Source organism: Eulemur rufifrons, chromosome 19 (assembly GCF_041146395.1).
Source record: "Eulemur rufifrons isolate Redbay chromosome 19, OSU_ERuf_1, whole genome shotgun sequence".
NCBI classification, from domain to species: domain Eukaryota; kingdom Metazoa; phylum Chordata; class Mammalia; order Primates; family Lemuridae; genus Eulemur; species Eulemur rufifrons.
Window position 1 is genome coordinate 7,741,729 of NC_091001.1, and position 223,313 is coordinate 7,965,041.

Consider the following 223,313-nt stretch of genomic DNA (forward strand, 5'->3'; position numbering starts at 1 on the left):
CTTGCAAAGTATACCTTAAAACTGCCAAGGTTAGTGTAATGAGTGGAGTGGGGGCAAGGAGAAGAGGCATAAAGGAAAAACAAGCAAAGTTTTACTATTTGAATTTGGCAGGCCAAATAGCAAATTGATTTCCCATCACTTTTGCATTTGCTTAAATTTTTTTTAAATTATGTCTTTACAGTATCTTTGAAACCTTGTTCATTATCCATTAGAATCTCAATTATATACTAAGTTTGGCTTCTGACATAAGTGGGCCTAGAATACAATCACAATTTACAGTAGTTCCTGCTAAGGCTTTGTAACAGAACAACTTTCCTTTGACTCCTTTAGAGACAGTGTCTTGTTCTGTCACCCAGGCTGGAGTGCAGTAGCATTGATCATAGCTCCCTGCAACCTTGAACTCCTGGCCTCAAGTGATCCTCTGGCCTTGTTCTTTTTTTTTTTTTTTTTGAGACAGAGTCTCACTCTGTTGCCCGGGCTAGAGTGAGTGCCGTGGCGTCAGCCTAGCTCACAGCAACCTCAAACTCCTGAGCTTAAGTGACCCTACTGCCTCAGCCTCCCGAGTAGCTGGGACTACAGGCATGTGCCACCATGCCCGGCTAATTTTTTGTATATATATATTTTAGTTGTCCATATAATTTCTTTCTATTTTTAGTAGAGACGGGGTCTCGCTCTTGCTCAGGCTGGTCTCGAACTCCTGACCTCCAGCGATCCACCCGCCTCGGCCTCCCAGAGTGCTAGGATTACAGGCGTGAGCCACCGCGCCCGGCCCTCTGGCCTTGTTCTTACCAAAGCACTGGGATTACAGGCAACTGGCCTCCTTTGACTCTTAGAAGTCAATTCTTGGGGGGAGGGGCGTGGGGGCAGACAGCCACTGGTTACTGTGTGTAATGTGTGGTGGTTATTTAAATGTTAACTAACCTAAAGAATAGGGATAAATGGGTACCTGCTCTAGTTTTTTCTTCCAATATTGAGAATACACTGAGCAAGTCAGTATATAAAATAAGAATTTTAACTCATTCAGACCATAAACATTCTGAATTGCATCCAAAGAGTCACAGTTGCTGGTGCAGATACAGCTGCATTCTACATCCTGGGAGGTACCTATAGGCATGTGGCATCAGAACAGTGAAGTTACTCAGGGAAGAGACCAAGTCTTAAGGAATAATGCCCTTTGGCTGGCTGGTATAATAACCAATAAATAAAACTTGACATCTTTTTAGAATGCGTAGCTTTCCTGAGTGTGCCAAATCTTGTCCTCAAAAATCAGGAGGAATGCTGTCTATTTGTTTAAAGGAGAAGTTGCTCTACTGGGAGGTTGAGTGACTTCCATGTCTTCATAGACAGTTGAGTCTAGATCTCCTTAATCATGTGATCTTTCCATGAGATGAGTTTTGCAAGATATATGTTACTTTATTTTAAATCAGATCTTATAATAAGAGATCACAAAATTAGATGTTTCATAAGTGGGAATTTTTATTTCTGTTGAGAAAAACGAAGGGACTGATGCACAGTCTGTGCTGTAACTGGCTGGAGACAAGCACTGACCCTACTGTGTTTCTTTTCATGTGAGAACCACCCTGACCTAAAGGAGAAAGCACCTTGTTAGAGTGACAGAATATATTGCTATCTAATTTAAAGAAGAGTTTAAAATCCCTGCTATAGAGTCTACAAAACAAAGCTTTGTTTTTAAAAAATAATTTATTTTACCGTAAGTAGCTATTGGTATTTAGACAAGAAAGCTAGAGATGATGGGAAACAGCTCATCAAACTTGAAGAAGCGGTGAATTCACTGGTGTCAACACCTGAGGGAAAATTCATTTAAACCACACATCAGAGACATCGACTGTCATCACTTTGGTTACCATTCTATCTCAGATTGTCTCTTTCTACAACACAGGTATATCTCCTGTAAGTTACCAGTATAGGGAACTGGAGTGAATTTTTAAACTGTCGTGCAGACAAAAATAAGACCGGTTTAGCTAAGAACTCTCTTGTGGCCTTTCTTTAATGGTATGTGTTGTAAGTTCTTTGCTTTCCAAAATTTTCTTCTTTTTTGCTTATGAAAAATGGTAATTGATAAAAGAACCAGGGTCGAGAAGAAGCAACAACCCAAGAATATCAGCGGTTTTTTCTGCACAAGGAATAAGCAGACAGTGCACTCTTTGTTTCTTTGAGTCTGAGTGCAGCTAGGACTACTGTTCTCAGAAGGGAAGCCACTGTTGCCGATCAGTTTGTTGTAAAACTGTATTGAGGACTTAGCTTTAAAATCAGATGAGAAGAATCCAAATCTGGGTTTAGATTTTTCTTCAGTCAGTTTGAATGCATAGTAGCCTTTGATTTTGACTTTATCAATCAGGTATGCTGAAAAATATCAGAAATGAACATTATTAATCACAAATGGACTATGAAATATCTTTGAATAAAAATTTAGTTTTCATTGAAACAAGCTATAGTTATGCCCATAAAAATTTAGTGATTGTTAAAGGGTTCTTTAATGTTTATTATTTTATGATCCATGTAAAGAAGATGAAAATGTGTTGATTTAAATCTAAAAAGAAATTTGAAGTACAACCGATGCATAAATAATCCAAAATTGGAGAAAAAATTGAATTTCAGAACCAGAGCCATGAGAGTAAAAGTACTTGTCACTTTCGTTCAAAGGGTCACATGCGGAATAATCTTGCCTGTTTGGCCTTATTCTGAACCTCAGATGTGCTCTTGTTGCCTAGTAACCACACTGGGTTTCTCTTAGTCACTTATTGTCCTGGGAAGCTGTTTCACACCCTCTCTGCCTTCTCAAACTCACAGCATCTCCTCTGTCATGTTTGTTTTGAGGTGATAACCTTGCTTCTTACTTCACTGAAAGATTGAAGCACTCAGAATTTCTTCTTTCTCCCACAGTCACATCTACCCACCTCCTGATATCTGCACCTTCATTCCTTTTATTATGGATGACTCCTCGTGAGTTTTTTCTTTCTACTCAAGGACATTCATTGCTCTATCTGCTCTCTTTTTCTCATGGATCAATTTTTCCTCCTGGATCATTTCCATATAAAGATGCTATAACTTCTGACCTTTTAGTAAAACCAAAAACCTCCCTTGATTGCACATCTCCCTTCAGCTGTCTTTTACAGCATTGGCTCCTGTTTAGTCTTTTTTACTGATTCCTTATCTCTGACTTCTGAAGTGTCCCAGAGCTCAGCCCTATGCTTTTTCTCTTAGTGATTTCATGCAGCTTTATTAAATACCATCCATTTGTTCTTGACTTCCAAATTTTTATCTCAGCCCTAGACCTCTCCTGAAACTGAGACTCTTCTATCCATTAGCCTACTTGACATCTCTGGATATCTAACAGACATCTCAAACTTAATCTGTTCCTACAACAGTCTCCCCCAACCTGGTAAATGGCCACTTCATTTTAATTGCTCAAGCCAAAACCTTGGAATCATTCTTGACTCCCTTCTCACACTCCACTTCCAATCCTGTTGACTTTACCTCCAAAATACTTCCATTCTCACCATCTCCACTCTTAACCTGATCCAAGCCACCATCATCTCTCGCCTAGACTACTGCAGCTCTCCTTGTTTCTGTTCTTGCTCCTTGCCATGTGTTCACAAAAGAGCAGCCAGTGATTCTTTTTAAAGGTAAGTTAGATCATGTCACCTGTTTAAAACCTTCCAGTGCCTTCCTATTCTCCACAGAACTTTTTACCTCTGGCACACTGTATCTTAAATGTTGATTTATATCCTGCAAAAATAAAGGCTCTATAAGGACAGCTATCTTTATTTTGTGCAGTGGTGATAGAATGCCCAGAAAAGTTTTCGTCCATATTAGGTGCTCAGTAAATATTTGTCAAATGAATAAACATCTGGGGTCTTTTTGTTGCTTCAACAAATCTATCCTGAGCATCCAGCTGTTCGGGAGGCTGAGGCAGGAGGATTGCTTGAATCCAGGAGTTCAAGATTGCAGTGAGCTGTGATTGCAACACTGCTCTCCAGCATGGGTGACAGACCCTGTCTCTGAAAAAAGTAAAAACCCTTGACCCAATGATGCCATATTGGGCAATTGATCCTACAGAGATCAGAAATGAGGACGAAGATTTCTGTACAAAGATACCTATTTTTTAGTAGCAAAAACTTAAAAACCTAAATATCAAACATTAGAGGGGTGGTTAAGTACATGAAGATATGTCCATGTGGTGGAATATTAAGCGTCAAGGAATTTTTAATGATAAGGAACACATTTTTAAAAGTTGGATACAAGGCTATTATAGTATGGGCTTGATTGTATTAAAAATGCCGAGCAAGTGATCCAAAATACTGACAGTGCTTGTCTTGGGAAGCGACATTTCAGGTGGTTAGTTATTTTAATTATTTTTTTTAAGAGACAGGGTCTTTCTCTCAACCCAGGTTAGAGTGCAGTGGCAGGACTCATAGCTCACCAATTTCGAACTCCTTGGCTTAACCTCCCAAGGAGCTAGGACCATAGATGAGCACCTGGCTAATTTTTTATTTTTTTGTAGAGATGGGGGTCAGGCTGGTCTCAAACTCCTGGCCTTGAGTGATCTTCCCGCCTTGGCCTCGCAAACTGCAGGGAATTACAGGCGTGAGCCACGGTTCTTGGCCTCTTAAGGTGATTTTATAAAAATACTTGTCAATTTTTCCATAATGAGCTTGTGCTACTTTTATGATTAAACATAATTCAAAAACCCAGTGGTCCATTTTTCAGGTCAAAATCCAACTGACAGTACTTGGGTGCCAAAAATCTGACACGGGCACTGATGAGCCTTCTCCACTCATTTTGTTCCTATCAATTAATGTGAGTCTCACCCTTCAGTGTATCTGAAGTGGCCTCCGAACCTCACCTTTCAGAGCCTCCTGAATGTACTTCTCCACGTAGTATTTTCGGAGCTGGTCATTTTCGAGAGACTGGTCGTCGATGCCGTTGGCGGTGATGTACACGTCCACGTCGCCGTAGTTCTTCCGGATCCACCTCAGCAGCTTGCGCTCTCCCCAGGGTATCACGGCCAGGCGGGTGGGGGAGCTCAGGCGGGTGATGTCCTGCAGAAACTGGATGTCCCTGTCCGAGTCATAGCGGCTGCCGCTCTGCTGCTCGTGCATCACGAACCTGGTGGTGAAGTGGTTCAGGGCGCAGAAGTCGGCCGCGCCGCGGACCAGCCTGCGCTCGGCCTCGGAGAAGCGGGGCAGCGCGGAGCTGGAGAGCCCGCGCCGGTGCTTGGAGGCGATGTACTCCCGCATGGCCGGCGGGTAGTCCCCGCTCTTGAAGAGCGGTTCCGCGAACCAGGCGATCTCGAACTGGAGGAAGCGCTCGGCCGCCCGCCAGTGCGAGTCGGCGTAGGGGTTGGCGGGTTCCGCCCAGTCCGAGTGCAGGGACAGCGACACGGCCCCGCGCTGGGACGGCCTGTACTGCCGGTCGTACAGGTGCCAGGCCAGCGCGTGGGCGATCAGCAGGTTGTGGGCTGCCCGGTAGGTGTCGTTACCAGTGCGGTTGTAGATGTCGCTCAGCCGGTTGGGCTCATTGATGGTGATCCAGAGCTTCACCAAGTCGCCCAGCTCGCGGAAGCACAGCCCGGCGTAGGCCTGGAAAGCCTGGGCTGTCGAGGGGTTCAGCCACCCCCCGCTGTGCAGCAGCGGCGTGGGGAGGCCCAGGTGCGCGTGGGTCGGATAGTACAGCGTGACCATTGGGGCGATGCCCAGCTTCAGCCCCTCGCTGACCACACACCTGTAGTACCTCAGAGCTTGTCGGTTCACGGCAGACAGGTTGCCAGTGGGAAGGACCGAGGCCCAGTCCAGAGCAAACCGGTAGTGCGTGACTTTCATTCTTGCCAGCATCTCCAGTTGTTTTTTGATGCTGACAAAATCTGTGCATTGAGGCGGTCGTGTTTTCAGCCTCACCCCTTCCACTCGGTGCAGCAGTCTGTTGCCGGTGGCGTTCCACACGTACAGGTGAGGGTCGCTGAACTGCGGGGAGGAAGCCGCGGCCTCGGGCTGTGAGAAACAAGCACACTGAGGTGAGGCGTGGGCTGGCAGACACGGGGTCTCGGCACGCGGTCTGCAGGAAGAGGGGCCTGGTCCTGCTCCGCCCCTCACTGACAAAAGAGAAAATAAACGATGCATATGCCCTTCCTAAGGACCGGTGAAGTCAGAGAAAAGGCCTGGTGGGATATTCTCCTTTCCAGCCCTTGAAATTTCCCAGGGAGACCAGAAAACATCGGGAAGAAACCACACCCAGGGCTTGGCTTGGAAAACAAATTGTTTAACAAAACACTGAGAAGCTGTTTTCAAATTCATTTGACCTAAAAACCCAGGTTACATGGTGGGGTTTCACACGATGCCTGTTCAAATGCATTAGGAAATTGGCTTGGTACCCTCAGTTAAAAGCAATCATGTCAGATGTATGCTAAACCCTGCCATAAATTGAAGACAAACTTGCAATTCCAACTGTAGAGGATTTCACTGAGATCAGCACTTGGGGCTGGAGGAGGCTGGTTGACCCCAGACACAATTGCTAAGAAAGGCCAGTGGGATGGGTAGGCAATGACTCCTGCATTCACTGAATGCAACTCTCTAACTCTTCCGACACATTTGCATCCGTTCTGTCTCTCCCACCCATGTGCCTCTGAGAACAAAGCATTTATTCATCCAACAGGAGAATACTAGACACTTTCTCTATGCCAGGCACTTGGGTTATGAGTGGAAAAGACCATAAAATACTCCCAGGGACTCCCAAGGTTGACTCTTGAATCTGATAGTATCTCATTTCCTGCCTCTCCACCAAGGAGAGAGTCCTAGACTCCTAGTTCTGTCCCTTTGAAACGCAGGCTTGGCAACTGTATAGTGATGGAGCAATCTCACCTGTGTGTTGTGAGGTGTGTTGTGAGGACTCTGGGAAAGTGCTCTGGCAACTTGAAAGCACTATGCAAACAATGTAGTCATGGCTCGGAGTGTTTTCCCTGGTTGCAATAACTGCCTGCTAGGCCATTGAGTCTAAATTAAAAGTCCTTTGGCTTAATAAAAACATTTCCAAATTCAAGATTACTAAGGGAAACTGAAAGCTCTGTACTTGTTTTAAAGGACTTTTTCTCCTCATGACTGAATTTAAATGCACCAGGAAAAAGAAATGATAATTAACCTTGGGTCAATATTTTCCCTCTAATTGTTTTCTTGTGTGTCATCTTTCATAGTCTAATTACAAAGCCATATCACTGCCCACTTGCCATCTGCCAACCAGTTATCTAGAACATTAAACTGAGAGAACATTGATCATGTGAGCATGAAGTTAAATCTGTATATAATTAATTATTTGAGTGAAATCCTCCTAGCCTAGATGGCCAGTGTCAGTGTTTCGAAAACTGCGAACACCATGATATTGAAAGGGTGTTTACAAAAGGCAATCTTGCCATGTGGCAAGGCAAGATCAAATAAAAATCTGTCTTACTTTTAAAAACCTCCAGAAAGCTACAGTTAGAAGTAAGAGGACCTGGTGTTTGATAGATCAGCAGAGTAACTACAGTTAACATTAATCTATTGTACATTTCAAAATAGTTAAAAGAGAATAATCCAAATGTTCCTAGCATAAAGAAAAGATAAATATTTAAGGTGATGGATATCGCTATTACTCTGACTTGACTATATGAATATATTGAATTATCACATGTACATCTGCTATGTATCAATAAAAAATTATTTTTTAAAACCTCCAGAAAGCATTAGTTTTAGACAGCAAGTGTGTATGATTAATCTGCTAAGAGATTAATTAAAGATGATGTACTCCAATCCCAACCCTAGCTCTCAGAGCTTGTTTCTAAAATCCTACTCTCCACTAAAAGGATCCCGGGCTCCTTGGGGAAATGGCTTTTTCCAGATCTAGGGCAGGAAAAGAATGAAGTGAGGCAGTGGCATATTATGCCAAAGGATAAGGAAGTGCTTAAAATCTGAAAGAGAACTGTCAAAAAGACATAGTAGCAGCTTGGAGAGGTCCCATTGGCTAAATTTGAGGACAATTTGAGCATCAAAAGGAGTAATGTCATAATGATCATAATGAATTGTAAAACATTGAACTTAAAAGAATCCAGCTAGGCGGGGCATGGTGGCTCACGCCTATAATCCCAGCACTTTGGGAGGCCGAGCGAGAGGATCGTTTAAGCTCAGGAGTTCGAGACCAGCCTGAGCAAGAGCGAAACCCTGTCTCTACTAAAAAAATAGAAAGAAATTGGCTGGATAACTAAAACATATAGAAAAAATTAGCCGGGCATGGTGGCGCATGCCTGTAGTCCCAGCTACTCAGGAGGCTGAGGCAGGAGGATTGCTTGAGCCCAAGAGTTTGAGGTTGCTGTGAGCTAGGCTGACGCCACGGCACTCTAGCCCAGGCAACAGAGCGAGACTCTGTCTCAAACAAAAAAAGAATCCAGCTAATAAATGTAGAAGGAATAATCTAATTAGAAAGTCACCATTTTACAATCTACAAAGTAATAATTAAGGCAAAGTTCATGAAGGAATGTTAAGACCATCAGGTGAAATGTTGTTGGGGAAGAGGATATTCATAGACTCTCAAAGTATCATCATCAGATTACTTTTTAATTAAAAATGGAAAAGTTACAACTTAATTAAAATATCTGGCAAATGCCACTTTGAACCAAGAAATCTGGTGATACTACTTCAACCAACCACATTGTCTTCAGTAATGAAACAAATTACTGATGTGTACCTCCTGATGTGATGCATTGAGAAGCAAATCTATGTAGTATTCTTTCCAGAAGAGAAAGTTAACTGAATATTTAAGTGATTAACTGAAGCTAATAAAGAAGCAATCAGAGAAATCCAGAACGTGAGACATTCTACAATCAGCTGGCCTGGCCTCTTCAAAAGGGTCAATACCATGAGTTTGAAGAGATTGCTCTCAGTTAAAGAAGGCTAAAGACACACCACAACCAACATGAGATCTTTGTTCGCATTCTTAATCAAAAAATTGTTTTAATGTATAAAAGACATTTTTGGAACATTTACGAAAAATTGAATGTGGATTGTATGTTAGATGATATTGAATCTAGGTTAAATTTTCTGGGAATCATAAGAATGTTTTGTTCTTAGAAGATACATGCTGAAATATTTTGGAGTGGAGTGTAAAGATGTATGCAATTTATCAATGGTTCATAAGAGAGAGAAGCAGAGATAAAAGAATTGCGGCAGCATGATAATAACTATTCGGTCTCGATAAAGGGAATATGTGTTTCTATTGTAGAAGTTTGAAATTTTTCAAAATAAAATGTTGGAGGAGAAAAGAATGCTAACGGACTAGGGGAAAATAAGATAGGAATGTGTGGGAGTAGGCATAATAATATTTTTCAAGTATTGCTTTCATTTTGTCAGTCTCCCTATAGAGGACATCTAGTTTTCTGCCCACACAGCATCTATTCATACATCCTTTGGCTAATTTTTCTTGGCAAATCATTCATCTTCACTGTTAGCCCAAGTGGTTCATGAGAAGCTGACTCTTTGCTGGGCTCCAGGGTGAGCATGAAACCCAGACTTGATAGATCACAGAAATGCTTTTCTCTGACCCACCTGATCAACTGTTGCTCCTAAAAGTAGGAGGGGCAGACATTCACAGTGTTAACCACTGGGGAACAAGTTGGGTCTTCTCCATATAGGTGGGAGAAGAAAGTCATATCTCCCAGAATCATTCTTTGCTGGGAATTTGGATAACTATAAATCTACCTGAAGTGGCTGGGAGAAGATGGCCTGCCTCTGCCATGTGGAGGAAGAGGAAGGAACTGGACAAGTAGGTGGCTGTAAAGGGGCCACAAGCTGAAGATGAGTCACTGTGTTTATTCTGCTCTGTGTATCTTTCCCCTTTTTATAACCCTGAGCTTTAACTAAAATTTTATTTAAATATCCACAGGGATTGAGATTCATAACCTGCGAACTTTGCCCAATCACAGTTTGTCCATCTCATCTCTTATATATCTCGTTTTCTTTCCAGATGCTCCTAGAATACAGGCAATAGTGTGGTATCCTGAGGTCTGCAGCACAGTGGTCAGGCGACAGACCTGGGTAACCTGGGCAAGTTACATAACCCCCCTCAACCTCAGTTTCCTTGCTTGTAAAATGGGGGTTTTAAGATTAAGCAGAAAAAATTCTTGGTACAAACTAAAGGCTTTAAAGATAGTTGTTATTATGATTTTGGAAAGAGCATTGTGCATCTGGAGGCTTAAAGACTGCCTGTTAACAGTTCTGCCAGTGCTTGTGTTACCCTGGGCAAGTTGACAGGTCTCACTTTCATCCCCTGTAAAAATGAAGGATTTGGAATGGGAACGCTCTAGGGTCTCACCTGGCTCTAAAAGGTGATCTCATTCACTTACCTGAGCACCTGCCACGTGCCCAGCACTGCTCTAGTGAGGCATGCAGCAGGCATCAAAGCCTCCAACATCCCTGCCCTCACGCATTCTAGCAGGGGGACAGAGGTGATATATACGGAAACTGTGGAAAGTACTTAGCATGTTAGGTGGTGCTGAGTGCTCCACAGAAAGGTAAAGCAGGAAAGGCGGAGGAGAGAGGACAGGGACGGGTTAGGATTGCTGGAGTGAGGGGAAGCCTTACTGAGAAGGTGATAGTTGAGGAAACATCTAAAGAAGGTGAGGAGTGAGACGTGTGTGGAGGCTGTACTGGGATATAGAGACCTCAGGAGGCAAATTATCCAACTCTATTAAATAAAAAGAATCAAAGCGCTGCTAATAATTTGCTTTTGACAAGAAAAAAAATCTAAAATTATTTTCCATATAATTTTGACACTACTAACAAATGCCTCACCCAGAAAGACTATCGATTCCCTCTAGACTGTGTGCGCCTGGAGGGCAGCTCCTTCGCTTCCCCACCTCCATCACTGAGTGTGAGTTCTGGCCATAAAAAGCTCTCAGCAAGCATTCATCACCCTTCTCCCTTCTCTTTCCCCAACTCTCCTTCATAACCTCCCAATAATCATGGTATTTGGCCGGGCGCGGTGGCTCATGCCTGTAATTCTAGCACTCTGGGAGGCCGAGGCGGGTGGATCGTTTGAGCTCAGGAGTTCAAGACCAGCCTGAGCAAGAGCGAGACCCCGTCTCTACTAAAAATAGAAAGAAATTATATGGACAACTAAAAATATATACAGAAAAAATTAGCCGGGCATGGTGGCGCATGCCTGTAGTCCCAGCTACTCGGGAGGCTGAGGCAGGAGGATCACTTGAGCCCAGGAGTTTGAGGTTGCTGTGAGCAAGGCTGATGCCACGGCACTCACTCTAGCCTGGGCAACAGAGTGAGACGCTGTCTCAATTTAAAAAAATAAATAAATAAATAATCATGGTATTTTATACCCTCTGATGACTATCTTTTAGCTGTCATGAAATACATGAAATAAAATATTGCGTGCTTTTTGCCCCAGTCTATGGTTAATTTGGAAATAGCCACTTACCTTAAGAACAGATTCGGTGATTCCCCAGGAGAAGTCACAGGGAAACTGACCCTGCACATCTGGCGTGGATTCTTTTAAAGTAAAACCATTTTCTCGTATGATCTGTTTATAGTAATGTGCCGAAGACTTGGGTATCCTTTCTTTCTGTTTGCTATTACAATCCACATAAAATAATCCTCGGCGGGTAGTGTAAGCATCCTGCCATTCAAAGCCATCCAGGAGAGACCAGGCAGTATAACCAAACACTTGGATTTCATCCAACCTCATTGCTGCACAGAGAAAAGAAAGCAGAGATGTTCAGAGGCCTAAACACTCTAGTTCATGTTTATAGTCTCACTAACAACGTGCCAGGGGACAGTATATTGTGAAACCAACCTTTTTCCTAATTTGCAGGCCTGTTACATCAAATAGAAAACTAATGTTTATACTTGAAAAGGGCAGTTACTTTCACCCAGAATGGTACCCCCTGCCCTCGAAACAAGTGAATGACACAGTTAAAGGATCAAATTAGAAATATTTCTGAGACTTAGTGCGCAAATCTGTGTCAGGGGGCATGGTAATTTCCAGAACCCTTTGGGACCAATGCAGATGTCTGCTCGTGACCAAGAGTTTCTCATTTCCAGTTTGGGGTGGTTCCTGTCTGTGGACAAGTTATCCATTCTATGAAACTATTCTTCCAGGACTGAAAAATCCGCTGTTAGAATTGCCAGCAGTGAATGTGGATGTAAGGAGGCAAAGTGATGAATGCGAACGGGAGCCAGCGTGGCTGAGGGCAGAGGGCCCAGGGCCTCGTCCTGCTGTGCCGCTGGGAGGGTGCTCCTGGGCAGGTTTCCTGGCCTCAGTTTCCTCATTTCTAAACAGAAAGGATTGAAAAAGACATCGCCAAGGACCTTTCTAGCTTGAAAACTCTGGTTCAGTAACTTCTAGGAATCCGGTAAAAATGAAATATGAAAATTAAGAGCAGCAGTCAAAACAAATACCCAAATCGGCCCTGAATCATCTTTCTTTTATTAAAAGCATTCATTTCTCTCATAGAAATGCCTCATCTCTGCATTTTTGGATTCTAAATTTTTTTACATTTATTTTTATTTATTTATTTTTATTGAGACAGAGTCTCACTCTGTTGCCCTGAGTGCCGTGGCATCAGCCTAGCTCACAGCAACCTCAAACTCCTGGGCTCAAGCGATCCTCCTGCCTCAGCCTCCCAAGTAGCTGGGACTACAGGCATGCGCCAGCACACCCAGCTAATTTCTTTCTATTTTTAGTAGAGATGGGGTCTCCCTCTTGCTAAGGCTGGTCTCAAACTCCTGTGCTCAAGCAATCTTCCCCCCTTGGCCTCTCAAAGTGCAGGATTACAGGCGTAAGCGGCAGTGCCTGGCCCATTTTTGGGGGGTTTTATCACTGACATTCTTTTCCTAAAAGGTAGAAAAATCCATGCCAAAAAGATTCCAAGAAGGCCCTATTTCTAGTCCCTTGCTGGTGCTGGATCCTGAGGACAATGTAATGGTAATGTCTGGGGAATAGGCACCCCCTCTGCCCACATGCATGACATTTGACCCCAGCCCTATAGGCACTGTCCTCTGCCCTGGCCCCCATGTGCGTGTGGCCCATGGTTGGGCCTGGCTCCATTCCATGTTGCTCCTCCCTGCAACTTGGGGCAGCAGGGGCCTGCTCTGGATAATCCCTGAAGACTCTGTTCTACAGATCCTGGGAGTTTCCTCCGGGCTCGTGCCTTCTAAAGAGAGCTGCAGAGTTTTAGTAAGGTCCACAGAGAATTCCTTTTATTTGAGTGAAATGGAGCCCAACTCTTTAAGGAACAGAACCTGAGCTTGTCTGTGGCTCCATCATTTCTATCAGCCACTGTAGATGTCACTACTTGAGTAATGGAAAAGGAATGAGGGGTAAGCAGGGGCCAGAAGAAATCTCCAGGAGCCATGGAAATTACTCAGCTCTGTCTTCAGACCTTTTGATGGATCAGTCATGTCATAGAACATAAGGATCACTATTTCAAGAGCATTCAGCATCTTAGAATAAAATACTGCTGTTAGGAAACTTTAAACACATCTCTTTTAACACTGAAAGAATGAAACATCTTGCCAATTAAGAATGTAGCTCTTTAGTCTGAAATTATTTTGTTCTCAAACTTATTTTTAAAAGGACATGGGAGTAACATAAAAAAAAGGTCTGTCAACATTGGACAATACGAAAGCCCAACAATAATAATCATATATTCCAAGGTGACTTTAAATATCCTATAAGTATTCAAAAATTGTTTTTAAAAACTTGACCTAATGTGCAACCAACCTTGAAGCACCTGGTTGAGGAAATTCTTCATCATATAGATGGCTGTGGTATCTTCTGTTTTCACATGACTGTCTGTGAACCAGCCATTCTCAGCAATCAAGATTCGAGGGTTGTCATATTCCAGTTTAATCCAGTTCAGCACTTCTCTTAAATTGAGTGACACATTTTGCCCCATTTTAGCCATGGTGTTTAGGGGCTTGAAATTGTTAGGTCCAAAGGAGAAGGCAAAGAAGTCAGCGGTGCCTCTCACCTCACTCTTCTCTGCTTCAGAGAAAAGGGGTAAGACGGAGAGCAGCTGCTTCTTCATTTCCTCCGGGTAGTCGCCATCCCCATGGATAGGGTGGGCAAACCAGCCAAGCACAGAAACCATGGATTGTTGGCACTTGACTATATCCATCATGTTTTCTGATCTGTTTGGCTCAATCCAATGGGATCCCAACGTGATCGATAACCAACCCTTCTGATGTGGGCGGAAATTTATGTTATAGTTATGCCAAACTTTTGAATGAGCCTAAAAAGAAGAAAATATTATTGATCTTTATTGTCCTTGCTCACAATGGTTGTATGTGGCTGGTAAAAGGGCTTTTCACGGACAAAATTAGTGCTGCTTAGGGTGGTGCAGGGGGAAGCTGCCAGGCCTCCCTGTCTGCTCTGCATCTCCAGGGCTTCCAACCTAAAACTTAGGCTACAGGAGGGCTGAGGGGCGCGCAGAGAACCCGGGTCCAGGCTCTATGTTACTTCTCTGTTTGACTCCCTTCCCGGGCCCTCTTGGAGCAGGGTGCAGGTGAGATACCACGTAGGTTATAAGGTTGCCTCCTCTATATAAAAAGATACAGAGCAGTGATCATTCACTGTTCTACAGAATCTCCCTTGTTCCTAATTTAGAAGTCCAGGACAATGCAGGTTCCACATCCTGTAAATGGATAATAACAGAGCCCACCTCCTAGCGTTTGTCATGAGGACTGAATGAATTAACGTACGTAAACAGCTTTAGAACAGTGCCAGGAACAGAGTAAGCTCTATAAGTCTTCGCTATGATTACTATTATAAAATTGTGGCAGGCACTGCCCAAAGTGGAAAACCAAGGCAAGAATGTGGGTTTGGGGGTTAGCACACCTGGGCTTGAAGTTCAGGTGCTCACTCTGTAGCCTTAGGCAAGTTACTTAACCTTTCTGAAATCTCCTTGTATCCTCAGCTGTAGAACGAAGTTAATAACAATAACATCCTTTGTTAGGTTGTTGTCAGATTTAGAGCTTACATATATATGCACTACGTAGCACAGAATGGAGTACGCAGGAGGCACGGCCAAAAGGTGGATGCTATTATTAGTGCTCCTCCCGGAGTTTCCGTTTCCAGCCGAGCTCTGGTAACAGAGCCCTGGCTGGGCTCGTCTGTTTATAAGTGCGTGCTTCCTGAGCACCTGCTCCACGCCTGGCTCGCCCGCCCCAGGGGCTGAAATAGATGGCCCAGGAACTCGGCCTCAGGAAGCTCTTTATTGCGAAAATAAGGTTGGAATGTGTGAAAGAGAAATATACAAAGCTGAATAAAGTAAGGCATTAAATAGAAAAATAACTCAAAGCCAGAAGACATGGCCCGGCCAGGAGTCAGGAGCCATAGCTGAGGGAGGAGCAAGGCGCCAAGGGCTCCAGCGAAGCGCCGCGGCCACGCAGACGCCGGGCCGCTGCCCCGCCCGCCCGCGCGGCGGCGCCATCTTCGCCTGCCGCGCCCGCCCGCCCTGCGCACGCGCGTCTGCGCTCTGGCCTCTCCAGCGCTCCACTCTCTCTCTGCGTGTTTGTTATTTTTGTCCCACAGAGTCTGCTTTTGGTTTTGTTCCTTAGCTTTCCTCTCGCTCGCTGGAGATGTCTTAACATCAGGATGAACTATCTGAAACTGCCTTTTTGTAGGTCAAAACCAATCGATTTGAACAGTGGATTCAAACTTGATAGATCCTGTGGACACTGGAAATGTTCCATAAACCCTGTTAGGGTGGGGAAAGCAGGCATTGATGTAAGGGGCGGGGATTCCAAAACTGGTGCCACCTGCTTTTGGGTATGATTTATTTATTTATTTATTATTTTTTTTTTTTTAGAGAGAGTCTTACTCTGTCGCCTGGGCTAGAGTGCTGTGGTGTCATAGTAGCTCACAGCAACCTCAAACTCCTGGGCTCAAGTGATCCTTCCTTGGCCTCCCCAGTAGCTGGGACTACAGGCGAGTGCCACAACGCCTGGCTAATTTTTCTATTTTTTTATGAAGATGGGAATCTCACTCTTGCTCAGGCTGGTCTCGAACTCCTGACCTCAAGCTATCTATCCTCTCACCTCTGCTTTCCAGAGTGCTAGGATTATAGACTGTAAGCCACTATGCTGGACAGAAAAGCTAATTTAAATCATTTGCTGAAAGATTTTCTGGAGGAATGGACGCCTTGAGGTATTACCTCTGTCTACCTGTTCTCACATCTGATTGTCTTCAGAAGATTCTGGAACCATTTAGCACCCAAATGTTCCCAAGGATCCTTAAGAATGCTTTCCTCTCAGAGAAATGTTTAGGCTGTAGCCTCCTCCCTTGTCTCCCACCTGAGGTTGAGCTTCTGAAAGGAGTAACAGGGGAGCCTGGGACAGACTCTGTCTTAAATGATTTCAGTAGCTCTTTCTGGGCTTTTCTGGGGCTAGAATCACAACAGAAAGTCTTGAGAATTGCTTCCCCCACCTTTTTTTCCGATTCGAACCTAATGCAGCCATGCATCACTAGGATTCACAGAGGTCGTTCATTCGCTGCTCTGTTCACTGTCAGTCCCTGCAGCCTTAGTGCTTTCGTCCATAGAAGACACATTCTTCAGGGCTGCTGTGCACCTCTGATGTACAAACTGGAAAGCACTGAATATGTATAACATTTTGAGCCATAAACTAGCTGCCTTGCACATTTAGGTTTTGCTTGTGCAGACATTGAACGGAGAGTAGACGGAATCAGTATAAATGTATTAACCCAGCCCTAATAGGAATTAACCAGTCCTAACGGAAAAACAAGTGGTGGTGGGGGGAAGTTTCTTCAAAATAGATGTTCTATTGTGTATTTCGGTAACTATAATATATGAAAGATGACCTAAGCTGTGATAAAATCTTGGTTATATCAGCATTTGAATGAGAAACAGTAGAATTTAGAAGACAACAGACGTGTATCTTTGCAATACCTTTCCAAGCAAGTTTTCTGGACATACATATGTGCATATGTTGTTAGGCCCCAAGGTGACCTTCGTGTTCCACGGTGTCTCTTTCACCTTTGCTGCTATTTGCATAGGCTATCAAGGTATCTAGGGTTATCTTTGCTCTGGGCTGAAGACAGCCTCTTCGTTCTCATGTAGAGAATGTGGGGGAGGTTCTCCATACAGCACTTATGGTTATAACTTGATCCTGTTTGCCAAGGAACAAGGTAAAAAGTTTTGCTCCGAGATAGTGAGTTTGACATAAACCTTGATGAAACAGGGATATCCATCTATGTGTGTTCTCTGGCCTGACATAAAGGAGATCTGCTGGGAAAACTGAAATGGAGTTCACAGGGGGAGTGCACCCTGGGCCTGCAACGTTGCACAACAGCCATTCTGCGATCTTCCAAGGTCGGCCTCTATCTTGTACAAGGCCGGCTACCTTTGGAATGATTGATTTAAGGGAAGCTTCAACTTTTGTTCTTTAGATTCGGTAGCTTAAAGAGAAAGTCAGCTGCTTGTTCTTTTTGAGCCCAGCTATCACATCCTAATGTCATTGAGAGACAGCCGGGGCTTAATATCTCATTCTATTCACTTTTTCAGTCTAAAGTGGCAGCTCCCTTTGATGCCCCTAGACGTCCAGACTCAGATAAATTCTGTGGATGACAGGAAGCAAATAAGATAGCAGTCACAACTTTAGAAACAGAGATGAAGAAGGGATTAGAGGTCAGGAAGACATGGCAGGACGCTGGCGGGAAGAATGGGCTGAGCACAAAAGAACAAACCTAACACATCATACGTATGTATTTAAGGAACCCCAATGATTTTTAAAAAGTTAGATTTCCAAATTTGTGTGTGATTTTAGTCTTCTTTGGCTGAAATATCTTCATGTGAACTGTAAATGTATTTGTTATTAAGGCTATTTAATAAAGTATCAAATAGAAACTGTTAAAGAAAATTTATTTAAAAATTCTACACGTGTAACAAAATGTTTTCATATTTCTGTTTCCTTCCAGGCTTCTCAAACATACTTCCCAGCTAAAATCACTTTAAACATTTTTCCACCTTGTGTTTAGTCTACATAATTATGTTAACAGTATAACAATTTACCAATTTGATGAAACATGATTTACTTAGTCATCTCTCTATTTTGATAGCAATTACCTTATTTTTCTTCATTCTTTCCTTCTTTCTCGTTTCCTGTGATAAATAATTAACTTTGGGCATATAGGTTTGAATTTATTTGAATTATTTCTGTTCATTAATCCCAGGAATGAACTGCCTATTTTAAAAATTGTTTTAAATATTCCCAAATTGCTTTCCACACATTTTGTCCATTGGTGTGAGTGTTCTCTGACCATCTGCTGCAAAACATGATAGCTCTCTTTGGGGGATAAATGGCGTTCGAGAATTATAGAGAGGTGCTACTCACCTCCATGGTACTATTGGTCTTTAAAACAGGAGGCCGTGGCTCTAGTGCTAGCTCTACCACTAATTAGCTCTATGATCTTGGACATCATTTCCCTCTCAGAGGCCTGTTTTTCCTTTCATTATACTGAGTTAAAAATAGACACCCTAGAGTATTGTTGTAAAGACCGAATGAGGTAATGATATACACAAAGACCTATGAAAACAATACAAATCTAAAATTGAAGTAGTACTTTGAAAGAGCAAACTGAAAATAATTTGCTGTGGAAAATCGTGATGGAAGTCTGTGTGGGCATGAAGAGTATTCTGCAGATAGCTCCTAAGCCCTTACCTCTCCAATATCATAGCTATAAATGAAAAAAATATAATTAAATGTTTTTCCTCATTTCTTGTTTGCAGTTGATTGAGTTTTACTCATTGTTCTTTTGGACTGGGATTAATTTCAATTTGATTCATTTTTCATCTACTCAGCACTTTATAGTAAGTTTTATGCTAACTACAAATACTGCTCTTCCAGATTGTTTGTTAAATTCATTAATTTATCCTGCATTCTACAAATATTTAGTGGGTGCCTAACACATATGACCTTTACTGTTTATTGCTAAAAAATTATGTGACTATTATCCCTTAAAATATATTATGTGACAGTTATTCTTTAAAGTTTTTGACAATCTTGAGACTCTTTTGGAAACAATATTTTACCTTTATTATTGAATTTAAATATTAACAAAAGTTACCACCTTTCATAAAAAAATATTTACCATCTTTTTTTTTTTTTTTTTTTTTGACACAGGGTCTCTCTCTGTTGCCCAGGCTGGAGTGCAGTGGCCTCATCATAACTCACTGCAACCTCAAACTCCTGAAACAATTCTCCTGCCTCAGCCTCCTGAGTAGCTGGGACTACAGGCATGCACCACCATGCCTGGCTAATTTTTCTATTTTTTGTAGAGATGGAATCTCACCCTTGCTCAGGCTGGTCTCGAACTTCTGACCTCAAATGATCCTCCTGCCTAGGCCTTCCAAAATGCTAGGATTACAGGCGTGAGCCATTGCACCCTCCCTACCATCCTATTTTTAATGGTCCAAGTTCATGTTTTCTATACTTGAAATAAATCAGTAATTACATTTTAATGAATTTTCCTCCTATTTTCTTTTCAATCATTATATTTTTAAATTATTCTAACAAATCATTAATCTTCTCAGTTTGTATTGTTTCCGGATTTTCCTGTGGGAATTATGTAAAAAGTAAACTCAAACATATCTGTTCCTTCAAAACAGGCATCCTGTTATTATAGAATTATAATTTCAATTCTATTACTAAATTAAAGTAATGGCTGAACCAGAATCTAAACCTGGCAACACAAAAGGAAAAAGGTCTAGAATAAAGTTCAAAATTTGATTAAATGAAGCATTTGTGGGTTTCCCCATATTAGAAGAGAGGTTCAAAGAAATCAATATTAGTGAATTAATGCTCTACTGAAGTTCTCCTTGCCTGAGGAGAATATTTGCATGTCATCTTGTAGAATGTAGAATGATATTTTAAGCTTTCTGTTGCTATTATATTAGCAATAGCGATCCTGATAGTATTTAATAATTATTTTATGCAAAAGGACCATATCTCATGGTATAACTGAAGCTAAAATGGTCTGGGTTGGTGACTTGAAGTCTTTCCTCAGGATTTAGGAATAATGAGTTAAAGATAGTGAATATAGAAGCCATCATGGAAATTAAAAGATAGTTATTACAATAATAAAAACAAGACATATCACTTTCTTTTTTGAGACAGAGTCTTACTCTGTTGCTCTGGTAGAGTGCAGTGGCATCATCACAGCTCACTGCAACCTCAAACTCTTGGGCTCAGGTGATCCTGCTGCCTCAGCCTCCCGAGTAGCTGGGACTACAGGCGTACGCCATGACACTCAGCTAATTTTTCTATTTTTTGTAGAGATGGGGTCCTGCTCTTGCTCAGGCTGGTCTCAAACTCTTGAGCTCAAGCTATCCTCCCAGAGTGCTAGGATTACGGGCATGAGCCACCATGGCCGGCCTGTATTTCTTTTCTTACAGAGGATCCTCCCATGTTGTAAAAGCCTCAGTCTCATGCAGTGTGGATTCACACCTGGCCTACTGGCTTCTTGAATGCAGGGACTGTATCTATTTTGCTCACAGTTGCGTATTCAGATGCCCAGGGAAGGGCTTGGCATAGAATAGCTGTTGAATGTGTGCGCACTATGGATCAGCTAGTTTCTTGGTTACCTGACGTACATTAACGATAATCCAGTTTCTATAAGGCTAGTCTTATTTTTCCCATTTTAGAAAAGAAACTGAGGCTGGGCGCGGTGGCTCATGCCTGTAATCCTAGCACTCTGGGAGGCCGAGGCGGGTGAATTGCTCGAGGTCAGGAGTTCGAGACCAGCCTGAGCAAGAGCGAGACCCCGTCTCTACTAAAAATAGAAAGAAATTATCTGGCCAACTAAAATATACAGAAAAAATTAGCTGGGCATGGTGGCACATGCCTGTAGTCCCAGCTACTCGGGAGACTGAGGCAGTAGGATCACTTGAGTCCAGGAGTTTGAGGTTGCTGTGAGCTAGGCTGACGCCACGGCACTCTAGCCCGGGCAACAGAGTGAGACTCTGTCTCAAAAAAAAAAAAAAAAGAAAAGAAAAAGAAAAGAAAAGGAACTGAAGTTTATAGAGGCTGTGCAGTGGTGGAGGTAGGATTTGAAGCCAGGCCTCTCTAATCACTTTACCAACCCATCCTGCTTTCTATGTATCCCGCATTTCTAAATCTTGAAGCTGTTCAGGAAAGGCCATTTGATATACTGTGTTAAGATTATATCTTCTTTCTGCTGTAGTTGGTTATTAAAAGAACTAAATAGTCCTAGAATGAGGGTACCATATTCTGCTCTTTCACAATGAGAGAGAAATATCTATGTATGTCTGGAGTCCCTGAGGGACCACCCCTACACCTGGCTGTCCTCCTCTGAGCATGGCGACCTTTACGCCGTAGTCCAGGGTAGACCGAGGGGGAGAGAAGCAGTTCCTGTGCAGCACCAGGACGGCACCTCCTTCAGACAGATAATAATAAAAGGGTTCTTAGATGAGTGACTTTTATCATCAAATATAACACAATAGTGATGAAATTAAGAGCCATAGAAGTTTAGCAATATAAATAGTAAGAAGAACTAACACCGATCTAGTACCAACTGTGCTCAGCTCTGTCCAGGGGCTGTGTGCACCGTCTCACCCAATCCCCATCGGCATCCTGTGAGGTGGGCACCTGGGGAGGAAACCGGGATGGAGCCGGGCAACGTGCCTAGTTCCACCAGGTGAGTGGAGCCGTGCTGCTCCGTGTGCTCTTGTCTGCCAATTAGAGGTAGACAATGGACCTCAGAGGTCATTTCATTCAATTTTCGAAATTTTTCTATCATAGATGAAGCAGCTGAACCTCACCCTGCCCTGAAATAAGTGACCTGCCCAAGGTCTCAGTTAGCTAGAATTAGAATTAAGTCTTTCAGCGTTCTAGTGCACTGTCATCTCCAGGGTATCACGCAAATTAATTTATGTGCCTTTGAAACACACTTTTATTCCTTAGACGCGAAGGTGATCAGTCAGGCTGTGAAAATGCAAAGGGCATGTAACAGACACGGCACAAAGACAAGGGACAGTAGACTGAGAACGCCTGTAGCAGACCCTGAGACAGAGGCAGTGAGTCTTGGCCTCACTGTGCCTTCGTCCTGCCTCACCGGCTGGGGCGGCCCCTCCACCTCCATCAGATGGGCAGTTCCTCGGCATTACTTTCTGCTCAGTTCCATTTGGTTTCCCTACAGAAAGTTATATGCATCTGCAGAAACAGGTTTAGATAAATCGTTTTTATTTATCTACGTTTCCTTCAACCTCCAGCTATTATTTTATCCTCATTTTCACTCTTCTCCACTTATTTTGATTATTTACTTGAAATTCAAGCCTACAAATATTTAACAAGTACAAAGCACTGCAGTAGACATTTAGAAAAAAGGTTGACAAGAGAGCCCCTGCCTTCAGATGCCCATGACGTCTCATAGGGGAGAGAAGAACAGAAATAAGTAAAACAAAAACAGTATACTTCTACATCTCAATTAATCAGAAATGATAAAACTAAATGTAATAACGTGATTCAAACTCTGTAAAAAACATGGCTACATGTACATACATGTTTATGTGTACACATATACACAGAAAAAATTTGGATATTGAACAAATTGCTGACAGTGGTTACTTCCAGGGTGTGGGGTTAACAGTGTAAGGAAAGAGTAGACCTTTTATGTTTAAACTTAATGTCTTTCTGTATTGTTTGAATGTTTCGCAATAAAAATGCATTTTTCAAATTTAGAAAAGTCAGGGGGATTTTGAAACAGACAGTTTCTGTTAGGGAATTGAATCTCTGTGTCCCCCAAGTCCAGAAATCTCAAAGGAAAAAATGGGAACTTTAAAGCTCAGTTATTTTGGATTTTATCCTGTATCAAAGAATGTTTTATACTCCAAAATAATATGTTGATGTTCAAAACAAGGCGAGGAGGATGCATATAATACATACAAGATTAACATGAAAGAAAAACCAGTAACAGCAAACTGCAACCCTTCATTTAAGACTTGGGTCATATAATCTCTGGTTATGATACGGCGCTAAGCAGAACCCAGCAATGGATTCCCCCAAATACTAAAAGATTCTGGCTTTCGCCAACCTCAGAGTTACCCTAGAACATTTTCAAGTAACACCATTAGATCTTCCAAAGATTACTTTAATTACATATTCTGCGATTCACTCTTTACTGGACAATGAATTAGAAGGTTCTGATCTCTCAGCATCCCTGCTACTTTTCAGCAAGAGAATTGTTTTAATGTTTAGTAGTTTTAATTACACCTTTTTTTCCTTTTAACATAGACTATTTTCTAATGTTGAGTTTTCTCAGTAAGACTTTTTATATGCAGTGAAATGACTTATACAATAAAGTAATGTAAAGTTTCCCTCAGTTCGTAGTTTTGTCGTATCCAACACTATTTCCATTACTTAAAATATTTTCTGATCTCCAGTTGGGTCTAATTTTCCATCTACGAGAGTGTTCATATCAAATCAAGCTGTTTAAATAGGATCACAATATTATTCTCTGAGGATTTGTAATTACATTTATTTAAACTCTTGTTAATCATTCACTGAAGTATAACTTTTCTACTTAATGGTTAGAAAAAGTAAATATTGCTCTCTTGAAGGTTTTAGAATACCAATTGCAGTCTATAAATAGGTTTTTTACATGAGTCTTACAGCTAACAATGGTATTCTGGTTATAGAAACTCTCTTTGGCAATTCTTTCCACAAGCAGTTTTCATCATTTATTCCAACTTGATTAAAAACATCTATAAGATACTGGTTTTGACTTGTCTGATCAGTATTTCCTATAGTGTATTTTGTTAGAGGTGTCTTACTTCCCAATGGAAATGGGCTGGGATTTCTACTGTAGGTACTATGCATTAGTTAATTAAATGAATAATTGTGTTAGCTAATTTACTGAAACTCTAAATGTTATTGTCGGGGCACACAACGCATGATTTAACATCATTTTAATGGGACACTAAAGTGTCGGGCAAATAAAAATTAAAATTGTGGGGACAAAGGAAAAACCCCATTTCTAATATATGAGTCGGGGGATAAATGGGTCATAGATTTTGTGGACAAATAAAACATGGAGATAGATTGTTTTGGTCTTTGAATAGGCAAGGCAAAGTAAAATGTCTGCTGAGTCAGTATCAACACACGTGGCTGACACGAGTAAATTGTTCTTTTCACTGAAGCTGGGCAGGTGCTCCATGTCATTGCACCTCGCTAACCTGATAAATGAGATTTGAATTTTGGCTGTGACACTTACTCGAGTACCCATTAGATCTTCCAAAGATTACTTTGATTACTTCCGAGATTCACTCTTTACTGGATAATAAATTAGAAGGTTCTGATCTCCTCTCAGCATCCCTACTACTTTTCAGCAACAGAATTACCTTAGGCAAATTTCTCTGGGCTTCAGTTTTAGCAGTTGTAAGAACACCTACCTGGCTGAGCCAATGTGAGAATTAAATGAGATAATATGTTAAAAGTATGTTTCTGGCACTTCGGTAGGTATACAATGAAATATTCTTCTTATAATATAATTTCAAATAGTATGATAGAATGTTAAAAAGTTATCTGTAATAATTGTCTCAATCTTTCACTCTAAGAATTAAGACCATTCTCTGTCCTTTGTTCTCTCTTTTCTCCCTTTTTTTCTTTTTGGTGTGGGAGGGGAAAGTTGTGGAAGGTAGAAAGTAATAGGTATTTTTTTTTAACCTTCTTTTTTCTGTCCTTCATTGATGGAAAAGCTTGGCCAGTTTTTTAGCTACAAGACTTTGCAAAACTTGATTTTGATATGTCATTCTCTTGCAACCCAACTTTAATAGGGAATTAAAAAAAAAATTCCTTTGTTTTTTTCCATAAAAAATCATTTTAGATAATCCTTGGAGATTTTGCTTCTATATAAGCAAGACAAGCTAAAAAGGCTCTTGCTAGTATTTTCATTTCAAAACATTACACTTAATCTTCACGATGTTTGTGGGGGGATGGGCAGAAGAGTCTTAAAAATGACATTTAGTCTATTTAAATGTGCCTATGAAACACTACAGCCTTCTTGACGTTCAAGCAAGCAGTTGCAGCAGTCTGTTGGCAAAGAAGGCTTAGCTATTAATCATGTGAATAGGTTGTGTTTTCACAGTTGTTTTTGCAGTTTTAGTACTAAATTTTGTTTAAGAATTTCAAGAGACTTTAAGAAGGGAACTATATAAAAATGGTTGTTTTATTTTCTTTTAAATGTAAAATATTTTCTTTAATTTCTTATTTTATTTATTTCTTACTTTTAGTTGTGGAAATTCTCATAATATACAAAACTAGAGAGAATAATATAATGAACCTTCATAAACACATTACTCAGTTTTAACAGTCATCAAAATTCTATAGCTTATTTTGAGATAGGTTTGGTTTTTTAAATTTAATTTTTCTTTTTAAAATTTTTTTGAAGTCCAAACCTGAGAATTAAGATAGGTTTTAATGTAACATCTTTTTAAAAAAAAAACAGGCATACATAATTGATTTGCATGTTCTGAAAAGACTATATAAGGTTTATGCCTCTGTGTGTGTGCGTGTGTGTGTGTGTGTGTGTGTGTGTGTGTGTCTGCGATCCATTTCTATTCCATTGCAGGTTTAAATCCTTGCTGGAACAAGGTAGATCCTCCTTAAATTGAAAATAATCAATTTAATTATTTATTGAATACTTAATACACGTCAAGCATTGTGTGAACTTCTTTGAGGGAATGATACGAAGAAATGTGAAGTTAAAGCTCCTCAAAGAAGTAGAAAATGAGAGAAGAAATACAGTCTTATTCCAGGCTCAGGAATGAGCTGGTGAGGCCGTGACCTAGAGTAGGGTTTCCCAACATTTCTTATCCCGAGAGCTTCCTTCACAGTGTTAAGCAATCTCTTGAATCCCTGAGGAATTTAAAGAATCATTTCATCATTTGTGTGTAGTATACAAAAAAGTGTTGACATCTATTTTATTTTATATGTCTATTTTATCAAAGATTATATTGTAAGGTTTATTTAAAATAAATTTAAAACAGTCATAGAATAAATTACAAATATTTAAAATGGTAATAATACATACACATAAATTTTGGCATTTTCCCATCTAATAAATAATGCACATTATTTAAATTATATTAATTAGGTAAGGAAAAGTATTTTATGACTTTTTTTTTTTTTTTTTTTTTTTTTTTTTGAGACAGAGTCTCACTCTGTTGCCCAGGCTAGAGTGAGTGCCGTGGCGTCAGCCTAGCTCACAGCAACCTCAAACTCCTGGGCTCAAGCGATCCTCCTGTCTCAGCCTCCCGAGTAGCTGGGACTACAGGCATGCACCACCATGCCCGGCTAATTTTTTTCTATATATATTTTTAGCTGTCCATATAATTTCTTTCTATTTTTAGTAGAGATGGGGTCTCGCTCTTGCTCAGGCTGGTCTCGAACTCCTGAGCTCAAACGATCCGCCCACCTCGGCCTCCCAGAGTGCTAGGATTACAGGCGATGACATATTTTTAAATGACATACTATGCTTGGTTTTAGGTAGGACTAAAAGTACACTAAAATGCTATACATCACTATACATTCAGTGATGTCTTCCAAGCCTGGTACACCTACCTTTTTTTGTATAGAGATGACAGTAGGTGGAAGAAAGATAAAAATTTTTATGTTAAATGTTTATTTGAAGGGTATTAAAAATACTGGTTCTTTATTTATAGTAGTGTGTAAAGTTTCCTTTCAAAATTCATTTTTAAAGAAAAAATATTTCAGTAAATAATACTACATATGATACTTGGATATGCAAACAGACAAACAAAAAAGCCAGGAAAAAACCAACATGAAGTGATACACAAAAAACCCAAACTTTGTGAAACACGATGTTATGGCATTACAAATGGATAAAAATTCTTTATGTACCATTTCATTTGAATTCTTGAATTTTGCCTTTTAAAATGTGACAAGTTTTCTTTTAAAGTAAGTTTAATGTTTTGTTCATAAATAACTAATGGTTAATGTAAGATAAATGGTTCCGGGCAACGCTCTCAAGTGTCTCACAGACAAGGCAAAGCCAGTGGGGGCAGTCTTCATTCCCAGCATGGGAGAAGCCAGGCGAGGTGTCATCACATTGATGATTATATATTTTTTCCTCTTTTAACATTTTTGAAAGCATTGTTTCTTTTCTAAAAATAGAATAGTCTATAAATTAATTTTGAGTTTATGTATGCAACTGATAGATCTGGCGAAAATCTCCTTGAGGCAATTTTGTAAAATGATAACCATTTTTATGCCCCTCATACTGACTGTATTTCAATGCCCTTGTTCTCTATGCTTCTTGCCTTTAACAGTTGTCTACTATAGGTATAAGTCAGTGGTTTCCAAGAGCTAGAGGGAGGGCAGGAACATTGACTGCCAAGGGACATTTGGCAATGTCTGGAGACATGCCGGTTTGCACAACCCTGCAAGTGGGGGTTCTACTGTTGTCTGGTGGGTAGAAGCCAGGGGTGCCCCTAAACATCCTCCAATGCACAGGACAGCCCTACAGCAAAGAATTATCTGGCCCCAAATGTCAACAGTGCCAAGGTTCAGAAATCATTGTACTATGTAAACACTATCTATCTATGAAAGATAACATTTTAAAGCCATGAAATGGTCAAAACTATCATGGAAGCTGACAGCATTTAGCGGAATAATAAACTGAATGAGTTACTGTCTCATGAGCAAACTCATCTTCCCCAACCTCTGTGCATGTTTACTCAGAGGCTGTCAAGTGTTCCATTCCAAAAGGGAAATCTATAAATTTTAATTCTTGTGTGTATTTATTGATTTAAAAATAGAATGAAAACAGACACCATTACTGCCATTACTAATGTGAACCCTTGGGGCTTTGCTGAACAGGCCAAATCTGTCTCTGGAATTTTTAAAAACCAAACTTGGGAGAGAAAAATCTTCCTTCTACAAAGCAGAAAATGACACCAACCCACAAGAAGAAATGTACATGAGAGACGGAGAAAAAGGGCCTTCTGAGGGTGCCCTGGTTACTGAGTCCATTCATCCCTGCGGTCAGTTACAGAGCCAGGGAATTGCTCCTTTTTGCCTAAGCCAACTTGAATTAGATTTCTGCCACTTGCAGCCAAATAAGTCCTGAATAATATACTACTAGATTAATATAGGCAATATTTCAAGAATTAGCAATAATGCAATGAAATATGAAGATTGAACTTGAGACTGGTTTTTGATTACAAGGTTTAAGACAGAAATCCTAACCTAAACCATTCATTCAACCAACATGTATACCCATCATGAACCCAATATTCTGTGCTAGCTGCTGGGCACACAAAGACAAAAAATTTTCTCTCCGTTCAAGGAACGCTCAGTCTAGCTGGGGAGACACAAAAGTACCATACGGTGTGAGTACAATGTCAGAAACAAGCACATCTTATGGGAGCCCATAGAAGGGGCACTGAACCCTACCGGGTTAAGAATAACTTAGAGGTGGTGACTGTCTAAAGTGTGTCTTGAAGGACGACATTAAATGGGTAAAGGAGGGTATTTTGGCTGGATAGAGAGAGCCAGTAGTGGTTGGTTGGAGAGGAATAACAAGGTCAGAAGGAGATGCTGCCAGTAGCGTATTACGATGGACCATGGGTGCAAGGGGATGGCTTTGGTAGTGCGATAGGAGAGTGGCCAGGAACGAGGTTGGAATGGAGGCCAGGAGTTGTGTCTTGAGGGTCTTGGTGAAAAATTGGGACTTTACCCCAAAAGCTGGGAGGAGCCACTAAGGGATTTTATGCAGGAGAACAACCTGATACATGTTAGAAATATCACTCTGTAAGATGAGGATAATAGTTAGCTGGCAAGGTTGTTGCAAAGATTATATTATAGATAATATTTAAATTGATAGTTATCATGCTTAAAGAAGGCCAAGCCAAAAAATGCATCGTCATTCTGTTCCAAACACTGTTAAAAACTCAGAGTTGAAGTAGGTGTAATTACGGGAAGTTTTGACCCGAGGCTTAGACTGAGGCTGAGGCAACCCCCAGAGCTGCTGTAAAGTGGAATCTGAATTCCAGGTCAGTCCTGGGACCTGCTGGGCCGTTCTTGTCGCCTCTGAACTGGAACATTTCAAACTGAAATGCAGTTTCCAAGATCATTCTGGAACTAAAAGGAACTCAATAGCCACTACAAAATTTTTTCACTATCTGAGAATTAAAGAATAACGTAGTCTCTAACCACCCATGAATTCAGTTTTATGTTAGGCTTATTTAGCTCAATAAATGTTTTTGGACTAAAAACTAATCCTAAAGAACGCTGCTTCTGGGTCACAAGGGGCCACAATAAGGAAGAAATACTTCATTGCCACATAAAATATCAAATTAATCTTTTCTGTGTTACGGTAAGGACAGCGAGGGAACAAACGGGAAACACGAGTTCACCTCAGGCTACCGAACCGTTGCAAGATTTCTCTCTAGTGCTATAAGTCACTGGGTTACACAGCACATGTCACTTTCTGACTGATTTCCAGGGACCCCTCACACCATTTATTTAGCCTAGTGATTTAGAAATTTTAAGGAGAGAAAAGAAATTATTTGGAAAACACAGTAGTTTGAAAACGAATGCCTCAACTCAAAATAAAATATACCTCACTGTCAGAAAGTGCTAACTGTACGTTAAAGGCAGAGCTTACCTCAGATTAGAGGAAAATGAAAAACATCTGAAAATACAGCATTCTATCAGCTAAGTTTGGAAGCAATATCTATTTGTTAGGCAAAACTTTTTCCTGCTTATTTTTATCAGATGGCCAATTTTTAAGGTTTTAAATTAATCATTAAAACATATTTTTCATGAAAATTCTAATTGTTGACATTTTTCCAGGTAACCAAAACTCTTCAACAATTTAGAATATTTTTCTTTATGCAAAGGTTACACAAACATATACATGTATATGTTTGCATAGAAAACTTTTAAAAGAATGTATAAGAAACTCTTAACATTAGTGTCCTTGGGTTGGGATTGTCAGGTAGAGAGAGATTTAACTTTTTCACTTTATGTCCTTTGGTACAATCTGATATTTTTAAATCTGCATGAGCATGGATTGTTTTAATAATTAAAAGAACTAGATAAAAGGAATACTTTTCTAACTTTTATATGTACAATCTTAATAGCTATTATTAAATAGCTATAAGTTTTCTCTCCGTTAAGGTCTCATTTTACCAAATTACAGTCTATGCACATATTAATAATATGTTCTGTATACAACTCTACTCATAAATTTGCAAATGACCTTCAAGTTATAATGTAATCTGTTTACTGCATGGGCAAATATGAGTGAAATCATAGTACCAGGTTACATATATAATGCACATGTGTAATATCAGAAAGTTCAAAAAGCAAATAAGGGTTAGCAGATATTTTTGTATGTACAAATTTAGATATGGGATAGTTTTATGTTTCTGTACATTTTTTCTATTTTTTTATATTTAACTTTTGCTTGTTAAAAATTACTTCCCCTAGCACATTATAAAATCATATTGATAAAGTCTTTTCATTTCAAAAATGTAACAGGTGTTCAGAGTAATTTATTTTTCCCCAGTAAACTATTTGACTCAAAAGGTAAAATCTGATTGTAGATATTAGCCTCCATGTGAGGCTAAATCTCTTGAAAATTTCCGAAAGATTATTCTTTTTAAAACATTCTTAACGAAGACAATTCGCATTAAGTATGCTGTCATGTATAAATCCCACATTCACAGCAGCTGCGTTTTCCTCTGTAACCTTGGGCAAGTTATCTAATCTAAGCCTCAGTTTCTGCATCTTTAAAATGGGAGTTATAATAGGACTAGTTCATAAGGCTGTTCTGAGGATCAAATGTGACGATGCATGTATTATAAAATGCTTAATGTAGTCTGTGGGACACAATAAGTACTCAATAAATATTAGCTATTATTTTGCTTGCATTTTCACTATTTTAATAATTTTGACATTTCCCAACATAGTATCTACCTTTTGAAATATGCTGCTTTAAAACTCCTTTAGTAGAGCATATTCTTCCCAGTTTTTAAATACTAGTTTAATTTTGACTCCCAGAACAATTAATCTCATCTTTTCTGCTCTGTAACACAAATAAAATCAAATGCAAAGTACATTTATTTTAATTTCTGTCATTAATATGTATGAATTAGCTAACACTTATTTAGCTTACTATGGCTAAGTGCTGTTAAGAACAGCTGTACTAACAGCAAATACATATTTGAAATGGCCGTGCCTTAACATCATTCTGAAATGGTAGCCTGTTGTAAGAAAAGGGGCCCAGTAATTAAATTGACAAAGTGCTGGTTTTCCACACAATGAAAATAAACTCACATTCTCACACAATAATGTATAATTGTATTAAGACTTAAAAATAGCCTCAAAGTGCAACTTTTGAGGAAACTAATTGGATTACTACATTAATAATACTTTAGATAAAACATACACTAATTTAAATATAAAATTTGAGGCTAGGTCTTGTGGATTAGCCTGAAATTGGTTGTGCTGATTTCAACAAGGACAACTATTTAAGCAGAAGGTAAATGTCTTGGTGTTTTGTGAAGCTGTGATAAGAAGCCAGGCACAGTACCTTGATCAGGTTGTGACCCACGGCATAGACAGCTGCTAAATTTCCCGTCTCTCCAGGAGCGTGCATACCTGTCCCGTACCCATGCCAAGCAACTAGGTACGGGTTGTGAATTGTAATCCAGTATCTGACACGGTCCCCAAACGTCTGGAAACAGAATGTGGCATAGTCATTGAAGATGCTTATTAGGGTATCATTTTTCCACCCCCCATATTCTTCTTGCAGCGCCAAAGGCAAATCCCAATGGTATAAAGTAACGACAGGTTCAATGTTCCGAAGCGCCAGCGCGTCCAGAAGAGCATTGTAGTACCGCAGCCCTTGTGCGTTGGCAACTCCTACTGTCCCACCGGGGAAAAGCCTTGGCCAGGAGATTGAAAACTGATAAAAAGAAACTCCTATAAAATCCAGGGCTGACAAGTCTTTTTCCAGAAAAATGTAACTGTCACCGCAACCGTTCGTGCTGTTGACGTTTTTGAGGTGTGTATGGACGAAACGATCCCAGATAGAGGGTCCTTTGCCATCGTTCTTCGAGCTCCCTTCCACTTGGAATGCTCCGGTCCCAACACCCCAGAAAAAGTTCTCAGGGAAAGTGTCATAGAGAAATAGCTGACTTTCATTTACCGGACCGAAATGAGGAATTTTAGACCAGATAGCTCTGCCGTCTCCAGAGAAGCCGGTGACAGCTCGCAGCACAATCAAGGCCGGCAGGATGACGGACCCTTGCAGTCCTCCGCGGGACATCGTGTTCCTACAGCGCGCGGCGCTCGCGTCGCGGCCGCGCGAAACCCATTCATTCCCTGGGGACCCGGCGCACGGCCCGGCTTCGCCTGCCGCGGGCTGCCGGGCTGTCTTACCGACGCCTCGGTGCAAGCCTGCGATTGTAAAGCCCTGTCAATGATTAGCTTGAACGGGAGACTGAGGATGGGTCACCGAGAGCAACGTGATCTGAGGGAGGTGGCCCTGCTGCAGTCGCGCACGGCTCGTCCTCTCATTGTGGGAAATACTAGGTGGAAAGGCACCAGTGACAATAGTTTGAATGTGTACCTAAAACATATGTAAACAACAAATAAAAATGACATATTTTCTGTGTAGCCTTTCATATTGACCCATATTTTTTCTGAATGTTTTGAACATTATTGAATAAGGTGTATGCTTTTTCTATTTTTGGAGTTTTTGAACAGTCATTTTATCTCACATTTCAGGAAAAACAATCTTATATACAAGTAAATATGACATTCCTACATGCCAGTAATAAAGAATTAGAAAACATAATTAAGACATACTTCCACAAGAATTATAACACATCTGAGAATAAACTTAATAAGTGTTACTTATTTTTAAAAAATTGTAAAGAAGTATTGATAGATTTGAAGAAAGACTTGAATGAAGAAATATAGCACTTTCTGGATGGAAACACTTAAGTGAACATTTAATTTATAAATTTAATTTTAACATTTTATAAATGTAATGCATTTTAACCCAAATCCTATAATCTCAAATTTTAGTTCAACAGAATTATTGTGAAAGTTTATTTGAAGCATATATAGTCAATAATTATTAACAGAAAGAAAAATATGAAAAAGAAAATAGGGAAGGCATAGACTACATTCAGATATTGAAACAAAAAAATAACAATTTAAATAGCATGATTCCAAAATAAAAATAAACAGAAAGAAATATACAGAAACTATAGCCTCCAAATAACTTATACAAATTTAATGTTTTAAATATTAAAGTATATATTAATGAGAGGATAAGTGGTTAATAGTTTGGCCTCTGGAGTTAGACTGCCTGAGTTTAAATATAGCTATGTGACTTGGGATAAGTTATCTAAGCTTTCTCTTTCTTTCTTTCAGTTTCCTCTTTCTTTCTTTCTTTTTCTTTGAGACAGGGTCTCGCTCTGTTGCTCAGGCTAGAGTACAATGGTGCCATAATAGCTCACTGCAACCTCAAACCCCTGGGCTCAAGTGATCCTCCTGCCTCAGCCTCCTGAGTAGCTGGGACAATAGGCACAAGCCATCGCACCTGGCCCAGTTTTCTATTTTTTGTAGAGGCAGGGTCTTGCTATGTTGCTCAGGCTGGTCTTAAACTCCTGGCCTCAAGCAGTTGTCCGGCCTTGGCCTCCCAAAGTGCTAGGATTAAAGGCATGAGCCACTGCACCCAGCCCTCAGTTTCCTCTTAAGTAAGAAAAGACATAATAATAATATGTACTTCATAGATTATTGTGAGGATTAGTTAATTCATATAAGGCACTTAGAAAAGAAGCTGACACACAGTAAGTGCTCAATAACCATTACTCTTATTTTATTGTGAAAGAGAAGGATTGTTCAGGAATTGCCACGAGGATTTAGTACAACAGACACTTTGTTCTGGCTCCTGCCTACATTTTTAGTTTCATTTCTCATCAAATGAAGTTGACTTCTCATGTAGTTGACTACATGCAGCACACTTCTCTTCAGCTATAACAAAAAACTTTTAATAAATTGTACGCATCCTGCTCACTCATATCCTGGCACCTTGGTATGTGTGCTCTCTGCGTAAGATGTGTTTCTCCCTTCATCGAGCTCATGTTTATCTGCTTTTTAAAACCCAGATACTTCCTCTGGAAGGCCTTTCTGCCTGCCTTGTTTGATTGGATTTAGATGGGTCTCCTCTGTGTTCCCATGGCAGCTCATGTTTTCTCTATTATATTCATCACACAGTAAATCATACAATAAATTTATCTGTATCCTCTGTTTGACTGTAAGCATGTTCTTTCTCTCTCTCAATCTCTCCCTCTCTCTCTTTCTCTCTCCTCTGTCTCTCTTTTGAAAAACAAAACAGGGACCATGATTATTTGGTTCCCTATGGACTATCTGGGGCCTAGCACAGTACTTGACATACAGCAGTTACTAAAGTACATGCTGAATAAATGACTGTACCAGTGGTGTCCTACATATGCCTCTATCACTGCATTGGTCATGTAATCCTGGAGCTGTTTGTCTCCTCCACTAGACAGCAAAACTATCTCTTATCCAAATTTTTATCATTGCTTATCAGAGTAAATGCTTAATAATTGTCTACTGAATAAATGGAGTTGGTACAATTAATTCATTATTTATGAAAATAAAATTTGAAATGTAATAATTTAGATCCTCACAAATATATTTAATTCAAAAATATATAGCCACAGAAATGGTTAAGATGATAAATTTTATATTATATGTATTTTACCACAATTTAAAAAATATATAGCAACAGAAAACTAGAAGAAAACAGAAGTGTAAATTAATAATTTAATTAATTTAAAAAAGATAACAGAAATAAATATTAAATTATATAAATATATAGATTATATGACTATATTTATACATGATATAAAAATAATTTAACTATAAGTAAAATACATTAAAAATTTCAGAATTGAAATGTAAATAATAAACTTGGAAAATGTTAAGCAAATCTAGAAGGCAAATGGCCAAAGTAAGGTTAATGGCCATAAGTAATTCATGCAAATCAATAAGAAAACCACAAATCTCTAACAGATACATGGCCAAAAAACATGAATTAAGAAAATGTACAGGCCCGACGTGGTGGCTCATGCCCATAATCCTAGCACTCTGGGAGGCCAAGGTGGGAGGATCACTTGAGCTTAGGAGTTCTGAGACCAGCCTGAGCAAGAGCAAGATCTCATCTCTGCTAAAATAGAAAAAATTAGCTGGGCAACTAAAATAGAAAAAATTAGCCAGGTGTCGTGGCACATGCCTGTAGTCCTAGCTACTCAGGAGGCTGAGGCAAGAGGCTGAGCCCAGGAGTTTGAGGTTGCAGTGAGCTACAATGACACCACTGCATTCTACCTGGGGTGACAAGAGTGAGACTGTGTCTCAAAAAAAAAAAAAAAAAAGTACGAAAGAGGAAATGCAACATATAGCTAATGAAAAAATTTAAATCATCACTAATTAAAAACATATAAAAATAACTATAATATTTTCTCTTATAAAATTAGCAAAAATAAAAATGATAAGTGATGAAAACCAGTATTGATGAGATTGGGAGACATTGCTGATTGGAATGTAAATTTGTACACTACTCATGGAAAGCAATTTTCCAATATATCATGAACCTCCATGTATCTTCCTTGTCAGACCAAAGTAGAATAAAACTAGAAATCAATTCCAAGAGGAACTCTCAAAACTACACAAATACATGGAAATTAAACAACCTGCTGCTGAATGATCCTTGGGTTATAGACAAAATCAAGACGGAAATAAACAATTTTTCAAATTGAATGACAAAGGCAACAAAAGCTTCCAAAATCTGTGGGATGCAGAAAAAGCAGTGCTAAGGGGAAAGTTTATACCCTTAAATGTCTCCATCAAAAATACAGAAAGATCACAAATAACAACCTAATGTCACACCTCAAGGAATTAGAAAAATAGAACAAACCAAACCCAAAGCTAGCAGAAGAAAAGAAATAACAGAGCTAAGAGCAAAACTAAATGAAATGGAAATAAAAAAAAAAAAACAATACAAAGAATCAATGAAACAAAAATTTGGTTTTTTGAAAAGATAAACAAAATTGATAAACCACTAGCTAGATTAACCAGAAATAGAAGAGAAAGGACTCAAATAAGCTTCATCGGAAATGAAAAAGAAAACATTATAACTGATAACCACAGAAATACAAAATATCATCCATCACTACTATGACAACCTCTACACACACAAACTAGAAAACCTAGAGGAAATGGATAAATTCTTGGAAATATACAACCTCCCAAGCCTGAATCAGAAAGAACTAGAAATCATGAACAGACCAATAACAAGTAGCAAGATTGAAACAGTAATAAAAAAATCTCCCAGCAACAACAAAAAAAGCCAGGCCAGATGGATTCATAGCCGAATTCCACTAGACCTACAAAGAACTGGCACCTATTCTACTGAAACTGTTCCATAACATTGAGAACTAACTCATTCTATGAAGCTGGTATCACTTTCAAACCAAAGCCAGGACAGGATACAATAAAAAAGGAAACTACAGACCAATATCCCTTATGAACGTAGATGTAAAAAATCCTCAACAAGGCCGGGCGCAGTGGCTCACGCCTGTAATCCTAGCCCTTTGGGAGGCCGAGGCTGGAGGATCGCTCAAGGTCAGGAGTTCAAGACCAGCCTGAGCAAGAGCAAGACCCCGTCTCTACTAAAAATAGAAAGAAATTATCTGGACAACTAAAATATATGTAGAAAAAATTAGCGGGGCATAGTGGCGCATGCCTGTAGTCCCAGTTACTCAGGAGACTAAGGCAGAAGGATCGCTTGAGCCCAGGAGTTTGAGGTTCCTGTGAGCTAGGCTGACACCATGGCACTCTAGCCCGGGCAACAGAGTGAGACTCTGTCTCAAAAAAGAAAAAATCCTCAACAAAATACTAATAAACTGAATTCAACAGCACATCCAAAAAATAATCCACCATCATAAGTGGGTTTCATCCCAGGGATGCAAGGATGGTTCAATATGTGCAAATCAATAAGTGTAAGTCACCAATATATCATGAACTTAAAATTTTTTCATATCTTTTGATCCAAGAATTTCAGAAATTTGTCATAATGAATTGATTATAAATATATAAAATGTTCCATGAACAAATATTTTTATAGCAGCATTATTTAACAGAGGAAAATTAGAAATAAAGATCCATCCATAGGAGAATAATTACCTAAAGCATGAAATAGCTTTTCATGAAAAGCTATTTGATGAAATGTTATAGGGTCATTAACATTTTCAGAGAATATGTAGTAACATTAAAATGCTTAAGATAAAAAAGCATCAAGATGATAACTTGAATAATCAGTGTGATTATAAAAATGTGATAAGAGCAACAACGAACACAAGAATTATAAGAACATACTTACCCTTTATGGTGAACTGTGGGTTATAGTTATTTTCCTTCTTTTGTATATTTAATTTTAATTTTTTACTTTTAATAAAAAAAATGAACACAGAAAGAAAACGGTCAATATTAAACATAAAAGTTTATTGATGAGAAACAAGTTGCCTTTCCACTGAGATCAGGAACAAAGCAAGGATGTCTGTTCTCATCACTTCTATTCAACATCATACTGGAAGTCCTAGCTGATATAATAAGATAAGAAATGGAAATAAAACATACAGACTGAGAAGCAACAAACAAACTGTGTTTGTTCATAAATGATAATGATTGTCTATGTAGAAACTCCCAAATTAATCAACAAAAAACCTTGACACTAATAAGCAACTATAGCAAGGTTGCAAGATATAAGGTTCATATACAAAAGTCAATTGCTTTCCTTATATACCAGCAAGGAACAACTGGAATTTTTTTTTTTTTTTTTTTTTTTTTGAGACAGAGTCTTACTCTGTTGCCTGGGCTAGAGTGCTGTGGCATCACCCTAGCTCACAGCAACCTCAAACTCCTGGGCTCAAGCGATCCTCCTGCCTCAGCCTCCCGGGTGGCTGGGACTACAGGCATACACCACAACGGCAGGCTAATTTTTTTTTATATGTATATTTTTAGTTGTCTGGTTAATTTCTTTCTATTTTTTTAGTAGAGACGGGGTGTCGCTCTTGCTCAGGCTGGTCTCAAATTCCTGAGCTCAAACGATCCTCCCGCCTTGGCCTTCCCGAGTGCTAGGATTACAGGTGTGAGCCACCAAGCCCAGTCAGGAACAATTAGAATTTGAAATTAAAAAAACAATACCATTTACACTGGCCTGTTGTTATTTTATTATTATTATTATTCCCCTATGGATTGATCTTAAAAAGAAAGAAACACTTAGGTATAAATCTAACAAAATATGTACAAGATCTCTAAGAGGAGAATTACAAAACTTTGATGAAGAAAATCAAAGAAGGTCCAAATAAATTGAGAGATATTCCAGGTACATGGATAGGAAAACTAAATATCAAGATGATAGTTCTCTGCAACTTGATCTATAGATTCAATACAATCTCAATTAAGGTCTTAGCCAGTTATTTTGTGGTTATCAACAAATTGACCCTAAAGTTTATATGGGGAGGCAAAAGGCCCAGAATAGCCAACACAATATTGAAAGACTGACACTACCCAACTTCAAGACTTAATATAAAGCTACAGTAATCAAAACCATGTGGTATTAGTGGAAGAATAGACAGAACAGAGAGCCCAGAAATACAGCCACACAAATATAGTCAAATCCTTTGATCTTTGACAAATGAGCAAAGGCAATTCAACAAATGGTGCTAGAAAAACTGGACATTCACATGCAAAAACATGAATCTAGACACAGACTTTACCCCTTTCACAAAAATTAACTCAAAGTGTATCATAGACCTAAATGTAAAATGCAAACTATAAAACTTCTAGAAGATAATAAAGGAGAAGGCTGGGCAAGGTGGCTCACGCCTGTAATGCTAGCACTCTGGGAGGCCGAGGCAGGCGGATCGTTTGAGCTCAGGAGTTCAAGACCAGCCTGAGCAAGAGCGAGAGCCCGTATCTACCAAACAAAATAGCAAGAAATTATCTGGACAACTAAAAATATATAGAAAAAACTAGCTGGGCATGGTGGCACATGGAGTCCCAGCTACTCAGGAGGCTGAGGCAGGAGGATTGCTTGAACCCAGGAGTTTGAGGCTGCTGTGAGCTACGCTGATCCCACGGCACTCTAGCCCGGGCAACAGAGTGAGACTCTGTCTCAAAATAAATAAATAAATAAATAAATGAGAAAAGCTAGGTGGCCTTGGGATTGGTGATGACTTCTTAGATATAACACTCAAAGCATGATCTGTAAAAGAAAAAAATTGATAAGTTGAATTTCATTAAAATAAAAAAAAAATTCTGCTTCGCAATTCTGCTTCTGGGTTTATACCCCAAGTAATTGAAAGCAGGAACTCTAACAGATATTTGTATACTTAAGTTCATTAGCAGCGTTACTCGCAATAGCCAAAAGGTAGAAACAACCCCAAATGTCCATTGACTAACGATTGGCTAAACAAAATGTGGTATACACATAATGAAATATTTTTTCTTTCTTTCTTTTTTTCAAAAGGTAATCTTGGCTTCAGAACAAAGATATATTATTCAGCCTGAAAAAGGAATGAAATTCTGACACATGCTGCAGCATGGATCAACCCTGCAGACATTGTGCTAAGTGCAATGAGCAAACACTGTGCGGCTCCACTCGCACGAGGAGCTCAAAGCAGTCACATTCATAAAGACAGGAAACGGAACGGTGGTTGCCAGGGGCTGCGGGGAAGAGGAAATGGCCAGCTGAGTTATCGTTTAATGGGTACGGAGTTTCAGTCTGGAAATACGAAAATGTTCTGGAGAGGGGTGGTGGTGATGGGTGTGTCACAGTGTGAATGTACTTAATGCCCTTGAACTGTGCACCCAAAAATGGCCAAGTGGTAACTTATGTCATATATACTTTACCACAATAAAAATTATTTTTGAAGAGAATGAATGAGAATAACCCATATAAAGAAATCTTTATGGTGATGATGACGTAGTACTGTGGCTTACAGAATTCTCAAATATTTATAAAAATTGATTATGAATTTATGAAATATTTATTTGAATTTAGTGAATCAGGACAGGGCTTTCATTTCTTCTAAACAATTATCCAATATTTATTGAATATTTTACTACCTCATGGGCTGCAATGAACTGAAATGTTTGTGTCCCCCCAAAATTCATATATTGAAATCCCGACCCCCAATGTGATAGTATAGTATTAGGAGGCAGGGACTTTGGGAGATGATTAGGTCATGCAGATGGAGTGTTTATGAGTGGAATTAGTGCCCTTATAAAACGGACCCCAGAAAGCTCTTCCATTCCCTTTCGGCCATGTGAGAATACAACAAAATGACACAGTCTGCAAACTGGAGGAAGGCTCTCACCCACACCTGACCATGTTGGCACCCTGATCTTGGACTTCCAGCCTCCCGAGCTCCGAGAAACCGTTGTTTATAGCTACCCAGTCCATGAGACTTTGTGAGAGCAGCCCAAACTGACTCAGACAAGGGGCCCTGCTAGGTCCCTGCCCTCCAAGAATTTACAGTTTAATCAAATGGGAAAATATAATAAAAAAACGTAAAATGTCCAAGAATACAAAATAGTGTCTCCCAGGTACCGAGTGCGTAGGGCAGACATACACACTCTAGGAACTCTCTACTCAAAGTACCACGTCTTAGCATTTTGTATAATGACAGCATCTTGCAGCTGGAAGGAACCTTAGAAATCATCTAGTTCTTTTTTTCCATTTTCTTTTAAAAAATTTTTTAATGGACACGTGATAGTTGTACATATGTATGGGGTATATTCTGATACATAAATACAATGTGTTTTAATCAAATCAGGGTAATTAGCGTATTTATCATCTCAAACATTTATCATTTCTTTGTATTAGAAACATTCAAAATCCTCCCTTCTAGCTATTTGAAAATATACAATAGATTATTGCTATTAACTGTAGTTACCCTCCAGTGCTACAGAACACTAGAACTTATTCCTCTTAGCTAGCTGTAATTCTGTACCCATTAATCAATCTCTGTCTGTAACCCCTACCCTTCCCAGTCTCTAGTAAGCACTACTCTACTCCACTATTCTGCCCTCTGCCTCTGTGAGATCAACTTTTTTAGCTTCTGCATATGAGTGAGAACATGCAGTATTTACCTTTATGTTCCTGGCTTAGGTCACTTAACATAATGTCCTCCAGGCTTATCCACATTGCCAAGAATGACAGGACTTCATTCTTTTTTTTATGGCTGAATAGTATTACATTGCGTGCACACACCACATTTTCTTTATCCATTCATCTGTTGATGGACACCTAGGTTGATTCCAGATCTTGGCTATCGTGAACAGCGCTGCAACAAATGTGGGGGTGCTGGTGTCTCCTCGATGTACTGATTTCCTTCCCTATGGATACGTGCCCAGTAGTGGGATTGCTGGATGATATGATACTACTATTTGCAGTTTCTTGAGGAAGCTCCATAGTGGCTGTACCAGCTTACATACCTATCAACAATGTATAAGGGCCAGGGGTGGTGGCTCACGCCTGTAATCCTAGCACTCTGCGAGGCCAAGGCAGGAGGATCATGCAAGGTCAGGCGTTTGAGAACAGCCTGAGCAAGAGTGAGATACCCGTCTCTGCTAAAAATAGAAAGAAATTGGCTGGACAACTAAAAATATATAGAAAAAAAATTAGCCGGGCATGGCGGTGCATGCCTGTAGTCCCAGCTACTCGGGAGACTGAGGCAGGAGGATCGCTTGAGCCCAGGAGTTTGAGGTTGCTGTGAGCTAGTCTGATGCCATGGCACTCCAGCTGGGCAACAGAGTGAGACTCTGTCTCAAAACAAAAACAAAAACAAAAACAATGTATAACACTTCCTTTTTCTCCATATCCTCATCAGCATTTGTTATTTTTATCTTTTTGGTAAAGCCATTCTAACTGGGGGTGAGATGATATCTCATTATGATTATGATTTGCATTTCTGTGATTATTAATGGTGTTGAGCATTTTTTTTCCACATACTTTTTGGCCATTTGTATGTGTTCTTTTAAGAAATGTCTATTTTGGACCCGTGCCGTGGCTCATGGCTGTAATCCTAGCACTTTGGGAGGCTGAGGTGGGAGGATTGCTTGAGGCCAGTCCTGAAAAATGAAGAATGACAAGATGCTACAAGGAAGAGGGAAGAAAAGAAAAAGGATATTCCATGTAGATAAAGTAGCACATCTGAAGTCTCAGAGATGCAAAAGTTGGGCAAGTAGTTCAGGACACCCAGGTCGTAAGAGCTAGTGGGTAATGGCAAGAAATGAGTTTGTAGAGATTGGTAGGGATCAGGTCATAAAGAACTTCATGAACCATGTTACTGGAGTTTGGGCTTTATCTTGAAAGAAATAGGCAGCCATTGAAAATATTTCAAGCAAGTTTGTAAGTTAGGATACACTGTACAGATAGATCCAAAAGTACAAAGTCAAGCACCAAATGGAAGGTCATTTGTCACACATTTGTCTGACAGGGGTTCCCAGTTGTCAGTGGCTCTTTGCCACACAGTGATTCAGAGACCCTGGCTGAGGCTGCTTGGCTTGCGGCTCACCCACCCTCAGGTCCTCACAGTGATTTGCATTCAGTAGGTAGAAGTGAAATCTGCTTAAAAGTTTTGGCCTGGAAGTGATGTACCTAATGTCTAATCACAATCCACTACACACAACTAGTCACGTGTCCACCTCTAGATGCAAAATGAAGTCCCTGGCTGGACAGCCACTGTGTATTCTATACTCATTGCTACAGAAAGAGGAGCATGAATTTTGGGTGTTCAGCTAGCATTCTCTGTCACAAGAGAGTGACATGATCAGATCCGCATTTTATAAGAATCGTTCTGGCACTGAGTGAAAGGAATAGGTAGTTGGGCGAAAATACTGTTGGCAAGGAGAATGGTTAAGAGGTTCTTCTGTTAATCGAGTGAAAATGATGTGGCTGGAACAAAGGGAGTGGAAAGGTAGAGGGGAGAAAGAGATAAGCTCAGGAACTAGTTAGAATATGATATCAAAAGGCCTCAAAAATCACGTGGATGTTGAGGCTGACTTTAGGAAAGAGTCAATGATGATTCATACTTTAGATAAACTGTTTTTATGGCCTCCTTGGTTGGAGCATTTCTGTTGCATATATCATGGAATGACCTGGGCAACTGGATTAAATTGAGAATACTTTGAAAGGGAGATGGTGTTTTAAACATTTTGAGTTTTAGGTATGAGATATCTAATGAGTGTAACTATTTGTGACTAAAGTTTGAAGAGAGATCTTTTTCTGAAGGTAGAGATGTGGGCATTGTCAGTATAGACAACAGTTGAAGATATTGAAATAAATGGAGATAGATCACATGGGAAGAAGTAAAAAACTAGTCTCTCTCTTTAAACATTTTTCTATGTGATAAAATGTACATAACATGAAAGCTACCATTTTACCCATTTGCAGGTATACAGCTTAGCGGTGTTGAGCACGTTCGTGCTGTGCGTCCATCACCACCACCCATCTCCAGGACTTTTTCATTATCCCACACTGAATCTTTGTACCCATTACAAATAACTCAGCTCTTCATCCTGCCTCACCCTCCATCCCTTGGCAACCACCATTCTATTTTCTATCTTTATGAATTTGACTACTCTAGGTTCCTCATATAAGTAGAATCATACAATATTGGTCCTTTAGTGCCTGGCTTATTCACTTAGCATAATGTGTTCAAGGTTGTTCCTTGTTGAAGCATGTGTCAGAATTTCATTCCCTTTTAAGGCTGAACACTATTTCATTGTATATGTACACCACATGTGGTTTATCCAATCACTAGCCAATGGACATTTTGAGTTGTTTCCACCTTTTGGCTATGTGAATGATGCTGCTATGAACATGAGAGTGCAGATGTTTAGCCCCTGCTTTCCATTCTTTGGGCACACGCCCAGAAGTGGAATGATGATTCTATGTGTAATTTTTGAGGAGCCGCCATATTGTTTTCCACAGTCTCACATCTTGCTGTGCATCAGAATCACCTCTTGAACTTCAAACAATACACATACTCAGTCTCTACTCCAGGAAATTGATTCAGTAGCTGTGAGTAGACATATGACTTCTGTTTCTTTTTAGAATTCATATTTTTAAAAATATGCAAGTAATAAATTATTAAGAGGTGAGTTTAAAAGAGTGAAAATATAACAGTATGGAGCAAAACTTGAAGTTCCCCCATTAAAATTTGGTGTATATTCTCTCTCTCTCTCTCACACACACACACACACACACACACGACACACACACACTTATTTTTAAAAAACATAAATGTGATTATATCATATACAATGTTCTACAATATGCTTTATTTTCTTAATAAATTATTTTGAAGACTTTTTATGTCAAGACACAGAGGTTTAACTCAGCCTTTTTCAACAGATGTATAATATTCCATGGTTATATATGTACTATATTTTACTTTTAACCATTGGTTTTTCCATTTTTTCTACACAAATAATTCAGCAATTGGCATCCATGAGTTCATAACTTTGCCCATGTGAGAGATACAAGAGATTGCTAAGATCAAAATTTTTGGATTAACAGGTATGCACATTTTCTGTTTGAATGGATACTTTCTGATTGCCTTCCAGAAAGACAGTGTCAATTTAAGCTCCTACCTTCATGCAGGAAAGCCAATTTCTCTGCCCTCAATATTGGGATTACTAGTCCTTCTGATTTTTGTCAATATGGTGAGGAAAAGACGGCATTTCATTTTTTGCATTTATGTGAGTTTCTTCAATTACAAGTGAGTTTGAACATACTTTCCTGTTTTTATTGGTCCTTTGTATTTCTTATCCTGTGGCAAATATTTTCTCCCAACAAATTGTCTTTTAACTTTTTAAAAGCTTTATTGAGATATAATTCCCATACCATATGATTCATCTGCTAAAAGTGTACAATTCAGTAGTTTTTAGTGTATTCACAGAGTTGTGCAACCATCACCAATGCATTTTAGAACATCATTTAACTGCTTTAATATATTTACATGTGCAAAAGGTTTTCATTTTTGTGCAAATATCTGCATATTTATACTTGCATATTATGCAGATACTATCTTTCAACTCATCAATTTTAGATTTTGTCAGTTGATTTCCCATTATGGTAGATAATGATTTGGCTTTCTTATACCACCATTTCCTGTTGGTAAAAAAAAAAAAAATCTACCTTTGTAGTTAAATCAATATTTTGAGTTTAAATTATTTTAATGTAAGTGTTATTCATTGCTGAGTATTATAATGTATTTTGATTATGTTCTCTTTCTTACTTTTTGTTTTCCTATGCATAGTTTAATAATTGCCTTGGTTTTTGATTTGCTTAATTGTCTTTGTACCTTTTGCTAAATATTCCCATACTTGCTAATAGCTCTTAGTACAATTTTCCACAAGGTCAATCTCCTCTGTTGATTTATTAGTTTCAATTTTTTTTCTTGGTGTTAGTCTCCTGGACTAGTAAAGAAAGAATAATCAGATGTCAGATGACAGATGATGGTCACTTGTACCTGTAGTGGCAGAGGCAGTGAAAATTGTTGGGTTCAGGTTAGGTTTTGAAGGTAGAGTCAATAGAATTTGCTGATGCTTTGGATGTGTGTGAGAGAGAGAGAGAGAGAGAGAGAGGAGAGGAGAAAAGAGACGAGGAGAGGTAAGGAATCAAGGATTACTTTTTGGCCTGAGCAAAAGGAAGGGTGGAGGTGCTGTCAGTTGAGTTGAGACTCAGGCTTGTGAGGGAAGGTCAGAAGTTTGGTTTTGGACATATAGCTTTGATATATTAGACAGCCAAGTGGAGATGTGAAGTTGGACAACAGATACACAATTCTGAAATTCATGGGAAAAATGACAGTTGATAGAAATTTGGAAGTGTCAGTATTCAGATGGTATATAATGCTATGAGATTGGATGAGATCACTAGGTAGTGAGTATAGAAAGGAGTCCTAGGGCAACAAAGTACTAAGAGGACAGGAAAGTGAGGAGCAAGGAACACAGTAGTTTGAGAAAACCAGGAGACTACAGATGTCCTTGAAACAGTGAAAAAGTATTTCATTAAGAAAGACTTCTCATGGAGAAGTATTTTGTTGAAATCATAGAGATTCAGGTTCCAAGTTATTAACCACTTATTAATCACTTATTAATTATGCCTTTTGTTTTACAAAGGATCCTTCTTAACTATTTCACCAAGCTTTACAGCCATATTTTACATTAGACAGACAATAATACAAATTTTCTGATTTCTTTGCTTATGACTATTTCTTGTACTCCAAGTCTAATAGACATCTCAGATTTGACTCATCCAAAAAACAAATTCTTGTTTCCTACCTCCCATTCCGATCTTTTTGGTTCAAAAACACATCATCCACCTTGGGGTCATCTATTTTTTTTTAACTTAAAAAAAATTATATTACAGAAAAGTTGCAAAAACAGTGCAGAAAGTTCACATATATCCTTCACCCAGTTTTGCTTTATGTTAACAACTTCCATAATCATATACAATTATGAAAACCAGAAAACAAACATTGTCATAGTATTTACTAAAGTACGGACCTTACTCAGTTTTACCCTTTTTCTCACTAATGTCCTTTTTCTGTCTCATGATCTCACAACTCTGAATTGTGTTGTGCTAAACATACTAATACAGGTACCTTTTTTATATAATGACTTCTTTTCCTCTGGGTAGACACCCAGTAGTGGGATTGCTGGATCAAATGGTAGATCTACTTTTAGTTCTTTGAGGTATCTCCATACTGTTTTCCAGAGAGGTTGTACTGATTTACATTCTCACCGACAGTGTGTAAGTGTTCCCTTTTCACTTCATCAACACCAACATCTATTGTTTTTTTATTTTTTAGTAATGGTCATTCTGACAGGGCTAAGGTGGTATCTCATTGTAGTTTTAATTCACATTCTCCATAAGAAAAACTCCATAAGAAGTTTTTTCATATGTTTTTTGGCCATTAGTATATCTTCTTTTGAAAAATGGAGGTATTTTTTGCCCCCTTTTAAATGCGTTTTTTTTTTTTTCTTGCTGATTTGAGTTCCTTGTAGATTCTGGATACTAGTCCTTTGTTGGATATATAGTTTGTGAATGTTTTATCCCATTCTGTGGGTTGTCTATTTATTCTGTTGATTATTTCTTTTGCTGTGCAGAAGTTTTTTAGTTTAATTAAGTCCCACTGATTTATTTTGGATTTTATTGTATTTGCTTTTGGGGTCCTAGTCATAAATTCTTTGCCTGGGCCAATGTTGAGAATACTATTTCCTAGGTTTTCTTCTAGAATTTTTTATTGTTTCAGGTCTTTCATTTAAGTCTTTAATCCATCTTGAGTTAATTTTTGTATATGGTAAGAGATTGTGATCCAGTGTCATTCTTCTGCATGTGGCTATCTAATTTTCCCAGCACCATTTATTGAATAGGGTGTCCTTTCCCCAGTGTATATTTTTATCTGCTTTGTTGAAGATCAGTTGGTTGTAGGTAGATGGCTTTATTTCTGGGTTCTCCATTCTGTTCCATTGATCTATGTGTCTACTTTTATGCCAGTACCAGGCTGTTTTGGTTACTATAGCCTTGTAATATAATTTGAAGTCAGGTAATGAACTCACATCATTTCTCTTGTTATGAAACAACAACAACAACAAAAATCCTAGAATTACTTTGACTTATAGGACCTATCCTAATCATAAATTCTACTGTCACTACAAAATGCTATTGGAATTCCTGTTGCTGTGTCTATACACACCATTAAAATTGCCAATGAATATCTTAGGAATTAATCTACAATTTGAGATATATTATATGTGTAATCAAATGTGTATGTCAACAGTACAGTTATATGCTTTTTGTTAAATTTACTATTTTAAATGTAAAATGTTTCTTTTTACCTAAGTGAAGATATTTACTTGGCAAAAAACTTTCTATTATTTGTAGGATATAAAAATTATCAGACAAGTTTATATAAACTTAGATTACTCAAGCATAATCATATTAAGAAGACTAACTGGCTGTCACCCAAGAATTAAGATAAATGACATAGTTCATGCCTAATTTCCTAAGTTAGAATATGTGCACTTTAGTGGTGACATATTATGACTTAGTGATTATGTTCATAAATGGATTATAAGGTCAACATCACTGGTCTATATCTGTAGTCATGACAAACACAGAAAAGGGTAAGCTGCCTAACAGACTGTTTTCTATAAGGAAAATGTTCCAATAAACTCTGACAAAGCAGGACATGCTAATATTTATCCAGAGGGCAGAAAGTCACATTTGTTGTTGCACAGTGAAAACTCGATTGATTTCTGTTGACTTTTAAAAGTCTAGTGAAAGATAATGTGATTATTGTGCTTCTGAAAAAGATTTCAAAGTGACTCCAGGTAAAGAGTTATTTCTATCACATAGATAAGTTAACTTAGGCAGATGTATTAACAGTGAGCATTTATTTTGATCACTTCGGTTGTTTTCCACTTACACACAGTATAAGGAAAAACCAAAATTGAGATCATGCACTTTCTATTACATACCTTTTAATCATTTCAGGAGGGCAATGATTTCTCTCTCTGTGTATGTTATGGAAAGAGAGCCAATTATTATAAATATAATCCAACTACTCACCAGCTTAGAAACGTACTAATAAAGATGTTAATGTCAACGTTCTAACTTTTAGGGTAGAGTCCTTCATGGAATGTAAACAATTCTTCCACTAGTGATATATGCTTAAGAGCGGGGAGGGAAATAGATCCAACTTTCACAAAATTGGCTTTGCTGATAAAGTTTTCCCTGAAACCCTTTTTTTAAGGATTAAGGTAAGGCCAGTGAGCACCACATAATCAGATCCAGTAAATAATAGGTCTCTTAAAAATGTGTATTCTTTAGCTGGATATGGTGGCATATGCCTGTAATGCCAGCTACTCGGGAGGCTGAGACCCAGGAGTTCAAGATCAGTCCTGGCAACATAACGAGACACCATCTCAAAAAAAAAGTGTCTTCTGTGTTAGGTTTCAAATAATTATTACAAGAAAAAAAATTTTAAGAAATATTTTAGTCTTTGGGATGGATACCCTTAATTCTGAAAATTGCAGTGCTTATCCAATTGCCCTGTTATCTTTTACCAACCTGACATTACAATCAATTATCAGTCTTATTTATTCTCAGGTGGCTTGAGAAATATTTACGCTAAGAAGAGCTGAACTAATGACTGAGGAAGATGAGGAAAAACTTCTGGTCAAAACATTTTTAAGAAAACATACAAAAGGCTGGGCACGGTGGCTCACACCTGTATTCCTAGCACTCTGGGAGGCTGAGGCGGGTGGATCGTTTGAGCTCAGGAGTTCAAGACCAGCTTGAGCAAGAGTGAGACCCCCATTTCTACTAAAAATAGAAAGAAATTAGTCGGACAACTAAAAATATAGAGAAAAAATCAGCCGGGGCTGGGTATGGTGGCTCATGCCTGTAATCCTAGCACTCTGGAAGGCTAAGGCAGGTGGATCATTTGAGCTCAGGAGTTCGAGACCAGCCTGAGCAAGAGCGAGACCCCATCTCTACTAAAAATAGAAAGAAATTATATGGACAACCAAAAATATTTATAGAAAAAAATTAGCCGGGCATGGTGGCACATGCCTATAGTCCCAGCTACTCGGGAGGCTGAGGCAGGAGGATCACTTGAGCCCAGGAGTTTGAGGTTGCTGTGAGCTAGGCTGACACCACGGCACTCTAGCCCAGCAACAGAGGGAGACCCTGTCTCAAAATAAATAAATAAATAAATAAATTTTTAAAAAATATATTTTTAGCACTTTTGAAGATTTCTCTGTCATGGAAAACAAATGGGTGTCCTATTTTGCTGAAAAATACATAGTAATCTTATTTTTTTTTTCTTTTTGGTCGAAAAATACAAAGTATCAGAATGAAGGGATCATAACAATCTCTTGGTTTAAAGTCTTGTAAAGCTGTAATTCCCAACCCCCAGGCTCAGGCCGGGTACCGGTCCATGGGCTGTTAGGAACCAGGCCTCCCATCACCACCTGAGCTCCACCTGCCCCCCCCGCCCCCGCAATCCACAGTAAAATTGTCTTCCACGAAACCAGTCCCTGGTGCCAAAAAGGTTGGGGACCGCTATTGTAAAGCCTTCTCATCACTCTTAAGATAAAATTAAAACTCTTTGCTAGGGCCTAAGGGTCTGTACAATCTTTCTTCTCCCTTCCACCCAACCTAATCTCTTATTCCCTTTTGTTAATGAACACCAGTCAAACAACTGGCTTCCTTACTGTTCCTTGAATATGTTTAACTCATTCTCATATCAGGGTCTTTATACTTGCTTTCTCCTTATCAACATTCATGTCCCAGCTCAAGGTCCCCTTTTTAGGGGTCTTTTTGATTGCTTATTTACAATACTTCCACATCCTCCTCCCAGTTATCCTATCTCATTATGCTGTTTTCTTTCTTTCTTTCTTTTTTTTTTTTGAGACAGAGTCTCACTCTGTTGCCCAGGCTAGAGTGAGTGCCGTGGCATCAGCCTAGCTCACAGCAACCTCAAACTCCTGAGCTCAAGCGATACTCCTGTCTCAGCCTCCCGAGTGGCTGGGACTACAGGCAGGTGCCACTATGCCCGGCTAATTTTTTCTATATATATTTTTAGCTGTCCATATAATTTCTTTCTATTTTTAGTAGAGATGGGGTCTCGCTCTTGCTCAGGCTGGTCTCGAACCCCTGAGCTCAAACGATCCGCCCACCTCGGCCTCCCAGAGTGCTAGGATTACAGGCGTGAGCCACCGTGCCCAGCCCTGCTGTTTTATTTCTTTAAGTACCTACCCTTATCTGAAAGTATATCATTAATTTTTGTGGACTTATTTATTTTTCTCAAAAATATAAACTTTAGGGAAGCTGGAATGTTCAATCTTATTTACTATGAGTACCCAGCATGCACATAAAAAGTGCTGACATACAGTACTTAATAAATATTTATTGAATGAATGTATCAATAAAAATCACCACAGTAGAGAAACTATCCATTTTTCTGCTCATGCTTATTTTTTGGTTATATTTTGGGTCTTTTAAAATATTTCTGTTCTGATTATCTATTTCTTTACAAAAAGCCACCTGAATGCTTATTGCCTTAAAAGAGCAATCATGTCATTATGCTCATGCTACTGTGTGGGTCAGGAAATTTGGACAGGCCCTGATCAGGTGATTTTTCTGCTCTCTGAGGTGTTGACTGGGATCACGTACTGGAATTCCATCAGTTGCTAGGGTGGTGGGTCCAAGACGGCTTCATTTACATGCACGGCACTTACTGGAGATGGCTATGAGATTGGGCTCAGCTGGCCCCCTCTTTGGTGGCTCAAGGCTCCAGAGAGCAAGGTAGGAGCTGCTAGTCTTAAAGCTTAGGTCTGAAACTGGCATAGCATCATTTCCACCATATTCTTTGGTCAAATCAGTCACAGGCCAGTCAGGTTCAAGGGAGAAGTAGCAAAGCATATGCAGCCGTTTTAAATCTTGCTCATTTCTGAGATAGAGTAGTTTCACGTAACTAAATATTCCTAAGGAAAACGATCTAACAAATTCAATTAAGTATTTTTCTGGAAGTTATCGGCTTCTAACTCAAGTCTTACCTAAATTCAAGGAAGTCTTCAAAATGCTAAAAAAGAAATACAGAAGCTAAAAGTAATGTAAAAGATATACATAACTTTTTATGTATGTCTTATTATTTATTCATCTATTGATTTACAACACAACGAACACTGTAAATTGGTTTAGGTCCTCTGAAATGATAGACAAAAATTTGTACGACATGTAGGCTATGCAACTTTTCTGGGGAGTGGGTTCATAATTTTTATTGATTTCTTAAAGGATCTAATGTAATGACCACTCCCCCATCCTCCTCAATCAGGTATTTCTCTGAGCAAAATTGTGGAGTAGATAAGTTCATTTTTGGAATCTCTTTCTAACACCTAGCCTTGCATAATTAATAATGATAGTAATAGCTGACTTAAAACAAAACTATTATTATAAGCTTGTATGTCAGGAGTTTAGTAACAACTCTGTAAAGTAGTACTATTATCCTTATTTTGCAGATAAGTAAACTGAGGCATAGTAATTTGCCATTGGTCACATAACTAGCATGTGGTGGGGATGGGAACCTAGCATCCTGTCTTTAGAGGGACCCATGCCGTGAGGACCTGTTCATGAATAAAATTTTATTTGTTTGCAAATTGGAGATAATAATGGTAGTGTCATCGTGGGGACAAAATGAACTAACCTAGGATAGTCCATAGCTGCATGCCTGGTACAATTACAATAGGTGTTTAATAAATACAAGCTCTCAATGCTTAGTCTTCGATGTATTGCAAACGGCTTTGCTATCTTTTCACTGTAGAGATACTGGCGTCATAAAGTGCAAGACCTAACAGGGGGTGGGTGGGTGAGGATTTGAAAGTCGAGGGCCAAAGCCCTATTGCTCTTCCCATTAAACTCTTTATGGTGTCATGTTTTGTCTTAAAATTGTATGCAGATATTGCACCCTATTGCACAATTCAGTTGCTTATCTCTTAATATAAAACTTGTTTACTCCAAAGCTTTTGGTATCATTGTTTTTCAATGGAGAGGCACCTTGTTATGTCTTGGCTTCATAAATACCACTGCTCTTTTTCTTGTTGTTGTTGAGACAGAGTCTCACTCTGTTGCCCGGGCTAGAGTGCCGAGGCGTCAGCCTAGCTCACAGCACCTCAAACTCCTGGGCTCAAGCGATCCTCCTGCCTCAGCCTCCCGAGTAGCTGGGACTACAAGCATGCGCCACCATGCCCGGCTAATTTTTTCTATATATATTTTTAGTTGTCCATATAATTTCTTTCTGTTTTCAGTAGAGACGGGGTCTCCCTCTTGTTAAGGCTGGTCTCGAACTCCTGAGCTCAAATGATCCGCCCACCTCGGCCTCCCAGAGTGCTAGGATTACGGGCCTGAGCCACCGCGCCTGGCCTACCACTGCTATTTGAGGGATTTAGAGCAGTGCAGGTTTGGGAACTTAGAGGCCTAGATTCCTAGCCTTGTAGCAAAGCTGGACTCCTTAATTTGTTTGAACCTCCTATTTTTCATTTCTAAAATGGGATGGGCCAGCCGCGGTGGCTCATTCCTGTAATCCCAGCACTTTGGGAGGCCCAGGCAGGAGGATTGCTTGTGGCCAGGAGTTCAAGACCATCCTGGGGAACATAGTGAAACCTTGTCTCAAAAAAAAAAAAAAAAAAAAAAAAACCAGCCTCCTTGCTTTTGCCTGTAGTCCTAGCTACTCGGAAGGCCGAAGAAGCCGGAGGCTTGCTTGAGCCCAGGAGTTGGAGGCCCAGTGAGCTATGATGGTGCCACTGCACTCCAGCCAGTGAGACCCTGTCTCAAAACAAACAAACAAACAAACAAACAAGATTGTCCTTTAGCCTGGTGGTTTTCAAACTGTGGGGTCTCCTTTATTAGTAGAAGAAAAAAACCAATGCTGTGGTCAAACATTAAAAAAAAATCAGGGTAAATACTGCTTGGTAAAGCTTTTATTTCAGAATAGATATTTATATAAAATGTGTAAGACGTACATCTAAAATGTTTATCTTATGACGAGGTGGTAGTAAGAACTTTTGAAAGCTACTGTGGGTCAGCGCACCCTCCAGACGCGGAACCGGGAGGAACATGGAAGTTTTCCCTGCAAGGTACCCCACCTTCCAGGGAAACCAATCTCGGATCCCCCCTCTTGAGCGTCCCCGCCAACACCAGCCACACAAACCCGCGCTCCAACCACGTCCCGAGCCTCTTCGCGAAGGCAGCGGCCCGCCGGCCTCCCGGGGCGGCACCTGGGCAGACCGCACCTCCCATCTTAGGGCAGGGCTGAAGGGAAGCGCGCCTCCTGACGTCATCAGCGCGCGTCGCCGCCTTCGCCTTCTTCCTCTTCGCGGGAGAAGTTGTTGGCGCGAATGGATTCCGAACTCCGATAACGGATTCGCCAGCCGGCCGGTCTGCCCACCGGCGCCTCAATTCTGGGGCTGCGATGGTGAGCCCCTCGGGGTGGCCGTGCGGCTCGGGTCTTGGGAGACTTTGCAGGCCGGGTGTGGCCGGGGCACTCCTGGTATGCGGGGTGGGGGAGGACGGCGGCGTTTGGCTCCGGAGGGGAGCGAGGCAGAGTAGGGGCCACGTACCGGCGGCCGGGCGCACAGCTTTCCCTGGACGGCGGGCTCCAGCTCTCGGCCGCCGCCAGCGCGCACGGAGTTTGTTGCTACGCGGCACTTTCCCGACTCCCCCCGCCCCCACTGCTGCGGAAGGGAGGAAGAGCGGGAGTAATGCTGGTGATTTGGGGGCGTAGCGGCGAAGTTATTTTCCTGTTTAGTGTTGCCCCGAACCTCAGTTTGAGTCCTGCCTAATTTAAGCTTTAAGTCATGAGGGATAAGGATGTAACAAACTTTTCTTTCTTATGAATAAGTTGTTTAGGGCCTTCAACTTTCAGCATTAACAGCCCAGCTCATTTCCGCTCGTCATTAACGCTCATCGGAGCCAATTTGAGACCAAGGGCATGGGGAGTATGTTTTATTTTGTTCAGAAGAGATCATTCATAGGAGTCAAAGAGATTACAGGGTTTACCAGGAAAAATAAATACAGGGAATAGAAACAGATGTAATACATTTGACAGCTGTCACCTATCACCCGATGTTACGAAATATTTTTAAATACCCCAGAACCTCAGTGCATCTTTCTTATAAAGCATTCAAACAAATTGAAAGTGATGTAATTATGCACCCAGCAAAACAGACATTCATGATAGTATGGCAATGGACACGGTTATGTGTTTGAAATATTTCTAGTTTAAAGGACAATTTAAGATATTCCATTAAGCCAGATGATACTTAACAATCAGATATAATTTTTTCAATCATTCTTCAGCTCGTCAGAATGACAACATTCTAGGGGGTAAAAGTTATATGCTAAATTGGGAAACTTTGCAGCCCTTTGTGTTTTCTTCTAAAAAAAAAGGATAAAATAATGGTAGCAGCCACCCTAGACCAAGCATCTTCTTCAGGTCAGTGTGTGAACTGTTTGTTTTACATAGCTTTTTTTCCATTTCAACCCACTGCGATCTAGTTTTACAGGTGGTAAAGGCACCTTTTAGGGTTTAAACAATTTGTCATACAACTAGTAGATGGTTGAACTGGAATTAGAGCCTAAGTGTTTCTGACCACTACATTAAACAGCCTCCCTATAATGATCATCATTACATTTTGGAGTTCAGGCACCATGGTATTGTGGAAAGTTGAGGAGATTTGGAGTCTTGAAGATGAAGAATGGGGGGAATGTTTTAGTTTAATAGTTTATAGTTTAGTTTATAGTTATGTTATTGTATTAGTATAGTTTAATAGTTATGTGGTCTTCAGCAAGTAAATAGCTTTACTTTAATCTCCTTCCTTACCTATAAAAGGAGGGAAAATAATAGCTACCTTAAATGATTGTTTTGAGGATTAAACAAGATAGTATATGTAAAGCTTCCATTCTCGTGCCTGACAGGTAGTAGGCATTATACAACTACACAACTACCAATGATCTATTTTCTTAGAAAGGACTTTTTGGAAAGTTATGTAGATTTTAAGAGACATTGTAGATGACTCTGATATTGTGAGTTATGGTAAACAACAGCTTATATGGTCAACTCGTGATCATTCAGGTACTTTCAAAATTTTCATTCTTTAGTACTGCTATTCATGGTTCAATAGAGGCCTTGTCTCTAAAAAAAATTATACATATTATACATATGTTATACAGATTATACAAATTATATGTTATACAAATTATACAAATTATACATATGTTTTTTAGAGGCCCTATTTCTAAAATGTATATATGTATATGTGTATAGATACATGTGGGTGTATATATATATGTGTGTGTGTATGTATATTTAATTTAGCCTTCCTTAGTATAAAAATTAGCAAACCCCTACACTAAAATTCTGTTCAGTCCAGGTGAAGTGGCTAACGTCTGTAATCCTAGCATTTTGGGAGGCCTTGGCAGGAAAGTTGATTGAGGCCAGGAGTTTGAGACCAGCCTGAGCAAGAGCGAGTCCTTATCTCTACAAAAAAAAAAGAAAAAGAAAAATTAGCCCGGCATGGTGGTGTGTGCTTGTTGTCCCAGCTACTCAGGAGGCTGGGGCAGGAGGATTACTTGAGGCCAGGGGTTTGCGATTGCAGTGACCTGTGATGACACCACTGCACTCTAAGCCCTGGCAACAGAGTGAGACCCTGTTTCCAAAAATAAAAAAAAAAACTATCATAAAATTCTGTTCAACAAATGTTCAGTGAAAAACTGTGCCCAATTATATACAGTAGTTCTTAATCTTTGGGTCTCAGTTCCCTTTGATAAATGTGAATGGTATGCAATTTTTTTGCCCAGAGAAATGTACATAGGTACATACACACCATTTTAGGGGGTTCACTTATCTTCTGAAGCCCATCCATAGATGAAGGGTTAACTCTTGCCCTGGGAGGTGCCCTTTTTCCCAAATATTTTCCAATTAAAAGTTAGTAATAAGGAATAAAATACTATATCTACACAGTGGAATACTTTGGGGCCATTAGAAAAATGAGAAACCTTTATAGTCTGATGTGAAACAATTGCCAAGATATGAAATCTTTCTGGAAAGGTACACAAGGAACTACAACTGATAATATTTGTTGCCTCCAGAGGTGGGAAGTGTGTGCCTGAGAGGCAGGGTAGGAGGGAGACTTTTTGCCCTTTTGCATTTTGAATCATGTGAATGTATTATCTATTAAAAGAATAAAAACAAAATGAAAAATAAAAGGAATAAAAAAGCAGCCATGTAAACAATTTGAATTGCTGTGAGATTTAATTGTTCAAATTGTGAATAAAACCTGAGATGCCATTTTTAAAGTCAGTATATATAATTTACTAGTATAATTATTGAAAATATGCGTAAGGTTGAACTAAATACATGAGACTAAGGGACAGCCTTTTTGAAGAGCTGTCAGGTCACTCTCAATACATTGTAATCTGAGCTGCTTCATTGTTTCACTGTAGGGGGCACCTTTCACTTCATAGTTTACTATGTGAAATGGTCCCCTTGGGAGCAGTGCTGTGATACAATTTTGCTAAACATATATACTTGTACTTGGCCTATAAGGCCCCTACTTACATTTCTGATTTCTTCTCTCTCTGTCTTCTAAGGCTGGTTTTGTTTTTGTTTCAAGGCTTTTGTTCTTGCTCTTTCCTCTCTTTGGAATACTCTTCCTCTTCCTCTAGATCTTTGCATGTGTCTTTTTCTCATCATTCAAGTCTTCCATAGCCTAATCCAAAGTCATGAAGATTTGTGCTTATGTTTTTTTCTAAGAGTTTTATAGTTTTAGCTCTTACATTTAGGACTTTATCCATTTTGAGTTAAGTTTTGTGTACAGTGTGAAGTGTAGGGATCCAAGTTTATTCTTTTGTATGTGGATATATTTAGTTGTCCCAGCACCATTTTTTGAAGACTGTTCTTTCCTCATTGAATTATGTCGGCACCCTTGTCAGAAATCAGTTGACTGTAAATGTGAGGGTTTTTTCCTGGACTCTCAAGTGTATTCCATTGATCTATCCTAATGCCAACAATGCACTATCTTTATTATTGTGGCTTTGTAGCAATTTTTGAAATCAGAAAGTATAAGCCCTTCAACTTTATTCTTTTTCAAGATCGTTTTGGCTATTCCAGTCTCTTAAATTTCCATATGAATTTTAGAATTAGCAAAGAAACCAGCTGGGATTTCCATAGAGAATGTTTTCAGTATGTACATCAATTTGGGGAGTATGTCATCTTAACAATATTAAGCCTTCTGATCCATGAACATGGAATGTCTTTCCATTTATTTAGATCATCTTTGATTTCTTTAAACAATATTTTGTAGTTTTCAGAGTATGAGTTTTATACTTTTTTTGTTAAATATATTCTGGTTATTTTATTCTGCTTTAAATGGAATTGTTTTCTTTCTTTCTTTTTTTTTTTTTAATTCTTATTTCAGCATATTGTGGGTGTACAAAAGTTTAAGTTACATATATTGCCCTTGCCTCCCCACCCTGCCGAGTTGGAGCTTCAAACGTGTCCATCCCCTAGACAGTGCGCATCGCACTCATTATGTAGGTATACACCCATCCCCTCCCCCACCCACATCTGCCCGACACCCGATCAATGTTATTCCTAAATGTGCTCTTAGGTGATGATCAGTGAAACCAATCTGATGGTGAGTACATGTGGTGCTTATTTTTCCATTCTTGGGATACTTCACTTAGTAGAATGGGTTCCAACTCTATCCAGGAAAATACAAGAGGTGCTGTATCACCATTGTTTCTTATAGCTGAGTAGTACTCCGTGGTATACATATACCACATTTTATTAATCCACTCGTGGATTGATGGGCACTTGGGTTGTTTCCACATCTGTGCAATTGTGAATTGTGCTGCTATAAACATTCGGGTGCAGATGTCTTTGTTATAGAATATCTTTTGTTCTTTTGGGTAGATGCCCAATAATAGGATTGCTGGATCAAATGGTAGGTCTACTTGTATCTGTTTAAGGTATCTCCATATTTCTTTCCACAGAGGTTGCACTAGTTTGCAGTCCCACCAGCAGTGTGTGAGTGTTCCTGTCTCTCCGCATCCACGCCAACATTTGTTGTTACAGGACTTTTTGATAAAGGCCATTCTCACTGGAGATAAGTGATATCTCATTGTGGTTTTGATTTGCATTTCCCTGATGATTAGAGACGTTGAGCATTTTTTCGTATGTTTATTGGCCATTCTTCTGTCTTCTTTTGAAAAATTTCTGTTCATGTCCTTTGCCCACTTTTTGATAGGGTTGTTTGATTTTTTCTTGCTGATTTTCCTGAGTTCTAAATAGATTCTAGTTATGAGTCCTTTATTGGATGTGTAGCATGCAAAAATTTTTTCCCATTCTGTAGGATGTCTGTTTACTCTCATGGCAGTTTCTTTGGCTGTGCAGAAGCTTTTTCATTTAATCAGGTCCCATTTATTTATTTTTGTTGTTGCTGTTATTGCCTTTAGGGTCTTCTTCATAAATTCTTTGCCTAGGCCAATGTCTATAAGAGTCTTTCCCACATTGTCTTCTAGAATTCTAATAGTTTCACTCCTAAGGTTTAAGTCTATTATCCACCGTGATTTGATTTTTGTGAGAGGTGAAAGGTGTGGGTCCTGTTTTAGTCTTCTACATGTGGCTATCCAGTTTTCCCAGCACCATTTATTGAATAAGGATTCTTTTCCCCAGAGTATGTTTTTGTCTGCTTTGTCAAAGATTGGATGGCTATATGAGGATGGTTTTATATCTTGAGTCTCGATTTTTCCACTGGTCTGTGTCCCTGTTCTTGTGCCAATACCAAGCTGTTTTAATAACCACAGCCTTGTAGTATAGTTTGAAGTCTGGTAAATTGAGACCTCCCATTTGTTCTTATTGCTTAAAATTGCTTTTGCTAAACGAGGTCCTCTCTGGTTCCATACAAAGCGTAAAATTTTTTTTTCTATATCTGTGAAAAATGATGTTGGTACTTTAATAGGGATTGTATTGAATCTGTAGATCACTTTGGGTAGTATAGACATTTTAACAATGTTGATTCTTCCGATCCATGAGCATAGTATAGTTTTCCACCTGTTTACGTGCTCTGCGATTTCCTTCCTCAGTGTTTCATAGTTCTCCCTGTAGAGGCCTTTTACCTCCTTAGTTAAATATATTCCTAGGTACTTTATTTTCTTTGTTGCTATCATGAAGGGTATTGAGTCTTTGATTTGGTTCTCCGTTTGACTGTTACTGGCATATATGAATGCCTCTGATTTGTGTGTATTGATTTTATATCCTGAGACTCTACTGAATTCATTTATCAGTTCCAGGAGTCTCTTGGTTGAATCCTTGGGGTTTTCTAGATACAATATCATATAATCTGCAAAGAGTGAGAGCTTGATCTCTTCTGTCCCCATTTGGACACCCTTGATTCTGCTCTCTTGCCTGATTGCTCTCGCAAGGACTTCCAGCACTATGTTGAATAGCAGTGGGGATGGTGGGCAACCTTGTCTGGTTCCACTTTTAAGTGGGAAGGCTTTCAGTTTTTCCCCATTCAGTATGATGTTGGCTGGGGTTTGTCATATATGGCTTGTATCATTTTTAGATAGGCCCCACCTATGCCTATTTTTTTAAGCGTTCTTATCATAAAAGGGTGTTGAATTTTGTCAAATGCTTTTTCTGCGTCTATTGAGAGGATCAGATGGTCTTTGTTTTTGCTTCTATTTATGTGGTGTATTACGTTTATAGATTTGCGTATGTTGAACCATCCCTGCATCTCTGGGATGAAGCCCACTTGGTCATGATGGATTATTTTCTTGATAAGCACCTGGATTCAATTTGCTAGGATTTTATTGAGAATTTTTGCATCTATATTCATGAGAGATATTGGTCTGTAGTTTTCTATTTTTGTTGCATTGTTTCCTGGTTTTGGTATTAGAGTTATGTTGGCTTCATAAAATGTGTTGGGGAGGATTCCATCTTTCTCGATGTTGTGGAATAACTTTTGTAGGATAGGCACCAGTTCTTCTTTGTAGGTGTGGTAAAATTCGGGTGTGAAGCCATCTGGTCCTGGGCTTTTCTTTTTGGGGAGGTATTTTATTGCTGTTTCGATTTCAGTTCTTGATATTGGTCTGTTCAGGAATTCTATTTCTTCCTGGTTGAGCTTAGGGAGGTTGTGTGTTTCTAAAAATTTGTCCATTTCCTCCACATTTTCCAATTTGTGTGCATAAAGGTTTTTGTAGGATTCATAGATGATATCTTGTATCTCTGTGGCATCAGTTGTGATTTCTCCTTTTATGTTCCTGATGGAGGTTATTAGAGATTTTTTTTTTTTTCCCCCTGGTCTTAGTCTAGCCCAAGGCGTGTTGATTTTGTTTATCTTTTCAAAGAACCAACTTTTTGTTGGAATTGTTTTCTTAATTTCACTTTTGGATTGCTTATTGCAAGGGTGTATAGATTTTTGTGTATTGATCTTACATTCTTGTTGAACTAATTTATTAGTTCTAATAGTTTTTTAGTGGACTCCTTATGATTCTCTCTATATAAGATTGTTTCATCTGCAAACAGAGATAGTTTTACTTCTTCTTGTCCAATCTAGGTGCTTTTCATTTCATTTTCTGGCCTAATTCTTTTTGCTAGAACCTCCACAATGTTGAATACAAGTGGCAAGAGTGGACATCCTATTTTTTCCTGATCTTAGGGGGAAAGCCTTATAATAGCTTTCTCTTTGCTTTCAACATATAAAGCCTTAATATAATTTTAAATACTTTTAAATAATCTCATATTTTTTTCTGTGCTGTGCTACCACCAGTTATATCATTGTATATTTTAGTCAGATGTACAGTTTTGCATTTTAGTTGTTTTCAAGATAAAAGATTTTTATATTTGGTTAGATTTGTGAAGTATGTTGATAATAATCAATTTCTGCACATGGATTTGGTGGGCACTTAAAAATATTAACCAGAACTATTAATTTTTTTCTCAAAATAGAGAAGTAAAGCCAAAATACATTTTTGCAATCACTCAGCAGAGCACTGCCTTACTTATTTTGCATAAAACCCTGTAGTCTTCAAACATCAGTGAACACAGTGATGTAATTTGCTTTCTTTCCACATTTTTTTTTTTTTTTTGAGACAGAGTCTCACTCTGTTGTTGGGGCTAGAGTGCTGTGGCATCACCTTAGCTCACAGCAACCTCAGACTCCTGGGCTCAAGCAATCCTTCTGCCTCGGTCTCCCGAGTAGCTGGGACTACAGGCATGTGCCACCATGGATGCCCGGCTAATTTTTTCTATATATTTTTAGTTGTCCAGATAATTTCTTTCTATTTTTAGTAGAGACAGGGTCTCGCTCTTGCTCAGGCTGGTCTCGAACTCCTGAGCTCAAAGGATCCACCACCTCGGCCTCCCAGAGTGCTAGGATTACAGATGTGAGCCACCACACCCGTCCTCTTTCCACATTTTGATAGGCAAATACAACTGCTTTGTTGCTTGAACCCATCAGCAGTGGGAAAAAAGTAGTTACAATTATTTGGTTATACTTCAAAATAAATATATATCAGCATTTGTACTGACCTTTTAAAGCTAAAGGTCATTATGATATTTCACTTCTGTGTGGGTTTAGGAGGGTTTATTGCAAAAAATTTTTTTTCATCTATAACTATTAATAGATTTATAACAAACAGAGTTGGAAATTTATTAGTATAGGTTGAAGACTTAAAAAATGCGTGATTTTTTTGAGGCTTGACAAAGTCTGTTATTTTTTCTTGGCATATGTATTAATATAATATGTTAATTGTATATATATAAAATTGTATTTGAGGTGCATGATAGGCATTGCTTCTCTATGACAGTTTTATAGAATTGTTAGTTATACCTTAAGGTAGGAGAATGCAAAAAGTCTTTTTTTGCTTATATTTAGAAGCATCTTAGATTTCAAAACTTTTTACCAGAGAATGTCTTGTTGGCATTCTCAATTTTTTCATTTGTAAATTGGGGTTAACAACTTCATAGTTTTGTTATGTGGATTAAATGAATATTTTAAAGGTGCTTAAATCATTGCATGGCACAGAGTAAATCCTGTATAAGGATATGTTAAGTAAATAAATGAAGTCCTGAGTCAGGGCGGTGGCAATGGGAATAGAGGGGAGAGGACAGCAGCATTTGGGAGATAATTTAGGTAGGATGATTAGGTAGAGGGTCAGAATGAGGAGGAAAGGCAGTACCCATGTTTCTGTTTTGGGTGAATGGTGGTGCTTTGCATGGAGATGGGGAATAAAAGGAGAGAAGCAAGTCCCAGCAGAAGATGAATTTAGCTTTGGTCATTATGAGTTGGAGGCACCTTTGAGGCATTTGGGTAGAGGTATATTCAGCTACATGTTAGGATATGGAGCTCAGAGGGGGTCTAGGGTGGAGACACAAGATTTAGGAGGTATCTGAGGTTAAGTAGTTGTGAGTGCAGATTTTAATTTTTAACTTGGGGCTCCTGGGCTTCAGGGGAAAACTCCTAAAATTGCATTAAAGTTTTTGTTTATATGTTTACTTTTATATATTTCTGTGGGAAATATTCATAGCTTTCATCAGATCCACAAAAGCATGAAAACTACTGGTATGGTTAATGAAAGACCGCCTATTTTGTTTCCTTGGCACATGTTTTGGCATATTTTTATAAATGGGCAACTTGTTACAGATACTGACAACTTCCTTCATTAGCATATAAGTTCTGCAAGGATAGGGGCCACAAGGATAGGGCACTGCTGTATGTGTGTGGCACATGGTTTATTTTCCATAAATATTTGATGAGTAAATAAGTATAAATAAACTTTGTATTTCCAGTAAGAAATCAACTAGAAGGTAAAACCTATTGGTATGAAAACATCTTCTCTAGCCCTTTCTCCATGACTTTAAGCTATTAAAACATTTAATGACAATAATATAGCCTAGAGAAATATAGTATTTATTATGTTGTGTGTCTATTTTTGGTTTGAACATAATTTCTATGTTCATTCAAGTAGTTTAAATTTGATTTTTTTGGATCAGAAGTCAGTTGTAAAAAATTGACTTCTGGATGAATAAAAACCATAATCAGAGTACATTTGCCCTGGTGAAAATATTACATTCTGAAATATACCACTAGACCAGGCATAAACAGTCTCAAATGCTTTAGTTACCCAGTTATGCAGGTATGATAGGAGAATTTATTTTTTTGAAGCCTAAATTAGATAATTATTTCCATTTCATGCTTAATTTTGCCAGTGTTGGTTTGTATTTTTGGATCAGGTGCCTGAAAACTTCAGTGATACAGTATTTCATTAAGAGAGTAGTCTAAGGCACAGTGATATTAAATATTATGACTTTAGAATCTTACACATCCTCTTTGCCACAGCAAGAATGGAAACCTGTCTTTTCACTGTCATGGGAGCAGCCTCTCAGGAAGACTTAATAGATTCCAGGGTGAGTAGGGAAGCAGTTTCTATGCTCTTTCTGTTCCCTTGCTGTGCTTTATTTCATTTGTTCTTTTCTTTGCTCTGCTTTGTTTTCTTTGTTTTCTTTTTTTTTTTTTTGAGACAGAGTCTCACTCTGTTGCCCAGGCTAGAGTGCTGTGGCATCAGTCTAGCTCACAGCAACCTCCAACTCCTGGGCTCAAGCAATCCTCCTGCCTCAGCCTCCCAAGTAGCTGGGACTACAGGCATGCGCCACCCTGCCCAGCTAATTTTTTCTATATATATTTTTAGTTGTCCAGCTAATTTCTTTCTATTTTTAGTAGAGACGGGATGTCGCTCTTGCTCAGGCTGGTCTGGAACTCCTGAGCTCAAGTGATCCTCCGGCCTCAGCCTCGGCCTCCCAGAGTGCTAGGATTACAGGCGTGAGCCACCACGCCCAGCCTGCTTTGTTTTCTAAAGACAGAAAGATTAAGAGCAGAAAATAGAGTGGAAAGTGTTACAAGAACAGAGATTTAGCCTGTTTTGTTTATCCCAAGCACCAAGAGTAGTGCTTGGCCCACAGAAGGCTCTCAGTAAATATTTCTTGAATGCATAAATGAATGATTGAATGAAAGAAGTTGATGCAGGTCCTTCCAATTCTTCCTAGCTAGAACTTACTACCATTCAAAGATTTTTCAGACCACACTTATATTTCACTCACTGGTGTTTTCCTCAGAGAGGTTCTTGAGGCCTGTGCTAGACTTTGCTGTATCAGTGACATTGATTGTATATGTAAAGCTACTTTGGATTTCTAAAAAAAGTAATTTGTTTGGCTAAAAACAAATTTTGAAGAAGAGGAAATATCCTCTCAAAGTGAAAGTATTTTTTTGTTTTTTATAGCCACAATATTGTAATATGACAAGAGAATGGCAACGTAAGGATCAATTACATAAAGTCTACTTTAATAATATAGCTCAGAAATAATAGTGTTAATTTAATATTTTCCTAAAATTTCTTAAGACAAAAATCATTAGGTAAAGTCATAGCAAAAAACTAATCCCAATTAAAGATTCTTTTAATGTATCTTTAAAACAAATCTACCACTAATTTTATTTTATATAATCAAGAGCCTCTTTTTCTGAGTCCAGTTAGGAATAAGGTTTTAGGAATAACCATTCATGTGTTCAGTGAATATTAAGTGTCTACTTAAGTGGGATGCTGTCTCTGTAGTTGAGATACGGTGATGACTAAGATAGACAGCCTGCTGTATGGAACTTACAGAAATGTATTCAAATTTAAATTTCTGCGACTCTCAGATGTATCTTCTAGTGATTTTTAAAAGTATTATTCTATTTTATTTTTTAGAGATGGGGTCTTGCAATGTTGCCCAGCCTGAACTCAAACTTGCCCAGGCTGGTGTGCAATGTTGCAATCATAGATCACCGCAGCATTGAATTCCTGGGTTCAAATGATCCTCCTGCCTTAGCCTCTTGAGTAGCTAGGACTACAGGTGCCTCTGCACCCAGCTTTACTTCATTTTATTTTTAATTGACACATAATGTACATATTTATGGGGTACAGTGTGATGTTTTGATACATGTATACATTGTATAATGATCAAATCAGGGTAATTAGTGTATCTGTCAACTCAAACATTTTATGTTTCTTTGTGGTGAGAACATTTAAAATCCTCCCTTCTTGATATTTGGAAATATACGATACATTATTCACTATAGTCACCCTACTGTGCAATAGCACACCAGAACTTAGTCCTCCAATCTAACTGTAACTTTGCACCTGTTGACCAACCTCTCTCCATTCCTCCTCCCCGCTACTCCCTTCCCCCCAAGCCTCTGGTAACCACTTTTCTACTCTGCTTCTATGAGATCAACTTTTTTAGATTCCACATATGAGTGAGATCATATGCTATTTGTCTTTCTGTGTCTGGCTTATTTCATTTATCACAATGTCCTCCACATTCATCCATGTTGTCACAAATGACAGAATTTCATTCTTTTTTATGGCTGAATAGTATTTCATTGTATATATACACCACATTTTCTTTATCCATTCATCCATTTGATGGAAACTTAGACTGATTCCATATCTTGGCTGTTGTGAGTAGTGCTGCAGTAAACATGGGAGTGCGGATATCTATGACATGCTGATTTCATTTGCTTTGGGTAAATAGTAGTGGGAGTTCTGGATCTCTAGGAATCATTTTGAGACCTAGTTCAGGTGTTTCTTTTGGGAAGCAGTCCCTGAGATTGTCTGTTTTAGGTGCTTCTGGTGCTCTCATAGCCTTATGGTTAGCTTTGTCTTAGATAATTGTATAATATTTAATTCTTTATATACTAGTTTGTCTTCCAGCTTCATGAGGGCATTTTCTTCAAGAAGGAATGCTCACTTGGTGCCCTAAGTCCCTGGCACACTGTCTGCCTGTCAGCATGTGAGGATCAAATGTATCAGGAATGATGAGAAACGAAAGGCCACTTTGCTAATTGTGGGGTACGGCTACTTTTGCATGGATCCTTAGAGTTACAGGAAAACTAAGAGGGGGCAGTCATGGTCAAGTGGAAAACTATGATAGATGTTTGGAGTTAGAGGGCCAGGTTCCATGCTGAAGATTTTTGGTTTGCCACCTGTGATTCTCACAGGGATCTTACGAGACAAGTGGCATCACAAGGAAACAACAGGACAGAGAAATGAAGTAACTTATGTCAGTTTTTACTTTTATCAGCTGTGTAGTATGTGAGCATGTTTCCCCACGCCCTTGACAAATGTGGATACCATCAATCACTTAAAACTAATTTAATCAAGCTTTAATTTATCTGCTCATTATTTGTGAAGTTGAACATCTTTTATTATGTGTTGATTATTTGTATTTCTTTTATACTTGGCCTATTAGCAGCTTTAATTCATTTTTCTTTTGGATTATCTTTTATTGATTTGTAGGAGCCCTGTTATATATCACATATATTATACATATTTTTAAGCTAGTTGCTTGTGGGTTTTTTTGTTGTTGTTGTTGTTGTTGTTTTTCAGGTGAGGTCTTGCTGTGTTGCCCAGGCTGAACTCAAACTCGAGCTCAAGTGATTCTCCTGCCTCGGCCTCCCGAGTAGCTGGGAGTACAGGTTTGCACCATTGTGCCCAGCTCTGTTGCTTATATTTTAACTTTATTTATGGCATCTTTTGTTTTATTTTTATGTAGTCAAATCTGCCTTTCTTTTGTTTTAAAACTCTAATCCCATGACAGATTAAAATCTGCCTTTCTTTATGATTGGTTTCTAGCCTTGATTCTCGCAGAAAGGCCTTCTGCTTTGAAGGCCTTTCCCTTGCCAACATTGTAAAAATCACTTTACAAATTTCTTCATTTTTCTACTTATACACTCAGCAAGAATTATTCTTTTCAGGTAAGGGAAGTGTTCAGATCTATTATTTGGGCATATGATTAGCTCTTAGACTTGTTCTTCTGCATTCCATGAAATCTTTGAAGACCTGGACTACTGGACAGGGAATGGTAATTAGTAGTCAGGTGAAGTCACGTTCAAATTGCTAATCTTTGCCTCTTAGAAGTTTATACATAAGATGGCTGCTCACACTGGAGATAGTCCTGAAAAGATGTGAGCAGGATGGCTTCCATTCTGATGAAAATTCTTACCCCAAAGTTTAGATTTTTAGTGTAGACTGAGTTAGAGCAAGATGCTGTAACTTTTTTAGTCTTATGCTGCCATCAGAGTATGGGGAGTGTGGGGAAGGAGGGTGAAATAATGGGAAAGGAAAAGAAAGGAGATATGAGTGGGAAGAATTGCTTAGGAAGGAAAGGTGTAACAGTGTTGAGGAATGGCAGTGTGGGTTTTTATGCAGACATAAATTAGCTCAATGTTACCAACAGTTCATTCTCTGAATTATATTTTGTTTTCTTTTTGTGGTTTGAAGCACTTGTGGTCCTAAAACAGGTTGAAAACCATTGCTTGCTTTAACCGGATTATTAGCGTACAGTTTGGTGTTTCTGTGGTGCACGCGCACCCTCTTTCTCTGGGGGTTGTTTAAACAGTCACCACTGTTTGACGAAGAATCACTGTGTAACTTCAGAAGTGAAACTCCATTGCGAAACTCTCATTTCCCCCAGAAGCAATAAAGTAGTTGTCAGCCTCAAATTTGATTCTTTGCAAGTTATAAAAAAGACTGTGGTTAGGATTCTGTCTTCATGAAAAAAAATTATTAAAAGAAAAAGACAAAGACTGTGGTTTTCTTTATTTTTCTTCTCTTCTTTAGCATCTGACACAAATGTCTCAGTTTCACTGCTGAGGTACACATTCTGTAAGCAGTATTTTTTAGACTTAGACTTTTTTTTTCTTTTTTTGCTCCTGCCAGCCCCCCTAGACTTAGACTTAATTAGGATGGATTTGTAACTTTTCTATATGAGCAGACTTACAAAAGAGGGTATAAACTAGGGAAGTCTTTAACCTTTTTTTCCCCCCAATTTAACATGCCTGTGTACCTCATTTGTCTGCTTTGTTTATTGGCTTAGCCACAAAGCTGTGTGTGTGTGTGTGTGTGTGTGTGTGTGCGTGTGTATGTAACAGATTTGTTTGGGATTTTTGGCATTTTAAGAGTATGATAATTACTGCCAGGATCTAGGATATAATTGCTAACTTTTTGTATACTTTATAAGTTACCTTTGTGGGCATTTCTCTCATACAATAAAGAGAGACAGGTTAGAGGGATAAAAAGTATTGAAAACTCATGATTATAATGATCAAGGATAGGAAGAGGGAACAAGGTACAGCTGGTTCTTGAACCCAGTGTTTTGGAATTCATAGCCTAAATTTTTCTCGTTATTTTGTATTCTTTTTACCCTTGCCTGTTAGAGATAACTATAAATGCAGTGTTTCAGTAATATGAAGGGATATTAGTTCAGAAATGAGGTGAAGGGAAGCTTTTTAATGAGCCAAAATTATGATAAATACACAATTAATCCTCATAAAAGCTAGGTATATTATTAGTCCCACTTTACTTAGGAGAAAACAGAGAAATTAAAGTAACTTGCCCAAGATCACACCAGGTGGAAAGCACTAGAGCACAGTTTCAGACCAAGGCTTCCTAAGGTCTTTCCCTCTCCTCTACACCACAGTTTCTTCAAAACTAAATTTTAGAAGGGTAGGGAAGAATATGTATTCAAAGGATGAAAAAAGTGAGTGATTTTAATTGTAAATTACATTGTAAATGTTTCAGTATGATTAATTTACATTCTGTAGTTTAACATGGATAGAGTAATAAAAGAGCATATTGCAGTAAGCATCAAAGTTTTTTCTTGGGAATTTGGGGAAATCATACAAATAAAAATAATTTGAAGGTTTTTAGTTATTAAGAATGATCAGAATTGTGAGAGTTACTCTTCTCTCAAACTGGAGTATAAGTCCCACAGACAAGGATTGTTTTCTTCAACTCTTTGTCTTCTCTCCAGCTGTGCCTGGGCTGATGGAATGTGTGTGCCCCTACTTGATCAGTACTTACTACTTGCCTGTGTAATAATTGTGCTATCAGTAACAAAAATTCCACTTGCTTATTTTTGCCTTGTTTTTGGCCAGTTTCTGAGAATTAGTATTACTTTTCATTAGACAAATTATTTTTAACTCAGGTAATTTTATCAGTTAACTTTTGCACATAAAAAGAATGCTACTGCACACGTGGAACTCTCGATTTGGAGAAATTTCTCAGGATAAGCCAGTGCGTGTGTAAAGCTGTCCATTTTACAGTTGAAATTAGAATTTTATGCTGTTAATGTTTACTTATGAATCTCCTTTTTTGCTTTTAGGACATTCGAAAATTCTTTGGAGTTAAACCAAGTGGAAAGAAACTTGTAAGTGAAACAGTAAAGAAGAATGAGAAAACAAAGTCTGCTGAAGAAACTTTAAAAGGAAAGAAAGGGATAAAGGAAATCAAGGTCAGTTTCCCAGATACAATTTTGCATTATGTGAAATGTTAAATAGGCTCAGTTCCTAAACTTGACATGTTGGGAGCCTTGAGTAAATGTAGATTTCAACTCATTCAGCAGCAGAAGTAATAAGGCTATTACTTATTTCTAATTAATATAGTTTACTACGTTTATAGTTTGGTGTTTTCCTTGGTTTTCCTGATGTAGAAAGGAGCCCTTTTTAGTTGTTAAACCTTTGCATTTTAAGACCAAAGTTTGCTCACAGACATGCGCCCTTATCGTCAGGTGAATGGTGTTAGACTAATAGTGAGGGAAGCCTTTGAAGGCAAGGTTTATTCTTTACGCTGTTCCTCCATGGGCATAAGAGAAGTTAAGATACAGCGTCAATATGGAAAGCAGGCAATGGCTATAGTAGTGTACTTGAATTCATATTGTTCCACTTCATGGCCAGATGTGGTGGCTCATGCCTGTAATCCTGGCACTTTGGGAGGCTGAGGTGGGAGGATTGCTTGTGACCAGGAGTTTGAGAACAGCCTGGGCAACATAGTCAGATCCTGTTTCTACAAAAAATAGAAAAAATATTAGCTGGACACACCTGTAGTCCTAAGCTACTTGGGAGGCGGAGGCAGGAGGATTGCTTGAGCCCAGGAGTTCAAGGCTGCAGTGAGCTATCATGGCGACAGAGCCAGACTCTGTCTCTAAAGAAAAAAAAAATATTTGTTCCACTTTATGTAAACTTAACCACCACAGGTTACCTGTCCTCTTTCTTTGTATGTCTAGTTATTTTGGATTTATCCTGGACGTTGTGAATGACACTGTGTTGGAACTTTGGATTCTATTTTATTCCTCCAAAGATTGTTGATTCTTTTGGTTTATCAGGCATCAAACTTGACTGAACTCAGCTCCAAACTCTTGCTTCCTCTATGATGGACAGCAACTGAAATCTTTGTTCAATTCTTTTAACCTTAGCTAAGCACTTGGAGGTGTCCCACACATATTATATTTAGTTCAGGAGATAGAGATTTGGCTAAAGTATACAGGCAGAATTTGGGACTTACTTTCTGTGGCTCTCTCCTTTCTATGATACCTTCCTCTCTTTTGAGTTGTTGTAGTTGCTTCTTACTCTGTCCTCTGACCTAGTGTTATGTGTAAATTATGGATTGGTAGGCAGTAGATCAGTTGGTGGTAGTAATGACAGTTTCTTTCATGTTTCTTGTGACTCAAAGATGCAGCTATGCATTGCCTCCATACTTATACTTGCACCTGAGCTGACTGGAGCAGACCCTTCTCCCCATTATATGTAAATTATTATGTTCATTTGTTCCATTTTCCTGCAAGATTGTTGTTATATTTTTGAAGTTTTATTATAATGGGTAGAAATAACTTATATCCCTACCTTTTAATTGATTACAATCAGTTTTTTTGCTGTCTGCTTTCTTGATGCTTTTTGGGGAAATTTGGATATGTTAGAAATGTGATATTTAATTATAAAATATAAATAATACCTTTTGCTTTGGTTTTATTTCTTTTTCCAACAGGCATTGGCTAGCGGTGGGCCACTAGCTTAACTTTCATTTCTGTTTCTATCTTCACTTTCAGGAAGCACTTGCCTTATACTATCTGACATCTTTTTATTCTTTGTTATATATAGGTTAGTGTTGCAAGTGGAGCTGAATAATAATATAGTTTTTTTCTATAATTGTTTATTTTCTATTCTGATACAGTTATTATCTGGCCTATTTTTAGCCCACTAAAGGTATTATTGACAATTTGGGCTGGATAATTCTTAGTTGTGGAGGACTGTCCCGTGCATTGTGGAATGTTTAATAGCATCCCTGGTATACCCATTAGGTGATAGTAAACTTGCCCCCTCTCACCGAGCTGTGACAAGGAAAAATGTCTTTAGACATTGACAGTTGTCTCCTGGGGGGCAAAATTGCCCCTGGTTGAGAACCACTGAGCCTCAGTCTAATGAGAAAAGAAAAAAAAAGGATAGGTTATACAGGCTTCTTTGTGTTCTAATTATACTGTGATGTTTATAGGCAAATAGCTCCTGTAAAGAGGATGTCTCCAAACAGAAGCAACCAAATAAGAAAAAGAGGATCATCTGTGATTCAGGTAATATTTCTTCTGAGGAGCTTTAAAGTTTTAAAGTTGTATCTCTTAGAGTTTTCTAAACTGTATTCTGAGACACACAGCTCTCTGTGATGTCAGTAGGTGCTGTGAGAAGAGGGCTCAAGCAAAGTTTAAAACAATTTTATTTAACTGCAGAATGTATCAGAACCAAAATACATTAATGGATTAAAGATTCCTTGAGAGGGGGATAGAGTATGTAGTATGTCTCAAACTTTGAATATGATATATTTATTTTTAAGATATTCATGTTAACTTCTCTTGAGCTAAGGTTCCTGAAAACATTTTAAAAATAGTACTTTAGGATATTGTTTTTAAGGCAAAGGTCTAAAATTTCACTTTTTTGCTTGATTAAAAGATCTGGTTCATTTTTGTTGCATTTAAAAAGGAATAAACAAAAAGGCTTTCCTTTGAATATAGTTTAAAATAGGAAACGTGATTTTTATTTTGTTTATTTATTTATTTTTTTGAGACAAGGTCAGGTCATGCTCTGTTGCCCTGGCTAGAGTGCATTGCAACCTGAATCTCCAGGGCTCAAGCGATCCTCCTGCCTCAGCCTCCTGAGTAGTTGGAACTACAGGTGCATGTTGCCATGCCCAGCTAATTTTTCTATTTTTTGTAGAGACAGGGTCTTGCTGTGTTGCTCAGGATAGTTTTGAACTCCTGGCCTCAAGTGATCCTCCCTCCTTGGCGTCCCAAAGTGCTGGGATTATAGGCATGAGCCACTGTGCCCAGCCAGGAAAGTGAATTTTTGCGCATGCCTTTTGTGATGCAGAAAATGATGGTAAAATGATGGTAGAATTCAAATAGTTTCAATTTTTGGTTTTGTGGAAAAGATCCATCTGGTATGAATTCTTTCTTCCTTTAATTTTTATTTTTATCTGATGTGAATTCTTAAAAATGTAGCCTAAGAAGCATTTATGGATTGTCAATATATTTGACAGTGATATGAAAGATTCTTACTCAATTCTAAAAGTACTTGAGTGTTTACTGTGTGCCTTTTATTGCACTATATGGTGAGGAATTTGAAACAAGTACATGTTCCTTTTCCCCTGAGAGTTTCCTTTTTTTTTTTTTTTTTTTTGGAAACTGGAAATTTAATTGTTCTATACAATTTAGAACAGTATGAGACAAGATTTATAAATGTATGGTGCAGAGGAAGGAGGACACTAAAGTTTATACGAAACATGTTTTTTACCAGGCACTATGTTAAGTCCTCACACTTTGTCCTGATTTATATTTAAGTGCTCTGGCAATTAGGCTGTGGTAGACAGAATAATGGCCCCCCAAAATGTACTATTAATAGGAAAAAAAGATTCCCAGAACCTGTGAATATATTAGGTTACATGGCAAAGGGAAATAAAAGTTGCAGATGGCCTTAAGGTTGCTAATCAAATGACCTTAAAATAGGGAGATTATCCCAGATTATTCAGGTGGGCTCAGTGGAGTCACAGGGACTAGGCAGGCAGAAGAGATTTTGAGCGAGATTAACTATGGAGAAAGGTGAGAGAATCAGAGAGATGGCGGCACGAGAAGGACTCTGCTTGATGTGGCTGGTTTTGAAGATGGAGGGAAGCGGCTGTGAGCCAAGAAATGCTGGCAACCACTAGAAACTGGAAAAGGCAAGAAATGAATCCTTTTCTAGAGTGTCTAGAAAGGACTGCAGCCCTGCTGACACCTTTGAGTTTAGCCCAACAAGACCCATCCATATTGGACTTCCGACCTCCGGAACTATAGGGCAATAAATTTATATTGTTTGAAGCCACTAAGTTTGTGGTGATTTGTTATAGCAGCAGTAGAAAACCTAGGCTTAACACTGGTTAACAGTAACCTGTGAGAATTCACAAGAGATGTGCTTTGCAAAGGACCTTGAGGAATTGGTTCACAATAACTACTTTAAAAATACACTATGATATTTCTTTTCAAAATTTTATTTTAACTACTTGAAAAATACACTATATTATAATATTTCTTTTCAAAGTTTTATTTTCGTCTCACAGATTCAGAATCAGAGGAGACAATACAGGTAAAAAATGCCAAAAAGCAACCAGAAAAATTGCCATTGACTTCTAAACCTGGTAAAATTTTACGACAGGATCCTGTTACATACATTTCAGAAACAGGTAAGGTTACCATGTTTAGTTTTTGGAGACATGCAGTGTATGTTATGTTCTTGAGCTTTTCATTGGTGTCTAAATGTACCTCCTTCCCTTTGAATGAATTTCTGTTGTCTTTTTGCTTTGTTGGATTATATTTATCAGAGGAAAGCTCTAATCATCTTTGGCATTTTCTGTAGATTAAGGGCCAATTACAGGGGAATTGGTTCTTAGAATATTTTTTTGAGATAGAATCTCGCTGTGTTGCCCTGGCTAGAGTGCAGTAACTATTGGGCTTAAGCGATCCTCCTACCTCAGCCTTCTGAGTAGCTTGGATTACAGGCGTTAGCCACCACGCCTGGCTGGTTCTTGGAATTTTTTTTTTTGAGTACTTTATATTGACTCATATAAATTGATGCTTTATCTTGAATCACATATTAAAATATTATTAGATTATTTTAGAACTATTAAGTTTTTTTTTTTTTGAGACAGAGTCTCGCTCTGTTGCCCGGGCTAGAGTGAGTGCCCTGGCATCAGCCTAGCTCACAGCAACCTCAAACTCCTGGGCTCAAGCGATCCTACTGCCTCAGCCTCCCCAGTAGCTGGGACTACAGGCACGCGCCACCATGCCCGGCTAATTTTTTTTTTTCTATATATATTTTAGTTGTCCATATAATTTCTTTCTATTTTTAGTAGAGACGGGGTCTCGCTCTTGCTCAGGCTGGTCTCGAACTCCTGACCTCGAGCGATCCACCCACCTCGGCCTCCCAGAGTGCTAGGATTACAGGCGTGAGCCACCACGCCCGGCCAAAACTATTAAGTTTTATATTTTGTGTGCTAATGTTATAATCTAAGTGTATGGTGATTATTCGTATTTGTGATTTATAATTTAGCACAGATGTGACTTTAATTACCTGTATTCTCTGGCAACACTAAAGATTTTAGTATTAGTTTTTTAAAAGATTGGTTTGTACTTAAATTTGCTTCTGTTGAATCTATTTTGAGAGTAATCAAAGAGCAAAAGACATTTATAAATATATACTAATTTTAAGATTTTGTAGTCTAAATAATTGTTTCTTAGATACTATTCTTTTATATGAGGATCCCTGAGTTGTCATCTTAGGAAAAAAACGCGGATAAGTTAGTAGTGTAGTCATTTTGATTCTATCATTTGTTAACTGCTAGAGGAGACCATAACAGGAATAATATGAGATGGTGTATACGAAAGGACCAGACCCACTGCCTGGCACATACTCTAGTAGGCAGTCAAAAGGAAAAAGAAAAACAATAAAGCCCACAGGCCGGGCATGGTGGCTCACGCCTGTAATCCTAGCACTCTGGGAGGCCGAGGGGGGTGGATCGTTTGAGCTCAGGAGTTTGAGACCAGCCTGAGCAAGAGCGAGACCCCCATCTCTACTAAAAATAGAAACAAATTAGCTGGACAACTAAAAATATGTAGGAAAAATTAGCCGGGCATGGTGGCACATGCCTGTAGTCCCAGCTACTCAGGAGACTGAGGCAGGAGGATCGCTTGAGCCCAGGAGTTTGAGGTTGCTGTGAGCTAGGCTGATGCCACGGCACTCTAGCTCAGGCAAGAGAGTGAGACTCTGTCTCAAAAAAAAAAAAAAAAAGCCCACAGATGAACTTTGTAGGCTATATGAGACATTTATTAATGAAGTCATTCAAAATGATCAATGACAAAATGTAAGTGATGTGAACATATTTTTTGGGAAGTTTTTAGTAAGCTGAGGTGTTTCTTTGTGGGCAGGAGGCAGATTGACTCTTTTAATGTTTTTGTTCTATTGCTAAATATCAGCTCAGGCACATTGTGCAAATGAACTCTTCTTCCGTTAAGAGGCCCTCCTCTTAGATCTGGCCACTTTTGTGAAGTTTTGAATATGTGGGAGGGAGAGTAAAAACAGTATGCTGATAGGTTTATTATGTAACTAAAGGTGGTATGATCAAGCTTTCCAGTGACACCCTGAAAAGGTCAAAGTTAGTGTGCAGACAGCCATGGCCTTCAACTGCGGATCAAGGCTATCCTTATCTTGTGATTTTAAGTACACAAAAGGATCAGACAATTTAAGCTCTGATCACAGACTTTCTTTAACATAGAACTGTTTTTTTCAGGTGAGGAATTTTTGAATATTACTTTCTAAAGAGATGTCCAGCATTTTATCCAAACCGTTTATGAACATTAGGCAATATTTGTGTCATTCTGCTGATAGCATGTTCATGTGAAAGTAAACATTGTCCCCTGGTTTTAGCTAAAAATCTTGAGGTATGATGTACCTATTTAATGTGATGTTCAGAATTGCACATTATTCTGTTTTTTCTTAGAATTGAGATATAGGAAGAAGCTAGTTTTATTCTTGCCTGTTTTATCTTCTCATACTTTTTTGTTACTTGAAATGATAGGTGAATGAGGCTCCATAAAAGAGAATGAGACTATTAAAAATAGTTCACAATAAAGTTAGAATAATAACATCAGATATATAAACAGTTTCAAAAAAGAAAAATACAACTTCTTAAAATTAATATTCTACTGAAAAATCCTTAACCTTAAAACTATTCTCTGTTAGTCTTTACTTTTTCTTTAAGTTGAACTATACTTTTCAATATTGGATCACAAATATTTTTGATTTACGTTACCAGTTTAAGCAAAATATTTGTGTTAATAATAGTTTAAAAATTCTAATCTAAAATTGTATTTGTTTATTTGGAGATGGGGACTTCTTGTGGAAAAGGATTATATGACATGATTCAGTTTTAAAACCTTGTTAATTCCACAAGAAAGCGTTTTTGCTTCATCATTCCATACTTTATCTTTTCTTTCATGCCCATCTTCTGTATTCTGATTTTAAAAATACAGCCTTTGGTTTCTGTTGGCATCTTTCTTGCAGTAGAGCATGTGTAGTGTTTAAGAGCACGGCCCTAGTTAAATCTTTACTTACTTTCCCTGTGTCTTAGTTTTCTCATATGTGAAGTGGAGATATTACTAGTACCCACATCAGTAGCTTTTGTGATGATCAAATGAGATAATGCTTGAAAAGCATTTAAAATAGGGTCTGGTATACAATAAATGCTCAATAAGTATTACTGTTTTTGTTATGTTTGACTCTACTGTAAACCTACTTCTACCTTTAAAGATATTTTGCGTTTGCTTAGATACTTAGGATTTTCTGTTGATTAGGTCACTACGCTTTAGGTACTTAGAAATGGTATTTGACCCACTTATGTTACAAATGTATGCTGTCCAATGTGGAACTACTAGTTACTTGTGGCTGTTGAGCACTTGAAATACGATTAACCTGAATTGAGAGTGTTGTAAGTATAAAATACAGGTTTCACACAGCAAAGGAAATAATCAACAAAATGAAATGGCAACCTGCAGATTGGGAGAAAATACTTGCAAACCGTATATCTGATAAAGGCTTAATATCTAAAATTTACAAAAAGAACTCATACAACTCAGTTGTAGAACAACAAATAACTCAATTAAAAAGGCCTGAATAGACATTCCTTCAAAGAATACATAAAAATGGGCAACAGGTCTGTGAAAAGGTGCTCAATATCATTAATCATATAAGATTTTTTAGTTCCATGAGAAATAGTTTTCATCATTACTTTGATTAAATCTGTCTTCTCCTAGGATTTATTATTTTTTTAAACTAATTTAACCATATTTTTCAAGTTACAGGAAAAGGAAAAAATTGCTTATAAATATCTTCATAGTTAACCATTTGGCTCTAGTAAGATGTTCGAAGTTGGTAAAAACCCAAATACTTGTTGTACTGGGTAAATATATTTACTTTTAGTTGTTTAATGAAGTGAAAGACCTTGAGTTTTGTTTGGCAGAGATGACCTTTTATTATGCGGTTTCATCAGGGCCTGCTGTTTGAGAATGTTGGGAGATTTTCCTGTCTTGAAAATTGTTTATGACTGATCATTTTAATTGTACACATAATTCCTGAGGCAGTTAGTGCTCTTGAAGTTATAATTGTTTGGGGGTGGGTGTTGTGTTCTCTAGGTTATCATGTAGTATAAGTGACCTGTGACTTGGGAAAGCGGTAGCAGAAAATATTACTGGGGAGGTGTGTGTAACATTCTCTTTGCTAATTTTTAGCAACATATAGTTTTATATATCATATAGTTTTATATATCAGACAAATAAGTATAGATTCTGTATATGATAGAGAGCTTTTCAGGGAAGTCTAGACGAGTTATTTATTTATTTTTTTTTTTGGAGACAGAGTCTCACTCTTTTTGCCCTGGCTAGAGTGCTGTGGCATCAGCCTCGCTTACAGCAACCTCAAACTCCTAGGCTCAAGAAATCCTTCTGTCGCAGCCTCCCGAGTAGCTGGGACTACAGGCACGTGCCACCATGCCTGGCTAATTTTTTCTATATATTTTTAGTTGTCCAGCTAATTTCTTTCTATTTTTTAGTAGAGACGGGGTCTTGCTCTTGCTCAGGCTGGTCTCGAACTCCTGACCTTGAGTGATCCTCCCTCCTCGCCCTCTCAGAGTGCTTGGATTACAGGCATGAGCCACCACGCCCGGCCTAGCCTAGAGTTATTAAGGCAGAAAATTTTCTTGAAGTGAGAGGAAACTAAGATTTTTATATTTTTTTATTATACTTGTTTAAAAATTAATAAGATTAATAATTAGTATTTATTTTTACACTAATATTCTTTATAAAAGAAACTAAAATTTGAATTTTTGAGGGTAGATGAAGTATTTAGATTAATATTATTTTAAATTACCTAAGTAAATGTTCCATTCCCTCATCCAGCCTTTTGCCTTACATAGCTATGTTAAACACACATATATAGACATATATATTTATTTGTGTGTATATATTCATATTTGTGTGTACATATTGAATATATGTGTATATATGTATATATATTCAATATGTACACATGCACACATATACATTTATTTGAGTGGCATCTTATTATAAAGTTTCTGCAGCTTGCTTTTTTATAACTCAATGTCTTAGCCTGTCTGCTCTCCCTCCCTGTGGACAGATCCAGTAAGTTTTTGGATATCTATCTGCTTATTTTTTCATTTTTTCTGTTTGTACACACTGTGGAATACTATCTCATTCACTTATTTTTTCATATCATCTGATTTTATATCTTCTACAAATTTGATAGACTTATCTTTGTATTTCTTCCTGAATCATTATTAAAATTGTTAGCATCAGAGGCAAATAAAGAAAAGTTTTTTCAATATTTACATTGCGCCGTTATCTGCACCCTGGATATACCTTCTAATTTCTTATGAATAACTGTTCAGTTATTTATGACTCTTAGTAACCACTGTAATCTTGTATTTCTCTATCCTGCCATAAATCTGTTTCTCAACCAAGTGTGATTTTGCCGTTTCAGGGGACCTTTGGCAGTATCTGGAGACATTTTTGGTTGTCACACCTGGGGGTTATGGCATCTGATTAGTAGAGGCAGGGATGCTACGAAGCATCCCACAATGCATAGGAGAGCTTCCCACAACAAAGAATTACTTGGCTTAAAATGTCAATAATGCAGAGATTAGAAACCCTGCCATAACTTACCAGAAGAGAATTTTGTGGATATTTTGTTTACGTCCAGATATCCCTTGTTTTTAATATTCATCTCATCTGCTAGTCTAGTAACTCACAGTAAATGAAGTATTATGTCTTCATGTATTCTCAGTGAATCCCTGTCCTCTTCTGTTCAGTACTGTGTGCTGTGTTTGACCTGCTTGTGATACTATTGCATAGCGTTGTCACTAAGCCTTTCATCTGCTAGTGTTCTATGGTTAAGGATCTGCTTTTCTCTTTTTGACAATTAGGATTCCATTTCTTCTCTTTAGTCTTTAAGGATTTCTTCCCTTATGTATGATGATTTAAAGGTCACTGATAGTGCTTTAGCAATTTTTTTGTACAAGTTCACATCTTTATAAGAGCTAGATGCTTTCTTATTTATTTATTTTTGCTAATTAATATTTTAGTCCTCTTTTTTAGTGTTGTATTATGAGACCTTAAAAAAATTAAGTGGCATATGGAGAGGGAGGAGAATTGAAAAAGGACACAGTGAATAATGAAGCACTAAGGTTCTGGAGCATCTTTCAAAACAAACTGTTGTTTGTTCTGGTGACACGTACATTGCCATCAGGATCTTGTGAAACTATGAGGGGCACAGGACTGTATTCCAGAATGCCAAGGAAGTAGAATTAGGTTATGAAAATGTCATTACGTACTAATGAAGTAATGTACAGGTGACTTATACTTGGCTTTGATACTGAGACCAGCATGGTTCCCTCCTCCCATACGTGGGGAAGAGGTACGTGAATGGAAGTGGGGAATTGCAATGCAGAATCATTCCTTTAACTCTTTGGCCAGTCAGGTTTCCTTCTGTTGCCTGTTTCATGCCTTAGAATTTTAAGAAGCTCTGGGGAACGTACCTGTGGCCAATTGTCCAAACCTTTCCCCCTGTTTTTCTTTGAGATCCAGTAGACTCAGCACCTGTGCGATGGATAACATCACATTTCAAGCCAGTACTTTTTTCTCTTTATCATTACTTAGCTACCTTACTAGACCCTGCAAATTATAAAATAATTTTATTTTTAGGCCGGGCGCGGTGGCTCACGCCTGTAATCCTAGCACTCTGGGAGGCCGAGGCGGGTGGATCGCTCAAGGTCAGGAGTTCGAGACCAGCCTGAACAAGAGCGAGACCCCGTCTCTACTAAAAATAGAAAGAAATTATACGGACAACTAAAAATATATATAGAAAAATTAGCCGGGCATAGTGGCGCATGCCTGTAGTCCCAGCTACTAGGGAGGCTGAGGCAGTAGGATCGCTTAATCCGAGGAGTCTGAGGTTGCTGTGAGCTAAGCTGATGCCACGGCACTCACTCTAGCCTGGGCAACAAAGTGAGACTCTGTCTCAAAAAAAAAAAAAAAAAAAAAAATTTATTTTTAAAATATAACTCCAGTTGATTTTAAGAGGATTCATTGGTAATGAATCATGAGATCTCTGGTTTCTTGAATAAAGATGAGCAGTCTCAGAAGCTTTACTGTATTATACTGATATGTATAGAATGTCTGATTCACCTCATAAATGGGCAAAGAAGGTATATTTAGTTTTTCTTCCATCCACTTAATTAACAGATATTTGTTGAAGGCTTGGCACATACATAAACCTTCTTCTACCTCCAAAACAAAATGCTAGTTTAGTTTTTTTGACTAAGGAAATATTAAAAAGGAACTTTATGGAAAAAGGCTTTAAGCACCCAGATTCCCCTTTTAGTATTTTACTTTTTGTTAAATAAATTATTTTTAATCTCTGTAACTAGATCTCTTCATTAATTTGGTTTTTGTGTGTTTCAGACCAAAGGAAAGAAAATCACAGAATTAGAATTCAGAGATCTGCTTGGAAAGGCCAAACTCTTAACAGTATGAACTCCAGAATTAGATTTTTTTCCCCTTCTTGGCATGTAAATAGATTTTTTTTTTTTTTGTATATGGACCTGCACATTTTTCCTTCCTCTTTTGTTATCATTCTAAATATTAACAAATGAATGTTATCTAACTCAGAGTGGCAAAGCAATCTTTTCTCCCAGGCAATTCCTCTGCTGGGTGTTGGATAATGCTAGTTTACTTGGTTGTTGTCACCACATTTGAGGTTATATTGTCTATAAATAAAAATAAATGGTGTTTTTATAAGGAGACAGATATCCTGGAGGGAAATTCTAGGTGTTCAATTGCCCATGATTTTCAACTAGTTCTCCTAAATTTGACTTAGATCTATTTATCATTATTTTATTGTAAGTTTTTCTGGGAAGAAGAGAACACAGTTTGCCTTTGGCTTCTGATAAGGCAGAATCACATTTAAGCTTATTAGAAAACAAGAACAAATGTTAAAAAAGAAAAACTACAGCTTTATTTGGAATGTTTCATCTCTGCACACTGTATAGGATTGTAAAATATCTTTTACATGATGATAGTCACAGCCACACCTGTTAAATGACTGTCTTTTGCAAGCAGCTAATTGCATTCTTGGCTTCTTTTGTCATCTTTCTCCATAACATTTTGGTGTAGCCTTTGAAATATTATGGGCTAAAGGAGCTTTAAGATAACTAGTTCAGAAATCATAGTGTAGAGACAGTAGGACTGCTTTTTCTTTAAGTTTTTTGGTTTCATTAAGGCAAGATGACAGAATGTTTTTAGATATGCCTGTGACTTATAGGGTACCATAGTTATTTATGGAATAAATATGGAATCCTTTATATTTGTAAGAAATATCTTTATGCTTAGAATCATGAACTTACTTTTTTCACGTTATTCCCGTAACTGCTGTAAGGAGTACAAGGAAGTGTACAAATCAGGGGGCACTAAATAAATGTCGAAGCAAGGCAGCCAGTCCTTGAGAATTGTCCTCCTTTTTTCTCTTTTTATAACCATGTTTCACTAGAGCTCCTTCAACTTTCCAAGGGGCTTGGAGAGCTATTTATATTGTAGTTAACAGAGAAAAAGGGGCCTTGTGTGCAATTTTTGCTTAACATAATGAAAATATATTTGAAATTTCATGTAGAACACTTCCATATTTTTTCCTTGGAGGTCCCTGTGTAATTACATTTTTACCCAGGCATTATGAAAATGTTTATAAAATTATGTCTGTGTTTAGGAATATTACATTTTTTTTTGATCTATGGCTTGAAGACATTGTTACATTTAAATTCATGTATTCAGAGAAGGGCTCTATTACTCTCCACTATTGTAAAGAGATCACTGGTAGAGAAGGCTCATGAACAGAAGATTATTCTTACAACGTAAGGGCTAACATAAAAGAAGAAAGTGATACATTTTGCTTTCTTGCCAGCTTAATTTTGTTATTTTCATAATTTTTTTTGAGCTTTGAAATTTAGGCTTAGTTTTTAAAGGCTGGGTGAGTCCCTTGTATAGTTAGATCACAGTTAGATAAACCTTTTCTCAATTTCAGTGATTTCAGTTGCTTGTACTTTTGATGTTCCTTAATATTGGGATGAATATATTTGTATATAAATATTTGTCAGCATTTCTGATTATCTCCAAGAGTTAGTATGTTAAAGGATATGAACTTCTTAAAGGTTTTGGTTATGTTCTGCCAAATTGCTTTCTAGAAAGTCATACTAGTTTACACACTTGTAATTAGTGTTTTTATTAGTACAAACACATTACATTTTCACCAATATTGAACATAATAGTTAAAAAAATCTATATGGCTACCTATAGAGTCACAGAATTATAGAGGGGAAAATCTTAGAGTTTATCTGCCTCAACACTTTGCAGAGGAGGACAGTGAAGCCTAGATAATTAATGAAAATAATAATGGCAAGTGGAAGTTAGGTTAGAATTTTAGTTCTGGCCTTCTTGTTCAGTGTTGTTTTCACCAGAGAGTACTGTTCTTTTTTTTTATCATCATTATTATTATTAGTTTTGAGACAGGGTCTTGCTCTACTGCCCAGGCTGGAGTGTAGTGGTGTGATCATAGCTCACTGTAACTTCAAACTCCCGGACTCAAGTGATCCTCCCACCTCAGCCTCCCAAGTAGCTAATTTTTAAAAATTTTTTTGTAAAGACAGGGAGTTGCTATGTTGCTGGGCTGGATGCTACCTTATTATTTGTTGAATCTCTATAACACGGCTAGGTGCTATACTGGGCACTTAGCCTTTTAAAAAAAATTTAATCTTCCCAGTAACCTAAATGTTGAGTGGCTTGAAACTGTTTTACTATTTATAGAGGAGGACCTAAGGAAGAAATGAGGGCAGTCTTCAAATGCTGACTGTGGAAAAAGTGGCTAAACTTTTTGTCCCTTTTCAGAGGATGGATTAAGGAAAATATTCTACAGGAAAGTGTTTTGGCTTAATATAAGAAAGAACTTTCCTAAATAGTACAATATTGCTACTCTCTAAAGAAAAAGGGGAATCACATTGAGTTAATATTGATCCACTGATCATTTTTAGAAGTATTTAAGCCTAGTCAATTTTTTTCTTTTTTGATTGGGAATGTGGAAAATGGGATCTGTGTACTGAATGAAGAGTTAGGACTAGTTGACTAAAGACGTGCATTTTAATGTGCCTGGCATGTAGTTTAATACTGAATAATGATAACCATTATTAATAGTAATTAGATAAAAAAGCATGAAGTCTGTGAAGCTAGCTACAGAATAAGCAGAGATGCTGATAAATGTCAACAGAAGTAGGCAAAGGAGGGGAGAGGAGGGAGAAACTAAAGCACTGTTTCTGAAAGCTAAGGGATCAGAGAGTTTTTAGAATGTACTTAATTTGTTGTAAAATATTAGATGGAAGTTAAAAAGAGGTGTAATACATAAAAAGGTGTGAAGAAAACATGAAAATTACCCATATTCCCCTACTCTCACATAAAAATTGCTAATGTCTTATTCTTTTCAGATTTTAGAATTGAATTTAAAAGTTATGTATATGTCTATAGATAAATCATTAAACATGTCATCTGCTTTTGCCACTTAATAAGCGTATGAGTATCTTGAGAGCTTGTTTGGAGGTTCTACAGCTATTCGTATACCCTTGACCTAAGAACGGTCCACCTCTATCGGGGAAGGTCGTCCTCTTCGACTGACCGAGTGCGCAGCTTCGGGAGGGACGCACATGGAGGGTGAGGGAGGAAGGGGACACCCACCTAGCCAGCCAGATCAGCCAAATCAACCCTGGTGATCAATGGGGCGACAGATGTCGCAGCCAGATCGCCCTCACATCCGATAAACATATGAATATCTTTATACCAGTAAATATGGGCATACGTTATAATTTTCATTGCTGTATGCTTTCCATTGCATGGTAGGACATATTCATAGATATTCAGGTTATCTGTTTTCCCATATTATAAACAGTATTCACTTCTCTCTGTCTTTACTGCCGTTATTACAGTTGAGGCTATCTTTGCTTGCCTACATTGTATTAGTCTCTTAATTTTTTTCTTTACCTTTTCTTGCCCTACTATATTCTGTTCTCCATAGTAGTTGACCTCACCCACTCTGTTTTGGGATTTTCTGTCATACTGCCTGTAAGCATGGTTAGGTGTAGTAGAAATGGAATGTTAGTATTTTTGGTATTTTTAAGGTGGGAGAAAAACTAGTAGAACCCTATCATTTCACAGAAACAATTTAATTTTGTTCTTTGTCCATTAAGGAACTGCCTCCTGCCCAGAAGTACAGGTGTTGAACTTAAGGCAAATAAGCATTATAAAATTTGATGAGATAAGATTAGAAGTCCTGTATATACTGTGTATGCTTTTAATTTTATACTTATTGACTAAGGAGATGTATTGGTTGTCTACACTTAGGATGTTTTAGTCTGTTTGTCTTATCTTGATTTTTCTTGTCTTTCTTCCCGCCCTCCTTCCTTCCTTTCCTTTTTTCTTTTCTTTATTAAAGCCAGGATATAAGTAATGTTCTTCTTATTTTGATTTCTTTTAAGGATATTTTGCATAATTTTTTTTTTACTTGCTAAGTAGAATAGTTTGTTGTTGTATGTGACTGGTTTGGTTATGCTACAGCTTACCTGAGTGTAGGAGTTTAAAATAGACCAGCTGTCAATTACAGAAAATTGTTAGAGTTTCTATATGATAATAATTCATTGTTATTACTTTAGAGAAAAGGAAAGGACTTTCAGATTACATTCTCAGTGGTTACTGGGACTATTATAGGTGATTCATGTGGCTATTTTAAATGGAATGGTGATGATGTTGCCTAGCCTTTGCAAAGCCATGTGAATCAGACACCTTTTTCCACATCCGGTGAAGAGGCAGAGAGGGAACTGGTAGTCTGGTAGGGAGAACAGATGAGTGACTGAACTTAGTCTACTGACTCTTGTTAACTTATGGTGTTGAACTGAAATCTGTTAAGTGTGTCATGCCATGGATGTGCTTTAGAAGGAGTTATGGATGAATTTTTTTGTTTGTTTGTTTGAGACAGAGTCTCACTCTGTTGCCGGGGCTAGAGTGCCGTGGTGTCAGCCTAGCTCACAGCAACCTCAAACTCCTGGGCTCAAGCGATCTTCCTGCCTCAGCCTCCCGAGTAGCTGGGACTACAGGCATGTGCCACCATGCCCAGCTAATTTTTTCTATATATTTGTAGCTGTCCAGCTAATTTCCTTCTATTTTTAGTAGAGATGGGGTCTCACTCTTGTTCAGACTGGTCTCGAACTCCTGACCTCGAGCAATCCTCCCGCCTCGGCCTCTCAGAGTGCTAGGATTGCAGGTGTGAGCTACCACGCCCGGCCACGGATGAATTTTTAATTTAAGCTTGAATGTAGATTGATTATAGTTGAAGAGAAGTGAAACAAGTATGCTTTAATTAAAATCTTTTGGTTGCAGGTACTACAACAAATACTAGCTTAGTGTAAGCAAAATGGGAATTTATTAGGAGGCTGCTGACCTGTCTCGTTGAATGTAGGAATAAGCCTTTAGCACCTTGGATTATACACATTAATTCAGCAAACTGATCAAGGATGAAGTTGGCCCCACCTTGTCCAGGTGTCTACTCCTGGTCCAGTTGGTTGTGGCCAACAGTATGGCACCATCTAATACATATATCTGTGGTTATTGGAGGCCCTTGGAGGAGGGTGGGGTAAGCTGTAAATTATTACAGAAAACAAGCTTGTAGTGAACAATACTGGTACCCTCAGAGTTATCTACTACACTCTTGCTTTAAATAGTGGGTTACTTTTTACATTTAGTAATTAGAAACCTGCAAGAGTCATGTGTTGTAAAGTTTATAGTTTCATTTTAACATAAATATAATAATTAGAAAGTAAGGCTAAATCCTTTTGGTTTTTACATATCCTTAGGTAATTTCATGTGTGAGATGGCAGCCACCTAGGGATAGCACAGTGCCTGGGACATACAGCCCTTAACAAGTTTTCATAGTTAAATGAGGGAGTATTTGAGAGGAAGTAAAACCCACTCACGAGGCTTTCATACTACCTTTATAAAGTGAATCTTCCACCTCCACAGTGACCTAGTCTTCATGGTTGCCTTTAGATTTTTTTAATTGGATTTTTTTTGTTAGTAGGCCAAATTGAAAAGTTTTGTTCTCTTGTGAGTCACTGAACCAAACAAAAGCAAATTTATTGAGGGCCTGTTGAGGTACATTTATGGAGCTCTTAGTTATCTAAGCATAGTCATGAATTCTTAGACTTTTAAAACCATATGCTGTATGGAAACTTTTTAGAAAGATAAAATGTTACAAAACAAAGAGTTTAAAGTCTTGAATGTCGTTGGATAGTCCACCTTCGGTATATAGGTAGACTCTGACAACTTAGCACTTCTGTAGATACCACCCTAGCCCAAGCCTTCAGCATGTCACCTGGAACCACAGGAGCTTCCTAAGTGGTCTCCCTGTGTTCACTTCTACCCCTCTGCAGTGTGTTCTGCAAAGGACAGGACTTAAGTTGGGTCACTCAGTACTCTGCTCGGATTCTCCAGTGGATTCCTATTCTATAATAAACCTAAAATTGTTTCTATACCTTAGAAAGTCCTGCAGGATTTGGCCCCTACCTCTTTCACCTGAACACTTCCAGCATACCCCCTTCATTGTGTGGGGTCACATTGAACTCCAAGCACGCTCACGTTAAGGCTTTTGCACTTGCAGTTTTCATTGTCCTAGTATTCTTGCCTGATGTGTCTTCATTTCGGGGCTCTGTTCAAATGTTGCTTATCAAAGAGGTTTTCCCTGGCTACCTTATCTTAAAGAGCATCTCTTATTACTCTTTAATTCTTTCACCCTATTTCAGTTCTTCATAGCACATTTAACTTGAGAATGTACATTTGTTTATTTGTATACCTGTTTCCTCTTCTAGACTTCCAGTTCCATGAGAACAGGGATTTTGTATTTTTTATTCATTGCTATATTTTCAGTGCTCAGTAAATATTTATGTGCTCTGAATAGTAACTGGGGGAGATGATGTATTGGCCTGGCACTGGTACATGTGGGGATGACTGTTGAATTCAGGAGGTAGGAGGAAAAAAATTATTAGCATCTCAAAGCTCTTGTGTACTTTTTCTTCATATAATTGAATTGGTGTTTTATCAAAAAAATACTTGGTTATGTTCCATTTAAGATGAAGAAGATGACTTTACGTGTAAGAAGGCAGCCTCTAAATCAAAAGAGAATGGAGGATCTACAAATAGTTATCTTGGAGCATCAAACATGAAAAAGAATGAAGAAAACACAAAGACCAAGAATAAGCCTTTATCACCAATAAAACTTACACCCACATCAGTGCTTGATTATTTTGGAACTAGAAGCGTCCAAAGATCAGATAAGAAGATGGTGGCCAGCAAAAGAAAAGAGGTGAGCAAGAATGCAAGCAAAAATGTTCAGGATTTATATCCATTCACTGATATTAATAAGAGGAGAAATTAGCATGTTATAAATGGGTCAATGTGTTTCATTAATAAAAATTTTCCTGTGATTATGGATAAAATGTATTGTCCTCATTTTAGAGGATGAGGAAGTTAGAACATTACACATTTAATTTTTTGTACTTGAAAGTGGGAAAAGATTACTTAAACCATACGAAAAGTATTTAAACCATTAAGAAAAAATTGTAATTCTTAAAATTTAAATCAGATTCTCAGAAGGGAAACTTATTTTACTATTGACCTCAATCCGACAAAATCAGACAATAAATTTGTTCCCAAATGAGATCATGAATAACTCCCTTATAAATAAAGCAAGCCTATGCTATACTTTTGGCCTTCTCTACTTTGGACGATATTGGATTCATCTTTTTTGGCCATTTAGGAAACAGACATACACATAGATTATAGTGAGAGTCGTCTCCTGAGTTAAATAAAGCCTACCAAATAGTGTGTTTGTTGATTTCATCAGTGCCTCCATGGGACAATGTAATCATTCTCAAATATTGGTTTGCCAATGTTCTGGACTACTTGGCAAGCCAAGACATTAATCTACAGGATTGGTTTTTTTTTGGGGTGGGGAGTACTTCTCTTCAACATAGCAGTTGAACTAAATGAGAACTATCTGTCTATAGATATTTATTCACTAGGAAATTGGATGTGGTCAGGAAGTAGCTCATAAACTTGACTTTCTGGCTGGTGTGCATTGCTTCTGTTACTGATACACTTATGTCTCTTTGGTGTATTTAACAAGCTACAGTCATTAAGAAGCACCTTACCTTATTTTTAACTTAAGGTTTATGGTAATCTCACTTGATTTTCTTTGAAATACAGCCTCCACAAAATACAGATGATTCCGGATTCAATGATGAAGCCATTGCCAAGCAGTTGCAACTTGATGAAGATGCAGAGGTATCAGCATTTCATTTAGATGTTATTAATCACTTGATATTGTGACTTGCTGTTTAGTCTAACCAGGCAAATAATCAGGATTGTTCTAGTCTAATTTTGAATTGAGGCTCATTGGAAGTTATGTGTAAAATAAGTTAAAATCTAATACATAAACATCTAAATTTCTATAAAAGTCAAATATTGAGACTAGGGGATAATTATTTACTTTAGGATTTACTTTTAGAGTTCTTTAAATGGGAGGCTCCTTTAGTATATTTAAAATTATTTAATTTGCTCATATCTTTTTTCTTTTCACTGTGAGCAATGTCACCCATTGCTGTGGCTTTTGTTACTCTGTATATGCTGACGACCCCTGAATCTTTTTCCAGTTCAGAGCTCTTTCTTGAGCTGTACACCTATGTATTCATTCAGCAAGTGTATATTGAGCTCTTAGTGAATAGTGCTGCTATAGGTGTTAGAGATACTGCAGTTAGAAAAAAACAAAGAAAATGTCAAGTAATTATAAATACTCTGAAGAAAAGTAAAGGTATAGTTTTGGGGTGGTAAGTGGAGTTATGAATGTTTTATTTTAAATAGAGGACTTAGGAGGGTCCCTCTGAGGATGTGGCATTGGGCACAAATGCAGTGATATAGTGTGGCATGGTGCTGGCTACGTGGAGGAAGACTTCCTCTAAGCAGAGGGAACAGCAAGTGCAAGCATCCTAAGGTAGAAGTGGGCTTTATGGGTTCAGGAGACTGGTATGGCTGGAGAATAGTGATTGAGAAGGAAAGTGCTATGAGATGATTTCAGAGAAATAGCCAGCAGCAAATCCTGTAGGTCATGATAAGGTCTTTTTTTTTTTTTTTCCTGGAGATGGAGTCTTGTTCTGTTACAGCGGCGCCATCTTAGCTCACAGCAACCCCAAACTTGGCTCAAGCGATCCTCCTGTCTCAGCCTCCCGAGTAGCTGGTACTACAGGCGTGTGCCGCCATACTCAGCTAATTTTTCTATTTGTAGTGGAGATGGAGTCTTGCTCTTGCTCAGGCTAGTCTTGAACTCCTGACCTCAAGCGATCCTCCCACCTCAGCCTCTCAAAGTGCTAGGATTACCGGCATGAGTCACTATGCCTGGCCCTATTTTGTCTTATATTTGTCACAATTATGTAAAATACAAACAGGTATCCACATGACTCAAGGTAGTGCAAGAGGCCTAGGTCAAACTAGGAGGTAATTTTTAGAAACCCGACTTCTCCTTATCTGTCTCAAATATCGGAGAGTTACCCAATCCTTTCCAAACTGGATGTGGTACTTTGTATCACCTTCATATTTTCCTATTTTTATCACATTGTTTCAGAGTCTTGTTTGGGTAATTTATTAATCTTATGAAGGACTTTTAGGGAGTTAATGACTGAAGATGTCTTTCCTAATTATCCCTCTAAGAGTTTTTTCTCCTCACTTTTAATAAACTTTGGATTTTGAGGTCCTTTCCTTTGTTTGAATAATATAGGGTGATGTTTGTTCCATATTACGTTAGGCCATTTTACCAGGGGGCATAAAACCAGTTAGTTTATAATGAGGAATATGTTCTACTGCTACATGTTCTCTTCTAGAAGAGCTCCATTTTACTACAAGTGAAAATATTTGGAAATAACAGTGATATAACTATAGTGTCTGTGTACAGTGCCTGTTTGGAAAATTTCTGACATGATGACTTAAATTTTCAAAAGTCAGAACAGATTCATTTGAATTAGTACTTGAAAATAGGAGCTTGATGGTAAAAAGTGACTTTACATTTGTATATAGCTTATTGTGTGCAAAGAAAATACTACATAATTTTCTTAATTTCTTAGATTTACTTTTTTGTGTTCTTCAGACAGATGGTTATGTTTTTCTGTTGAGATTCCTTTCAAAGGTCTTTCTAGAGTTTAAAATAAATAGAAATAAGAGATCTATAAGTGTTGCATTAGGACCACTAAGAGAAAACTATGGACTTGAAATTTTATAAGTAGGATATGTGACTTTTAAAACATGCTCAATTTATCTATCATGCCTCCAGAACTAGAACTATATGTTCTGAAATCTGATTTGGCTTAGTGAAACAGACCTGTGATACTTGACTGTTAAGTGGAAAAATGTCATAGTTATTCTCTGGAAAATATTTTTTCACTTTTTTCTAAATATACAAATCAAGCATTTAGGAACTTTCATTTTCAAAAAGAACAAAAACAACTCACTATTTGACACTTTTTACAGCTGGAGAGGCAACTACATGAAGATGAAGAGTTTGCCAGAACATTAGCCATGTTAGATGAAGAACCCAAGACTAAAAAGGTGGCATTGTATCGGGCTGCTTGCACTCTGAGTATACAGTACAGATCAGTGTTCCTTTCCATACTTGTGCGTTGTAGGCTCTCATGAATAGCTCTTCCAGAAAAAGCTAAGTTATTTTAATAAAAAGTTTTTGGGAAAGCTCATTGAGAAACTTATTCTTTGTAAAACAAAGTTGACAGAGCCAAAGCAAACCAGAACCTTCCTTCACAAAACACTGAATTATACATTTTCCTTACTCTTTATCACAAGGGTTCTTATGTACTTGTTCAGACACTGATACTTATAAAAATTCCTCTGGAGTACAAGTTTAATAACATTAATATTGATTACTGTCTCTTCAGGAAGCACAATTCTAATTAGCTACCTTTAAGATCTATATTGTATCAGGACAGTCTCAAGTAATAATGATTGTGTTTTTGGGAATCTGTAAAAGTACCATGAATTTTTTTAAAACACTTGATTTCTAATTAATTAGCATTATTTCTAATAAGTCACATTCTGGCCCGGCGTGGTGGCTCACGCCTGTAATCCTAGCACTCTGGGAGGCTGAGGTGGGTCAATCGCTTGAGGTCAGGAGTTCGAGACCAGCCTGAGCAAGAGCGAGACCCCATCTCTACTAAAAATAGAAAGAAATTATCTGGCCAACTAAAAATATATAGAAAAAATTAGCCGGGCATGGTGACGCATGCCTGTAGTCCCAGCTACTCGGGAGGGTGAGGCAGAAGGATTGCTTAAGCCCAGGAGTTTGAGGTTGCTGTGAGCTAGGCTGACGCCACGGCACTCGCTCTAGCCCGGGCAACAAAACGAGACTCTGTTTAAAAAAAAAAAATAACTCACATTCTGTTAATATAATTGTCAGTATAAACATCTGACTATTTTATTTTATTTTTTGGAGACAGGGTCTTGCTCTCGAGTGCAGTGGCTCAATCATAGCTCACCGTAACCTGGAACTCCTGGACTCAAGCAATCCGCCTGCCTCAGCTTCCCAATTAGCTAGGATTACAGGCACATGCCACCACACCCTGCTAATTTTTTTAATTTTTTTTTTTTTTGGTGGAGATGGGGGTCTCGCTATGTTGCCCAGGCTAGTCTTAAAGTCCTGGCCTCAAGTGATTCTCTCACCTCCGCCTCCCAAAGTTCTGGGATTACAGGTGTGAGCCACCATGCCCAGCAATATCTGACTATTTTAGAAGATTTTACTTTCCTTTAAAGCAAGGAGTTGTAAACTTAGATACTATCAGGAGCCAAGACTAAGCAGGCAGGTATAAGACAGTAGAGAGAGGAGGGGACTTTGTCATTTGAAAACACTCACTCCTTTTAAAGAAACTCAAATTATAATTATTTTAAAAATATACATACCTCAATTTGTGATGTTTTTAGACAGTGGAATTTTGAGGGAACAGTGGAGAGAATGGATATTTTTTTTTCTCTTTTAAAAAAGTGCTCTCTTATTTTCCTTTTGAGCTTTAGTTTGTTTTCATTTTAGTAATTTTAATTTAGAGTTTGGTTTTTAACTGTATGATACTAACAATTTGAAAGTTGAGATGAAACAAGCAGAAATAAGGCTCTACTTCCAGATTCACAGTTTGGGATGAACTGGGATAATTTTTTATAGATGTGTTTTTATGTCCTTTCATTTGTTTCTTCACCTGTAAAATGAAGTAATAAAACATGCTTCATTTGCTGTGGAAATTTTGTGGATGAATGACAGTTTATTGTAGTGTCCTGCTAGTTTGGAAGGTGATCCTTAAACTGAAAATTAAAACTTTAATTGATTTTAACAATAGATTTTGTGGAAATAATTTTTCTTTTATTTGTCACATTTGACACTTTTAAAATTTGTTTAGGCTCGAACGGACACAGAAGAGGGAGAAACGTTTTCATCTGCCCAAGGCAATTTAAGTAAAGCAGAAAAACATAAATTTCCCCATAAAGGTAATACTAGCAGAAAAAAGTAAGATGGAGCACTTGTCTTTATAGAATAAAATTCATAAGAACCTTGTTTAAACATTCTATTTAATAATTGTATTGTTAGGTAACATTATTTCATAGGACTATTAGAGCATGTTCTACTTACGTATTTTGAGAGCTGTTTGGATCCTAGCTAGTGCAGAATGCCCATCTGCTCTAAGAGTGTTGTGAGAAATGTACTAACAGCTCTTGGCTTCTTGTTAATTTCCAAGTCTAGTGTACCGTGTCGACTTCAACATATGAAAACAAAGAACTAGATGTTTTGAGCTTTTCATGTTTTGGATAGTTTTCATAGAGTTGATTCATAGTTGGCCAGATCATCTGGAACTCTTCTACTGACTGTCTGTAGGTTTTATTCTTTAGTGGTCCTGATATCAAACCACCTGCTAGTATAGATGGTTTTAATCCTGTAAGTAAATCTGTGTATAAGTTTACTATAAACAGATGGTCTTGACACCTCAGGATAGTCTTTAGGCTATATTTCAAACACAGAATTTTCGTGTGACATATTCTAGTTAGTAACTTCTCTCTGTGTAAATTTCAGAGCATATATCTGGAATGAAGTCCATATCTATAGATATAGTTTACAATATATTTAAAAAGATAGATCTCTTAATTTGAACTGGTTATATCAATATAAGTAGTATAGAGATGTTTAATTTTTAAAAATAAATGTACTGTATAAACTGAAGAATTAAAATATTGATTTTTGAAATCACCATATGATATTCTGTGTTAGTAGGACTACTCAGTTGAAAAATGAAAAAAAAAATGTTGATATATAGGATGTCATCGTCCAAAAGCAACAATCATGATCTTCTCTTTCTTCCTAGTAAGAACAGAACGATTTTCAGATGAAAGAAAAAGCTACAGTCCTAAGAAGCAAACTAAATGTGAAAGTTTAAAAGAATCTCAGCAACATTCCAAACCATCAGCTCACGAAATAGGAGAATCCCCTTCTCCAAAAGCCAGTTCTAAGCTGGCACTTATGAAAAAAAAAGAGAGCTCTTATAAAGAAACAGAGCCTGCAACCTCAAAAAGAAAAGAAAATGCCATTGAATTGAAAGGAGAGACAAAAACTCCAAAGAAGACCAAAAGTTCTCCAGCTAAAAAAGAGGTAGGGGCTTTCTAAGAAGTACAGTAGTCCCTCTTATCTGTGGTTTTGCCTTCCAAGGTTTCAGTTACTGATGGTCAGACATGGTCTGAAAATATTAATTGGAAAATTCCAGAAATAATAAGGTTTAAATTGTGCACCATTCTGAGTAACATCATGAAATCTCTCACTGCCCAGGATGTGAATCATCCCTTTGTCCAGCATATCCACGTTGTATATGCTACCCATTAAGTCGCTTAATAGCTGGCTCGGTGGTCAGATAGAAAAAACATTGTGTATATAAGTGTATATAGAGTTCATTCAGTACCATCTGTGGTTTTAGGCATCTACTGGGGTCTTGGAATGTATCCTCTGTGGATAAGAGGGGACTACTGTATATATTTTGGGGCTGTGTGTTGATCTGAGTTTGTTTTCAAGTTTTAGTTCCAACTCCATAAGTCATTAGAGTACTTCTAAGATATCATTTTAAATTTAGAACCTGTTGCAGAATATAGATTACTAATATAGCTAAATTAGCCAATGTTTATTATAACCGTCTATCAGATATTGTGCCAATACTTTACATATGATATCTCATGTAATCTTTACAACAACCTTGTGAGATATTTACTTTTATTATTCAACTTTTAAAGATGATGAAAGAATTTAACTATTCCAAGATCACCCAGCCAGTGAGTGGCAGGGCCAGCCTTGAACTCAGGTCCTCTGAAGACAAAAATATTAATAGTAGTAGAACACTGTCAGTCCAAGCACTGACTCTGGAGCAACTTTCAAATCATAGCCCTGCCACTGGGGAGGTGTGTGATCTTGGTCTGATTATTTCCCCTCTCTGCTTTGGTTTCCTTATTTGTAAAATAGGGATAATAATAGTACCAGTGAGTTAATATGTAAAACCACTAAGAACAGTGCCTGGGACCTAATAAGTGCTATATACGTTTTAGCTATTATTATTAAAATTACTGATATTTGGATTTGTTCTGAATTTATACCTTTTTGCTCTTGTATAACAGTGTTGACATACTGAAATCATTTTCACAGGTAAAAAAATGGTGAAATAATTAATGCTTTTCAAAAGTTTTCTTTTTTTCAAATATATTTGAGAAACCAGTGGCCTCTCTGAATCTCCAATTTGGAATCACTTGAGATTCATAATGAGAAACCACTATTCCTTCATGCCTCTTAGGCACTTAGAATTAAAAGTAGACTATTGTCTATTTTAACTGCTCATCACCATTATTTTTTAGTGCAGAACAGTGAAATGGTGATGATTTCAAAATGCTTTTGTTTGTGGGCACTGCTCATAAATACGCTTAAAGGAACAATTAACTTTTTGGTCTCAGATTTTTCCTCACTAAAGGCCTATCTGGTAGATGAATGTTTTTCTTCAGGCACACTAAACATGTTCAGTTTACAGAAGCTATATTTATGAAAAAAGAGGAAATCTTTAAATGACACTGTTACTCTTCACTGTATTTTTAAAAGTTGGAACAGAAATAACTTAGAACTTTTACGTAAGCAGTTTTGGGAGCATCAAAGTCAATCTTTAATAATTCATTTGGTCTCAGTCAAATAATTCAGACTTCATAAATGGGTGTGCTTCAAAGTTATTTTATAAGTTTATGATTCAGATTTTTTTTTCATAGAACTAATGTTATAAATGAATCATTTCCCCATGTTAGTATATGCATTAAACTCTCTGGTGAAGCTTGTTAAAATTACGGTTTCCCAGGACATGTGGTATGGGCAGCTGTATTTTAATCAGCTCCTCATATCATATTATAAGACACACCAACGTTTGAGAACCATTGGTAAAAAGTAGGGTTGGATTCTAGGACCAGTCCTTAATGGCTTATTTAACTCATAACAATTATTCTATTGGTTAAATTATTTTATAGAGAAATATTTTGCCTATTATTGAAGGGATTTGTGGTTGCTTACAAGTTAAAAATAATGTAAAACAGGAAGTAAAAAAATAACAGAGACCATCTTGTAATTATTCTTAAATCAGAATTATCTAGAATGTTTTTTCACTTAAATATACTTGTTCTGGCCATATCCCTTATCTCTGAATCAGAAATTTGGATGTGGGTCCAGGGATATATAATTTGAAAAATTTTCCCATGATTTTCTGACATATACCCATGGTAAAATTCCCTGGAGAAACAGAATGGGAGAGATTAAACATAGAAGGGAGAGTGGTAGCATATTGAATGTGCCTGCTCTTTGGAGCTCCTTCTCTGAGCTGGGTGTTTTTTACATGAAGCCTTTGATTCTCTGACTGGAGTGTTTATATCTCTAGTGATATAGGGCAGTGTTTTAGAGGTATGCAAGGTCATAGGATTAACATATAGGATATGTTTTTGGGTGATCAAATTTACTTAGGGGAAAATTTATTTTTCTGTTAAAATAAACTTGGATATATCATGGAGTAGAATTTAAAATTTACATGAATCTCTCAAAACATTCTTTCCATTTCTTTGCTTGGAGCTGGCATCTTGGCTTATACCCCTAACCTGCCCTAAGGTATGTGCCTTTAGAGAGAAGAGAGAGTTTTGACAAGGACTGATGCAGGGATGTTTATAAGTCAGGCATCTGTAAGTTGAGAAGTACCTGTATAGCTAAAACTGTTAATTTTAGAACCAAACACAGAAGTGACTTAATGTTTATTTCTAGATATGTATTTTTAATTTTACATGAATTTTGCATGACTTTGTTCAATTTTATTCCTTTCTCCCCAAAGTCTGTAAGTCCTGAAGATTCTGAAAAGAAACGCAGTAATTATCAAGCTTATCGAAGCTACTTAAATCGAGAAGGTCCCAAAGCTCTGGGCTCCAAAGAAATACCCAAGGTAAGAATACTGAGAGAGCATGCTGTTCTGTAAGGGGCTGCCTTGTGTGGGTCCACGTATGTATTCACTGTGCTCACAGCAGCAGAGAGTTAATAATTAAGAATTAATAACATCATGAGAGACTTTCAACTGGGGGAAAATGAACAGAAAAAAATGTGTGACCATTTTCATGAATTAGGGATGTTCATTCACATTACGAGTCCCTGTTTCATACTCAGAGAAATTTTCCTTTAGATAACGAGTAGCCCTAGAAAGGCTAGGCTTTGAGAATACGCCAGTGGCAAGACTAATGCTTTTTGCCTGCATGGGATTTACAGTCTAAGAAAAGAGACATTCAATAAATTATTATTTAATTATAATTGTGATATGTGAAGGAAAAATCTAAGATGCCTTTAGAGAGTATAGCAGAGGAAACTGACCCTGGATGTGACCTGTAGAATAAGTGATATTTAAATGGAGGCTTGAAGAATGAAAGGAGTTCGCCTGGTGTGCAGGGTAGGGTTGTGCTGGCATGATGATCTGGGCAGAGAGACCGGAATGTGTGACAGCCCTGAGTGAGACGGGCTCTTGCATGGTATGTTTGAGCAACGACAAGAAAAGCAGTGTAGTTGGAGCACAGCGACCAAGGGATGAGAGTGGCGGAAGAGGTTAATGGGGCCACATCTTGCAGGGCATGATGTTTAGGACTTTGAGAACGACTTTTAGGACCTAAGAGAATGAATGTTTAGGACATAAGAGAACGAAGTTTAAGTGGGGGAATAACATGACCAGGTTTGCATTTGTGAAAGATCTCCCTGGCTGCTGAGCGTAGGGTGCAGTGGATGCGGGGAGGAGCACACACACAGACAGAGATCAGTGGCAGGGACTTGTCTGGAGGAGCAGTGACAGTGCTGAAAAGTGAAGTGGTTTCAGTGGAAGAGGTAATATCTTGTAGGGCTTTGTGATAACTGATAACTGAAAGTGGGAAGTGAGAAAGAATGAGTATCAGGGATGATCTCCTGGTTGTTGGCATGAGCCAACCAGGCTGAGGCCATTGGTGGCAGAGTGGGTCTGAGAAGATGGTGACGAGTTTGCTGTTGGCCATACTGTGCTGTTTTTTTTTTTTGTTTTGTTTTGTTTTGTTTTTGAGACAGAGTCTCACTCTGTTGCCGGGGCTAGAGTGCCGTGGCGTCAGCCTAGCTCACAGCAACCTCAAACTCCTGGGCTCAAGCGATCCTCCTGCCTCAGCCTCCCGAGTAGCTGGGACTACAGGCATGTGCCACCATGCCCGGCTAATTTTTTCTATTTATTTTTAGTTGTCCAGCTAATTTCTTTCTATTTTTTTTTTTTTTTTTAAATAGAGACAGGGTCTCGCTCTTGCTCAGGCTGGTCTAGAACTCCTGAGCTCAAACGATCCACCCGCCTTGGCCTCCCAGAGTGCTAGGATTATGGGCGTGAGCCACCGTGTCCAGCCCATATTGTGCTCTTGTATGTATTTTCGTGTAAGTGAGATGTCCACGTGGAGATGCTGAGTGGACAAGTAGATAATGTGGGCTTGGAGCCCAGAACAGAGGTCCAGACTGGATGTAAAATTTGGGCATTATTGGTATATAGATAATATTTGAAGGGATTAATAGCATTTGGCAAACCAGTACAGAATGAGAAGAGAAGAGGGTGTTGGCCCCTGCTTGTTTGTGAAGTAGACGTGGATGAAAACCAAAAGGAGACTGAGAAGCAGCAGCCGCAATGTAGGAGAGAAGTCTGATAAAGTTATCACAGAAGCAAAGGGAAGGGAGAATATTTTTTAAATGATTGGTTAGGTCTGTCATGCTGTTAAAGATTCCAGGTAAGGGGAGACAGAAAATTGCCCATTGTGTTTATTTGTAATTTAAATTTAAATTTAATTCAATTATTTTATTTATTTATTTATTTTTTTTTGAGACAGAGTCCTGCTCTGTTGCCCCTGGCTGGGTGCAGTGACATGATCAGAGCTCCCTGCAGTCTTCAACTCTTCAGCTCAAGTGATCTTTCTTCCCCAGCCTCCTGAGTAGCTAGGAGTACAGACGTGCACTACCATGCCCAGCTCATTTTTTTTTTTTTTTTTTTTTTAGAGACTGGGTCTTGCTATGTTGTCCAGGCTGGTCTCGAGTGATCCTCCCACCTTGGCTTCCCAAAGCCCTGGGATTACAGGCATGAGCTGCTGTGCCCCCAGCCTCCATTTCATTTAGTAACATGAATAATGCTCCTTAGTGACCTTAGCAAGAGCAGTTTAAATAGAGTAGTGGAGGCAGAGCCTGATGGAAGTGGGTTGAAGAGTGAGTGTGAATAGACAAAATGGAGACAGCAGAAGTAGGTAATATTTTTGATAAGTTTAGGTGTGAAGGGGACGAGAGAGAAGACTTCTAACTAAAAATGGAAGGTGAGGTTTGGGGGCAAAATGTGAGTATTTTAATGGTAGAAGATACTTAAAGTATGCCTTTTGCTGATGGGATAGATCCTACCAGGAAGCGAGAGATTGAAGATGAACCCGAAAGAGAAGGATAATCAAATATAGTGTGAAATTTCTGAGAAGGTGGGAGGGGAGGGGATACATATACAATGTATAAATTAATTTTATTTTCAGTTTGCTTGGTATACATAACTGCATCTGGAAACTAGTAGTTCCCCTAATAAAGAGAGGGGGAGGATGGTGGAGCTGGGACGGGGCGGGGGATGTGGGGAAGTGATGAACTCCAGGGGGCCAACCGGTCATCTTACAGGAGGCGAGAGGAAGATGCCCCCTTGCTTCTCGTGCATGTGTGTGAAAGACTAAACAAGCTCTGCTTGAGAGGACTCCAGGCAAAGTGGTGTCCTTAGGGGACAGCCCAGTTTCAGGGAGGGCAGGGCTGTGGTGGGAATACTGAGAAGAGGTCGAGGCTGTTGGGTAGTTGGCTGCTCCCGGAGTGAGTGCTGTGCATGGAATGCAGAGTGGGTAGGGCGGCTGGAAGTGCTGAGACAGGGGAAGTGAAAAGATACTCAGAGTCATGGTGGGTGATAATATGGGGGACAGTAGATAATTGGGTTGTGAGATACGGGGGCTTGAGTGTGTAGTTTCCAGGGTTACTTTGAATTTGTTGAGAATTTAAGTACCTGTAATGTTACAGTAGATCGTTTTAATCTGAGAACTGCAGAGCCTGAAGTGAGCTTGAGATGATGTTGGTCAGACCTTTTCTTTTTCAAGCAGATTCATAGTTATTTCTTTTTGTCTTCCAAGAAAGATTCTTCACCTGAATGGTGAGGGATTGAACTTGTGTTGGGTCAATCTTTGAATTTTATTTAGCTGCTGCTCTTCAAGCCTGTTTTAAGTCTGTGTTGATTTCAGTTTTTGATTCAAAGAGTAATAAGTAACTTGGGATATCATAATTTTTATTTTCACTTTGCTTGGTTGTATAATTTTATGAAACCATTGCAAAGACAAGTCTGTGTATAATTCCAATTAAGGTTGAACATCTGCTCCATTCATTTCTTTTTGGCCAGTGTCTTTTGTATTATCAGAGTTATATTTGTAATCGGGGGATAACATCTTGCCTTTAAGTTATTAGCTAGCAGGTTGTTAGATTTACTATCAGAGAATAATCAGCAGAGAGGACAAGCGCTCAAACTTGCTAAGCCTCTCAGAATCAAAACTTTAATGGCAAGAGTTTCTATAGGTGCTTTTGGTTGTTTACTTAAAGTTATGCAAGGTAACTAGCAGTTTAAATATAAAAGGCATAATGGAAAATAGTATGAATGGGTAATTTTAATGAGCTTTGCTAACAGTATTGGCTATATGCTTTTCATTGCTCGTTTTACAAGTTTATTAAATGTTAGCAACATAAGAATTTCTCAGTATTTAATCTCAGGTTCTGCTTATTTGCTGTAACTTTCTAGCAAACTTTTCGTGCTGAGATTATTTTAATGATGTCAAATGAGAAAAATCAGCTTTCTGCAATTTTGATGCCAAATATTTCCATGGAAAGCTACCATGTAATTTCCTTTCTACTTGAACATTTTGGTTTTTAGGGAGCTGAAAATTGCCTGGAAGGCCTCATATTTGTAATCACAGGAGTGCTGGAGTCCATTGAGCGAGATGAAGCCAAGTCTCTAATTGAACGTTATGGGGGAAAAGTAACAGGAAATGTCAGCAAGAAAACAAACTACCTTGTCATGGGCCGTGATAGTGGACAGACCAAGAGTGATAAGGTGGGTACTGCTGTGTTCTCAACACAGTGGCAGCTTGCTTGCTTTGGCACGCTCCTGATGTGACTGTACCATTGCCCTTTACACAGTTAAGAAAAAAAATGGAAAAGCAATTTCTTCCCTACGTTATTTGTTCTCCACAGAAGTGATGTTGGCTTCAGCCCCAGGATTTTGGTCTTCCAGTTGAAGGCACAGTTCCCGTTTACTTGACTTTTCTTAGTGTATTCTAGTTTAAATCTTTTTTTTTTTTTTTTGGAAGATAGAAACAAATGCAGTTGCCTATTTTTCTAGTCCTAAGTATTCCTATATATGCCACTGTATACATAAATTTTTTTGTTGGAAGCTCTTAAGAGTCAGAGGTCTGTTGGTTAGGATTATGTTTAGCTCCTAGTAACAGAATACCCAGCTAAGAGTGATTTAAACAAATACCTGCTTATTTTCTTCACCTAACAAGAATTCCAGAGGTAGGCAGTTGCTGGGGATGGTTCATCAGCTCAATAATGGAGCTAGGCTCCATCCTTCACCTCTGTTATCCTTATTGTGTTAGCTTTTGTCCTTTTGCATTTTGCCTTGTGGCTACAAGGTAGCTGCCACTCTAGGCATTTAAGTCCTCATTCAAGGCAGGAAAAAGGGTACAAGGGCAAGATGTCATAATAGCTGTGACTGGCCTGACTAGAGTTCTCGTAGAAACACCTCTTGTAGATGTCTACTGAAGTCTCATTGGCCACAGGTGTCACATGGCCATTCAGAGCTGCAAGGGAGGTTGGGGGAGGATTAGGACTTTTCTGATCGCCTGAGACCAGTCACAACCAATCACTTATAGATGGACACATTGGAGTTCTGTTAGCAGGGAAGAAGGTGGTAGGAAATGTCTGCTATATGAGTCAAACATGGAAGAGGGAGTGAAGAACTATACTTAGGGCCTAGTGGCTTTGCCCATTTCTAGGGGAGGAAAGGTATAGTAATCCACAAAAATGTGGATTCAATCCACAAAAGTAATGTGACACTTCACCACTCTTAGGGAGTGTATCTTTTATTTTTAATGATGCTTTTCAATGAATGTGTTTTTTTTTTTTATTCCAGTGCTATGTAATTTAAAAATGTGGTTTTTTACCTACTAATAGGCCCTAGAATCATTTTTTTTTTTTTTTACAGAAAAGAATTGTTAGGATGCAGTTTTTTTTTTTTTTTTTTTTTTTTTGTTGAGACAGAGTCTCACTTTGTTGCCCAGGCTAGAGTGAGTGCCGTGGCGTCAGCTTAGCTCACAGCAACCTCAGACTCCTCGGCTTAAGCGATCCTACTGCCTCAGCCTCCCGAGTAGCTGGGACTACAGGCATGCGCCACTATGCCCGGCTAATTTTTTCTATATAGATTTTTTTAGTTGTCCATATAATGTCTTTCTATTTTTAGTAGAGACGGGGTCTCGCTCAGGCTGGTCTCGAACTCCTGACCTTGAGCAATCCACCCGCCTCGGCCTCCCAGAGTGCTAGGATTACAGGCGTGAGCCACCGCGCCCGGCCTAGGATGCAGTTTTGATGATTTGCATTTTTAATCAACAGGCAGCAGCCTTGGGGACAAAAATTATCGATGAAGATGGGCTACTGAATCTGATTCGAACTATGCCAGCCAAGAAGTCCAAGTATGAAATAGCAGTTGAAGCTGAGGTTTGTATAAAACGCACTTGATTTAGGCCAGAAGTGGTGGCTCATGCCTATAATCCCAGCACTTTGGGAGGCCAGGGGAGGAGGATTGCTTGGGGCCAGGAGTTCAAGACCAGCCTGGGCAACAAGCCAGACCCCATCTTTACAAAAAATTTGCTGGGTATGGTGGCATGCACCTGTAGTCCTAGCTACTTGGGAGGAGGCTGAGCCAGGAGGATCGCTTGAGCCCAGGAGTTTGAGGTTGCAGTGAGCTATGATTGCACCACTGCATTCCAGCCTGGGTGACAGAGCAAGACCCTGTCTCTTAAAAAAGAAAAAAAAAAAAAGGAAGAAGAACTTGATTTATTTAAGTTGGTGTAGAGCAACTTTTCTATTTCATAGAGACTTATTTTGGGTGGATATAGGCCAGTTGGCTGAAAGATTTACCTCCATTTTTACCACAAACTTCTTATTTCTCTTTGAGCTGAAGGACTCTGCTTCAGGATGTCTACTTTGGTGTATTTCCTTAAATTTTGCAAAGGAATATAAAGAAAGAGGACAGTGTATTACATATAACATATTTACTTACTAAACTTTCCTTATTCTCCATATCTTTTTTTTTCCCTTGAGGCAGGGTCTCACTCAGTTGCCCAGGCTAGAGTGCAGTGGCATCATTATAGTAGCTTACAGCAACCCCAAACTCTTGGCTGGGGTCAAGTGATCCTCCCGCTTCAGCCTCCCAAGTAGCTGGGACTACAGGGGCACGCCACCATACCCAGCTAATTTTCTGTTTTCTTTTGTAGAGATGGGCCTTGCTATGTTGCTCAGGCTGGTCTTTAACTCCTGGCCTCAATCGATTCTCTCGCCTTGGCCTCCCAAAGTACTAGGATTATAGGCATGAGCTACGAAGCCTGGCCTATTTTCCATACTTTTGTGTTGACTTCATGTGAAAGTTATTGTTTAAGAGTTCCTTAAAGGATATGTTAACAGGTATCAGCATGATAAATTCATTTCAATTGGGACTATATTTGGTCTTTTTCAGTCGTGACAGAAACTTGTCCTACATTAGCTTTAGCAAAAAGGGTGGATCTCATAACTAAACTATGGGCAGGGTGGATCTGGTCTGGGAACTACTGGGTCCAGAGACTGCAGTGCTTTGAGGACCCTTTTGGTTTCTGTCCTTCTGTTTCTCCTGTCAGCCTCCTTTTAATATGCAACAGCCTTTTCTACATTCCGGGCACAGGAGTGCCAGCATCCCAAATTGATGTTCCAGCTCTGTCACACAGGTGGTGGTATGGCCCACTCAGTTTATTCCAGTTAGAGAAATCCTAGGGAAGGATTTGGATTACGTACCGTAGCATAGTTATAAAAACCAGGAAATTAACAACACTACCATATCATTAACCAAACTACACATATTATTGGAACTTCACATTTTCCCCTATTGTCCTTTTTCTGTTCCAGGATCTCACACTGCATTTAGTTCTTGTGTCTTCTATGACCTTGATATTCTTGATGAGTACCAGTCAGTTTTGTAGAACATCTCTATTTGGTTCTGTGATATTTTTTCATGATTAGATTGAGGTTATACATTTTTGGCAAGAACACCACAGAAGTGATAGTGCGTCCTTCTCAGTGCATCATATAAATTGTACATGATGTCAATATGTTTTATGATTGGTGATGATAACCTTGATTATTTGGTTAAGATGATGTCTGCTGGGTTTCTCCTAGTGATGTGACTGTTTTCCCCTTTGTAGTTGGTAACGATCTTGGGGAGATACTGTAAGACTATTTTAATACCCTGTTTCTCCTCAAACATTCATCCACTAATTTTAGCATTCAATGGTAAAGAGGCACTAACTTTTTAAAAAACTGAGATATTTATATACCATCAAATTCACCTTTTTAAAGTGTATAAGTCAGTGGTTTTTAGTCTATTAACAAGAAGGTGCAATCATCACCACTGTCTAAAACCAGAACGTTTTCGTCACCCCCCAGAAGAAACTCTGTACCCACTAGCAGTCACTCATCATCATACCCACTCCCTGGCATTTACTTATGTCTCCATGGATTTGCCTGTTTGGGACGTTTTTTTTTGCAGCCTTTTGTGTCTGGTTTCTTTCACTTAGCATAATGGTTTCAAGGTTCACCTATGTTGTAGCGTGGATCAGTACCTCACTCTTTGTTATGGGTGAATACTATTCCATTGTGTAGCTATACCCCATTTTGTTTAGCCATTCTTCAAGCGATGGACGTTTGGCTTATTTCAGTTTTTTGGCTGTAACTTCTGTGAACCTTTGTATGCAAGTTTTTGTGGAGGCATTAACTTTTAACTAACCAGGAAACTTTGAAATAAAAATCTCGTAACCATTTCCTCCATTTTTTAAGAGTAAAATTGGAATGCTTATTACTTTAAAAAAAACAATATGTTCTCACTTAAAAATTGCATTTGGGTGCTTTTTGGTGTGTGTTGTTAATTTTTAGAGTTTTGAAGGAGGTGATTTCCATAAATAGCAGGATCCGTTGTGAAAAGGCTGACCCAGGTTGAGTGGCTCACTTGGCTGTCTCGGACTGCTCTCTGTAGGATGGTTAGCAGGGTAGAAGTTCTGTATGTCTCATCAGTTTTCTTTTTCCCTCACTTTACCACTTTTTAAGATGAAGAAAGAAAAGTCCAAATTGGAGAAAACACCTCAAAAAAATGACCAAGGAAAAAGAAAAATTAGTCCAACTAAAAAGGAATCAGAATCTAAAAAGAGCAAGCTGACGCCCAAAAGGGACAGTTCCGTAAAGTCAGTACAAAAGGAAACGAGTGTGTTCAGGAGAGGCCTGGACTTTGAGGAGCAGGTGGCTGAGGGGGTTAGTGGTGACAGCAAGGCCAGGAATTTGGCTGATGGCCGCAGTGAAAACAAGGTGGAAAATTTGCTCTGGGTGGATAAATATAAGCCAACCTCACTTAAGACCATTATTGGACAACAAGGAGACCAGAGCTGTGCCAACAAACTCCTACGCTGGCTCCGAAACTGGCATGAGAGTTCTTCGGAAGATAAAAAACACGGTAATTTTATAACCTCACTCATTTTCGTGTGTGTGTGTTTGTGTGTGTCTTTCAACATGTAATTGCTCAATTGCACATATATGAGAAAGTCTAATGAGTTAGTTCATTCTTCCATCAGCAAGCATTTATTAAGAGCTTGGTCTGAGCCCAGGTGCTGTACCAGACCCTGGTGGTGCTGTTATGAACAAAACACAGTCCTTTTCAGGATCTCACAGGCAGTGGGGAGACATATCCGAACCAGCCATTAAAATGTATTGTTCTGCTCTAGGGGTAGGTACGGGGAGCTGCAGGGGTGGAGTATGTGGTCCCGAGGGGGGATGTGTGCTCCCGTCCCTGGAGGAAGGCTGGAGACCAAGTAGGAGGTAGCTGGGTGGAGGGGGAGTGGAGTTGGGTGGGAAAGAGAACACGTCTCAAGGGCTGCAGACACGTGAGAGCAAGACCTCCGCGAGTGCCAAGGGCGCTGCGGGGAAAGGTGAGTGCGGACTGAGGCGTGTGCTCAGGCAGTCAGCCTAACATCCTGGTGGCTTGTGCCACTGGCTTTTCACAGCCCTGATGGGCCTGTGCTTCTGTAGTTTCTGTGCTTGTTTACTATGTGTTTGTCATGGAAAATGAAATGCCATAATATATATTTAATACCCAAAGTATTTTTGGAACTGAGGTTTCAGATCACGAATGTTGAGTGTTTTCTTAAGCTTCAACTGCAGCCCTGGGGGATAGTGCAGAACAAATAAAGGCAAAATTTAGTGAGCATCATGGTGAATCCCCACAGTGATAACTGGGTTATTAATATGTAGGTGGTTGCTAGACCTTGCCGGTGATGCCAGTTTATTTATAATAGATAATAAAATTGTAATGATACAGGTTAAACTTAAATTTTAAAATTTTAAAATTTACATTTTTTTCTCTTTCTGAAACCACCTAAAATCTACCTTAAAAGGCGGGGGGGCCGGCCGCGGGGGCAAGTGTTTCATGTGCCTAGAGAAGACTTTTCAAATGAAAAAAGAAAATTTTTTTTTCTTTTTAAGAGACAGAGTCTCACTCTGTTGTCTCTACTGGCATGCAGCGGCGTCATCATAGCTCACTGCAGCCCTGAACTCCTGGGCTCAAGGGATCCTCCTGCCTCAGCCTACCAAGTAGTTGGGTCTGCAGGCACGTGCCACCACGCCCGGCTACTTTTTTTATTTTTTATAGAGATGAGGTCTTACTGGGTTGCCCGGACTTGGAAAAGACTTTTTTAAGGCTTCAGTTCCCTCTTGGCAAGAGGTTTAGCCATATCTCTCTGAGTTATTGAGTGTGATTGAGCATGATTTATGTGCCAGGTGCCCATGTGGTGAAGGGAAAAAGAGTATTCTAGTGTTGAGTGGTGCAAGATAGTTGCAGACGCAGCATCTTCAAATCATTGTTTCTTTTTGTGGTTGTGTAGCTGGTTATACTTGTTAACATTTGTCGAGGTGTGTTGTCCTCACAACAGCCCTGCCAGCGACTTTCCTCCTGTTGCCCTCATTGTGCGGAGGAGGAGACAGGCACAGAGGGGTTAAGCCAGTCACTTCTAACGTGCTCCCAGCTGGCGAGAGGTGGAGTTAGGGTGGATGGAGTTAGGATCAGAGTCCAGGCAGCGTGCTCTGTAGCAGGTGGATTCTAGGAAAGAAAACTCATAAAATTACTGTTTCAAATGCAGAGTTTTAAAGTGAATTAGTTTTAGTTTCTTATTTTGGGTAGAGGTAAGGTAGGGAGTAGAATTTCAGTAAATGCTCTGGAAACTGTTAATACTTTATAGAAAATATTCTGCAAGTTTGATTCTGCAAATTTAGAACCAAATTGGAGGACTGCTCTCTATGTGAAGTTTATGCACAACTATTCCTGCCATTCCTGAATTTCTTTTACGTGATGCAGATTAACACTCTGGAACTTTTTTTTTCTTAGCAGCAAAGTTTGGTAAATTTGCCGGCAAAGATGATGGCTCTAGTTTTAAAGCAGCGTTACTCTCAGGCCCTCCAGGTGTTGGCAAAACCACCACAGCTTCTCTGGTGTGTCAGGTGGGTCCTCTGTTGCAGTGTGGTTGGAAAGATAATCTTGGAGTGGTCTTGTGTGGGAGATAAATGTATGTGTGTGAGTGTGTATGTGATGTATGTGTATAAACCTATGATGTATATTTTTCTGAAATCAAACTTTTAGAATTTGCTTTGGTTCTGGTGATATTTGTCATTTTCATCCTTTTCTAATATTGGTCATTATAATAATAGGTAATATTTACCCATGAGCCAGGCAGTGTGCTAAGTACTTGGGTACATTATCTTATAGATAGTATAAATATGTGTTACAGATCCTGAAAGGGACAGATACCTCATATACTCCTGTAATAATTCTGTGCACCGAATGTATGTACTGTTATCATCCACATGTGACAGATGAAAAAGGCTTGGAGGGGAGAGGGTGGTGGCACAGTTTAAAGTCAGCTTGTCCGAATCAGGCCTTTGTTCTTGTCTCTGTTGCTGCTGGATCTCCAGACAATGAAAGGACTTGATTTTCGTAAGCACTAGACCAGCACATAACATTTGAATATAAATTTTTAGCTGTTTTTCACTGTATTTATAAACATTAAAGAAAAAGCAAAAAATATATATTTTTTCCTAGTCCCTAAAATTGTGAACACGACTCTTTTCTCTCTGTATTATTGACATTAGGTTTTTTGGGAATTGAATTAAAGCATTTTATTTATCATTTTTGGGAATTGAATTAAAGCATTTTATTTATCAATTTTGAGAAGTGAATCAGAATAACTTGAACTTTCATGATTTGAGAGGAAAATTGTTTATTGGGGATAGTTTGACAGTGATTTAACTTTGTAATTCATCTTGAAGAGAATTACTTTTTGGTATCTTATAATAGATTAATTCCATATCTGATGTTGAATTCTTGGGATGATTATATTTAATTCTGTTTAGGACTTTAGGAAGTAAACTTAATAAAATTGCTTGTTCAAATATATTCTTCCATATTAGTGATTTACCAGCTTGTGTGTTTATTTGTGTGTGTTATATGCATGTATATGATAGTCTAAAAATTAAAAAAATTTTAATATTGTGAGGCGTATTATAGTTAATCTCATTGTCTGTTGTTACTATGCTTTATATTTTTACCTAAGATCCTTTATGTGATTTTTGTACTCTTTTTTTTTTTGTTGTTGTTTGTTTGTTTGTTTGTTTTTTTCCTTCTTGGAAATCAGAAAGAGGGGAGGGGGGCCTTCTTTCTTTCTTAACTAGCCTTTTTTGCGTGGGAGCTAAATGAAGTTGTGATGGTAATGGCTTCCGATATTTCAATTAGGAATTGGGGTACACCTACGTGGAACTGAATGCAAGTGATACTCGGAGTAAGAACAGTTTGAAGGCAGTTGTTGCTGAATCACTGGATAATACCAGCATCAAAGGCTTTTATTCAAGTATGTGGCTTTTTGAACTGTTTTTTGTTGTCACGTAAGAAAAACAAGTTCATTTCAATGTTCAATAACCAGTATTGAACACTACTATATGCCAAGCACCCTGCTAACTCCTGGGGCTAATGAGAATAAGAAAGCCTCTGACATAACTCTTAAGGGCCAATACTTACCCTTTTTTAGGTTTTAGAGGTTTCTGAGAATGTAATAAAAACGTGTACATGCACATATTTATGTAATCTACATATGATTTTTAGAGGATTCACAGGTGAATCTTGTGAAGAGGAAAACAAAATAAATGACTGTAATATAGTGTGATGAGTGAGGTAATAAGGCCTGTAGATGAAGAAATAGTCGTATTTGGGACATTGGGATAAAAGGATAATTGTTTGAAAGGCCTCAGTGAGAAAGAGAACCGTCTGGAGGTAGAAGAGGTCAGCTCAGGCCAAGGCGGTGGGAGACGAGAGCGCCCACTGCACCGCGTGTCCGGCTGTGGCTGATGGGCCTGTGGGGCCAGAGTTCGTGGGGAAAACACCATGCCCAAATCTAGCACTGCACAGTGGCTATTTAGAGTCTATGTCACCTGAATTCTTGGCACTTTCAGTGGTAGGAAATCTTTGTTCAAAAGAAGTTGCTCAGGAAATGTTACTCTTACACATGGCTGGTTAGAGTGGAAGTTGGTACAACTCTGGAGAGCAGTCTGGCAGTATTTCTCACAGTTAAATTAAATATACCTTTTAACTCAGAAGTTTCAATTCCTGGAATTTAGCTATTATACTTATAAATGTGCAAAATGACATATAGAGATATGAAAGGATATTCGTATAGTATGACTTATAGCAAAAACTTAGAAGCATGCTAATTTCATTAACAGTGATTAAGTAAATTAGGACATGTGTAAAATGGAATATTGAATTGCCTTAAGAAATGAATTGTTTGGGTGTATACACACCTAATGGGTGCGGTGTGCACCGTCTGGGGAATGGACACACTGGAAGCTGACTTGAGTGGGGCAAAGGCAACACATGTAGCCTAAACAACTACCCGTAATATGCTGAAATAAAAAAAAAAAAAAAGAAATGAATTGTTATATATTTACAGACAAAGAACAAATCACCAAAATATATTAAATGACAAAACCAAGGTATATATTTTTATGCGCACATGTTTTTAATATGTATAGAATATCCCTTAAAGGATATACAAGAGGCTGCTGTTTGCCTCTGGGAAGGGAAGCTGGGTGCGCCAGGGAAGGAGGGGGGGAGAATTTCTATATAATTTCCTGTTAAGCAGGTTTTTGAACAATTGTTATTTTGTTTTTGTCCCATCCTTTGCCTGTTGGGCCAGGCGGAGCAGCCTGCTCAGGAGGTACCAAGCACGCCCTCATCATGGATGAGGTGGATGGCATGGCAGGCAACGAGGACAGGGGAGGAATTCAGGTAAGGAAAGTGCCTTATTTTTGCAGTTTTGCTGTGGATTTTTAGATTTTTAAGACATTATCATGCGCTGATACTTACGGCAATTAAGGCATGTTGCTGAGGAAGTTTTGTTTTTATTTTATTTTTTAGTAGCATCTCAAGTGTTCTGTAGCTGAGGAAGTTTTTAAAAGCTAAAATACATTGTGTGGTATTTGTTATTTTTTAAATAATTATTTTTGTGTTGCAAATTTACCTTTCAGGAATTAATTGGCCTGATAAAACATACCAAAATTCCCATTATTTGTATGTGCAATGATAGAAATCATCCCAAGATTCGCTCTTTGGTTCATTATTGTTTTGATCTTCGTTTTCAAAGACCTCGGGTTGAACAGATTAAGGTATGATGATTAAAACTTTTTTTCCCTTCACACGATCCTATTTATTTACGGGTCAGTTTTTAAAAGTACCTGCTAAATATTTTTAAAATGTCTGATTATGTTAGTTTTTAAAAAATCATTGAAGATTCCTCCTCTTGTCAATTTCAGGGTGCTATGATGTCTATTGCATTTAAAGAGGGCTTGAAGATCCCCCCTCCAGCTATGAATGAAATAATTTTGGGAGCCAATCAAGATATCAGACAGGTAAATAAATATCTATTGTATGACAGTTGTTGATTCTTTTGAATTGATGCCTTCAACCTTCCAGGGAGGGGGGGAGTAGCAGTGTTTTCCCATCTTGACATTGTCTTATTTGTGATTCCTTTAGGTTTTACACAATCTCGGTATGTGGTGTGCAGGAAATAAGGCATTAACCTATGACCAGGCCAAGGCTGATTCTCATAGGGCCAAAAAGGATATCAAACTGGTAAAATAAATTTCCATTTCTGTTACTTTCTCAAGCCAAAACACTTCTTGTTTTGTAGGTATTAGCTTAATAAAAATAGTTATTATAGTTCCTTGATACACCTGTAGAACACATGGATATTTATAGTAAGAGCTATAGATAAGTGCTAAAAGTGTTTCTATTTCAAATGAATTTCTCCCCACAGATGTCAATGTGTGTTTTATGCATTTTGACAAAGGGATAAGTTTTAATTTATACTCATGCTCAGTTATAAGTGACTTTTCTGGAGTTTCTTACATATGGCTTCATATTTTGAATGGTTTTGTACTCTTCAGAATAATGTTTCAGTTGGTTTAGTTTAATAATCTCTCCAAAACTAGAGGTCTATGTTAATTACCTCTGTGTTCCATTTTACCTAGTCACTAGTCAGAGTTTATTATTAGAGTAATGATTAAGCCTCTTTTTTAAAAAAATTAATGCACTTTATTTTTTAGAGCAGTTGTAGGTTCATAGCAAAATTGAGTGGAAGGTACAGAGAGTTCCCATGTACCCACCGCCCACCACCAGCCATGCACTACCTCACATCCAGCACCGCAGTGGGCCATTGTCACAGTCAGTGAACCTACGCTGGCACATCATTATCACCCAGAGTCCATAGTTTATATTAGGGTTTACTCTTGGTGGTGTACATTCGATGGCTTTTGACAAATGAGCAGTGACACGTGTCCACCATTCTAGTATCATGCAGAGTAGTATCATTGCCCTAAAAATCCTCCGTGCTCTACCGATTCAGCCCTCTCTCTCCCTCTTAATCCCTGGCAACTGCTGATCATTTTATTGCCTCCATAGTTTTGCCTTTTCCAGAATGTCCTATAATTGGAATCATCAGTATGGAGCCTTTTCAGATTGGCTTCTTTCGCTTAGTCATATGCAATTAAGGTTCCTCCATGTCTCTTTATGACCTGATAGCTCATTTCTTTTAGTTGTTGACTAATATTACATTGTCTGGATGCACCGTGGTTTATTTGTCCATTCACCTACTGAAGGACATCTTGGTTGCTTCCAACTTTTTGCAATTGTAAATAAAGCTGCTGTAAACATCTGTTTGGAGCTTTTTGGGTAGACATAGTTTTCAGTTCATTTTGATAAATACCAAGGAACGTAATTGCTGAATCATATAGTAAGAGTATGTTTAATTTTGTAAGAAACAGCTTAACTGTCTTCCAAAGTGCCTGTACCATTTTGCATTCCCAACAGCCATGAATGAGAGTTCCTGTTATTCCACATCCTCACCAACATTTGGTGTTGTCAGTGTTTGGGATTTTGTCCATTCTAATATATGTGTCCTTCCCTCTTTTTAGGGCCCGTTTGATGTTGCCCGGAGAGTGTTTGCAGCTGGAGAGGAGACTGCTCATATGTCGCTCATGGACAAGTCAGATCTCTTTTTTCATGACTACTCCATAGCACCCCTCTTTGTGCAGGAGAACTACCTACACGTGAAGCCCGTGGCTGCAGGGTGAGTGCTGAGAGCTAGTGAGGGGTAGGACTGTGCCCTCCCAGCACCGCGGAGGCCGCATGCCTAGGAGGGAGGGACCTGCTGTGTGGATAGCAGTGTAATCCAGACTGGTTCTTTCCCGCAGGGGTGACGTGAAAAAGCACTTGATGCTTTTAAGCCGAGCAGCAGATAGCATATGTGATGGTGACTTAGTGGACAGTCAGATCCGGAGTAAGCAAAACTGGAGTCTTCTGCCCACACAGGTAATTAAAGTGCAGACTCTGGTTTAGTTAAAGAGAACAAAACATATAGCTTTGAGCGCCTGTGAGCACTTGAAATACCAGGCAAACAGTGTGGCCCTTATGGCAAAAATACAGTCTGTTAACAGATTAAAATACTTTATGGTCACCACTGTCTGTTTCTTAATCTGGCCTTATTTTCAGTGTTTCAAAAATGTTTTTATGGGCCGGGCGTGGTGGCTCACGCCTGTAATCCTAGCACTCTGGGAGGCCGAGGTGGGCGGATCGTTTGAGCTCAGGAGTTCGAGACCAGCCTGAGCAAGAGCGAGACCCCATCTCTACTAAAAATAGAAAGAAATTATATGGACAGCTAAAAATATATAGAAAAAATTAGCCGGGCATGGTGGTGCATGCCTGTAGTCCCAGCTACTCGGGAGGCTGAGACAGGAGGATCCCTTGAGCTCAGGAGTTTGAGGTTGCTGTGAGCTAGGCTGACGCCATGGCACTCACTCTAGCCTGGGCAACAGAGTGAGACTCTGTCTCAAAAAAAAAAAAAAAAAATGTTTTTATGTAAATGGACACATGGAAATAGGAAGGTTAGATTTTGGTTTATAAGTAAGATGGGAATCAAAAGATTGATTTGCTCTGTTTTACTTTAAGAATCCTTTTTTGGGGGGAGGCGGTGACGCTCAGCTCCCCAGGTGGTCACTGAGTAGCTCCTCCTTGACAAGTGCAGCCAGGGCAGCTCAGCGCCCGTCTTCCTGATACGTGGTTCTGATTTTCTTCCTTGCCAAAGAGATGGCCTTATATTGTGAACTGTATTTAGGTGGATAGCTTTAACTCAAAACAGAGTTTGGCAAACATTCACGTTTGGAGTGTTATTTGTATATTTACACGGGATTGTTGGCCTGAGTTACAAGCAAGGGGCTTCCAGGATGCCGGCCCTTCTCTTAATTCTTCCCACACATTGCTTGCAAACAGAAACCAAAAACTCATTCTGGAGATACAGAATCCTTTGTCTTATGTTTTAAAAGTTTTTATTTGTCTTTACTTAATAGTTGTACCTTTTTCAAGACCATTGAGATAAGTTAAAAAAAATTATTGTACCATGAGAGTTTATCCTGAAGAAATAATTTTTTTTTTTTGAGACAGAGTCTCACTCTGTTGCCCGGGCTAGAGTGAGTGCCGTGGCATCAGCCTAGCTCACAGCAACCTCAAACTCCTGGGCTTAAGCGATCCTACTGCCTCAGCCTCCCGAGTAGCTGGGACTACAGGCATGAGCCACCATGCCCGGCTATATCCTGAAGAAATAATTTTAAACACAGGAAAAGCTTAATGTATAAAAATATTCCTTAAAGCATTAGTTCTAATAGCAAAGAATTAGAGAAAATCTCCATGTCCAGGAACAGGAGAATGATTGTGATAAATCCCCTTGATGAAATATTATGCAGCCTTTGAAATTATTTATAAAGATTATGTAATATGGGAAAATGCTTATGAGGGAATATTATTAGAATAAAGCAGGATATAAAATTTATGCAGAATACGATTCCAGCCTTTGAAAAGGAAAAACCCTAGACATAGAAGACATTCATCTAAGGATACATTTTTTTTTTTCTCTCAAGTGCCAGTTTAATTGATTCTCTAATTATTAGACTTTCCATGCCTTAATCTACCTGTGCTATCAATCGCTTATGTTGAAGACCATCTTACTCTTAAGCTAATTTTTTGCTGTGACATTGGCATCCCTGAGACAGCTGGCGTGTTGAGATCAGTTGGTTGAGGAGGCTGAGTTGGCATGAGGAGCTCTGAGGGCCAGAACATGTTTTGGACCCAGGTGTGTCCTGCAGTCTGTTGTCATCTCTGGGAGAAGTTTCCCATACCAGCAGGTCAGACACAGGGAAGGGCCTGACTGCCCTGTAAGTGGGCACCCAGGACAGTGTTCTCCATTTTCTGTAGACTGCCGAGGAGTCACCAGCTGCTAAGGAAATGTACTGAATATAAATTCTGGACTGCAATTGATTTTTTTTTTCAGGCCATTTATGCCAGCGTTCTTCCTGGAGAGTTGATGAGGGGGTACATGACCCAGTTCCCCACCTTCCCTAGCTGGCTGGGGAAGCACTCGTCTACAGGCAAACATGACCGTATTGTTCAGGACCTGGCATTGCATATGAGTCTCAGGTAGGTGGGATTGTTCCATTTCTGGCATTTTATTGGTGTGCTGTCTTCAGCTTTTATCCGATAGGGATGGCAAGAGTCAAAAGATTTATGTTTTAGTTTTGATTTTGTTGCTCACTAGATAAATGATCCTGGATAAGTTCCTTGTATTTTATGGGCCTGAGTGGTGTTGTCTGTGATCACTATAACATTTGTTTGAAAGATACTTTGGAGAGTAAAGCCAGATGGTAGGTATCATCATTTTAAGATAAATTTTAAAGACTATATAAATATGAGGTAGTGCTATTATTTATGGTTATTGTGACTATGCCTATTATTTGTAGGAATAACTTCTCAGCTTCAGAATAATAGGAAAAAATTGAACTATTTAAAGAAATGAACTAGTGGTTTTTTTTTTTTTTTTTACCTATTCTAGTGTTAATTGACCTACCTATTTGGGAAGAAGAATACAGTTTAGCATGTAACAGGAGGAGGCCACTCAAGTAATTGACAATGTGCTTAGAGAAGTTTAGGGAAGTTTAACACATTAACTGCCATGTGAGTTGTATTTAACTCACGCTAGTTTTGAGCCCGGGGCCTCATGAAGCGTATGTAACTCACACGTCTCTTCATCTTGGGAGCCCTGTAGTACACAGGCAACACACGCTGCCGTGCTGTGGCACACGTTACGTGATGGGTGGCCCCTGGGCACAACCCTGCAGTTGGTTCGTGAAAATCTTACTTGATGTTCTTACTGTAATAATTAATATTGATGATTTAATTGCATGTAATTCATGCACAGAAAATAAAAAAATAAATTTTTCATTAAATTAGAAAGGATTGTTTTGTTTTCAAAGTTTTTATCCTATTTTTGTAATAAAACACTGTGGCCCTAAGGAAAAAAATTTTTTCTCTAGTGTGAATGTGTTAAAAAATACTAGTATTTTGTACAGTTTTGTTAAAGTTCAGAAACTTGGACAATGTGCATGCATGCAAATATTAAGTAAACTTTAGGGATTCATATTTAGCTATGAAGAACTACTTGAATAATCTTAATTCCCTTTCTGGTCCCTGGAGAAAATATTAATATTTGATCCCCAGATCCACCCTTAACTTTTGGTTAGAGCTGAACTGAGCAAGTGTCTTTCTTTTGTTCCTGTAAAATTCTACTTCCTACTAAGGTATAGTGTTTTTTGCCACCCATGTGTTAGTTTTCTATAGCTGCTATAACAAATTACCACAAACATAATGGCTTGAAGGTACACAAATGTATTGTCTCCTTGAACATTGTCTCCGTGATCATACTGGATTATCTGGGTGGGCCCAGTGCAATCACGAGGGTCTGTGTGAAAGGGAGGCGGCAGGGTCAGAGTCAGATTTGCAAATGCTCCTCACCTGGCTTGGAGTTGGGGAAAGGGACCATCAGCCGAGGAAAGCGGGTGGAAATTGGAAAAGGCTGCATTTCCCCTTGTCTTCTCGCTGGCTGGCTGAGTGCCTGCCCCTCAGCTCTGCTCCCTGCCCACCAGTTTCAAAGGTCCTGTGTCCCTCTGCCCTAGGGACATCCCTCTTGGATGCTCCCGCTCTGTTCCTGGTAGACTTTGAGCCCTGGACTTGCCTGTTGTTTTAGGGCCGTCCTATTGCATGTCTCTCCTCCTCCCCGCGTTAGACCAAGCATTTCTGGGCTTAGGAACTGATGCTTACTTATCTAGCACGTAAAATTGCTCAATTAATATTTTTTAACCATATACAGGACATTATTATCAGCAAGAACTTTTATAGTAAATTTCAGATTTTTTAACTAAATGAAGAGCTTCCTACTTTTTAACTCTGATCAAGCCACTGAACTTTTATAGGCCTCAGTTTCTCTTCAGTTTTAAAAAATAATGTAATTTTATTATTAGTTCTTCACTTTTGGGGGTCATAAATTATTTTGAGAATCTGAAAGCTTTAATCTTTATTCTCTCCAAAATGTACAAGTACACAAATAATGTAATTTTAGGGGAATTACAGATTCCTGAGGTTACAAACCCTTGATTTAGGTATGTTAGATGGCATCTTTAGACTTTTCTAGGTTTAATGGTCTGTGATTCTACTAGAAGATGACAATATTGTAACAAATTACAAGAGAATAATTTTAGAAGTGGTCCCACGATTTCCGTGGGTGCTGTGGCTTAGGGAGTTGCATTACTTCTCTTCAAGTCCTAGTGTGCTTGATTATGGAAGACCAAATCTAGAGGAAATGGGTGAAATTAAAACAATTTTTAAAAAGTCTTTGTCTAGGTAATAGAACAGTTACGGGGGCAAGGTTCTAGACTTCTCACCAGAAGAACTATGTGGCTTCTTATAGTTCAGACATTCAGTTACCTGAAGACAGGAGTAGGACCCATAGGGAATTTGTAAAGAATCATTTCTTTTCTGATTCTAATGTGGGTTCTAACAGCTTTTGAGGTTTCTTGTTTAAAATATGTATACGTATAATTGCTTGGTTTGAAGGAGGGCTCAGCTGGGTTGGAAAGATTTAGGATGGTGGCATTTGAAATAGTGTTTTGTTCAGTTATAATATTTTCTGTCTTTAAGAAGTGACAACATTTAAGAGAGAAAGAGAGTAACATTCCAGTTAGCAGCTCAGAGACGTTCCCTGAGTAGTTCACTGGCCAGTGTGGATCACTTTTTGATTCTACAGGAACATTCTCTGTAGTTTTCTTAGATTTGGGGAGAACTCTGCCCTAGAACTGAAGATTTCAGAGTGACACTGTCAGGAACTGTGAGGGAAGCATCAGATGTAATTCTGTCTGTTACGATCGGAGACCAAAAGGTGTTGCGCACACGCGTGTAAGAAGTGGCGGTAGCACTTGAGGCAGGAGGTTTCATTGCCTTGACTGATGCTTTCAATATTTGGAACTTGGAACGGCTGGTCTCTATGGCTGCGATACACACGGACATAGAAACACGGCTGTTGCCGGGGCCTTGAGAGCAGGCTGGAAATAGAGCTCACATTGGTTTTTCAGTCGCTGATCCAGCTAAGTGGAAAGTTCCCTTTGAGCACATTGGCTGTGTCCGTCCCCCGGCGGTGTGGTGCCAGACTGTCCCGCGCCGCTGGCTGGGAACCAGTGGGCGCGCGCCGGGCGTGACACCAGAGCGTGACACCAGCCGGACGAGCTCTGCCTGGTTAACCCGGTGCTGACAGGCGCAGTGGGACTGGCGCTGGATCGCCGCTGGTGACCGTGTGTCTGCTTCGGTTTCAGAACTTACTCCAGCAAAAGGACTGTGAACATGGACTACTTGTCACACATGAGGGACGCGCTGGTACAGCCCTTGACCTCACAGGGGGTAGAAGGAGTCCAGGATGTTGTCGCACTCATGGACTCGTATTATTTGATGAAAGAAGATTTTGAGAATATCATGGAAATTAGCAGCTGGGGAGGCAAACCTAGTCCCTTTTCCAAGCTGGATCCCAAGGTAAATTGTGTAACCTACTTGTTCTCTGGCACCTGGTAATCACCAGGCGTGTACTAGGAGACTTCAGAGATGTTTTAGCTGCTTTAAAAAAAGGTTAACTTTTTTCCTCCCTTTAATGCTCGTGGCTTCCTATGGCCTATGCTGTCCAGAGGTACCAGTTGAGTACAATAATAAGAGTAGACTTCTGGGTTTGACTTTACAATTTGTATTTTTACCTTTGCTTCATGCTCAGTGGAAAATCAAAAAGTGAAATCTGAAGAACAAATATAAGCGTATTCCCTATAGGGGTAGGGGATGAACCTGGGGAATTAGAGGGTGAGGTGTGGCGCTGGGGATGGGTCATCAAAATGAAAGTGTGCTTACTGGCTGAGGATTTTTATGTTTCTTTTTCTTAGTCTACTTCATCTGTAGATTCAGTGTTTATTCCAGTTGGGTAAATCTACTCTGTAATAACATATCTCCTCTTTTCTTTTTGTAATGAACACGAAAAACCTAAAGTGATAGGATAGGAATGTGTAATATCTAACGGCTCGCTCTGGTGCCTGCCTGCTGGGCGCCGCTTTGGAAGACACGTTCTCTGAAGTTTGCCCTCTCTACAATTCTGACCTGGCTTCGTGGTCGCCAGTAAATTCCCACAGCAGACATCTAGTTGTTAGAGTTCATGGACTAATTCTGGAATTATGTTTAGAAGCTTGAAGTTAAGACTTTTCAAGTTACTTAGTATTTTGAAGTAACTACTATTATTGTGGTAAAGGTAACTTATGTGTTTTGTTGTAATTAAAGGCCAACTTGTATTAATACCTAACTTTGCTTATTATTTTGTTAGAAATGTGGGGAGTGTTGAATAGATAGAAATGATGACTACAAGTGATTTTTTTTTTGTTTGCCTAAAGCTCCCAAATACTGATTATTAGTCTTTTCTGAGTCGTGGGCTCTACTAAGAATGTCATGAAAAATATGGAACTTCTCCATAGAAGAGTGCATATACTTCTATTTACGTGTATATGCATATTTTACAAAGAGTTTCAAGGGGCTCCCCAGAGTCTCTTAAAGCCTTTAGGCCTGTGAAGTTGAAAAGAATTGTTTGGCACTTAGATTTTTAAAAAACGTCCTCCATTCCTTTGATATAGGTGAAAGCAGCCTTGACAAGAGCTTATAATAAGGAGGCCCACCTTGCTCCATATTCACTTCAGGCAGTGAAGGCATCTAGACACAGCACGGGCCCATCACTGGATTCTGAATACAACGACGAGTTAAATGAGGATGACTCTCAGTCTGATGAGAAAGACCAAGATGCTATAGAAACTGATGCCATGATCAAGGTAGTATGTTAAGCTACAGACGGGAAGCCAAAGAGTAGATGATCTTTTCTTGTATATAACTCGCCTTGGGAATAATAGGGCCTATTTGGCAAGCAGCAGAGTAAGTTGAAAATACTTAAATGTTTTTTGCTTATCATGGTTGAAGGTGGAGCAGGTAAAGATTTCATTTTTATCAACAGCTGCTTATAGCAGTGGAAGAGCAAATAGCAAGAAAATAGGCCGTCATGTTGATGGCCATATGTCCTGTTAGAAAAAGTAACGTTTTTATTTATTTGGCCATTGGTATATGCTTTCTTATCCACAGACACACATTTCCACAGCACACTCAAGAAAAGCAGTCTGTAACAAAACCATTTCTCCCTTCTGTTATTTGTGCTTTGCTCCAGTCTTGGAACTGCCCATGGAAGTTTCTCAATGCAAAACATCCTTGTCTTTGCTGGGAAAGACTAAAATTATTATAGTTTTGGGATCGGCCCACTGTTCACGGCGAGCTGGGGCAAAGGAAGCCCCGTCTGCGTCCTCTCTCCTCGCCCCTCGCCCCTCGCTTCTGCTGCGTGTGCAGGGCCGGGACACGCCTTCTCCGTGTGGCCTCGTGGCCGCACAGGTTGTCTCCCTTTCCTTTTCTGCCCCTTCACACAATGACCGTGTTCACATAAATAATCTGAAACTGAAAGGAAATTCTATGTTTTACCTCTAAGAAATTGCCTTCCATGGGCAACATGTCTTAGTTCTAGATAGCTTGTCAGTTTTCACTGCTGGCTTTTAGAGGCCGTAACTAGCCCGGTTGTTGCTTGAAAGCTGGCTCCCAGGGGTAGCAGTAGTCCAAGATTTAGATGTTTGCACCCTGTCTTCTTTTTAAATTTAGTTGCAGGTTAAGATTAGAGTCATTACAGAGATGAACTTATTTCATTTATTCATAAATACAGTTATTAACTATTTTGTGCATCCTTTCCTCCCAAACAGAAAAAGACAAAATCTTCAAAGGCTTCAAAACCGGAAAAAGACAAGGAGTCCAGAAAAGGAAAAGGAAAAGGTTCGAAGAAATGAAACTATTTTTCACTACCAATAGCCACTTTTTACTCACCCTCCTGACCGGTCTAGCTGGTTTAAAGAAAGCCTTGTTTTTCCCAGAGCAACCATGTTTTAGCACAATGGTAAGGCCTGGCGGTCCTATGGCAAATCAGGGGCGACACAGCTAGAAGGACGTGACCAGCAGGCTCACGCACCTCTTATAGAGGCTCACGGGACTGCTCGGGTCCTCGCCGTCCTGTCGATCCAGTCCGATGCTGTGCTTCAGCAGGGCTGTGTGTGACTGGACCCAGAAACTGTGTGGGCTTTGGAGGCAGATTTTAGTGAACAAAGTAAGCCTGGGAGCAGTGGCACTAAGGTGTCTTTTGTAGGCTTAAGAATTTATCCTAGTGGCCTTTATAGAACCAATGCTGATTTTTTAAAAAAGGTAGTGCCTATTATGTGGTGAAATTTTGTAAATAAATAATAATACGAAACCGTCACCACCTAGAACTGGGTATTCTTTGTACATTGTCAAATATCTCACAAAGTATAAATCAGGAATAAAAATGCTCCACATGATACATGTACAAATTCTCAAGATTTTCATCGTGTACAGCTAAATATTGCGTTGGTATATTACTTTCCTTATTAATTTGCAAATGATCGGATTAAAAAAGCATGCTATATTCCTTACTAACCAGCTGTGTGAAACATAGCGTTGGCGGTGGGGGAGTCAGAACTCCGGTTCCCGCTCCACCCTCTCTGCGCACGACCACGTCTGCTGTGAGGAGGCTTCACAGAGGGCCCGGCGTGGGGACTGCAGGATTGTCAGACCTTCTCACCCTGGAACCTTAACCCATCAGGGTCAAAACAGTAGGGCCCAGGCTGGGTTAGATCCTCAGGGACAAAACTAACACTGGCTTTTTTGTTTCCTTTGTCCCTGGGAGGTCTGGTCACGTCCTGTGGTTGATTCCACAAACCTACTGGAACTTGAGATTGTTACTTGTCACTCTGCCTGTTGAGTGGCGCCGAGGCTGTGGATCTAGCCTGGAGTTTAGGTGTCGGCTATTTTGTAGTCTTGTCAGTAAATGCTCAGAGGTATGTGCTGCTTCTGTGAGGTATATGCTAAAAGGAATGTAAATAAGGGTAGTATTCCCTGCCTTTAAGGAACTGATAGTCTTGTTTAGGAGATGAGATCTAAATTTCTTGACACATTTAAAGTGTATTTACCAGTGTGAAAAATGCCCATGAAAATAAAACATTGCCTTAAGCCTCAGCCTACTGAGTCATGCCCTTCTCTTTGTTAAACTCTGGCTTGAAACTGTTGTGCTTCAGTGAAGGTTTCCTCACCAGTGTGAGGATGATTTTTTTATGCATATTCTTCCATTTCTGTTACTTTTGGATGTGCAAGTCATGTCTCCCTGAGTACTCTGTACACACCAGGAAAGGGACTTAATCTCCTCACAGCACAATGAATGTTGCTCTTCACTTGTTCGTTATGATTTTGTTTTTAATTTTAAAAGCTCAGAACACAAGACTGGCATAATATGGGTATAAAATAACATTTATTATAGACTTAGAAATTGTAAATATGCTCTTTAACACATGAGAGTGATAACAGGTCTGTTTGATTCCTCTTTGAAGCCGTCGTGACTATGAGGTGACCGACTGAGGCTACTGGGAGCTGGGAGGTGGTTCCCAGTGGTTTGGGTATGAATCTAAATGCTCTATACTGGGATTGAATCTTTATTGCAGCCACTCGGTGCCACACATCTTTGTAGCATAAAACTGCATACTTGCTCTTTTCGAGTTCCATTGAGTCTGGCCATTTTGCTATTTATCACAAGTCATTCAACTTTATCCCTCATCCTGTTGCTGGGGCCATCCTGTAGAGTCAGATCATCTGGGGCATTCAAAGTTGAGTGACTCATTCTGTCAGCTGTTCAGACGCTGGTGACATTTTCAGACATTGCTCATTTGGTGACATTGGCCTTGGATTGCAAGGAAGTACGCGCTCCCCTGGAGAGTGTGCGTGTGGGGTATATTTACGTGTGATATGGGGAAGGAAACTTCATTCGGCCTCGGGGAAGATTTCAAATAATGTATGTTTTCAGGGGAAGTCAAAGGGTTAATTTTGTGACAGGAATTCCATAGTATGCAGTGTAATGACTCAGCAGATACAAGCTTATAGTTTCACTCATTCCTTCAAAGATTGGTTTTACTGATTTTTGATGTTTCAATTCTGGGACTGCTTCTCCTAGGTAGCCTTGATTTGTGTAAACTTCTCATTTCGAGCTTTTTAAACTGTTAACTGTATTGCCCAAACTTGACAGTGCTTCAAAGCTACCATCCTTTATCTCTTTGGTCTCAAAAAAAAAATTTTTTTTTTTTTTTTTTTTTTTTTTTTTTTTTTTGTGAGGCAGGGTGTGTCTGTCTTTGTTGCCAGGGCTAGAGTGCAGTGGTATCAGCCTAGCTCACAGCAACCTCAAACTCCTGGGCTCAGGCGATCCTCCTGCCTCAGCCTCCTAAGAAGTCGGGACTACAGGTGTGCACCCCACCACTGTGGGCTAATTGTTCTATTTTTTTATAGAGACACGAGGGTCTTACTAAGTTGCTCGGGCTGGTCTAGGACTCCTGAGCTCAAGTGATCCTCCCACCTCGGCCTCCCAAAGTGCTAGGATTACAGGCGTGAGCCACCGCGCCTGTCCTCTTTTGTATCTAATTCCAGGAAGACATTACACATGTTTAGTCAACAATTTTATTTTAAAAGCAGTATTTCAAAATATAAAAGTTATCAAAACGCTGAATATTTACAATTATGTCATAGGTTACTAGTAACAGTGCAGAGCATAGAATATGTAAGAAAGACTTTGAAGAGGAAATATACAAAGTACAATGAACAGCAAGTTAGACGGCACTGTTTTCCCCTCTACAGAGCTGAAAGTGCCGACCTCGGGAGGTCACCTTTGTTTCGTTTTTCTGTATCCAGGAAGAACCATTTCTTCTTCGTCCTGTGGAAAAATGCTTTCTTAGGAGCATCATACCTAGAAAGGACAAACGAAACACGTGCCTTTAGAAGGGTTTCAAGTAATGAGTGGCATTTATTAATAGTAATAAAGCCAAGCATATTAAAAAGGAGTTTTTACTCGTCTCTGGAATGTGGAGCATTGTGGCAACGCTACATTCCAGTTAGAAATCCCCAGTCTGTATGAAGTTTCGGTACTGGCCTTGCGACTGCCAACAGCCGCGTGGGCGCGCCGAGGCGCTACTACACGGTGAGGACGCTGACAGCAGCCACCTCGCTAGGAAGAATGAGAACGTGCTAAGTGCTCAGCAATCCGTAGAGGGAAAAAGTTTCCTGAAATTAAACAGCTAAGGGTTCTTTGTTTACAAGGAGTCAGTGAACATTAGCTTCAACCAATATTCACTATATAAGACAACATAGTGAGTTTTTTTTTTTGAGACAGGGTCTCAACCATCCGCCCAGGCTGGAGTGCAGTGGCTGTTCACAGGCGTGGTCGTAGCTCACTGCAGCCCCAAGCTGGGCTCAAGCGATCCTCCTACCTCAGCTTCCCCGAGTAGCTGGGACTACAAGTGTGCGCCACTGTGCCCAGCTGTAGTGACTTTTTCAAAAGATAGTGCATAATCGTAACTCACTGAAGACACATCTGCAAGGAGCTATGATGTACCATGGTCTTAGGTCCTTGAGGTTTTCTATGAGGTACCATCTACTTTAATGCAGGGATGGTGTTTGGAGAGGTGCTGTGGAGGTTTATTAAAAACATAAGGTTCTACTTTTGAAAGTGGCAGAGATACAACTATTATCCAGATAATAGTTATAAGCTTGGGACAAAATCTGAAATCCACTTAGAAGAAAGGTCAGTGAACTTGAAGATAGATAAATTACCCAATATGAAGACAAATAGATGAAAATTTAAGAACTTTAGTGACCTAAGGAATATCAAGTAGTCAAATACAGATATAACTAGAGTTCAAGAAGGAGAAGTTAGATAAGGGACAGAAAAAGTATTTGAAGAATATACAGTTCTCACAATGTCCAAATTGAACGAAAAATAAACAGGCTGGGTGTGGTGGCTCACACCTGTAATCCCAGTGCCTTGGGAAGCGGAGGCAGGAGGATCACTTGAGGCCAGGAGTTCGAGACCAGCCTGGGCAACATAGTAAGACCCTGTCTTTATAAAAACTTAAAAAGATTAGCCGGATGTGGTCACATGCCTGTAGTCCCAGCTACTTGAGAGGCTGAGGCGGGAGCACCCCGTGAGCCCAGGAGTCGGAGGAATCATGCCACTGTACTTCAGCCTGGGCAATAGAGCAAGGCCTGTCTCTATGTATTTTTTTATTTTTTTGGAGACAGAGTTGCTCTGTTGCCCTGGCTAGAGTGCTTTGGCATCATCATAGGTCACTGCAACCTCCAACTGCTGGGCTCAAGTGATCCTTCTGCCTCAGCGTCCCAAGTAGCTGGTATTACAGGTGTGCAAGACCATGTCTGGCTAATTTTTTTCTATTTGTAGTAGAGACAGGGTCTCACTCTTGAAATCCTGAGCTCAAGTGATCCTCCTGCCTCGGCCTCCTAGAGTGCTAGGATTACAGGTGTGAGCCACCACGCCCTGCCAAGTATATTAACAATCTGAAAACTGACGATTAAGAGAATGTCTCAAATGCAGCCAGACAGAAAACAGTATATATAAGGGAACAGTGATTGACAGATGATATTTGGAGACAATGATATTGATATTTGGAGATTGTCTCCAATGACATTTGGAGACAAATATCTTAAAAGTGCTTTGAGAAAAATTATCAACCTAGAATTCCATATCAAGTGAAAAATATCCTTCAAAAATGAAGGAAAATAAAGACAGAAATAGTCACCAGCAAAGCTGCAGTTGTAAGACATATTAAAGGAAGTTCTTCAGGTTGAAGGGAAATAATACCATATGGAAACCTGGATTCAGGAAAGCAAGACGAACATGGGATTATAAATATGTAGGTAAATATAAAGCTACATTTTTTTCTTGTAATTTCTTTAGAAGACGTGACTGAAGAAAAATTACACCATTGTATTGTAGGAGTTATAATGTGTACATATGGATATATGTATGTATGTGACATTAACCAAGTAAAAAATTTTGCAAAGATATATAGGTAAAAGGTTAATAGAAGAATCAAATGAAATACTAAAAAATGTGATTAGCCAAATAGAAGGCAAGAAAAGAGTAACAGAACAAAAGCAGATAAGACAAATAGAAAAAGCAAGTAACTAAACCACCTGATAACATGAAACAAATTACAACAAAAGAACATTACAGACCAATATCCCTCCTAAACGTAGCCACATCCTGTGTGGTACTTTTTTCCTCTTGAGTTTGAGCAGGGCTTGTGAAAATGCTGTGAGAATAGCCGTATTAGGTTTTATTATATGATAAAGATGAAGGGATTTTATTAAGGCCCCTAATCAGTTAGCTTCGATTTAATCAAAAGAGCTTATCCTGGGGGGGTCTGACCTAGTCAGTGAGCCCTTTTTAGGAGGGTCCAGACTCTCCCTGAAGGCAGAGCCTGCTAGCTAGAGAGATGCTCTCACGCTGGACTTGATGCGCAGCTGCACGTTGCGGGGAGGGCCGTGTGTCAGGAAATTGCTTCTAGTTGCTGAGGGTTTCGGTCCTCTGGCCATAAAGAACAGAATCCCACCAACGAACAGTGAGCCTGGAAGGAGCTGTTCAAGCCTCAGATGAGACTGCAGCTCCCACCAGCATCGTGACTGCAGCCTTCCGAGACCCTGAGAAGACCCAGCTAAGCACGCCTAGACCACCGACCCATAGAAACTGAGACAGTAACTGCCTGTTGTTTTAAGATGCTAAATTTGTGATAATTTGTTACATAGCAACTAATGAGTCCCAATCCTAATTTGAGCAGGCTCGTAAATAGATTTGACAAGCTGATTGTAGAATTTTATATAGAGATGGAAAGGATTTAAGAGTATCCCAAATCATCTTGGAAAAAGTGGCAAGTTGGAAGACCCACCAAACCCGACTTTAAGACATACTAAAAAGCCACAGTAATCAAGATAGTGTAATATTAAAATAAGGGAAAGATACAGCATTGGCAAAGAAGAGAGGGTCCAGAAATAGACCCACACTGAAAACGCAATTGATTTTTGACAAAGGCACTCAAGCAGTTGGGGAAAGAAGACTAGATAGCCCTTTGAGGGGGGAAAACAAACAAACAAAAAAAAACACCTCTTTCTCACACTGTAAACAAAAATTATTTCAAGATGGATCACAGACCTAGAGCTGCTAGAAGAAAACAGAAAAATATGTTCTGACTTGAGTAGGCAAAAAAAAAAAAAAAAAAAAATTTTTAAGCTAGGATGCAGAAAGCAATAACCATAAAATTTAAAAATTGATAAATTATAATTCATCAAAATAAAAATCTGCTCTTCAAAAGACACCATTCAGAACAAGAAAAGGAAAGCCATGGAGTCGGAGGAAATATCTTCAAAACATACCTGACAACTTGTAACCAGAATATATAAATAAAGAACTTGTACAGCTCAAAAAGACAGCCGCCCAGTGCCAATGAGGAAAGAATAGTGTTTTCCACAAACGGCACATACACAAAAATCAAATGGATCAAAGACCTAAATGTAAGAGTGATAACTATAAAACTCCTAGAAGAAAACATAGCTGTAAATCTTCATTACCTTGAACCAGGCAATGGTTTTTTAGATAAGACACCAAAAGCACAAGCAACCAAAGAAAAAAGTAGATAAACTGAACTTCATCAAAACAAGATACTTTTGTGTGTCAAAAGACACCACTATCAAGACAGTGAAAAAACCCACAGAAAGAAAATATTTACAAGTCATGTACCTGGTAAAGAAGTTGTATCTAGAATATGCTAAAGAATTCTTCAAACTCAACAATGAAAAGACAACCCAATTAAAGAAGTGCACAAAGGACTTGCATATCTTCAAAGAGACACGCACGGCCAAGAAGCACATGAAAAGATGCTCAGCATCGTTAGTCTGAGGGACACACAAATCGAAACCAAAGTCAAACACTTCACGGCACTAGGATGACCATACTCAGGAAGGCAGACACCAGCAGGTCCTGGCCAGGGCGTGGAGAAGCTGCGGCCCTCACAGCGCGCTGGCGGGGACGTAGGAAGTGCAGCTGCCGTGGAGAGCGGCTTGCAGCGGCCGAAGACCAGCAGAAAGGCCTGTGGGGCTGCGACGCAGTGATCCCAGCTGAGGCGGCAGCGAGGGTCTTGTAGGCCCTTTGCTCTTGCAGGTGCAACAAAAGGCCACCAAGAGAACCAGATATACCGGAGACAAAGCACTTGCTGAAACGGGGTGGCATTAGTGGGCTATTTGTCGCCTCTAATCTCATGTTGAATTTGATCCCCAAGGTGGAGGTGGGGCTTAGCAGGAGGTGTTCAGGTCATGCAGGTAGATCCCTAATTAATGGCGTGGTGCCCTCCCCGGATACTAGTTCACCTGAGAGCTAGTTGTTTAAGAGAGCGTGGCACCTCCCCCCACCCTTGCTCCTCTCTCCCCTTCACCTGCCGCCACGAATGGAACCTTCCTGAAGCCCTTGCCAGAGCAGATGCCAATGTCACGCTTGCGCAGCCTGCCCAACAGTGAGCCGGATAAGCCTCTTTTTTTGTAAGTTACTCGGCCTCAGGTATTCCTTCATAGCAACGCAAAACAGACTAAGACGGGTAAGTGTGCCGCGGACCCAATGCCATCCAGGGTGGGTTTCTGTCCTGTCCAGCTGGGGGTGCAGACTGCGAGCGCAGGGTGTGTGCCCGGCGGGTGCCCAGACTTCGCGGAGCCAGGCTACGTCGGCGACGCTGTGTCAGGGCTAATCAGTCTTACTTTTCCCTTCGTAAAAGAATCTCCTGGCTTCCCAGCTAGAGGCTGTATTTCCCGGCCTCCCTTTGCAGAAGGTTTGGCCGTGTGAGTAAATTCTTGCCAATGGAATGAAGTGGAAAGAGTATGTGTTGCTTCCATGTGACAAAAATGAGATTTGGAAAGAAAAAGAAATGGAGATTTTTTTTTCTTTCTTTTTTTTTGGTAAATCTCTGGAAGCCAAAATTTTTACAATATATTTTTTCCTGAATTATATCATAGAACCTAAAAAAACCCCCACTCCACTTGATTAGCTGGCTCTAGTTTTAGTAGCCTGATTAAAAAGAACTCCATGTGATTTGATAAAATAGGTTCCAGTTGGAATCCGTGATGCTGCTTGGCCAAACAACTTTTGTCACTATGGAAACTACAATACCTGCATTTTAGCATTTAAGAAAATACATCACAGGTTTGTTGTCAGAGTGTTCAAGGCTGACAAGTTCCGCGATGCACAGAAAGGAGCCAATGCCAACATAAAGGGCGTGTTCGCGTGTTCCCGCCGAGCGGGGGCGAGGGGGGGGGCGGCACGTACCTGCCGCGGTGCTCACGGCTCCACCTCCGCCCGCAGGTGCTGGGTGCAGTCCGACAGCTTCCTCAGCTGAGTGCAGTTTAATCTTTCTGAGCACATAGGACACGTGCTTTCAGTGTTTAACATGCTGTGGGGGGGGAGAGAATTAGAGTAAATTAAATACACGCTGTTCCTTTTACCTTTGGGTTACTCTGATGTGAAAAACAAGTATTTGCTGTTCACACCTCTCAACCCATGTTCATCGTGCAGTTTAAGAATTAGAAATATTCAGTCTCATGCAAGATCCTTTTTAAGGATAATGGTCTCAAAGGTCATAGAAAGTTCTTTCAAGACAACGATGTGGGTCTTCAGAGATCTTTGGGAACATGAACAGATATAAGTACACTTCAGAATACAGGGTGGTAGAGCGAAAGGCCCAGTTTAGACAGACCTGTGCGGCTGAGGGAAGGACACACTCACGTCTTAAACTCCGAGTACAGAGCAGGGAAGTCGCAGTGTGGACACACTGTCCAGTCATCCCTCAGCATGTGTCGACCCTAGAAACAGTACATTTAGGAGTGAAATTCATCTTTATCTTTATCTTAAAAACCCCTACCATTATTCAATTATAACAACTGAATTACAGTTAAAAGACCTCTAAATTATAAAATTAATGATATTTCACATGAGTAACTGACTAGAAAGATGATGGCATTAAAAGGACTAAAGCTAGATTTTACTTATCAGATTCATATTTAAAGGAAGAATAATCTTTAGTTTTGTAACATCATTACCTGAATTTATTTTCTTTTAAAATAAGGCCCGGTAACAATCTGACATATTAAAGTTTTCTGATAATGGGTCTTGATATTACAATAAAAACTGCCACTTATTAAGTGGGACGGCATGCCCGGCATCGTCCTACGGCCTCCTGCGTGTTACCTCGCCAAGCCGCAGTTGATCTCAGCGGGAAGGCGTCACCACAGATGAGCCTAGCAAGGGACAGCAAACTGCACCTGGTTATGGAGCCAACGGTGGCAGGAAAAGAATTTGAGCTTGAGACCGTCTGAGCCCCAGCCCGCGCCGCACCTGGCAGCGCTTTCACTGAGATGATCGTGTGCTCCGAACGTGACTTTCACCTTGTTGACCGTGAAATGATAACGAAATGCTAAATGTTGCAGGAAATTTGAAGGGTAAGATTATTTGAAAAGTGAAGAGGAGACCGACTTACATCAAGTGTTAGAATGGGTTACAAAGATATATGCAAAGAAAGGGAAATTGTTATAAAGAAACTTACTGTTGCGATGCAATATGGGATGTTGTTTTTACATCCAGGACAGAGGAGTTCACACTCTGGGAGAAGAAATTCGCAGAATGGACACGGAGTCGTGGCCTCTTCTGCCTCAGATGTATCGGGTCTCCTGTGAGGAAGAATCACATGTTATTTAAAAAACACTTTATTTCATGTAATGTGGATGGCAAAGAGAAAGCGTATTTGGAAAACTAGGAACACGTGGCACACCTACTTCTTCATGCTCACACCGTCAGCCCCTGAGCCAGCTCCAGGGAGGAGGAAGAGGATTGATCAGCGTCTAGGGCATTACACGGGCCACGTTTGGGACTTGGAGTTCTCAGCACACTAAATGGCAGAAGACATAAGTCTTCTGTCTCCTCTCTTCCTGTGCCACTGGAGTGCTGAGCTTCCTCAGTCTCTCCCTTCTGTGTAGGTGAAGTGGAAAAGGCTAACCACAGCAAAGTGCTGCCCAGTAGAACCTTCTGGGACAGTAGAAATGTTCTAATTTCTACTGTGCTAATATGGTCGCCATGAGCCACATCTGAGCCCTTGAAATATGGGTCATGTGAGGAACTAAGTTTTGCATCTTATTCCATTTTAATTAATTGAAATAGCCACGTGTTGCTAACAGGTACCATACAGGACCACATAGCTATAAATTACTCATGCATGGGGAGGGAATGACTAGCAGCTCTTTCAAGCTGGAGCCTAGGCCTGGTACTAAGCTTGAGTAAATATTATCTTGCATTTTCTAGTTACTTTCTGCCCGCCTCACTCTCCATGCTAGCAGGTATGTTGGGTCAGACTGATTTGGTCTGAAGCTACTTAGGTTTAAAAAAATGGGGTGTTCTGGCTAGGTGTGGTGGCTCACGCCTGCAATCCCAGCACTTTCGGAGGCTGAGACGGGAGGATTGGTTGATGCCAGGAGTTGGAGACCAGTCGCTACTCACATAGTGAGACCTCATCTCTACAAAAATGAAATAAAATTAGCTGGGCATGGTGGCCTGTGCCTGTAGTGCCAGCTATTCAGGAGGCTGAGCCAAGAGGATCGCTTGAGCCCAGGAGTTCAGGTTGCAGTGAGCTGTGATCATGCCACTGACGTTAGCCTGGGCCAGAGAGTCAGCCCTCTTAAAACAAAAAAATAAGGAAAGGAGTGTTCCACGTAGCCCTCTCCAGCTTAGAGTTCTCTGCCAGAGCCCAGCTAACGTGTTACTTGCTTTCGTTTGCCACTGCCAATTCAATCATCTGTCTTGGCTAAGGTCTAGATCAAGGTTCAGGTAGAGCTGGGTCTCCTGGTTATAAACCCAAATGTCATCACTACTCTGAATAAGTGCTAGTTTAAAATTACATGATTGCAATTAATTTTTCCTTTTGTAAATGCTATTGCTAATTTTTCCTAGTTTTCGTTTAGAAAAGCAGGCCACTTACTGCTTTCCGAGGGGAGGGCAAGCCTTGTGTGCCTTTGGAGCTGCACAGGATTTGGCAATGAACTCTGCTGCCATTGGGCTGTGCTAGTGTGAAGGCTCCTACACTGGGAACATTCACTGTTTTATTCCTCCCCTTGTGGCAGACACTGCCTACCCACATGACAGCCATCTCTCTCCTCCTTCCTTGCCGACAGAACTCTGCTTTGCAGCTAGAAGTACCGTGTGGCAGTACTGGCCGCGGAGGTGAAGATGGAAGTCCTGGGGATGGTGCCTTCCTAAATAAAAAGGCAAAGCCTCCTTCAACCTTTAATTTCCCTTTTTCTTCCCGCCTTGAACGGGCACGTGATGTCTGGAGGTGCGGCAGATGTCTTGCAACTATGAGGAGGAGCACTCTATGCTATGGATGGCAAAGCTGGAAGACAAAGGGATCTGTGCTTGGTGGCATCATGACACATAGCCCTGGACTGTGACACCTTGTGTATGAGTCAAATAAATACTGACTTGGCCGAGCCACCGATAGGTTTTCTGCCGCTTGTAGCTGAACACGATCCTGATTGCTACTCCGTCCACTTTCTTACTGAGCCTGCGCATTCGCAGCTTCGCTTCTAACGACACCTTTGAGAAATGTGCTTAGACAGCAGACAGGGCTGGCTGTGCCTACCTGACCATTGCCTCAATCTTCTTTTTGTATTTGGCATCAATTTTGTTGCGGTATTCAGGCCTCATCAACATAGCTGCAAAGCTGAAGGCAGAGTTCTTCAGGCCTGCCCTGTGACACTCGATCACAGTGGACGTGAGGATCGGTACAATGTCTGCAAGACAAAGGGGAGGGCAGGAAGAGCGCGTGTCTCAGAGGCACGGCAGGACAGCGTGCCTGGTTCAGCGGGACGCAGGATCACACCCTCTGAACCCTTTGCTGTAAAGCACCAAATACATGCCGCTGAAGGAGGCAATGGCACAGCAGTGCAGTCAGGCTAACTGGCCCCGCGCAGGGTCTTTGCCTCGATTATACCACGTTTTGCTTCCGACACCGGGACCTGCACCTTGGAGGCAACACTTGAGTATCTTTCCACACCTCTGAGCTGCACTCTGCATCGGACAGAGCCGCTGGTAAGCGGTTAGGGAGATCAGTTACCTCACGCACCAACCTCTCCGCACGCGTCGAATTCTTCCTTCAGGACAGATACTTGGAATCACTGGCTCAAAGAACATGACCTTTAAAAAATATTTTTACCATCCCCCCCCCAGCTGCTTTCTAGAGAGGCCATACCAATTTCCATTCCCACCAGCAACCACGAGAGAGCTTGTCCTGTCCCACCCTTTGCCAGCATGGTACAAAATTATTTTAAAGTGTTTTTCGTGTAACAAAAAAGAGTAAGTTTAGAGAACAGGGATTGGCAAATTATAACCCATGGGCCAAATCTGGTCCTTTGACTTTTTGTACGGCCTGTGAGTTAAGTAATGGCTTTTACATTTTTAAATGGTTGAAACAAAATCAAAAGAAGAATACTACTTTGTGACATGTTAAAATTGTACGAGGCTCAAATTTCTGTGTCCAAAATAAAGTTCTATTGGAACACAGTCATGTTCGTTCGTTTAAATATAATTCATGACAAAGTGGTAAAGTCAAACAAAACACTTAACCTCTGTCCCTTTACAGAAAAAGTCTGCTGAGCCTGTCATAGAATGTGACAAAATCAAGTCATCTGAGAATGTTACAATTGCTTGTGTTTTAGAATAATGGAGCTTTTTTCTGGTGTAGCAGAGGATATGGAGCCAGACTTCTACTGGCCGACAACGTGATCTTGGGCAAAGGTTAGTTCACTTCTCTTGCCCCCGGTGGCTTATCTGTAAAATAGGGCAAGTAACAGCGCTCGTGTGCAGGCCTGAGACTGTCGTCCTCAGGAAGGCCTGCCTCAGCAGCTGGACCTTGGCTTGCGTCTGGGAACTTGGATTTGGGGAGGGCTCCCACTATTTTCAGAACTGACGAGAGTAGCTTACTGTGCCTAAGATCTTTGTACAAACAATGTGGTTATGCTGAACAGCGGCTCTCTGGGAGTCTAGAAAACTGGGTACACGCCAGGCAGAAGGTTGCTACGTGACCAGCCCCCAGTAAAACCCTGGGTGCTGAGTCTTTAACAAGCTTCCCACGTTGTCAGGTCACTCCTGGAGGAGCTGCTGAACGTGTCCTGTGTGACCCCACCAGGAAGGGACTCTGGAAGCGTAGGCCGGCGCCTGGTCTCCTTTGCGCTTCACCCCATGCGCCTTTTCCTTCTGCTGACTTCGCTTCGTATCCTTGGTTGTGCTAAATCCTAGCCTTTCGTGCTGCTATGTGTTGAGTCTTGTGAATCCTCCTAGTAAAGGATCATCGAACCCGGGGGTGGTCTTGGGGCCCTCAACATCCTACTTCATGGGGCTGTGGTGAGGATTAAATGGGTTAATATACCCAGAGAGCTCGGAACGGTGGCCGGTGGAGCTGTGCTCAACATCTCCCGAGGCTGTGCTGGCGTCGAACGTGGCCGCGAGCTCTCCGCAGACGGTACTTACGTGATGGGAATTTGCTGATGTTGTTGGCCACCCGGATGAGCATGCGCGCCCCTTTCATGTGATCTCCATTTTTAACATGAATCTGAAATAAATGACACATTTCACTCTTCAGCACTGCCCAGCCCAGCCCAGCTGTCCACGCCCAGAGGTCCTGGGCTGTCCTTCAGCCCATCCCGTTCCGGCTTTGCTCAGCAACCCCCGGAGCCTGCCTAGTCTGACTTCCCCCGAAACGTGAACAAATCTTTCTTCAGTCCTTTGTGTCAAAGATGCCTGTGACATTTTTGCATCAATTTTTTTCTGATTTAATAGAGTTTGACAGTTTCCCTTTTGAAACTACAAGCAGTTAAAAATCTTAGAAAATCTTGGGAATGCTTGGTGCTGCGTGAGAGACTAGAGCAGTCACGAGGGTGCTTGCCCTTTGGCGGGAGGGGAGGGGAGGAGGTCTGGTTGGAATGGAGGTGGGGCCAACTCCTGGGGCCAAAGGGAAGGACGGGACTGAGAAGCAGCCCCGTGGCCTGCAGCGGTGGAAAGCCCTGCTCCAGGAGGGCTTCTTTCAGGCGCCCTATTTTTGCTCCTCATCTTGCACCAACTAGTTTCTCTCCCTCCCTCCACTCCTGGGGGCTCCACGGGCGGGCCGGATTCTGTGCTTGAGTCTGGGACGCTGACGTCATCACTCATGCCTGAAGCCGGGAAAGGCCTCCGCCTCCTTTCAACCCCTTCCTTTATGAAAGAAGGACCCTCCTGCTTCTCTGAAGGAAAATGCTCCTGAGGGTTGCAAGTCAGATTTCTAAATGTGTTTCCCTCATCATCAGTGTAACAGACCTGTGGTCCAATATGGTAGTCACTAGTCATACATATGTGGCTGTTTAAATTTAAAAATTAAAATTATATAAAATTAAAAACTTAGTTTATTAGTCACACTAGCTGCATTTCAAGTGCTCTCCACAGCCAGGCGAGTGGCCACCATGTTGGGCAGCACAGACACAGAACAGTTGTGTCACTGTAGAAATTTCTACCGGACAGTTCCGATATACACAATAATTAGGATGTAAACCATTTATAATATGATCAGCCCTTACAGACTGGCCAGAGAAGCGATTTAGCATTAACGTGAAAGACGTACTTTGACATAAATGGGAATCTGGGAAAACATATAGAGGGGGCTTTCCTGCGGCCCACCGCACCCGCCCTGCGTCCCGCCCTCTCGGGATCCACTGTCGCCAGTCTCTTCAGTAGGCTCCTAGCTTTATTTGCAATAAATAGATATTCATGCTTACTTTTTTGCCTTTTTGTACACAAAAGGCAGCACAGTGTGGAACTGGTCTGTATCTTACTTTTGCCAATGAACCATACAGAGATCTGGGAAATCGCTCTCATCGAACGGCGACGTCCCAGCGGGTGATAAACACGCCAGGCAGGGGCCTCACCTTCACTAGTACGTAGCTGTGCAGGATCATGAGGTTGGTGGCCATCTCAGAGGGAATTTTGATCTTCTGGGATTTAAGTTCTGCGTACATGCTGAAGAGAACGTCATGTGCATTCCGATAGTTTCCTTGAAAAAATGTGGTAAAATGACATATTGCAAAGGATGAAATCCTAGGATGTTCTATGGACCCTCAACTTAAAGGTGGATTTTGTTGATTATGTTATTGGCAATACTACCATCATTTCTTACAGAAAGTAACTCAGCAGTGTTTCTTATTTTAACTGACGTTATAAACATAAAACCAGTCCTGCCAGTAAAAAATGGGGGCGTCCTCCTAGATGTCTTATTCTTCTTCAGGGCACCCACCTGGCTCCAGGTTCCCTGGGTCATGGAGCTCTGAGCCTGCCTTCCCAGCCTCCCAAATCCACCCACCTGGCTCCAGGTTCCCTGGGTCATGGAGCTCTGAGCCTGCCTTCCCAGCCTCCCAAATCTACCCACCTGGCTCCAGGTTCCCTGGGTCATGGAGCTCTGAGCCTGCCTTCCCAGCCTCCCAAACCCGGCCTCTCTTCCTCCCGCCCACTGTGAACCCCCCCATCACTTCCCTTGCAGGCACCTTCCCTCCAGCCCTGGTTGCCATTGTCAGAACAGCCTTTCCACACCTCAAACCTCACTCCAAGCCCAAGGACCTCAAGGTCACGCCCTAGCATAAAACTCTCCAAGGCATCAGGCGCTGTGGGTGGCTGCAAGTGCAAATCCTGAGCAGAGGCCTTGTGCTGTGCCACCCCCTCCACCAGCTTTCCAGTCCAGTCTTTGCCTTCCCCACCCAGCACACCCCCAACCTCCTGCCCCTCCTGCTTTCAAAGCTCAGCTGAGGCTTTTGCTGCCTTCTCCCCACCCTGCCCTCAGGATGCCCTGGGTCCCCTTCCCTGGGGCCTTTTCAGCATATTTCTTTCTATTCTAGCACTTGTCACCCAGTATATAACAACTCTGAATTTATTTTCTGACTCTCCCATCAAATCATGACCCTTGAGGGCTGAACTGTGGCTCAGCCTACTCTGTGTCCTGAGTACCCAGCACGTCTCTGCAAGGCAGTGGCTGTTAGTTCAGCCTAAGCTGAATAAAGTAATGTCTTATTCAACTGCGTATTTTCTAAAACTGTGTTCCATACTTATGAACATCTAAGAGAAATGGCTTGCAAAAATTAGTAAAGAAATCAGGCTAGTTCTCTAATTGAATATTCAATAAATATTTACAGGCTGGGCACAGTGGCTCATGCCCATAATCCCAAGCACTTTGCAAGGCCGAGGTGGGAAGACTGCTTGAGGTCAGGAGTTTGAGACCAGCCTGAGCAAGAGTGAGCCCCATCTCTACTAAAAATAGAAAAATTAGCCAGGCAGTAGTCCCAGCTATTCAGGAGGCAGGAGCATAGCTTGAGCTCAGGAGTTTGAGGTTGCAGTGAGCTATGATTACACCACTGCACTCCAGCCTGGGCAACAAAGCAAGACCCTGTCTCAAATATAAGTATTTCCAGAGAATCCACATGAGCAGAACCATTCTGAACGTACTATAATAGACCCTGTATATTACAAAGAACTGGGTCCATAATGGAACCCCATAATTATCTTCCATCTTTTTTTAAATTTTTTTTTCTTTTTTCCTCATGCTTGTCTAACTCTCTTTATATTGTTAAGGCCAAATGGCTGGAATGGAAAGAAAACACTGTGAGTTTGTAGGAGGGGCTGTAGGCTGCAGAGGTCAGAGAATAGCGGTCGGGAGACAGAAACCCCGAGGCTCTGCAGAGAGGGAGTAGTGCTGGCCAGTGGTTAGCCTCCATGATGGGAAATTATTTTACTTCTCAGAATGGTCATCTCGTTAGTCTTTTAGGTTCAAAGCAAGCCTACATTAGAAATTGGCTGCTCTTTCCTGGGCAGAAAGGGGCTGGGGCTTGACTCTGCTACTCGTCTGGGGAGAAAAACATACACAATGTGGACCCACCTGAAGACTGCTCTTCTCTGGCGATGATGATGGCCGTCCGGGCAGCTTCTCGGTATTGTTTCAGAGCCATGTACAAGCGGAACAGGTACTTGGCATCCTGACATACAAACCATTAGAGAAGCATCACTTTCTTCATTAGCTGAGACATTTCGGTTAGAACCACACTCATCTGCCAGTAACTGAGAATTGATATTGATTTTAAAAAGCCAATGAGGGGGCCAGGTGCAGTGGCTCATGCCTGTAATCCCAGTACTTTGGAAGGTGGAGGCGGGAGGATCCCTTGAGTTTGTTGGAGTTTTGAGACCAGCCTGGGCAACATAGTGAGACACTGTCTCTACAAAAAATAGAAAAATTATCCAGGTGTGGTGGCTCATGCCTGTAGTCTCAGCTGCTCAGGAGGCTGACGCAGGAGGATCACTTGAGCCCAGGAGTTTGAGGTTGCAGCTAGCTGTGATTGTACCACTGTACTCCAGCCCAGGTAACAGAGCAAGACCCTGTCTTTTTTTTTTTTTTTTTTTAAAGCCAATGAATAAAGAATTAGTTCATGTATCAAATATCTATTCAGAGTTTAATATGGTGGCCAGGTAGTATTCTAAGTACTTAAGAAACAGTAATTCATTTCAATCCTCATACCTACCCTAGAAGGCAGGCACCATTATTATCCTGATTTCATAGATGAGAAACTAAAACACAGTGGGAGACGGGCAGAGCCAGGATTTGAGCCGCAGGATGTGCGTCTGTGTTCCTGATCCTACTCCATAGAGTATCTCTCATGTGCTTGGAAATAAAACGTATTCTTATGCAATGTACCGACTTTGTAAAATTTCAAAAATTTTTATACCTATATAAATTTTCTCTGGTCTACAAAATATTCTTTGGCCTTTGATCATTTTCTATTCTATTCTAACTCGAGACAATTTCATGTATTTCATGTAATAGCTGGTTTCCGGGCCATTAGGGTAAGTGGACACACGGGGGGTGGACTGGAATAGTTCGAGGGCCTGTGTCCTTTGGCAAGTTCAATCGGCTTCTGTAGGCTCAGTGGCTTATCTGACAGATAATGGAAACGGACTCAGGGACTGCTCCAGCCCTCGCCAGCCCTGACGTTCTGTCATCATTCTGTCACCGTCTCTTCAAATCAGTGACCTGAGTTCTTCATAAGCAAACCTCCTTGAACATAAATGAAAGGGAAGGAACAGCTCTGGGGGATTCTCAAAGGCATGTGACAGAAGGCTGACTTCTGCAGGAAGCCACAGACAGTCACATATTTGAAAATATGCTTTTAACAATGTATTTCTACTTTATATTTAAAGTGAGTTAGTTTTATGTTTAATATGATTTCTGTTAATATTCATAATTTTGAAGATATAAACAAAGCATACTTTGATTTTTAGGGAATTAGTGCTAAGTCACAGTTCCAATGATCATTTTTCATAATTCTTAGAATGAACAAAACTATAACACTTGAGAAAAATTGTTGGTGGATCGTCATCTGGAGAGGCGTGGCGATCTCACAGGTGGCAATGCCCACTTGAAAGAGTGAATATACATGTTACCTTCTAAATGCAAAAAGGATTTGTGCTGTAAAATTTGGATTCAGTCGAAAGCCCACACTCAAGGATCCAGAAGGCTGCATGTGGCCCCAAGGCCGCAGGTCCCCCACCCCTGGATGATCTATGGCTACTTTCAGAGAGAAAATTTTATAGGTCTGTTTTAACAGTGTGATAGGCAAAAAGCAGGGCAGAACAGACTGAAATCACAAGTGAGACATGAAGATCGAGTGCAGCAAACACCTGCGGTACCTTGGGCATGCCGTCACTCTCTCCCATGAGGTGGTCTATCAGCTGACTGGTCAGCAGTTCGTCTTTGGCCTGACCAACCTGTTAGGAGGAAAAACCCAGCAAATTTGTCATCTTAAACCTAGCAAGAGGAGGGGGAAACACAAATAATCTGCTGAAGGAGATGGAATAAAAAATATGTAGAAGTAGCCAGGTGCAGTGGCTCATGCCTGTAATCCTGGCACTTTGGGAGGCTGAGGCAGGACTGCTTGAGGCTAGGGGTTTGAGACCAGCCTCAGCAACACAGACCCCATCTCTGCAAAAATTAAAAAAAAAAAAAAAATAAGCTGAGCGTGGCTGCACACCTGTAGTCCCAGCTACTCAGGAGGCTGAGGCAGGAGGATCGCTTGAGCTCAGGAGTTGGAGGCTGCAGTGAGCTGTGTGACACCACTGCACTCCAGCCCGGGCAACAGAGCGAGACCCTGTCTCAGTATAGTACAGTGCCTGAAATACAATACAGGATCAGGATCTTTCTTCATTTGTTTGTAAAGTGTCCATGAATAAAAATCCATCCTTAGAAACTGTAGCTTTTCTCAGCTGCTGTGCCAAAATACCATATTTTCTTTTATGCTGAGAGAAAATATACTTCACTTCTTGGATGTTTCAATAAAAACTTTCTTACGATAAATGACAATGACACCTTGGGTACACGAACTGGGGCCTGTACAACAACATCCTATTGGGTGCCCGCATCTGCAATAGCTCCCTGAGGAAACGCACTTGTACTTGCTACATGTAGCTGAAAGCAGAAAGAAATGAGCGTCACAGCTGTGGGGCGGCAGCGGGGAATGTGGGTGGGGTTCTGGACAGTATGCTGGCTTAGAAATCTTAATTACGCCCTCTCCATAAAGGCCAGAGTTGAATCACTGAAGTGTTGGGTGGTGGCGATCAGGAATAATGTACTCTACTGGAGGATGGAAATGTGTCAGTTTTAGTAGGAACAGAAAATGTGAGGAGGGCAGAAACTCAGGGGAAACATTAGGGATTTACTCACAAAATTAACAGGCTTAAGAGTTTTGTATTTATTAAAAAGAGGTGAGAGAGAAACACATCTGAGCTCGACTGAGGGGATGGAACGCAGAACAGTGTGGCACTGCCTTCTTGTTACAGTAGTGGCATTGCAGCAAGACAAGCCACCAGAAAAGGAAGGAAACGGTCAAGGTCATTAGGGACGCAGCAGCACATGGCCCAGCTTGCTATCCCCCCGGGGAAGGCATGAGGACAAGTCTGGAAGTTGTCTGTGCAGCAGAGGAAGGATGCGATCAGCAGACTTAGCAAGAGACCACACTGAGCCCGGGGCGGGGGGAGGCTCTGGGCTGCAGGATTTCCGCACACGTCACTGGCTGTGGTGGTTGTCGGGGAAGAAGGCTAATAAGCTTTCATAAGTCTGTGGTGCCTCTGTTCTTGCCACTGTGGCAAGGAAAGGACACTGGGACAGAAATGGTAGGGCTCATTCTCTTGATGGCTTTAGGTGAATGAGCCAGTCCAGGGAGGCGCTTTAAAGCAAGGGCTCTGGAGTCAGCCAAAGCAAGGGCTCTGGAGTCAGCCTGCTGGAGGTCAACTGGGTGATCTTGGGCAGGTTACTCTTGGGGCCTCAATGAGGTTAACCATAGTACCCAACTCACAGAACTGGTGTGAGGATCACATAAGGTAACACACATGAAGGGCATGGATGGGTGCCAAGTAGATAGTGCTGCCAGATACAGCAAATACAAACCCAGAACGTCCAGTTAGATTTGAATTTCAGAGAAGCGGTGAATAATTTTCATTCAGTATGCCCCACACAAAATCTGGCAAACCTGCCCGCAAAGCCGGTACTCCACAGGTGTTCACTATTATTTTTGTTACTGGCACTAATAGCAGCTGCCACCAGGGACAGCTGAGGACACCCAAAGTGTCGGGCCAGATGGGAAGGAGAGCCAGCAGGGAACAGATGTGGCCACTCAAAATTCAAATGAACAGATAGCAGGGGATTGGTTAAAACTAATTCTTTTTACCATTTTCAGAAAGTGCTATAGTTTGGATATTTTACCCTCCAAACCTCATGCTGAAATTGGATCCCCAGTGTTGGAGGTGGGGCCTGGCCCTAGGGCAGATCCCTCATGAATGGCTTGGCGCCCTCTTCAGGGCAGGGCGTGAGTTTTCACTCTGTTAGTTTCAGCCAGAGCTGGTTGTTAAAAAGAGCCTGGCACCCCTCCTCCTGTCTCCTGCTCCCTCTCTTTCCATGTGTGGCTCCGCCTTTGCCTTCCACCAGGATTGGAAGCTTCCTGAATAACCAATCCCTGTAAAGATGAAACAGCTGCCCCATTTTCACTGTGTAAGCCAGCCTGTAACAGCCCACCTCTGAGCTAACTGCTTTCAGTTTTAGAATCTCCCAGATTGAGATCTGTATTTACTTTTTTATGTGACAATAAACTTTAACAAAAAAAATTAAAATGAACAGAGGGCACAGCTAGGATGCTAAGGAACACGGTACATTCAGGGGGTGGAGGAGCCAGTGGAGGAGGCCGAGAAGGGGCCCTCTGAGAAGTAACCGGAGAAGCAGAGCAGAGCTGCAAGGGAGTGCAAGTGTCTAGGAAGATGGAGCACGACAGTGTAAGGTGCTGCCGTGACACGGAGCGGGGAAGACCGAGGGGACACCTGCATGTAGCAAGTGCGAGCCCTCCTATTAGAGGAAGTCCATGCAGTGGGGCAGGCAGAAGCGGTGTGCAGGAGGCAGCGGAGGCCCCCGTGCACCTGGGGGACACCTTGGTCCCACCCGTCCCATCACATCATGGCTCACTCAGGTACTGCCCTGCCCCCAGCCCCGCCACACACCAACAAGGCACTTCAGAGCCCTGAGTGCAGAGGATGGGGGAGGGGAGGAGTGAATATTCCTAGCACGTAAACTGTGGTCTCCAAATAACATTTTTCGCTAAAAAGAATCAGAACTTCTTAGAGAAATGGCTGATTCCAGGTTGGGGCCAAGAAATGGAATCTGTAAGATCTTGTCCATGAGAGTAAGGAAGCTACCAAAGATTAATGGGATTATGTCAGAAGGAAAAAATAGTCAAAGTAAAGGGACAATTTCTGGAATCAAAAATTTACCAAATGTAATGGACTGAAATACATCATGTACGAGGGCTGTCTGGAAAGTATCCAGCCATGTAATATGAAAAACAGTAGTGACAATGGCCGGATACTTTCCAGACAGCCCTCATATGCTAAAAATCTATGAGCTCATAATAACATTAAAAAGAAAAGCACCTCATTAGTCTACGTATTTAATCTGACCTTTCCTTTTAGGGTCACCAAAACAGCTGATGAAGGAAAAGTTCTTCTGTATGAAAGAATTGCACCTAATAAATGCAGAAGAAATGACAGAATATCACCATTTTTCAGCCCCTAATGAAATAATGGATCTAGGTAATAATCATCAATGGCTGCTGAAGTCATTAGGTGAAAGTTGATGGGAAACCTGATAGTGGATTGATCAGGCTGACCACACCTATACCCAATAATCAATCTTAGCACCATAACAAGAGACAAAAAAATTATGGGCTGTTATGAATGTTTGTGTCCCTCCCAAATTCTTACATTGTAGCCTTAACCTCCATGTAATGGTATTTGGAGATAGAGCCTTTGGGGAGGAAATTAGGTTAAATTAAGTCATGAGGGTGGGACCCTCATGATGGGATTAGTGGCCTTATAAGAAGAAGGGGGAGGAAACCCCCCCCCTTGCCCCTGCATATACATACAGAGGGAAGACCACACGAGGCCACAGTGAGAGGGCAGCCTTCTGCAAGTCAGGAAGAGAGCCCGCACCAGAAATAAAATCGCTGGCACCGTGATCCTGGACTTCCTAGACTCCAGGAGTCACCCATACCGTGCTATTTCGTTCTGGCAGTCCAAGCTGACTTAAGACATGGGCCTACTGATGTGAAGGAAATAGGAAGTACATGGCACCATCTATGAAGTCGTTTTTCCAGAAATATCAAACCTATATGTGATAAAATATTTAGATTTAACTACTCATTAGTGGGAAATACGGGGAAATTATACTGTAAGGGTGCAATCAGCTAAACCTAAAAGTCAGAAATTCCTAAGGACAAATTTTCTTAACAAATAAACAGCAAGGGGAGGGAAGAGTAGAAGATACAGAGAGACAGAAAAAAAGGCAGGGGGGGGAGGAAAGAAGGTAGGTAAGATTGGAAGAGACTTAAGGCACATATAAACTAAATGCAATGCATGAACCTTGTTTTGATACTGATGTGAACTAACCAACTGTAAAAAAAAAGGCACTTATGCAAGAGTTGAGGAAATTTGAACCCTAACTAGATATTTGACAATATCAAGAAATAGTCATTGGAGAATCGAGAGTCCTCACATGGTAAGGCTGGGACTGGAAGGTGGTGCAGCTGCTCTCGGAAGCAGTGAGCAGTTTCTCAAAATGTTAAACACAAGTTTACGTATGGCCTTGCAATTCCACTCCTAAGTAATATACCCGAGAGAAATGAAAACACATGTCTACACAAAAACTTGGACACAAATGTTAATGGCAGCATTCTTCATAATAGCCAAAAAGTGGAAACAACCCAAATGGCCATCAGCTGATGAACAGATAAACTATATATCGCATATTCATACAATGGAATATTATTCAGCCATAAGAAGGGATGATACATGACACAACACAGATGAACCTTGAAAACATTATGTTAACCAAAAGACACCAGACACAAAAGGCCACATAACTGTACGATTCTGTTTATATGAGATGTCTAAAATAAGCACATCCGTAGAAACAGAAAGTAATTATAATACATAATACATATAATAATTAAGATAGTATGGTATTGGTACAAGGATAAGTGAGTAAATTAATGGAAAAGACTCGAGAATCCAAAACCAGATTCACACACATGGTCATTTCATGTACGATAAACACTGCATGGTGATTCAGTGGGGAAAGGATGGTATTTTGATAAATGGTGCTAGGTTATTTGGATATCGATATGGAAAAGGAAGATCCTTGTTCCCTACTTCACAGCATATGCAAAAATTAAGTTGGGATGGGCATGAATCTAAATGAGAAAGCTAAAATAATCAAACTAGTAGAAGAAAACATAGGTGAATATCTTTATGACCGTGAGTTAGGCAAATATTTCTTAAGTTGGACTAAAAACACTATAAAAGATTCATAAATTGGACTTTACTAAAAATTCAGAATTTCTGTTCATCAAGACACCACTAGAGAATAAAAAGGCAAGTCACATCTCAAGAGATTTTCATGATACATATAACAAAGACTTGTATCCAGAATATATTAAAAAAAAAACTTGAATACCACTTCACAAAAGAGGAATTTCAAATGGCCAATAAACATATGAAAAAGTGCATATCATCAGTCATTAGAAAAATGAATGACAACTATAATGAGATACCATTATACTTCTATCAGAATAGTTAAACTGAAATATACTGGTAAGTGTTGGTAAAGATGGGGAGAGACTAAAATTCTTCCATTGCTGGTAGCAGCTAAACTGGTATAACCACCTTGAAAAAAGTATTTGGCAATATCTACTATTGCTAAAAATATGTTTATCCTATGACCCAATCATTCTACTCCTGGATATGTCTCCAGTAAAACTGAGTGCTCATGTCCACCAAAAGGCACCAACAGCTTTATGGCAGCTTTGTTCACGGTATGTCCAAACTGGAGACAACTCAAATGTCCATTAACAGAGAAAAGGGTAAGTAAATTGTGGTATAGTCATATAGTAGAACACTACACATCAATGAATAAGCATGACCTATTGCTACATGCAGTAACACAGATGCACCTGCAAACATAATGCTCACTGAAAGAAACTGGACACAAAAGAGTACATATGCATAATTCCACTTATATGAAGTTCATAAACAGGCAAAACCAATCTATAAGGATAGAAGTCTGAATTTTGATTTCCCTCGGTGGGGGCCACTGACTGGGAGGAGGTGACATGAGGGGGCTTTCTGGGGAGCTGGGAATGTCCTATATCTTGATCTGGGTGGGGGCTACACAGAAATACATGGATGAAAAATTAATCAGACCGTACACTTAGGATTTGTGAACTTTACTGCGTACAAGTTACACCTAAAATAAAACCCAAAGGTTCTTGTCATTTCATTTAGACACAGATATTGTATCCATAAATGGAATGATATGATGGCTGTGATTTGCTTTAAAATAATTCAGGGAAAGAGAGTGGGGAGTATGAATAGAATAAGATTGTCCATGTACTGATAGCTGTTGAACTTAGATGATGTGTCCGTGGGAGTTTGTCATACTGTTTGGTTTACTTTTGCATATATTTGGAAATTTCTTTTAAAAGTTTTTTAAAAAGTTGGCATTCTTGAAAATTTCATTATATAGTTTACTTACCGTTTCAATTGCCATTTCTAGTGCTGCATTATCTTCTGAGCTGGAGCATTTCAGGAAGTGTTTAAGTGCCTGAAATGAGAATTGTATGGCAATTAAAAATTTTCAGCCTGTTTTCACATTGGGAAAAACAAAGCTTTCACACATACAAAGTAATAGTAGTTTATGAAAGTATCTTCATCTCAACCGGGGGCTTGTACTTGTAAAGTGCTGGGTCTTAAATAGATACTTAAAAGCTGGGTATAGTTTAAAAACAATGGAAAGATTCAGTTAACCCTCTGAAGAATCTAGTTCTGATTTCTAATGAAATGAAAATGCAAAATGTGCCCTCTTTCAGTAGGAAGATTTAATTATTTTCATTCTTTTATTCTTTCAACAATATTTATTGACAACCTGCTACCATGTATGTGGACTGTGCCAGATACTGTGAAAAATACCAGAAAGGGTTTGATACGGCCCCTCTTTCTGTGTGATGTGTGATCTGATTGGGGACATCTGTGTGATGTGATGATAAGGAACCAATTATTTTAAGTTATCATTGTCTAAGTCCTCAACACCACACCACCACACCTAGGAAGGAATTTAAGATTATAAAGCTTAAAAGACAAATGGGCAGTGTAGCCAGTTGGTTTTATGGGTGCTCTGAGGAAGAAAAAATGGTGACCCTGACGGTGTCGCAGAGGAAAAGGTACTGGAAGGATGAACACGTCTGTGGAAGGTGGTGCAGAAAAGAGTCTGGATGGAGGAGGATGGGGAAAGGCCTACCTGTATGGGTTTAGTATAGGATTCTTCTATGAAACAGGTGGATGCCAGATTGGGAAGTTCAGGCTGGTTGGTCAAAATGTGGAAATTCTCTTGAGTGTCAGCTAAGGAGCTGGGTCTTTATTTTGAAACTAGGAGACCCAGACTTCTGTCTGTCTTTTTAAAAATCCTATGATCTCTCATTATTCAGCCCAAACTCCTGAATGTCAACAATTGCTGCAAGTAAGAGTAGCTGTCCCTTTCAGACAAGACATGTGCCACCCAGCAGTCCCTGCTTTGCACATGATCAATGCACAACTTTACCCACAACTACATTTAAGTCCTTGTTTGGACACCTTAACCCCTGCCTTAGGTGAAGGGGCTCTTTAACAATGAAAGCAACTACATTTTAGGAGCAAAATGAAGGATGAGTTATAGGCAGAGAAACTAAAAACAGAAAACAGGAAACTATCACAGTAATCAGAAGCAAGGCAAGCTGAGCTTGGAATGGCATGATGGCAGTGAGAATGAAGAGTGACAAAGGTGAGAGAGATTATGAAGGAAGATTGTAGTTGGGTGTGGGAGGGAGAAGAAGGTTTCAAAGTTGGCTCCGAGATTTCAAATTGGGTTTGTCTGGGAACATACTGGCATTTAAAAATATTTCCTATAATCATTTCTATGGAGTACACTAGATGTTTTCTTGGCAAATACTAACTCGTGAATACTGGCCACACAGCAAGAAGAATTTTCCAGCCTGAAAATGTCTTTTTTCTCCTTCAAAGTATAAGGGTGTGGGAGGGAGAAGAAGGTTTCAAAGTTGGCTCCGAGATTTCAAATTGGGTTTGTCTGGGAACATACTGGCATTTAAAAATATTTCCTATAATCATTTCTATGGAGTACACTAGATGTTTTCTTGGCAAATACTAACTCGTGAATACTGGCCACACAGCAAGAAGAATTTTCCAGCCTGAAAATGTCTTTTTTCTCCTTCAAAGTATAAGGCAATGCTTTGATAGTCTTCATTAGTAGTGTCTCCAGAACCTACAACAGAAGTTCACTGAGTAAAATATCCGAGCAAAATTTGTTTACCTTTTATTGCTAAACTAAAAATAAGACCCAAAATCATGTGATTAAAAATTCTTAACAGCAAACATCAATGCCATTATTAGTGTCTGTTTTCATCACAAAACAAAAAATTCATCATAATCATCCCAAATATTAACTCTGTTCCCTCTTTTCATTCTAAACAGGAATCAGCAGAGGAAATTATAAAACTTTTGAGAATCTAGGTTATGGTTTGCCATTATCCTTTGAGATCTTTATCATTTTTTTGAATCTTAATCTCATTTCCTAAAACAATAATAACTGTGACTATAACCTCAACCATCATTTGCCTAGTTTCAGAACAATCAGAAGTTAATCAGGCCAGACGCGGTGGCTCACGCCTGTAATCCTAGCACTCTGGGAGGCCGAGGCGGGAGGATCACTTGAGGTCAGGAGTTCGAGACCAGCCTGAGCAAGAGCGAGACCCTGTCTCTACTAAAATAGAAAGAAATGATTTGGACAGCTAAAATACATATATATAGAAAAAATTAGCCGGGCATGGTGGCGCATGCCTGTAGTCCCAGTTACTTGGGAGGCTGAGGCAGTAGGATCGCTTGAGCCCAGGTGTTTGAGGTTGCTGTGAGCTAGGCAGATGCCAAGGCACTCTAGCCCAGGCAGCAGAGTGAGACTCTGTCTCAAAAAAAAAAAAAAAAAAAAAAAGTTAATCATAATACACATGTAATCTACCTCCCTTTTTTTTTTTTAGCAATGCCTGATTTAAATAGTCTGTGTATGTTTATTAGATAAGTAGGGAAGATGATATTCAAGTGGCCAATAGATGCTAAAGATATTACTGTTTTTCTTTTGCTTTGGGGTCTATATATATTAAGCACAGAGGAAAAGGACCCCAAAGCTGCTGGAGTTCCAATTCATTGTTTACATTTACCTATGGGAGTTGGCGGTCCAGTAGGATACTAAAGTATAACAATTGCCCTGCCCCCCAGTCCAAGAAAGATAATGGAGTTGATAAGAGAAAGGTGTAAAGCAAGGTGATGAAAAGTGTGTGTGTGTTTTGGGGGTAGGAGGAGACATATATATATCTTACAGAGGACAAGCCAGATCCCACGTGAACTTAGAAAAACTTAAATGCTTCAGTACAATGTTAATGTGTAATGTTAGAACAGAAATGTCAAGTTAAACATTGGCAATTCTAAAGTTGCTTGTATCTGTACTTCTTTCCTTTAGTTCTTTATTTTCTCCAATTACCTTAAGGATTTCCCAAGATACTAGAAGATGCTTTTACCTGTTTGTTCTCTTGAACACTAAAACAAAAATTTTCTCATGAATCTTATCATTGGTTCTTATGGTCATTTTGTGAATTTTAAAAAACAACAGAACACAAAAGGACAAATATTTTATGATTTCACTTAGATGAGGTACCATGAATAGTCAAATTCATAGAGACAGAAAGTAAAACAGTGGTTACCAGGGGCTAGGAGGAAGGGGAGAATGGGGAGTTATCATTTAACAGGTAAAGAGATTTAGTCTGAGATGAAAAAGCTCTCGAGATGGAGAGTGGTGATCGCTGCGCAGCAGCGTGAAGGTATTCAGCGTAACCTAACTGCTATACACTTTTACACGGAAATTTTATGTTATGTATATTTTAGCACAATCTTAAAAACTAAAGCAAAACAATACATATAATATTATATTATAGTCCATAAAACGAAAATCTGAAAATTATTTCAGTAGTTTCTATGAATAATTAAAAACATGGGAAGAAAACCTATAAGCAGGTATTCTCAGAATACAGAATTCTCTTTTAGACCTTCAAAATCTTTAAAAACTACATTCTGTGTATATCACTCTTGATCAAAGTAATCATATATTCTTAATTTATAACTCAATTTTTTAAAATTTATGAAAATATTTATTTACATCTTCAAAAATCATCCTCCATTTCCTATCACCTTCATTTTGAAATCTTTGCTTTACCACTACTGTTTGATAAATACCAGGATTTAGGAAATCTGGAATTGACCCAAAAAAACCTTAATTTTTAAAAATGGTCTTTTTTATAATACCATCTCACCTTTAAGTAGTAGGGATCTTGAAATCTAGCAAGTACCATACAGGGCTGTGTGTGTCTATGTTTACCTGGTATACATTCGCACCCAGGGTGCCTGTGTGTGTATCAATCTGATAATTAGATCACAGGAGTAGAAGTGTTTTATGATAAAAACCTTTAAGAGAAATCAGGGGAAAACAATGATATTTACCAATAATGTCTGCATAGATTTCCATTTTGTTGTGTTGTTGAGCCAGTGTAAAAGCTTCATTGTTACATCTGGACATGACAAGAAACTGGATGGCGGACCCATAGTCACCTAGCTGTAGAAAGAACCTGTAACAAAGTACTTGACTTAGTACTTGATTAGCTTGACTCATATAAAATAAGTTTGTGATTTACAAAATAAAATCATTTTCAACCAGGAGAAACCATTTAAAAATGAAAACTTATTAGTAAACTACAGTTCTACATTACGTTTATACTTGAAAAACATACTTTCCTACAGTGATCACAATAGCCTTTGATTAAATACCTAGCCCTAATAAAAAATTTAAAAGATTAATATTCCTTTTGAATTCATTTGATGAGGGGAGGTGAGGGATTTCTTTTAAGGTTAGTTTTTGAAAGTCCAAAAATTTTAATGCATTATGTTACCTGGCCACCATTTTGGCTCCATCCAGAGACTGGGTCTCTCTGACAATACTGACAGCTTTTTCAGGATGATTGAGGTGATCCAGATAGATGCGGATCACACTGTTCCACTGTTTTGCATTCTCATAAGCCACAACAGCTTCTTTGTATCTGTAAAAAAAACACTTAGATCAGACAAACTTTCTTAACACTGTCAATTTGGGGGAAAATGTCAATAAATGTTTGGGACATTTTCCTGTTTTACTGTATCTGTAAAAAAAAACACTTAGATCAGACAAACTTTCTTTTTTTTTTTGAGACAGAGTCTCACTTTGTTGCCTGGGCTAAAGTGAGTGCCATGGTGTCAGCCTAAGCTCACAGCAACCTCAAACTCCTGGGTTCAAGCGATCCTACTGCCTCAGCCTCTCGAGTAGCTGGGACTACAGGCATGCACCACCATGCCCGGCTAATTTTTTCTATATATATATTTTAGTTGTCCATATAATTTCTTTCTATTTTTAGTAGAGACGGGGTCTCGCTCTTGCTCAGGCTGGTCTCGAACTCCTGACCTTGAGAGATCCACCCGCCTCGGCCTCCCAGAGTGCTAGGATTACAGGCGTGAGCCACCGCGCCCGGCCCAGACAAACTTTCTTAACACTGTCAATTTGGGGGAAAATGTCAATAAATGTTTGGGACATTTTCCTGTTTTACTGATGGTGGCTGCTTATTTTTCTTGAATTTCTTTTTCCTTCATCAGAAAAAAAATACCAGGAACCATACCACTAAAATATGTTCTTTTTAGGGGTTTGATAAACCAAGAGTAAAATACCAATATTGAATTGTATTTTCTAATCTGAATCAAAGCTATATAATTTTTACATTTTACTGTGTTTTTCTTTTTGGGAGGATTATACTAGTAATATGGGATTCTTTTAGATAGCATAGAAAATATAGAATTTTTCCCAATAATAGATATAGCTTAACGGTGATATATGAAATCTTTGTATGTCAACCTCTAGATGGAGCTCAGGACTTCTCTTCAGTTTTTTTTTTTTTTTTTAATTTTTTTTTTTTTTTTGAGACAGAGTCTCACTCTGTTGCCCTGGCTAGAGTGCCGTGGCGTCAGCCTAGCTCACAGCAACCTCAAACTCCTGAGCTCAAGCAATCCTCCTGCCTCAGCCTCCCGAGTAGCTGGGACTACAGGCATGCACCACCATGCCCGGCTAATTTTTCTATATATATTTTTAGCTGTCCATATAATTTCTTTCTATTTTTAGTAGAGACGGAGTCTCGCTCTTGCTCAGGCTGGTCTCGAACTCCTGAGCTCAAACGATCTGCCCGCCTCGGCCTCCCAGAGTGCTAGGATTACAGGCGTGAGACACCTTGCCCGGCCTTCTCTTCAGTTCTGACCAGCTCTTAGCTCATTCCATTTCAACAAGACATTTAGTGCGTATCTCTATTTCCTAAGGTTACTTTCCCAAAAGCAGAGGGTTATTAACCTTTCAACTTTTCACTGTCTTAATAGATATTTCCAAGTTATGTTCTACAGGCTATAGAAATTTACGCTTCTATCAGTCATGTACAAGTTCATTTTGATAGTATGGTTATTAGTTTAAAATAGGTCTTTCCCAATATGATAGATTGCTTTAATTTAATTACTATGAGCAAGGTAGAACTTTTTCATGTTTACATGAAGTATAGTTTCATATTGTATTTCCTTCTCAGGGACTTGTCTTCTTGTCTTTAGCCCATTTTCCTGTTAGTATCTTTGAGTTTCTTGTATTAAGCTGTACGAGCTCTTTGTATGTTTAGGATATTAACTATCCATTGCTATATTTTAATACTGTTTTGTGGTTTGAACAGTGATGCCATATATGTGGAATTCATGTTTCTTCACTTTTCTTTCCCTCTGTATCCTTAAGTTATCCTCCTTAATAAAACAATCACTTAACTTCATTTTCATGCCACACTGTATCAAAATTTAACTTCTAGTATTTAATCCTCAAAAAAAAAAAAAAAAAGACAGTAGTCTCTGTTTCAGTATGTGAAGGAAGGACTGAGGTATATGAGATATAGGAAGATTTTAACAGTCTGGCTCTTGAGGCCATCGAAGGGTATATGAAGACATTTTCTGTCTTTCTCTGCTTTGCCTTTCTTAGAGAGTTGTAAATATCAATTTAATTTATAAAACTTACATTACTTTAAATTTTTATGAATTTGAGAAATTGTACAAACCTTCCATCTGCTTCTTTAGCTTTGGCATACTGCAAGTGGATCTTAGGAGAAGAAACATGAGGCAGAAGCTCACCAACTTTTGCCCTAGAGATGTAGGTTCAAGAGAATAATATCAGCACGACATTCACAACAAAAGTAGCTTCCTACAACCAAGTATCACTTTTTAGGATTCAAAAAATAGTTATCAAGATCTTTCAAAAATCTTGGCTCCCATAGATAAGACAAGATGCAGTTGCTTTTTCTCCTACACCCACCACCCAAGTATGGGAAAATTAAGGTTAGTCTATTAACTCTTCTAGGACAACAGGGTTATTGTTTTTTCTTAGTAATTTATCTGATCTGGGATTTTCCCACACCAAACCAGTAGAATGTGCTGTTCTTTGGAAAAAGCACTATTAATATAAACTCATTTAAGGAGAAAAAAGAGACGGAGGCCAGGCCCAGACAAGGGAACATAATGGACACGGAGGAAGCATGGCAAGGAGACAAGTAGGGGGACCCTGGGGACACATTCATTTCCAAACCTGCTCAGAAACAAAACGTAGCCACCTCTTACCAGTTCTTACAGCGGATGTAAACAGATGCTGCTTTATCGTAGTAGAGACCTTTTTCATATAGTTGTGCTGCTTCTGAAAATTGCTAAAATAATATGGGATTATTAAAATACTAAATTTATTACGTGTAAGACCACATGAATATTTACACAGAGAAAAGAAGACCTTCATGTTCTCCAGTATGGCTCCACAGTCTCTTTTAAGGACCCTGCTGGGATGCTTGAGGGCTTGGTTAACCCCACGGCGTATGTCCCCCATTCTTATGGACATCTGGGCCACTCCAGCCAGACACAGCTCATCGTGTTCCTGCAATTGTAAGGCAGATACTAACAAATCAGACCCCAACTTAACATGATATATTTCAGTCAGAACAATGAATTTAAATCTAAAATGAGTCCAACGGTTATGGTTTATTTTCATTTATCTTTTCAGAGACGTCTCATGATTTTGAAGTAACACTGAGTCTTTTTTTAAAACCAGCTATTACAAAGTTATATTTTGTTCTTCAGAAGTATAGATCTTTTGTGCTTAAGATCAAATTTTTACTACCCCTTGTCATGATACCTTATATGTCTTCTTGGTATAAAATTTTATACAAGAAGTATATACTGGCTATATAGCATAAATGCTATGAATAAAAGTAACCAAATTGAAGATTTCTCTACCAGGCATAAATAAACAAAAAACTTTATTTAGAATTGTTTAATTCATTAAAGATAACAAAGACAGCTGAAGAACCTTTCAAATAACTAATCTGTACTAGTAAAATGTAATGTCAGATATTTTATCTAAAGCAGCATGTCTAGAATTTTCTGTGATGAAACAAGTATTCTATATCTGCCACTATATTGTTCGCTATGGTAGCTAATAGTCAAAGTGGCTACTGGGCATTTGAAATATGGCTAGTGTGACAAATTGAATTTTAAATTTTATTTAATTTTAAATAACTTACATAGCCACACATGGTTACTGTATTTGAAAGTGCAGATAACAAATGAACTAAAATAGATATAGCCAAACAAAGAAAATGTCAAAAAACCAAGAGAAAAATGTGAAAAGGATATGATTAGGCAATTCATAAAAAAAAAATACAATTGGCCAATAACTAAATAAAAACATGCTCAACTTCACTAATAATCAAATACACACAAAATGAAATTTTTTTTGCTGATCAAATTGGTAGAGATAAAAGAGATGTTAACATTAAATGTTGTTGGGAATGTGGAGGAAGTGGATACTCACACACGCAGTGGGTATGAATTACTACAACTTCTTCTGGAGAGCAAGTTAGTAATATCAAAAATGAAAAGCATATTTTATGACCTAGAAATCACACTTATGAGGAAATAGTCTTCAGAAATACTATCTTAGGTAGCTAAAGATACATGTACTAGGTAGAATATTCATTGTAGTGTTTTTGGTAATAGAAAAAAAACCCACAAGTATAATTCAATAAGGGAGTAGATGAAACAATTATGGTACATCCAAGCAATGGGACATTAGAAGCTCTTAAAAGATGAAGACAGGTTCATATGTATTGACTTGGAAAGGCCATGAAGAAAGCAAAACACTACTTTGCACAGAGCGGATACTCAGTTGATCTTTGCTAAATGAATGAACACGAATTATTTCATTTTTAGTAAAAAATCCATATTATATACATGCTTAGAAGAGATTCTGGACAGAAATATATAAAATCACTAATAGTTGTTACCATTAAAGGGTATGGATGGAGCTGAGAATCCTGGACTCTCACTTTTCATGTTAACATACTTTGGTAATTTTTAAAATTGGCTATAATTAATTTTTAAAATTGGCTATAATTAGGTTGCATTACTTACATAATAAAAAATGCTAGATACAAAACAGAAAATCAAGTATTTTCAACCTTTAAAAAACCTAATCACCTAAAATCACCTAACTTAAAAACAGCACTTTTTATTACAAATCTTAGCTTTTTGAGCTAAAATTCTGGGATGGCAGAATGAGGCGGCACAGTGAGTACACACTTTCCAGGTTCATCTTAAAATTTACAGTATGAGAAATGAAATGGCAGAACGAACTTTTATGGACTGGGAATTCACTTTCGAAATGGTTACTGAAACCTTCAAAAAGTAAAATCTGATTTCCAACTTTGGAAGCTCATATTTAGGATACAATGGAAAACCTCTTTCAGGTTGATAAAAATATTGTCATCTTCAGTTTTGAAGAAGTTTAAAGTGTTTTGAAAGGATTTAAGTGTATCCTTGCAAAGCTGTTAAACTGAAAAAGGCTCACCTGCTAGATGCTGAATAAATACAATGCAAATAAGACTATAATTTTTTAAAATGAAACTGAAAACAAAATCAAAGATAATTATGCATATCTTATCTTTATTCAAGGTTACCTTATTATCACCTGTCATTCCTTTCTCATAATGAGCCAAAGCATTTACATAATCACCCCTGAAAGAAAAATCAGAGTAAATTTTAATATATAAGAATTTTATTTACATATACAAGACTTAAAAAATAATCTTTGTCACTGAGTTGCTTATGCTGACAAAAGATGTGCTAACCAATAGATGCATTCTTTCAAAATGTAGTCTCTCATAATTTTGCTACTTTAAAAATAATTATTAAACAGGATTATGCTACACTGTAACGTACTGTGTGGTAGGCTAGCCATTTTGGGGAGCTATGTTAAATTTTACGAGATGCTTTTGGTTAATTATTTCCTTTGGGGCACTAAATGACAATCATGTGATCATAAAAACCAAAGTTTTTCTTTTTTTCCAAAGACACAATATTTATAAGAATATATATGGAGAGAACTGGGTGGCTGTCAATTTATCAAAGGATAGAAATGGAGGAACATACTGGGGATTAGAGTATTAAGGGCCCGGGTTCTTGCTCTGAGGAAAAGTATTATCATGATATAAATAATAACATTCCCTATTCCCATGACTGATGCTAACGTGGATCTGCATATCCGTAAGACATACTTATTTCAATTTATTTTCATTATTGGGACAGAATGAGTCAATGATTTGCCTAAGACCCTAAGACCCTTTTTTTTCTTTTTCTCTCTCAGCACTAAAAGTTTTCATCTGTCTTCCTTCAGTAGCCTAAGACCCTTTTTGAAATCCATCTTCCTCCAAGAAACCATCTCCTCCAGAATAAATTTAATCAGCTCTGAAAATGGCATCGAGATCTATCTTGTTGCTAGTTTATCAGCATAGACAAGTTATTCGACCTCTCTAAGCCTTATTCAGTTTCCTCATTTATTGATGTACAAGGAAATTTTTGGAAGAGAAGCTGTTCTTCTGATTGAGAACTTTGTTTTGGTCAGCCCAGGGCTTCACAGTCAGTAATGTTCCTGAATGGAAATTTCTAATACTTGGCCCCAATTATATCAACCAAGCTGGGATGTCTCCTGACAATAGGAAAGATGGTTCCTCCTTCAGGGGCCTGAGGTTTTCCTTGGGCAAGCTCAATTAGGAGATGCTAAATTAAGATTTTAGATTTTTTTTTTTTTTTTGAGACAGAATCTCGCTGTTTTCCGGGCTAGAGTGAGTGCCGTGGCGTCAGCCTAGCTCACAGCAACCTCAAACTCCTGGGCTCAAGTGATCCTCCTGCCTCAGCCTCCCAAGTAGCTGGGACTTGATACGTGTGTGCCACCACGCTGGGCTAATTTTTTCTATTTTTAGAAGAGACGGTCTCGCTCTTGCTCAGGCTGGTCTCAAACTCCTGACCTCAAGCGATTCTCCCACCTCAGCCTCCCAGAGTGCTAGGATTACAGGCAGGAGCCACTGTGCCTGGCCGGAACTCTCATTATTTTTATGTTGTTATTTTAACTCTCATTTTGTTACTATTTTGAAACTCTCACATGGATCTAGTGCGTTAGTCTAATCCCAAACTGGAGAGTTAAATCTCTCCCAGACTTGAGAAAAATTAGCTGAGTGTGGTGGTACAACACCTGCAGTCCCAACTACCTAGGAGGCTGAGGCAGGAGGACCACTTGAGCCCAGGAGTTTGAGGCTGCAGTGAGCTATGATGATGCCACTGCACTCTAGCCTGGGAAACAGAGTGAGACCTTATCTCAGGGGGAAAAAAAAAGAAAGAAAGAAAGAAAGAAAATGAAGAACTATGTAAAAAATTTTAAAAAAATCAAATGTTAGAACTATATTTCCTTTCTACAAAGACTAATCTTTTCCCACATTTTAATATTTTTGAAATTGGAACATATCTTATAATAAATATAAAAAAAATGGTTGTGATGTAGTTGCCATCGCATAACATGTATGAACTCATATTTGCAAATAAATTTTAATTTATTTTCTCTGTAGGTATTTGCATTGGTAGCACTAACCATGGCTGATGTTAACTTAAAGTGGGATCCTGAGTGCCTCTAAAATTATACTTTTATGCAGAATTGAAATAAAAATGTATGGTCTGTCAAGACTGTTGAGAATTAAGATGGTCTAGCAATTAAGAGAACTAGAAAATTCTGGATTTCTCAGAATAGATTATGGAATTTCCAAAGATAGGAGAGACGTGTGAAGCCTATTCGTGCATTACAAAGGATTATTACCCAAGCATTGAATATCCTCCTGTGAAAAGCTTCTGGTGTGACTTTCAACGCTAACTAATTTTCATCCATAAGCAACTCAGCTTAAAAGAGAAAAAAACTAAAATTTAAGCAACTAGACGATGTAGACCAAATCTTGGTGTTTTTTACTATGCCTTGAAATTATGTAACAAAGTGTTAAAAGATGTCAGGACCATGAGCATACGTCAATGAAAAGCAGTGTGTCACCCTGATGCTATGAATAATTGTTGATGGCCAAATATGATTTAAAACAATACTTAGACTCTAAATATAGAAAAAGCTTAGACTCAGAATTAGATTTTGATGCTGAATTAGATTTAAATGCAAGGACAAGACATCATTAGTTAGAAAAAACATTTTTTAGATGTATAATTAATATAGTTTTTTTGATTTTTTAAAAAAAATTTGTTTCAGAATAATATAGGGGTACAAACATTTTGGTTACATAAATTGCTTTTGTACCATTTGAGTCAAAGTTGTGAGTGTGCCCATCCCCCAGATAGTGTGCACTGTATCTGTCAGGTGTGAATTTCCCCATCCCTTTCACCCCCCCCACCTGCTTGATTTCCAGTGAGTTCTATTTCCATGTGCACATGTAATAAATGTTGAATGATCAGTTCCAATTTAATGGTAAGTACATGTGGTGCTTGTTTTTCCAACATAGTTTTTTTGCCCTAAAAGAAGCAATTATTAAATCTGTGGAGGGCTTTATCATTAATTAGGAAGTTTAGAACTGAAGATATGCAATATTAGCTAGTGCTTAAAACACACAAAAATGAGGACTTACGTGAATTCAAGCTGAATAGCATATTCTTTTGATATAAATGGTATTTGGTCTGGGGCCAAACGCTTTGCCAGCTGTAAAGCACTGTCCCAATGCTGCAAATCCCTTCTCATCTGTTAAGAAGAGAAAGATCTTAATTTCAAAGGAGTGAATTATTTTGCAAAGTTACCATATAGTGCTAGTTTTAATAAAACAAATTGAAACAACTTTTTGTGTAAATAATGAAACTTGACCTTTACAAGGATAATATATTACTGTAGCACACATTCTCAGTGAGGGGGTGACAGAGCCCTGAAGGGAGCAAAAATTGATTCTTGGGGGGGCAAAACAATCTTAGCCATTACAATGGTTTGTGGCCCTCTAAAAGTCAATCCTACTCATAATATCTTATTTCTTAGTATTTAGGCTTTTCTCAGTAGGGAGAAATTAAATTTAAATTAAATCAATTAAATTAATTTTTCCTTTTAGAGGGGTGATGATAAAGAAAAGTTGAGAAACACCTTGCTATAAGAATTGACGTTATTTTCTTAGAAAATCTGAAGCTATGTCACAACACGAATAATAGCAAACATAAATAAAATGTAAATGTGCTTTTCTCCATGGTCCCTGTGGTCTTTTATCTGTGTCTGGTCCATGATTCGAAATATAAACTAATCATTAATAATATTTTGAAGTTCACTCCTTACTTTATAAAGAATTAATAATAGCTAATATTTTTCAAATGCTATTCTCTGCCAGGTACTGTTCTAGGGCACAAGCTTATTTACTTTTCACAACTCTCCTTTTGCAATGAACTTTTCTTGTACCCATTTTAGAGATTCAGAAATTGAGGCAAAGAGAGGCTAGTTTTGTACATAAGGTTACATAGCTAGTATGTGGCAGAGGTGGGCAGTAGGGCTCTGTCTGTATGCTCTTTACCTAAATAACTCATCAATCTCCTTTCTCAAGCCATTACCTCCAATTCTTTCCAATTCAAGCAGCACATGACAAGCACCCACAGCTAAATGCAGAAGAGCTAAGATGACATCTTTGCCTTCACACATTGCAGTCATATTCCTACTTCAGTGAGTATAAGTCCAAGTTTTAAAAACTTCTCAGAGTGTCCCCAAGTATCTCAAATAATACTGTAAAATTATCTAAATTTTTCTTAAAATTATTCACTTATGATTTAAAAATGAAAATTTGCTATAGAACAATCTGAAAAAGGAAAGTTGTGAAATTAATAACAGACATTTTTAAAACAACGTCTTTTATACAGTTGTAGAAATGCTGGTTTCAGGTGGAATAACATCAATAATTATAATAGGTACCATTTTTGTGTCTTTACTATTGATCAGACACTGTGCTAAATGATCTAATTCTCATTTTTAAATCTTTACAACTGTTCTGTGGCCCATATATTATTTCTATTTTAAAGAAGTGGGATATAGGTCTCAGAAAGCTCAAATAATTTGTCCAAGGTTGCGGAGAGCTGGGACTTGAACCCAGAAGTGTCTGACTCTAAAGTCCATGCTCTTAATCATTTTTCCACATTGCCACCTCTCCCTTCTTCCTTGCCCTTGAACAAGATCCTTTGTTTTGTTCTAGTCTCTCTCCTGCAATGCTCACCTCTGGGAAACTAATCATGGCACACTAGTCCTTAGCACACCTCTTAATACACATGAGAATTTTATACGGTAAGTAAAAGGTAAGTTTTCCCATCTGGAAAATAGAGAAAATAATAATATTCTCTCATAGGATTGTTGTGAGAGTTAAATGAGTTAATATATGTCAAGTGCTTAGAAAAGTGCCTGGCACATGTGAGCACTTTATAAATGGCGGCTATTTTTCTTTGTTTTTGTAAATTATACAATCTGTTCTCTTTGGACACGTGTAGACTTTAAGTTGCTTGACAATGATATAATACCATGCTTTTTATGTCTCTACAGAATGCATAATGAAAACATTTTTGAAGTTAATGAGTACTCAGAACTGAAATGTTTCGAGGGGAGGACGGCAAAGGCATGCAGTGCCTGGTGCCGAGAAAATCTAACTGTACAGAAGAGGTGACCCTCCTTGGCATGTTCTTGGCATTCTCACTTGCTGCCATACCTCCAGGGCAGCAGCAGGACAGCTGGATGCAAGGTACAGGTCCTGAGCCAGGTTGAAATCGTTAGTAAACATGGCAAGATGTCCTGCCAAAAGATTGTAGTCCTCTATTCCCTACAAATAAAAGCAGTTTTGATGAGAAGAAATACAGGGGTTTAACTTTTTTTTTACTAAACACTTTGCTCAGTAGGAAGTGGCAATGTTCTATCAATTCACTTATTTATGAAACAGATAAGATTAACTGCAAAAATTTAAAATGTTTGAACAAACAGCATTTAAATCTTAACCTGATGCTTCTTATAAAATGCTGTTTACCTTTATTTGTTCCAAGGACATCACTATGCCAACCTCTCTAATTGTCCGATAAACACGGATCGCAAACTCCACTTCCATGTGGTGTAGACAAGCTCTGGCCAACTCATTCCAGGCAGCCCCATCATTCAGAATCCTGCACATTTCCCAAGCATCAGAGAACCTGGGATTTGAGTACATGAATTAAATCAGAGAGCTCTAACTGCCACATATTAGGCAATTTTCAGACTATATTTAATATCTTGCCCTAGATACATTTTGCAAAGCATTTTTAACCTTTGTCATTTGCAAGTAATTAAAAAATATTTAAACTTTCTTCTTTTCTCATACAAATGTTTTTTCTTGCATTTGAGTCTATACTCCGTAACCAGCCCTTTCAATTAACTAAACAATTCTATTTATTTATGTTTTATTTCAAAGATAGATGAAAATTATTTTTGTTCTCATATAAGTCTAATAAAATTAGTACTCTATTCCTATAAATTTGGAGGTTTAAAACAGAGCTCAGCAAACTATGACCTGTGAGCCAACGGCAGTCAGCTGCCTGTTCTTGTAAGTCAAGTCCGAGTGGAGCACAGCCCCTTACTAGCTCACTCGTGTGAGGGCTGTCTAGAGCTGCTTTCGTGCTACAGCAGCCAGCCTAGGTAGTTGCAGAGACCCTATGGCCCTTAAAGCCTCAAATATCTTCCATTTGACCCGTACCAGAAAAAGCCTGCCGACCGCTGGTTTAAAACATGAAGGTAAGTGCCAATTGAACTTTTTGTGAAACTTCCACATCAGTGAATATATCCATCTATCTATCCACATATTCATTTTTTCATCCAACACACATTTATGGAGCTCCTACGATATGCTTGGAACCAAGATACAAAAGTCAAACACACATTCACTGTCCTTAAGGCAGTCTTAATTGGGGAAAGTGGAAGAGACAGATAAGTAAACAAATGACAATAACATGTTAAGATAGAGGTAACTGAGTGCTTGATATGTGAATCTCTGTGCTAAGACTTTGCATAAATTCTCTCATTGGATTACCCTATTACCCTATGCACCAAGTATTATTTATTATTTGTCCTCTATAGAGGAGGGGAGTGAGGCTTAAAGACCTTAAAGACTAGCCGAGTCACACAGAGTAAGTGGTAAAGTGCTCACAGTGCATACTGCATCCTGGCCCTGAGGCGACACTTCAGAAAGACCCCAGCCAGGACTGCCTGTGGTGGGGGGGGTCAGTCAGAGAAGGCTTCCTGGAGCAGGAGATGATGGCTTCCGTGATCATTTAGAGATAAGGAAAGGGCATTCCAGGAAGAATCACAAAATATACAATTCAACAGCCAGCGGAACAGAGAGGAAATTGAGGGGAGACAGTTGAGCTGGTATTAAATCAAGTGCCTAGGATGACATGCTGAGGTCCCTGAGGAGTTTGGATTTTTTCATAAAGGCAACAGGAAGTCAGTGAAAGAGCTTGAGCAGGGGAATGAGAGCATCAAGGCCACATTTTCAAAAGTGTGTGGAGACCAGATTAGATTGTCACGAGGCTTTCAGGAGAGAGAGCAGTTAGGAAGAGGTTACATTATACATTATTCCAAGTGGAGCCCGAGTCAAGATGGGGAATACAGGAGGAGAAAAGGGTCAGAGGTGTGCGTGCGTGCGTGCCTGTGTGTGCATGTGTGTGCGGGTGCGTGCCTGTGTGTGCATGTGTGTGTGGGCGCGTGCATGTGTGATTAGAAGGGAGGGGAATAGAGGTCTGGAGAAGGCAATGCATCCAGTTTTAGACAGGGCAAGTTTGAGGAGCTCAAAGACGTCCAAGTATGTAGAAGAAGGCAGTTGTAAATACAGATTTAAGTTGAAGACCCAGATTTTGGAGTCAGCTTCATATGGGTGGTATTAAAGCCATGTAAGTAGAAGAGATTCACTCAGAAATAATAATTAGAGCAAGAAGAGAAGGGAGCTCATGGGACCCTGATAAATAGCAACATTTAAGACATGGCCAGAATAATTAAAACCACAAAGGAATTCACAGTGGCCCTAAGAGGTAAGAGAAAAAAGCAGGAAAAGGAAATCTCAAACAAGGAGAAAATCAAACTTCATGATGATGAAATAAAGATTATTGTTGAAATAATAAGGTTTATTAGAATTTCACAATAACTGGGCTATTCGGGTGCTTAGAAACCTTCTTGTTCTGAAGGACTTTTCTTGTAATAAAGTACCCATAAACAATAACACCGGATAATAGCACTTCCTTTATCTTATTTGAGCCTCAGGATCACCCAGTGAAGTAAACAAGGTAAGTACCATTATTTCCATTTATTTAATAGGAGTTGACCTTTAAAAATCACAAAAGCAAATGAGAAGTTTTAAGAGAAGTGTTTTAAATCCTACCTTTTTAGCATTAAAGTCTGTGCCAGCATTTGTCTCAGCTCATTAGGCCCCTTATCTTTTAAGCTGTCGAGAAAGCTGTGGGTGCTAAGGTAGATGCTGTTTATTTTTCCGCTCTGTGTCTGGCAGGTCAACTCTCCATTATATAGCAGCAGAGGTTTATGAGAGAAGGGAACTTTGGTGCCACCAGCCAAAATAACCTTGGATCCTATGTTATAAAACAGACATCTTTTTTTTTTTTTTTTAAACAGACATCTTAATGCTGAAAGCTAATACTTAACATAAGCATCAGAATTTTCAATTTCATTGCAATGGAAATTCATTTATCGACAAATATACAAAAAGTGACTAAGTACCTTGTATAGTGTCCTTGTGAAAGACATAAGTATACACCTTATCATCATCATAAGCGACAAATACACCTTTATCCATTGGCCAGTTTTCCCAAAGAACACCTTTAATGGTTGGTGAAAAATCTGGAATTTCATAGGTAGCATCATTAACCTAGAAAATAAAATTTACAGATTTGCCCCAAGTCTGTACTTAAATCATTATCATCTGTCTTGGTAGGAGCCTGTTTGCAGCCTGAGCTGGTATAGCGTACCCATTCATATGCAACCTAACATCACTCCAACCACACAGGGAAGAAAGTTCCTTTTCCCATTCCTATACTAGGTCTGGCTTGAAAAAAAACTATAGTTATTTGGCAAATCAAAGGTTTGATCTAAAATTTGGTAAATTTGTAGGAAAAACTAAAAGTCTAGACACAAAGCTTCAGGTTAAGAAAAAAAGTTGAAGCTGCTCAAGATGACAGAACTAAGGACACACTTGTTTAGAAATTTTTCAATAATACTGAGCATTCAGTAAGACTGGGTATTAAGAGACAAAAATTAATTCATACATTGTTTGAACTTTACACAAATTGCACTGGGGGATGTTTTATTTCAAAAAACTTCTCTAAAATGCATTACAACAAACATAAATATATAATCATCCCTCGGTATCCACAGGGGGATTTGTTCCAGGACGCACCCCTCAGACATCAGAATCCACGGATGCTCAAGTTCTTTATATTTGTATTTATATATAACCTATGCACATCCTCTTTAAATCATCTCTAGATTACTTATAACACCAATACAATGTAAATAATTGTTATACTGTATTGTTTAGCGAAGACAGAGACACAAAAGTCTGTCCATGTTCAGTACAGATGCAACCATCCATCTTGTTTTTCCCTGAATATTTTGCGGTTGGTTCATTCCGTGGATGCAGAACCCACAGATACAGAGGGCTGGCAGTACTATTATAGTAATTTACACTATTAGAAAATCAATCCATATAGTTCCTGTGAACTCAGGTAGACAGACTTATATATATATTTTGAGTAAGGAACTGAGAAATACCTGCTTCTTCCTACTCTATCTTCCTTGCAAAATAAGAATGAATATAAAATTCCTGCAATTAACAACTAATACTATGAAGCTGTATTGCCTAATACAGTAGTTCCTAGTATAATGTCCAAGTATAGTAAATGATCTACAAGCACATATCCGTTTTGCTAAATCTCTTTTCAAAAAAGTTAAGGATGTTTAAAAATAGGAGTGACTGACTTTTAAAATGGGTCCATCCATTTTTACTCAACCAGTACAAAAATACCTTCTCCTTGTGTTCAGGATTTTTAAGGAAAGAGGAAAAGCAACTATAGGCAGAAAAGACAAGGTATATCCCCTGCCTCTGATGCTTACTGCATATTTGGAGAGAAAAGTCATGTAGAGGACGATACACTGTAATAACTGTAATATTGTGCAGTACATGATAAGGTTAAAACTGGTATAGAATATAATAACTATTTTTCCCTGGGACTGCCACTATGAAAAATTGCAGAATGGAAAAAGTTTCGACATAAAATAGTCATGAAAGTCTATCACAAACATGGTATCATGCAGATGATAGCCAAGTATGACAATTCTTAGCACTGTTTAAAAGAAAATTTTATATGAGATACATTTTCTTCTTATATTGCACTTTAAAAAAATAAGGATTTCTAAATTTTCTAGACTTACTGGACAGTAGACAAATCCATCACTTTTTTCATCAATGAAAACTAATCTGGTCCCATTTGGGTCAGGAAAAATCTTTTTCACACTAACAGGATGTCGATAATCATTAACAAACTGCCAATCTTCAATGTAGAAATACTGAATGACACCAGTCTAAAAAAAAAAAAAAAATCCAGTCATGAACATCTAAGAGGTGGTCAAGAAAATACTGACTTTCAGCATTTAAGTTAAACATTCTTCCTAATTTTAAGAGAAAAATGTATTTCTGATGAAGAAAGAGTCTAAGAATAATATTTAGTATATGTGAAAGGTATAGGTCCTAGAAAATAAGTAAAATGGGATTAAACATTCTATTAATTCTAATATTTTTAGTGATATTAAAGCATAATTGATTTTTATATTTCCTACTTGCTGGAAATACTCCTATTTTTTAAGATTAACTTTCAAATGTGTTACTTCAAATATTTTTTGCTGTTAATAGATGAATTAGAAAATTAATTTTAAGAACAAAAAACCCACCCAGTACAATCACTTGTATTTCTATGTATTAGCAATGAACATGTATACACCAAAATTAAAAATACAATCCCATCTATAATCACCCCCAAAATGAAATACTTGGGTATAAATTTAACCAAACATGTACAGGATTTGCATGTTGAAAACTACAAAACACTAATAAAAGAAATCAAGGATTTAAATAAATGGAGAGGTATACTATGTTAATGGATTGGAAGACTAAACATAGTAAACATGTTAAATTCTCCCCAAATAATATAAAGGTTTAACATTATTTCAATAACAATCTCAAAAAGATTTTTTTATGGATACAAACAAGATTATTCTAAAAAAAATTTTTTTTTAGACGGAGTCTCACTCTGTTGCCCTGAGTAGAGTGCTGTGATGTCAGCCTAGCTCACAGCAACCTCAAACTCCTGGGCTCAAGTGATCCTCCTGGCTCAGCCTCCCGAGTAGCTGGGACTATAGGTGTGTGCCATGACATCCAGCTAATTTTTCTAGTTTTAGTAGAGATAGGGTCTGGCTCTTGCTCAGGTTGGTCTCAAACTCCTGACCTCAAGTGATCCTTCTGCCTTGGCCTCCCAGAGTGCTAGAATTATAGGTGTGAACCACTGAGCCTGGCCTAGATTATTCTAAAATTTATATGGAATGGCAAAGGAACTAGAAGAGCCAAAACAATTTTGAAAATAAAGAGTAAGGTGGGAAATTAGTCTGCCCAATTTCGAAGCTTTCTTTTTATAGCAAAGTAATCAAGACTGTGCCCAGCACTCTGGGAGGCCGCGGCAAGAGGATTGTTTGAGCTTAGGAGTTCGAGACCAGCCTGAGCAAGAGCAAGACTCCATCTCTACTAAAAATAGAAAGAAATTAGCTGGACAATTAAAAATATATAGAAAAAATTAGCCGGGCATGGTGGCGCATGCCGGTAGTCCCAGCTACTTGGGAGGCTGAGGCAGAAGGATTGCTTGAGCCCAGGAGTTTGAGGTTGCTGTGAGCTAGGCTGACGCCAGGGCACTCTAGCCAGGGTGACAGAGTGGGACTCTGCCTCCACAAAAAAAAACAAAAAAACCCAAAAAACTGTGATATTGGTGGAAGAGCAGACACATAGATGGAACAGAGAAGCCAGAAATATACACAGATATGCCCAATTGATTTTTTCCCCCTATTTTTAAGATATCAGCATTTTTATTTTTAATTAATAGCTTTATTGATATAATTTGCATACCATACAACTCCATGGCTTTTAATATATTCACAGAGTATGCAACACTTTATCACAATCAATTTTAAACAATTTTAAAACATTTCATCAGCTCAAAAAATTCCACTTAGCAGTCAATCCAGATGCCCTTCAGTGGGTGAATTGTTAAACAATCTGGTACATCCATACCATGGAATGCTACTCAGCAATAAAAAGGAACAAACTACTGATACACACAATCTGGATGAATCTCCAGAGAGGTATGTTGAGTGAAAAAAAAAAAAAAAAAAAGCCAATCCCAAAAGGTTGCATATTGCATGATTCCATTTATATACCATTACTGAAATGGCAAAATTATAGAAATGGAAAACAGGTTATATGTTATTAAAATACCAGGGTTTAAGGATGGGGTGGAGACAGGAGAGAAGTAGGTATGGCTATATAACAGCAACATGAAGGATCCTTGCAGTGATAAAATTGTGCTGTATTTTGATTCCTATCAATGTCAATATCCTGGTTGTGATAATGTACTATAATGTTACCATGGCGGAAACTACATAAAGGGTATATAGGACCTCTCTCTGCATTGTTTTTTTTTTTTTTTCTTTTTTACAACTGCATGTGAATTTACAAGAATCTCAAAATAAAAAGATTAAAATAAAACATATGATAACATCTTGGACTTCTATTTCAGTCAAGATGGAGTAAGACACTAGATGTACTTTCCTACCCCAAACAACCAAAAATCATAGACAAAATGCATGAAACAATAGTTTTTATGATATTGGAATCAGGCAACAAAGGACAATGATTGTTTCTTTGTTGAGAAACAAACAAGGTGAGCCAGACTGGAAAAACTTATAACTCACAGAGCATTGGGTAGAATACTCAGGAAAGTCTTGCCTCGGGAATGGGAAATAAGTGGCTATCACTGAGCACTATTTCATACTTGCCAAACAATTCATAAAAGACCCAAAAGAGTCAAACTGTTTCCAAATAAATTAACTGTATCCCAGAACAAAGTTCAAAAATATTTCAGGAATACAAAAATATCCAGCATCCCAAAAGGTAAAACTATCAGACATGCAGGAAAACATGACCATAATAAGGAGAATAATTATCCAATCAAAACGGACCCAGAACTGATCCAGATATTATAATTAGCAGATAAGATCATTAAAGGTTATTATAACTATATATCACATGTTTAAAAAGATCATTGGAAACACAGAAGATACTAAAAAAAATCTTCCACACATGAAAACTATCATATCTAAAATGAAAAATATATTGGATAAGTTAAATGGCAGATTAGACATGATAGAAAAAAAGACTAGTGAATTTGAAAATACAGCAGTAGAAACTACTCAAATTGAAACAGAAAAAAGAATAAAAAACTTGAAAGAGCATCAGCCTGTGGGATAGCTTTAAGCAGTGTATTGGAGTCCCTGAAATTGGGGAGGAAAAGGAGGGAGAATATTTGAAGAAATAATAGCTGAAAATGTTCCAAATTTGATTAAAATTATAAACCCTCAGATCAAAGAAGCTCAACAACTCCAAGAAATGTAGAAAAACTACACCAAGACAAATTAGAATCAAACTGATCAAAAAAAGTGATAAAGATAAAATCTTAAAAACAGAGGAAAATACAGATTATACACAGAGGAATAAGATAAGGGTGACAGAGTTCTTGTTGGAAATAATGCAAGCAAGATGACAGTGGATCAACATCTTTAAAGTACTGAAAGAAAAAAATATTTAACCTAAAATTCTATACCTAGCAAAAATATCTTTCAAAGATGAAGGTAAAATAAAGACATTTTCAGATGCAAAAGCTAAAAGAATTCATTACCAGTAGACTAGTACCATAAATAATGATAAAAGTCGTTCTTTAGGCAGAAAGAAAAGATAACAGATGGCAATATGAACCTACACAATAGAATGAAGGGGTACCAAAAATGGCAAATATATAGATAAGTATTTATTCATAAGATTTTTTTCTTATTATTTAAATCTCATTAAGAGATAAATGGCTGGGCACAGTGGCTAACGTCTGTAATCCTTGCACTTTGGGAGGCTGAAGTGGGAGGATTGCTTGAGGATAGGAGTTTGAGACCAGCTTGAGCAAGAGTGAGCCCCCATCTCTACAACAAATAAAAAAATTATCTGGGTGTGGTGGCATGTGCCTGGAGTCCCAGCTACTCAGGAGGATCACTGGAGCCCAGGAGTTTGAGGTTGCAATGAGCTATAATGACACCACTGCACTCTAGCCTGGGCAACAGAGTGAGACCCTGTCTCAAAAACAAAACAAACAAACAAAAAAGATAACTGATTATGTAAACAAAACTAGTTAATATTGTATTATGGGCTTCATAAATCTGTAAAAGTAAAATGTGTTACAACAGCACTAAGGTTGGGAGGGGAGAAATGGACATGTGCTATTCTAGGGTTCCTATACTATATTATTAAGTGGTATACCACCACTTAAAGGTACACTGTGATAAGCTGAACCTAAAAAAAAACACTAAAATAACAGAGTTGTAGTTAATAAGTCAACAAATGAGATAAAAATCAAATAATAAAAAATACACAGTCTAAAAGAAGGCAAAGAAGAAGGAAAAGGTAACAAAGAACAGATAAGAAAAATAGAAAACAAATACAAAGATGATATACTCGAACCTAAAACATACAGATAATTAAATTATATTTAAAGGTATAAACTCCTCCATTAAAAGGAGAGAGATTATCAGATTGTGAGATTGATGTCTATGCTACTTACAAGAAAAACATTTACACATAAAGACATAAATAAGTTAAAAATAAAAGAATAGAAGACATAAACTAAAATAACATTGTCAAAAACTGGAATAGCTATATTAATATCATACAAAATAGATTTCAGAACAAAAAATATTACCAGTGATTTAAAAAAGTCATTTCTTTCTTTTCTTTCTTTTTTTTTTGGAGACAGAGTCTCGCTCTGTTGCCCGGGCTAGAGTGCCCTGGCGTCAGCCTAGCTCACAGCAACCTCAAACTCCTGGGCTCAAGCAATCCTCTTGCCTCAGCCTCCCAAGTAGCTGGGACTACAGGCATGTGCCACCATGCCTGGCTAATTTTTTTTTGTATATATTTTTAGTTGTCCAGATAATTTCTTTCTATTTTTAGTAGAGAGAAGGTCTTGCTCTTGTTCAGGCTGGTCTTGAACTGCTGACCTCAAGCGATCCTCCTGCCTCGGCCTCCCAGACTGCTAGGATTACAGGTGTGAGCCACCGCACCCAGCCTAAAAAAGTCATTTCAAAATGATAAAGGAGCTTATTTGTGAAGAAAACATAGCAATGGTTATGCATGAACTTAAAACCAAAATAAGCAGGAGAAAGAAAATAACCATTAGAGTAGAAATCAATGAAATATAGAAAAAGAAAAACAATGGAGAAAAATCAATGAAACAAAAAGCTGGGTCTTTGAAGAGATCAACAAAATAGATAAATCTCTGGGCAGACCAATCAGGAAAAAAAGACACAAATTATCAGTATCAGGAATGAGATAGGTAATATTACTACAGATTCTATAAATATTAAAAGAATAATAAAGAATATGATTATTTTATGCCTATATATTTGATGACTTAGATGAATGGACAAATTCCTTGAAAGACACAAATAACCAAAGCTCACTAATGAAGAAACAGATAATCTGAATAGCTTGATATCTATAAAAACATTTTAATTTGTAGTTTAAAATCTTCATATAAATAAAACTCCAGGTTCAGATAGCTTTGCAGTGGAAGAGCTCCTTGCAAAATCCACACAGGCCACAGAGGCAAGGTTCAACCACAGTGTGACCCACATCTTGGCAGGAACATGGCAAGACAGACTGTCTTGTAAAAAGCTGTCACAAGTCATTTCTCATTCACCTATCTTGTGTGACACTTCCAAGGAACTGTTTCTCATCTGCTTCCCTGCTTCCAGTCATGCATGGGACTATCCAATTTGCCCTCCTTAGGGCACAGCTGCACAGTATAAACTGCCTGGCTAGCCATCTGCAAGCCAGAAGAGAGTTCTCAACAGAACCAGACCACACTGGCACCCAATCTCAGACTTCCAGCCTCCAGAACTGTGAGAAATAAATGTTTGTTGTTTAAAAAAGAAAAAATATTTTTGTGAGTGCTGAGAGAGATGGATCTTGTTTCATTCTCCCACATGTGGCTATCCAATTTTTCTACCATCATTTATTGAATAGGGCTTCTTTTTCCCAATGTATACTGTTGTCAGCTTTGTCAAAAATCAGTTGGCTGTATGTGGATGGTTTTATATCTGGGTTCTCTATTCTGTTCCATTGGTCTATGTCTCTATTTTTGTGCCAATACCATGCTGTTTTGGTTACCATAGTCTTACAGTATAGTTTGAAGTCTGGTAATGTGACGCCTTTAGATTTGTTCTTTTTGCTTAAGATTGCTTTGGCTATTTGGGCTCTTTTCTGGATCCAAACAAAGTACAGAATTTTTTCTAGATCTGTGAAATATAATGTTGTTATTTGGATGGGGATTGCATTGAATCTGTAATCACTTTGGGTAGTATGGACATTTTAACAATGTTGATTCTACCGATCCATGAGCATGGTATGTTTTTCCATTTGTTTGTGTCCTCTGTGATTTCTTTCCTCAGTGTTTCATAATTCTCTTTGCAGAGCTCTTTTACCTCCTTAGTTAAGTATATTCCCAGGTATTTATTTTCTTTGTAGCTTTTGTGAATGGTATTCTGTCTTTGATTTGACTCTCAGCTTGACTGTTATTGGTGTATAGAAATGTTACTGATTTGTGTACATTGATTTTGTAACTGTAACCATCTGTCTCATTACTCACAAAAATTAATTCCAGATGGATAAAAGATTTAAATGTAAGGCACGAAACCATAAGAGTTCTAAAAGACAATGTAGTAAAAAACTCTTCTAGATATTGGCCTAGGCAAAGAATTTATAACTAAGACCCCAATGATGATTACAGTAACAACAAAAGTACATAAATGGGACTTGATTAAATTAAAAAAGCTTCTGCACAGCTAAGGAAATAATTAGCAGAGAAAATAGACAACATACAGAATGGGAGAAAATATTTGCAAACTATTCATCTGATAAAGGGCTCATATCCAGAATCTACAAAGAACTTAAATAAATCAGCAAGAAAAAAACCAAACAACCCCAATAAAAAGTGGGCAAAAGACACAAATAGAAGCCTTTCAAAAGAAGATAGACAAATGGCAGATAAACATATGAAGAAATGCTCAACATCACTAATCATCAGGGCAATGCAAATTAAAACCACAATGAGATATCACCTTATCCCTGTTAGAATGGCTTTTATTAAAAAGTCCAAAAACAATAGATGCGAGTATGGATGCAGAGGGAAAGAAATGTTTACACACTGCTGGTGAGACTGCAAATTAGTACAACCTCTATGGAAAACAGTATGGAGATTCCTCAAAGAACAAAAAGTATACCTATCATTCGATCCAGCAATCCCACTACTGGGTATCCACCCAAAGGAAAATAAGTTATTTCATCAAAAAGACACCTGCACTAGAATGTTTATTGCAGCACAGTTCACAATTGTAAAGATGTGGAATCAACCCAAGTGCTCATCAACTCATGAGTAGATTAACAAAATGTGGTATATATGCCACAGCAGAGTACTCAGCCATAAAAAGGATGAATTAATGCTTTTTGCAACAATTTGGATGGAACTGGAGACCATTATCCTAAGTGAAGTATCTAAAGAATGGAAAAACAAACACCACATGTACACACTATTAAGTTGGATCTAACTGATGAGCACACATGTGCACAGAGGGAAGTAAAACTCAGTGGAAATCAAACAGGGGGGAGTGAGAAGGAGAAGATGGGTAACAACCTACCTAACAGGTACAATGAACACTATTTGGGTGATTGGCACACTTATAGCTGTGACTCAAGCATTACAAAAGCGATCCATGTGACCAAAAATATTTATACCCCCTTAATATTTTGAAATAAATAGAAATAAAGATTAATTGCAAAACATAAAATAAATAAATAAATACAAAAAAACTGCTTGGCCATAGTTTAGAGTTGGGTCCTCCACAAGAGAGTGATCCATTGCCCAAAGAGGTTCTGGGCCCTCCAGATTGGTGTCATCCTGTAGGGTTAGGGATGTGGGGAGCTGACAGAATGCTGATCTTGCTTTTGCTGTCTATATCCGTGGGGTTTGTTGTCTCCTTACTGGCTGCATCTGTGGGAAGTGCAGCAAAGTCAGCCTAGCAGGTACTGCTGAGCTACCGCTTAGGAATTGCTTGACCACTTCACAGGCTCCACTGGTGCATTCTATCAAATATTTAAGGAAAAAATAATACTAATTCTAATCAACTTTCCCAGAAAATTGAAGATGACTAACTCATTCTATGAGGCTAGCATTACCCTAATACCAAAACGAGACAAAGGCATTAACTGGTTATCTCTTGATATCCTTGGGAGATTGATTCCAGAATTTCCCCTCTCCTCCTTCCCCCTGCAGATACCAAAATCTGAGGATGTTCAAGTTTCTTATATAAATGGGGCTGTATTTCCATGTAACCTACATACCTCCTCCCATATACTTTAAATCATCTCTAAATTATAATACCTAATAAAATCTAAATGCTATGTAAATAGTTGTTATACTGTATTTTTAAATTTGTATTATCTTTTATTATTGTATTCTTATTTGTTATTATTTTTTTCCATATTTTGATCCACAGCTGATTGAATCTGCAGATGTGGAACCCACAGATATAGGGGGTTGAAAACAGACCAGTATCCCTTATAAACATAGATGTAAAAATTCTAATCAAAATTTTAGCCAATTAACTTAACAATATATAAAAAGGAGAATACATCATGATCAAATGGGGGTTATCCAAGCAATGCAGGTTTGGCTTAACATCTGAAAATGTTCAATGCAATTCACAATTTATAAACAAACTAGAAAAGAAAAACCATGGATCATTTCAATGGATGGAGAAAAAGCATTTGATAAAATCCAACATCCATAAAAACTCTCAGAAAATTAGCAACAGAAGGGAACTTCCTCAACCTGATAACAGGCATCTGTAAAAAAATCTATAGCTAACATCATACTTAATTGTCAAGAACAAGATGAAGATATCCACTTTCACCACATCTATTTAACACCGTACTGCAACTCCTAGCCAGTGCAATCAGGAAAGGAAAAGAATAAAAGGCATCTCGTATGGAAAGGAAGAAGTAGAACTATCTTTATTCACCAATGACATGATCACCTATATAGAAAATCCAATGAATCTACCAGAAAAGCTACCAGAACTAATAAGTGGATTTAGCTAGGTTGCAATATTCAAGATCAATATGCAAAAATCAGTTGCATTTCTACATATTAGAAATGAACAATCAGAAACTGAAATAAAAAAGCGATACCATCAAAAATATAAAATACTTTGATATAAATCTGGCAAAAGACTTGAAAGACCTGTACACAGAAAACTCTAAAACACTGCTAAGAGAAATTAAAGTAAGCCTAAGTAAGTGGAGATATATACCTTGTTCATGGGTGGGAAGACTATTATTAAGATGGTGAATGATCTATAAATTCAACATGATTTCAACAAAAATCCCAGAGAACTTTTTACAAAAACTGACAAGCTTACTGTTAAATCCAAATGGGAATGGAAAGAACTGAGAAATAACCAAAGCCAAAGCAACTTTGAAAAAGAAACACAAAGTTGGAAGGCAGTTGCAGTGAAGCAGCACCAAGAGCCAGCTTCACGCTCAGGAGGATAACCTGTGCCTCCTTCTCATGGCTTCTGGCGCTCTCCAAGATCAGAGAAACTTCTCCAGCAACAAATTATAGAAATGATCCCTGAAAGCATAGTCTTGACAACTGATTTCTGACAAAAGTACAAAGGTAACTCAACAGAGGAAGGATAGTCTTTTCCACAAACGGTACTGGAACAACTGGGCATCACATGCAAAAACAAATGAACCTTGATCCATACCTCATGGCATAAGCAAAAATTAACTCAAAAAGGATTATAGACCTAAACATAAAACTATAAAACTTCTAGAAGAAAACATACGAGAAAAATTTTTGTGATCTTGGGTTAGGGAAATATTTCTTAGATATGATACCAAAAGCATAATCCATAAAAGAATAAATTGATAAACTGGACTTCATAAAGATTTAAAAATGTCTTCTCTTTGAAAGACACTATTAAGAGAATAAAGAAACAACTCACACACTGGGAGAAAATACTTGCAAAGAATGTATCTGATAAAGGAGTTGAATCTGAATATGTAAAGAACTCTTACAAAAATCAATAAAACCACCCAATTATAAAATGGTCAAAAAATTTGAACAGACACTTCAACAAAGATATACAGATAGAAAATAAGCATATGCTAAACTCCACATCATTAATCCACATTTGTTAAGAATGTAAATTAAAATAACAAAGAGATATCACCGCACACTCATTAGAGTGGCTAAAATTAACAAGACTGACCATGTCTTCTTGGTCAGTCTGAACTGGAGCACTCATCCACTATTGATGAGAATATAAAATGGTACAACCAATTTAGAGAACAGTTTGCCAGTTTCTCAAAAAGTTAAAGGCACACATACCATAGGTATAGCTATTCCACTTCTAGGCATTTATCCAAGAGGAAAGAAAACATATGTCCATACAAAGACTTGAACATGAATGTTCATAGCTTCTTTATTTATAAATATCCAAAATAGGAAATAACCCAAATGTTCATCCATAAGTTCTTGGATAAGCAAATTATGACATATGCTTACTATAGACTACTACTCAGCAATAAAAAGGAACAAACTATTCACATATATGACAATATGAATGAATCTCAAAATTATTAAATAAAATAAGCCAAACAAAAAGGAGTATATACTATATGATTCCATTTACATAAAACTCTAGAAAATACAAACATTTATTATATATACAGTGACAGAAATCACTGGGTGGGGAAGGATGAGAGAGAGGAATCATAAAAGAGCATGAGAAAGCTTTTGGGGGTGATGGATATGTTCACAATTTTCATTGAAATGACAGTGTTTCATGAGTATATATACATATGTATATTCCCATGACATGTGCATATACTCATGACATATATACCCATGTACATATATGGGTATATACATATGTCAAAACACATCAAAATATACCCTTTAAATAGTTTAATTTCTTTCAATTGTACTTCAATAAAGCTGCTAAAAAACACATATTTTCAGAATCACTTAAGAATAAAATTGGGATAAACGTTACTTTATTAGCAGACTATTATACTTATTTCTTATTTCAAAAGGCCTTGGTGGCATAGTAGAAAGAGTAGGTTTTCCATCAGGAAATCTTGCTTAAGTTCCACCTCTGCTACAAACTTGCTCACCTCTCAATCTTTAGTGTCCTCATCTCTAAAATATCCCTACTTATTTTATAGAGATAATGGGACAAAATAAGTGAGGTCAGATTTTATAAACTGTTAGTGTCATACCAATGTACTGTATTCCTATTTTTTACCATATCATTTACCAATTTACCTGATATAGGAGACCTACCCTACTGATGTATATTATCTCAAAGACTAGTTATTTTAGGTCAAACTTGTATTTTAAAAAGTCTCTTACATGGCAATAAGCATGCTTTTAAACATATCCTTTTAAAAAAATAATTTGAGAAAAGTGGAAACTTTTGAAACAGTAATAACTGTTTTTTTAATGTGTAAAACAATGCCTTTTCTACCAACTTTATTGAATTCTTTCACACATTGAACAAAGTAACAGGTATGATATGCTCCGAAAAATCTGTGAAAACTGTTTACAAATATAAGATGCTATTACTATAACTGTACTTTATGTCTATGTGGCTAACGTAATATTTGGAGATATAGGGTACTTATAGTTCAAAGGATCAACAGATTGAAGTGAGATTCCCAATATTCAATTAATTTTAACATTTACTGAATGCTTACTCAGTGTAGGCACTGGAGATCTGTTTATCATCAAATTAAATCCTTAAAGCACCTGGAGGAGGAAAGTGAGGCTTGGAGGGGGTAAGCAGCAGCTAGCAAGTAATAAAACTTGAGCCCAATTTGCCAGACTCCAAAGCCTGCCCTTTTCACTATGCCGTCAAAATTGTTTAAAATCACAAAAGCGCTGATATTAACAAATCATGCTAAGTATACATCCTATGTAATTACAGTCATTTGCCACGTAATGACATTTCGGTCAACGACAGACGGCATGTACGACGGTGGTCTCATATGATTATAATGGAGCTGAAAAATTCCTATTGGCTGGTGACACCGGAGCTGTCATATCATCATAGTGCAACACTTACTCATGTGTTTGTGGTGATGCTGATGTAAAAAAACCTACTGTTCTGTCAGGTACATAAAAGTACAGCATATACAATTATGTACAGCACAATACTTCATAATGATAATAAACAACTAGGCTATTGGTTTATCTATTTACTATACTATACTTTTTATTGTTATTTGATAGTGTTTCCCTTCTACTTATTAAAAAAAAAGTTAACTGTAAAACAGCCTCAGGCAGGTCCTTCAGGAGGTGTCCAGAGGAAGGCCTTATTATCATAGGAGATGACAGCTCCATGCGTGTTGCTGCCCCAAAGACCTTCCAGTGGGACAAGATACGGAGGTGGAAGACAGTGACATTGTGATCCTGACCCTGTGTAGGCCTAGGGTAATGTGGGTGCTTGTGTCTGAGTTTCTAACAAAAAAGTTTTAAAAGTTAAAAGTAGAAAAAAAAATCTTATAGAATAAGGATATAAAGAAAGAAAATATTTTTTAAGAAAATATTTTTATATGGCTGTACAATGTGCTTGTGTTTTAAGTTAAGAGTCATTACAAAAGAGTCAAAAGGTTTATAAAGTAAAAAAGTTCCAGGAAGCAGGGGTTAATTTATTACTGAAGAAACAAAAATATATTTTACAAATTTAGTGTAGCCGAAGTGTACAGTATTTATAAAGCCTTTTAATCTGAAGTAACATGATAGGAATTCACCTTCACTCACCACTCACTCACTGACTCAACAGAGCAACTTCTAGTCCTATAAACTCCATTCATGTTAAGTGCTCTATACAGGTGTGCCATTTTTTATCTTTTATATTGCATTTTTACTGCACCTTTTCTCTGTTTAGATACACAGATGCTTCTCATTGTGTTACAATTGCCTATAGTATTCAGTACAATAACATGATGTACAGGTTTGCAGATTAGGAGCAATAAGCTATACCATATAGTGTAGGTGTGTAGTAGGTTATACCCATCTAGGTTTCTATAGGTATACTCTATAATGTTCACACAATGATGAAACCGCCTCACAGCACATTCCTCAGAATGATCCCTGTTGTTACGTGACACATGAATGTACATAATAAATCATAAATAACTTCATTAATTGTATTGGATTTAATATAGAAAAAAAAACTGGTAGGAAAAGGAATAAGACCAAGATAACAAAGTAAAAATGAGAAATTCTCTATGTTCTATATTGAAGAAGACAATACGTACATCTGTACCATAGATGAGGAAATCACCAGTTAAGGCATGACATAAAATACGGCACTTATCATCCATTGCTGGGAAAAGTCGAGTTTCACGTTCTTCTTGAGCATCCAAGACTTCACTTTCTATCTAAAACGTAAAGAATAATAATGGTTCACAGACTTATTTGAGTAAATCTGGTATACAACATCTGGGGAAGGGTGTCTTTTTCTCAACTAAACATTCAGACTCACAAGACTACCAGAGCCAGTTTAGTCAGAAAGCTATCAGGAGGGGCAGCATTAGATATCTCTCTTCAGTGTGAACAGTCTCTGTCTGCTGCAGGCTCTGCAGCTGTCTAGCTGCTAATCTCTTTTTTCCACATGCAAAGAGCCAAGAAACATGTGGGAGAGGCCCTGGTTTAGAAGCCCCATCTTCACGGGTGCTAACATCTCTTAAGCAACTTAACAAGCATAGTTTTGAGGATCTCTACACAATACATGCCCAAATATGAGTCAACACATTCCAGGAATCCCAGAGGTATGGCATTCCCATCAGGTTTTTATAGTTCATTTTTAGTTCCTTCTAAATGCGATTTACCAACAGGGTCATTTTTACTATAAACAATGTTGTATGCAGCACTGTTAATATTTATCAGGTTTTGGGGGAACAGAGCAGGAAAGTCAATTGAACTTCTCATATGGAAGGGGAAGAGTTTTGTTAATCCTTTTCCCATACTTGGCTTTCTAGCTAGTCTGCATATACTTGCTTCCTGACCAAAGTTCTTGATAATTAGACATGTGACTGTTTGTCATTATCACTTAACTTAGCAGGTTTCCAGGACATCAAAATTATACTTACCAAATGTAATTGGACTTTGCCTTCAAAAAGTGCAGCAGCATAGTCAGAATGAAGGCAAATACTGGCTACTGTTCCCAGATACTCCATATCTTTCAATTTTTTCACAGCTGTAGCAATTTTTAAAAACCAACACATTAAAATATAGGTAAAAGTAGCCCATATAAATATTTGCAAATACCTCTAAAATTTGTGCCTTTGCAAAAATATTCTGAACTTAAAATTTTATTTTAGCCATTCTAAGGAAAATCTTAGTTGCCAAACAAATTTGCCTTTAGGCATTTCAGAATGGCTCGTGTGAAACAAATTAATAGAAAATAAAATCACATGCAAAACAACTAAGAATTAAACCTTAAGTGACAAGAAGCTTAACGGTGTTTTCTGTGTTTTTTTTGTCTTTGTTTTTGTTTTTGAGACAAGAGTCTCGCTCTGTCGCCCAGGCGAGTGCAGTGGCGTGATCATAGCTCACTGCAGCCTCCAACTCCTGGGCTCAGGTGATCCTCCTGCCTCAGCCTCCTGAGTAGCTGGGATTATAGCTGCATGCCACCATGCCTGGCTAATATTTTCTATTTTTAGTAGGAAAGGGGTCTTGCTCTTGCTCAGGCTGGTCTTGAACTCCTGAGCTCAAGCAATCCTCTCGCCTTGGTCTACCAGAGTGCTAGGATAACAGGCATGAGCCACCATGCCTGGCCGGTGTTTTCTGTTTAACAGGTTAATTCTCAGTTTTATTCTGAGGGTTATCAGACCTAGAATTGGAGAAAGGGGAGACAGAACTGACATGTATTAAGTTCCTACTGGGCTTAGGAATTCCTAACAAAGCCACTGTGCAAAGTGAGATCACACATTTTATTATTTCATTTAATCTCTCATGACCCATTAAAAGTATCCTCATTTGCCAGATCAGTAAGACTCACAGGGGTAAAATAATTTGTCTACACTCACTTAGCTTCTAGAGGCAGGAGAAATTAAATCCAGAGGCTGTCTGAAGCTCATATTCCACCCACCATACCACACTGTCTTTGTTACAAGGTAAAGAATAACCTTTCTAAAAATTATGCAAATTTTTAAAAGATTCACAAAACCACTTAAGCTAAGAAAGAAAAGTATGAACAAAAAAGAGTGAATGGTTTGGTCTTAAAAGAAACTTCCAGTGCTTCCCAAATAATGTGAGAAATTATAGATAAGAATACAACAACTGAATTTAAACTTGCCATTCTCTCCAACAACATAAAACCAGGCTCGATTATTCATTCCTACAGCCAGATGATAAAGACCTACTGCTACAAAGCTGGGTTCCACATCAACAGAAACTGTGATTGGTTGCTCCTATAAAATAGAAAAGTAACAGTAGTGAATCAATTGCCAAATCTGTTTTGATTTTATTAATAGATAAAAGAAAAACAACACCATTTTCATACTCCTTCAACAGGGTTGGCTACGGTAACTTCAAGGAGGGAGGTAAGATACGCAATCCGTGTGCTGCAGGCGTCCCCGAGAATGGGAAGTTTGGTCAGGAAAACATGAAGTGAGCCTCTCTGGGTAGACAATGCCAGCAGCTGACCATCATCTGTCCAGGACATGGTACCCAATCCTGAAATAATTCACAAAATAGATGATTATTTAAAAACAATATACTGTTGCAGGCAAGCAAGCAAATATTTTCACTTGAACTACCAGAGGCATACAAATCTTTAAATATTTTCTTTACTATTAATAGTCTAAGTAGTTTTTATTTAAACTAGGAAATTCACCATGGACTGGCATAAGAATATTAGCACTGAATATAACTCAAAGGGAAAGGTGTCATCTGTCAATAAAGGGAATGTGTTCTGAGAAATCTGGCATTAGGCGATTTCATTGTGCAAATATCATATGGTTGTACTTACACAAACCTAGATGGTATAGCCTAGTACATACCTAAGCTATACGGTATAGCCTATTGTTCCTAGGCTACAGACCTGTACAGCATGTTACTGTACTGAATACTGTGGGCATTATGCATTTGTGTATTTAAACATATTTAAATGTAGACAAAGTACAGTAAAAATATGGTATAATCTCACAGGATCACTATCATATATGCAGTCCAACATTGACTAAAATGTAGTTAGTTATGTGGGGCATGACTATATATAAGAATTTATACTTTACAACTGAAATTAGGGTAAAATTCACTATAAACCTCTGGATCAAAGTGGACTTACAACCTTCTAGTCAAGTAGATTAACTTAACATAATTACTAAAAAATAGGGAGACTAATTTAGGGAACTCTAGTGAAGGGTGTTTATTTTATTCCTCCAGCAATGAACGCAAATCACACAATAAGAAACACATTACTCTCTGTAATTGGAATGATAAAGTGTCAATCTGCTTCAGGAAAATCTATACCTTTATTTTCATCATCCAGGTTGACCATAGCATATACATCTTTTAATTCTGCCAAGTCATACATTTTAATGCTGAAAAATAAAAAATATATATGAACTTTATATAAAATTGGTTTGGTTCACAAAAAATTGCAAACTATGGAATACGTCAGTGGTTTCCAAAATGGGATATGCAGGATGATCCGCTGAGTTATGGTAAGAAAATGGTAGAATTTCTATGTTTGATTATATTTTACCTTTTAAATTTTTCTGGTTTTTTTTTTTTAGTGCATGCAGGGATTGGGGAAGAGTGCAGTGTCATGCCTGGCTTAATTCTCTGATTTATAGCTTTGGGAATGAGGAGGTTAAAAATGTTCTGAAGAAGTTTGAGTAGAAAATATTCTCCTGAGCAGTACTAACTATTGTACGATGATGCAGGTTTTTCTTCACGTGTTCCCCTTCTCCCTGCCCAGAGTTCTTTCACATGAAAAGAAGGTATAATACAGAAGGAGCATTAGAATCAGAAGGCCTAGGTTGAAAGCCCTGAAAAATGGGGGCATAATATTACTTCCTAAGGTCATTGGGAAGAATAATTAGTGTAAATGGAAGCTGTACAGCACACGCTGGGACCTAACAGCTGTAACATTTCTCCCCTTCTTGTCTCTTTTTCTCCTTCCTCTTACTCTCTCCTTGTGTTTTCCCCTTACATTTTTTCCCTCATTGTTTTCACTGAACTTTTAATTTTGAGATAATTATAGATCCACACGCAGTTGTAAGAAGTAATATGGAGACTCTGTGTACTCTTTATCCCTAATGGTAACATCTTGAAAAACTCTAGTAAAATATCACAATCAGGATAGAGACATTGATACGATCCATGAATCTCATTCAGATGTCCCCAGTTTTACTTGTACTCAGTGTTTGTGTTTAGTTCTACACAAGTATTTTTAAAATTTTTTTTTATGTTAGCATATTACGGGGGTACAAATGTTTAGGTTACGTATATTGCCCTTGCCCCACTTGAGTCAGAGCTTCAAGCGTGTCCATCCATCTACACAACTTTCTCACACATGAGATTCATTAGACCTACAATTACAGTCAAGATACAGACAACACACAGTTCCACGACCACAGGATCCCTCATGGTGCCTTTTTTTTTTTTTTTTTTTTTTTTTTTAGAGACAAAGTCTCACTCTGTCTGTCAACCAGGCTAGAGTGCAGTGGTCTGATCATAGTTCACTGTAACCTTCAACTTCTGAGCTCAAACAATCCTCCTGCCCCAGCCTCCCAAGTAGCTAGGACTACTGGTGCACACCACCACACCCAGCTAATTTTTTTTTTTTTTCTGTAGAGACAGTGGTCTCGCTAGTTGCCCAGGCTGGTCTCAAACTCCTGGCCTCAAGTGATCCCCCTGCCTTGGCCTCCTATTGTATATACAATCACCTCCTTCCTCTCCACCCCAGGCCCATCTCTAACCCCTGGCAATCACTAATCTATTCTGTTTCTATAATTTTGTCATTATAATTATGTCATTGTCATAATTTTAAGATTATATAAATGAAATCATAAAGTATGCAACCTTTTGAGATTGGATTTTTTTCCTAAGCATAATCATCCTCTGGAAATTCAAATTGTATATGTATCAATAGGCTGTTCCTTTTTATTGCTAAGTAGTATTCCCTGGTATAGATTAATCTCAGTTTGCTAAACCATTCACCCTTTGAAGGACATCTGAATTTGTTTCCAGTCTTTGGCTATTACAAATAAAGATGCTATAAACATTCATATGCAGGTTTTTGTGTGAATGTAAGTGTTCATTTCTGTGGGACAAATGGTCACGAGTACAACTGCTGGGTCATATGGTAATTAATATTTAAGAAACTGACAAACTGTTTTCCAGAGTAGCTGTACCACTATACATTTCCTACCAGCAATTTAAGACTAATCCAGTTTCTTCTCATTCTCACCAGTATTTGGTGTTATCACTATTTTTCATTTTAGCCATTCTAATAGATGGATAGTGATATCTTATTGTGGTTTTAATTTGCATTTCTCTAATGGCTACTCATGTTAAACATCTTTTCATGTATTTGTCTCTTTATATCCTATTTGGTGAACTTTCACCCATTTTCTAATTGGATGGTTTGCTTTTATTACTATTGTTTTTTTTTAAAAAATGGTAACTCTGCATAAATTTATTGCTGTTGTATTGTTTAAACTGATATGTAAATAGATAACTGACATTTAAAATATCAACACAGCATTGAGCAGATAACATATAGAAGTAAAAGGTCTGAACATACTGTTGGGTTTTGAGAGTGCTCTGTATCTTCTATTATAGATACTGGTCCTTTGTTGGATATGGGGTTTGCAAATATCTTCTCTCATTTCACAGCTTTTCATCTTCTTTAATGGAGTCTTTCACAAAGCAAAAGTTTTTAATTTTGATGAAATCTAATTTATCAATTTTTCTTTTTATAGATCACACTTTTTGGTTTCAAGTCTAAGAATTCTTTGCCTACCTCTGGATCCAGAAGACTTTCTCCTATGTTTTTATCTAAAAAATTACAGTTTTACATTTAAGTCCCTGATCCATTTTGAGTTAATTTTGTATTAGGGTGTGAGGTGTAGGTTGAGGTTCATTTTTTCCTTGTGGATGTCCAATTGCTCCAGCACTATTTGTTGAAAAGGCTATCTTGCTACCATTAAATTGCTTTTACACCTTTGTCAAAAACCAATTGTGCATATTTATGTGGGTTTATTTCTGGCTTCTCTATTCTGTTCCATTGACCTATGTGTGTCTCCCTCTGCCAATACTACATGGTCTTGATGACTATACCTACATAATAAGCTTTAATATTGGGTAGAATGATTCCTCCCATTTTATTCTTTTTTAATATTGCTTTGGCTATTTTAGTATCTATACCTATCCATATATTTTAAAATAAGTTCATCTGTGTCTATAAAAAACATGCTGGGATTTTGATATCAATTTCATTAAACTCTAGATCAACTTGGGGGGAACTGGTATCTTTACTGTATTGGGCCTTCAGTCTATGAACACAGCATGCCTCTCCATTTATTTGGGTCTCATTTGATCTCTTTCATTAGCATTTTGTAATTTTTCAGCATAAACTCTGTACATGTTTTGTTAGACATACAGCTAAGTATTTTATTTTCTTCGGAGTGACTGGAAATGGGATTGTCTGTTTTCACATGTTCATTGTTAGCATAAGTAATGTGAGTGATTTTCGTGTGTTGATCTTGTATCTTGCAACCTTGCTCAACTCACTTATTAGTTTTAGTTGTAGGAGTTTTTTGGTAAGATTCCTTGGGATTTCCTGCATAAAAAAATCATGTCATCTGCAAATAGAGATAGCTTTAATTCTTCCTTTCCAAACTGAGTGCTGTTTTTCTTTTTCTTGCCTTACTGTGGTAGCTAGAACTTCTAACACTAGATTGAATAAGATTAGTGAGAACAGATATCCTTGCCTTGTTCCCAATCTTAGGGGGCAAGTATTCAGCCTTTCACTATTAAGCATGATGTTAGCTGTAAGTTTTTTTGTAGCTGTTCTTTATCAAGTTGAGGTAATTATCCCCTATTCCTAATTTGCTGAGTTTTTATCATAAAGGATTTTGTGAAATGCTTTTTCTGTATCATATAGTTTGCCTATATGATGTGATCATATAGTTTGCCTTTTTTAGCTTTTGATATCGATTGCATTAATTTTTAAATATTATGCTAGCCTTGCATACCTGGAATAAATCACACTTGGTCATGAGGTATAATTCCTTTTACATATTGCTAGATTCAGTTGTCTAAATTCTGTTGGGAATTTTCATGTTCAAGATCACGAGAGAGATTGATCTGTATTTTTCTTTTATATACTGTCTTTGTTTGGTTTCAGTATAAGAATAATACTAGCTTTATGAATTGAGACCACAATCAAAGTAATAGACATATCTGTAAGAAAAAAAGTTGAGAAGTGTTCCCTCTTTTATTTTCGGAAACAGATTTTCTAAAATTGGTGTTAATCATTTTTTAAATGTTTAATAGAACTCTTCAATGAGTTCTCCATACAGGCCTGGAGATTTATTTTTGGGGAGCATTTAAATTACTAATTCCATTTCTTTAATGGTTATAGAGTTAATTGCACTAATTGAGATTATCTATCATTTGGGTTGAGTTTTGATAGTTTATGGTTTTTGAAGAATTGTTCATTTCTTCTAAGTTGTCAAATTTATGAGTATAAGGTTGTTTGTAGTATTCCCTTATTCTCTTAATGGCTTCCAGATCAATAGTGATACACCTGCCTCATTCCTGATATTGGTGATTTGTGTCTATTCTATTTTTGTCAGTATTGTTAGAGGTTTATCAATTTTTTTTTTCAAAAAACCATTTTTAATTGATTTTTTCTATTTTCTTATTTCAACTTCATCAATTTCTGCTTTTTATTATTTTCTTCCTTCTACTTTGGGTTTATTTTGCTGTTTCTTTTTTTAAGTTCTTGAGGTAGGAACTTATTGATTTGAGACCTTTCTTCTAATGTAAACATGTAGCGCTATAAATTTTCTCAGCACTGCTTTAGCTGCCTCCCACATTTCGATATATTTTCACTTTCATTCAGTTCCATGTATTTTAAAATTGCTTTGAGACTATGACCCATGAGTTATTTAGAAATACATTGTTTAATTTTCAAGTGTTCAGAGATTTTCCTGCTATCTTTCTGTTATTGATTTCTAGTTTGATTACATTATGGTCAGAAAACATATTTTGTATGATTCAATTTAAATTTGTTAAGTTTTTTTCATGGCTCAAGATACAGTCTATCTTGGTGAATCTTCCATGGGCACTTAAAAAATGTGTGTTTTATTTTTGTTGGATGCAGTGTTCTATAGGTGTCTGGTAGGTTTAGCTGGTTTATAGTATCATCCAAGTCTTTTATATTCTTGTTGATCTTCTGCCTAGTTGGTTCTAAATATTACAGTTGTCCCAAAGTATCTGAGGGGTGTTGGTTCCAGGGCACTCTCCCCGCCCCCATGAATACCAAAGTCTATGGATGCTCAAGTCCCTTATATAAAATGGCATAGTATTTGCAAATAAGCTACACACATCCTCCTGTAGAGACGAAGTCATCTCTATATTATGTATAATACCTAATACAAGGCAAATGCTATGTAAATGGTTATACAGTATTTTTAAACTTGTGTTATTCTTTATTGGTTTTTCCCCAAATATTTTTGATCCACAGTTGGTTGAATCTGTGGATGCAGAACCCACAGATACAGAGGGCCAACTGTATTGGAAGTAGGGTACCGAAGTCTCCAACTTTTATTGTTAAATTGTCTGTTTCTCCTTTCGATTCTGTCAGTTTTTACTGTATAGTTTGAGACTCTTATTAGGTGCATGCACATTTAGAATTGCTATATCTTCTTGGTGAATTGAGCCTTTAGTCAATATGTGATACCCCTCTTTATCCTTGGTAATTTTCTTTACTCTGAAGTCTACTTTGTCTGATATCAATATAGCTACTCCAGCTTTCTTCTGATTACCATTTGTATGTCTTTTTCCATCCTTTAACTTAGTTACATCTTCCTTTCTTTGCTCTTTCTCTCTCATTTTTGAGCCAGGGTTTTGCTCTGTCACCCAGGCTGGAGTGCAATGGTGTGATCATAGCCCACTGTATCCTCAAACTTCCGGGCTCAAGTGATCCCCTTGATCCTCTTGCCTCAGCCTCCCAAGTAGCTAGGACTACAGGTGTGCACGACCATGCCTGGGTAATTTTTCTTTTTTCCTTTTTGTAGAGATGGGGTCTTACTATGTGGCTCAGGCTGGTCATGAACTCCTGACCTCATTATCCTCCCTCCTCAACCTACATTCTGCTTGAAATAGCAAGTGCTGGTATTACAGGCATGAGCCACTGCATCCGGCCTAGTTACATCATTATATTTGAAGTGAGTTTCTTACCGACAGCACATAATAGGGTCATTTAAAAAAATCCATTCTAACAGTCTGATAATTTTGTCATTTATATTTAATGTAGTTATTGATATGTTTTAATTTAAGTCTGCTGTTTTATTATTTGCTTTATATTTGTTCCCTCTGTCTTTTGTCTGTTTTCCCTTTCTTTTCTTCATTTGGATTATCTGAACATTGTTTAGTATTCCATTTTAATTTATCTATTGGGCTTTTATATATATCACTTTGTGTAGTTTTTTAGTGGTTGCTCTAGATACATATTTTTCAGTCTACTTAGAATATTTTGCTATTTCAAGTGGAATGTAGAAGTCTTATCACATATAAAACCTTTTACCCTATCCCTTTCATACTGTAGTTGTCTTATGTATTGCATTTTCATGCCCTGAACACCATATCAGACAATATAATTTTCGCTTTCAATCATCATATATATGTTAGAGATATCAAAAGAAAAAAATAGCCAGATATTTACCATTTCTATTGCTCTTCCTTCATTCTTAATGTCCCAAATTTCCTTCTGTCCTCTGTTCTCTTCTATTTGAAGAACTGCATTCAGCAATTCATTCAGAGTAGGACTGCTGGCAAGAAATTCTCTTCATTTTCCCTCATCTGAGAATGTTTTTATTTCACCTTCATTACTAATGTGTATTTTCACTGGATAAAGGATTTCAGTTGACAGAGCTTTTACTTCTGTACTTCAAGAATGTTATTTGGCCTCCACACTTTATGGTGAGAAATCCACCGTCACTCCAAATGTTGCTCTCTGGGTGCTTTTAAGTCTTCTTTGTCTTTATTTTTTAGCAGTTTGATTGTGATGTGTGTGAGCCTAGATTTCTTTGGGTTTATCCTTTTCAGGATTTGCTGAACTTAAATAATATGTAGGTTTATATCTTTTGCCATAAAGAAGTTTCCAGCCATTATTTTTGGATTCTGATGATACAAATATTAGACTTACTGTTATTGCCCCACAGGTCTCTGAGACTTAATTTTTTTCAATCTTTTTTTCCTCTGTGTTCAGACTGGATATTTTCTATTGATCTATATTCAACTTCCCTGACTCTTTACTCTGTGATCTCCATTTGCTATTAAGTCCACTGTCGTTACTGCATTTTTCAGTTCTAAAATTTCCATTTGGTTCTTCTTTTTTGGTTCTATTTCTTTTCTGAGACTTTATATCTTTCCCTTTGTTTCAAGCCCTTTCCTCTTGGAGCATTTCTATAACACATACTATCTACATCATCTTGCCGTTGGTGTTTTTGGATTGCCATTTCCCAAGTGAGTTAAAATTGTCCTGACTCTTCATATGCCAAGTAATTTGGGGTGATATTCTGGATACTGTGTTATGAGACTGTGTCTAATCTAAATCCAAAGGAGGTTAGTATTTTTGTTTCAGCAATCAACCCAGTTGGGTTCAGGGCACAAGTTTCAAGCAGTCTTTTGTGGCTTACGGTTTCAACATCAGTTTCATTTTCAAAGCTTTTGCAGTGGTATTCAGATGTGTCCCTGTGTGGTCCACTAAGTGGCAAGTACAAGACCTGGGCTATGGTCTTAAGGCTATCTAACCCTTAGTTCAGTTCTCAAAGTCTTTGGTACATGTTTAGGATAAGTCTATACAAATGAGCTTAGGGGTGAATCCAGGAGTTCATAAATATCTTTACAGGCTCACTTTCCTGAGTTCCTTCCTCTCTTTTGTCAACCTGGTACTTTCTGATTCCCCGGGACTCCTCTTTTTGGTCCTCCAGGAATGCTGGGACTCTAGTTACTCTGTTCCACTTTGATTTTCCTATAATTGCACCAGTACCTGTGGCCAAGCAGTGGGAGGACAGAGAAAAATAAGCAACAGGGGTTTGCCCAACCTTCTTGGGACCACATCTCCTCTAATTTAAGAGAAGGTTACCCTCCATCAAGTGCTTTAGGTGCCTGTGGGTCCTTGGTACCACTGTAGTTAGCTGCCACTGCCACGGTCAGCTTACTTGGTGGCTGGGCCATGCGAGAACAAAGACAAAAAATGAAGAAAATCAGAGGATTTCCCCAACTGCCTCTGAGCATCAGGAATTCTGTTTCCTGCAACTTGAGCAAGAACTAGAGAGCTTCTCTTAGAGCTCTCTCTGTGCTCTGGTGCCTACTTCTAGGTTTCAGGCTGCCTTGAGTCCTGCCTGAGACCAGAGGACAAATGGGAGAATCCCTGCTAGTTAGGTGGCACTTTGAATTTTGTCTTCTCCAATCTACCTGCTACTATTTACTTTTCAGAGTCCTTAAATAGCTGCTCCAGGTATTCTTTCCAGGTTTTATAGCTGTATTCAGAGGGAGACATACACAGGGTGGAGTGTGCTTACTCCATGTTATCCGGAACTGCCTATGTTTAAAATTGATTTTCAAGCATATTCCATTTTATTAATATTTTTTCCCTGAGTGTTAAAGGAATAACCTGAGTGGTAAAGGAGTCTTAGAAATTTTCAATTACAGGGTGTAGTGGCTCACACCTGTTAATCCCAGCACTTTGGGAGGGCAAGGCAAGAGGATCACTTGAGGCCAGGAGTTTGAGACCAGCCTGGGCAACATAGTGAGATGTTGCCTCTACAAAAAATTTAAAAATTAGATGGGTGTGGTGGCATGCACTGGTAGTCCTGGTTACACGGGAGGATCACTTGAGCCCAGGAGTTTAAGGCTGCAGTGAGCTATGATCATGCCACTGCACTTCAGCCTAGGTGACAGAGCAAGACCTTGTCTCATTAAAAAAAAAAAAGAAAAAAAGAAAAAAAATTCAATTGTAAACATGTTCTAGGAGTATAAGAAAGTATGAGTGCCAGATTCATACTGGCCACCAAAGTTTGGTTGATTCTCTTGAGTGTTTCTTATATAAACTTTTCAAGAAATATGTGAATACAATTTACCTGTTATCTCCACATGTAGCAACTTTGTTAAGAGTGTGTGAAACTGCAATACCGGTTAGATTATCTCTATGGTTACGACCTTGAAGTACCTCATGACCAACCTCTGGAACATGAGTAGAAATGACCACAAAAATTCCACGTGAAAAACCAACCGCAATGTAACCATCACCACACCTACAGCAACAAAGGTGACAATATGGTAAAAAAAAAAAAAAAAAAAAAAAAAAAAAAAAAAAAAAGGAGTTTAACTATTATTGGCAATAAGATAAATTAACAGGTACGTTAAAATGAAAAAATATCCTTTCAAGATAGAATATAATTTACCAAGGGCCTACTCTGTGTCAGATAATATGCTAAATAATTTCACATTCTAAATCACATACCAATTCAGAAAATGTTATACATAAAATTAAATGTTACAGGCAAAAATTAAATATAATTAGTAGGTAAAAACACATAGATGTCTTTCTGTAATGAGCTTTTCGTACATACCAACTATAGCAGACAATGTTGCCATAGTGCTGCTGAAATTCCAAGTCAGTTGGCTTATCTGGATCATACAGATTAAAAAGACACAAATTTCTCTTGCCAAGCACCATACTTATCTGCCAGAAAAGATCAGGAGATTGTGAAATGAATTACATAGTACTTCATGAAAAGACCAGTAAGCAAATCCAACAGCTGAACCTAATTTATGAAAACAAGTTCAGTTTAGATATGCTAAATGCTATAATTAGCATAATAATGTGACTCACTAAAGAAATGCATTTACTAATATATATTCTGGTAGGGTCCTTGGCTTTACATATCTTCAATATATCCTTTGAAATATGCTAAAATTCCTTTGTGGAATAACCTTTTATACTCTGTATATCTCTCATTAGAGTACTGCACATATGACATTGTAAATCCAAAAGTTCCATTGCAAATGAATTTATATTCAGAGTATAAAGAGTCTTCCATTCTAAGAAGCCATTCTGCTTTTGAGCCATCTGGGATTATAGGTCTATACCCTTGTAAATAATCTAGCTTGGTTTTTTTATACCCTCACTGTTTCCATCACCTGCAGGTCAGTGTGCCTAAACTAGTGTACCTATTGATTGTATAAATCAATATGTAAATGTAATTCTCAGTATAGGGTGTAATTTTATTGGGGAGAGAAAACAGTGTATTACTTATTTGGGATCGTTAAGGGTGACACCTTGATATATTTCTTTGATTCTAAGATGCTATCAATTGTAAATCACTATCAATTTAGTCATAGCTTTTTAGGAGATAAAGACATATTATCTCATTAAATATATTCAGGTTGATTGTGAAAAATCATCTGGATTTCAGGATGTTAAAATGTGGCAAGGAAAATGCATCTAAGTATTAAAGAAACAAAAACTACAACTTCCAGAGAGCTCTGTTCACCACATTGATACAGTAAAAGTTTAAAAATGATATAGAAATCAATACTTCTGTTCTTAAAGGTACCCCAACTTTTTCTATTCCCACAAGAATAAAAAGAGCATCACCAATTATAACAGAAAGCTGTTCTCATTTGCTGTGGTATCAAGTAGTCAGCAGGAGAGAAAACAAATTTTAGGTCTAAAAGGCTGAGCCCTATCTTGGATTAATAAACAACAAACATTATTTATCATTACCTGAGTCACCTGAGAAAAAGAAATAGTATATTCTACAAAATTACCAAAATTATTTGGGCACGGATTTGATTTAGAATTCTTACTGTGCTTTCAGCAGCAGAGCTTCGGTCTTCTGTCCTCATCATGGAAAACTGCATGTTACTCGGCTCTGATCTCACTGGTATCTACAGGGGTAAAAATACCATCACTGTGAACAAAACTAATATTCAAATTCATTCTGAATATTAATAAAAGAGGTAATTTGCTTTTATTTCTGACTAATGTTGGACTAAACCAAGAAAACCCTACTGCCACAAATATCTAACAATTCTGGATGAAACAGAACACATATCCTATTAAAGAAACAGAAAGGTTGAAAGAAGGAAAGGGAAATTTACAGCGTTTATCACAGCAAAGATCAAACTAAAAAACATAGAGTGGAGCTAGGCGTAGTGGCTCATGTCTGTAATCCCAACGCTTTGGAAGGCCAAGGCAGGAGGACTGCTTGAAGCCAGGAGATTGAGACCAGCTTGGGCAACATAGTGAGACCCCATCTCTACATAAAATAAAAACAAAAATTAGCCAGGCATGGTGGCATGTGCCTATAGTCCTAGCCACTTGGGAGGCTGAGGGATGAGGACCACTTGAGCCCAGGAGTTTGAGGCTGCAGTGAGCTATGATGATGCCATTGCATTCCAGCCTGTGTGATAGAGCAAGACACTGTCCCTAAAAAAATAAAAATTAAAACCACAGTGTATGCAGTAACTGATGACACAGCTATCCAGAGCAGCTAGCAAGGGGAGACAATAAAGAAGCCCATTTGTCATAGTCTGAGCTCTAGATCAGAAAAAATAAAGAAAGTTCATTTCAAGAATTTAATTGAAGACCTCCCCTCCTATCCTCACTATAGTATGAAGTTCACATTTACATGTTTGAACAGTCTGAGAACTCCCAAAGTGAGGAATTAATATAAAATGTGGAAAGATCCAGGCTCGTAATATTCCTGCAGTGTCTGGCAAAGACAAATCCAGAGCTTCTAAGCAAGGTTGCAAACAATTTCCACATATAAATCCTGCTCAAGGTGGGCTCAAAATTCAAAATTATAAAACTCACAAAGAAATAATGTATTAAGAGCAGAAGTCAGCAGATCTAAAAACAGAATTATATGAAAGAGAAATATGAGATAAATACTTTAAAAATGACTAAAGACAGTGCACTCCAGCCTGGGTGACAGAGTAAGACCCTATTTCTAAAAAATAAATAAATGAAAATAAAAATTAAAGAGAAAATAAAAATTTAAAAACTCAGTGGGATAGACAATCAGACAAATTTGAAGAAAGAATACGTAATCTGAGAAAATTATCCAAAAGGTTGCAGAGTGGCAAAAGATAGAATCTATGATTAGGAGACATGAGGAGGTCCAACATATATTTAACAGATACTCTAGATAAACAGAATAGAAAAGACAAGAGGTAATATTCAAAGAGATAATAATGACTAAGAATTTTCTTGAATTGACAGAAGGAAGCAATTTTCAGATTCAGGAAGCAAGACAAATCCTGAGCAGGATAAATAAAAATAAATCCATACAAGTAACATTGCATGATCTGCAGAATACCAAAATTAAAACAATTGAGAGAAAATACCAAATGAAGCAACACTTAAAATGTACGCTTTGCTTACTACATGACGACTTAAGTAGAATGTCTAATTTTGGAAGCAGACTTCTTAAGGATTAGAAATAGGAAATATTAATAGTTATCTTATAGGTAAAAAATGGCAGATTGGTAGTGACTTTCTGGGATGCTATGTGGAAAAAATATTCTAATGCCATATCTTGATTCAGTGGAGGGGGAAAAATTCAGTATCTATTGGTGATGTCTGATACGGACACAAGAGTAGTAGTATTTGTACTATGTATCTACCATTCTATTTTTAAAAGACATTGAAAATAGAGTGATTTAATGTATAGGATTTCTAATGTTTTACAAGTTCTTTAGGTAAAAAACCAAAACAAATAAAAAAACCCATGGCAGTATGAAGCGTCTAGAAACTGTCATAGCCAACAATTTTTTATGATGCCAGATTAATCTTCCTTAAGAACCACTTTAATCATGCTAGGGTTCTGCTTACAATGGTAGAGTGACTTACTTCTGCCTAACTTTCAAAGCTTTCCAGATACAGGAACCAACTTCCTTCTTCAGCACTATTTTCTATACATTCTCGATCAAAGCCCATACCTTCAATTAGGCCAGGCTTGAACAAGCCATGAACAAGCTGACAGAGACTGCTAAATGCTTTGTATTATCTACGAAAACAATTTTTAGCAGGGCACATGGTCATCCAGGTAGACTAAATTTGCAGCAGTTAGGGCAACCACATGACTATATGCTAGTCATACGATATGAATGGAAATAATAAATGCATCTTCCAAGTCACATCCATTACAAATTTCTTACATTCCACTTCTCTTTTTCCCTTCCCTGGGCTGAAATGCAGATATGATCCTGGTACACTAACTTCAACCATGAGGATGAGAGCACAACACCCTAGAAAATGGCAGAGTAGTAAGATGGAAGGAACCTAGGACTCTGTACAACTCTGTGAAGTAGAGGTACCTTGATGAACTGTCTACCTCTCTATTGTTACATGAGAAAGCGGGGGGGGGGGGGGGGGGGGGGGCGGAACCACCCAAACTACCATATTCTTACAGACCCTATGAGTCTCTCTGTTGTAACAGTTTAGCCTATACCATGACTGATTCAGATAGCCTTCTATCTTTTAAAGATTCACAATTCAGCTTTCACTGATCTCCTCCATCTCCCAATGCCATAGCATTTGTAAGCTGTACCACAAAATTTGACAATCCTATAAGGCCATGTGTGTTTTATAATGATTAGTAATGTCTTCTTAAGAGTAGAGCCCTATCATCAGTAGCCTTTAAGATAGCCTACCACCTGGTTTTATGCCTGTGTAATCCCTTCTCTGCCCGAGTGTGGGGTGGACCTAGTAACTCACTTCTAAAGGACAAAATATGGCAAAAGTGATTCTAATTTAGGTTATAAAGAGACTTCGGCTTAAGTCTTGAATGACTGCTTTCATTCTCTTGCCAGATGGTATGTTTAAGGCACTCTATGGAGAGGTCCATGTGGCAAGGAAATGAGGAAGCCTTTGGTGACTAGCTAGAGAGAAACTGAAGCCCTAAGTCTAACAACCTGTAAGGAGTTGAATCCTGTCAACAACCATGTGATTGAGCCTGGAAGCAGATTTTCCCCCAGTCAAGCCTTCAGATGAGACTGCAGCCCTATCTAACAACATGACTGCAGCCTTGAGACAGAGGCACTCAGATAAGCTGCATCTGGATTCTTCATCCACAAAACTATGAAAGAGTAAATGGCATTTTAAGCTGCTACATTTTGAGGTAATTTGTTATGCAGCAATAGATGACTAATACAGAGCCACATTTCATATTCCTTCTACAGTATACAGCACAGTGCTGTGTGCCCAGCAGGCATTCAAAGAACGTGGTAGTCAATGTTAGTCAATATTGCTCTAGCAATACTAAATCATTACCAGTACTCCAAAGTGAAATTTTCCCATTGGTGAGATTATGCAGCAATTGGCAAAACAAATTCCCTTAAGGAAAGAACTTCTGAAGATCTATTCAATCTGAATATCAGTAAAATTTAATCTTAAAATTAAATCCAATTAGGATTAGTTTGGAACCAATTTAACATATCAGTTAAAGGTATGGGCTTTAGAATCAGGCAGACCTGACTCTGAGTCCAGGACTTACAAGTTATTAACATTTAGATTATAAATATACATATATAAGTCATTTTACAAATATACTGTCTAACAATAATCATAGAGCTGATAATCCATGCTAATACCAGACAAAGGGAAATATACAAAGGTGGGTATATGGATAATGTCTTCATATTAAAGAAAAATGTTCTAATACATAAAGAGAAAGGCTTTTGATGTTTGGAATATGAAGTTATTGTATACTTATCTCACATAGAGATTTTAAAATTTTATAGATTAGTTTGACAGACAAACTATTTTGGAGGAAAATTTGAATATAACAGACCAAAGAGATGTTACCATATTACCTGTCTTATCGTGTCACCTTCTTGATTACTAACTGTAATCATTTTATCTTCACCACCTAAAGCAAGCAGATTTTCTGCATTCCAACATCCACATGTGATTCTCTTAGTATGTTTTCCTGAAAGAGAGATGATTTTTATACATGGATTTCTTTAAAAAATAAAAATAAAAATCTGTGATGCCAATCTGAAAGTTTAGGTAATAAATATATCATGGGATTAAACAGATAAGGAATTGAGAATCTCATCAAAGCAGTTAGCATCTAAATAACTTTACTTAAAATAGTTTATTACCAAGTTGTCAATCAAATAACGGTATAAAAGGGCAATACTATTTTCCAATTTTTTATGTGGATATAAGCACAGGCCCTAACATAAAAAGATGTTCTGCTCTCTGACAAGGTTTGTCTGTTTATTATATAACCAAACCTGTAATCATAATGTCTTTTTTTTTTTTAGACAGAGTCTCACTTTCCCCACACTAGAGTGCCTTGGCATCAGCCTAGCTCACAGTAGTCTCAAACTCCTGGATTCAAGCAATCCTTCTGCCTCAGCCTCCCGAGTAGCTGGGACTACAGGCATGCGCCACCATGCCCGGCTAACCTTTTCTGTATATTTTTAGTTGTCCAGCTAATTTCTTTCTATTTTTAGTAGAGACGGGGTCTTGATCTTGCTCAGGCTGGTCTCAAACTCCTGAGCTCAAATGATCCGCCCACCTCGGCCTCCCAGAGGGCTAGGATTACAGGCATGAGCCACCGCACCCGGCCTCATAATGTCTTAAGAGAAGTAAATCCCAAAGCAATGAAGTTAACTTTACTTATATTCAGCTTCACGGTGTGACAGAGCTTTGATATAGCAGATTTAACATTCATAGTTTCAACTGTTTATGTATAATTAAGAGACATAATAACTTGTGATAATACTGATGTGCAAACATGAATGCACCCTAGTGAGACTTATGGTAAGAACTGAGTAACTTAGCTAGTGAATAATATTAGATGACCACTAAGTATCAGGAAGCTTTTTTTTTTTTTTTCTGAGACAGGGTCTCGCTCTGTTGCCCAGGCTGTAGAACAGTAGTGTCATCATAGCTGCAATTCTGAACTCCTGGGCTCAAGCCATCCTCCTGCCTCAGCCTCTCGAGTAGCAGGTGCACGCCACCATGCCCAGCTAATTTTTTCTATTTTTTGTAGAGATGTGGTGTTGCTATGTTGCCCAGGCTGGTCTCAAACTCCTGGCCTCAAGTGATCTTCCTGCCTCGGCCTTGCAAAGTGCTGGGATTACAGGTGTGAGCCACCACACCTGGCCATAAAGCTTTTTCACTGAGTATTCCAGTTAGTGCAAAACCTACATTTTGGGGGGGGGGGGGTGGAAATCACATGCTTGACACTGGGCTGAGATAGATAAATGAAGGTGCTGAGATAGATAAATCCAAAAGAGTCCCAAGGTTATCTGTATTAGTAAGAATGGTTAAGTGTACAGATTCTGGAGCCAGACTGCCTCGCTTTGAATCTTTGAATCTTGGCTCTACTAATTTGTGCAAACCTTGGGTAAATTACTTAACCTTTCTATTCCTTGCTTCATCTGTAAACTGGGGATAATAGTAGGACCGATTGCATAGAATTGAGGATCAAATAAATGAACATACTTACAAGAGTACCAGACACACAGGAAGTGCTATATAACTGTTAGCTATTTTAGCTGTTCTTGCTCATTTTATTCTTTGTACCCACTATAGAACCTAATACAGTACCTATACAGAAAGCAGGTATTAAATAAATGGTTAAGTGAGTGGACCTTGAGGCTAGTGTTTCCCTGGTGTTAGAGGTTCAGCGAGAAGGACAGTTGGCTGACCACTGTAAGGCTTTTGGCTTTGATTCTGGTGAGATGGAAAGTCATTGAAGAGTTCTGAGCAGACGGCTCATTCTGGCCTATAGGTTGAGAATATTCTATAGAGGGATGAGAGTTGCAGCAGGGAGACCAGTTAAGAGGAGACTGCAGAAATTCAGGTGGAAAATGTGAAAATGAATGTACCATGGTGGTAGCAGTTGAGGTAGTGAGACAGGCTGGATTCTGGAGATATTTGGAGGTAGAGCATATAAGATTTTCAAACTACATATGGAGAGTATGAGAAAGAGAAGAGTCAAGGATGGCGCTAAGGTATGGCATAAAGATTTGGAAGTATGGGATGTCATTAATGGTAAGAGAGAAAGCTGTTGGTCAAGAGAGTTTTGGAGATTAAATTTGAAGTGTTTATTAGACATCTCACTGAAGATGTTGAATAAGTATTAAAGTTGGATGTATGAGTCTACAGTGTGGAAGAGATAAATCTGGGAGTTTTAAGGATACAGACAGTATTTCAATCAGGAGGCCAGAGTATAAAAGTATAAAGGTGAAAGTAATATTCAGAGAAGAGACTGGAAATTTAGAGATTTGCTGATCATAGATTAAGGGATTTGGGTATCCAAAGAAATATACATTAGGAAGGGAAAAAAGACTGGATCAAGAGAGGTGGAAAGATGCCAAAGACAAACTTATTTCTATACCCAAGAACGGAAGAAAATCTCTTCTTCCTCCTTTTTCTAATATACTATAAGGCCCTTTTGCTTCCAGTGCTCAGAGATCATGTTAGCCTAATCGGCAATAGTAATGGTTAACACCTATTATGTGCCTATAGTGTTGTGGGCACTTACTACATACCGACTCATTTAATATTAACCCACAGTTAATACACCATGGTAACTGAAATTTGAACTGTGTTACTGGGAGACTGGCATTATTTAATTAAACTGTTGTAGCTGAAATTCATGCACATCAGAACCATGCAAAGTAAGAACTGCCTATATCTAGTCTAGTTCAAGGAAACAAATCAGTGCAACATGGAAGAAACAAAGTAACAGATATTTAGTTACTATGAAGTGCTGACAGATCATGCAACCATGAGCTGCCCTCAAAAGTGAATGGCTTGATTTTAAGGAAGTTAAGAGGAAAAAAAGCAGAGCGACAAGTCACAACCAACTCAGGTGGCTACATATTTAGCTAAAGACTTAGGATATGTAATTAATCTGAATCTTTTCAGGCCCATTTTACATAGTTAATAAATAAGAAGGTGAACAGAATCAATAGGAATATTAACTATAAATATCAAATTATTTTCTTATACCTCAAGTGTCAAAACTTCTGAGCTTTTAAATTAACTGGTAGGATATACTTCGAGGTGAAGTGGGAAACACAAAACACCTACTGAAGTCAAATAGACAAACTAATTCATATGGGGGAAGTTGATTTTCGTGATTTAAAAATTTTAGTCTAATTTTTCAAATATTAATAGATCAATGACATTAGTGTTTAGCTGTAGCAATAAAAATAACATTAAAGATATATATGTAAAAAATAATCTGCAATTATTTACATATCTTTAATGGAAGGGCACTTTCTCAAATATTCTGTGGGTGCCACAATTTCCAGAGTTTAATTCCTTTATTAGCAGTAAGTTATATTTTTTCTGGACACCTGGATGTAATTAAGCCCACTAGTTCCACTACTCATAAGCATGATGTTGCAATGATTGAAAAGAACTGATGTTTCTTCTTGGGTATTCAGAGGGCAGATGCCCACTGACCACAGGCTGGGGGAATCTAAGAGCTGAAACAAAGTTAAACAAGGAACAAAACACCCTCTAGCTGCACACCGAGGCAAACAGAACTCACAGTCCACATCTAGATTCAACAAGTGTTTGAAGAGACTGAGGGGTTAGAATTAGGAATGTGGATATACTCTATCCAAGCAGTCACCAAATATTTTGATCTACCTACTATGTAGACTAAAATTATCACATATTGTAACATAACTAGATTAACTAAAATAAGTAAAATTAACACATATTAACAATGAGCTATTCCAGAAATACAATCTGGGTGAGAAAGGGACAAATGGAAGCCATGCTATTAATGTCCTGATGCCCAAAGGCATAGGTTGACCTTAACTCAATCTATTCTATGTACCCTGGGAAATTCTTAGCAAACAATGAAGAGGGATCTTCTTGTTTAGCTAGATGTAAGACTTGGGGCGGTAGGGGTGTGGTAATACTACATAATTTCCCTTGTAATATCAGAATTTACATTTAGGTAAAACATCTCAAATATTTAGCAGTTCTTCCACCTATCACCTACCAAGGACAGGAATCTTTCGAGATGTCTGGCGATTATAAATAAGCAAATTTCCTTTAATAGTTCCAACAGCCAGGAAACTTCCAATTTTTGACCAAAGAAGGAAAGACATTTGATCCCTGTAACATTAAGATAAAAATTACTCAACAATTTACAATCATAACCTCTAAATAGTCCTTTAAAAAAGTACTTCATGAATACTTTTAACATCTTCTTAGAAGGTGAAGCACAAAATTACAACTTAATGCTACAAAGACTAAGTGCTAAAGACATTTTAGAGATGCTATAAGATGATCTTAGGGCCAGTTTGACTCAAAATACAAATGTATAATGAATATAGACTTCAATTCAATTATGATAAAACCTCAGATTTCATGACATGACTCATGAGATTATGAGATATTTATTAATTTGTCTATTAATGATAGTTTTTTTTTTTTCTTTTTCTCCCTCAGAGACAGGGCCTAACTCTGTCTCCCATCCTGGAGTGGAGTGGCATGATCATAGTTCACAGCAGCCTCAAATTCCTGGGTGCAAGTGATCCTCTCGAGTAGCTAGGACTACAGGCGAGCCACCATACCCAGTTACTTGTTCTTTTTTTTTTTTTTTTTGTATAGTGGGGCCTCACTATGTTGCCCAGGCTGGTCTCAAACTCCTGGCCTCAAGCAAGCCTCCACCTCAGCCTCCCAAAGTGCTGAGATTATAGGGCGTGAGCCACCTGATAGTAAACTCTGGGGGTGGCACTCAGCTACCTGTGTTTTAATAAGCACTCCAGGTGGTTGTGATGCGCTAAACTTTGAGCACCACTGACAGACCATGCTACTATTTTCAGAAAGACTGCTTCCAAAAATGTTGAGGGCAGTAATAAAAGGACAAGAGTAAGCTGAAAGAGGCCTCCTCTTTAAATTAGGAGAATTTGAGGATTAAAAATTACATACTTAATTGACACAAGTTTGTGAAAGGCAGTAAAACGATGATGATTAATTGGAAGAGAAATTTAAAGTATATGAAAGGTTAGTTGTAATAACGTGAATATAATAAAATGTTTAGTTAAAAATTTTAGTAAGGGCATATTAACATACCAGGCTTCTAGGTTCTTCTATTAAGTATATATTTTACAAAGGATAAATATGCATTGTTCTCTTTTTTACTTGTTTAAGTAGGTATAGCAGCCATGACAATGCACCTTTCAGATCTGTGCAGAGTGTAGCTGACCAAGGGCCCCAGCTGCTAGGCATTGGAATCCATCACCTCAATGAGCTGGGCCAGGCCCTTCCAGGGACTACTCCCAATGGCTGAGCAAGGGAAGGATACTGTGAAGGCCCATTCCTGGTCAGAACTTTCACAGGTAACTTTGGCTAAAAGCCTCCGCACAGGCCCAGCTGAACTTTCTTAATTAGAACTGTGCTACAGTTTAAGATGTTTCTACCCAATCTTTCCTTTCTTTCTCTCTTTCCTAAGGGACAGATATGCTCTGGGATCTGACAGCTCTTCCAATCTCTTCTCCTTCCCCCTTCTGTTTTCCTTCACAGCAATTTCCTGTAATAAATCTCTTACACATTTAAGCCTTTCTTGGAGTCTGCTTCTCAGAAAATATCAATAAAAAGAGTTGTGCATGACCTAAATAGTACCAAAGAAAAGAGGAACTGTATAACAAGAACAATGTCTGACCAGCAACACTGGTCATACACAATAAGACTAGTATTAGAGCATTCAATAGTTTATCATCACTGACAGACACACACCAACCAACAGAAAGAGGGTTAATAGGACATTCCAAGAAGATCAAGTAACCAAATGTCCTCAAAAGAACAGCTAACTCAACAGACTCCATTCCTCTTAGGAGATAAGAGTTCTAGAAGACACTACAAATTACAATAAGATACTAAAACATACATAAGTTTCCAAAAAAGCTAACATATCAGGCCAATGTATAATAAATAGTCACATGTATATTTGGCCAAGCAAAACTTACAGAATACATCATTCTAGGGAAATGTACAGGCTACAAAAAATTGCAACCTATGTGAAAGGCATGGGCTTAAAAAAGTCTAATACTACCAGCGAAGGTTAATTAAAAAAGAGGCTGAGTAGGATGACTAATACTCAGATCTGAATTGTCTTGGGATTCATGTCCTGTGATTCAACCAAGAATGAACTGATTGATGAACCAGATGTTATATACAGAGTGTTCTCTGGAAAGACTGCTGTATTCCAGTTACACAACTAAATGATCACTCCTGTTAAGTATAGGCAGGATCAGAGCAAATACTGCTATAAACCTAAAATGGTAGAAAAACCTACAGTAAAAATGAAGAAATGAATTAAACTCACTAAGTCAATATTTTTATTTAAGTGGCACCATTGTAAGTTTTGTAATAATCATACTTAGATACATTTTGTGCACTATTTAAGATATTTGAAGTGCTCAACAGAATCAATTCAGGATAAATTTATAAATGAAATCTAAATTGTTTAAGGGCATTTAAGTCTACAAAATAAAAATATTTTTTAAAAAATTGATATTCAAAGTTTTATTAACTATCTTAGCATACCAGATTGACCTTTAAATAAAACAAACAGTAGCAGGTATGTCTTCTATACACAAAAGTCCTTTGGCCATTAATTATTAATATCAATAGTAAAATACCATTGATTTTACCTTAATGACAATTACAACACCATCTACCATTTACTCAAGTCTTAAATTTCATGCCTGGCCATGACATGCATTTAAACATCACAACAACCCTAACATGATGTGGGAAAATGGACTCTGTGGGAAGACAGACAGCTGGAGAAAGAGATTACCAGTTAGAAATACCTGGGGATTAATTATGCATTTTTCTTTCAATGAGAATGTGGTCTCACTGATGCTGAATTTGGTTCAAGAATCAGTATCTGACATTTATAAATATTCCCTTGAATGGAAGCATAGAGTGTGTAAAGTCTTCCTGAAAAGCGACATAAACCCAAAGTATGAAAGGATATAGCAAGAAATGAAGGTTCTTATATCCAGGAAGACTTTATGTTGGGCAGTTTCTTCTGAAGCTATGTGGCCTGAGAGTCACTTTAGAGGGTCAAGGACAGTGCACTAGGTTATGTCTGCATGGCCACCTTGCTACATCTGGGTTCAGTTATTCCTTAGTAAATAATCTTACAGTGTGTGGTGAGCTCTCTTCCTGCCCACCTGCAGGCCACATGAAGCCGTGAAGCAGACCATTATTGTACTCATTTCATATAGATGAAGAAATTGAGGCTTAAAGAAAAGTTAAGCAACTTGTCCAAGGTCAAAGTGATAAAGTTTTAGTTGTAAATACTGACAAGGTTTTCTTTTCCATAAGGTAAAATGGTTTCTATCTGAGCAGAGATCTGTAATTTATTCTGTCTGCCCATGTTTTTTTCTACTTGGGAAGTGCTCCACCCTTCACCCTTTCTTTCACCTGGGACTAACAATCCCATGGCCCTACATTCTCCACTCAGAGATTTTTTTTTTAAGGAACTGAATGGGCACTGGTGATATAAAAGTCCATGTCCTTTCCTCAGGCATGACTTGCTGTGAAGAATGATATAAGCCGATAGCTGCCAGTAGCCATGGTGAGAATCTTAAAATGAAGTCGATACAGGGAAAAGAAGAGCCAAGAGACGGAGAGAGTCCTGATTGTATCATTAGAACTCTTAGATCCAGCCATGCCCTACACTCAATCCCATCTCCAGATTGTCCCATAGATATTGTCTCATCACTGCACTTTTTAGTCTGTTCCATTGAAAGCAACTTTTGGAAGCTATTAATATTTCACAATTATAACAACTTTATTCTAATGAGAGAAGATTAGTAGGATTATGTATAACAATAAAATAAACTTTCTTTTATATATAATAACTCACTGATATATCTTTAAAATGAAAGTAGCATAAGAATTGTTAGCATCTAACCTACAAATAATGTTTCTAAGTGAAGCAAAATAAAGTTATGCTTACCTCATGCCACTGTCTAACTGGCTGGTTTTATTTGTGTTGGCATCCCACAGATAAACGCAACTAGATTTCTCAGCAATCACTGCTAGGATATCTCCATCTTTATCCCAATCCATGGCAACACAGTTGCTTTTTAAAAAGAGAGCAAAACATCATTATATAGCTTTTAAAAGTAGGAGAGAAACTTAAATACTCATATAACAAGACTATTCAATCTATTTTGGATAATTAACCCTCTAAAATGAGAAATACAACTCACTGTTCACCCCTTGGGTAATATTAACTTCAATTTTTTTGTTGTTGAGGGGATGGTGAAATTTTAAATTCTATTTTTAATACCATTTTCATATGCTATATTAAATATTAAACATAATTATACTTCAGTTAGCAGAATTTTCTTGAATCCTATAAAGAACCTAGCTTTTTGATAAAACAAACCCATCAAAAACATCTACAACCAAATCACACCTATAATCAAGAGGTAGTTGGTACAATCAAGTTTTGAAAGGTTATTTCAGACTTACAGAGAGGAAAAGAAGGACTGATAAGAAACAAAGTTATAGTTAAACTGACTATAAAAACTGATTAAGAGGCTGGGTATGTGGTTCATGCCTATAATCCTACCACTTTGGGAGGCCCAGGTGAGAGGATCACTTGAGGCCAGGAGTTCGAGACCAGCCTGGGCAATATCCAGACCTTGTCACTACAAAAAAATGAAAAATTAGCTGAGCTTGGTGGTGACCATCTGTAGTCCCAGCTACTTGGGAGGCTGAGGCAGGAGGATTGCTTATGTCCAGGAATTTGAGGTTACAGTGAGCTATGATGATGCCACTGCACTCCAGCCAGGGAGACAAGACTCTGTCTCAAAAAACAGAACAAAACAAAACAAAAACCTGATTAAGGCTGGGTAGATGTAGGATTGAAAACAATGGAAAGACTGAATACTGAACTGGTGAATAAGAAATGTTATTTTTGGCCAGGTGCGGTGACTCATGCCTATAATCCTAGCACCATGGCAGGCCGAGGCAGGAGGATAGCTTGAGCTTAGGAGTTCAAGACCAGCCTGAGCAAGAGCAAGACTCGTCTCTACTGAAAAAAAAAAAAAAAAAAAGAAAAAGAAAAATTAGCTGGGTGCAGTGGTGCACACCTGTAGGTCCGGCTACTTGGGAGGCTGAGGCAGGAAGATTGCTTGAGCCCAGGAGTTTGAGGTTGCTATGAGTTATGATGATGCCACTGCACTCTAGCCAGGGCCAGAAAGTGAAACTTTGTCTCAAAAAACAAACCAACCAACCAGAAATGTTGATTTTATATCTTGATGGAATAAGGTGATCAATTAAGGTAACAACACAGATAAATAAGAAATGCTCTATTTAACATGATTCTTGCTGTTTAACCTTATTCCAAAATGTTTAATTATAAAAACTTTAAAAATTCTTAAATCCTTAAAAGATTGAACTTTTCCTCTGTGATGCTATTTTTCATTTTGAGACTTCTTGGGTATTGGCCAAACCATACTTTGACTTACACTTAAGATAGTTGGGAATTACTTCAATTATTTTATTTTTCAAACTGTTAAAATGTGTTATGGGATCTCAGAGATTTGGGGGGTATAGAAGAGGGAAGCTTTCAAATTGCTGATGAAATCATCTGCCAATTACAGGCCAGCACTGTGGGAGTTGGGAGGATCGCTTAAGGCCAGGAGTTTATCAGTGTGGGCAACATAGTTAGACCCCATCTCTACAAAAAAATAAGAAAAATCAGTCAGGTGGCACGCACCTGTAGTCCCAGCTACTTGGGAGGCCTGAGGCCAAAGGATCACTTGAGCCCAGGAGTTTGAGGTTGCAGCGAGCTATGATCGCATCACTGCACTCCAGCCTGGGTGACAGAGACCCTATCTCATAAAATAAAATAAAACAAAACAACCATCTGCCAATAAGAGATTGAATATATAACAGGATTTTATTTACCTGGGAATCCTTTGTCAGTCAAATTCAACTATTGTAAATATAGCAAAAGAATTCAGAAGAAATGAGGCCATTATGTAACTGAAGTAGATGTCATAGAGATTATGCAATAAAGTTCAGGCAATTTATTCAAAGAAGATTTTTAACTGTGTACCTTCTTGTTTTATTTTACATATAACTATTTTGACTTGTTTCTGGGAATATAGAAACCAGAAGCAACAATTAAGATCAACAGAAAATGGCAACATCGTGACATTAGGTGGGTGGTGCTCCTAATGGAGGGGGGAAAGGCTGTTAGAGACTGAGAAAAGTAAAACAACTTCATTTGCAAGAATGGTCAATGAAGTACACAAAACAAGAATGAATTTAAAAAACACAGCAGCATAAGGCCATTTAGAGTCTACACGTCTTATTAATAATAACCACTGAGACTATCAGTAGAATAACTAATACAGGTAATGATACTGAATCATTAAAAATGTTTAAATTATGCTTAGTGTTATCTAGAATGAGTTCATGAAAATGGAAAAAATAAAGTCTTTATCCTTTAAGACGGATGTGGAAAGTATTTTCCAACAAGTTATTAGAGGGGAAATACTAAAGTAAATATAGGCTAACCTTATCTGCCTGTACACTAAGGCTTATTTATAATTAAATAAGAATTCTTTCATACGGACTCATATATAATCCTGCCTTAAAGTTTTCCTGTGAATATATGTGTGTTTATAGATATAAACTAATTCATATGGTATATCTCCACATGTTTCATAACTACTTATGGCACAAAAAAACAAATCCCTTTGAAATTGGAAGAAGCAAAAGAGGAGATATGGGTTACACGTAAGTTACAAAATTCTATTTGATTATAATTTAAGACAGTACTTTATTTTACCTTTTAAGCAACAAAGCTTGAAAAGTTTTTGATCTACTTCTTTACTTACCCAGGTAAGCTAATTTCGCTTCTTTTTTGACCATGGCGATCAAAGATTTTCACAATATAATCAGCTCTAAAAGCAATTAGAATATAAAGATATGATTTAAATGTGTCTTTTATTTATCTACGTATATAAAGCTGCCACTCAAGTAATTTCAGTATTCTCTCCTCAGAGTTTCATAATTTGTATCTGAAAAGTTATTACCAGGGAAAAGGTTCTATATAAACTGTGATGTTAATGGAGATGAATATACTCCTTTTCCCACCATGCAACTGTTATCCAAGAATTTCTGTTGAATAGATAGTGTGGTTATATGGACATACAACCATTACTTAAAACATTCACTAGTTTCTTACCCTGTTATTGCAAGGTAGTTTCCTGATGTTTTTTGCCAGGTAAACTGTATTGGTGTGCCAAGCCAAGTCTTTTCTAGCACTGAGAAAACACGCTAAAAAATAAACACAATTTTTTATATTTTCAAAACATACAATCAAGGGTTGGTCAGAAAAGATGTCTAGACATGATCATGAAAACAATAGGATTCAAGATGGTGAAGGGCTTATGTTAGAACTTATCCAAAAGAGGTTAACAAAAAACAAAACAAAATCAACGAGCCAGGTATAGTGGCTCACGCCTGTAATCTCAGTAAGATTTAAATTTTTTAAATTTTTATTTTATAAAAAGGTATCCAACCCAGGCAGGAAAAGAGCCAGCCATCCCCTGCTAGAAGGATTTAAATTTTGTTTGTCGCTTATTACTTGTAGGGCTTTAAGTCGCTTAAATTGCAACAAGCATAAAGTTCTCAAGTGTAAATCAAGATTATCTCCTCACTTCTACGTCGGGCGCGGTTGCTCACGCCTGTAATCCCGGCACTCTGGGAGGCCGAGGCGGGAGGATCACTTGAGCTCAGGAGTTCGAGACCAACCTGAGCAAAAGTGAGACCCGTCTCTACTAAAAATAGAAATTAGCTGGACAACTAAAAATATATATAGAAAAAATTAGCTGGGCATGGTGGCGCATGCCTGTAGTCCCAGCTACTCGGGAGGCTGACGCAGGAGGATCGCTGGAGCCCAGGAGTTTGAGGTTGCTGTGAGCTAGGCTGACGCCACGGTACTCACTCTAGCCTGGGCAACAGAGTGAGACTCTGTCTCAAAAAAAGAAAAAAAAAAAAATCTCCTCACTTCTAATACTTCAAAAATTGTGAAGAGCTTTAGAAATGTGAGTTATGATTACCGGTCTGTCCGTTCCAATCTTCACACTAATAGCCACAGAGCAGCATTAGGACGTCTAAAATAATATTAAAAGTGAGCCCTCCATTTCCTTGCCAGAGCAGGGCGGGGAGGGACGGTGAGAACTGCTGTGAAAGCGACAGCGGGGTTTAGGAGAAGCCCGAGCCTAGACACCGAGCGCGCAGATGACGCGCGTGAACGTGACACCCGCGTGTGCGGGTTTCTCCCTGAATAACGTACACTCGCTACCAGGCGATCCGTAAATTGGACCAGTTACAGGCAATACAATTCGAAATGATTCTTTCGGAGATCTTTCATTCTTTTTAGGACGGTGGGCAAGTTGCCCGGCTTGCCGAGGGTTTAACCCAGAGAAATGAGGCAGCTCGTGACACCCGACCAAGTCAGCTTCACCGCGACCCTGCAAACGCGTTCACACGATCCGCGCGCGAAGTTCGGTGTCTTCAGATCCAGTCCGCTATCGCCGGTCGTGGCGGGGATACCTCTTCCCGCACCGCTTCTACTCCGCCGGCGATCCCAGAAATGTGAGGCCTCCCTCTCCGCCCTCTCTTCTGTTTTCTTTCCCCCTCGTTCCCTCAACTTCGCCCCGGCCCTCCCGCTCACCCCGCTCTCTTGCCCGCCCCTCATGCACTCGGGAGGAGAGAAGGGGGCATAGACCCTCTTTTCAAAGCGACCCTCAGCGGGCTGAGGGAAGGGCCAGTTGTCGTGTCTTCCCGCCCCACGGGGATTTGTAAGTTATTTACCTTCATCTCAAGGCGCGAGCGGCCGTGAGCTCTAGTAAATGCGCAGGCGCACCCGGTCTCCTCCAAGAAGGCTACGGCGTTCCCGTCACCCAGGAGACCACGCGAGTGGCGGCCAATCAGCGAGCGCCAGCTGAAGGGCGGTGCCTCGGCTAGGGAGGGTGGGAAGACTGTGGTGGGATCACGTGACTGGTGGAGCTAAGCTCCGGAAAGTTGGGCGTCGCGAGGTCTTGCAGAGCCTCGGCTTCCTCTGATTGGGCGAAACGCGGAGACTTGCCCGGGAGAGGCGGGCTCTGCGAGCCCTGAAAGGCGCATGCGTAAATTTTGGTGTGCAGGTCTTGGCTAAAGGGGGCGCTGAGAAGTTCTAGGGAGAAAAGTTGCAGCGTGTTGGATAAAAAGAGGCAAGAATTGGCTTCTGGGCATAGTGCTGCTACACAGCTCACACAGAGAGGGCTTGGATGAGCTCATGTGTCATCCCTTTTTCCTCCAGGTTTGTGGGCTAGAAGGGATGAGGTGTGAGAGGTACAATAGACCTTTAAAGGTAATTTTTTTTTGTTTGTTTTTGTTACTGTTTTTTTAAGTTCAACAAAACAGGCCAGCTAACGTGGGCAGGAGAAATGAGCTCTAATAGCTTCCCTTTAGAGTTTAGACCTGGTAACTTTTCCCCTAGTATTATGCCCTGTGATTTAGTATTTGTTCTTCATTATTTACAGGATGAAAATGCATCTTTTGCCCACGTGTCTGAAATTGTTGGAATAATCCACCTTTTGCTTTTCTCTCCCTTATCCTCCACATCTGGTGATTGACTTAGAGAAAATTAAATAATGATTTTAAATAACTAATGATGGACGTTTGCAGACTCTTAGGGTGCTGTTCCTTTGCATTGGATTTTAAGTTATGTTAATTCCTTAAATTTTTACTGAAAGATTAATCTGCTGGAAAAGTAACCATTTTTAAATATGCCATAGCATTCAGTTCTTACCAAGGCCTGTAAAGAAAAGGAATTTATATTTTACAGTTATGGAGACTGAGAAGTCCAAGGCCAAGCATCTGGCAAGATCCTTTTTGCTAGTGAGGACTCTCTGAAGAGTGGTGAGGAGTTGAACATGCTAATATGCTAGCTCAGGTCTGTCTTTCTCTTACAAAGCCACTGGTTCCACTCCCATGAAAACCCATTAATCGATTAGCCCATTTAAGCCATGACTCCATGAAAGGATTAATCTATTCATGAGGGCAGAGAGCCTGCAGAATCCATTCACCTCTTAAAAGCTCCACCTTTCAATATTGTCACATTGTGATTAAGTTTCAACATGAGTTTGGGAGGAGACATGCAAACCATAGCATCCAGATTTTAACAAAAAAATTACAAGGCAAACTAAAAGGTCAAAAACAGTCTGGAGAGACTGAACGAGCCTCAGAACTAGTCATATATGGCAGTAATATTGGAATTATCAGACCAGGAATGTTTTAAAACTAAGATGTTACACACCTGGTTAATTAAGGCTAATAGCTTTAATGGAAAAAATAGAGAACATGCAAGAACAGGTGGGTAATGTAAGCAGAGAGATGAAAATTGTAAGAATCAAAAAATACTAGAGATCAGGCTGGGCGTGGTGGCTCACGCCTGTAATCCTAGCACTCTGGAAGGCTGAGGCGGGAGGATCATTTGAGCTCAGGAGTTCCAGACCAGCCTGAGCAAGAGCAAGACCCCATCTCTACTAAAAATAGAAAGAAATTAGCTGGACAACTAAAAATATATAGAAAAAAATGGCCAGGCATGGTGGCGCATGCCTGTAGTCCCAGCTACTCAGGAGGCTGAGGCAGTAGGATTGCTTGAGCCCAGGAGTTTGAGGTTGCTGTGAGCTAGGCTGACGCCATGGCACTCTAGCCATGATAACAGAGTGAGATTCTGTCTCAAAAAAAAAAAAAGAAAAAAACTATAGAGATCAGAAAACACTAACAAATGAAGAATGCCTATGATGGGTTCATTAGTAGACTGAATATGGCTGAGGAAAGACTCTAAGCTTAAGGATATGACAATGGAAACTTCCAAAAGTGAAAAGCAGAGAAAAAAACACAAAAAACAGAATATGTATAAAGGTGTGACATACACACAATGGGGATGCCCAAGTGAGAACAAAAGGACTAGAAGCAGTATTTCAAGCAACAATGACTGAGAATTTCCTCAAATTAATGTCAGACAACAACCCACTGAGACACAAAGTTAAGAACACCAAACAGGAAAATGCCCAAGAAACTATACCTGGGCATATCATGTTTAAGCTTCAGAGAAATCAAACATAAAAATATTTTGAAAGAAGCCAGGTGGGGAGGGATAGGAGACTTACATATAGAGGAGCTAAGATAAGAATTATATTGAATTCTTCTCAGAAACCATAAAAGCAAGAAGAGAGTGGAGTAAAATATTTTAAGTGTTGAGATTTTTTAAAAACAAAAACAGAACAAACAAAAAAACCACACACCAACCTAGTATTCTGTGCCCTGTGAAACCATCCTTCAAAAGTGAAGGAGAGACCAGGCATGGTGGCTCATACCTGTAATCCCAGCACTTTGGGGGGCCAAGGCAGGAGGATTACTTGAGGCCAGGAGTTCAAGACCAGCTTGGGCAATAGTGAGAGCCCGTCTCTACAAAAAATTTTAAAAATTAGTTGGGCATTGTGGCATGCTCCTATAGTCCCAGCTTCTCAGGAGGCTGAGGCAGGAGGATCACTTGAGCCCAGGAGTTGGAGTCTACAGTGAGCTATGATGATGCTACTACACTATGGCCTGGATGACAGAGTGAAACCCTGTCTCAAAAAAAAAAAAAAAAAAAAGAAAGAAAAGAAAGCAAGCTCTAAAATCAATAATTTAAGCTCCACTTTAGGGAACTTTCAGCAACTTAAATTGGAGAGTAAGTGGAAGATATAATAAAAATTAGGGCACAAGTTAATAAAATTGAAAATAGGACATTAATAGAGAAAAATCAACAAGACCAGAAGATGCTTCTTTGAAAATATTGATAAAATCGACAAGCCTCTAGCCAGGCTAACTAAGAAAGAGTGAAGCACAAATTACTAATATTAGCAATCTGAATAGCCTATATCTGTGAAAGAAATTAAATCAATAATTAATAACCTTAAAAAGAAAAAAATGTCACTGAGCAATGAGCTTGCTTCCTCATGTGTGTAAAGGCCAATACTTTGGCACCAGCTTTTGAGAAAAGAAAAAGCTTTATTGCGAGTCAAGTGACAAGAAAACAGGAGGCAACATTCAAATCTGTCTCTCCAAGCTGGGAGGGTGGGTCAAGCTTTTATGACATTTCTAACTAGTCCCAGGTGATCCCAGTACAATCAGTCTGCCAGGCTGGTGGTGGTAACAATTAGGAGGGTAAAACTTTTTCCCGTTCTGCATGCCTGAGGTACATGACTTGCAATTTTGGCTCTGCACCATCTATAATAACTTAAGCCATGGCTAATCAGCTTGAGCTGGTCCCACAGTTATAAAATTACCAGGCCCTGATGGGTTCACTGGTGAATTCTACCAAACATTTAGGGGAGAAATTATACCAATTCTCTATAGTCTTTTTCAGAAAATAGGACCTGAGGGAATACTTCCTAACTCATTCTATGGGGACAGCATTATACTAATACCAAACCCAGAGAAAGACGTTACAAGAAAATGAAACTACAGACTAATATATCTCATGAACATAGATGTAAAAATTCTGAACAAAATGCTAGCAAATCAAATCCAGCATCATCTAAAAAGAAATATACACTATGACCAAGTGGAGTTTATCTCAGGTATACAAGGCTGAGTCCCCATTTGAAAAACAATTAATGTAATCCATCATATCAACAGGTTAAAGAAGAAAAATTACATTATTATACCAATAGATGCATAAAAAGCATTTGACAAAATCCAACATCCATTTATGATAAAAATTCTCCATGAACCAGGAATAGAGGTGAACTTCCTCAACTGAGAAAGCATATCTACCAAAAACCTACAGATAACCTCATACTTAATGGTGAAAACCTTGAAATTTTTCCCTAAGATCAGGAACAACACAAGGATGTCCCTTCTTGGCACTCCTTTTCAATATCATACTGAGAGATCTAGCTAATGCAATAAGACCAGAAAGGAAATAAAGGGTGTACTAATTGGAAAGGAAGAAAAAAACCTGTCTGTGTTTGTGAATGATGTGATTGTCCTTGTAGAAAAGCTGAAAGAATGGACCAAAAAACCCTCCTGGATCTAAAAAGTGATTATGGCAAGGTTTCAGGATACAATGTTAATGTACAAAAACCAATTGCTTTCCTATATATCAACAAACAAGTGGAATTTGAATTTAAAAACAATACCATTTACATTAGAACCCCCCAAAATGAAATACATAGCTATAAGTCTAACAAAATATATACAAGATCTATGTAAAGAAAACTACAAAACTGTGATGGAGAGATAGTCCATGTTCCTGAACAGGAAGCCTATGTTTTGGGGGTCCTAGCCATAAACTCTTTACTTAGACCAATAACCTGAAGAGTTTTCCCTCTGTTTTCCTCTAATAGTTTTATAGTTTTGGGTCTTACATTTAACTCTTTAATCCACCTTGAGTTTATTTTTTGTATATGGTGAGAGACAGGTCCAGTTTAATTCTCCTGCAGATGATTACCCAGCTTTCCCAGCGTCATTTACTGACGAGAGTATCCTCTCCCCAGGATGTGTTCTGGACAGCTTTGTTGAAGATTAGTTGGCTGTAAATACATGGATTTATTTCTGGGTTCTCTATTCTGTTCCACTGATCTATGTGTCTATTTTTATACCAATGTCATACTGTTTGGTTACTATAGCCTTGTAATATATTTTGAAGACAGGTAGTGTGATGCCTCCAGCTTTGTTCTTTTTGCTCAGGATTGCTTTGGTTATTTGGGGTCTTTTTTGGTTCCATGTGAATTTTAGAATTATTTTTTCTATTTCTGTGAAAAATGACATTGGTACTTTGATAGGAATTGCATTGATCTGTAGGTTGCTTTGGGTAATATCATGTGACTTTTAAAAATATTCATGACAAGCAGTTTCAAAATGTCAGAACGATTTTTTTTGACAAATTTATCCCTACCATGTGTCAAATCTTATTAATTTGCTAGTAAGTGTACCAGCAATGTGCCACAAAAAAGTACATATGTTCAGAAAAGGTATGAAAATGAAAGGTTTCTTTTACAGTGGGGAAACTGAGTGCTTCTATAACAAGCAATTTTTTTTAAGTATGAAAGAATGTGATTTCATTTTACAAGGTCATGAAAACTTCATATCCATGTCAGTTGTTATAAAAGAAGTCTGTGGCAGTATAGTGTGAGGTGGCATGTGTGCTATCAGGAGAATTAAAATAGCACATTTAAAAAGCCAGTTATAGGGCCAGGTGCTGTGGTTCACGCCTGTCATCCTAACACTCTGGGAGGCCAAGACAGGAGGATTGCTTGAGCTTAGGAGTTCGAGACCAGCCTGAGTAAGAGCAAGGCTGTCTCTAGTAAAAATAGAAAAATTAGCCCGGCATCATGGCATATGCCTACAGTCCCAGCTACTCAGGAGGCTGAGGCAGAAGGATCGCTTGAGCCCAGGAGTTTGAGGTTACAGTGAGCTATGATGCCACTGCACTGTACCCAGGGTGACAGAGAGAGAGAGAGAGAGACCCTGTCTCAAGAAACAAACAAACAAAAAGCAAATTATAACCTTGTATTTGTGGAACACTGGAACAACAGATTTGCATCCCGCAGTGGTGGTGTTCAATGGGGCCAACTGACATGAAATCATATAATGGTGTTTTTTTTTTAATCTGTTGTTACACAACAGCAAAATTTAATGGCTTAAAGCAGCAACCATTTATTTTATTATTTCACAATTTCGTGAAACATTATTGTCTCATAAAATTCTGTTATTTTAGCTTTTCATTTTTAATTTTTACTGTTACCTCAAGTTTGATAATAATTACATAATGATATACTCAATTTAATATGTTTTCAAGAAATTGGCTGAGAAATTTTTCAGGCTTGTGAACATAATGTTTTCAACATTGCCATAACCCATTAATAGTAACTAACAAAGCTGGTAGGTGATGGTCATTGCATATTTACTCTTTAAATGTGCATGTGAAACACCATGTTTGGATTTTTTAAAAAATTTTATTTCTTTTGCATTGCCTCATAATATGTCTTTATATTTTAAATGTTTTCCTATTGTAAAATGATATGAGTTTTTAAGAAACTCATATCATCTTAAGGACTGCATGGTGTAACAGCAAATTGATGAGGTCACGAGGATCTATTTATACTGCTAGAATGCTTTAAATATGTCAACTTTCTATCATGTAGAAGAAAATAGGAGGAGGCCACTGAATGAACAGAAACCTTATTTCAGCAAATGTGGCCCCAGATGTGAAATTAAATTAAATATTGGATTAATCTGGGTCTAGGATTATCTCTTCCCATTTCCCACTCACATTCTCCCTATAGTAAGATACTAGAAGTCAGTATTTTCTGGTGATGATGATCCACTGGAGGAAAATGTCTTTGTTGATGTATATATTTTAGATTTCTCCAACAAATAAGTATACGATTTTTCTTTTTAACTGCAAAAAAATCTTTAGATTTTTGCCAAATTAAAAAAACCCTTATTATTAAATCATTTAAAAAGTAATTTATTTGAAACTTAATTAGTAAAAATATTTTTATTTGTAGTGTTCTTTTGGAAATTCTTATGCCCTTTGGAAATGGTTGTATCTTTACCTGAATAGTCTTTTTTTTTTTTGAGACAGAGTCTCGCTCTGTTGCCCAGGCTAGAGTGAGTGCCGTGGCATCAGCCTAGCTCACAGCAACCTCAATCTCCTGAGCTCAAGGGATCCTCCTGCTTCAGCCTCCCGAATAGCTGGGACTACAGGCATGCGCCACCATGCCCAGCTAATTTTTTCTATATATTTTTAGTTGGCCAGATAATTTCTTTCTATTTTTAGTAGAGATGGGGTCTCACTCTTGCTCAGGCTGGTCTCAAACTCCTGAGCTCAAACAATCCTCCCGCTTTGGCCTCCCAGAGTGCTAGGATTACAGGCATGAGCCACTGCACCCGGCCCTGAATGGTCTTTTTTTTTATTTTTTATTTTTTTTTATTTTTACCCATACAAAGTGCCACTAGTATGAATGGTCTTTTGTAATTATAATTTTTGGGCAAGAAGGGAAATCCATATTCCCATTCTAAAAGTTAAGAACCAGGAACATGATGAAGCCTGTCCCTCTAGCAGAGGAGGTGGTGTCCACGTGTTTGGGAGATATTCACTGAAGCATTAGTCAAGCCATTATACAACCCGTGTATGTGTGGAGGTGGTTACTCTAGAAAGCACAGGGCTTTTTTAAAAATAGTTATACAAATTATAATTGGGGAAATAGAAATAAATATCTGCTTATAGCAATTTTCGGAAACCTCACTATTTATCTGGGAAAGGATGGCATTATGAGAAAATAGTATTTGTCAGAATCTGCTATGAAAACTGGTAAAGATTTCATGAAGCTCGACAGAAAGATACTGAAAGAACTAGTAACAGTTTGCTGCAAATCAGAAAAATGTGTTTGTAGGTGGGAGGAGGAAGAGTTTCCAAGCTGAGGGGAAAGGGGGACAGTGTGAAATTGGGGAGGGAAAATAATGACATTTAATACTAAGTGCAGAAGTGGGAAATATGAGTAGAATTCACATTTAAAAAATATAGAGAGAGCTTTTTAGTGCACACTACAATTCTAGAAAATGGTCAGTATTGTTTGATCATCTTATATTTTTGTCTCCAATTTACCATTTAGCCTTGCAGACTTTAAAATAAAGGCTACTTGGGCAAATAATTTACTACCAGTATTATATAGAAAGGAACTCTAATAAACATAATTTGTAACTAGAGAAAGATAGTATATTAAAAAATGATATCTAATTAGGGAATTTCCAGATTTCCCTCTGGTTTGCTAACTAATATCAGTAGCTAAAAATATTAATATCATTTAAAAATTATTGATTGCTGTTATCTATGATTCATTTTAAGCTTAAAAGAAAATTGGATAGTCAACATTCAATTTTAAGCCAATATTTCTGTTCAATTCTGTGCCAAGCATGATTCTAGGTACAGATACATGGCTGTGAATCAAATAGCCAAGGAAATTAAGAAATAGAAATTAGTTCTGGTTTTGTGACAATTTAATGGTTCCTTTTCTCTAGGGGAAAAATTGTTGCATTACTTCCCCTGAGTTCATATAGAATAGCAGTAGTTCTCAATCCTGGCAGCCATTAGGATTACTTGAGGGTCACTTGGGGTGGCTTGGGCTCTACCCAGATTTATTAAAAGTAAGTAGAATTTCTAGAGATGAAACCTGGCTATCTTCTTTTTTAAAGTTCCCTGTGTTGTTCAGCCAGAGTTGAACTCTGGTTTATTCTAGAGTATGACAAATCCAAGGAAGCAGATGGAAAACTTGTTTCATTTCTGAAGACATAGCTTCTCTTAAAAAACCTATGCACAGGAATGTGTCATAAAATCGGTCTGTTGCTGTGGAAACCAGTTTGGCAGTTCTTCAAAAAGTTAAACATAAAATTACCATATAACCTATCAGTTCCACCCATAGGCATATACCTCCCCCAATTGAAAACATGTACTTAAACAAATACTTGTACACATATGTTAATAGTAGCACTATTCACGATAGCCAAAAAGTGGAAACAACCCAAAGGTCCATGAATAACAAATTGTGGTAACACATACAATGGAATATTGTTCTATCATAAAAAGGAATGAAGTATTGATACATGCTACAACATAGGTGAATCTTGAAAACATGCTAAATGAAAGAAGCCTGACACCAAAGGTCACACATTATATGATTCCATTTATATGAAATATTCAGAATAGGTAGATTAATAGGAATAGAAAGTAGACGTGGTTGCCAGGGGCTGGAGGGAGGAGGGGGTAGGAGTAACTGCTTATTGGATATGGCTTTTTCTTTTGGGGTAATGAAAAAGTGTTTTGGAACTAGATAGAGGTGGTGGTCGCACAACATTATGAATATACTAAATGTTACTGAATTGTTTATGTTAAAATGGTTAATTTTATGTTATGTGAATTTTGACATAATTAATTAAACCTATGCACAAACACTGTCTTTACTTTTAATATGATTTTCTTGATAAAACAAAACTAGCTTTTCTGAAAATCAAAGCTTCTCATAAAGCAAATATTGAATCTACTTAATTATGTGATTCAGGCTTTTTGTTTGTCTCATAAATAGCTTTAGGTAGAAGCTGTGACTCACCTATATTCTGAATAAATTTAAGAAGATACTGTACCTGGAAATTTGAATTTCTTTAAAACTGTGTTTCGGTCTTCACTGGGGAACATTCAGGGATACAAGTGTATCCCTTGTTCCAATGATTTGTGTTAGTGATTTCAAAACTTCTGGCCATGTCCTCTGAGGCTAAAAAATTGAAGATACTGCTTTCTCTAAAAAGGGCAGAGGAGAAGCACGTCAAAGGGAGAAGAGGATATGAAAAAGTAGAATAGCAGGGTTGAGAGATGTGAAAAATGTCACAAGTAACTACAGACTTCAAATTTTTTCTTGAAAACACACCAGAAATAGGAATTTTTCTTTTAAAAAAGATATGTGATATTTAAAAATGCCAAGCAGTGGGATATATTTGGAACCCAGGAAAAAGTTGTTACTGTTTAAGAAACAATCTTTGAAAGAGTGAAAATGAAAATGGTGGTCAAGTAATGTCACTGACACACTGCAACATTCTGTGACAAACACACAGAATCAAATGTGTAGGGGAGAAGTGGCCAGTGGCCCCAAGACCTGCCCTTAGATTTCTTCTAAGTGATACCCTGACTCTTAGACCAGACAGCAGGTATAACACAGCTGAGGCCTTAACACACACTGGTTACATCAGGTCTTTGAAACTCTAAGTCTGGCCCTGAATACATTTTTATCTTCCTGGTTAATGTATAAAAAATACGCTATTCACAGCAAATGCTGCCATATTGCCATGGCAATACACAGGGAGTGTGGTTTCCATACATACCAAACAGTTAGCAACTCCCCATCCCCCCACCCCTGTTCCCCCGCTAGTCTTAATATTTTCCAGAACACCAAATTATATGTAAAGATTTAATGTTTGTACATGGTCTTTTGTTTTTTCACTTTTAATTTTGAATTAATTATATATTCATAGTAAGTTGAAAAGAAACGTACAGGAAGTTCCCATGTGCCTGCCTCTAACCTCCCACAATGTTAACATCTTACGCAACTATAGTACTGAATATAATATTGAATCTGTTCTTTATCTCTACAATTATTTCATTTCTTGGATGTTACATAAATAGAACCATGCTATATGTATCCTTTTGGGATTGGCTGCTTTCACTCAGCATAATTTCCTTGAGGTTCACCCGAGTTGTTGCATGTATCAAGAGTTTGTTCCTTTTTATTGCTGGGTAATATTCCATGGTGTGGATACCACAGTTTGTTTAATCATTCACCAATGGCATTTGGGTAGTTTCCAGCGCTGGGCTATTAAGAGTTAAGTTGCTACGAACATGCATGTACAAGCTACTGTGTGACAGTAAGTCTTTGTTTCTGTGGGACGCCATGAGTGACACCACGAGTGCCATTGGGGGATCACGTGGTAAGTCCATAACTTTTGAGAGGAACGGCCAAACCATTCTCCAGAGTATACACAGGTTTTTAAGAGAAGAAAATATCCCCTTTCAGAAATAACTGCATTTCCCAAAGAAGCCTACCACATTTCCTTAAATAAGTAAAATATTTTAGGGAAAAGGAAAAGAAAATGTTTTTCTTAAAATGGAGAGTTTGAACATACTGTATTTTAAATTGTATCTGTGACTCAGACATTTTATTTATTTGATTCCTCCTCAGTGATTCCGACGTCGCTGCAGAGGGCTGGGCCCGGGCGCCCGCGTCCTCACGGCCGCCTCGCGGGCAGAGCAGAGCGGCGGGGACGTCCGCCAGGAGTAATGGCTCAGGGGTGAAAATGACTTTTTGTAGGGTGCTTTGCTTAACAGAATTGTGAAAACAATATTTTCATATAATTGTTTCTTTTTGCCCGCTGAATTGTAAATGAAGTCTGACCCTCCCTGGATTCCGTAGTACGCAGCCTTCACGGAGTAAATTCCGGCGGCCGCCGGCTGCAGCGCCCGCTCACGACTGAGGAATCGGGAGCGACAGAAGGAAGCAGGTGGAATGTTCCACACAGACAGAGACACAGACGTGTGCAAACGGGACAGCTGGGAGACGGGCTAGGGAAATAGAGTATTCAGCTAGATGAGCCTGTTCCTGGTTCTTTTGATTTTTTTAAAGTTTAAACTTAAAAAGTTCTGTTCATTTTCTCGCTTCCTTTGACCTTGCCTCCTTTATGCTTTTCCTCTGCCCTGGAAATCATAACTATCTGGGGGAAAAAAAAGCTTTTCCCTTCATTTGGCTCATCACTAGTGAGATGTTTTAATGTAAATATCACCATAAACTCATAAAAATGGTAATTTTGAAGGTCTCAGTGCTTTTTTTCCTAAGCCTTCACTCGCTTTTTCTTATCTTTTCCACAGGGAAGAATATCAATTTGCTTCTAAGAATTTCCCAAAAGGAAGAACTGGAAGATAGAATTTTGTCTGCTTCACTTGCAGTATCACAAATGTGGATCATTTTCATGGAATTTATCTTATACCCCTTTGGAGTAATATGTGAAGAATCTTCACTGGCAATTCTGAGATTAGAGGTGCAGTTTTCAATAATCAAGTATTTGCAGACGGTTTTCAACTCCACTGTTTCTTATGCATCTGAGGAAGGCAAAAATTTGCCTGGTGGAAAGCTGGAAGGAGGAGGCCTAGGACATGCAGAACATATGTCAAACCTCAAAATGGGCCTTTTTTTTTTTTTTTTTTTTTTTTACCATTTTACCACATTGTGAAACAATCAGAAAGTTACAGAAAAGTTGAGAGTATAGTTTAAATAATCTTTTTTCCCCCTTGAACTGTTTGAGAATAAACTGCCACCATCATGGTCCATTACT

The 223,313-nt window shown here is 38.6% G+C and overlaps 3 protein-coding genes and 1 pseudogene across 6 annotated transcripts; 1 reads left to right on the plus strand and 3 right to left on the minus strand.

Moving 5' to 3' along the window:
• Positions 1-1,684: 1,684 nt before the first annotated feature.
• KLB (klotho beta) lies at positions 1,685-32,495 on the minus strand. The gene is made up of 5 exons (XM_069493838.1): positions 31,651-32,495; positions 13,777-14,287; positions 11,473-11,741; positions 4,868-6,011; positions 1,685-2,364 (listed from the first exon to the last, which is right to left on the minus strand). Exons 1-5 carry the CDS (start codon positions 32,386-32,388, stop codon positions 1,979-1,981), a joined length of 3,048 nt encoding a protein of 1,015 aa, XP_069349939.1. The 5' UTR covers positions 32,389-32,495; the 3' UTR covers positions 1,685-1,978.
• A 21,598-nt stretch (positions 32,496-54,093) lies between these two features.
• Positions 54,094-123,471, plus strand: RFC1 (replication factor C subunit 1). 4 transcript variants are annotated; one of them, XM_069495295.1, is made up of 25 exons: positions 54,094-54,211; positions 70,001-70,129; positions 72,163-72,238; positions 74,254-74,376; positions 88,471-88,703; positions 89,606-89,683; positions 91,916-91,993; positions 93,841-93,928; positions 94,798-95,081; positions 97,819-97,926; positions 101,947-102,126; positions 103,683-103,787; positions 106,422-106,821; positions 108,745-108,857; positions 110,146-110,260; positions 111,602-111,693; positions 111,933-112,070; positions 112,218-112,313; positions 112,438-112,536; positions 113,877-114,031; positions 114,156-114,273; positions 116,285-116,430; positions 119,652-119,865; positions 120,996-121,187; positions 122,151-123,471. In XM_069495295.1, the coding sequence occupies exons 1-25, from the start codon at positions 54,209-54,211 to the stop codon at positions 122,232-122,234; spliced, it is 3,447 nt and encodes a 1,148-aa protein (XP_069351396.1). In that variant the 5' UTR covers positions 54,094-54,208; the 3' UTR covers positions 122,235-123,471. The 4 variants fall into 4 exon arrangements, with proteins under 4 accessions (XP_069351396.1, XP_069351397.1, XP_069351398.1 ...); XM_069495296.1 differs by having other exon boundaries at positions 108,748-108,857; XM_069495297.1 differs by lacking the exon at positions 91,916-91,993.
• A 1,535-nt stretch (positions 123,472-125,006) lies between these two features.
• WDR19 (WD repeat domain 19) lies at positions 125,007-211,230 on the minus strand. The gene is made up of 37 exons (XM_069494082.1): positions 211,215-211,230; positions 209,581-209,672; positions 209,231-209,296; positions 206,329-206,454; positions 202,351-202,466; positions 198,182-198,297; positions 194,171-194,251; positions 192,931-193,043; positions 192,439-192,612; positions 183,587-183,657; positions 182,616-182,788; positions 182,409-182,523; positions 181,201-181,307; positions 180,367-180,489; positions 167,052-167,201; positions 165,342-165,489; positions 164,989-165,193; positions 162,613-162,772; positions 162,301-162,411; positions 160,213-160,322; positions 157,222-157,279; positions 155,001-155,141; positions 154,838-154,920; positions 154,282-154,365; positions 152,071-152,217; positions 151,625-151,749; positions 149,230-149,342; positions 147,564-147,632; positions 141,125-141,202; positions 139,323-139,419; positions 137,329-137,453; positions 135,902-135,983; positions 134,016-134,166; positions 131,931-132,054; positions 131,114-131,190; positions 130,658-130,781; positions 125,007-125,242 (listed from the first exon to the last, which is right to left on the minus strand). Exons 1-36 carry the CDS (start codon positions 211,218-211,220, stop codon positions 130,670-130,672), a joined length of 4,029 nt encoding a protein of 1,342 aa, XP_069350183.1. The 5' UTR covers positions 211,221-211,230; the 3' UTR covers positions 125,007-125,242; positions 130,658-130,669.
• On the minus strand, positions 176,495-176,684 carry LOC138400331 (small nucleolar RNA U3; annotated as a pseudogene).
• Positions 211,231-223,313: the final 12,083 nt, after the last annotated feature.

Coding starts and splice junctions, on each gene's coding strand:
- RFC1 (XM_069495295.1), top strand. Junction 70,130..72,162: donor AAGGGATAAAGGAAATCAAG/GTCAGTTTCCCA, acceptor TGATGTTTATAG/GCAAATAGCTCCTGTAAAGA. Junction 91,994..93,840: donor AAGAACCCAAGACTAAAAAG/GTGGCATTGTAT, acceptor AAATTTGTTTAG/GCTCGAACGGACACAGAAGA.
- WDR19 (XM_069494082.1), bottom strand. Junction 180,490..181,200: donor GCAAAGTCCAATTACATTTG/GTAAGTATAATT, acceptor TTTACGTTTTAG/ATAGAAAGTGAAGTCTTGGA. Junction 139,420..141,124: donor AGAGTGACGGCATGCCCAAG/GTACCGCAGGTG, acceptor TTTGTATGTCAG/GATGCCAAGTACCTGTTCCG.
- KLB (XM_069493838.1), bottom strand. CDS start 32,388: ATGTCCCGCGGAGGACTGCAAGGGTCCGTCATCCTGCCGGCCTTGATT. Junction 6,012..11,472: donor TCACCGAATCTGTTCTTAAG/GTAAGTGGCTAT, acceptor TGTTTCTCACAG/CCCGAGGCCGCGGCTTCCTC. Junction 2,365..4,867: donor CATTCAGGAGGCTCTGAAAG/GTGAGGTTCGGA, acceptor GATATTTTTCAG/CATACCTGATTGATAAAGTC.